Source organism: Heptranchias perlo, chromosome 26, assembly GCF_035084215.1.
Source record: "Heptranchias perlo isolate sHepPer1 chromosome 26, sHepPer1.hap1, whole genome shotgun sequence".
NCBI lineage: Eukaryota > Metazoa > Chordata > Chondrichthyes > Hexanchiformes > Hexanchidae > Heptranchias > Heptranchias perlo.
The window spans coordinates 33,241,218-33,529,575 of NC_090350.1; the positions used below are offsets into that span (position 1 = coordinate 33,241,218).

The 288,358-nt window shown below is 41.9% G+C and overlaps 1 protein-coding gene across 2 annotated transcripts; it reads right to left on the reverse strand.

Moving 5' to 3' along the window:
• Positions 1–8,421: 8,421 nt before the first annotated feature.
• pacrg (PARK2 co-regulated) lies at positions 8,422–184,255 on the reverse strand. 2 transcript variants are annotated; one of them, XM_068006737.1, is made up of 5 exons: positions 184,034–184,253; positions 141,401–141,535; positions 66,787–66,958; positions 55,824–55,973; positions 8,422–9,015 (listed from the first exon to the last, which is right to left on the reverse strand). In XM_068006737.1, exons 1-5 carry the CDS (start codon positions 184,100–184,102, stop codon positions 8,855–8,857), a joined length of 687 nt encoding a protein of 228 aa, XP_067862838.1. In that variant the 5' UTR covers positions 184,103–184,253; the 3' UTR covers positions 8,422–8,854. The 2 variants fall into 2 exon arrangements, with proteins under 2 accessions (XP_067862838.1, XP_067862839.1); XM_068006738.1 differs by lacking the exon at positions 141,401–141,535 and having other exon boundaries at positions 184,034–184,255.
• Between the last annotated feature and the right edge of the window lie 104,103 nt (positions 184,256–288,358).

A 288,358-nucleotide genomic window follows, 5' to 3' on the forward strand; every position in this document is an offset into this window, starting at 1 on the left:
AGACAAATTATTCCCTGCAGAATGTTTTGTTTTCATTCTGCTGCCCTCTCTTTCTCCTTTCATAATCTGAGCTGTTCACATGCATGTAAAACTGACAAAACGTTTGTTGTACGCAAAAACAAATGCAGAAACATTTGAGGGACGTACACATACGCCTGACTGTTTACAGCTGTTGAACAAGATAGTATTTATCATTTAAACAAGTAAGAAATTAAGTGACTGTGCTGGAATTTTGACAAAATTGATTGGTGCTTTATGCAGTGCATGCCAAAACATGCCATTTCTGTTTCCCCCCATTAGTCTATGCATTACATTATAAATTCTAGTGTGAATAACAAATGTGACTAATTTTGCGTGGTAATATCTGAGCTTACAATTTTACTTTTAAACTTCTATGTAACATTCAAAAGTGCATGATTGCTTTTCAGAATTCCACACCACATAACCACGTGCCTTTTCCTTTATTATTTATTCGGACCTGTTGCAGAGGGTTCAAGTCACAAGGGTGTATTTTATTTTTATAGGGTTAGATGGTAAATTTTAACTTGTACTGTATTTTAGTGTTTTGTCGTTGTACTGAGTCACAAAGCTGAAAATGGATTGTAGTAGTACTATTCATTGCTGATTCAAATTATATTTTGGGTTCTGAATTTATAGAGGGTACTCAATGGTAAGCCATTGAATATGGAAGAGATTCAAAAGATGAATAGCACTGGCACTCATGAATCCACTAGATAATGGTGAGGAAGGACATTAAAATATTTTAATTCCAAATCAACAACAAGGCTAAGTTTTTGAGTGGTGACAAATGTATCAGCAAATTGTAAACACACTACCACGCACCATGGCGAAATCATACTCTTGATTAAAACAGTGAAATGCAAAGGATAGTGCGGAATACAGAGACCGATTTTCACATGGTTTTTCACCACTAACAGAACGTTGCACTGTGCCTGTGTGGGTCGTAAAATCGGGCACGCGACCTCGCAAACCAAAATATGGCGCGCACAATTTGGGGGAAGAAAGTGAGGCTGTGCTCTACAGGAATAGCTGAGTGTCATACACATTGTACAATTATTAAAGTCTTATGCAGCTTGCACATGTGTTTTTACTGAAGGGAAGCCTTCAGTACCAAGTAGAACTAACCCTCTTTGGTGCACCTCCTACAGCAGGACCTTCAACTTTTCAGGATCAAAGGGAGTACTGTTGCCCACACGTTTTTGCTGCGCCTCTGTGAACAATTAGTCAACTTTTCTGCCACTATCACTACCACCCCTTCCTCAATCCTTAAGAATTGCTGCCTCGCTGGATTTTATGCCCCCTAGTCAAGTGCGCTAAGGCAAAACTTTCTGGGCAACTTCTTAACAGTAGCCCATTCAAATCAAAGAATCCCATCACAAAATTTGACTCAGCCAGCCCTCTGATCTGCCAACACATGAGAATCTGTGACATGGGCCAGCTCAATCCATTTTTACTCTATTCACAAAAGTGAGGCTATAGTAAAAGTGAGGCCATACTATACGATGGTATGGTAAGACGAAGGGTCATTTGCAATTCCTCACAAAGATAGCTCATGATCTTTTAGTAAAGTAGCTAAGTAACTATCAGGATTCAAATTTTGGAAAGTCCTGTGTGTTATTATACAAATCTGTATGTACAATATGTTTGTATGACCACTGTATATACTACAAACTCACTGTACATGCATGTAAGTAGCAGACTGACCACTTGAACCCCATTTGCCTCAGTTAAATTGTGATCATGTAAATGATGCTGAGACTGGTTTCATCAAATTCAAATTTCTTAATATCACAAATTTGATCAAATTTTATGTGTCATTCAACTGTAAGAGACTTGGTAACTGGAATTGAGATTACCCAGCAGAGATGATGCAGTCCTTATTCTTTGAATAAAGTTCTCCTTCACATATCATTGATATTCACTGAAACCAGTATTAACAGAAGACATTTTTTGGACGTGTGATTCATTACGTGATTTTTCTTTCCTGCACCCCGTATGCAGTACTCCCATGCCATCTGTTCCTTAGTTATTTTCTTCTGTTGAAGGCTCGATAGCAGCATTTGTTGACAAAAACAAAAAGAAGGATGCTTAGATTTTTCTTTCCTGAAAAAAGGCAAGTGTATTTTGATATAGAGAAGCCTAGGTGAAAAGTCAAAGTGCATTGTGCAGGACATCAGCAAGGTTGAAAAGAGTAAAAGGTAAACTGGAAAGTAAAGGATAGGCCAAATTTTGAGTTTTAAAAGCCTGAAGGTTGCAGGAAGAAGGAACGACTGTCCTCAATGTGTATCCTACGATTCAAAGAGGCAACTTTACCCTTTCAAAATTTTAACTCGGGCAACTTCACAGTCTCTCTTCCTTTAATGACATACCATAATTGGAATTGGAAATCAGGAAATGGCAGATTTACTAAATATCTAATTTGTATCAGTCTTCACAGTGGAGGATGAGGATAAAATATCAGAAATATAAGGAAAAATAAAAATAAATCAAGGGGAGGAACTAACGAGATTTAAACATTAGTAAAAAAAATGGTGATGGAGAAATTAATATTATTAAAGGTAGACAAATTTCCAGGACCCAATGATTTCCACCCCAGAGTATTAAAAGAAGTAGGTGAGGAAATTGTTGATGCGTTAGTCATGATCTTTCAAAACTCTCTGGATTCAGGAATTGTCCCCTTGGATTGGAAAATTGCCAATGTCACAACACAATTTAACAAGGGTAAGAGAGATAAACTAAGAAATTATTGGCCTATTAGTCTAACGTCAGTTGTGGGGAAGTTATTAGAATCTGTTATTAAGGACAGAGTGACTGAGCATTTGGACAAATATGAGCTGATCAGAGAGAGCCAGCATGGATTTGTAAAGGGTAAGTTATGTCTAACAAACCTAGTTGAATTTTTTGAGGAGGTAACTAACGTGATAGATAAGGGAATGTCTGTGGATGTTATTTCTCTGGAGTTCCAGAAGGCATTCAACAAGGTTCTACATAAGAGAATGTTAACAAAAATGAGAGCACATGGAATTGGAGGCAACCTATTGGCTTAGATAGGGAATTGGTTAGGAGGTAGGAGGCAGAGAGTAGGGATAATGGGTATGTACCCAAATTGGCAGGATGTGACTAGTGGTGTCGCCCAGGGATCTGTACTGGGGCCACAGCGTTTCACTATATTTATAAATGACTTGGATGAAGGAGTAGAGAGCCGTATATCTAATTTTGTTGACGACACTAAGTTAGCTGGCACAGTAAATAATGTAGATGGGTGCAGAAAGTTGCAAAGGGACATTGATAGATTAGATGAGTGGGCAAAACTGTGACAGATGGAGTTTAATGTGGGAAAGTGTACAGTCCCACTTTGGACCTAAGAAAGATAGATCAGAGTATTTTCCAAATGGCGAGAAGCTAGGATCTGCAGTTGAGCAGAGAGACTTAGGGGTCCAAGTACAGAAATCACTAAAAGCTGGAGAACAGGTACAAAAAAAACTTAAAAGGCTAATGGAACATTGACCTTTATCTCAAGAGGGCTGGAATACAAAGGGGTGGAAGTTATGTTCCAGCTGTACAGAGCTCTGGTTAGACCCCATCTGAAGTACTGCATTCAGTTCTGGGCACCGCACCTCAGGAAGGATATATTGGCCTTGGAGGGGGTGCAGCGCAGATTCACCAGAATGATACTGGGGCTAAAAGGGTTAAGTTATGAGGACAGGTTGCATAGGCTAGGCTTGCATTCCCTTGAATATTGGAGATTATGGGGTGATCTAATTGAAGTGTTTAAGATGATTAAAGGATTTGATAGGGTGGATAGAGAGAAACTATTTCCTCTGGTGGGAGAGTCCAGAACAAGGGGGCATGACCTTAAAATTAGAGGCAGGCCGCTCAGGGGTGATGTCAGAAAGCACTTCTTCACATAAAGGGGAGTGGAAATCTGGAAAACTCTCCTCCAAAAAGCTGTTGAAGCTGGGGGTCAGTTGAAAATTTCAAAACTGAGATTGATAGATTTTTCGTAGGCAAGGGTGGTAAGTATTACGGAACCAAGGTGGGTAGATGGAGCTAAGATACAGATCAGCCATGATCAAATTGAATGGCGGAACAGGCTTGAGGGGCTGAATGGCCTACTTCTGTTACGATGTTCCATCATTCCTTGGGGCGTACCACTGCCAAATCACCCGCCTGTGCCTGCAGCAATCAGTGCCATAAATCACCAGGAATAAACAGAGAATCAAGAAGCAAGGATTAGTTGGTGTCAAGCTTGAGTTTGAAAAGCTTGTAGATCGTATAATTACAATTGATATTATTAGATTCAGAATCTCCAACGAATATTCAAGGAATGAAGTTAACGGAACTTATGAAGGAAAGACTTTAAATGTCTGCTGCTTTAAGAATGTCGAACTCTGCATTAGGAGCTACACCAAAGGCCATAACTGCTCTCATAAAGTACATATTCTTATTTGCAGGTACGTTCAAACCGTATTAAGATTGACTTCCCATTCGGATGATCCTGGTGCGGAATGGTATTCAGAGAGAACCTTGGTGAGGAAATTGTGGTCCTGCACCCCCTAATTTTCAGCCCATTTAAATTAATGGACAGAAAATTGGGGGCTGTGAAAGTGTAGTTTAACATAATAAAGCATCCCAAAGCACTTTAGAGGAAAAGGAAATATGGCCATCGAGCAGTGGTGAGAGACTGGTTGGGATGGTGACGAAAGGCAAGATCAAATGTTTTTTTAAAGTTTTTTGAAGGAGGGCAGAGAGGTAGCGAGGTGGAGGTGTTTAGGGAGAGCATTCTCGAGTAGGGCCAATAAGGTTGAGGGCTCTGCCGTTGAAAGTGGAGAGGAGAAAGAGGGAGGATGCAATGAAGACCAGAGCTGGAATAATGGAGGTTGCAAAGTACGGATGGGCAAGGCCATGGAGGGACATTTGATGAGGAAGACGATCTTGGGGATGTTTGTCCCTGGCAGCTCAATGAGGTGGAGCTTGACAATGTGCAGTCCTCGTGTCCTGTTACTGTGACTGTGTCAAACCCCACATCTGGCCACCACCAAGACAGAAGTGGCTCAGGAGTTAGGGTGCTGGCAAAGAGATAAATCTGGGTGTTGTCAACATACATGTGAAAGCTGATCACATGCCAAAAAATTATGTCCCCAAAAGGCAACAAGTTGACAAGGAAAAGAAAAGAACCAAGGATGGAGCATTGGCACACAGCCAGGATGATCATGAGGAAGCGGGAGGAGAAGCTACTGCATGAGATTTGCTGACTTCACAGGGATGATAGGAGTGGAGCTAGGATATGGGCCTGAGTGGGGATGCAGTAATGGCTTTCCCGCCAGGTCCACCTAGCGGGAAGAGGAGTCGGGTCATACAAGGCCCAAAAAGGTAAGTCTTTTTATTTTTATTGACTTCCCATGTGGGGCCAGGGGGAGTAGGAGTGCTTCTCCGGGCTGCACAAAGAAAGTTGAGGCCTCCCCTGTCCTGGACTTCCAACCCCCGTTGACTTACCGGAGTGCTGGGGACCCTTTCCTTCGGTTCCTGGTGGCGACCTCCTGCCGCCCAACATTGTGCTGCCACACACCGGCCAGCTGCCACTTGTTGATGGTTTTTGGTAGGAAATTGGCTAGGGGCATGCAGATGAGGCCCAGGAGTTAAAATCTACCGTGACGCACGCTGATGTTGTCAGGATGGTTTGCCTGCCGCCTCGGACCCGCCCAATTCCTGCCCCGAGTTATAATCGGAGCGAGTATAGTTTGAATATGGGTGTGGGATTTTAGTAGTCAATTCTACTTACTGAAGCCTTAGATTATCTGATTTGGAAAAGAATCCACATTCCTCAAGTGCGGTTAGAAATGGCATCGAGGTTCAGTCTGCCTTTTGTTAGAGTGGGTGACTGTAAGTCATCAGCTCAACTGTTCTGATTGTTTATTCAATCACTTCAGGCCCATGGCAAGATGTGACAGGTCTGAATGCTTCAGACACCTATCATCATTCCTAATGACTGGGCTATTAGAGTTAGCTTTATTTTTTTTTCTTTTTGTTTAACCCATATTAACCTAAATAATCTAACAAAAGTGCCCCTTTTTTAGAGGGGCACAAACAATAAACAACCAAATCATAATAACCAAAGGAAACTTATCAATTAAATATGAATATTATTCCCTATGTCGACAATACACTCCAGTCCCTGCTGTGCCCACCGGTCGCGGAAGGCCTCAAGCTCCTTCTCCAGGGCCATACGGGCGCGGAGAAAGCCGCAGAAGAGAGGCAGGTGGTCAGAGCGACCTACCACACGGGCCACGTCCAACCCGGATCACCTTGGCCAGGCCCAGGAGCAGACCCACGAGGGTTCCCCGACTTGCCCGCCCCCCCCTCTGCACTGGGTGGCCAAAGCTCAGGAGCGTGGGACTCAAGTTCAGCCAGAGCTTGAAGAGTAGCCCCTTCAAATAGTGAAACAAGGACTGCAACCTCTTACATTCCATGTTAACATGGAAGACAAACTCGTCCAGGCCACAAAAATTGCAGGCGGCCTAGGAATCCTTAAAATGGCTTAAAAGTCAGCTTGTGGGGACCGCTTCGTGCAACACTCCTCAACCTCAGATCCCCAATGGTGCAGGGGAGGCCTCCTGTGCAAAGAGCCCTCCATTGGGATCGCCAGCCTCCATCGGACGGCAAATGAATGGCCTGTACGGGTTACCGAACCCGGAACCTTGGCATTATAACTTTGTTTGGCACAAAATTCAGCCCCTCTTTTGATCGTTAATTATCATTCCCAAAAGGCTGCTTTGAACTCATGGGAGGCCCCACAAGGTGTCTCTGAAGATAGAGATTCATTGACAGCTCCTTGCTGAGGTAGAGAAATATAGTTGGATGCCACAAAGGTATAAGTTGCTTGTTTTCAAGTCCCTCCATGGCCTCAACTCCACCCCCCAACCCGCCCCCCGATCTCTGTAACCTCCTCCAATCCTACAACCCTCCACGATCTCTGCACTCCTTCAATTCTGGCCTCTTGCGCATCCCCGATTTTCTTTGCTCCACCATTGGCGGCCGTGCCTTCAGCTGACAAGGCCCGAAGCTCTGGAATTCCTTCCCTAAACTTCTCTGCCTCTCTATCCTCCTTTAATGCACTCCTTAAAACCTACCTCTTTGACCACATGTTCTGATATCTCCTTATGTGGCTCATTGTCAAATTTTGTTTAATAACGTTCCTGCGAAGCACCTTGGGACATTTTACTACATTAAAGGCACTATATAAATGCACGTTGTTGTTGTTACCCTTTCTAACCTCCCATCCCAATACTGCCTCAGCCTTTGGTGCAGTCTTTTGGAGTTCCTCCACCATGGCCATGATTCTCATTCAGTTCAAAGTGAAGTCTCTTTGATGGTGAGGGTATGCAGCAAATTCTGCAAATTTTGGCTGGATTGTACTGTAAAACCTTTGTGAGCAGTCCAAGCAACAGAATTTCTCCTTAAGGCCACCAAAGGTTTAATCAATAATGAAGCATTCCGTCTTGTGTGTTTGATTGTGACTATGTTTTGCTGACCTCTGTGAGTTATGCAGTGGAGCCCGGAAACATGTTGTCAAGCCAAAGCCCAGATCTCCCAAAAATCAGCCTTGCAGTTGCTCATCATGTTCAAATAGTGCAGCCAGACGCGACTGGCTGAGGAAGCCAGCAAATGTGTAAAACTGTTCCCGTCTCTCCAACTGTTGCTCGACAGCTCTGGGTGACCCCATCAACACCGACCTCTTGAATACAAATGGACACTGTACTCTGGATGTTGCCCATTAAAATCACCTCTAGGTGACTGGAACAGACTGTGGCAAAAATAACCTCAGAGCAACAGGCAGATTAATTCTAATCATTAATCTGCTACTATCTGATACCGTTCAGTAACTGTGTCCCCGCTGAGCCTCAATCTAATGGACACTGTTATTCCATTTGTGCCATCAGCAACATGCTGATCCTGTAGTTTGTGTCTGTTGAATATCTCGCCTTCTCCTGAGAGTCCTGTGCCTTCGTGCCTGGACTACCTGTGTGTTCTGCTACTGATCTGTAAGGATTATGGCAACTATGCTAGAAACAAAAGTCACTATTTTGGGGGGTTTGGTAATTAACGTATCCTATTAATGCCAGCTCTGATGCTAAATGTGCGCAGCCGATTTAAGTGATTGGAAACTAAACATGGAATGTTTTAATAGGATATTTGCCTTCAAGTCACAGAGCGTCACAATTTTTATGGGCGATAGTTAAATCCGCTTCTTACATTGTCATGTGTACGTCAACAGTGACAATTTCCATCCACAAGGAGCAACTGATTTGATGTGTGCATTACTGTACATCATGAGACCACTGGAAACATTACCAACACTTGGAAAATCACTCTCACAAACTTTGCGTAAGAAAGCTGGGATGGAGAATACCAATTCTCAAATGGATATCGAGTTTTTTTTATTGTACAAACAATTCAATGTTTGTATTCAATACTACTCTTTGTGTACATGGCCATATTGTTCATAAATGCTCAACTAATTTATACAGATTATTATTTAATAAAATAAAATAGTTGCTTATTGCCAAGATAATGAGGGTTGGATATAGTCACAAGTAATGCATAAAATCAATTTAACATTAAAAAAAGTAATGCAGTGTTAATCCAATTCTGACATTTTTTTAAACTTGCCTTTTGCTGCTACTTAAGTTCTGTTTTTGTACTTTCTACAAAAGATTATATTTCAAATAAAATTCTAATTCTCAGAAATGTATTAGGATGATTTTGAAGTGTAACAGTGTAAGTTTGCCCATGAATGATTTCAATTCTTCATTGTGTCCACTTTTCCATCTGTTTAGTTTAGTATGCAGGACTCATATGTGGGGACCATGTATTTTATGTTGATGAATGCATCTTCCCCTCCGAAGCGCTCGAATACCTCCAGAGTTTCATTTATAAGGTCACCAATATTTTCTCGTTTCTGCTGACTGTAGTCGATACCATCTCCAGAATTTACTGGGGAGAAGAAAATGGACAATCAATTCAGAGATCAACCTAATGTATCGTATTTAATTATATTTCCCGTTTGAAGAATACTCTGTATAAGGTTTTTGGGATGTCGAGAAGAATCTATATGCATGATTGTTTGTAGTAAAACAAGGTTGGGGGGGGGGGGGCACGTAATTCTGTCCTGGGCCAGGGCACACATCCGGCATAATTGTTGAAGAGGGGGTGGGAGCTAGAAAATGGTTCCAGCACGATTCCGCACCTTGGAAAGGGGGCCACAAAATTCCATGGAGGGGGCGGGGTGGAACTTCTGCCTTCATCACCTCCCACTTCAAGGGATTGTGTATTGGGGGAATTCCTGGGCTTCCCTGCAAAATTCTGCCCAGTATGCCCTCGGCAGGTTGCAGCAGAATTCACATCAGCTGAGTTCCAAGGAACGGCCCCAAAACTGATGACCTTTAATTTTAAATCTAGTAACTCCCTCCCAAGAGCTTTGGAAAATTTTTACTGGCCTTTTGTCTTTGGCCTTGGAAGGGCCTCAGGGTTCTGCTAGTAAGTAGCTATGGGCCATTCACAGTTACGCCTGCAGATCAGGTCAGGCGCCATTGATGTGCTCTCAGAGGTGCGATGTGCCCACCCCAACAATGCAAAGGACTCTGACCCCACAATTTGGGATGAAGTTTGAGACTTTGGGAGTCGGCAGACTTAGGCTCCACTCTGTTGCACTTCTGCCAGCGGAGTACTTCATGGCTATGTACTCCTGATTTATGCTGGTAAATCTCCACTTGTATTACTATATGAAAGAGCTGCTGCGGGTACAGTAGTGCAGCAGTTATATTACTGAACTAGTAATCCAGAGACTTGGACTAAAAATCTTGAGAACGCGAGTTCAAATCCCATCATGGAAGTTTGAGAATTTGATTTCAGTTTAAAAAAGAATTAAAAGCTGGTACCAGTAGAAGTGAAGCTGTTGTTCTGTCATAAAAACCCAACTGGTTCACTAATGTCCTTTAAGGAAGGAAATCCGCCATCCTTACCTGGTCTGGCCTAAATGTGACTCCAGTGCGGTTGACTTTTAACTATCCTCTGAAGTGGCCGAGCAAGCCATTCAGTTGTACTAGTGGTCTACTCGGCAGTTAAAGAAGGCGGCCCACCACCACCTTTTCAGGGCAATTGGGGATGGGCATTAAATGCCGGTCTTGCTAGCCGCCCTTATCCCGAGAATGAACTAAAAAAGTGAATGTATCACCGATCTGCCCTAAGGTCTCCATACCCCCTAGAGTTTACTATTTTACTCTGCTTTTTCTCATCACTATACTTATTCTGATCCCTTCACCCACTTTACTAGTTGAAATCCACACTGATCGCTCTACTTACCCTTTCTGCAGAGACATTAACTGAACTGATAGCAAAGAGCAATTCATCTGTAAAGCTTCCCCATTACCCCGGAGCTTGTCTGAATGTTGTATTATAGCCTTGATGCTTTAACTAGATCTCTAATTCTGGTTAGGAGTATCAAGCCAGTTGTTGGGGTGGTAACAGGTGGGGTTGGGGTAAGGAACATACTCACATACAGTGTGCTATTGTTTGTCACTGCACAATGTTCCATGTATCTTTATTTTAAAATTTTGTTAGTTGTCTAACATCCACAATATTGCACAAAGGAGACGGAATATTAATTACCTATGCAGCAAGTGACAAAATTTATGTTCAGTGTTTGTCAGAAATGTTTTAATTGCTTTTCACTTGCACATACCCAATGCCACTTGTGTCCACTCTTCCTGTTAATTACAACTTTTGTGGATTTAGTTTTCATTTCTTTAGCTGTATTTCTACCATGTCAATTTTTATTACGCCCTTTTGGCATCATAAATCTGACTGTCAAACTGGAAATATTAATTGAAATTTAGTGTAGCTGTAAAATTATTTCCCTCAAACAAGTTCATATTGTAGCCACAATAGAATCTATATTTCATTTACAACAGGGACAAGGATTCAAAGCCTCAAAAATTAACAGTAATAAAAGCATTATTAATTCATTTTAATGTGGTTTAATAAAGGGCAATACCGTAAACCAAATATAACATTGCCATCATATTTTGTCTCAATATTGATTTGGGAAGAGTCAATTGTTACTTTGTTTGTTTTTGCGTGTTAGAACATGCAAAACTACCGAACTCCATACTGTAAAACAAATGCGCTCAGCTGCACCTTTTAAACACTGACCTATGTTTGATTGCAATTGTGAAACTGTAGTTTCCCTGAAACATAACAAAAATTCCTAAATAAACACAGGACCTTTGGAAACAAGTCCAACTTCATTCCATTCATACAAGGGGCAAAACCATTGCATTAACATTCAAGTTCTGCTAACACCAAAATAATTGCCAGAGACCTGGTTTACTTTATCATGAAATAAGTAAATCCCTCTGTTAAAACCAGTGATTTAAGGTAAAAAAAACATAGGGGCCGATTTTCGGATGGTCAAGCGGGTGCGTTGGGGGTGGGGGGCTCAGAAAATGGCGCAATCCCGGAGCGGGTTCGAAGCCCGGCTCCAACCTGCTCACTTCCGGATTCCCCAATGACGCGTTCGGGTGCGCCCGCAGCTCCCACATGCGGGACTCCCATCGGCAATTAAAGCTGGCGGGGTGATAATTTAGATACTTATTTAGCTAGTTGAGGTACTTGACAGACCTCACTGACAGGAGATTTTGGCAGTGGTGCAATTTTGAAGGATCCTCAGCGTGTTTCCCGTGCTGTGGGAAACACTCCCTGTTGGAGCAGACGTGTTTCAGTCAGCAGCCAGGGGGAGATGCAAAGGATTTTTTGACAGTTGGGGGGAATACCTCATTTATTGCAGCAGGGCACTCTGTCACTTCAGACAAAGTTTTGGCTGCAACACCTTTGTCTTTCCACTCAAAATTATTAATTTATACTCTAAATTCTGCTGTGCAAACACATTTACCTACTTTGCGGACCCCCTCAAACTCACACCATCAGGATGGGGGCGCCATAGCTGCATTCATCACTTCATCCAAGGACGAGCAACATCACCAGCCTTGCCAGGCACACCGTCCACCTCTGCCACGGGAACCTGCACAAAATAGTTGTGCAACTACACATACACCCACTGTAGGATTACCCAATGGGTGGCATCAAGTGTGGGTGTTCATGGTGAACCTCATGAAAGGGACTTATTACACAAGCCAGTCAAGAATGGCCAAGACGTGGCAGTAGTGGTGACAATAATAATACTTAATGTGCCATTAACAAAAATCAAACATAAATAAAAAACATGACAAACCGTCAAACACCCTTGCGCATCCCCTTTATGCTCACAAACCTTTGCCTTACGCTTCCGACTACTCCCACGTGGTGCATCCCCTGTGGCTGCAGCAGAGGTAGTGACAGGTTGCTCTTGTTCATGGTCTGACTGATTAGATGCTTTGGGCCGAGGCCTTCTGGGTTTTGATGCCCGTGAGGGCCCCTCCTAAGACTGCTCCACCTGCACCTGTGCAGGGGCAGACTCAACCACCTGGAGAGGAGGCAGCGTTACGGGTACTGGTTGAGAGGGGGGCAACGGGTGAGACGTGGGAGCGCTTTGAGTGGCGTCCCCACTTCCATGTCCCCTTTCACCATCATCCCTCTCCTGGGCCAGGCCCACATCACTCCTACCACCCTGCTGGACGACAGTTTGGAGGACATGTGTGAAGCCTTGTAAGGCCAGTGCTAGTGTATCTGCCTGCCTGTTTAAGGTGGCAGGAAGTTGCTCACCCTGAGTCCGAAGGGCTGTTGTCAGGGCCTCAATGGACGCATTGGTGAGCCGTGCTTGAAGCTCCACGGAGGCTAGCCTTCCCTCCATCGCAGACATTCCCGCACTTACCCGCGACACAGTCTCAGAGACGCCCTCACGTCCCTGTGACAGTATCTCGGAGATCCCCTCCTGTACCTGTGCCACCATTCCACTCATGGACTCCTCCATCCTCTGCGCGGCTGTGGAGAGTGCGCGTGGCACATGTTCCAGCACCTCGCAAATGTACTGCTGCTCCTCGATCATTCTCCTTTTGAAGGATGGCCCCCTGGGTTCTGCATCTGTGTCCAGCTGAGCAAAGCCTGGAGAAGAATGCTCCCACCGAGGCGGACTCTCCACAGCTGCCCCTGCCACCAGTGTCTGCTCGTGCTCACATGTGTGGTGACTCACCATGTGCAACCCCACCTAAGTGAGGAAGGGGACCCACCAAGGTGTGTGTATCTGCGCTGGTGGATGGCTCACTCAGATGTGACAATGCCCCCTCAGAGGCCGGCAGGTCCGCTGAGGAATCGCCCTCCGCCGTCACAGCAGTCGCTGAAGGCCCCGTAAGAGAACAGAAGGCAATATTAAGCATGATGACAGATGTTGAGGTTCTGAAGATGGCAAGGTATGTTAACATCATTTGCTATTGTGAATGCTGAATGTTAAAGTTCTGTCACCAGCCGTCTGTCGGGTGGCAGTCTCGGCGTCCCCGATGGACAGGCACTCAAAGATGCGACTCAATTCAAGAGCCTTCTGCTCTGCGTCCATGAGGATGACCTGATGTTGCGGCCCCCCTCCGGTCTTCGCCCTCTCCCGTGCATTCTGGGCTCTCTTCTCCTATAAGAGGAGAAAGTAGAGAGGCGTGAGTGAGGGATGGTGAGGATTGGGTTGAGTGGTAATGGTGGGATGTGTACTGGGGAGGTCAGTAAGTGCAGGTAAGTTGAGGATGAGGTTTGAGTGGGTGTGAGGAGTGATGTGATAGAGTAGTGTTGGCATGTACAGAATGAGTTGTGGGGTGGGGGTGGTGATGTGGAAGACGGAGTGTAGGAGAATGAGTAAGTGTACTCACTTTGGCTGACCTAGTTAGGTCATTGAAGCGCTTCCTGTACTGGATCCAGCTGCGGGATACGTTGCTGCTGCTGCTGACCTCCTTTGCCACCTCAAGCCAGGTCTTCTTGGTGGCAGAGGCAGGCCACTTCCTCCCGTCCGCCGGGTAGAAGATCTCCCTCCTCCTCCTCACTCCATCCAGTAAGACCTGGAGTGAGGCATCATTAAACCTGGGGGCAGCCTTTCCCCTGGGCTGCTCCATGGTGCTGTGAGGTTCTTTGCTGCAGGATCAGTCATTGGAAGAGTGCCCCTTTAAATAGGGCTCCTCCAGCTGACAGCCTGTGATGCGGGTGCGCAGTCCGCCCGCTGTGCAGGTTTCCCACGGGAAACCCAGAAGCCACTTTAAGTGGCTTCAATTTACCCGCGATCGTGTGGGGAACGGACAGATTTTTTACTGGGCAGGTTACCCATGCGCCCAGTCGCCCCCCCCCACTCCCCCCTGCCCCGCTGCTAACCTGCCTCCCTGGTAATATCGGGGCCATAGTCTTTTTTCTGTTTTAATTTTATACACCTTTCAGATTTATGTTTGTCTATACTAAATCTGACCACACTCATTCAATTTGGCACCCGCTGCAACAATGCATGTAAACTCATCTTATTTTAATCATCACATACAGGATATAAACATGAGGTTAAAACCCAGAAGCAGCACAAGAAACAGATGTTGGGTGTTTGCCACAATACAAATATAACGTCTCCATTCATTAAATGCATAACGAAGAAAGAAGCAAGGTCTACATTACTGGGTACTTTTCATTCCATTTCTCCCCCTTCTCTCCCGAAGGCACTGACACTTGCTGGAATGCAGTTCCATGAGTGCCACCAGGAGCTCTCAATATGTTGCCCCACTGGCCAATCTTTATATGTGAACCTAGACAGTGAGTATTGGCAGGCCATTCACTACGGAGAACATAGCAAAGTCCAATCCTGCTCTCATCCAACACACACACTCTCCAAAAAAATAGTCACTGGATATCTCTCTTCAAAATGCTGACTCTCTCTTCAAAATTCGGAGTCCTCCTACTCTCCGCAGAAGCTTCTCCACCATCACCGTAACTTCACCGGAAGTGCAGGGCAACTAGCAGGGGCCAGGGAATGCATCGCTGATTGGTTGAAAGCAAAGCCAGCCAGGATGGTGTGCATGCATGAACCGCGCATACAAGGAATGTTTCTCCCGGGTCGCCAGCAGCAGTGCCTGGGATGCCAATCGCCAATTTTGGGAGACTTTCGAGCAATCTGGGAGGTTTGGCAGCCCTAAGCAGCAGCAGGAAAGGGTTGCGTGTGATGTCGGTAAATTCTCCAAGAAACTTTCACTAACACCATAATTAAGCCCCGAATCAGACAACAACAGCAATTGCTAAGTTTTAAAAAATTGTCTTTAGCTACCCCAGATAGGGTGGGTGTTCAAAACACACAGGAATTTGGCAGATTCATATAAATGCTGAAAAAGGCAGCAAATGGGATAACTAATAGTTGAGTTCATAGTAAATAATTTGTTCTGCCGAATAAGTTGAACAAAATAATGCATTGAGGGATGATGAGGCACAGTATGTCTGCATTGGTTCATCCCCATCTATACACAAATCAACAATAACATTCTTCCCATGTTGAGAAAGAACAAGTAGTGTTACAAGCAGTGTCTGACTCTGATAGCAGTGAATTCCAGTAAATACTTCCCACAAAGAAATGTCAGCGGCAATTTGGAATTGTGAAATTTGCAAAGCGCCTTCAGTACTGAACATAAAATTTTGAGAAATAGAAATATTTGCCGCTGAATCGTGATAAAAATGGCCACTGGAAACAGTAATGGTTTGTTTGGAAGCTGATAATGGAGATCTGTCACTGCACAGATGCCCTTTGTTTGCACAGCATGAGCTGTCGTGTGAGCTCATGCAGGAATGAGGTTGCTGTAGCCCACTGATGGAGCAGAACTCAGGAAACAGCAGGTCAGAAAGGCCTGCAAACCACGCTGCCAGTGGGATGGGGGAAGGGAACAGAGGGGGAGGAGGAGACAGGAAAGATCATGACTCCTTTCCAAAAAAAAAGTTTCAATTACTTTATACAGTTTGCACTGTGTGGAATTCAAGTACTGTGCATGAATTCAGCCATTGCCTGAGATTAATTATTTCCCACCCACCCTGAACTTTTTTGAAGTCTCTCTTTATATTAAATGTGCAGTGAGTCACTGTCATGAGCAGGAAAAGACAACGTGCTGCGACAGTTTTGCTGTTGGCCTCCGCGAGGATGTGATACTTTTTCAGTCTTGTTTATAGAAATATTTTCATGAAAATTTAACAAAATTGAAGACATCTCACCCAAGTTAACAAAAGCTAAGCATCCATGGAAGAGTTCAAAGGCTTTTATGTTACCAATAATTATGCGATCCTGTCTTTGCTGAACGACCCCCATGTGTCACTTTTGCAGCTGGGTGCTGTGGAATGTGAACCCTTCGCTACTGAGTCTGTGGAAATGCAGAAGCTGGACTTGCTTCCTTGCAACCGGTTTCCTTATTCAACTGGAATATTGATAAAGCCACATTTCTGTGGATTTATGTTGATTCCCTGAGCATTAGGCCATTTATGCTGTGGCAGACCGTCTCTCCTTTGTCTCCTTCCGACGGCACTGCTATAATATAAAATTGCCTTTAAAAAAGACTTTTGGTACCCAGGTGCTAAGATTCACAGTAACCTGGTAGTCACAAGCTACTGACAGATATGACAAGTCTGATGCTGCATTAATAATTATAGCATGGTTACGAGAAAACTGTTGAAGTAATACTAGATGTCATGGGGTAATCTGGAAAAGCAAAAGGACTAAGTGGTCTCATCTTTTAAAATAGACTACAAATATTCGATGGATAGGTCGTTTGACTCCATACCAATTAAAAACTGAATTTCTGCTCCTTCAAACACTTTTACTTGTAATATTTATATTAGGAAATATTAACTAATTATGCCACTTTGTTGAGGACAAGGACTGCCCTCACTTGGTTCCATTCTTACCTATCCAATCGTAACCACAGCATCTCCAGTACTGGCTTCTCATCCTGCCCACCGGATTGTTACCCCTGGAGTCACCCAAGGATCTATCCCTGGTCCCCTCATCTACAAGCTCTCTCAACTGCTATGAATGATGTTCTGCAATTGACTGGCAAGAGATTAGGTTTCAAAATCAATGAGTTCAAGTCACAAACTGTGATTTTCTAAATTGAATTCAGTAGAAGACTAGTTGAGTTATCTGGCCATCCTATCATAAATTGGAACATTTTAGAGCAGGGGAATGGGACTAATTGGATAGCACCTTCAAAGAGCTCGCACAGGCATGTTGGGCCTAATGACCTCCTCCTGTGCTGTACCTACCGTGATATTAAGATTTTCTTAATATGAAGAAGCAAAATCATCCTAAAATGTTAAAAAGCTCTGTTCGGTGCATAGTGATTGGTGGTTTCCCTGTGTTCTGGCCAATATTTATCCCTTAATCAACATCACTAAAACAGATTATCTGGTCATTTATCCCATTGCTGTTTGTGGGACCTTGCTGGGTGCAAATTGGCTGTTGCGTTTCCTACATTACAACAGTGACTACACTTCAAAACAACATCATTGGCTGTGAAGTGCTTTGGGATATTCTGAGGTCATGAAAGGCACTATATAAAAGCAAGTTCTTTCTTTTTTAAGTCAACACAATTCTACACTTTGTTCCTAATTTGTTCTTTAATCTTGTGTGTGTTATCACAAATTATTTTTTCAACAATTTTTCTTACCAAAAACACATGTATTTCTCAGAAACCATACAATCTTTTAGTTCTCAAAGGGCATAAAGAGGACGAAAAAGCCCATCAACTCGAATAGTGTTCTCATTCCTAATGTCTGCAATCAAACAGGACCATGAAATTCTTCAGAAGAACATCTGCTGTTTTATTACATTCTTTGGGCATTTGAAAGATAATGCTTTTGTAATCCAACCCCCATAGTCAGATGGGAAAGTGAAATCTTGTCACTGAAATGATATAACAACACATCTCATAAGATTATATGAATTTCAAATAACCTTATTTTCAAAATTTGCTATGAATCATAGAGATATTTAATGAGAATAATCTCTAAAACACATTGGATTGTACAATATAACAGAAACTCCACTAGGTTTGCTCAAAATCTCCTATTTAACCCTCTGCTTCCTGTAATGGGGCTTCATCACCAAAAGCAAGAAATTGAATTAAATTTCTAATTGTTCAATTTAAGTCAGAATTACAGTCACAAAATAAATATTTTGTTGCTCTGTTAATTATATATTTCTCCTTAAGCATGCTTACCACTAAAAATTACAGAAAGTGAGTTTTTGAAGTTGTTACCTGATGAGAGACTTCACTATTTTGAAATGCCCCAAGTATAGTTCGTATTCAAAAGGGCGACATTTTCTTACTACAACAAATTTGCAGTCAGAAAAGATTTGTGGCTATAATACGTTCACCCCTTGTTGCCAGCTGCAGCACATTGTGGCTACTTGTCATCTTAATGTAACCTCATTTTCCACTCTTAAAACTAGTGCAAATAATGCCAACTGAGGCTCAGTGAAAGTTTAACAAAATTAAATTAGGCTCCTATCCCTTGGAGGAATATCTATTAATATATTAAAAATCTTACATCTGCACGCACTTCTTGTCAACTTGGTCCATTATAAATTCCTATGGCCACACATAATGGACCCAACCTTTGTCAACTTGCCAGGCTGTAATTACATTCTCCTCCTGACCCCCATCCCCGCCCACCCTCAGTGGAGGTTCTGCAGGTCCAGCATTGTCAGGAAGGTCTAATTACAGCATGACAAGTTTATATCGGCATTTTCCATTATAACAGTGAACATAGGAATTTATAACGGAAATATAAAAATAAGGACAGAATGCATGGCTTTAAGATGGGGACTGAATTATGTCTACATGCCGTGTTCCAAATATCTCCCGACCTGCTTCACCTGAAGACTACACTTGGTCTTGACTCCTTGTGTGGATTGCCAAGGAAGATCAACAGGTATATTTTTGGAGATGGAATAAAAATTTAATTTATTATTTCAAACATATATAAAAAGTATGTAATTTCATCTGCTTTCCTGACTTCCGCTCAGAGACACTCAAACGTGACCATATGTGTGTCTGTCCTGCAGCCTCTCCTTCACCGACTGTGGCCCTCAGCAGACATGGGGCTCTTCGTTACCAGTGGGCCTGAATTCAGAGTTTGTCAGTTCTCGAACATTGTTGGAGCCAGGGTTAGAGAGGGAAAGAGAAAGAAAAAGTGTTTTAAAAAGCAGAAAATAAGTAAAAATAAGGACATTTGAACAACAATTCTGACGTTCTATTGGTAGTTTGGAGCCTCACTAGTCATAAGCGCAGGAAGCAGAATCATGTTGTAGGCCTCTCTCTGACCTGCAACCTTGTATAACAAGACTCCACGCTAGTAGTGGGGCCTCACAATTTCTGTTCTATTGCATTGCTTTTTGGTAAGTCTGTGAGAATGACCCTTGAGTAAATCACTGCTCAGGGATATGGAGCTGAATAAATAGTTGGTGAGACCCCATGCACAAGGAAGGAGTATTTAATACAAATACTCTGTCTTAATTTAAGAAAGTGTCAAGGCACATCTCAATTAGATGAATTCAAGATATAACGTCGACTTATCTTACCTTTTTTGCCTCCTATATAACAAGTGAACACAACTACTTGAGAATATAGTAAGAAAAATGCTGCCTGATTCAGCTTCTGTAACAACTGTAACTGTATCAGATCACTTTCCTAGTGTAACTAGTAATGGTGTAGTAAGATTTATAAATGTGTAGCTGTTAATCCATTCCTGAGAAACTGCTGCAGCTGGTCAGAGGTTTATATTTAGTCGTTTGCCTCAGACTTTGGCTATGCCAGAGATCAACCAGCTTTTTTCTACAAACTGCTCACTGAGAATTTCTCCCATCAGGAGGCATCTGATGACTGAAGAGATGTTGTATTTAACAGAGGCCCTAGACTGCTATTTATGGCAGTTTTACGAATATAAAAAGAATGATGACAATTCACAGGTGAACTAACAATCAACATGTATGTGGAAAAAGAAATCCCCAATTTCCTTCTTCCAGTAGTTACAAAGTATCAATGGGTTTATTCTAATCTTTTCTAATGTTAGAAGATTTACTGAACAAAGCCCCATGTTTGTTCCACATCGGTGCAATGCATTTTTGAGCCCAGAAACATGAATAAATATGACCGCACAGCTCTTTTTCCAAATTATGAAGAGTGCCTTCCGATGCTAGCACCCAGCAGTGCTTCTACTGATTACTTATGGAATTCTTGTCCTTATGGTCGACACGGGGATGCAAGTTTGACAGTCTTGACATTTAATCACAAACGAATCTTGGATGTTTGTTGTCCTATATGTTCAGGTACACGTAAATGTGTGTCTATGCCTTATAATTGACAGGCAGACAGAAAGCCGATACAGAATATCAATATTCAGTTTGCACTGCAGTAGGAAAAGCAGAGGGAAAAGGCCATGACCTTCATAAAAAGCTTTATTTACTCGGCAAATCTCCTGTCCCCTGCCTTCGGTGGGGGGGGGGGGGGGATTTCCTCAGAGTTTCTCCCACTCCGCTGCCGTAACTTCGACAGAAGTGCAGCAGGAACCCCACGTACACGTGAAAACAGGGTTTCCGCCGCACTTCCGGTGACAGAGTGGGAGAAGCTCTGAGGAAATTCACCCCCAGTGGACTCTTGGCTGGGGCTGGAGCTGGAGCTGGGGTTTTGTCGCACGAGCGCTGGAAGCCCTCCAGTAACTCACTGAAGGAATCATTATTTATGTTTTATTTATTATTTAAGCTTTGGTCACCTGTCCTAATATCTTCTTATGTGGCTCGGTGTCAAATTTTGTTCGATAACCCTCCTGTGAGGCATCTTGGGACATTAAAGGCACTATATAAATGCAAGTTGTTGTTAGGAACATAGGAACAGGAGTAGGCCATTCAGCCCCTCGTGCCTGCTCTGCTATCTGATAAGATCATGGCTGATCTGTGATCTAGCTCCATATACCTGCCTTTGGCCCATATCCCTTAATACCTTTGGTTGCCAAAAAGCTATCTATCTCAGATTTAAATTTAGCAATTGAGCTAGTATCAATTGCCGTTTGCGGAAGAGAGTTCCAAACTCCTACCACCCTTTGTGTGCAGAAATGTTTTCTAATCTCACTCCTGAAAGGTCTGGCTCTAATTTTTAGACTGTGCCCCCTACTCCTAGAATCCCCACCCAGCGGAAATAGTTTCTCTCTATCCGCCCTATCTGTTCCCCTTAATATCTCATAAACTTTGATCAGATCACCCCTTAACCTTCTAAACTCCAGAGAATACAACCCCAATTTGTGTAATCTCTCCTCGTAACTTAACCCTTGAAGTTGTTGTTTGAGTTTACACAGCAAGTGCCAGCTGGCTATTCCACCACATGAGCTTTATCCTGATCCTGATCCTGTCCTAACCTGCTGTTCATACAGTGCACTTCCAGCAAGAATTAGTTCCTGAATCGTGACCAGGAGCAGGAATGCTGACCTTTTTCTTCTTCCTGACCCAGATACACTGAGGCCAACTGTAATGCTCTCCCAGCTAACTCAGCCCAGACCTGGAATTGAGCCTCACACCTTCCTAGTCTGTCGGGCTCAGCTACTCACTGGAGAAGCTCGCTGAGCTGATGGCAAGCAATCATTTTAAAACCTTATTAACAGCAAAACATGTTGGGGTAGATTTTTAGTCTTTGCCACCTGGGCGTTAAGCATCACCTGGGGGAAACATAGAAAGAAAAATCTGGCCAGGAGGATCGCACATCTGTAACAGGACCTGCATGAGTTACCTTCCATTGAAATGAATGGAAGGTAAGCCTTCTGTATGGAACATGCCCCAAGCCTCCCCACTAGATATTCCGTTCTGCGCTTCACTCAGGAGGTAAAGACTAAAATCTACCCTGGTTATTTCACTGCTCTCTCGCTTATGTCCTTTCCGAACAGGGAAAAAGAGGTTTACCAAACACTTTTTTCATGAAGAGTAACTCTTTAATCTTTGGGTGTCCTGAGCAGTAAAAATCACCTTTCCTTATTTTTGGGCACGTAATGTCAATCGTGAAAGTAGTGCCAATTGGCTTTGTAACGTTAAAATTCTGACACTCTTTGTATTGTTCCGGATGCACTCATTTGCATACAGAGCACAGAAAGAAAGAGATTAGACAGGGAAGTATTGTGAGGTCAAGCAACCAAGGACGTCTGCTGAGGGCTGCAGCTGCCTCACTGCAAATCACCCTCGGTGCCATTTGGAACAAGTCATGTGGAGTATGTGGGATTTATTAGGAACACTTTAGTGGCACAATTTAACATGGTCACAAATACTTTATTCTTTAATGATCCTTAAAAAATGTCATTGTTACAAACATTCCATGTGCATAAGAAGTGGGGGAGGCATACATTGCAGGAATGCTTTGTAAGAAATTCTGATACACCAGCTGAAGGGAATTTTGTTGAAAGAAATTGTGTTGGTACAGCCAGTTCCCACTAAATGGATAATATTGTTTTTCAATTGTCTAAATTAAACATTAACATTAGCACGTGAGTCTTACAGCAGTGCAATGAAATCATTTTCTGTTGTCATTGCAACTGATCTTCCTGTATTGTGGTTGCAGTGTTTAGAACTGCAGCTGTTTTCTCTTCTTAAATTTTATTTTTAGTCAGACCATTGCCGACACAAAACAAAACTCATATTAAGGCACTTTACAGGGACTTTTTAAGGCAGCAACTCATAGTACTTGAACTGTTAAAGCAAAAGTAAGGATTGTTTTAAGTTCATCTCTGCAATTCCGTTACTGTCCAAAATGACTGGGATACAACAATTGAAATGTTGAGAATGATTCCCAACTTTATGAGGTGATTAATAATGTCCAGGGCACAATTATGACTCTGCTGATGTTGCACATCTTTGACAGCAGGTGACAAAACTGTCAGATCCTTGTTAATGAAACTCTGTTACCCCCAAATGGCTGACGATGAAAATGGCATTTTTTCACACTCATACTATGCATCTAATGCAAAACAGCAGATCAGAGGATCCCAGCTGTAGCTAAGCAATTCCACTGCTGAGTACACATCAAAACAAATTCAGTTCTTTTCAACTTGTTTACTTAAATCATTTGTCTACATGCTGCGTATTACTTTGGAGTTGGTCCAGACTGGTATCTTCAGGACGACACAATGTTTTATGTAAACACACCCACAATTAGCATATGCTTTTTTCAGAGGCGCTTCCACTAATTGTCTTTATATACAAGAGCAGTCTCTGCCCAAGTCTCCAAAGTTTCTGATTTAAACTCTGTAGTGTTCGTGTGGCAGTAAAGCTCAACTCTGAAGAACTGAATCTCAGGAATCCACAGAATGGATTGTAATGTGGTGATTTCATCACACTGGCATTTCCAATTGCCTAGATATGAAAAGTGAGCTTCAAAGGCAGACTCTAGAGTCACTCTGGGTCTGATTTTCCATTTCAGCTCTTTCAAGTACTGACTGTCCTTTGAAGCTTTCAAAATATAAACCTGTTTCTCATCATATGAACACTTAAAAAATGATTTTCTGTACAATTCCAATTAAATTATCAATATTACAATTAAATTAGAAAAATGTAGGCATAATGTGCTGGAGTCCCAATATGCTGTGCAACTAAGTGATGGGTCACAAGTTCACTCCCACAACTCTCAATTTTCAGAATGCTGAGCCACGGTCAGACAATGATGTCCATCCAAGGAAAGGAAGAAGGTGCAAAGGCACAGCCAGGTATGGATGATAAGACAAGGCCAAGCAAGGGTGCTGAGCCAAGGCCAGGTATGGGTGCTGAGCTAAAGGCAGACACTTCTCCACAGGGAAGGAAGCATTTTCATAGGTAAAATCACCTTGGTTTGTTCTCATGCTTGCTATTGGCCATTTTAAGCTTGAGGCCTGGAAGTATGTGTGTGATGCAGAATCGAAGAAACAAAGGCATGATTTTGTCCCCATTTTCAGGAAGGGATGGGGTAGTAGTGGGCTGAAAATTGTGGGGCTCTACTTACCGCTCTGTTCCTGCCAATATCCGGCACACATGATTCTGGAGTGGGTGGGAAACCGGCGAGCAGCGCACCCGCTCGCCCGACACAGGCGGGAGCCTACCTGAATATGCAAATCGGGGTCTGAAACCGCATTTAGGACCCTGATGCAATTTTCAAGTACTGATGGATGGAGCACACGCTATGCCCGGTGGTACTGGACGTAGAACAACCTAACTAGCGGCCCTTAAAGGGACCGCTGAAAGCCACTCCAGAAATGGCAAAAAAAACGACGCCACTGAGATTTGTGGGGCCGGGAGGAGCATGCTACTTGCTTAGGGTTCCACTCACCCCACTCCCCAGGATTGCCTCTTCCACCCTCACCATTAAGGGCTTATGTCTCAGCCATTTAGTTGCGAACATGTGCAGCATTAGGGCACGAGAAGAAATTTGGCTACGTTAAAACTACTTTAGTTGCAGCACATCAGAGCCCTTCCTCATGAAGTACAGGTGTTAGTAAGAGTATGTAACATCCGTATCCTGAATATGCAACAACTATTCTAATGTAAAGCTGATCATTCTTCACTTGCTGGGATAAATTAGCTTTCAACAATGCTGACTGATGGCACACAGGTGGTGGCAACATGCAGTAGAAATTCTTCATTCGCCTACAAGTAAGCTGAATTGAAAATCATTAGCAATGAGTCTATTGACAGAGTGGCATCCTGTTTGTAATGCAGATTGGTCTCATTGCAATAACATGCCATCTTAACTTTGTAAACAATTTTACAATACCAAGTTATAGTCCAGCAATTTTATTTTAAATTCACAAGCTTTCGGAGATTTTCTCCTTCCTCAGGCAAATGTTTCAAGAGCTCCTTGAAGCCTACGCATTTATACATATTGAACAATACATGGTGTTTACAGACTGCCCCTGCAACTGCCCGTTGCCAAGGCAATCACCGTGTTCAGACAGAGAGGTGTCACCTGCAGAACCCCCGAATACACATTCAACAAAAAAACAAACAGGGAAAAAAAAGAGAAAAAAAACACAGAGAGAGGCAGAAACATCCGGAAGGCAGAGAGAGCCAGCAAATGACCCATTATATTAAAAACAGATAACATTTGTTCGCTGGTGGGGTAACGTGTAGCGTGACATGAACCCAAGATCCCGGTTGAGGCCGTCCTCATGGGTGCGGAACTTGGCTATCAATTTCTGCTCGACGATTTTGCGTTGTCGTGTGTCTCGAAGGCCGCCTTGGAGTACGCTTACCCGAAGGTCGGTGGATGAATGTCCATGACTGCTGAAGTGTTCCCCGACTGGGAGGGAACCCTCCTGTTTGGCGATTGTTGCGCGGTGTCCGTTCATCCGTTGTCGCAGCGTCTGCATGGTCTCGCCAATGTACCATGCTCTGGGGCATCCTTTCCTGCAACGTATGAGGTAGACAACGTTGGCCGAGTCACAGGAGTATGAACCATGCACCTGGTGGGTGGTGTCATCTCGTGTGATGGTGGTATCTGTGTCGATGATCTGGCATGTCTTGCAGAGGTTACCGTGGCAGGGTTGTGTGGCGTCGTGGACGCTGTTCTCTTGAAAGCTAGGTAGTTTGCTGCGAACGATTGTCTGTTTGAGGTTGGGTGGCTGTTTAAAGGCGAGTAGTGGAGGTGTGGGGATGGCCATAGCGAGGTGTTTGTCCTCATTGATGACATGTTGAAGGCTGCGGAGAACATGGCGTAGTTTCTCCGCTCCGGGGAAGTACTGGACGACAAAGGGTACTCTGTTGGTTGCGTCCCGTGTTAGTCTCCTGAGGAGGTCTATGCGATTTTTTGCTGTGGCCCGTCGGAACTGTCGATCGATGAGTCGAGCGTCATATCCCGTTCTTACTAGGGCGTCTTTCAGCGTCTGTAGGTGTCCATCGCGTTCCTCCTCGTCTGAGCAGACCCTGTGTATTTGCAGGGCCTGTCCATAGGGGATGGCCTCTTTGACGTGGTTAGGGTGGAAGCTGGAAAAGTGGAGCATCGTGAGGTTATCCGTGGGCTTGCGGTAGAGTGAGGTGCTGAGGTGCCCGTCTTTGATGGAGATTCGTGTGTCCAAGAAAGAAACTGATTCTGAGGAGTAGTCCATGGTGAGCTTGATGGTGGGATGGAACTTGTTGATGTTATCGTGTAGTCTCTTTAGTGATTCCTTGCCGTGGGTCCATAGAAAGAAAATGTCGTCGATGTATCTGGTGTATAGTGTTGGTTGGAGGTCTTGTGCACTTAACTTTGAGAAGTGATCATAAGCTAAACTCAAACACAGTCACTGTACCTCCAACTGTACATAGCATGTCATTACACTGCTGCAGAAAAATAAAGTCATGCTCATATTGTGCTCATTTTTCTCATTACAGAATGGCCAGGATCCAATGGGGAGCCACGGGGAGAAGAGGAGGAAGTCATCAATCAGCGGAGCCACATGCCACCGTACTCCAGCCGCACAAATGCCAGTCCGGAGATAAGTGTTTAGATAGTGAGGAACAGGGCGAGGCACAAATCAACAGGCGAGGAGGGAGCTGTGTTGGTTGCAGAAGAATGTGCACATTCTTCGACAACCTGATTCAGGCTTTTTGGGACCAAAAGGGAAATTCTGTACGCGCATTGGTGTGTGCATTTGTCTCTGTCAACAATAGGCTGCAAGGAGTTCAATGTGGTGTGGAAGAATCCACCGTTCAATTTGTTTCTGCTACAATGCAGCAAGGTTCTGCAATATGCCCCGCCTCTAATTCCATAACGCTCTCAGTGTCATTTGCACCGGACAGCGCTGTGAATGATACGGTGAGCTCAGTGACGAAAAATCGCGGGAATATTAACAGCAACGATGCTATGACTTGGGGAAATGATACCGAGCATGTTGAGATAGGGTTTCATGGACATTGTGCACAGCTAAAAGTTTTCACAAAGATCAGGGGCCTTTAGGGATTGGCGGTGTGCAGCTTTGCTGGGCATAGGTTGGAAAGTCGGACACAACTTCTTGGAATCGATTGTGGTGCACCTGTTTCCTGACAGGCAATTTAGGGCCAATAAACGAGGCCACTTTGTCAGTCGGCATTTGATTTAAAACAGGTTCCACGCTGAATATTTCAACTTCAGGCAGGGCTCCTCTGCTCACACCGTGCACACCTTGTCCATATAAACCAGGTACATGGGAGTCCTGGGAGTTCGCCTGCTCAAGTAAGCTTCTTAAAGAGAGATGACAGTTTCAGTTTCTGGGTAAAAGTCTTTCTTTTTTGCATTTTTAATGATATTTTGGTCCATGCATTAGTTTATTTTGCTGGATAGTCTGTTATTTTTGCATTTTTGTTTTTTTTTCTTGCCAATACTTTCCTTCATTATTCTTGGTTGTTGCTGGTATTTACAATGCACTGTACAAAGTGACAAGGATGGTTACTCCTTTGGGGGTTCTGAACATGCTGCATAATTTAAACGAGGAAGAGAGGTCAACAAAGACAAATTCAATAACACCCATTACTACACCGGACTCACATTTATAGACTCCTCCATAGCTGAACAAGCCAGATGAGTCCGTCATTTCTGCCTCCAGTTGATAAGATAGGCTGCCACAGAACTTACCATCTGCTGTAGGACAACACGTAGACAACATCGAAAACAGGACAGCTATTCCCATGGAAGAGAACGTTACCACAGCTTGAGCTTCCAAGCCACCCAACCCTTTCAATCCGCCACTGTAGACAGTCTGCAGTGCACACCTATGTCAAGCAAAGGACAAATGCTATGTTTGCAAGAGGCAACACCTTCATCACTTTTCTTACGGAAGGAGGCATCTACTGAAAAAGCTTTCACTGGGTGGCAAAGTTCCCTCGAGTGCAGGCACCCAAGGGTGTAGATGGCACCCATGTGGGCATCCCACCTCTTCATATAAGCAGGAAGAATTTGCACTCAATTAATGTTCAGGTAGTATCTAGCCAAGGAATGTCCATTCTGCTGGTCAGTGCCCATTATCCAGGAAGCAGTCATGATGCCTTCATTGTTCAGTAGTCCATGCTGCCTGCATGATTTCAAGAAATAACATAGGGCAGATGGCTATTGGGAGAGTAGGGCTGTCCTCTGCACCCATGGCTGCTGACTCGAATGAGCAATCCACCCCACCCCCACCCAAGGTAGAGGAATGTCTCAGCATCTACTTACTGTTCCTCAGCCACCAGTTCCAGCATCAAGCACAGTGTGCTGTGCAGCTTTGGCAGAATGGTTGTTGCTGGTATTTACAATGCACTGTACAAAGTGACAAGGATGGTTATTCCTTTGGGGGCTCTGAACATGCTGCATAATGGATTAGATGCTGAGAGGTTGTTTCCCCTGGCTGGCGAGTCTAGAACTAGGCAGCATAGTCTCAGGATAAGGGGCCATTTAAGACTGAGATGAGGAGGAATTTCTTCACTCAAAGGGTTGTGAATCTTTGGAATTCTCTACCCCAGAGGGATGTGGATGGTGAGTCATTGAGTATATTCATGGCTGAGATAGATAGATTTTTGGACTCTAGGGGAATCAAGGGCTATGGGGATTGGGTGGGAAAGTAGAATTGAGGCCAAAGATCAGCCATGATCTTACTGAATGGCGGAGCAGGCTTGAGGGGCCATAAGGCCTAGTACTGCTCCTATTTCTTATGTTCTTATGTGTACAGTGCTTAAAATAATACCACCCAGAGAGTATGTTTGTTCCCTCTGTAAACAAAATTAAGTTTGTGCCATAGTTGATGGACCCCACAAGCAATGTGAGCAAAATTGAGGACAGTTACCTGCATCTTCCTCCTAATACCAGCAAATCTCTTTCATTTGGACACCGGTTATAGAGATCTGGGTGACAACATTGACTCAGTCAGTAACCTTTCTCCATGAAGCTGTCATCCTGTGCTTCTACTACAGAGTGGCCTTCAGCCCCAAATATGGACGCCTTGCTTTAGTGCACATCCTGCAGCAGGGTCTCCAACACACAAGTATCAAAAATAGCAATGTTGTCCACATGTATCCACTGTATCATTCTGAACAATCCGGCAGCGTTTCTCTCACCACCACAACTTCCCTTTTTTGGCAAGCTGCACCACTTGAAGAACTGCTCCTTAGCCAGGTTTTGCAATTCTCAGCCAAGTGAGCTGCAAGCCAAATTCTCTGGCAAGCTTTACTTTGTCTGTGGCTGAGGCAAATGAGGGGGTGAGCTTCACTTTGTAAAATTTAGCATGGCCTACCCCCTCACTATGGGTGCATGCACTTGAAATAGCCCCAATATTGCAAAATTGGGGCTATATTGTCTTAAAGAAGTGAAAATAGTAATCCTGTTATATTTTAGCCCTCAAAGGGTTAACTTGAAGTGAAGCTAGTATAAAAACAAAAGCTCTACTTTGCATTTGGATTAAGAAATCTGTACTTGGGTTGGATTTACAAAGCAATTTTAACACTTTAATAATGGAATAAGCTCAATAATAACTCTTTAAATTGCTCCTTAATAATGGACGAACTCTGGAGTTAAATAGCATTGTAAACTTAAGATGAGCTCTGAACTGAAAACAAGTTTATTTGCATTGCAGAGATTCAATAAAGCAGGGAAACCTGAACATTTGCCATTTCAATTTGGATGTGGTGCATTAAAAACAACAAGAATCTACATTTATATTGTGCTTTTAGCGTAAAAAGCATCCCAAGATTGGCATATGCATAGGCATACCCAAGATGCTGTGCCAGAAAAGGCCAAAAGCTTGATCAAAGAGAAATTTGATGAGGTTTCTAAGGCATGAGAGGTGTGGAGAGGTTGAGGGAAGGATTTCCAGAGAGTAGGACCAAGGGGGGGCTGAAGGCTCTGGCACCTATTGTGGGGCAAAAGGGTCAAAGCACAAGAGACTGGAGTCACAGAAACAATTTTTTGGCACGGTAGTGCAGTGGTTACGTCACTGGACTGGTGAGTCAAACCGCATCATGGCAGTTTGAGATGGTAGTTTGGTTCACTAATGTCCTTTAGAGAAGGAAACCTGCCGTTCTTACCCAGTCTATATGAATCCAGTTCCACCAACGTGGTCAACTCCTAATTGCCCTTGAAGTGGCCTAGCAAGCCACTCAGTTGTATCAAACTGCTATCAGCTCCCCACCACCACCTTCTCAGGGCAACCAGGGATGGGCAATAAATGCTTGCCTTACCAGCGACACACACATCCCGAGAAAGAATTTCAAAAAGTGTTCAAGGGAGGGGGGGAAGGAAGAGGTACATAAAGCTGAAAGGAGGTTGCAGAGATAGGGTGGGTCAATGGTGGTATTTAAAGATTTTAAACTTAATGCTTTGGGAGTCAGGGAGCAAATGTAGGTCAGTAAGGGTGAGTGACATAGTGCGGGACACGCTATGTGCGGCAGAGTTTTGGACAAGTTGAAGTTTATGAAGGATGGAGGATGGGAAGCCAGCAAGGACAGCAATGGAGTTGTTGAGTCTGGAGGTGTCAAAGGTGTTTCAGTGGTGGGGTGGGGGGTAGGTCGAGGTGGAAGCCATGTTGTAGAGGTGGAAGTAAACGGTCTTTGTTGATGCACTGTTGGGTCGGCTGTGTTCAGGAAAACATGGTCTACATGTGGCCTAACCAGCGGTCCTTAAAGGAACCGCTGAAGGCAGCCAACATAAAAGATGTTTGTTAAAAAATACTTACCTGAAGAGCAGGAGTGCTCTTCCTGGCTCCACTGCCTGTGCCGAAGACCGTTGCCAGCTCCCGCTCAACGCTCCCCTCTCACGATCGCTTCCTCCCCCTTCCGATTGTCCCCTTTCAGGACCTGCTTGAAGGCCGTTGCTGGCGAAGCAGTGGTCTGAAATCCACTGTCGTTTTGCCGGCGAGCTGCTGGGGAACGCCCAGCATGCATCCGCAGCTCAACGGTGTCATTTAAATGAGGGCCGAGGCTTACCCGTTCGGGCAGAGGGATCGTTCCCTCTGTTCAGTTTCTAGGCCACGATGTCTGAAACCCTCGACATATGCAGTTGTATGTCAGGGAATAAGGTATTTCCAGGATCGCAGTAAGCATTTGTGGATCTTTGATCATGCATGGCTTTTTTTGAGCCCTAATTTTCTTTAAGTTTGTAGCGCGCTTCATTCAGGCTCAGAAAACCTGAAACTATCCAGTTGAAAAAAAATGCGGAACCTCGCTTATAATGGTCATTCTTCACATAAATTTGGACTGATTAAAGTTTAACTTTACATTTGTTCTGGGGAAATGAGCAATCAAAAGTGAAACTGCTTTTGTTTTACATACATAGTACCCTTCACCACATAGAAATGAAGGTTGCCTTGCAATGAATGTGTGTGCACATTATAAAACTGACATAATGGCGTTAAAGGATTGATTCAACAATCCCAGCTAAAAAGGTCACCGGGATTGCTGCATGAGACCCAAATTATTTGCTAGCAGAGTGCTGAGTCGGTCCTGCTGGATGCTGTGATTAACGGGTGAGGGCTGCAAAGTACTGTCAGCATGCAGCATGTAAAGGTTTTTCAGAAAAGTTAAAGGAATGTAGCCATTTAAAAAGGTAAGTGGCTGCATGTGGAATCAAAAATTGTTGACTTCGCTCAAAAGGGCTCAAAAAATGATTTTAAAAAGGATTTTAGCATTTGCAAAGGCGCTGTTTGTAGGACCTTGCTGTGCGCAAACTGGCTGCCGCGTTTCTTACATTATAACAGTCACTACACTTCGAAAGTACTTCATTGGCTGTAAAGCGCTTTGGGATGTCCTGAGGTCATGAAAGGCACTGTATCAATGCAAGTTCTTTCTTTCTTTATGGAGGGTGTGGGGAAAAGAAGTGACAGGGTGAGAGTGAACGGACAGAAAATCCAGCGTGGAGCCCATGGGAAATGGAGCAGAAGCTCTGCACCATCCCACCTCCCCCACTTCCCGGTTGATAACTAGTGAAGTGGACATGCTACTGTTTGGCACTCCAGGGCACCCTCTCCAGAGAGCAGCAGTTCACCATGCCTGGCAAGAGGCGATGGCCAGGCTCCAAAACAGAATCCAGGGCCTGGGACAGCTGTGGGAGAAGACACCAAGATCTCGCAAGTTAGGACACTCTAATTGCACCATGTCCCTGAAGTTGCTGTCTGTGTAAGGGGTGGGCAGAAGCTCCGCCTCCACAAGGCCATCCCAGAAACTTTGGTGCTAGCCCGAGAATCCCTCGAAATGGCTGCAGATTTTCAGGGGCCTGCCCTCCAAATGAACAGCTATGAATCATGATCCAAATTAGCTGACGTGGAAAATTGAGGGCAGCGAGTTCACTATGCTGATGGCAATGTGAGACAAAAGCCTTAATTGTGTTGGTAGTGGAAAATCTCAGTTTGAATTAGAACAGTGAGACTTTTAAAAACCATTTATACAGACAAAACTAAAGAGGTATCAAGGCAAAACTATCAAATCCACAAGGCATTAATATTTCTTTGGGAAAAAAAATGCAAATAGTTCTAGAAAATATATCAAAATTAACTTGGGTCTTACTCTTAAATACATCACAGAATGAAAGAAATACGGTTTTTAGCTGTACAAATCAAAATGCTGCAGCTTACTAACAGCTATTATGTTTTTTTTTAAATGGAAATGGTGGGGTATGATTAAAATACCATTAATCTATTTGATATATTTCCATATAAAGCACCATCATTAATTTTGGATATAATTGGCATTTTATTGCTGCTTTGATTAGATTTGTAGTTTAATGCCTCATGTTAGTAAACATGCAGGGAAATTCTAATCACGATATTATGCATCTGCAATCTCCCTTTTGAAAAGCTTGGTAAGTTATATTCTGGCCATACATTCCACTGGCTGACCAAATGACATTGAAAATTTGTACAGGGGACTGAAGTATTTGTTACAAACCCTTGTGCAACACAGATCACAATATCTCAGGTTGTAATCTTCAAGTGATTTCAAACCATCTCTCCAAGCCTCAGTGACAACCATGCTAAATGGATGTAAATGTGTAAAATTGTTGCCTTTGAGCTATTGGATATTTTATGATACATATAAAAATACTAAGTAAGCTTTTTAGAGATGGGATACGTAATGTACAACACTGATCTTTTATCAGCTGGAATCTACCACCCCGGAGAACAGTAGAATTTTATTAAAGAATGTCTTCGCCAAATATTGTGCATTGATGAATAACCTCATTTGGAGATATGAAGCTTAGAGCTTTATAAGTACAAAATTACCATTATGGGAATTGCTTTATTTCCTTTTGATATCTACATCTGTGTTGTTATTCATTTTCCTGTGTTAGGGAAAAAAAAACTATCATTTTGGTATGCAGTAGATAAAAATGTACAGGAAGATTTTCTGATTGAGTATTTTGGTTGGTAACTAAACAGTAATGATGTAAATTTACCAGCAAGCTGCATGAATGTTAGTTATGTTATAATTTAAAAATGCTATATGACCATTGGAAAATTCATTGGAATTATATGTAACTTTATTTTCTAATAACTAAATGATCCAACTGACGTGGATAAATTGGTCTGGCTGATAGCACATCGGCAACAAATACTAAATAAGCACTGCAAACTATGTTTGAGGAGAGCTTTATTTTCACATGTCGTTGAGGAATGGAAAGAAGCTATCGTGAAACTGACAAGCAAGAAGCTAACAGTTATTGGACGTTGAAGTGAACAGTCCTACAATGGCTTCTGTTTTGAATCCCCTTAGCCCATTTGGGGACAATGACAGAATGACATAGCAGCCAATTATGGAAGATACCACATGGTCTATTTCCTTTTGATGAGGGTGACTTCTAGCTAATTCCCAAACAGTTCTGGTGCGATCAATCATGTCAGTTTGGCTTATGTGACTGGAGCCATCATCACGAGCCATTTATCCAAATCCTGAATGGCGGATTGAGAGTCACAAATCCCTTCACTTTGCTGTCTAAAGGTCATCCTGAGTGAGATGCAGAGCAGAGGTTTGTAGGGTCCTCTGTGTATGTGTATATATATATATACACATATATATACACACACATGATATTGGCTCATTTGGTAATAACTCAAACTGTGTCCAATAAAATGGATTGGTGGCTACGAAAGGGTGGATTAAGATTGGCTTTGAAGGCCTGCAAGTGTGCTCCTGGCCCATTGCTGTTGTAGGGCACTTTGCGCTGCCAGCACACTGAGGCGACTGCTCTGGATGTTATGCTGTCCCCCTTTTAGCACATGAGCGTTGCCTGGCTCACTGGGAGTGCAGAGGTTGGCGGTGGGTGGCACAGTTTCTGGGGCAGAAGCTAAAAACTGCAGCATTACTTGCACTCCCTGTAGGACACAAAAATATTGGTTTGTGGAGCAGTTTTGGTGGAAGTGTTGGAAAATGAGTACAAAGTCTGACAATTCCCAAAGTGCAGGCAGGACTACTCCCTTTCCTGAAAGAGCCTTGGAAGTTATGTTAAAGGAAGTGCAGACAAGTAGGCCTGCCATCCTTAGGTATGAGGGGCACAATCCTGAACAAAATGCAATGACAGCTGCATGAGAAGAGGTGGAAAAGCAGGCTAATGTAGTCTCTAGAGTTTAGAGGAGAGCGTCCCAGATGAGGAAGGCCCACAAGAAATCCGCCAAGGCATGTGAGTGCTCTACTTATCTGTCTGCTGTGGTCAGCAATGCCATGCCTCTACCACAAAAATAAACTTTCACCATCATCAGCTGCATACTCTTGTGGAACGATATCTTAATGTTACATACTTCTGGTCTGGAATCCTTTCACTGTAGGGGGATAGGCCCATTATAGACTCACTCACTATCCTTCTGCATGCTGTCGATGGTTGCATTCCTGTCTGGACGAGCATGTCCAATTTCCCAGCTCCGATAGGTTTCAGGAAGCCATCAAAAGAGCTAAGGTACCACCTTCAATCCAGGAACTCCTCAGGATATCCATCCACCAGCCACCTCACTTCCTTCTTCCACAATTGTTCCACTTAGAAGGACGAGGTAGCAGGAGACACGCAATATCTAATATCACCCAGGGAAGCACCAGGGAAAGAGAAAGTAGATCACACCGCATAAGAAGCTGGCCATGGTTGCAATGGATGTTGGTATTTGTGTTTTCTTGGAGCAAGACTGCTCTTCGTGCTGCAACGTATGCCTGGTTGTTCAGCGTTGGTGGCTGAGGGTCAGTGGGACCTCAGCATAGTGTTGGTATCTCTGGGCAGGGGAACCTGATCCAGGAATACATCTGCAGGGTGGAATTGCCTTTAAAGTGAAGTGGTTTTGGATTATTCTTTGTCAAGCGCGACACCATGTTGCTACTCATGGGGTATTGACAAATCCACATGTTGTGCCTCTTGTTCTCGTGCATCTGTAATCCTGCCTTTATTTTGCTGGTCAATTTCCTCCCTTTCCTTTATCTCAAGGACAGCTAGTGGAATCCCTAAAGGAATACCCATGAATGGGGTCAAGAAAAGAAAATTTGGAAAAGAAAATCAGGCTGCCAATTCGCTATCGCCTGTCTTGCACCTAAGTCGAATCGCATCCCCAGTTAGAAAAAACTCTTCAGTCAGTATGAAGGAAATGCAAATGATGCTGGTGAAAAAAGTAATTGAAGGTGACAGAAAGGGAAGTCATATGATGCATGGGGAAAAAAACCTTTTATAGGGACAGGAGTCTGCTGTGATTTCCCCAGTTGAACTGCCTGACTCACCCAGAGTAAATGGAAGGCAACAAATGAAGAAATTATTTGATTTATCATATCAATGGGGCATCGTACTTTTAAAATCTTCTTGCCACAAGAAATGTGCTGTGGAAAAAATACTAAGCAGCCAATTTGTCCAGCTAAGAAGCTAAATGTTGCTCAGCCTCAGAATCAGACATTCTGGTTTCCTTTGAATGCACGGTATAATTCAATCCACCAAGCCCGAAGTTTTCAGCTGGGAATTGTAAAGGAAACAAAAGACAAACAGCAATGAAACTTTAAACATTACCTAATTGAGCAGTTACTTAATAATTTAAAACCTAATGCATATTCATTTAGCAACAGAATATATTCATTTAGTAGTTTTGAACCCATTTTATTTACAACACATTATACATATTCATTAGTTTTCTGTGCTAAGTACTGCCATGATTTTTTTAAAAATTGACTAGTTTTAAAGTTTGAAAGAACAATTACACTTACTTTAGACGTTTAAACAACCAAAGCACAGTATTCACGTCATTATCCTTTTTCTTAAGCTATACATGGAAGGTGCACTTGCACAACAGTGTTGACCTGAAATGATTTTGTTTTGTCCCGATGCTACACTGCATTTCACTTAGAGAAGCCACAAGACAGTTGGTGCGGGAATGGAAAAATGTCACACTGTTGCAGTGAGGTGCACTCTTCCAAGTTTAGGGCTGATGCACATTGTTAGGGCAGACCAGCGGGAGCTTTACCCAGCATGTAACCGTGGGCTGGGAGTGCTTGGTGCAGAAATTGTTCCCTTGTCATGGAACGTGTTCCTTAGCAGTCACATTCCACACCTTGATGAGCAAAAATTTAACAGAAAAATGATAATTTTTCCTGCACATATCAGCAACCTCATTGTAATTACACCCTCTATGCCAAACAAACATAGCAGTGTAATGCAAATACTTTGCCGCAAGATAGCCAGGGTCAAAGGTCGTCAGCATCGTCATTTGAACAAATGCTACCCATTTCCTGCCACTCTTTAGACCTGAATGCTGGTGGCCAAAGTGTTGTGTAACCTTTAACAGTAAGTTATCTTCATTCCCAAAGTAATTTTTTTGCACATCTGTCACATGTTATTACAGTTGTGATACCATGTTAATAAAATGCTACTTTTATTTTAATATTTGTATGAATGCAGTTTGATATATTCTCAGTTTTTTAAAAAAATCAATAATAACGGAAAGTTTTCTGTATTACGGTAAAAGGCTCATGTCTTGTTACATGACACTGTTAAGAGTGATGCAGTTCATATTTCACAATATATGCACTAAAATTTACTTTTCATTCTGCTCACAGATGTTACATTTAACAGCTATAAACCACTGGCCAGGCTGGCTGCAGCTAAAAGAATGCAGGATAAAACATCAATAAGTAGCAATGTTTGTTTATTGGATTCCTGGCTTCTAACAATATTGCTGCCCAATTCTCAAGAAGCAAAACAGCATTTGTATAATGCTGAGGATCAAAAGTAAATTGCTGCAGCAAATTTCCATTATGCTGTTACACAGTAAAAATTCATTGTGGTCCTTCCCAACTCCAGCTGTGGCATTGGAAGCAGAAGGATTCTGAAGCTTTGAGAATTCTCAATTGAGATTCAGAGTTGCAACGACAGAAGCTTTAAGCATGTGCTATACCTTTATGACAGGTATTCCATCATGACATCATCCCATAATGGATCCCTTCCCATCCCATGTTCTGCACTGTATATCACAAGGGTGAAAGAGTGAATAGAACACTGATCGTCTATGGCTTCACTTTGCTAATTTACACACAGAATAGCCACAGATTCCAGGTAGATACATATCATCAGGTGTAATCATTCCATTATTTACATCTCAACAGCTTGCATTTATATAGCACCTTTAACGTAGAAAAACATCTCAAGGTGCTTCAAAGAAGTGTAATCAAACAAAAATCTATACTGAGCCAAAGAAGGAGAGATTAGAAGGGGTGACTAAAAGCTTGGTCGGAAAGGTGGGTTTTAAGGAGGAGAGGAAGGTGGAGAAGTGGAGAGGTTTAGGGAGGGAATTTTAAAACTTAGGGCCAAGATGGCCAAAGGCACAGCCACCAGTGTGGGGAGATGCAGAAGAAGCCAGTGTTGGACAAACACAGGGTTGTAGGACTGGAGGAGGGTACAGAGACAGGGAGGGGTGAGGCCATGGATGGATTTGAACACAACTATGAGAATTTTAAATTTGAGCCATTGGAGGACTGGGAGCCAATGTAAGTCAGTGAGCATAGGTCAGGGGTGAGCCGGACTTGGTGCGGGTCAGGATATTGGCAGCAGAGTTTTAGATGATCTGAAGTTTCTGAAGAGTGGAGGATGGGAGACCTGCCAGGAAATCAGTGGAGGTGAAAAAGGCATGGATGAGAATTTCAACAGCAGATAGGTTGAGACATGGGCGGAGGAGAGTGATGTAACAGTGATGGAAGTAGGCTGTCTTTATGACAGAGAGGATATGGGGTCAGAAGCTCAGCTCAAGGTAAAATACGACGCCGAGGTTGCAAACAGTCTGGTTCAACCTAAGATAGTGGCCATGGAGGGGATGGAATCAGTGGCGGGGGCCAAAGATGATGGCTTCTGTCCTCCCAATGTTTAACTGGAGGAAATTGTTCCTCATCCAGGACTGGATGTCAGATAAGCAGTCTGACAACACAGAGACAGTGGAGGGGCCAAGACAGGTGATGGAGAGGTAGAGCTGGGTGTTGTCAGCATAAATATGGAGCCTAACCCTATGTTTGCAAATGATGTTGCCACATAGATGAGAAGAGGAGGGGGCTAAGGATGGATCCTCGGGGGACTCCAGAGATAACGGTTTGGGTGCAGGAAGAGAAGTCATTGCTGGAGATGCTCTGCCTACAATCAGATAGGTATGTGTGGAACCACGTGAGGGCAGTCCCACTCAGCTGGACAATGGAGAACAGGAGTTGGAGAAGGATGGTGTGGTTGATTATCTCAAATGCTAAAGAGTGGTCAAGAAGAACAAGGAGAAATAGTCCACTGTGATAACAATCACAGGGGATGTTATGTATGACTTTTCTTAGGGCTATTTCAGTGCTGTGGCAGTGGCGGAAAGCTGATTGGAGAGATTCAAACATTGAATTGGGGGAAAGATGGGCATGGATTTTGGAGATGACAACACGTTCAAGGACTCTGGAGAGGAAAGGTAAGTTGGAGATGAGACTGTAGTTTTCAAGGACAGAGAGGTTGAGAGTGGGTTTTTTGAGGAGGTGGATCATAACAGTGGTTTTGAAAGGGAGAGGAACAGTACCTGAGGAGAGGGAACCATTTACAATGTCAGCTAGCATGGGAGCCAGGAAGGGCATGATAGGAGAGAAATTAGGGAAAGACGTGGATTCAACACCAGGACCGGGGGAATCTTATGGAAGGTTTGGCTTGGAAGGCAAGAGGAAAGGTAGAGGCAGCTGAATAGATGTTCTTAATCTTAGTGACAAAGAAGTCCATGAGCTCCTTATACTTGTTGTTGGAGGTGAGGGTGGAGGGGGCAATGAAGAAGGATCTAAGGAGATGGTTGGTAGTAGAGAAAATAAGCTAGGGTGCACAATTTTCACTTGTATCTCAAGAAGACTTCCAATAGATATAAAGAGTTATGGTTAATTGGCTTATAATTTCCACACCGTTCACCTGAGGAAGGAGGAAGCCTCCGAAAGCTTGTGAAATTTAAAATAAATTTGTTGGACTATAACTTGGTGTTGTAAAATTGTTTACAAAAGGCTTATAATTGAGTATTCACCTTTCATGTTTATTTAAAAGTAATTATTTCAAACATTACATTTTTTTGTATCGGGATCCCCTAAAAATATTTACACAATCTTGAAGACCTTATGTCTGAAAGACACAGTTACCCAAAGGAAAGCAGTGTAAAAATGACTAAAATCCTTTTTAAATTAGTAGATAGCAACAGAAATAATGAGCTAGTAAGTCAACAAATAAGAAAAATAAAGAAATCTAATGATTATCAGATTTCTCTCTGTCTTTCTTGCAGACTCAAAGGGTTCCCCTCGGGACTCCTAGAGAACCTAGTTTGAAAGTGTATGGACAAGATTAAAAGGTAAAATTTCCCTGTGCGCCAAAGTTATCACAAATACGATGAGAGTATAAAGCAATGCTTCCAGCTTGGTACTCACATCACATTTTGCACTAAACTTAGCACGTGGAGCAGCTTTTTCCCTAAGTCTTCAGAAAAAACACAGAAGAAATACAACCCAGAGAACAATTTGCATATTTATGATTTGAATCTCAGGCTACTACTTATTTACAGGTTTGCCGAAAATATTGTGGTGAGTTGATCAACGATGAGATGCAGTTTCAAAATTTGCATTCAACTATAGGAAGTCTCCTTGCCAACTATTACTCCTGGGAGCATTGTGAACATGATAAATGCAGAAGTAAAAAGAAAATGATTGAAGGTAGTCACACGGGTGAAAGGGGGAAAAGTCATGCTGTTTAATTGTGAAAAATCTTTGGAAGACGGCTTAAGAAGTGATTTCGCCTACTGAATTGGTGATTTATCATGGAACATTAATGATAACCAAATAGGCAGTGCTGTCTGCTTGAAAAAAAATGGAATAACCTGGCACAGGGAGGCCTAAAGGAGGGAGAAAAAAATAGCTTTTTGTTTTAGGTCCACTTGCTGAAAACAGATGCAGTACTTCAGAGAGAAAGGGGGTTACATTGGATAACCCACAAAACCGGGCGCGGGGGTCACATTGCGTAGTTAATCCATGCCCGGTCGTTGAAATGCAGGCAACACGTAACATTCATGCTGCCTGATGATTTATCTGATCGCTGCGTCCAGCCAGGCCTACCTGAGCTGTTGAGTGACTACTCACCAGTAGGGGGCCCAGATATCGCGAGTGGCGAGCCCCACTTAAAGGCAGCCTGCACATCTTAAAGGGGAGGTGCCGTGTGGTTGCAGGAAGTGGTGGAGATCAATTGTGGGGGAGGGGCGCAAGATGCCCTCCTGACATATGCGCCCGAGGCAGTGGGAGGCACTAGGGGACGAAGTCAATGCCAGGCTCATTGGTGCATCCCCCCATGGATTCAGTGCAGGAAGAAGTTCAATGCTTTGATACGAGAGGTCAAGGTGAGTAAGGTCAACTGTCAAGTGGCATCTCCTACCAACTGTATCATTAGCCGCATCCGCTGCTCCACGCTCTATACCCCCCATCACCCACCTACCAACGAACACTTTCAATCAGTACTCAACTCTTCCAATCAGATGCTTTCTCGCACCCTCACACATTACCATTGTGGCAAGCCGCACACCCACAACTCACAGGTGCACACACACTGGCAGCTATTCAACCATGACAGCTACATCACCCAAACATCTTGCAGAACACTCAATGACACATGTTCTGCTTTCTTGCAGGAGAAAGTGGCGCATAACAAGAGGCAGCAAGTGGCAGTGGCTCCATGGAACATGAACCTGCTGCCCTTTCTCAGGATGACAGCATTCCTGTCCCACCCCTGCCACTCCGCCAGTGCCCTTGCTGTTGCCTGTCAGCTAGACAGCCCACTCCCCGTGGAGGACTGAAACTTTATTACAGGAACGTAGGAAGATAGGATCACGAGTAGGCCATTTAGCCCCTCGAGCCTGTTCCACCATTCAATGAGATCATGGTTGATCTGTGACCTAACTCCATATATCCGCCTTAGCCCCATATCCCTTGATACCTTTGGTTAACAAAAATCTGTCAATCTCAGATTTAAAATTAGCAATTGAGCGAGCACGACCACCATTTGCGGAAGAGCGTTCCAAACTTCTACCACCCTTTGCATGAGGATGCGTTTCCTAACTTCACTCCGGCAAGTCCTGGCTCTAGATTTTAGGCTATGTCCCCAAGTCCCAGTATTCAAGTATAGGAGATCTCCAAAAGCAGATACAAATGCATCATCAGCCAGAAGCAATAACCCAGCAACTAACCTGTAACTCCTGCATGATCCCTTTAAATAGCGTTGGCGGGGGGGGTCCTCTATGCTGTTTAAGATCTGTTCAGCTGTGCGAGGTTAAGACAGTGCATTGGCTGGAGTGCGGAGTTCCAAAATCGCACCTGTCCCTTTGCACGCTGATCTATCGCATATTCTCCCTGCTTTCATGCTGCCGGCGTTCGTTATCTGCGCGTGCACGAATGCCTTTATCAATATGGCGTCCAGCACACATCACATTAGAAGCTTGCACGCACATTCCGGATGCCATTTTGGGTCCGTAGGAGTCCGGGTAGCGCCTACACAACCGCCGCTAGGATGCCCATTTAGCGCTCAAAGACTCACACTAGTGGGACCAGCAAGAATATGGCAAGATAATCTTATAGAATCAAAAACATCTTAAAGAGGAAGCTTTTGTGACGATTTTCCTCCACTGGATTGATCATGTCAGCCATTCTGTGTTGGAGATAATCGCTGGTAATTTCAACAGGGGTTTCTCCCGATCCTCTGCCGTAACATTGATGGGAAATTGGCAGAAATCCCACAGAAATTGCATGAACGGGCACTTACGTCATTTCCCTGGGGTTTCCATCAATCTCCCACTGAAGTTACAGTGGGAGACTGCGGAAACCCTGTGGAAATTCTACCCCAATCTATGTCTACAACCTATGCCCTATGTCCACATTTATAATGGAAACTGCCAAAATAATCTTGTCATGCTGTAATTATAGCCTTCCCCCAGTGGAGGCACTGCATTATTTTCTTGAACTATCAGTGAGCAAGGCCACAGGAGAGTCACTAATGTAATCTATAAAATGTTTTGCATATAGGGTCCGCCCTGCAAGGACCACACGTACTTCATATAACACTTTTCCCATCACCTTTTGTTGATAACGTCCCTATTCATATAAAACAGCATATCATCTGTCTCATTCTGAGATCTATGGGAGATCTACCACTAATGAAGTGTCATGTCACACTATTTGTAACATCCAGTGGGCACATTTACATGCAACACATGTCCCAATCCCCACTCACAATACATTGCACATTCCATTCTATAAAATTCTCTTTATAACACATCATATCCTCTGCCTTCCCATGAGCAAGGCAACAGGAGTTATACTAATAATTAAAATTATATTGAGGTAATAAATGTTGATCTCATAAGATAAACATTGAGGCTGCAAGCAGCATAATTTTGTAAATTCCAAAGTTTGTTTGAATATATTGTAGATATAATCACGGGCATTATGTAAATTTACTTATTAGCCCCTGAGATTTATGTTATTATCGAACTATTGGTCAAAGCAGGTCCAACTAATCTTTCAGCAAACTTTATAAAAATAAAAACGCTGAAGCGTTTGCAACCATCTTCAGCCAGAAGTGCCGAGTGGATAATCCATCTCAGCCTCCTCCCGATATCCCCACCATCACGGAAGCCAGTCTTCGGCCAATTCGATTCACTCCACGTGATATCAAGAAACGGCTGAGTGCACTGGATACAGCAAAGGGTATGGGCCCTGACAACATCCCAGCTGTAGTGCTGAAGACTTGTGCTCCAGAACTAGCTGCGCCTCTAGCCAAGCTGTTCCAGTACAGCTACAACACTGGCATCCACCCGACAATGTGGAAAATTGCCCAGGTATGTCCTGTCCACAAAAAGCAGGACAAATCCAATCCGGCCAATTACCGCCCCATCAGTCTACTCTCAATCATCAGCAAAGTGATGGAAGTTGTCGTCGACAGTGCTATCAAGCGGCACTTACTCACCAATAACCTGCTCACCGATGCTCAGTTTGGGTTCCGCCAGGACCACTCGGCTCCAGACCTCATTACAGCCTTGGTCCAAACATGGACAAAAGAGCTGAATTCCAGAGGTGAGGTGAGAGTGACTGCCCTTGACATCAAGGCAGCATTTGACCGAGTGTGGCACCAAGGAGCCCTAGTAAAATTGAAGTCAATGGGAATCAGGGGGAAAACTCTCCAGTGGCTGGAGTCATACCTAGCACAAAGGAAGATGGTACTGGTTGTTGGAGGCCAATCATCTCAGCCCCAGGGCATTGCTGCAGGAGTTCCTCAGGGCAGTGTCCTAGGCCCAACCATCTTCAGCTGCTTCATCAATGACCTTCCCTCCATCATAAGGTCAGAAATGGGGATGTTCGCTGATGACTGCACAGTGTTCAGTTCCATTCGCAACCCCTTAGATAATGAAGCAGTCTGAGCCTGCATGCAGCAAGACCTGGACAACATCCAGGCTTGGTCTGATAAGTGGCAAGTAACATTCGCGCCAGATAAGTGCCAGGCAATGACCATCTCCAACAAGAGAGAGTCTAACCACCTCCCCTTGACATTCAACGGCATTACCATCGCCGAATCCCCCACCATCAACATCCTGGGGGTCACCATTGACCAGAAACTTAACTGGACCAGCCATATAAATACTGTGGCTACGAGAGCAGGTCAGAGGCTGGGTATTCTGCGGCGAGTGACTCACCTCCTGACTCCCCAAAGCCTTTCCACCATCTACAAGGCACAAGTCAGGAGTGTGATGGAATACTCTCCACTTGCCTGGATGAGTGCAGCTCCAACAACACTCAAGAAGCTCGACACCATCCAAGATAAAGCAGCCCACTTGATTGGCACCCCATCCACCACCCTAAACATTCACTCCCTTCACCACCGGCGCACTGTGGCTGCAGTGTGCACCATCCACAGGATGCACTGCAGCAACTCGCCAAGGCTTCTTCGACAGCACCTCCCAAACCCGCGACCTCTACCACCTAGAAGGACAAGAGCAGCAGGCGCATGGGAACAACACCACCTGCACGTTCCCCTCCAAGTCACACACCATCCCGACTTGGAAATATATCGCCGTTCCTTCATTGTCGCTGGGTCAAAATCCTGGAACTCCCTTCCTAACAGCACTGTGGGAGAACCGTCACCACACGGACTGCAGCGGTTCAAGAAGGCGGCTCACCACCACCTTCTCGAGGGCAATTAGGGATGGGCAATAAATGCCGGTCTTGCCAGCGACGCCCACATCCCGTGAACGAATAAAAAAAAAAATCAGCTAATCTGGCATCCATTTTACGATTACACTTCTGTGAAGCTACTTGGGAAGTTTTTCTATGTTAAAGGAACTGCAAAAATGCAAGTTGTTGCTGTAATTTGTTGTCTAAATATTCAATTATTTGCCACTTAAACAGAAGTGGACATGGGCGTATACAGGAAGTGGTTTTGGGATTCTAGAATTGCATGAAACTATCTGAATTCAAGTGATGAAATGTAAGTGCGATTAACCTTACTTCAACAGTTTTAGCCTTAATGCAAAGAAAGAAAGCTGTCTTCAATTTTATCCAAATTTTTCAATGTTGTACCAAAATTAAGTAGTGGATGGTTGAAATCCTGCGCCATTGATAGCAATGTTCTGAGTAATGTTAGTAATCTGAGTAATGTAAAATAGTTTGCACTGTGAACTAACACACTGCCATGTGGAAAGCAACAGAGCTCATTTAGAATTCGAAGAGTTAATATCACAGTGTAGGAGGATGATGAATTGTCTGTTGCTATCAATGGAAATAGGTGATAGTTTTTGCCCATGAAATAGTCTGTTATAAATATCCTCATAAATTTTACAGTATCTCACAAATTCAATCACATGCAAAATGCAAATGTCACAAAGAGGTGGCACACAATAAGGAGGGCTGAGGAATTAGATCACACACCATTTTTGACATACTGGTGCCCTGCTCCTTGCAACCTTGAGATTAGCTTTTACATGCAAGGACTGAAGGTCCCTTTCATGAGTCCCAAAGAAACATTCTTCAGAGTCTTGTAATGCTGGGCTTTGCAGAGACTGCCCCAAGCTATAGCCCACACCCTCACTTAATGCAGTATGTATACAAGTCCATTCACTGAAATACAAATTTCTACATAAATCATTAAAAGCTGAATACAAATGATGGCATTCAGAACAGATAATTCTTTTTGAAAAGTGACTGCAGTTTCTTAGTCTCAGACAGAATCACATTAAATAAATTGATTTTCCATATATAAAGGAGCACACCACGGGTGAGGAGGAGAGAGGGGTTTTGGCTGCCACCTCCACTGTGGGGGGGATATTTCTCTGCCAGTGACCGTGCTGTCATTCCCAGCCTGGACCTAGACTGGCTGCTTTAAATAATCAGTGATTTAGCGTGACGGGTTCATGTGCTAATACTGCCATTTGCCCCCATCTCCACAATCTCTCCCCCAGGTTTTCAAGAAACAAGTAATGCATTCTGTATCTCCACACCCCTCCAGGCCCTGTTCTTCCTCTCCCCCATAATATGGGCGCAATAACAACTAATTTTGTAGGCCAGAGTCTGGCACGCGATCTGCAAAGGCACTGTGGGCACTGCTAAAGTGGCCAGGGCCTTTTTTTGTTTAGGCGGCCCAAATACAGGCCTCATTTCAAGATCTCCAGACTGCAAATTCGTTTAGACTGGTTGGAGCTTGCGATGCGCAAGATTCAACTAGTATTTCTTGTTCTTGAGATACCTAACCAGCGTTTCTTAAAGGGACCTCTCAAAAAAAAGCCCCAAAACATTGCACAATTTTGTTTTTTGTGGATTCGGAAGAAGCTCCTCTTGGCTCCACAAAACAACTGACAGCAACTGCCTGCCTCCCCCCGCACCCTCCCCATCCCCATCTCTACCCTGCTCCCCGCCCCACCCCGCTCCTAAACTTACCTGTAGGCCCTGAAGCTGGCCAGCTGGCCAAAACTGGTTAGGTCCTGACAGGTGAGCTGCATCAGGATGCCTGCAGCTCGACTGAATTATGATGAGGCTCGAGGACAAATTTAGTTTGGGCCTCGGGCCTCTCTGTTCTGGCACACCATTGCTTCGTGCTGCTAGAATTGCGCCGGTCTAGAGCGGTAACGAAGTTAAGCTGCACAGTATCTCATTTCCGAAAGGTTTGGAACCTGCAGCAACTGTCCATCCACAATGGGGACAAGTTAAGTCCCAGTTATTGCCCAAAGATGGAGGAAATGAGCTGTCCTGATTTGGCTCTAATGTTTTGTTTTAAAAAAGATAGGTTTCCAGAACGGGTATGTTCAATATTATCAGCCCCAGCTGCTGTATTTTGTTTTTGTATTTATAATGCGATCTTCTGATGCTGGCAATGCTGCATTTATTATCCATCCTTGGTTGCCCATAGAACGATGACTTATTTACCCGCTACAATCCTTGTGCTGATGGTGCTGCCATGATGGTGTTAGGTATGGAATTTAGAGTTTGACTCAACAATGATGAAGGAATGTGTCCAAGTCAGGATGATCTGAGACTTGGAGGGGAAACAGGAGTGATAGTGTTCCCATGATACTGATGCTCTTGTCCTTTTCAGTAAAATAAGTCATGGGACTGTGAGATGCTGTGGAGGGAAACTCAGAGTTGCTCCAGAATATCCCTGTGGTTTGTATATAGTGCAGCCAGTGGTGGAAGGGATGGATATCAAGACCAATGGCATGGGGCACGGATTAAGTGGGCAACTCTGTTCTGAAGAGAGTCAATCTTCTTCAGCATTGTTGCAGCTGCACTGCCCTTCCCCCCCCGCCAGGCAAGGGATGAGCATTCCATCACATTCCCGACTTGAGTCTTAAATGGCAGAGAGGCATTGAGAAGTCAGGAGGTGAGCCACTCATTGCAGACTGCCCAGCCTCTGCCCAGCTCTTGTATGGAAGACTTCTTTCACAATTCTGGCCTGGTGACACCAGGAATTTCCCCAGTGTTGGCAGGACTTAGCCTGGCCTAAACACAAACACGATGTTTGCAGTCTAAAAGACACAAATTACAATTCTGAACATTTTTATATGTTGAATCATAGAATCATAGAAAGGTTACAGCATGGAAGGAGGCCATTCAGCCCATCGAGTCCGCGCTGGATCTATGCAAGCGCAATCCAGCTGGTCCCACTCCCCTGCCCTTTCCCCGTAGCCCTGCAATTTTTTTCCTTTCAAGTACTTATCCAGTTCCCTTTTGAAGGCCATGATTGAATCTGCCTCCACCACCCCCTCAGGCAGTGCATTCCAGATCCTAAAACTCGTTGTGTAAAAAAGTTTTTCCTTATGTCACCTTTGGTTCTTTTGCCAATCACCTGAAATCTATGTCCTCTGGTTTTTGACCCTTCCGCCAATGGGAACTGTTTCTCTCTATCTACTCTGTCTGGACTCTTCATGATTTTGAATACCTCTATCAAATCTCCTCGCAACCGTCTCTGTTCCAAGGAGAACAACAACTTGTTGTAGATTAATGGGCAATGTTTGAGTAAAATACCTGAGCAGAGTTAGATTGGCGATTATGTGTTTATTTTATCATGTTGTACAGACCAACAAGATGAACACTGTTTTGTCAGATTTATCAGAGCCAGTATCCATCGTTAGTGGGCTGCGAGAGGCTATGAGAATTTTTGAGAAACTGAAAATGTTTGAGAATTAGTGTTTTATGATTTGGAACATAGATGTAAAGGGGCAGAAAAATTAAAAACTCACATGAGAGTTAAAAATTATGTTTCAGATCCATTTTTTTTACTGTGGGCAAACTGCCTGCAACCCTCATTTCTAGGCATGCAATATTATCCATTATCCTTACAAATGTTATTTGAATAGACGTCTTCTTGCATTTGCTGGCCTAAAGGCTATATTTGAGATAAAGCAATAACCAAATTAACATAACATTTCATTAAAAAAATTATAATGTTTCATCAAGAAACATAGCATATACTTTATCTCTGACTTCTCGGAGTCTATTAAGGCTGAGGTGCTCTTTTAAAACTGGAAATCGCTGCAGTCATTTTAAGAGTCATTTTGAAAGTTTGCATTAAAATCCTCTGCTCAGGTATTTTACTCAAGCACTGCCTAGTAATCTTAACTCTTTGAACGCGAGAGATAAGTATTGACTGAATCTACATTCAGGAGAATAAGTGACAACGTCATTGTAATCACCATAGGGTATCAAACAATACCGCAGGAAATCTGAAGACCGGACGAGAACAATGAAGGATTAAAATCTTGATGTTCCTTCGACAGGCCTATGTAACCTGTGTTTAAAATCACATCCCACAGAAATCTTTTTTCTTAATACTAATCTCTAATGTACATAGATATGTTTGCCAAAAACTAGTGGTGTGGAAATGAGCATCCATGTTTTAGGAGAATGCAAACAGAATTTACAACAGTTTTAAAAAAGCAACTCAGGTTCGAAAAGATGAGAGTCAAAGCAGATTTTTTTTGGAATGGTTTTAATTACACTCCTGAGCAAGTTGGCAGGAGTTAAAAGAAAATGGATCCCCAGAGAATTTAAGCTGCTGTCTGTAAATATTAAATGTACATTGATTGTCCACAGACAGAATGCACCAAAAGCAAAGAATGGTCACTCCCGGATTAAAAGATTTACTTAACCATATGCTTGATCTGTAACCGTTAATTCCACTATATACAGAAAACTGCAAATGTACAGAAACATCCAAATGTCTGGATATTGTGAGGCCGGGGTGGGTAATTTCCCGATGTATTCCTGGCACTGTGCTAGAATACCGAAGCAGTAAATCTCCTCCATCACAGCATAGTGATGTTTTGGGCAGTAGAAATTCAGCCAGTCCTGTTCTAAACCCTACCATAGCTTTCCATTCCAAAGGCCCTACTGTTAATCTTTTCCATAATTCTATCACAGTTACTGAAAAAATGATGTCTAAATTTCCTAGTTCCCTTTGACATCCTTTACTTTCAACTGTGCCCCGCAAATATATCCTAAATCTAAATTCTCCATACCCATGAAAACCTTAAAGGCCTCTATCAAATCCCCATTATCCTGCTCTTCTCCAGAGAGTTAGTGTCCAGGGTAGACAACCATTCCGCATAACTCCAGCCCTCCTCTCCAATAATTCTACAGATTTCCTGGAATATGAAGGCCAAAACTGAACACAGTACTCCAAAATGCAGCCTTGCCAAGGTCAGATACTTCAACATCACTTCCTACACTTACAAGTCACACCCTTAGCTATACATCCCACATTTTATTAGCTTTCTTCGCCATCTTTGAAAATTTGGAACTCGGCTGTGTTGGAACTCATGTGCGGGCATATCTCTGCTCTGTCCCGGCCCCCACCTCCCTGCTCCCTCCAAGCCCCGAATCCAGCTCCTGGAACCAGGAGTGCTGCCAGTAGTCCTGATCAAAGAAGATTCATAAATATTTTCAAACATACTGCTTCTGAAATGCATTTGCCTGGGAGTGCCATAACAAAAGAGCACCATGAGAGATGGCCTTTAGGTGAAAATATGCCAATTCATTACTTTCTCTCTATCTCTCTCCTCATACTCTATTTTCGCACTCCCTATCACTCCAATTATTTGTTTTCCTCTGCCTTCCTGCCATTTTTTCTTCTTGATCAGTCACAATATTGATAGAGACACGTTAAGTAATTCGGTCTCCAATTTGTCATATTTATGTCACTGTCTCGGTTTCTACAACAACAACTTGTATTTATATAGCACCTTTGACGTAGTAAAATGTCCCAAGGCGCTTCACAGGAGTGTAATCAAACAAAATATGACACCGATCCACATAAGGAGATAGTTGGACAGGTGAGGTCAAAGAGGTAGGTTTTAAGGAGCGTCTTAAAGGAGGAGAGATGTGGAGAGGTTTAGGGTGGGAATTCCAGGGATTTCTAGCCCTTTTACATTTGTTTTTTCCTCTGTCCCATGACTCTATTTGTCTGCCACTTACATTGCTTACATTCCAATGCACACAATTTATAAAGCTGAATATGATATTTTCCTGTGTGATGGCCTAAGGTGACAGATTACAGTACTTCCTGTATTAGAGTGAAGGAATCATGCAAAGCAGCTGCAGCATGAGAGGCGAGAAAGCAATATTACTTCTGCCATCACTCCAGCAGTGGCTGCACCTCTGCTGCTGCGTAATGCCCTTAATTCTCAGTATTTGACTGAAAGATGGTGCCTCAAAGACCCAGCTTCAGTTTGACACTTAAATAGTATAGCGAGTAAACTATTTTCTTTCGAAGACTTTATTAAATGCTTAATTATTATATAACTAAAGCTGAATTGTGGTCCAGGCTTTAATGGAAGTATTGTTGCAACTCAATAATCCTACAGATGCATTAGACTGAGTCTATAAACCATCTGACATTCCTCACGAATTGGATTGGGAGTGGGTTATTTATGGTGTTATAAATAGAAGGTACTTGATAAATTGATTTACTTTGAATATTTCTGAAACCAGTCATTTCTGTTGTCTGGAAATGTTTTATTTTTCTCTATTCAGAGCAGAGCAGCGAATGCAATTTATTTCCCCTTCACCTGTTCTTTCCTCTGGTCTGCTGTTTCAAAGAGCCGGCACAGTCATGATGGGCTTAATGGCCTCCTTCTGTGCTGTATAATTCTATGATTCTTTGAGAGGAGCTGAGGCAGGGACAGAGGTGGGCGATATTACGGAGGTGGAAGTAGGCGGTCTTGGTGATGGAGAGGATATGGGGTCGGAAGCTCAGCTAAGGGTCAAATACCTGTCACTGAGAGTGTTGGTGAGCATCTCATTCATTTCAAATAAAGAACAGAGCAAGACCTTGTGGAATGTTCACGGACACCACAAGCAGAAATAAAGCAGTCTGGAACAGTAGTCCAAATGTCGAAGTGCAAACTCTACTTCCCTATGATTTTTCTCCTGGGTTGCTTGTAGTTGAGCCCAGGCGATTAATCTTCCATTCCGGGAGACTCCTGGACAATCCGGGAGGGTTGTTGACTACTCTCGTTCCCACTTCCTGCACCAGCCATCTTTACTGTCTTTTTAAATGAATTTGCTAACTTAAATGACAATTTCCGCTGAATTACATTGTGTTTTACATTGCAGGATTGCTACTGGTTTGAGACTGCTCCAAATTAATTTCATATAGAAGTTTACAGTCTTCAAATACAAAAGACTTTTAGCCATCGGTTTGAGATGAATTTGACCCCTTCCTGGTCTACAGTCACCCACTGGTATATTGATAAAGTGACCATTATTCATATGTGAGCCTCGGCAGTGAGCGTCAACAAGTTACGTGAAGAGCGAACGCATAACAGCTGAGTCTGATCTTGCCCTCAATCCAACATTCACACTCATGCACTTTCCAGCATGGTGATCAGGGATGGGAATCCTGGCTGATTTCTTTTATCCTCTCCATAGTCCACGGACACCGAGTCCAAACGTAGCACCCGAGCTGCTGCCCAACTGAGGGGCACAAGTGCTGAGTTTTCTTCTCCAATCACCAAGTAAGAATTCACAGCCAACATGAGCTACATCATTTCACAATATGGGGAAGCGTTAATGTCGCTTGCCAATATCGGCTAGCCCAACTCAAATGCCAACTGAGATTCAGACTCAAATTCAGTCACCTTTTAAATGTGAATGTAAATTTCCAGCATCAGAGCTGTTTGTTACGATTGATATTCTTTTACTAATCTTAATGGGGTCGAAATTGGTCTTTTGGTGGGGGGCGGAGTAAACGGGCGGTATTGCATCAGGTGCCTGTTGTACGCTCCACTTAATAATCAGTTCTATCGAAGTCAATGGAACTTAATATTGGGCAGGGAGTGTAACGGGCGGCAGATTCAATTCCGCTCGTTTTGCGCTGCTGCCCCCCAGACCGATTTCTACCCCAATATATTTCATGGCACGCGTCATGTTTTGCGATTTGGTTTCAGACAACACATAAAATAAACCTTGTTCAGATTGTCCTGTGCAAACCAAAAATGAAATGAAGCAAGATAGAATGACTGAAGTTTATTGCTTTTGCCTGAAATCCCTTTGTGGCTGTGCACATTTAAACATTTCCTATACCGCAATGAATTAGAGAAATCTTTTGTTATTGTTCTTACGATGAATAGATTCAATTTCCAGCGTAGCCAAGTATTTTTTTTCAGGAAGATTCATTTTATAGATTTCCAAATTCCCCATCTCTTTATGTGCTGAAAGAGAAACTTTAATTGCCACAAAATCATACATGTTTTATATGGAACACCTCACACTACCAGAGAGCTTCAACTATATTATTTCTTGTGGTTCTTGGTCCGAGCGTATTTTAAGCTTTAAAACTGCTGGCCAGAACCATCTTGGGAACAGCCATACCTTCACAAACTGATGAAGATTTTTTTAAAAAAACAGCTTATGCTACAACCTCAAGAAGGCAGAAGCTGTAATAGGAAGGAACATTGGAACATGTAGTCGAAGCAGCATATCACACCAAACCTTCTCAGACACATTAAAAAAAAACACCAGATTGTAGAAAGTCACAAGGGCTGATAAATCAGGTAAAGTTCAATACAAACTGATCAGCAATAGATTTTTAATCCAGGAATTTGTGGGTGAACATTGATCAGGACTGCAGCAGAAGAATGTGACCTGTTTACAATCTCTTTTGTTTTCCCATATACTGATCTCTGCGAGATCACGTGGTGTCCATCGATACTCTTGAAGCTGTCCATGCCCGGTGGGCACCACTGGATACAGTTTGCAAGATCAACAACATAAACCAGATCACGATCTGACTGAAACCTTTTTTCGTTTGAATGGACCATTAGTATTTGTGGTGCCCTCCTCTTGGGGAGGACAACTGTAGAGTGTGTTTTGCTCCTGGTGATATTGGGCATTACCCCAGTATTGGCCTGTTCAAAATTAGTCCCAGTTCAGTTACCCTTGTAAGTTGTGCCCAGAGTGCCTCATCGCAATGGACGTCTGAACTAACTGCCTGTGTGTGAGAAGAAAGAGCAGAGCTGAAATTGTATTTTGCCAGAGAGAGGGAAAGAGAGAGAGAGAGAGAGAGAGAGAGGAAAAAAGAGCTGGGAAGAGAGAAGGAAGAAGAGAAGAAGGAGGTGGCTTGATATCCTGAGGGAAACAGGTGCACTTTTGAGATCATGAACGTTCCTGTTCTCCTTTCTCTGCATCTCAGTAATCTTAACATGATTCCCAGCACTTCTCATTCATGATGTGATACAGAATGTGATACAGTAATGTCCTCTATTGTAAGATGTCTGACGCACAGGCTGTTGTAACCGAATGATATACAGCTAGTTTTGGAATATCTCTGGGTCCTTTCATGTGCATAAGTGTGAAATGATGCAAAATGATCTTTTTGGGGGCAATTACTTGAATTGACTAAAATGTTCATTCAATATCACATCATTTTTTTTTACATTATATATGAATCTATCAAACACAAATTTTACACATAAGATAGCATTTCTTTGAAAAAGGGACTGTACACTCAGATTAGATCATAAATGGGACATACTCTGGTAGGTCTGAATCTGAATTTAAAATGGAAATCCTTTACTGTCACCACTCAATCACATCATCCATCAAGCTAGCATTAGACTACTTTCGTTTTTACTGATGTAGTTGTCAACCTTGAACTCAGTCCAGTCACTTTCCATAAGCAGGTTCAAACAGGACCAAGATAAACAGCTATGCTAAGCCGAAGGTGATTCTGATCCTGCTGCATTTCAAACACGCACATTTTACAGAAATCTTCCACTTAATCATCTATAGTTTCCATAAAAAGCCAGATGATGGGTATGCAATGCTCCCTGCGGCCATCAAAGGCAGTGAGACATCTCAAAACTGAGACAGTGCTCAGAAGTTCAGGGAATGATTAGCTCGGAGGTGTGCTTTGATTGTGGCGTTCAGCACATGATAGAGGCACTAGCATAAAGCAAAGCTGTACATGACAGGAGACGTCGGTGCACTGAAGCCCATTCAAAAATGTACAGTGCTGTTGATTCTTACCTTTCTGAACCCATTTAAAATTAGTTTCACCATGCCACTCAGAGCACCAGTCCTGCATTATTAAAATTAAATCTGAGTGTTTGTTCAAGTTTAGTGTTCAAACTTAAGGTGATTTTATTAAGTTTAAAATGATCAATTACGGTGTGCTTTCCATCAGCAGAAGGTCTTAATCCCAATTGCATTTTATAAAATGGTGTGTAGCCATTAAATATGCATTTCAGTGTGGATAGGTTTTGCTGAGATCCACAGGTGCAGAGTGCCCTATCTCAGGCACATGGAAATAAGCAGAGGGACTTATTCTGTCTTGGACAGCATGAAGTCTATGGCTGATTCAGAGCACTAATGGTGTGCATAAAGACGTATGTGGCATAATGCACCACAAATAGCTTAGAATTCATGATTTCCAACTATCACCTTGGTTACCAGGATAAATGTAATCAGTCTAAAGCAAAACTAGAGATTAGAAGAAAATTTCTCCCCAAAGGTAAATCAAGCATCAGACTCTCAGCTAATCAACCAAAACCTTCAAAAACAACCAGAGGAAAATTGGGTTTAAAAACAGGCTGTTAAGCGTAAATATACGCAGATGATTGGAACCTGTATGATGCATAATAGTTTCTGAGCTGCTGGGATCATGGAAATGTCAAACTAAGAAAAAAAACAACCACTGGCATGTATCATGTAGGATGCAGGGTTAGATCATTTTTCTTGATTTGTTTGTGGGAGGGGCTAGGGAGAAGCCCTGCAGAACATTTCCTCAGGAGATTAAATGGGTTGGACAAAGTCCAGGGAGGAGCAGATTGTACATAGTCCACGGAAAGAATGGCTTTGATGGGCTAAATAACTATTTTATTTCCAGGCTTTCTTACATTCTTATACTTCAAAAGGAAAAATTTGCAGAGCTATGGAGAAAGAGCAGGGGAGTGGGACTAATTGGATAGTTCTTTCAAAGAGCCAGCACAGGTATAATGGGCTGAATGGCCTTCTTTTGTGCTGTATGATTCTATGATAGTATGACTAATGTACAACAGGTCTAAGTGTGGGCAGTACTGCTGTGAAGCACCTGAATGTAGTAGATTTACAACAGGGAGCAAGGCATGGCTCCAATCACAATGTTATTGCATTGACGAATACATTTCATATCACGCTGAAATGGGCTACACTCTTCATTCTAATCAGGTTGATCATTAAACTTGTGTAAACAATTGGGAAGTTTTGTTAATCTTGGAATGTAAGAAAATACCTTTAAATATTTCACACTGCACCAACACAAATATTATATATATACGAACATGTGCTTGGTTCCCAGAAACAGTGGGGTTCAGCAGGAGATCCCCTTGTGCCTGCAACTTACCATTCAGGTTTTTAAATATGTTGAGGATGGGCAGTATCTGTCGATAGTAGGGCACCAAAGCCTCACCCACCATATCTCCTGACACAACAAGGTGCTGTAGGATTTTTAGCGTGGTGCATATGACTTGCTTGTTCCGAGTGTTCAGTGCATCTGTATAAGACAGGAAAAGGTTATGAGTCTGTGTGCTGCTACAGTAAACAAATCTGATTAAATGCTCCCTGCAGAGAGGATGGTATATAAATTGTTGTTAGCAGAGCTTTAAACATTTTGCAGTTAGATTGCTGGAGCTCTTCTTTTCCTGATTCCCTTGCTATTAGCAATGTGAGACTTACTGCACTGTCCAGTGCATTCATTTAGCATTGAAGCTCTATGTTGTCATTTCATCTTCACACTGTTTATACCCTTAGGGACACAGGAGCCTGTCAGTCTTTCACAGCAAATAAATGGCACATTTCCAATCAAGTGTCTCACCCATTAAACAGATCAGGCTATCTCACATTAACGCAAACAGTAAAACTCTACAACCATCTGGGGCTTCTGCAAGTGTTTAATACAATCATGACCTATTTGTAAAATTTTCAAACAAATACGCAGTGTGCACTTGATCAGTCTGCTAAAGCACTGTGGGCAATTCAGCAAACAAAGTCAGCTTGTGTCAATTTCCTTTTCTAATTATTTTAATATCCTGTTTATTGGCCTAGGAGATCAACCGAACTCCAAGCAATTTAGAAAAAGGATTCTGAAGAAAGGAAAAAAAGAGAAACAAACTAGGAATTCAGTCCCAAAAGGAATTTAGGCAAAAAAACCTTGCAGCAATGATAAGGTGAAAATGAATTGGTAAAAAAATAAATGGCATTAGTATTTGGGTAGATTAGAGAGACTTAATTTCAATTAAGTTAGTTTACTTAGAAACTGGAACAGACAAAGCTAGAAATAACTGCAAGATTAGTATACAGACACTTAACATGTTCCAAAAGTATTGCTTTGTTCACTTTTTTAAATGGTGTATTAAAACTGTTGAACCTGTTTGAAATAACAGACAGAAGAATTTCATAAAATTGTGGTAAGCATTTGTACACAATATTAGAAAAATTAATCTCTAGTTTGTAGTTCCTTATGGAACACAAAAATATTGCTTGGAGAGGGAAACATACTGCAACAAGCCAGAAGTTGTATCCTAGAAGGTGGAGTGAATGGAAAAGAGCACTTGTGAACTGAGTATCGTGGAAATGCTGAAAAGGAATTGAAAAATACAATACTTATTTATAACTGTGTGCTCAATGGCATCGGTAACTAGGTGCTGACAGATTTTGATTATTTTGCTTAGAGATGCTCTATTACCTGAAGGACTATTACAGCACAAACATTGTTAGCTCAGTGGAATGGCAAGTCAGACATGGAATACAAGTGATCATCTTCCTGACACCAACTACAATCAAAGGTATTGGAGACAATTATATTTAAATCCTTCAGAATCTGAAAGGCTGTACCCTGTTTACGCTGAAGCAAGAGTTTTGATCTACAGCCAGTACTGTACCTGCAAGGGTTTTTACACTGGTTTTATTCTGGAACGATTTACATGAGTTTTCTGTCACAAGTGATAGTGATACGGAAAAAAAAAAGAAACTGACAGTCAGACCTGAGATTTTAGCTTCTTTCCTTCATTTCCCTGTCATTCATAACATTTCTCAGTGCTTTCATCTATCAGACTGCTCTTGTCAGGCCCTCCATTTCCTCTACATTATGCAGGCTCTGTCCAAATCATAAAACAGATCATGGCTGATCCACACAATTCTTCATGGGTTTTTGTTTAATTCATTCTTGGGATGTGGACGTCACTGGCGAGGCCAGCGATTGCCCATCCCTGATTGCCCTTGAGAAGGTGGTGGTGAGCCGCCTTCTTGAACTGCTGCAGTCCATGTGGTGAAGGTTCTCCCACAGTGCTGTTAGGTAGGGAGTTCCAGGATTTTGATCCAGCGACGATGAAGGAACGGCGATATATGTCCAAATCAGGATGGTGTGTGACTTGGAAACAATGGTGTTTCCGTGTCTTTCTAGGTGGTGGAGGTCGCAGGTTTGGGAGGTGCTGTCGAAGAAGCCTTGACGAGTTGCTGCAATGTATCCTGTAGATGGTACACACAGCTTTCTCTATAAACAGTACATTAATTGGCATTGCAGTTGTTTCATCAACTCCTCCCTACCTTTTTGTCTTTAATTTAACACAAAGTTATTCCAGTGCTCAATTTATCTTAATTTACACCTCTCTTTTATATCACATTTTCAGTCTACTCTTGTTTGTTTCTCCCAATTGTATATCACTGTTCCCACTAACTGCCTGCTAAGTAAAATATTTGCACCTGCTTTCTGCTTTGTTTTCATTATGGTGTGTAATGTAGCTCTATAATCTCACAGCTCTGCTCACTTGGGATCTCCTCCGACTGCAACTGCAGGAGAGAACTGAAGGTAAACAATATTCAAAATGGAAGGACCTATGTTTTTTTATAAACAGTTTTAGTATAAAACTTAAAAGTTTACTTTGGTTAGTCTTCATGAGAGGTAATGAGAAAGAAAAGGATAAAATATAACACGATTAAGATTCTGGATTATAATTTTATTATAGAGCGTCAGGTTTTCAATTGTAATTCAATAACCTAATCATGATGGCTTTCAATCCTACATCTAACTAGCAAAGCTAGGCAGTATATGGTAGTAGAATATTTTGACAGCTGCTGGTTAAATTCAAAGCGTAATGACACTCCATATTCCTTTTGTCACCAATCAAAGAGACTTACACGGTCCCAAAACTGGTGACTAAATAAAAGGATATTTTCATCAGACCATCACTCCTGAGAACAGTGACAGTTACATATACAAGACTATGCTATAGTCCATGAATTCCACTTGCTATCAAGGAATTTGATGCATGGCCACTTTTGTTTTTTAAAATAATTTTCTTTCCCTCCATATCCCTCCTTAAGGTGTTCCTTGCACTGATATGACCCAATGAGTGGTTGGCCTCTGCAACCTCGCTCAAGTGGCCACTGTTTGTCTGGGAACCTAGAGAATGAGTGCCAGTGGGCTATTCGACCGTGGAGCTGAGACTGACACTGTTCTCATCCAACGTCCACATGTAAACAGTTCTAGCAGCAGCCACCGAATAGCAATCAGGAATGGGAACCTTGACTTAATTTTCCTCCTCAATAGGCCAGGAGCAGTGAGACCAACTGCAGCGCTCCAACTGCTGCATTGGATGAGGTCAGCACTGATCAGTAATCAAACCTAGCAATGGCGCATGGCAAGGGGAGACTTGAGGAAAAATGGGAAGATAATTGCAAAACATCCAAAAAAAATAATGACAAGCATTTTGACAAGTTCATTAAGCAATAATAAAACAGTGTTAATGGAGGAGTAGGTCCGGGGTAGTACTGTCTGTTCAAAGGACTTCCCAGCTCTTTTAAGAAGTATATAAATGTTGAACTTCCTGACGAATTAATGGGTAAAGGCACTGCTAGATGTTGTGATCAGTCACGCAGACTAGGAAGGTCTCAGGTTCGATCTCCAGTCTGTAATGAGTTGGATGATCTCAGTCGAGGCCAGGGGTGTGATAATTGGTCCTATGCCCCAGGGCTGGAGAAGAGAAACACGGTTCTCGTTCCTGATTGATAATCAGTGACTTCTGCTCCAAAATAGGTGTATGTGGATGTCAGGTGAGGACAAGATTGGACTTAGCTATGTTGCCTTCCACAGTCAAATAGCTTACTGACACTCATTTTCTGGGCTCAGATGTAAAGATTGCTACCCAAGGGCTTCTGATGCCCATGGAACTATATACCAGAAAAGGTTCTTGTTAATAAGTTAATTACTCTTTGGGGCATTCTTGTACACGGGCAATTTTTGATGATGCCACCGTACAGACTGTAACACCTTGGGACCTTTTATTACGTTAAAGGCACTATATAAATGCAAGTTGTTATTGTTGAATAATCCAAATTTGCACAATTATTTACTCCTTTGCTCACTGGCTGACCTATACAATGCTATCGAACACAGGAGGATTACTAGGTTATCATTTCAGATATCCAACATTGCCCAAGGTTCCCTCCGCTTCTACTCAAATCAAATCCACTCCATTGATCATAATAGCACTGTGTCGTGTTCCAAGACTGATATTGATTATCCTTGGAGCCTGACAGCCTCAGTTAGGAATTCAGATACAAAGTAATACTTATGAATGTACTGCTGTCTCTTACATCTGGCAGAAATGCATCAATTGCCACATTTCTGAAAAGATGGAAAATATTTTGATGCAGGTAAACGGTTTCAGACTGTAGAACATCTTTTAAAAATTGTAATAATTCATTTTCTCAAATCAGTGGCCTATGTTCTGAAAGCTTGTTTAATTCACATCTACTAAGTCAGTGCAATAGATTATAGGGCAGATTTTCTGGTCCCTGCAAAGAGGAGGCGAGGCTAACGGTCACAAGCAAAGCGCTCGCCAAATGCTGCAAAGTCTGACCTTGTGCTATTTTGCGAGGTTGAACAATTTAAATAAATTATGCAGGTTCCTGGCCTAGCTTGCATCCTTCTCTCATTGACTGACATAGTGGCACTGAAGAAGAAAACATATTTTTAGGAATGAAAATATATCTTCCCCACCCACCCCCTCCACTCCCCCCGACTCCAATAACTCGGTTTTCCTCTCCTCCTCCACCCTCACAATAGAGTCTTTCTCTCCCATTCTGCAACTGGGTGTCTCCCTATTTCCTTTCCCTTTTTTTTCTCTCTCCACACCCCTCCCCAACAGAAACGTCTCTCCTGTAATTTATCCATCTCCTTATAACGACAGTATGCTGAAAGCCATTGTTGTCTGATGGCCAACTAGCGATTATTTTCCTTGGAGGAGAGATAAGCACCTGGCAATGGAACTTTAATACTAAGTGAATTCTGTGCGGCAGACTTGGTAATCTGATACCTGAACTGGATAGGTCCCCATCAGTCCAGGGCACTGTTGCTCATTAATGAGCCAGTCTGGCTCATTAATGAGGTAAATCTGTCAATGGGGACTGGGAACATTCCCACTTGGCTCTAGATAACTCTGCAAACCAATGTTTTCTACATTATAACAGTGATTACATTTCAAAAGTACTTCATTAGCTGTGAAGCACTTTGGTCCTCCTGAGGTCGTGAAAGACGCTATATAAATGCAAGTCTTTCTTTAATGGGTAGTGTGGTCCTCACTGGACAAACAGTGGAAAGCTTATTTGTACCCTGTGTTGTGTAAATTATGCAGTTTGACATGGTTAGTACCCTTGTGCTATGTGTCAGTCCCTTTGCTTTGGCTCGGTCAACCTGTGCCTAAACTCTCTGGACTTAAGTTCTTGGGGTGTTTTCCAGTACAGAATGTACACTCTCTCCCTTCTTGAACAAACAGAAATTGTACAGATGCAGATTTCTGAGTAGCTTGGTTCAGAAACGCTTAAACACAGTGTTGGGTTTCGGTGCATGTCAGACACCATGCTGATCAAAAAAAGTTCTATTCTTCACATAAATCGGTGCCAGCTAGAAATGGGAATCCTGGAAATGGCAGGAAGGCAAGGAACCGCACTGAAAATTAAAAATAAAATTTAAAAAAATGGGTCCAGAAACTCTTCAAATAAATAACAAACTCGCTGAGCCCGTTCATCCTGAATTTATCTTTTTCTCACCACTTTGCAGCTCCGGCTGATTCCCCAACTTCACTTAATTAGTTTTAGAACCACTCTGGAGTCTCTTTCCCAATTCTCAGGAGAAAAGGTGCCAACTGAGAAATGCACTGTTTAAAAGATTGAGAAACAATGCACAAGGCAACGATTCCTCATTTACCACCAGCATTTTAAAACTCTCAGTGGAGTAGCTCAGTTGTTTGTCATTTTCTTTATCAAACACTCTGACAGTTTTATAGAGCTTCATTTGGGCCTCAACGTTGGCTTCCCATCTGTTAATTTCACCAAGTGCTGATTGGTCCAAATGCAGATCAACTTGGGGTACACTGTCCAATCAGATTGCATAAAAATGTCAATGAGGTGGGAAACTCAATCTTCTTCTCACCACAAATGCAGGAAGTCTTGAAAATCGGGGACTATTACCAAGCACAAAAACAAACGCTGCAACACATTTTGCGCCCCTGGCAAATATCTGTGCCATGAGTGGCTGGCTCCCAGCGCAAAGGAAACCCAAGATAGAATGAGCTGACTGAAATTGTGTGTGGTCAGGTCATTTGAACATTTAGCACAAGCTTCCAGTCGTACAGCTTTGGCCTTGTGTCAGCAGCTAGCCAAATGAGGCATGTAGAAAATCTGACTAGCAAGTCAAATTTCAAGGGTAGTGCCCACTTGAAGGTAAGTGGCTGTGGGTGAGATCAAATATTATTTCAGCCCATATAAAAGTTCAAAGAGCATTTTAAATATTTGTCAATCTTTGGCAAGGCTGTTGGAAGAGGGGTTGATGAGAAGCGCCAGGCAAAAATGAAATGAAAGGAAATACAATGTGAAGGCATAAAGTGACCAAGTGACAGAGTAGTGCAGTATCTGACCCCCTGGTTGATAATTGGAAAAGCCTTTGACATGGTAGGTTGTTACATAAGGTTAAATCTCACGGGATCCAAGGTGAGGTAGCCAATTGGATACAAAATTGGATTGACGACAGAAGACAGAGGGTGGTTGTAGAGGGTTGTTTTTCAAACTGGAGGCCTGTGACCAGCGGTGTGCCTCAGGGATCAGTGCTGGGTCCGCTGTTATTTGTTATTTATATTAATGATTTGGATGAGAATTTAGGAGGCATGGTTAGTAAGTTTGCAGATGACACCAACATTGGTGGCATTGTGGACAGTGAAGAAGGTTATCTAGGATTGCAATGGGATCTTGATAAATTGGGCCAGTGGGCCGATGAATGGCAGATGGAGGTTAATTTAGATAAATGTGAGGTGATGCATTTTGGTAGATCAAATCAGGCCAGGACCTACTCCGTTAATGGTAGGGCGTTGGGGAGAGTTATAGAACAAAGAGATCTAGGAGTACAGGTTCATAGCTCCTTGAAAGTGGAGTCACAGGTGGATAGGGTGGTGAAGAAGGCATTCGGCATGCTTGGTTTCATTGGTCAGAACATTGAATACAGGAGTTGGGATGTCTTGTTGAAGTTGTACAGGACATTGGTAAGGCCACACTTGGAATACTGTGTGCAGTTCTGGTCACCCTATTATAGAAAGGATATTATTAAACTAGAAAGAGTGCAGAAAAGATTTACTCGGATGCTACCGGGACTTGATGGTTTGACTTATAAGGAGAGGTTGGATAGACTGGGACTTTTTTCCCTGGAGAGTAGGAGGTTAAGGGGTGATCTTGTAGAAGTCTATGAAATAATGAGGGGCATAGATAAGGTAGATAGTCAAAATCTTTTCCCAAAGGTAGGGGAGTCTATAACGAGGGGGCATAGATTTAAGGTGAGAGGGGAGAGATACAAAAGGGTCCAGAGGGGCAATTTTTTCACTCAAAGGGTGGTGAGTGTCTGGAACGAGCTACCAGAGGCAGTAGTAGAGGCGGGTACAATTTTGTCTTTTAAAAAGCATTTGGACAGTTACATGGGTAAGATGGGTATAGAGGGATATGGGCCAAGTGCAGGCAATTGGGACTAGCTTAGTGGTATAAACTGGGCGACATGGACATGTTGGGCCGAAGGGCCTGTTTCCATGTTGTAAACTTCTATGATTCTATGATTCTAAATGGATGTGCTGCTGCTTGAGGTGGGTGTGAGGAAGTTGTCCTGTTTGGCTCACCAGCGCACCTTCTCCAGAGAACAATAATAGACCTGGATAACAACCAGTCTGGAGCTGATAAGTGACAGGTAACATTCATGTCACACATGTGCCAGGCATACCACCAAAGCTTCTTCAACAGCACCTCCCAAACCCGGGACCTCCACCACCTAGAAGGACAAGGGCAGCAGGTGCAGGTGCATCACCTCCAAGTCACTCACCATCCTGACTTGGAAATATATCGCCGTTCCTTCATCGTCGCTGGGTCAAAATCCTGGAGCTCCCTACCTAACAGCATTGTGGGAGAACCTTCACCACATGGACTGCAGCGGTTCAAGAAGGCGGCTCACCACCACCTTCTCAAGGGCAACTAGGGATGGGCCGTAAATGCTGGCCTTGTTGGAGATGCCCATATCCTGAGATTGAAAAAAAACCTTTAAGCAGCCTTTGCCCATAGGCCATGTCTTGCTGCTTCTGCTTCATAGAAGTGAGCAATGGGGCCGGTGAGAAAGCTGCTGAATGTGCTGTGGGACCAGTTTAAATATTTTTTGTAGATTTAATGAACTTTACACTGGTCACCAAGATCCCAGTTGGTTTTCCTGGCTGTGAAGTGTGGCTGGCAGTGAATCGAGTAAGTTAACCCACTCCACAACCTGTGCTCGTCCCCAGCGAGGCTCAACGCTGCTCGTGGAGCCTGATGAGATTGAGGCTCTCCACATGGTTGGAATGTCTTTCTTTTAAGCCCAAACAACAAACCATCTCATTTACAGAAATAGCCTCCACCCACTCTATTTTTTGCAGGCAGACAAACTCTCAAATTGAATAATTCATTAAAAGTTTGTTTGACTATTTGCTGTATATACAGAAATAATATCAGCTCAAATTTTTTTGACTAACCAGAAAATGCTGAAAATCAATTGCTGGCCAGTTCTTTATAGTGCTCCTTATGATACCAGGCTTTTGCAGAAGATTGTTGCTGATTAAATAGTAAGTATGAACGTATTCTGAAAGCTGTGATACAAAGGACTTTCAGTTTTAAAAGAGCCACATGGTAATTTTAGCACTCTGCAATCAAAGTCATTTTAATTACAATTTTTCAAAGCACTGCACACGGCAGATTTCAAGAGTGTGGATGTATTGCGTACGTTTTAATGAAGACACTCGCTATTTCATGGGATTATAAGAAAAAATATCCAGTTATGTACCTTAGTTAAAGCTTTTGTTAACTCCCTGTAATCTCCAAGTGACACATTTGTAATGGTATAAGCTTTATGATTATATGGATTTCAAGCTCTTCCCCTGCCTCACTTGCATGATTTTGCAACAAATTACAAAATACTAATTTTTCTATAGCCCTTAATTTTGGGGAATGTCCCAACAGCTGTTCCAGAGAAGCACAAGCAATGTAGTCGAGGATTGCTGGCTTGCATCAGCTTATGAGGCGCCATCTCCCATTCACTGGTACAGGAGTTCCTTATTTACACCAATTGTGGTTCTACTGCCAAGAAACAAATAATAATCATTACATTTTTAAATTCTTCCTTCGCGAGATTGCTTTTTGCATGCATACTGCAGAGGGGCAAGTGCTCTGCAGCTGTCTGATCAGCAGGGTGTCCTGCCCCCTGTAAACACTCTCCATTTCCCTCATGATAGATCAAGGACCAGTGCTCCATGTGAATATGTCAGATATAATAGCATCTGACCCTGGGAAATGATGAATAGCTGCAGCCACTGGGAGTTGGGGGCATAGAATTCTTCTAATATAACGTATAAGTTACTATTAGTTCCAAAAGCAGCAAGCAATTGTATATTCTTACAAATAAAAAATAATCCTGAAAGAATTATTCCTTTAAATAGGAAGCTAATTTAATCAAATTCTTGCTAGTTATTATTTTCAAAAATGGGGGAAAAAAATTCTAAAGTCTTCGCAGAGTGAAGTTTTGGTTTTGCATTTGGTTTATAAGTTACTTACAGAACACTCTCAACTAAAACAACTAGCATGTAAGGAAACAATCAATAATTTGTAATAGAACAGAGTTGTAATTTTTAATTGGAACTGATTTCAGATGATTTGTCCCATAATCCTAAGTTTATAAAGGGAGACATCTGCACACTTGCGTAGTCATTCCCTTGGTGCTGCGTTTAATGCTTTAAACCTGCTGGTCAGAGGCAGTCTGAGAACAGACATTCTGTATCGAACATCACAATGTCATTGGAGCCGATCTTTATGGTATCACAACAGGGGAGCTTGTCTGTTTCCTAGGGTGCCTCTTGCCAATAATTGGAATATAATGTTGGCAGAATCAGTTCCCCCTTAAATATATACTCTTAAGCTCAAAAGTTCAGCTAGGCTGTGATAAAATTAGTTTCAAAGCTAAACAAGTGCAATGGCTGAAAAAAATGTACATTTTGCCAAACTTCATCTCTCAAAAGTTCCATTACAGCTTTCATGTCATGATGTGATTACCAGACCAGAAACTACCTATTCACTAACAATCACCAGGGTAAATCTTCAGGAATAGGGACTAGGCAGCATAGCGAACTAAGATCCAGGCTAAATACAGTAATCTTCATTACTCAGTGTGTAAACAGGGAGCTTATGTGGTTAAGCGTATTATGGAGGCTTCCATCAGAAGTCTCAGCTTATCAATCTGAACCAATAGTTGAGAACAAGGCAATTACTGTAGCTCTGATGTTGGTGTAAAGGTACAGTATAATAGTACCCAGCCAGACAATCATAATATGACAAAGAAAAAAAGCCCATGATGTCAGTCAAAAACCCATAAATGTTCCAGTATGCATTTGTTTTGCTGTTTCATTCAGGTCCTTTCTATGCTCAACTCCCCGGTTCGCACCATTAAACTGCCATAAATCTAGCTGCAAGCCAATTCAGAGCAGGAAATTTCCCGTGGAACTCCAGATGGCTTGTGGTATGTCATTAATAAACTGAAATTAAACGCATTCATTAAATTTTCATTTCTGTATGTGTGCACAGAATAAAGAGAGCCTTCAGCTTCTGTGTAGATGTAAATATACGTCAGCTATCAATTGTAGCATTTCCTTTCTGGTTTCTTGAGGTCAGTCCCTTGTACCTGATGACAAGGGGCATAAGTTGCATTTTTATAACAACTTCCCTCCAACCCCCCCTCCAAAAAAAAAAGTTCAATTTCTTACTTTTTATAGGGATGATAAGTTGAGGGATAACAGGAAGGACCTTTGATGCACCATGTTCCAACAGGTCGTGAACTCCCTGTCTGGCAAAAAACTCATATGGATGAGTTGTCTCACAAAGGCCGTCGAAGAAAAGGGGCAGATAGTGATGGTAATCCAATTTTTCAATCTCAACCTGCAAAAGAGAGCAGCAAGTGATTAATCTTTCAGTATCAAGTGTTCAAAATTATGAAGGGTTTTGATAGAGTAAATGCGGAGAAGCTGTCTCTACTGTCCGGAGGGTCGGTAACCAGAGGACACAGATTTAAGGTAATTGGCAAAAGAACCAGAGGGGAGAGGAGGAGAAATTTTAAAAAGTTTTATGCAGCGAGTTGTTATGATCTGGAATGCACTGCCTGAAAGGGTGGTGGAAACAGATTCAATAATAACTTACAAAAGGGAATTGCATAGAAACTTGAAAAGAAAAAATGTGCAGGGCTATGGGGAAAGAACAGGGGAGTGGGACTAATTGGATAGCTTTTTCAAAGAGCCAGCACAGGCACGGTGAGCCGAATGGCTACCTTTCAGTGGTGTATGATTCTATGATTCTGATATTTTTTGTCTCTGAATTTCATATCCCTCTCCTTACTCCAGCAGATAGAATATTTATGGATTTGTGATGTAATGAAGCATGAGTGAATCCGACAATAGGGTTAATTTCCTTATATGATTTTGGCACTTAAAAACTAACAAATTCTGCACAGAAAGGAGCAGGTAGTAACAATCATACAAGTGAGAACTGTTCCCCTAGGTTTAAACAACCTTAGAGACAAGTAGATCAGGAATAGGAGAGAGGTTGTATGCTTCCATACCAACATCTCCAAGCGATTCTGCTCCAATCTCCCTTTCCTCTCCAAAGTCATTCAACACGTTGATGTCTCCCAAATCCATGCCCAGCTTTCCCACAACTCCATGTTTGAATCTTGCCAATCAGGTTTCTGCCACTGCCACAGCGCTAAAACGGCCCTAATCAAACTCACAAACGACTGTAACCGGGGTCCACTATCCCTCCTCATCGTTCTCAACCTCTCTGTAGCCTTTGACACAGTCATCCACATCATCCTCCTCCATTGTCCAGCTCAGAGACTGTAACCGGCTTGTTCCATTCATACCTCTCCAACTGTAGCCACAGCATCTTCAGAAATGGTTTCCCTTCCCGCTCCACACCATTACTTGCAAAGTCCCAAGGATCTATATTGACCCCTCCTTTGCCTCATCCCTTGGGGACCCTCATCTGCAGACATGGGGTCAGGTTCCACATGTGACAACATCCAGTTCTACCTCTTCACCACCTCTCTCAACCCTTCCTCTGCCTCTGTATTGTCAAACTGCTTGCCCAACTTCCAGTCCTAGATGAGCTACAATTTCCTCCAGCTAAACATTAGCAGACCAGATCTTCACCACCCTCATCTAAAAATTCTACATCCTCACTGCCGATTCCATCCTCTCCCTGAACCATACTGTTTGCAACCTCGGCATCCTATTCAACCCCGAGCTGAGCTTCCAATCCCATATCCTCTCCATCACAAAGACCACCTGCTTACATCTTCTGCCTCGACCTCAGCCCATCTGCTGTTGACACCTTCATTCATGCCTTTGTCACCTCCAGATTCGATTATTCCAATGTTCCCCTGGTTAGCCTCCCATCATCCATTCCCCAGAAACTTCATTTAATTCAAAACTCTGCTGCACGTATCCTATCCCACACCAAGCCCTGTATCTCCCATCATCCCTCTCCACTTACATTGGCTCCCGGTCCCCCAAAGAGTCAAATTAAAAATTCTCAATGTTGTGCTTGAATCCCTTCATGACCGTACCACTCCCTATCTCTGTAAACTCCTTCAAAAAGGGAGTTATACAACTCCCTTGCCCCGCATGACTCTAGCCTCTTGTGCATCACCCCCATCACCCCCCCCACCCCGCAGCCCACTCCGCGCCCCCCACCACCACCTCCCCACCCCCCTGCCCCACTATTGGCAGCTGTACCTTCAGCCACCTAGACCCCATGCTTTAGAATTCCCCCCTTAAGCCCCACCTCCTCTTTACTTCTCTCTCCTCCTTTAAGGCACTCCTTAAAACCAAGCTCATTCACTAAGTTTTTGATCATTTGGCCAAATGGCTTGGTGACCATTTTTTTTATTGCGCCTCTGTGAAGCACCTTGGGGTGTTTTTCTACTTTAAAGGTACTATATAAATGCAAGTTGCTGTGTTGTTGCTATCCATAATGCTACAGATGTTGTTGAATAAAGTAGTTGTTAGTGATACTTTTCTGTGTCTTGTTTAGTCTTGATGCCTTTGGGAAGAATTAAAAAGCATTCAATCAGTATTGTACTGCAGCCCTTTGATGGCAGATCAGTGGCTCAATCATTGATAACTTAATTGGTTTATGTTGGACAGTTAAAGTTAAATTGGACATTTGAAATCCTAGATACAAATGTAAATTATGTTCCATTTTTTCTTATATGTTACTGCTGATGATGGGGGGAGAAGTGGAAGAAGTGAAAACTCTTGTTGGACCCTCCAGCTAATATGTGTGTGAACAGAGACTGTTATTATGCATTTCCTACATTGTGGGTATAGTTTGGGGTTTGAATGTAAGATAAACTTATCCAAACAGTCTACTCACCAGCTGAGAGTGAGAACCAGAAATTGGGAGTGACAAAATAATTAAAAGTATGAAACTGTTTAGAATAACTCAACAATTACCAACTTGTTGACACCTGCATAATTGCAGCAATGAACTTGTCTCACTCAATAAAATCAAAATGGACGTAAAAATACAAGATGTCGGGACTTTCATAACATCAAGAATTTGAGTGGGGATTGTTGCAAAGCTTTTGGCAAAGATTGCACTTCTAAAACAATCATAATCTCATTAAGATTAAAGTCAGGAGGGACATGCATTTCTGCCGAATGTTTAAGGGGGCACTGTACTCACAAAAGTATTTGCAAATTCTTTTTTATCTCGCCAAACAGAAACTGTCTTCTGAGACAGACTAAATTTACATACTGCTTATTTTTCATTGCAGGAATGTCAAATTGTAAGTGACTCAGTACTACATTTCAAGATGACTTACATTATGAATATGATGCTCCTTTAATGCTATGGCTGTATGAGCATTATTATGGCTGTACTGACAATGATGGTTTCAGATCATGGTCATCATCTATACTTATGAGTATTGTGCAAACAGAAGTTTTTGGCTACCACGCCAGAAGCACTTAATGGAAATGCATATTTAAAAAGCCACGTGTTTGTGCACGCAGGAGGTATCTAATGACATCAAATGTAGCACGTGCAATCATTCAAGTGTACTAAATTTCATAAAATATCTTCCTTTTTATTATACTCCACTGTTCTGGTACCAGCAAATTGCAGTGAAATTCAAATGCCAATCTTACAGAAAAGACTTGCTGCTGATAATACAAATGTGCTCAAGCAAGCAATGGCACGTAAGGAAGCTCGAAGATAAGCACTTCATAATACAATTGCTGCTCTAGTTTATATAGCACACAGTTATCATTCTCCCATTTTACTTAGAATTCAAGGTTATGAGTGGTGTGTGGAGCATAAAGCCATAGAGGCAATGACGGCATTTAGGAATTTCTACAAGCCAACCATTGCCTGTTCCTGCACATCCCCACACAAAGAAACTTAGCCTCCATTCGGAGAGGCTACGTTTATATAGCACTCATTTTAACCTTTAGTTTTCCATGTAATTTTTTCAGCAATGTTATTTTTAAAATTGTTAAGTAAAGTAGAACATCCAGTCACACCCATTAATTATTCTCCTCCATCAATGAATTGTGTTGCTCAACAACTTGAATATAAAAATATTAATATTAACTAATTTTAAATGTCAGTCAATCCATTTTTGAAAATTTATTTGGTTGAAACTCTAAGGACTTAATCTTTGTAAGTTCTTAAATCTTTCATATTTACTGAATTTCCTGCTGTGATATCATATGGTTGTAATTTTATCTTCAAAATTCTGTGTTGTCCAAGAATTTGTGGAAAGTCAGCCAAATTCTGAGAGGCAGGAGTGAATTTGCCACTGGAGGGGACTCTCAATGAAATGCATGTCCTACAACCTGAAATATACACTGAATGTCCCCACTCCTCACCATAATAGCAGGATGACAGTTTTATTTTTATTATGGAACTTCTGCACATTTTCAATGTTTGATGTGGTCATTTCTCCCATATAGTGTATGTATTTAATTATAACATATGTGGTTTCAATGTATACTTCTGCAGGCGTTAGATAAGAAATGGTCTCATTCTGTTCTCTCCAAAGTCAGTCTACATAATACACTTGGTTATTTTAGAAATTACATATCATTACATTTCATTCAACTCAATATTTTTTTTTGGGGGGGGGGGTGATGAAAGAAATTCTGAAAATTGCACTTAGGACAGGAAGGTACAACTAATTTGTGACAATATATCTTCAGACTAGAAAAATTGCAACATGTGAATTGATTGTAATTCTTTAGCAAGGGATACTTGGCAGGAAAACAGAAATCAAACCACCATTCAAGAGTGCAATGCCCTGAAGAATCAACCCTGAGTTACAAGTGGGCATGATAATGAGCAAAGAGAGGGGGAAGAATTTCTGAAGTGTGTTCAGGAGAACTTTCTCGATCAGTACGTTTCCGGCCCAACGAGGGAGGAGGCATTGCTGGATCTAGTTCTGGGGAATGAGGTGAGCCAAGTGGAGCAAGTGTCAGTAGGGGAACATTTAGGGAACTGTGATCATCATAAGGTTTAGATTAGCAATGGAAAAGGACAAGAAGCAATCTAAAGTAAAAATATTTAACTGGAGGAGGGCCAATTTCAGAGGGTTGAGAACGGATCTGGCCTGGATAAACTAGAATCAAAGATTGGTAGGCAAAACTGTAATCGAACAATGGATGGACTTTAAAGAGGAGATGGGTCGGGTACAGTCTAGGTACATTCCCACAAGGAGGAAAGGTAGGGCAACCAAAGCCAGAGCTCCCTGGATGACGAAAGAGATAGAGAGTAAGATGAAGCAGAAAAAGGCGGCGTGTGACAGATGTCAGGTTGATAATACAAGTGAGAACCAGGCTGAATATAGAAAGTTCATAGGGGAAGTGAAAAAGGAAGTAAGAGGGGCAAAGAGAGTATGAGAATAGACTGGCAACTAACATAAAAGGGAATCCAAAAGTCTTCTTTAGGCATATAAATAGTAAACGGGTAGTAATGGGAGGGGTGGGGCTGATTAGGGACCAAAAAGGAGACCGATGCATGGAGGCAGAGGTCATGGCTGAGGTATTAAATGAATACTTTTCATCTGTCTTTACCAAGGAAGAAGATGCTGCCAAAGTCACAGTAAAAGAAGAGGTAGTTGAATTACTGGATGGGTTAAAAATTGATAAAGAGGAGGTACTAGAAAGGTTGGCTGTACTTAAAGTAGTTAAGTCATCAGATCTGGATGGGATGCATCCTAGGTTGCTGAGGGAAGTAAGGGTGGAAATTGCAAAGGTGCTGGCCATAATCTTCCAATCATCCTTAGATACGGGGTTGGTGCCAGAGGACTGGAGAATTGCAAATGTTACACCCTTGTGGGGAAACTTTTAGAAACGATAATCCGGGGCAAAATTAACAGTCATTTGGACAAGTGTGGATTAATTAAGGAAAGTCAGCATGGATTTGTTAAAGGCAAATCGTAATTAACTAACTTGATTGAGTTTTTTGATGAGGTATGAGGGCAATGTGGTTGATGTGGTGTATATGGACTTGCAAAAGGCGTTTGATGAAGTGCCACATAATAGGCTTGTCAAAAAGTTGAAGCCCCTGGAATAAAAGGGGCAATGGCAGCATGGATACGAAATTGGCTAAATGACAAGAAAGAAAGAGTAGTGGAGAATGGTTGTTTTTCGGACTGAAGGAAGGTATACTGTGGTGCTCCCCAGTCGGTACTGGGACCACTGCTTTTCTTGATATATATTAATGACTTGGACTTGGGTGTGCAGGGCACAATTTCAAAATGTGCAACTGACACAAAACTTGGAAGTGTAGCGAACAGTAAGGAGGATAGTGATAGACTTCAAGAGGACACAGACAGGCTGGTGGAATGGCTGGGCACGTGGCAGATGGAATTTAACACGGAGAAGTGCAAAGTGATACATTTTGGTAGGAAGAACGAGGAGCGGCAATATAAACTAAAGGATACAATTCTAAAGGGAGTGCAGGAACAGAGAGGCCTGGGGGTATATGTGCATGAATCATTGAAGGTGGCAGGGCAGGTTGAGAAGCAGTTAAAAAAGCATACGGGATCCTGGGCTATATAAATAGAGGCATAGAATACAAAAGCAAGGAAGTTATGTTGAACCTTTCTAAAACACTGGTTTGGCCACAACTGGAGCATTGTGTCCAATTCTGGGCACCGTACTTTAGGAAGGATGTGAAGGCCTTAGAGAGGGTGCAGAAAAGATGTACTAGAATGATTCTAGGGATGAGGGTCTTCAGATACGTGGATAGACTGGAGAAGCTGGGATTGTTCTCCTTAGAGCAGGGAAGGTTGAGAGGAGATTTGATAGAGGTGTTCAAAATCATGAGGGGTCTAGACAGAGTAGATAGAGAGAAACTGTTGACATTGGCGGAAGGATCAAGGACCAGAGGACACGGATTTAAAGTGATTGGCAAAAGAACCAAAGGTCACTTGAGGGAAAACTTTTTTATGCAGCGAGTGGTTACGATCTGGAATGCACTGCCTGAGGGGGTGGTGGAGGCAGATTCAATCGTGGCCTTCAAAAGGGAATTGGATAAGTACTTCCCATGAACGAATAAAAAAACATTTCCACTTCTTGCTCTCTTGCTTACTTTGGTCTCTTTTCTTCCTCACTTTTCTTTTCTCCCCCAACCCCCCTTGGCAATTTTCTTTTTTCTCTTCTTTCCTAGTTCTTTCTCTTTTTTGCGTCTTCAATAGCTTCCTTTTCACTCTTTCTTACAACACCGCATCTGCAACTTGGGGAGTAGCTTTAGGAAGTGAAGGGAGCCAAATAGCAGAGTCCGTCAATCAGCTCGGGTTTGGGACTTTCAGAAGAGAACAGGAAGTGAGGCTTTCAAAAAGAATGGGGAGCAGGGCTTACAAAAGAGAACAGAAAGTGGGGCTTTCAAAAGAGCATGGAGGAACGGACAATCGATAAGTCAGATCCTGTTAAATACTGATATGAGCTTTGCCCGTGCTGCCCATCATTCCGCAGGATTTCCAGAACTTAGGGCCTCGAGAGCTGAAGGCACGGCTGTCAATGGTGAGGCAAGAGGAGTTGGGGCTGCACAAAAGGCCAGAGAGTTAGAGGAATGGAGAGTTCTCGAGGATTGTAGGGCTGAAAGAGGTTACAGAGATAGGGAGAGGCGAGGACATGGAGGGATTTGAACATGCGGATGAGAATTTTAAAATCGAGGCGAGAGCCAGTGTAGGTCAGCAAGCGCAGGGGTGATGGTTGAACAGCTCTTGTTGCAATTTAGGATACGGGCAGTAGACTTTTGGATGAGTTCAAGTTTATGGAGAGTGGAAGATGGGAAGCTGGCCAGGAGAGCAGTGGAATAATCTTCAGTGAGGTATTGAGGACGGTCAACGTCAGTGGAATTGTACCCCTGCCAGAGTCAGTAACTTCAGAAGAGGACGAAAGAAAAGGAGAACAAATTGGGAAGAAAATCTTTATCACAGTCATCTTTGATTTTGGTATCCACCTCAAATAATAGTATGATGTTAAAATTGCAGTTGCAGCTATTTTTGAATCACTATCAAACTATTCAGAGTTTTCACAGCAAGAACTGAGAAGAAGAAATGCTTGTGAATGTTTTTTTTTTAAATTTAAAAAAAAATTATTTCCTATTCTCGGAAATCCTTTAGTGCTCTTGACGTGACTGCATCACTGGGCTACCAAAGGACTATTGCAATCAGGGCAGTCATGGACTTTTCGATCAGAATAGCTTTATCAAGTTATAAAATGTAAAATACTTCCTGAATTTTTGTGTAGCCTGCAGATCTATGTTTGTAAAGCGTTCCGACACTGTACTTTTGGAGTAAATCATAAATGTAACACACAGGAAACAAATCTTAAATTGTGCACTGTATCACCTTCCTAAATACACACAGATAATATGTATTGATTTCGTATTAATTGCCAATAAAAGCTCCAGCAGTTTGCAAAACTTCGAGTTTAAAACCTACAGAAGAAGCTAATCTGTTCTTGTCAATGAAGAAAAAAAAAGGCATTCTGGATATTGTAACACTGTACAATAATCTTACCATTCTTTTTAATCTCACAAATGGTAACTGTAAAATAATAATAGAAAAAAAGCCCTCTGCTTATTCAATGGGGTAGTTAAATGGAAGATGTATTAGGGCTTATATTCCACAAGTGAATTGATCTGCTGACTCATGAGTGACAGCCAGGAATGAGTTATAGTCAGTGTCATAAATAAGCTTTAAATCATATCCCATTTGTCTTCATCGAGTATTTTATTTGTGCCAAGATTAATGTTTACAGTAAAAAGACAAAATTATGCATTTAGTGCAGCAGGGGTCAGTGCAAGTGTTCTGTGAGCTAACTTTAGAATGTGTTTTGAGCATTCTCTTTTCAGAAGGGACGATAGTTCCAATAATGTAAACTTGACATCATGTCATCCACATTAAATCTGAAAAATATTTCAGGGAAACCACAGTCATATAGCATAGGGGTGTCCTAATTATGGCCTGTGGGTCACATATCGGCCCCCCCACCAATCTAACCCATAAAGTCCAGACAACTCAGTCTTATTTGTGCTTATATTTCTATCTTTGCTAGTTTGTCCTAGTCATATTTTTGGGTTTTAACACTGGATATTTTCTTGGGTTCATTGTCACTGGACCTCATGTTCCCTATGATCCGCAGAGCATCTCATGTCCCCTATGATCCGCAGAGCATCTCATGTCCCCTATGATCCGCAGAGCATCTCATGTCCCCTATGATCCGCAGAGCATGCCTTAAACTGCCTAATATCTAGGTAAACAAGAGTGAACCCCAGTGATCACAACAAAGAACCCTTACTCTGTACACCTGCTACTGGAATGTATCACTTGTTGCCACATCATTTTGCTCTTTTCGAAGAATACACAATCTATTGGGTCCAAGCCTCAAGCTGCAAACTAACAACTGGTTTTATTTAAATAAAGCAGGTAAATGAATAGCATAGAACAGTGAATCATTCACTTCACGATTCTTCTCAATACATAAAATAATGAATATGCCACTTATACATCGACTTTAAAACTGAAGCTCACTTTTTATGGTAGATCTTGATTTTGTGCGATAGTGTAAAACAGGTGATAGCAAGTCAGCAGCCTGTTTTACATCTCTCCCCATTTTTATTTCCATTGAAGTCAGAGGACCACTGAATAGGATTAAGGGAATATATGAAAATGGCTATTATCTAAAGCATTCTGACTGACTGAGAAAGTTCACCAATAATTAATTGCATTAGGGATCTAATGACAACAAACTGAAGCAAGCATTATCAAATCAAAAAATTCTGATCATTTCCCATCCACATTTCTCCCCTCCTCAAGGGCATTGACTCATGCTGGGATTCACTTTTTTTTTCATTTCAGCTATGAAAATACATCCTTTCAATATGAAAATTCATCCTTTCAATATGAAAATTCTGTGTCATAGTGGAAGATGCCCAAAGGTTGTTTTGCCCTCTATGTGGCTGTGCAACAATTGGTCATTTGTTGCCTGCACGTACTATATTGGCTTCCATCGCATAAATAATTGGATCACATGATCCGCTCGGCCCATTTTACGTCATCCATCAGCCTTCCAGAATCCCGGCTTTACAGCATTTTAATGTCTACCTGAACAAGGACCTTGGTTTAAAATCTCAGCTGAAGGATAACACTTCTGACAATGCAGCATTCCTTCCGTACTGCACTGGAGCATAGCCTGGACTATGTGCTCAAACACTGGTGTAGGACTCCAGCCCACAACTTTCTAACCTCGAGATGACAGTGCTAGCAACTGTGTCAAGCAAATACATAGTTAAACTTCAAAGTCATAGCCCTGCCCTTGAAGCCCAATTCCCTGACAAATAGTAGCGCAGTGACAAATATAACAAATTCAGTACTAATACCTGTCACTGGACCTCTTAGCATCATGGACAAATTGATATGTTCCATTAGCTGCTACAAAGCAGGGTTTTTTGCACATTTCTGACAGCCCCACCCCCCCTGCAAATGTTCATACATTCCCAGGGTTCCTCCCTCCCCCCCCAAAAAAAAAATATTAGTACATTCCTGTGGATGCCCTGTCCTAAGATAGTTTCAGCTATCCAAAAGAAAACAGTTGCAAAAAATAGTTTTTTTTATTATGTACAGTAACAGAAATAATGTGCTCGTAAGTCAACAAATACAGAAATCTGATAGATCTCCTTGTGGATCCCCTAGGATCCAGAGATCACAGTTTGAAAACCTATGCTGCAAAGGATTGCCAAAGGCACATCATACCACTGCATAAGCACATCATTCGAAGCTGATGGATCTGTGATTTTTCTCCTTTTTGATAGAAAAATTAATTTTTGGACATCAGGACAGATTGTGTAAACATCTACAAATAACTGGCTTTGATCTACTAATGTCTCAGAAGAATGCAGATAAGCACATGGTAACAATCCAGCTTACTGAAGTTAAGAATGAGAGACTATGAACTGTACTGTTATGTCACTGACCCACTTCTCCCATGTGATCCATAATTACGTATCAGTGAATAAGCTGTCTGAACAATTAGTGTCCTGCAAAAAACACACTTGTATCTCTTTGGCAGTTCTGCGTAAACTACAATACAGTGTCAGTCTCATTAAATTAGTAAAAATTCACAACTAATTGCCTTGCGGTCAAAAGTCAGAACTGTTGTACATTTAAACCAGTCCGTAAAGGCTTCGTTTCCCAGCACGGCTGTGCGTTACATTTATACATTAGCTTTATATGCCACCTGTCTTTTTACAACACGGGAGACATATCAACACATACACAAGGTGCGGCAAATATCAACAGGACAATTCCTTTAAATACTGTCAGTTTCAATTAAATAGCACATCCATATAGTACATGACTGCATTTGTTCTGCAGAATACATCAACAGGCCCCTGCTGATCAGACATCAACATTTCTGTCATTCAAATATCTCGTAAATAGGGCAAGGGATTCGTTATTGCTTGGATCTTCTCAGAAAATGGCATTTTCACTGACTCCAGGACTATTTTTTTAATGCAAAATCGTGGTACTCAGGCAGCAAATTGCACTACACGCAGTAAGTGTAGAAATTTGCAAGATTTGTCACAGGATGTCACGCTGTAACAAATCACTTGCCCTACTCATCAATACTTGCTTGCTTGCCAACTCTGACTGCTTGTTAACTATCCAACAGCTTTCAGCTTAAGCAGAACAAAAAAGAAAGAAAACTCACATAAAATGGAGTAATGCTTATTCTCAGAATGAAGGATTCCTGCATATCTCATATCGGTCCCTGAGTGAGGGTGCCAAAGAGAAGTTTTACACCCATCCATTTAAAAATTTGCACTGTGGCATATAATGCCCAGGTTGAGCAAACCTTTAATACAATTACCTTGGTGGAGACAGGAATACTTATTCATGAATATCAAACAAATGTCTCTGAACTTAGCACGGGATAGGAACCATAGCCACAGATCAAGTTTAACGAAGCTGCAGAAGGACAATACCAAGCGAGAATAGGAGCTGAAGAAGACTCGAGAACCTGAACCTGCGTTCCTTTGAAATTTATTCTGTGCCTGCAGCCTTGGTTTGAAATCTCAAAATGAAACAACACGTTCTCCTTGTAACGGATGCTGGTTTAAGATGGACTGTATCCATATCCAGGTGTCAACCAGGCTCAGCGGTAGCACTCTTGCCTCAGAGTCAGAAGGTTGTGGGTTCAACTCCTATTCCAGAGACATGAGTGCATAATCTAGGCCAACACTTCAGTGCAGGACTGAAGGAGTGCTGTACTGTCAGAGGTGCCGTCCTTTGGATGAGACGTTAAACAGAGGCACCTTCAGCCCTCTCAGGTGGACGTAAAAGATCCCATGGCACCATTTCAAAGAAGAGCAGGGGAGTTCTCCCCAATGTCCTGGCCAACATTTATCCCTCAACCAACACCTAAAACAGATTATCTGGTCATTACCTCATTGCTGTTGTGGGAGCTTGCTGTGTGCAAATTGGTTGCTGTATTTCCTACATTACAACAGTAACTACACGTCAAAAAAGTACTTAATTGTCTGTAAAGCACTTTGGGACGTCCTGAGGTCATGAAAGGTGCTTTGTAAATGCAAATCCTTTCTTTCTTTGTATGCCAGCCCCAGGGGAATGCTTATGTTCTTGATCAAAGCCAATAATGTTCCATGACTGGGCAAAATTGGGAGTTAGCTTTGTTGGGGATCTTCATGAAGGAACTCTTCTTAAATCATTCCAAACAGATGAGTTTGCAATGCAGGTCACCGATGCACAATTTTATAGATTCTTGCAGCTTAGAAGAGTGTTAAAGGATCCCTTCCAAGATGGCAATCAGCCTTTAATACATTGGATTTGAGAAATTTATAAACCAATGAACCTCAGTTTGTGGCCATGGCTTAAAGGATATTCAACAAGGTAGCATAATTAACAAAACACAAAAAGCTGTGGGACAAAATTTTTGGGGCTGAAATCCTGTGGTCAACAATTTGGTCAAATGCATACTGAGCACTGGCAATATACAGTTGAGTTAGTTCCAGTGAAGGTTTTACACAGATTCTATTACATTGCACAGAATGGTAAAATTGGCGACTCATCAGAAACCAGGTGTTGGCATTGGAACTTAGAAGAGTATCCCTTCCTTCAAATTTTGGGAATGCCATAGCCAAGTCAGATGAGGTAGCCACCGATAACAATCCTAAATTTACATTCATTGATATATGTACCAGAGGTCAAAGCTTCACAGTGTGCACAGAGAATGGTTCTGTTAGCATTGTCAGCGGTGCAGGGACTTACTGCCCTGCACGGCAATCAAAAAAACCTACTTGTGCACTCCCACTGGGTTAACGTGCTCCTTGAGAATGTGAATTTGAAGAGATTCGCCGTTTATAAATGGGAAAGGTTCAACTCTATAAGAGAAGGGTTAAGGAAGATCTTTGCGATACAAGACTGGTATACAGAGATTCTTTGCTGGGGGGGGCGGGGGGGAAGGAAACGTTGTTTAGAACCCAACCCCTCTTCCATGGTCAGGGAACGTAGGGAAGTTTTGACAGGAGATCCTGGGACCATCCATGGGTGTGGCAGAGCATTTTATTTTGTGTTATTACTTAGTTATTTGGAATGGGATGGAGTTGGAACTTATTGGATTATTGGAATGTTTTGTAATGTTGGGCTGGATGCTTGCCTACATTTATAACGTTGAATGTTTCTTCCTGTCATTTGTGGTTCAATCTAAAAAATAAGTAACATTTTATTTCTAACACATATAATTGATACTGGCATTTTTGTAACACAGTTTATGACTTCTTCCTGTGTGGTATTCATACTTTATTCAGTACCATATTCAATCAGTCCTATTTTGAACAGAACTGAGTGTTAGCACTTAACTTTTTTCCCTCCTCTCCAAAAGCTGCTGACTTGTCCTGAGTTATGGTTCCACAGGCACTGGCCCGAGTACCTTCCACAAGTGATCATTTTTTATATGAGGTTAGACTGGAAACGTCAGCAGGCTACCTAACCAAAGTTGGACCACAGCTTAGCTTGGTCTCTTCCTTGTCCAATGTCCTAACACACGCCCAGCAGATACTGGATAGTGATCAGAAGTGGGAATCTTGGCTGATTTTCCCCCTCCCATGAACATTTCTGCCTTTTCGAGCCTACTGTAATAATTCAGAAATATCCACATTACCTCTATTTTGTGCTTCACTTCTAGAAGGTTACCACTGTCGTGCCTCCACCACTATTGAGATCAGCTAACACAGCACAGTACAGGAATCTTCTTGGTCTAAGGCACAACTTCGCAATTAATTAGAAAAAAGTCAATGAGATAGCTGCACAATTCACAATGTGTGGAAGATGTCTATTTGAAGGAAGTATCAAAATTAGTAATGAGTACCATTTATGCCACACATTTGGAAGGATTTACCACAGGTAAAATCCATATCATCAGATTGGTTGATTCCAAGGTTTACGTTTTGTTTAATTCATTCTCGGGATGTGGGTGTCACTGGCAAGGCCGGCATATATTGCCTATCCTTGGATGCCCTGAGAAGGTGGTGGTGGGCTTTCTTCTTGAACCACTGCAGCAGTTTTTAATACAACTGAATAGTTGAGTAGGTCACTTCAGAGGGCAGTTAAGAGTCAACCATGTTGGTGTGGGATTGGAGTCATATATAGGCCAGACCGGGTAAGGATGGCATGTTTCCTTCCTTTAAGGACATTGGTGAACCAGTTGGGTTTTTAGATAATCCAACAGCTTCATCGTCACTTTTACTGATGCCAGTTATTTATTTCCAGATTTTTAAAACTGAATTCAAACAGTTACAAGTAGCCATGAGCTTAAAAGGGACATGAACATGTGAATGAATAAGTTACCCTCCTATTGCAGAACAGTGGCCTTATGAGGTTCTGATTTTCCAGATTCCTTTCATAAAGCATGACAGCATGGAATGAACATTTTTCAGGCATATTTGTATTAAACTGGGGAAAGCTGAATCAGCTGCTGCACATGCTGCGACTGGGCTTCAGTCCAGATTCTCATGAAATAATCCAGAATCACGGGATTGACGTAACAGGGGATCCGTCAAAAATTGTTGGCACAAGAATACAACCTTGTAAGTGTCAGCCTTGGCTCAGTGGTAGCACTCTCGCCTCTGAGTCAGAGGTTATGGGTTCAACTCTCATTCCAGAGACTTGAGCACATAATCTAGGCTGACACTGGAGCGCAGTACTGAAGGAGTGCTGCACTGTCGGAGATGCCGTCTTTCGGATGAGGCATAAAACAGAGGCCCTGTCAGCTCTCTTAGGTGGACATAAAAGATCCCATGGCACTATTCGAAGAAAACCTGGGTTGTTCTCTCAGTGTCCTGGCCAATATTTATCCCTCAACCAACAGCACTAAAACAGATGATCCAGTCATTATCCCATTGCTGTTTGTAGGACCTTGCTGTGTGCAATTTGGCTGCCACATTTCCTCCATTACAACTGTGACTACACTTCAAAAAGTACCTACTTGGCTGTAAAATGCTTTGGGATGTCTTGGTATTGTGAATGGTGCTATATAAATGCAAGTTCTTTCTTTTCGTTCTCAACCTTCTTTCACTTATTACAATAAAGCAAAATTGTTTTGAACGTTTTCCTGAAACCATGACAATGTCTACCATCTCTTCTCATGAGCTTCAGCTTTTAAATGTGTCTCATTGAAGACCGAAACAAAGGCCTTTCGGCTGGCAATCTTGGTACTGAGCTCTCCCTCGCAAATGGGAAAGAAGTTTCAAGTCTGATCCTTCTTGGTTGACCCAACTTTAAAGAACTCTTAACTCTGGAGTCCAAGACCACAAGTGACCCCCACCTCCCCCCAAATTCAAGAAAATGAGGACTGTTGCCAGTATTGTTAGCATTATAATTGCAATCACTGGAGTGCTAATGTAGAGCCAAGGTCCATGCCGGCTCTGCTTTTGCAGCTATCAGAGGGAATTTTTAACATTAGGCCATTCGGAGCTGTTTCCTTTAACACGACTGTCCTGAGAGCTTTATAGGTTATCCATACCATTGGTGAAATTATTATTTCATGTTTTGATTAGTTTGACCAACTTTTTGTATTAAAAAGGTAAAACCAGCTCAGTTCCTGCACCACTTTAGTGCTCCTTCTGGTTTGCGAATCAAAAGTTGTGTGTTTGTAAATATCTGTGGGCTAACTTGGAGTGAAAAAAATGAGTGGAAAGAAATGCCCATATCTCTCTGATTTGTCCCTCAAGTGGCTCAAAGTACGGTATTGTAAAGATATATTACACTGACAGTTTTGGCACTGACTGTTGGGGAAGAATTGCTCTGGTCGCTATGTGTAGGAACATTGTAAATTTGGATTTCCAATGGTCAATATTTGCAGCAAAATCATAAATACATTCAAAACGGGACATATTCACAATTTTGTAAGAAATGTTAACCAGATGAAATCAAGAATGCATTTACAATTTTGTTACACAATGTGACCAGAGCAGTTCTTCCTCCTATGTTATGTATCAGATGAAGAAAAATGAACATGGAACCTTGATGTCAATTTAATAATAGAAGAAAATTTCAGGCTGAGCTTACTATGTTTAAAATTGTGTAGTGATAGCTGAAATCATAACCATTTGTATCTGCACCATCTATGCTGTGCACACAGTGCATCTGACATCACTGTGGTATAAAATTGAACAAAACATTTTCATTTAGGCTGCAACTGGATAGATTTTAGGAGGCAAATGGGCTTTGATGTGTGCAAGGCAATGTTTATCCCATAATTCTGGCAGTTCTGCATGTAGAGAGGATATTTTTAGAAGCAAAAAGGAATGTTGCAGGTAAGATTGTTACAGTTCCACCAGAAAGCTGGATCAGATTTCCTTACATTATTTGTACTGACAGATTTTTTTTCCGACATTGATGGAGCTGAAAGACAGCAAGAAAACATAAGGAAAAACGACTGAAATATTTGGAATGTGCTGTGTTGGCTGGAAGGGCAGAGTGACCAAAAATAAAGTGATGAGGAGTGGCTTGTACACAATGGGATAACTTGTAATAGGTGGGGAACAGGCACTGTATAGCTGAAGATTGGCAATCTTGGAAGATGATGGAATTGTCCCATCTGAGCAAAGATCACATGGAAGGCTAAAATTGAGAAGGTGGAACCGTTCAGGAAGACCTAAGTAGAAAAATGACAATGTCCAGGCTCATTCAGTGTTGGCAGACCACGATGGTGAGATTTTGTGATATCTGGTTATGATGAATGATTGGTGAGGAGGACATTATAATTCATGAATGAATTCAAGCACATGAACTCTTCAATGCTCAGCTAGAAAAGGCAAGTAACCACTGCAGTACAAGGAAATAAGGAACTCATGAGCAGCCCAGGGGGTTGCTATATGTACATGCAGAGGAAGCAAGCCATAATATTGTAAACATTACCAAAAGACGTCACAATTCCAAATCTCCCCACTAGCAGCCAACCTGGCCCTCCACTTCTTCCCTAATCTTCTCCCCTTTTTGTCACCTCCACTTCTGAAGCCTCTATTGGCCATTTATCATCTATTAGTCTAGACTGTTGGTGACAGCAAGCTATTTGAGCATGTCGGGCCACATAGCAGATCCAAATCCTGCTGTTGCCCAAGATCGATGTGCATTTTCCAATAGGAGTCATTCTATTGAAGTACACATGCCAACATGGAAAACTTCAAAAAAGCTGAGAGCTGAAGAATGGCTCTCTATTTCCCCCCAACCCCCATTTTACACTGGCTTTTCCTCCCTGAATTTTTGGGACCTGTGATATAGAAAGGACTACTCAGTGTGGCTTCCTTATTTGCAGATTTAGGGATTATCCACCAGTGAGGGAGCAGTGGCAAAAAGGAACCTCTGCAAAATCCTCTACTGTATCAAATGTTTTCCAAAATATGAATCTTTTGAAGAAATGTGGCAGTTACTGTTTCTTCTGTTATAACTATTTTGAATATTAGATCAAAAAAGCAGAATTTGGTTTATAATTCATGTGAGGGTTAATTTTCCCGTGCTATTAGGATGCCTTAAAATAGTCACAAATACAAGCAGAAGCATGAAACAAACATAACCTCAAGTAGAAAATGAATCATCAGAACTTTGTAGTTTGGATAGCCTAAACTCATGCATATGGACTGCACCTCATGCACCTCAGCTCCATAAGCAATTAGGATAGAGAACCCCGATTAAATTTTCCCGACCCTAACTCAAGGGTGTCGCGTCCAATTGTCATTTCTCCACTGCTGCTTCAGCTAAATTCAGTCAACTAAGGGCTCACCCAGAACCTTTTGATCTGTATGGTTTAGCACAAGTGGTATCTTTACCTATTAGATAATCATGGGAGTGAGCTTATTGACATGTAGAGGAATGCTGTAATGAAGAAAAGTTCTTGTTTTGTCTTTAACAGATATTCAAAAATTAATTAGGTTTCTTATTTTTCATCCACAGTGAAAGCCTTGATCATATCAAATGTTTTCCAAAACATAATGAATCTTTTAAGGAAAGGTGGCAGTCACCATTTCTTCTGAAAATGACAACTATTTCAAATATTAGATCAAAAAAGCAGAATATGGTTTATAATTCATGTGGTGGTCAACACTGCCTTATTATCAGGATGCCCTGGAACTACTCACATGTACAAGCAGATACATGAAATAACATTTTGAAGTTTAGAAACTGAATGCCCACCAAAGATGACCAAAGATTAAAAGCAGATGTTTGTCACTGACAACAGCAACTTGAAACAGGGAACTACTTGTCAAAGGAATAAAATATTTCAAAAGGAAATATTCATCCATGTTGTGTTTGAAATGCATACATAAAAGAATACTTGATATTTAAAAAACTCTGTATAACCACTGTTTACAATTATTTCAGTACAATACAATTGAGAACACAATTGTGCTGATTCATTGATCAAAAATTAAATCATCATTTAAGTAGCTTATTAAGCTGACCTTGCTGTTGTAAGAAGTTAGCATCCATCATAGGAGTAAAAAGACAAAGGAAAGTCTGCTGAGAAATGTTTGAGGGAGGGAGAGAGTGTGTGTGTGTATAAAGGCAGTCTGTTGTATAAATGAAACTAAGTTGTTTTGGGGATCTGTTAATAAATCAGTTTAACGTCAAGGCGAGCCTTAATCCAGTTTTATGATACTGTCCTGGTGCCTGTGGTATATCCCTCATTAATACATTAAGTAACCAGCTTGACCAGCAATGGTAAGAATCTTTGAGTTTGTAGTTATCTTTGTGATTCAAGGAGCAAAATTCTTAACAAAAATCAAGGCAATGCCTACGTTTCTCAATAATTAACAAACTGCCAACAAAGTTGCATTCTCACAAATGATGTTCCAATGATTTTAGTAGAAAGAAAAACAAGTACAGTTTAGTCCTATTCATTCAGTCATTTTTGCTCAAAAAAATGTAATTTTCCTGTAATTTTAATAGAACAGCACAAGAGGCTTTTTTGGGCAATTGTATTCAAATTAAGCAACTTCAAATTAAGAGTTGACTGTATTCCACCATTTTTCATTGAGAAGAATTTCTCCACCTACAAATGCTGAGAATTATGTAGCCTCCTCTTTTCTCCTGAACTGTTCCTCAAATAATGTTTTGCATTCAACCACATCACTGAAACTCAAACTAAGATGTCATCAGTTGGACTGAATATTGAGGGATGGGACCAATACAAAGCAGGCATTCTTAACTTTATACCTTTGGCCAATACTGTTCATAAAATGTGAAATGCATAATTTAGGTTGAGGGGTCTCATGAGGAGGAGACCAGACTTTCTCCAGAACCTCATAGCACGTTGCATCATTCACTCCAATAGTGGCATGCATCAGCACAGATACATCTCCTCTGGAGGTTCAATGCAGGAGGGAACACTGGGGGATTCACAGAGCATGAATGAGGAGGAACGAGTGAAGATGACAGCTTGAATGAGAAGCAGCAGAAATCTGCTGCCCAGAAGGCCATCACTTTCTCCCCACTATCTCGATGGTCTCTGTCCCCACAAAGTGGAGGGCAGGTTCCCCATACGGAGTCAATGTGCAACAGTTCTGAAGGCTCCCTCTGCTCTGCATTTGTTCCCACTTGTTATGTGTAGCCTTTTCCTGTAAGCAGATACCAAATTTACATTTGACATAAGCACATGTATGCTCATGTTGCTGCAGAAGCAACAGAAATCTGTTTCTAATGTCGCTCAGAAATCTTACAAGTTAGGACCGTCAAGCATGGTGCCAACATTACTGCATATACATAACCTCACATAAGGTGGCATGTGGAGATTGGGACCCTATGGTTCTGCCTAAAAATAAAATCTCATTATCAAAAGCATTTCCTGCAGTCATCTGAATGTGTACCAAGCATCCTGCATGGTTTGGGGCCAGCTATGGAACAGCCCACTAGCTGCATTGTGGAGTTATGTTTGATCACCAAACTGAACTGCAGGCCACACCAGACCCATCTGTAGCGATGCCTGCAGTGACAGAGACACTTGTTAGGGCCCAGTGATCTACTGAGGGATTGCCTAGCAGCTGGGGAATAGCAGAAGTTGCATAGATGTTGGAACCGTTTCAGCGCAATGTCACATCTGTCCTATCCAGCTGACCGACAGAGACTCTCAACGTGCCAGATAGTGTGCAGGATCAGGCAGCCACTGTAGCATTAGATGTAGTTGAGTAAAATGGGCCTATACTCTTTGGAGTTTAGAAGAATGAGAGGTGAGCTCATTGAAACTTATGGGATTCTGAGGGGGCTTGACAGGGTAGAGACTGAGGGGCTCTTTCCCCTGGCTGGAGAGTCTACAGCTGGAGGGCATAGTACATATAGCACAGCAATAGAGAGAATGGATAGATTTTATTTCAATTGCATCTTCAGAGTTCACGGGATGGGCAGAATAAGAGCAGCAGAGGAATGGATGGTTATCCATGGTAATTGATGTAGGGCAGAAAACAATGATGGGTTTACTTTATTGGGCATATGTGGGCATAACTGTACATTGGTGGATCAGGCACTTACATGAAAGTCTTGTTGATTAAAGCCTGCCTTAAAACATCCAGTCTGCAATTTGAATTTGGCAGGCATGTTTTCAGGCTCAGTGTCCTCCTCTGCCGATAGTTGTGCCTGCACCTTCTCTTCCTGCTCCATTGTAATGCCTCTTTGTATGGTTAAGTTGTGCAATAGATAAGAGGCTACAATAATCATTGAGACCTTGGTGGGGCTAAAATGCAACACCACCTGATCTGTGCAAACACCTGAACTTTTGTTTCAACATTCTGATGATACGTTTGAACATGATTCCGATGGCCATTTTATCAAGAGGATCACGAACTAGTGCTGGAGAATATCGTTGGTCCTCAAAGAGCCAACCAGTTTTTCTGCCCCTTCAAATAATGGTGACACTATTCATAGAATCGTAGAAATTTACGGCGCAGAAGAAAGCCATTTGGCTCATCGAGCCTCTGCCGGCCGAAAAAGAGCAATCCAGCCTCATCCCACTTTCCAGCTCTTGGTCCGTAGCCTTATAAGTTACAGCACCTCAAGTGCACATCCACGTACCCTTTAAATGTGATGAGGTTTTCTGCCTCTACCACCCTTTCAGGCAGTGAGTTCCAGACCACCACCATCCTAGATTGCCTTTAAATGATGACAGCATTACTGCCACCAGAATAGGGGGCATTCACGTGCCTATAGTCACAGACCAGCTGGACATGAATGGAGTGGAACCCCTTTCTGCTCATGAAGGCTGTGGGATTGAGGGGCAAGGGCCTATGTGGCCACAGGTAATGCCATCAATAACTCCCTGCATTTTGAGGAAACCTGAGAGATGGAAAAAGTATAGAGCTGTCTCATGCTTCTGGCTGTTTGTGAAATTTGGCATATACCGCCTGCTGCTGCTTGAAAGGTGCAGTTGCGTAGATTTACAAGGCTATGGTCACCTTGACAAGCATTGGCAGCACCGTCTCCACTTGGAACTTTTCTGAAGATCTGAACAAGAAGGTATATTTTTGTGAATGTCTACCTAATGACATGTGAAGGCAGATCTCATCACAAAAGGAACACTTTGGTCTGTCAACACGGGTAGTTAGGTAAGGGCAGGTGTAGGAAGACCGCCACAGGCATAATTGCACTTCTTTGTCCTGACTTCTCAGATCCTCGTCCAAAACCAGCAAATGAAGAGGTATAAGCAGCTGAGTGCCCATCTTCAGAAGTCAGTTTGTGACAACTTAAACTATAGCTACCAAGAGGCCACAGATGGAGAACAGGAAGGTGCAGAAAATCCAAAATTGGGCCGTATTGAAAACTGCAGTGAAAGCAATGAAAACAATGCAAAATAATTGAATGAATGAGTACTAGAGGAAAACCAAAATCTACAACTAACAACACATAACGTGATTCCCCTTTAAGAGTGCAAACTCTAAATGGCTGCAGGAGTTTTTAAGTTTTTAATTTTTGAAGTCTATTCTAACTTGATCATTTAATCATTTTTAGATCTGTAATATTGTTAAACATGTGCCATAAAACAAGAGTAATTAATGTTATAGACCGCAAATTGCCATAACGTCGGAGGAAGTGATGATTACAAATATATAGGGTGATTAAAAATTTGGGTGGGGATGCTTCTGAGCGGTAGCACCTGTACAGAGCTCCTTGGCCCGCTACAATCACCGCTGCGCCGTATGATAACAGCAAATTCTGGCTTTGGATTGGCTTTAGAGGATCAGAGTGAACAACGGTCTTACTTATGGCGATCGCCGCCAATTATGCTCTTGCAACAAATTCCTGGTCCAAGAGTTTTGGCGCGGATGCGAAATGTTTTCCGAGCAGTTGTCTGTGTTTTATGTACATCATTAACTTCTCTAACTTAGTCAAAGCATTGAAAATCCATGTAAACATTTTGTTTATAATATTCGCAGTACAAATAAAGTAAGGAATAAAAGGGCTGATTCAGCAATAGTGCACCGTACAAGAGCGCAAGTGCATTCCGGGAGGGGAAATCACCTCATCAGTCCTGTAGGTCCGAGCATCCAACCTGGAAGGTGGTGATGTCAGCAAAGGATAAATGTTCCCGTTTATTTTTTGGGGACTCTCACTGAGAGTGTGCGCTCTCAATTCACTCATTACACTTCTTATTTTGGTCAATCCGAGACCAATTGCTCCAGCCTTCAGAAATTTGAATCTTAGGAGTGTGATTGACAGTTTAACTATAGCTTTTTGCATCGCTGTATTTGTACCTTTGATGTATAAGCTGCAGCACTTTAAGAGCTGCAGTTCTCATGATTCACTTACCACCCCTTCTCCCACCATTTGTTGCACTCGTTGCAGTGCTGTGATTCCCAGCTGCATTTTCACTGGGATCACTGAATCAGGCCTAAAAAGTGGAAAGTTTTATTGGTAGATGTTGTATTGCAGAAACAGGGCAGCTTTGATGGATCAACACCAATCTCCATCTCATACCTCACCCTAAACTGTATTGCATTTTCTTCTGGTAAAGGCCATGGTAGTAAGCAACAACAATCTTGACTTTGCAACAGTGTAAAACAGGTGATAGCGAGTCGGCAGCCTGTTTTACATCTCTCCCATTGACTTCAATGGAAATAAAAATCAGGGGACATGTAAAATGGGCTGCTCACTCGCTATCACTTGTTTTGAACCAAAGTCATAATCTATTCCAAAAAATGCAAGTCCTCTAGCGGTCGTATTAAACCTCAGGTCAAGTAAAATAAAAATTGAAGTAAAGCTGCATTGTATGACAGCACTATAACCAGTCTCACTACTGTACTGATTCCATCAAATGAGGCATGTTAAGTTATTTCAAAAGTCCTCTTTATACAAAGATACAAATCTCCACTTGTTCTAAATCCAGCTGTTTAGCCATAAAGTTGCTGGTGTAAGTCTAAACTATGCAGGGTCTGTTACTCCAATCTTAGCCTGCATTAAATCTCCCATCACCTAAAGCTGGCCGAGAGCCAGTTGTTAAACAATGTGTTTCAAAACAGGCTGGTACACAGTCTGATTCAGATATCCAAACACTTTCTGCCCCCAGGAAAACTATGGTGGATGTGACAAGCTAACAATCTGATATTGTCTAGTAAGTGAACTGGGTCATTGACAAGCTAAATGTAAACACCAAGAAATTCCATGAGCAGAATGTAATCTTGCAGGTTCCTCCGATTCCTTAGCAAATCACGTCGGTGAGTAGCTGAGCCATACAAATCAAAAGCTCCTTGATCTGTTCTAAATTAGCTGATCTCAGTCAAGGAGGTGGTACCAGAAGTCACGATGAGACTCAACACCCTACTTTAGGGAAAAGAAAATCAGCCAGGGTTCCTGCTCCTAATTGCTACCACTGACTCCACTGCTTGAACTGCACGTGTATAGCGTTAGGTAAAAATAGGAATGGCCTTAGTGATGACACCTATCAAACAAATAATCTGCCACATTCCACGGTCTCAGCTCACACATGTGGAACAGCCATTTGGAGAGTAACCAGCATTTGCCGAGCCATACCACGCAGCAAGGAGACAATGCCTTCAGGAGAGGTGCAGGTTAAAAGGGAGGAAATTGGCAGAAAAAGATGGAGGAAGAGAAAACAAAATGCAAGTGAAAGCTCAGTTCATACTTCAAATGTTAGACGACAACAACTTGCATTTGTATAGTGTCTTTAATGTAGAAAACATCCCAATGTGCTTTAAACAGAGGAAGGAAGAGGAAGAAAAGTAAAGAAGATGATAGGAATGGAATCAAAATCTTGGTCAAAAACATGGGTTTTAAGAAGGTTTTAAAGATGGAGAGAGAAGTGGAGAAGGAGGGAGTTCCAGGGCTGAGGCACTGCCACCAAAGGTGGGGCAAAAGAAGGAGCGGATGTGAAGAGGCCAGAGGCCGAAGACTGAAGAGTCCAGGAGAAAATTTAAAACTGGAGGGAATTGTAGTGATGGGGTGGAACAAGACCACAGAGGGATTTGAAAATGAGGATAAGGATTTTCAATTAAATGGACTGATGGGATCCAACAATGATGCTCCAAGGAATCCACGAGATCATCAGATTTCTTTCCTTCTGCAGCCAGCCAGCCATACCATGCATTGTGAGCACACTGTCTCTGAAATTCTGGACTTAATTTAATAAAAATGTTTTCTGCTGTGGTGATGCTTTTTCCCTTTGGGTAGCTGATATTGTCTTTTGGAAGTTAGGAGAGAGGAAGTCCCTGGACATGTGTCAATATTTGAAGCGAGTCTTCCCCCACCATAAAAGAACACTGCACTTGAGCCACTGGTAGTCTGATCAATGAACCAAGACTTTACCCTTTACATTTAGGGGTCTGATATTGCTTGGTCACTGTTTGTGAGAAATACTCAGCAATATTGTAGATTAGTAGCATTTGAAAATAAAAACCCATTATTTTTTTTTCACTCCTCCTTGTGTCACACACCATTCCAGATCCTACAGAACAGCCAATGTTCTGTGCTCAGACCCTTACCTACACTACTGAGGAGTTGCCTGTTTGGAGTTGGACAAGATAGCAGCTTGAGCTATTGCTCCTAGAGAAGTGCCTAAACTCTGCTTAGCTTTTCCCTCAACAATAAGGCAAGACCTGGAACTTAATGCTTAAAGAAATCACAGGGAGAGGGTGAGAGGATGAAGGAAAGAAAGAATTAGCATTTATTTCACGCCTTTCATGACCTCAGGACGCCCCAAAACGCTTTACAGGTAATGAAGTACTTTTAAAGTATAAGCACTGTTGTAATGTAGGGAAACGCAGCAGCCAATTTGCGCTCAGCAATGAAATAAATGACCAGATCATCTGTTTTTTAGGTGCTGATTGACAGATAAATATTGGCCAGCACACCAGGGGAACTTGCCTGCTCTTCTTCAAATAGCGCCATGGGATTTTTTACATCCACCAAAGAGGGTTTAACGTCTCATCGGAAAAACGCCACCTCCGACAGTGCAGCTCTCCCTCAGTACTGCACTGAAGTGCAAGCATAGATTATGTGCTCAGGACTCTGGAGTAGGGCTTGAACCCATGACCTTGTGACTCAGAGGTGAGAGCGCTACCACTGAGCCAAGGCTGATGGTTCCAAAACTTATGTCCTGTCAATTTGTGGCAGTGCATTGGTACTCCAATGTGGTGTGCAAGATGCCATGTGTCATATCCTGTTGAGCAAATATCTGTTGAGCAGAGAGTAGATGATTCAGATCCAATTTGCTTTCCAAGCTGACTGCTGAAAAGTCTGGGTGACTGCCAGCAGTAACACAAATGCATGAGGCAAGAAAAACAAATGTACCTAGTTCAGACCATGATAATTTTTTTTTAGTCCTGAGTAGGTGGGTAGAGCTTAACTTCCTGTTTTATGAAAAGCATGTACAGCTGTATGTAGGCAGTGTAATGTTCCTGAGGTGCGAGCCTCTACAGAACCAATCGCAGCTGATGCGGAAAATGAATAAAATAGATGATATGTACTTGTTTCTTTCGGACAGTCATAGAGCGATACAAATTTTTTTTGTCCAACTTACAGAAATTCCAACTTTATTTTGGAAGATTTAGCTTACAGGCTGTTGAGAACGAAGCTTTAAAGCACTTTGAATCGCAAATCACTTTTCATTGCTGAAACGACAGCAGGTCGGTCACATTTACCTGAAAATTATGTTGCTGCTAATGCCACAAGGAATATCACGAAGACAAATCCTTCTTTTTTTTCATTCGTTCATGGGACGTGGGCGTCGCTAGCGAGGCTGGCATTTATTGCCCATCCCTAATTGCCCTTGAGAAGGTGGTGGTGAGCCGCCTTCTTGAACCGCTGCAGTCCGTGTGGTGACGGTTCTCCAACAGTGCTGTTAGGAAGGGAGTTCCAGGCATTTGACCCAGCGACAATGAAGGAACGGCGATATATTTCCAAGTCGGGATGGTGTGTGACTTGGAGGGGAACGTGCAGGTGGTGTTGTTCCCATGTACCTGCTGCTCTTGTCCTTCTAGGTGGTAAAGGTCGCGGGTTTGGGAGGTGCTGTCGAAGAAGCCTTGGTGAGTTGCTGCAGTGCATCCTGTGGATGGTACACACTGTAGCCACTGTGCGCCGGTGGTGAAGGGAGTGAATGTTTAGGGTGGTGGATGGGGTGCCAATCAAGTTGGCTGCTTTGTCCTGGATGGTGCTGAGCTTCTTGAGTGTTGTTGGAGCTGCACTCATCCAGGCAAGTGGAGAGTATTCCATCACACTCCTGACTTGTGCCTTGTCGATGGTGGAAAGGCTTTGGGGAGTCAGGAGGTGAGTCACTCGCCGCAGAATACTCAGCCTCTGACCTGCTCTTGTAGCCACAGTATTTATATGGCTGGTCCAGTTAAGTTTCTGATCAATGGTGACCCCCAGGATGTTGATGGTGGGGGATTCGGCAATGGTAATGCCGTTGAATGTCAAGGGGAGGTGGTTAAACTCTTTCTTGTTGGAGATGGTCATTGCCTGGCACTTGTCTGGCGCGAATGTTACTTGCCACTTATGAGCCCAAGCCTGGACGTTGTCCAGATCTTGCTGCATGCAGGCTCGGACTGCTTCATTATCTGAGGGGTTGTGAATGGAACTGAACACTGTGCAATCATCTGCGAACATCCCCATTTCTGACCTTATGATGGAGGGAAGGTCATTGATGAAGCAGCTGAAGATGGTTGGTGTGCAACATTATTTTTTTAAAATACCGTGGTAAGAAGGAACAAAATAAATTGTCATGGGTTAATATTAGCTGCAAGAAAAAAAGAGGATTATGAAATCTGAATTTTCTTAAAATCTGCATTTCATAGATTTACTAGGTATTCATTCAGTCTCAATGTGAAACATTTAAGCCTGAACATTACTCTATGAAATATCATCATACAAATGTTAATAAATGGATTAGCAGTTCAATTAAAATAGCTGACAGAGAAACTTGAAACAAGCAATTCTCACACTAACATCATACGATGTAATTTCCAGAATTTAATGTTGGACTTCTCGATTATTATCTCAGTAGGGCTGAGAATTTGTTTCCCTTTTGCTTCAAAAGATACATAATTTGGGTAGTTGGGTACAATCTCCATTGCAAACACAATCTTCCCCTCCACCCTCACATTTTTCTGGCCAACAATTGGTTCTGCAAGTGTGTGCACCTCAGGAGTATGTGGTACACAACACAGCACCACCTGCACCCAGCTGTACATGGGCTATCTACTCAAGCCTGATTGTGATGTTCCCCACCCCACTGCTATTTTGTATTCCATGGGTATAATGGGCATTGCACATGCCCACTCAGCATCTACTAACTTACCTACTAGACTACCAAGAATTGGATAGGCACACTATCCAGTCATTACGGTAGAGCACTTGGTAATTTTCTGCTCAAGCACAAACATGATACAGTTGTTTCGATGGATCAACAGGGTGAATTAGCTCCAAAATCATATGGAGGAAAAAATGCTCAACAAATTTCACAAAAAGGTACACGTTCATAACAAATGGTGGAATCTGGGGAGAAAATGCGAACTGACTAGTCATTCACTTTGCTGAAAATCCCACCACTCCTAAATGGATTAAGAGCCTTAAAAGCCGTATTTAGCTTCTTGAAGTTCATTAATTAGGAAACCCTAAGAGCCACTTTAGTGAAGCACGAACGTACCCATTTCATAGAGTGATAAATAAATCCATTCTGCTTATTATACAAGTCTTGGGAGCTTTAAACAGTATTCCTCAACTATTACTTGGTTGACCTTTAAAAGAAAACATAGGAAAATATGGTTAAAAGGAGTCACTGAATTGTTTCATGACCATTTTATGAAGTGAATGACCAATTATACTGAGTGCAGTCAAAAAGTTGAAATAACAGTGTAAGCAAATTCTAACTTTATATAGTCCCAGTGGCATCATGTTTAAACTTATGTCAGGGGAAGTCATTAAATGCATATTTCTTAAATTGGAATTGCCATTCGGAAGCATCAAGAGGTTTCAGGTCAAGACAACATAAAATTGCTAGCGTGTTATCTATGAGATAGTTAACAAAAAATATACCTTAAACTTCTAGAAATAGATCTACTGTGACGCTGATTTTTGGAAGGCACATTCTGTGGATTAAATAGTAAGTTACAGCTTTTATCAACATCCTGTTGTTGCCTCCAATTGCTTCTCCCTGCAGTGTACAACAAGCTTGAGGGCACAGTCACTGTAAAGTCAAGTGAGTTTGAAAGCTGTTACGCAATGTCAAATGCACCTGAAGTTGAAAGATTGCTGTCCAACAAGGTTTATGCTCATTGCTGGCAGGTACGGATAATCCAGTTAGACCATATTTCTTCAAATGGGTAGCAAGCTCTGTAAGAAGCATTTTATTGAACCGCTGGTGTGAAATCAGAGCCTAACTGGTAGAAAACACAATCTCTGCCACATAAATGACAAGTGTCAGCAAACTAATAACAGGGGAAAGCTTTGAAAAATCAAAAGAAATTTAGCAGCAAGATAAAAGGGTCAAGCACTAAAACAAAGGACACACTAAAATACACAACAGTCAACAAAGGTTAGCAAAATAAACTGAAAACAATGCCGATTATGAATATAATATGAAGATCACAAATATGCATTTTACTTTGAGTTGTTTTTCTTTTAAAGGAGGAGTCTGATACAGGACACAGGTCCTGTCATTTGCAATGCATGGCAGAAGGCAAGAGAAATAATTGAAAGTATGATTATTGCAAAGGCTGCATCACATTACACGGGTTATTTAAAAGTCCCAGCCAATGTAACGGAATGATGGGAAGCAGGTGTACTGAAGGTGAAAGATCAGAGATAATATCAGGGAGAGATTTATTTAATTTTGTGATCTATTCACATCTCTGGTGTCAGATTAGGAGTTAATAAAACACCATTAAATATTTAAAGTGAAAATCAAGCTAAAAGCCAATTGAAGAAATAATTTGTATCTGATTTAATTGTGAACTTCGGATAACTGGTCATCTGATAGAAATATACTATAAAAGGGCATTGTATGCCCTCTCCTGTGTTTGCATTTTATTTAGTTTGGTTCATATATTTTGACTACAATGAAAATTAATTTACTTTTAATAAAATTTAATGCAACCTGTTACTGGCTTTCCAATACATACTTCAGCAACGAAGCTATGTTTTGCTGATACTTAATCCATTTTACAATTAAGCAGATAGTTTAATCTATTGTGTATATATCCCATTGACTACATTACTTCATTTTTTTGAATAGTATGCACTTAATTAGGATGACAATGTGCACCTCCTTGAGTTACATGCAATATGAATATTTATTAAGGTGGCAAACGTAACACTTACGTCATCCACTTCCCACCTTCTTCCTGACAGAATGTATATGCTAATATATATGACGTCACCACGCTGCAATTAATATTCTTGTAATACATTAGTAGCAGTCAGAGTGATATACCATCCAATTTGTTCTCATTTCAATCCTTATGTTGCGCTGTTTGCATTCAGTGCAATATGCTTTACGTTATGAACAATTCTACACAGTAAGTCAATTTGGGTAGCTTCTTGAAATGAGAAAAAAAACATTTAAATGCACATTATCGAAAGCAATGCACAATTAGGAGGGTGCAAGAAGCTGTAATGTGGTCTGAGTTGAACTGACGTTTATAAACTGCTCAAGTTTTATGCTTTTGATTTAAGATAATGAGTAGTAGCGGCTTATAGTCAACAGAACCCATTGACCCTGTTGCAGCTTTTTAACTTCTCCCTAGGTATATGCTGTTCCATGTTTATAACACACAAGGGAACTTATTTATTAAGATGCTAAGTTTAGCACTTCAGTCAGATACTTATAGTTTGTTATTTGTCATTGTTTTTAAAGAGTACTATTTGCAGTAACAGTGGGAGCTTCTCAATTGACTAAGTAACCCACAAAAGCATAAATGCAAACCATGGGTGTTTTAAGCTGACAGTGTTTTAACCCAGGGTAGTCTGTTAATGAATAGTAAGGGCTGGTGCTTTCTGCCATTCATCTAGAGAGCCTTCATTTGGGAACAGCTGTACATCCTAGTTTCAGACCAACTAACTTAGATTTATGAAACAAAAACAGAAAACACTGGGAACACCCAGCTGGTCAGGCAGCATCTGTGGAGAGAACAGACAAGTTGATGGCCCAGAAATTGCTCCGAGTGGTGAACCAACAGTGCTCGCCACTCCATAGATTTATAACAACCCACTAACTTACTGGGTGCATTTCCTCTAATAGGAAGTGGGGAAGAGTCCAGTGTTAGCTCCAGCAAAGCTAGGACCCATGGGAGATGGGAGAGGATCAATCCAATCAGATTGCAGCAATTTTGATATGCTGTGAACGATTTCTGCAAGCTGGAACGTAAAATCCAGGAAGTGAAAGTGAAACACTAAAATCATTTGTAAAAATAGTTATAGACAGCAAGAAAAAAAAAGAGGGTCAGAAATATTTGAATTAAATATAAGAGACAGAAGGAAAAAGTAAAAAAAATCTTTAATTTTTAAATTTTTAACAATTTTTTTATGACCAAAAATGATTAAAATAATGAGTAATAAGGAGTAATAAAACTGCATTTTTCAAAATTAATTTTTAGTTGTTTGGCAGTCATTAAGACTTACCGCGCTGTTAAAACTTAGTTCAGACCATTTGTTTTAAAGCGTACCTGTTTTGTGGCGATATTAGTTACTTTCCAGCTGGGCAGAAGAGCAAGTTGGCGCTGGTCCATTGATTCCACTGATTCCAGCAATTTCCGGCCCGTATTTCAGGTGCGGGCCCATCATCAGAACTTTGCTATTTTTGCTTTCAGGTTTCCAGTATCTGTACTTTTTGTTTAGTTGTCTTCGGTTTATACTTGAATAAACTGATTTCTACCACAGTGATGGTCAACAGCAGCTTTTTTTTGTAGCGAGGATCAACATCATGAGCAGCTGGGCTCAGAAGAGAATTGAAGACTTTTTTTTAAAATAAAGGTTTCCAATGATGTGGATACCAAAATGACCTGTATGTATGTGGAGGCCTTGATTCCAAAGGATAAAATATTGAGGAAACACCGTCACATCTCATTCCCCTCCAAATGACACACTACCCTGAGTTGGACAGATATCACCTTTGAGTCAATATCCTGGAATTCCCCACCTAACACCATTGTGGCAACATCATTACCACAAGGAGAAGGCCCACCATCACTTTCTCATGGCAACTAGGGATAGGCAATAAATACGGCCTTGCCAGTGTCGTCCATATCCTAAGATCAAATTAATAAGAAATACAAAACAAAATGTACTGCAGCGGTTTCCTGGGGTGGGTTTATAACTCACATGTCTGTGGCACTACTAAATTACGCCGCCCAATGTCACTCTTTGATTTATTTTCTGGTAATCTACTGTGTATCCAGTGTATCTGCTGAGAGCACATGGATGAATATCAGAAAGAATCGTCAGACTGCTTATCCTTCTAAAAGTTGATCACATTGTTACTAGCAGCCCAAGCTACTCAACAGTCTTGAATAAATTTACTCGCGTTCCAAACAATAAAAACAAGCTACTCTTGGCACTTTCATGCATCAACACCAAAACTGATTGAGCATTCTCATTACACTCATTTATCACTGTAATTGGCCATAATCATAGTCATCCTGTCAGAATGAAAATGGAAAACTGGTAGCTTCACTACTCCAAAGTATTTGAATATGAATCTCGTCAACCGAGAAATGAAGTGAAACAGATTCTGAATAGTTGGTGTGAAATCATCTTTTCAACTTAACGACGAAGCTGACACATTGTTCAAGACACGACTATGCGCATAACTTTACACCTGTGTCACAACTTTACACCACTGATTACAATGTAACTCTGCAGCACTTTAAGGAAACTCATTCTCGATTAATTTGCATCTCGCTATTTTTTTCAACATTTTCCACAGGGAAGTAAGCCTGGTATTTTACTTAATACCAAAGCAAAATAATATTGGGACTTCATTTCACAGCAATCTGCCTGGGAAGTACTATAACCTATTCAACCACTTTGGACACCAGTTCAAGTGTCATTCACACTCATTGTAGAATGATCCATAGAAGCCTTTTGTGTAATATAATAAGACAAGTAGTTGTCTTGTTATATTTCAGTTCAGTAATAAAAGGGACACAACAATTACCTTCCATGCATGTGCTGGCCAATATATCCCTCTTAATTCTAGCAATGATTCTCCATAATAAATTCTCTTTAGCATACCATATATATTTCAGAGAAGTTCATGAGTATTGTCTATTTGTTAAATGCATAATCTTATTCTTAAGGATTCAACTTAATGCTTTTTAGTAAATTTCTTTAATGCAAGCTTATTAGTAACTGCTGCCAGTGTATATGTGTCTGCTCATCAGCCTGTTCCGAAGAACAGGTCAGTGCTGAAACAAATGATCAGAATGACTAAAGCATTTTCTTACGAGTTATGTGCTGGTTTGGAGGCAGATTTGTACGTTGAAGAATGTGTATCGGATTGTGTTTTAAGTTCTGTATTTTGTTCGCTCATGTGTTTCCAAGAGAAACTGGGGTTGTCGCATCAAAGCATATATAGTACAGTGTTTGTACAATTCTACAGGGTTTTTTTTAAGTCACAGTAGCAATCTTGGCTGACCCCCAAACCAGTGACACTTAAAAGGGAATTATGGATTTGATTTCTTGAAATGATATACTTTTTAACTAGGTCGATTTTTTGTTGCTAAAATTAGCTAAGACGGGTATTTTGGCCCCAAGGGAGGCAGCTGAAACAGCGCAGTGCATGATTTATACCCGCCAAAATCTAAGTTGGTGCTCATTATGTATTCATAACGAGCTCCCAGCATGATAACAGCCTATTGCTGGCAGCTTGCAGTTCGGAGCAGGGTGGGGCTTCCTGCACAAGTGCAGCAATTTAAAGGCTGCACCGTGCATTTAAAGATAACTTCACTTGCTGCACAATTAAAGGGGCACAGGCTGCAACTTTTAAAGTGGAGCTGGGAAGCAGCCACATTGACTATTAACTGCATGATTAACAGATTCAGAACTGGAGTTGCTGCTACTGGAAGAATTGTGCCAAAAGAGGGTTGCCAGGTACACTCTTCTCACAGTACAGGAATAGTACGTGTCTGGGAGGAGAGAGTGGCCAACGTGAATGCCAACACCATGCAGTGCACACGGAGGAAGATACGCAAGTTTTCCAGCATCTGCAAATCTGCTAAAGTATGGTAACTCAACATTCCCTATAACAAGTGGATTGGACAATTATATATGTCACAAAGAGTTTCCTGTTGCACATTGACCAGGACTGTAGGGAAAGCATTCACAAACGCACAGCTCTTTCATTGCTTAACATGCTGCAGAAATGTTCAAGGCGGCGGCTCACCACCACCTTCTCAAGGGCAATTCGGGATGGGCAATAAATGCTGGCCTTGCCAGCGACGCCCACATCCCATAAACGAATTATAAAAAAAAGGCACATTTTCCACATACAAATTACAACTGGCAATCTTGTCACACTTACATCTTTAAAGGTACACTTTGAAGAAATGTGTCCAACAAAACCTAACTCCATGATGTATGTTCATTTATTCACACACATACTGGGATACAGGATAGACCTTTGGGTGTCGCTACATGGGCTCTCCGAACATCTCAACTTTTTTGCTTGCAAGAGATCTTGACACATAAAAGGAGAGAGCAGAGGCAATACAGGAGGAGAGCTCCTCAATTTTAAGCAGTGTGAGCCTTCAAGGAGACAGCTGCAGAAATTTATTTTAAGCCAGCAGTCGGTATTTTAACCCATATGTTGACTTATCAATATTCCATAAGAAAAATCAGCTTTTTATCCACTATGTTTATTAATATCAACTAATAATATCAGTTGGAGGGTGGGATTGAAGGCTATCACAACTGCTCCCATTGTTGGTTGCACATGAATGTCAGGCAATAACATTTTAAGATGGGTTGATGGTTTCTGACAGTCATGGTTATTGGTGTGTTTATTTAGTGTTTACCCCCCCCCCCAAAAAAATTATCTATAACTACTTAAAATCAGCTTGTAAAAGCTTCTTCCTTTCCTCAAAGAAACTTTCTGGAGCATTTCCAGCTTCAAGATTGGTTGCAGCTGGGGTTTCTTTTCGATAAATTTCCCTGGTGTGAAAGAGTTAACTGTTTTTATTTGAGCATTATTGTCACTGCACTTGTGGAACTGTCAGGGTTTTGAAATAAAATAGGGCTGGGGTGATAATAAAACTGATATTCCCATATTTAGGATTTTACTACAGTGTAATACCGTGATGCATGATGTGGACCATTGGTTTGTTTGTGGCTGAGGTGTATCTATAGGTTTTCTCTAACTTAGAACATAAGAACTTAAGAAATAGAAGCAGGAAGAGGCCATACGGACCCTCGAGCCTGCTCTGCAATTCAATAAGATCATGGCTGATCTTCGACCTCAACTCCACTTTCCCGCCCGATCCCCATATCCCTTGATTCCCCTAGTGTCCAAAAATCTATCTATCTCAGCCTTGAACATATTCAATGACTCAGCGTCCACAGCCCTCTGGGGTAGAGAATTTCAAAGATTCACAACCCTGAGAGAAGAAATTCTTCCTCATCTCAGATTTAAATGGCCGACCCCTTATCCTGAGACTATGTCCTCTAGTTCTAGACTCTCCAGCCAGGGAAAACAACCTCGCAGCATCTACCCTGTTAAGCCCCCTCAGAATCTTATACGTTTCAATGAGATCACCTCTCATTCTCCTAAACTCCAAAGAGTATAGGTCCATTTGACTCAATGTCTCCTCATAGGACAACCCTCTCATCCCAGGAATCAATCTAGTGAACCTTTGTTGCACCCCCTCTAAAGACAAGGATATTCTTCCTTAGGTAAGGAGACCAAAACTGTACATAGTACTTCATGTGAGGTCACACCAAAGCCCTGTACAATTGTAGTAAGACTTCCTTACTTTTGTACTTTAACGCCCTTGCAATAAAGGCCAACATGCTATTTGCCTTCACAATTGCTTGCTGTACCTGCATGCTAACTTTTTGTGTTTCTTGTACATTGACACCCAAATCCCTCTGAACACCAACATTTAGTAGTGTCTCACCATTTAAAAAATATTCTGTTTTTCTATTCTTCCTACCAAAGTGAATAACCTCACATTTCCCCACATTATAGTCCATGTTCCACCTTCTTGCCCACTCACCTAACCTGTCGATATCCCTTTGTAGACTCTGTGTCCTCCTCACATTCCCCTTACTTTCCCACCTAGCTTTGTATCATCAGCAAACTTGGATACATTACACTCATCTAAGTCATTAATATAGATTGTAAATAGCAAAAGCCCCGGCACCGATCCTTGCGGCACCCCACTAGTAACAGCCTGCCAACCTGAAAATGATTTGTTTAATCCTACTCTCTGTTTTCTGATCATTAACCAATCCTCTAGCCACGCTAATATATTACCCCCAACCCCATGAGCCCTTACCTTGTGTAACAACCTTTTATGTGGCACCTTATCAAATGCCTTTTGAAAATCCAAATATACCACATCCACTGGTTCCCCTTTATCCACCCTGCTAGTTACATCCTCAAAAAACTCTAATAAATTTGTCAAACATGATTTCCCTTTCATAAAGTCATGTTGACTCTGCCTAATCATATTATGATTTTCTAAGTGCCCTGTTACCACTTCCTTAATAATGGATTCCAGCATTTTCCCGACGATTGATGTCAGGCTAACTGGCCTGTAGTTCTCTGTTTTCTCTCTCCCTTCTTTCTTGAATAGCGGTGTTACATTTGCTAATTTTGAATCTGCTGGGACTGTTCTAGAATCTAGGGAATTTTGGAAGATCAAAACCAATGCATCACTATCTCTGCAGCCACCACTTTAGAACCCTAGGATGTAGGCCATCAGATCCAGGGGATTTATCGGCTTTTAGTCCCATTAGTTTCTCAAGTACTTTTTCTCTACTGATATTAATTACTTTAAGTTCCTCACTCTCATTAGCTCCTTGGTTCCCCACTATTTCTGGTATGCTTCTACTGTGAAGACAGATAAAAAAATTTGTTTTAATTCTCTGCCATTTCCTTATTCCCCATTATAATTTCTCCTGTCTCAGCCTCTAGGGGACCAACGTTTACTTTTGCTACTCTCTTCCTTTTTACATACTTGTAGAAGCTCTTACAATCCTTTTTTATATTTTTTGCTAGATTATCTTCATATTCTATTTTCTCCCTTTTTATCAATTTTTTAGTCGTCCTTTGCTTGGTTTCTAAAACTCTCCCAATCCTCATGCTTACTACTCTTCTTCACAACATTATAGGCCTCTTCTTTTAATCTAATACCATCCTTAACTTCTTTAGTTAACCACAAATGAATCACTTATCCCGTGGAGTTTTTATTTCTCAATGGAATGTATATTCGTTGAGAATATTGAAATATTTCTTTAAATATTTGCCATTGTTTATCTACCGACATACCCTTTAATCTAATTTCCCAATCTACCGTAGCCAACTCGGCCCTCATACCTATGTAATTGGCTTTATTTAAGTTTAAGACTCTAATTCGGACTTAAATATGTCATTCTCAAACTTGTGTGAAACTGTGCAGTAGCTAGGGAGAGAGCTTGCAGTGTCCGTATGAGAGCAGTCAATGTTCATGGGGAAATGTGAAGATTGACATTAAATATAATAGATTGCAACCCTCAGACTGGAGGCAGTCAGTCAGGATCTTGATTACTATCTAATGACCCCAGCTGGAAACATTCACTTGCATGGGCAACAAGTGAGGGCTGGATCCGACTTGGCTTTAGTGCCAACCATGCTACAATATCCAGCCAACAGGCACTGTGTCCAAGCTCATGCCTGAAAATTGGCCACTTGGTTAAGGTATTGGAGGATCCCCACCACCACCACCACCACCACCTCTGGACCTGCACCTCTGGATAAGCAACTGCCTCCAGGAGAGGAGAGAAGAAGGAAAAGGCAAAGAGTGAGAAAAAGTCACCTGGTTTGAGTATTATGCCCTGTTTACTTTTATTTCAACTGTGGGTTGATCCCAAATGACTCGGTCGGTTTACATAATTTGTGACTTTTTTTGGGAATTTAATCCAGACCGAGCATGTAGCACGGACAGCAAATAGGTTGCTGGAATACTGCAATAAAAAACGCAGCATTACGTAACATTGGGCACAAGGATATTCTACAAATCTGATGTTCCTCAATACATCACAAGGACATTATAACGACGTGAACAATTGTGTCCTGTAAATATGTGCATGTACGGAGGGCGAAAACTCAGGTAAGAAAAACAGGGAGCAGTTTCCCTAAACCAGTTTCTCCACCACTCCAAAGTAGATCAATGTGGTAGCAAAAGTCACTCCAAATAGCAGTAAACTGCAGTGTTTTCACAGTTAATTGGAAGCCAAGTTGCATGAGATGTGCAGCGTGGTCAGGTACGCAACTGATGCTACAAACAGGATAGAAAGCAAAGGAACGTTTGAGAACGCACCACCACAGGTAATGCAAAATACAAAAGGGTGTTTATTTTGGTGAACCTACTTTTAAATCAAATTAAAATGAAAGGTAAAATTTTCATTTCCAGTATTGTGCTGTCATAATAAGGAAGCTATGTGTTTGATTTGATACTGATGAATTGATCATTGTCAATCGGGCATCCGCCTTTTGAGTTTTTTTTTTAATATCTTACCCTGTAATGAAGTAGCAGGAAGAATATCTCCTCTTGACATCTGTGGTTAGTCCATTCCACCCACATCAGTGCCATCAGAAAACAGCATAAAACAAAAGGTAAAAAAAAACAGCTGCACCAGCATGACAGAATGCAAGAAGAGGAGAAAATAGCGGTTTACATAACTGTCTGGGGTGTTTATAGTGCCACCATGAAGTATATAAGCTCTTGTGAAATGCCATACAAAAATCACTCAACAGTATTGGGAATGGCACTGAAGAAAACAGCTGATGTGGGATTGGGCCTTGCGACTTAAAACAATGGCACAACTATTTTCTTTTGTGAAACACTGAAATTGTTTTTCTTTTTGCAGCAGGTTTGATCTACATGAAGTGTACACATGTCCACAAATTCTGAGACATAAAGTTACCCTCCATTACTCAGAGAAAAAGAAACTTTTGGCAAATGTATTCATTTATTTCATGACTTCAGCAGGGTTTATGACTCCACACAGTCATTATTGTCTCTAATTCCATTTAAATCACTGTCATTACAGAGAATGATTCCATCCTGTATTGTTCTAAATTAGCACGCAAGGTGCACAGCTTCAAAATGCACTATGTAGTTATACAGACACAGAAGGAATGGGGTACTATTCTCTTTAACTGCTGGAGTGGAATCATATTCAGACTAAATAACAGTGGTATCATTAGCTTCAAGGTAAATGTGCAGACTCAATTCTGTAAAAGTCGTGCCGCAGGGACATGATACTTAGCCAAAGGCAATGAATCAGTGCTTTCAGAACTCTCAATGGTCAGCTGTTGCTTTTCATTCAAAACAAACAAACAGAAATTATGGGGTTTAAGGAATTGAAAGCTTGGGAGTAAAATACAGACATAGAAGTTTAAAATGTTAGTTTTTGACCTCAAAACAATACTCTTGTCGTAGTTTTAATGGCAACCACGAGCCCCCTAAATTCTCGCAATGTTTTCCAGTTGGAAAGGTCCACCAACTCAAACAGTTGAGTACTCAACACTTGACAAGTAGGTCAGGTGTTCAAATCTTAGGACGGCTCCAGTGAAACCCGCTTGATTCATCAGTTTTCACCTAGGCCAACAGCTGGAGAGAGATTTAATGTTGGGGTGCATTAGCATTTTTTTAAACTCGCTTTGCTGCAAGTTTGCTTCTTGCTGGCTGATCATAGTGGCATTGGCAGCAGTCACGTGAGGCCAATAGCCCACATCATCCTGCACCCTTGGTGATACAACAATGCAGAATAGTGGGCTATGTATAAGGGCGAGAGTGGAACATAGGAAGAGTAGACCATTCAGCCCATCGAGCCAGTTCGGCCATTCAATTAGATCATGGCTGATCTGTATCTTAACTCTATTTACCCCCGTTGGTTCCATATCCCTTAATACCCTCACCCAACAAAAATCTTCCAACCTCAGTTTTGAAATTTTCAATTGATCCCCAGCCTCAACAGCTTTTCAGAGGGAGAGAGTTCCAGATTTCCATCACCCTCCCTAGAAGGGAACCCCCCCACCGGCCCCACTTCTTCCCCAACCATAAGTAAGAGTGTTTTGGAGAAGGGTTACAACACATACAATTAACACTTTTCAATCACATTGGCACAATAATTAACACATATTTAAAGGAGTTGTATATATTAATTAGGCACTGTTGATGGAAAACGTTGCTAATAGGTTTTCAATCAGATAAATTGAAAAAAAAAGAAAGATTGTTAATGCCAGTTTACAGACTTTCACCGATTCCTTGTTTGATTTAAAATTTTACTTTGCATAAAGTAACATTGAGGGTGCTAGAAACAATGAAGAAAAAAAGTGAAGTGATGCAACATCTGAAAAGGCAAGTTATTTTTGCACAAAGCAATAAATGTATATAATTAAGTCTCGCTTACACTCACACCAATGCTTTCGTTGGCGTTCACTCTTTTCTGGTTGACTTAAATACGCAACTTAGCCACAATGATTTGCTGAATCATGGAATCATCGAATGATACAGCACAGGTGGCCATTCGGCCCATCGTGCCCATGCCGGCTCTTTGAAAGAACTATCCAATTGGTCCCACTCCCCTGCTCTTTGCTCGTAGCCCTGCAAATTTTTCCACTTCAAGTATTTATCCTAGGCCCAACCACCTTCAGCTGCTTCATCAATGATCTTCCCTCCATCATAAGGTCAGAAATGGGGATGCTCGCTGATGATTGCAGTGTTCAGTTCCATTCGCAACCTCTCAGATAATGAAGCAGTCCGGGCCCACATGCAGCAAGACCTGGACAACATCCAGGCTTGGGCTCATAAGTGGCAAGTAACATTCGCACCAGTAAAGTGCCAGGCAATGACCATGTCCAACAAGAGAGAGTCTAACCACCTCCACTTGACATTCAACGGCATTACCATCGCCGAATCCCCCATCATCAACATTCTGGGGGTCACCATTGACCAGAAACTTAACTGGACCACCCTTATAAATACTGTGCCTACAAGAGCAGGTTGGAGGCTGGGTATTCTGCGGCGAGTGACTCACCGCCTGACTCCCCAAAGCCTTTCCACCATCTACAAGGCACAACTCAGGAGTGTGATGGAATACTCTCCACTTGCCTGGATGAGCGCAGCTCCAACAACACTCAAGAAGCTCAACACCATCCAGGACAAAGCAGCCCACTTGATTGGCACCCCATCCACCACCCAAAACATTCACTCCCTTCACCACCGGCGCACAGTGGCTACAGTGTGTACCATCCACAGGATGCACTGCAGCAAGTCGCCAAGGCTTCTTCGACAGCACCTCCCAAACCCACGACCTCTACCACCTAGAAGGACAAGAGCAGCAGGTACGTGGGAACAACACCACATGCACATTCCCCTTCAAGTCACACACCATCCTGACTTGGAAATATATCGCCGTTCCTTCATCGTCGCTGTGTCAAAATCCAGGAACTCCCTTCCTAACAGCACTGTGGGAGACCTTCACCACACGGACTGCAGCGGTTCAAGAAGGCGGCTCACCACCACCTTCTCAAGGGCAATTAGGGATGGGCAATAAATGCCGGCCTCGCCAGCGACGCCCACATCCCATGAACGAATAAAAAAAAATTCTGTTTTGAAAGTTATTATTGAATCTTCCACCATCCTTTCAGGCAGCGCATTCCAGGTCGTAACAACTTGCTGTTTAAAAACATTTTTCCTCATGTCAGTCTGATTCTTTTGCCAATTACCTTAAATCTGTGTCCTCTGGTTACCGGCCCTTCTGCCACTGGAAATAGTTTCTCCTTATTTACTCTCTCAAAACCGTTCATGATCTTGAACACCTCTATCAAATCTCCCCTTAACCTGCTCTGCTTTAAGGAGAACAACCCAGTTTCTCTAGTCTCTCCACGTAACTGTAGTCTTTCATCCCCTGGTACCATTCTAGTAAACCTCCTCTGCATTCTCTCTAAGGCCTTGACATCCTTCCTAAAGTGTGGTGCCCAGAATTAGAAACAAAATTCCAGCTGGTGCCTAACCAGTGTTTTGTGAAGGTTTAGCATAACTTCCTTGCTTTTGTACTCTATGCCTCTATTTATAAAGCCAAGGATCCCATATGCCTTTTTAGCAGCCTTCTCAACTTGTCCTGTCACCTTCACAGACTTGTGTACATACACCCCCAGGCCTCTCTGTTCCTGCACACCCTTTAAAATTGTGCCATTTAGTTTATATTGCCTCTCCTCAGTCTTCCCATCAAAATGAATCACTTCACACTTCTCTGCGTTAAATTTCATCTGCCATGTGTCTGCCCATTTCACCAGTCTGTCTATGTCCTCCTGAAGTCTGTAATTGTCCTCCTCATAGTTTACTATATTTCGGAGTTTCATGTTATCTGCAAACTTTGAAATTATGCTCTGTTCACCCAAGTCCAGTTCATTAATATGTATCAAAAAGAGCATGGTCCCAACACTGACCCTGGGGCACACCACTGTACACTTCCCTCCAGTCTGAAAAATAACTGTTCACCACTACTCTCTGCTTTCTGTCCCATAGCTAATTTTGTATCCATGCAGCCACTGCCCCTTAAACCCATGGGCTTCAATTTTGCTGATATGTCTATTATGTGGTACTTTATCAAATGCCTTTTGAAAGTCCATGTACACATCAACTGCCATACCCTCATCCGTTACTTCATCGATCGTTAGTCAAACACGATTTGCCTTTAACAAATTCATGCTGGCTTTCATTTATTTACCCATATTTCTCGAAGTACCAATTAATTTTGCCCCGGATTATTGTCTCTAAAAGTTTCCCCACAGCCTATGTTAGGCTGACTAGCCTGCAATTGCTGGGTTTATCCCGCTCCCCTTTTTTGAACAGGGATGTAGCATTTGCAATCCTCCAGTCCTCTGGCACCACTACCATATCTAAGGAGGGTTGGAAGACTGTGGCCAGAGCCTCCGCATTTTCCACCTTTACTTCCCTTAGCAACCTAGGATGCATTCCATCCAGACCGGTGACTTTTCTAGTTTGAGCACTGCCAACCTTTTAAGTACCTCCTCTTCATCTATTTTTATCCTATCCAATTTCTCTACTACCTCCTCCTTTACAGTGACACTGGCAGCATCCTCTTCTTTAGTGAAGACAGATGTAAAGTACTCATTTAGTACCTCAGCCTTGCCCTCTGCCACCACAAGAAGAACTCCCTTTTGGTCCCTAATCAGCCCCACTCTTCCTTTGACTATCCTTTTACTATTTATATGTTTATAGAAGACTTTTGGATTCCCTTTTATTGTACCCACTAATCTATTCTCATATTCTCTCTTTGCCTCTCTTATTTTCTTTTTCAGTTCTCCCCTGTACATTTTGTATTCAGCTTGGTTCTCTACTGAATTATGATCCTGACATTTATCATAAGCCTCCTTTTTCTGTTTCATTTTAATCTCCAGAGCTTTAGTCATCCAGGGAGCTCCAGCTATCAATGTCCTTCCTTTCCCCCTTGTGAGCTGCAAAGGTGCCACAGAAAAGCAACCAATAGAAATGCTGCAATTTCAATCAATCATCTATCAATCAATTTATCTTTGAACGTGATCCCAGCTGTCATTTGGATCTCTGACCCAACTGAATTGTGCTGCGGTACAAATAACATTTACAACATAAACACATGAAAAATAACTTCTTCCAAAATTATTAAACATACCAATGTAGTTGCCGTATTCCGCATGCTTACACTACTGTTTCTTTCTAGATACCTACGTATGTCTCAGGAGTGTCTGACTCATTTTTTTTCTCTTCGCCTGCAACTTTATTTCTTGTCCTGGGCCATTTATTTGCCTTACTATCGGCCCCAGTTGTGTATGCATAGCCTGGGGTCCTATTCTTAACGCATTAGCAATCTTTCTCTGAACTTTACATTTTTCTTTTTCAGTTCCTTTGCCATGTTTTGTTGTGTTCTCCATTGGGGTCTTTTCACCTACATTCTTAAAATATTTTTTTACTCCTGCTTTTGAAATACGGTGCGATTGTTTATACACGATCAATCCCGACCTTCAGCACCTATGGTAAGTGCATCCTTCTGTTAAAGAAAACGGCACCAAATATCCTGATGCCAACACATCAACACAGACATGGTGAAACAAACAATGAAGCATTATATTCTGAGGGGCAACACAAGATGGTTTAAAAAAAACCCTAGAAAGTAAAAATATGCAGTGCAGGCACAAGAGCTGGCACAAGCACGATGGGCCAAACGGCCTCGTTCTGGGTTGTACAATTTCATGATTCTATGATATAATAGTATAGAAAAGGTGAATCCTGACGGTTACTTCAAACCATGAAAGTACGACAAGGGATGCAGGTTCAAACTAGTAAAAGGCAAATTTAGGACAGATGTTAGGAGATTCTTGATTATACAAAGAGTGATCAACAACTGGGTAGAGTAGTGGAGGGTAAAAAACAAAAAAAATGTTTTTCTCTCTTGTCATATTGGTCCTGTGGTCACAAGATCAACATGAATGAGGAAGGCTATTTGGCCCATCATTGCTTATCCATCCAGGAAGACCCTGAAATCACCCCATCACGCCATTCAAGAAACAATTGTATGCCGTGATGGGGTGATTTCAGGGTCTTCCTGGATGGATAAGCAATGATGGGCCAAATATCCTTCCTCATTCATGTTGATCTTGTGACCACAGAACCAATATGACAAGAGAGAAAAAAAAATTAAAAAGAGAAGAAATCAAACAAGAAGCAACGGCAGGAACAGAGATACAACTTGAAGAAAAAGAGACAAGAATTTTATTTTTTTTCTCCCCCATGACACCAGAAGAGATCAACTAGTGATATATAAATTCTACAGAGTGAGTTATAAGACATTGTTAACTTTGCTTTAAGATCAATAGACTAATTGGTGTAAATCCTGAGATGCTTTATAGGTTAATTGCTATTAGCAAGAGAAGTGTGCAGATTGGGAGGTGCTTGTAAATTTTCAACTCCAGGTCAGAAGAAACCAGCATGGAATAACTGCCTTTCTTTCTGATACTTGAAATGTGCTGGCTGCACAGTAGAGGCAAGACTTCTTTTGTATATACATCCAGTGGATCTCCCATACACTGTTCATGGTAAGCTTGGAGGCTGTGCCGTTTAATAATATTGGTGTTATTCCCCGTAACACACACTATTATCTGTAATACAGTGTGTGTTACACGGCATAACACCAGGATTCTTAACTGAATAGGTTAAATAGAGCTTTTATTACATGGTATTCTGGGATTTTTACCAGTTTGCGAGACTGAATTCCGCAGTTTTGTGCATTTTTCGATGAAAATTATAAATCAGTGGCCTTGATTATTTCTGCTCCTTTACCTACATACTCAATGAAGGTAAAGCAGGGACCATGGGGTTTAGCAGCACTGGGGAGGGGGGGGGTGGCTGGGCTTTGGTAGCGCTGGGAGAAAAGGGCTTGGGGTTAGGGACATAGGAACAGAAGTTGACCTGACCATTCAGCCCCTCGAGCCTGTTCCGCCATTCAATTAGATCATGGCTGATCTGTATCTTGACTCCATCTACCCACCTTGGTTCCGTAATTTTTAATACCCTTGGCTAACAAAAATCTATCAATCTCAGTTTTGAAATTTTCAATTGACCCCCAGCCTCAACAGCTTTTGGGGGAGAGTTTTCCAGATTTCCACTTGTGATAAAGTGCTTCCTGACATCACCCCTGAACAGCCTAGCTCTAATTTTAAGGTTATACCTCCTTGTTCTGGACTCTCCCATCAAAGGAAATAGTTTCTCTCTATCCTATCAACTCCTTTGATCATCTTAAGCACCTCATTTAGATCACCCCTTAATCTTCTAAATTCAAGGGAATACAAGCCTAGCCTATGCCACCTGTCCTCATAATTTAATCCATCTAGCCCAGGTATCATTCTGGTGAATTGGTGCCCCCTCCAGAACCAATATATCCTTCCTGAGATCCGTGCCCAGAACTGAATGCAGTACTCTAAATGGGGTCTAATGTGGCAGAACTGCGCTGAGTCCTGGAGTTTGGCACAAGTGGTTAATGATTTTCATCTTAAATGTTTTTGCTCTTACCTTTCGTAATTTGCTCTTACCGCACAGCTTCATTAATTAGAATGATCTCTGAGAGTATAATTAGCCTTGGCAAATTTTTTTCCTGAAAACTTTCCGAATTTCAATCCAGTTTGTTTTTTAATTGGGAAAACAACCTCAAATTTTTGTACAACTTGGAAAAAAAAGACACTGAAAACACTAAAATAAAAGATTCTATTAACTAAATTATTCCATTAATAACCACTGTTTTCAAATTCGATGTATCTACCTATAAAAAATAATTGTTTGAGTTCCAACAAAGTAAAGCAAAATAAAACCTCTTTCTTAATCTCTCTGCGTGACTGACCAGCTATCTCAATCTCTGAAGTAAAAATTAAGCAGTTGATAACAAATGTGAAATTTTATCTGAAAACCTCAGTCTACAGCTTATTTGGAAAAATTGTGAACGTTTTAAATTTCCCGTGGTGTTGCTCAGTGTCAGTTTTTTTAAGATACAAGATGGTGATGGAATTGGGGGACAGATTTCCAAAATGTGCTCCACAGCGCCATCTACTAGCCCAAGCCTGCAACTACATTAGAAGCCATGATGTGGAGATGCCGGTGATGGACTGGGGTTGACAATTGTAAACAATTTTACGACACCAAGTTATAGTCCAACAATTTTATTTTTAATCCCACAAGCTTTCGGAGGCTTCCTCCTTCCTCAGGTGGTGTGGAAATTTCATGTAATTTCCACACCACCTGAGGAAGGAGGAAGCCTCCGAAAGCTTGTGGGATTAAAAATAAAATTGTTGGACTATAACTTGGTGTTGTAAAATTGTTTACATTAGAAGCAACTATTTACATACAGCAATTCCATTTGAAATGGAGAGTTTCAATGTTTAAGCGTTGACATGAAAGCATGTCCAAAAATTGTGACAAAAGGAAGTTGAACAGAAATTGTGCATAGATGCAAGATTTTTTATTATAGTTGTGGATCTTCTGCAATGCTTTTTAATTGGTAAATTTTCATCACTTTTCTCAGTTAAACTTCTGATGCAAATGGACTCCGAGCAGTGAGTGTTCAAAATGGAAACCAATAACAAATATATTCTTAGCTATATAAATAAAACATGGGAGAAATGTTCAAAATGACAAAGCTTTAACTTGGTATAGAGTGTGAGTGGAGAAAAATGTAATAAATTCTGCTGTGGAATTACAATAGTTGATGCAATGCGAGACAAGGCAAACAATGTACTGATATACAAAACACCTCCGACAACGCAAGCAAGAACAACTGTATATCAGAAAGATCTCATTATGGCTTGGTGCTGATATACCTTTTCATTTACTCAGCCCTCATAGCACTGCATAAAATGGCTTACACTACTAACACAATTATATTAATATAGAGCAGTTTTAAAATTTTTCAATTTGACAAATGTGGGAAAATTAAAATCACTAATAGTAATATCAGGCATATATATAGTAGAAATAAAATTACTTCAATGTCAGATTTTCTCATTCCACCCAATATGTTGGCTAATTTCGAACCTGGCACAGAAACGAAGGAAGTAAATATTGGCAGTTTACCCTGAATAATAAATAAATGAATGTTTGCACAGTAGCTTAAGATCCCTGTCTGTCTGTAGCTTCCTTTGTAACTGGAGCAAGCGAAGGCCGTGAGCAGCTTTGTGGCATTGCTGAAAGCTTTCAGTCATCCTCTCTACCAGTGGGCGTGCCTCTTTGCCAAAACTGAACATACCAAACATTCTCGGGGCAGGAAGGGTTTGCTAAAAAAACAGGAAATGACCAGCAATTCACTATTTATAAAATCAGACATTCACACTCATGCATTTAACCAAAAGAAATATAGACTGCAATTTCAGTTATCTCAAAGGTTTCAAAATTCAGGTCATATTTAGTATAGAGCTTTTGGTCTTTGATGCTTTTTGATACAAAGAATGATCATAAAGACAGTTTAAGATATGCATTTGGTAATGTTTTCAACTGAAGTAACTACTGTTTTTTTTAAAAAAAAAGCTGAGCTGTACATGCTTATCCCTGTAGCAGAGCATCTTTGGAAAAGACAAAACACTGACCCTTGAACCTAAACCAAAACGGTGTCAATCTACTGCTATTGTTCCTTAAATAAATTCAGTTTAGGATCCAAGAGCTGTCTTTTTTCCAATTTGTTCTCTGACTGTCCCATTTATTGGAAGTGCCAGACTGATAGTTCTATTCAAATGTCCAAGAGTTTATTTCAGATATTAACTTACCTAGTATCATGTACTGTAACTACATTACTGGAGTTTGAATTATATTTGCCCATTTTAAACAAAATGTTTTCATTTTTACATTTTGTCCTTTTTAGTTGCTTTCATTTGTTTTTTAAATTTCATTTCAGATAAAATGCACATAAAATAAAATGAATTAAGTTTCAGAATCCTTTTTCCAGCAATTAATAAAATACAACCAATTACTGGAACATAGAAACATGGGAACAGGAACAGGCCATTCAGCCCCTCGAACCTGTTCCGAACAAATAGAATTTGCCAGATTTCTCCAGTACTTTTCTGAAGACACTGGGTTTTCGGCTTCATGACCAGCGGCGTGCCAACAGTGCGCGGCCCGTGTCCAGCCAGAAATTGGTCCTTGGGCCTCATCAACAATTTCTGCGTGAGCTGCCGGCACTTGCCGTGTCTCCACAGGCCGCTCACGCATTTCACAAAGAGGAATATTGGGCCACTTGCCTCACCGGCAGCGGCCTGAGGGTAAGGCCCGCAAGGGGGGCTGGAACAGCAACGCGGGGCGGGCCATTCGCGAGGGCTGTTGAATCGGGGGGGGGGGGGGGGGAGCACTCCTGCTCCTCCTGGATCCACAGGAACGTTTATTTTTTTTAGGTGAATCCCAGAGCTCAGCACCTGCTCCAGTCAATCAAAACCAAGTTCTGCAAGGGGGCCTAAAACAGGCGTTGGGCCCCTCACATGAGGGACCTAACGCCGGTTTTACGTGACTGCCTTTACCAATATGGCGGTGCCCGTAACACAGGTGCAGGTCGGGCGCAGGATGTTGTGCCCCAAAATTGTTCCTTTTGCTCCTGTTTCTCGTCTGGAAAATGGACACAACAAGGACCAATTTCTACCCCACTGACTCATGCTGGGGTACAGTTCTATGGATGTGGGCAGTCCTCCAGGACCTTGGCCAAGCAGCTATCCTTCATGCGTAAGGATAGACAGTGCACAATGGCAGGCTATTCTTCCATGGAGAGCGTCACTGACAAGTCTGATCCTGTCCTCAGCCGATCTGCATAGGTCCATACTTTCCAGCACAGGTCACTGGATAGTGATCACAAGTAGGAACCCTGACTGATTTATTATCCTTCCTAAGCCCGGGGCACAAAGACCAATTGTTACTGTCACCTCAGCTGAGATCAGCTGATTCAACACAGACCAGGGATCAAATTCATAATTTATTTCTGTGCTATTCATTAAAAATCACACTTGGAAGCAATCTGCTTCACCAATGGTGCTATGTGACACAAAACTGATGTATAGAGGCAATTTACTCTGAAGAAGAAATTGCTGGTTTGGATGCTGCATTGCTGTGTTGAGCTTGCACAAGAGCGGTAACAACCAGGAATAGCCTACGCACATTCCTAGAATAATAGTCCCATTATAAAGCAGCATTTGTTATCACACAGGGAACTGAAAGTCATGACTGTCTAGAAAGAAACAGTAGGACTAGTAGCCCAATCTTTTATTATAATAAAGCTTAAAAGCATCACTACTTCAGCTTAATGCATAATGGAATTGTTTTGTCCTTTTTAAAAATTTGATATTGACATCAGATCAAAATGTGAATATGGAACGATTCCGATATGCATTCGACTTAAGGTGCAGTCCGATGTTCAAGCTTCCTCACACTGTCTACTATGTGCTTACAACGTGTGTCGGCATTGTCTTAAAGTGGATATTATTAAGCTATGTGCAGAGAAGAATTCCTCTATATGCTACCCTTATCAAAATTAATTCTTTATAAACTCATGTACAATGTTGCTCCAAATAACGCAGAAAGGTAATTTTCCATGGTTTCTAGAAGAGCAGATGACCAAGTGGGAAATCTGGGCCACTTTGAAAGAAAATAAAACCATTTGCAAAACTGTCCATATATCACAATTTCACAAAAATTGTACTGAAAGCTACAGAATTTCAGACGGAATCCTACTGAGGCCAAGAAAGAGACAAAAAGCTTCCAATCCTCAATTTTTAGTCAACCCCAGAAAGAATGAAACCTGCAAATAGGTCCGACACAATGGGATGACGCGAGAAACATTTTGTGAGGGTGTCATTGTGCCAAGCCATTCACCAAGTTTATTTGCTCGTTTGCAAGCAAAATGGCACAGAGTCTCTTTCCAATATATGAATTCAGATACAAGAAACTCTTAGAAATGTGATCAGTCCTCCAAGTGTGCTCCTTCAGGTATCATCTGCATTCATCATCAGCATCTCTTCATCATAGGTCACCTACAGTGAAGAGATGCTTGATTGGATATGACATTTTGTGGATGAATGCCAAAAGTCAAGGAGAGATGACAGGGACATTTTCTACATCACTGTTCTGTTCCCATGCCTTCCCAGAACAAGATTGATGCTTGAAGAAGTAATGTGGTCCTTCTTTTAAACCATGTGCCTGTTTATGCGATGTTACTCAAGTCTCTGCTTCATGTGGCTACTTGTGAAGGTCAGAGGTGGCAGAAGTGAGCACAGGGAAAGAATGGCAAGAATGTGACAGGCTGCTCCCTTCATAACAGCCCCGAGGAAATAACTGATTACAAGGCCAGCTGTCTTCTCCCAGTTGTGCCTTGCTCCCTCCCAGCAACATTTCCTACCACTGTCCCTGACATCATTACTGACAGGAAATCAGTGGAGACAGCATATTGCTGTCTTGTGAGCACAGCCTGCTTTTCTAACAAACCTAATCAAAGTTTCAATGAATTTTTCAGCTGGAAATGATATATGAAATCACACACAGGCCTATATTCTGCAACATTTCAGCAACTCTGGTCATTAACTTTTGATCCTAAGACCTAAGAATCATTATACCAACCTTCTTTAATACATCCACGTTGCTATTATCATAGTATCATAGCAGGTACAGCACAGGAGGCGGCCATTTGGCCCATCGTGCCTGTGCAGGCTCTTTGAAACAGCTATCTGTTTAGTCCCATTCCCCTGCTCTTTCCCCATAGCCCTGTAAAATTTTTTTCCCTGCAAGTATTTATCCAATTCCCCTTTGAAAGTTACGACTGAATCTGCTTCCACCGCCCTTTCAGGCAGTGCATTCCAGATCATAACAACTCATTGCGTAAAATGATGTTTCCTCGTGTCGCCTCTGGCTCTTTTGTCGATCACCTTAAATCTGTGTCCTCTGGTTACTGACCCTTCTGCCACTGGAAACAGTTTTTCCTTATTTAGTCTGTCAAAACCATTGATAATTTTGAACACCTCTATCAAATCTGCTCTTGACCTTCCCTGCTCTAAGGAGAACAACCCCAGCTTCTCCAGTCTCTCCACATAACTGAAGTCCCTCATCCCTGATGCCATTCTAGTAAATCTCTTCTGCACCCTCTCTCTAAGGCCTTGTCATCCTTTCTAAAGTGTGGTGCCCAGATTACGGCTGAGCCCTAACCAGTGTTTTATAAAGGTTTAGGATAACTTCCTTGCTTTTGTACTCTATGTCTCTATTAATAAAGCCCAGGATCCCATATGCTTTTTTAAACACCCTTCTCAACTTGTCCTGCCAACTTCAAAAATTTGGGTAGGTATACCCTCAGTCTCAGTTCCTGCACCCCCTTTTAAATTGTACCATTTAGTTTATATTGCCTCTCCTCACTCTTCCTACCAAAATGCATCACTTATATTCAAGTATGTTCATATGCGGGTTTTAAAACCTCCTTGTAGTTTCCCAAATAGCTCTGTATTATCCAAATATTACTGCCTAGTAGGGTTCCCAAACCTCCTGAAATGACAGAGTTTCCCGGAATCGAGGATAATTCTCCTGAGCGCTGCCTCCAGCAGCCCGGGAGATCAGCGATTTAAATTGCCTGCACAGTGACCCCCCCCACCCCCCTCCCCTCCCCGTTACGTCACTGGCTGCTGTTGGAGAAGCCTCTAGCTCAGTGACATCAACCGCAAAGAGCCGCGACCTTCTGGAGTGCAGTCCGGAGGGGGCTGGGGAGTCGGGAATCAGGAGTTCTGTCAGCATTCGGGGAGTGTGAGTAATCAGGAGGGGGGAGGGGCCCTGAAATCGGTGGGGGGGGGGGGGGGGGGGGGGGTCGAGAGTGGAGTGGGAGAGAGGGAGACTGGGAATGGGAGGTCGGGAGAGAAAGGGACTTGGGGTCGGGGATCGGGGCTCAAGTGAGGGGGGGAATGGTTTGGGGGTGGGCGTGGGGCTCAGCATTTCCCGCAAAGCCAGCAGCAAGGTGGTGAGTGGGAGCAGCACTGAGAGAGGAGCAGCCAGTAAAGGGGTGAGTGAAACGTGGGGACCTTACTGTGGGTAAATAGTGAAAGATTATGTCCAGTGGTGGGTGAATGGGGATCAAGGGGATGGAAACCAAGTATTCTCACTGGAAGAAACAAGAGAAGTGAGGAGGAAAGTTCTTCAACTTAGGGCTATTAGACCGTGGGATTCTTCACCATATGTGGTTATTGAGGTAGAGACTAAAACTTCATTTCAAAGGGAATGGGATAAATATTTGAAAAGAAGAAATAAAAAAAATCTTTGGGGGTGGAGTAGGGAGGGAATGGGGTTCCAGGAGAGAACACCAGCACCAGGGGCCAAATGGCCTCCTCCTGATCTGTAATTTCTAGAATTCTATGAAAACTTTCCTTTATCAAGTCCAAGCTCAGGGAGTGGTTTAGAAATGTTGGTGCTGAGCTGGGTTTGGGACGATGTGCCCCATGAGAAGAGCCCCAAAACACTGAGCCCACTGCCCTTTGTGACATCTCTTGGTTTCATTCAGGTCTGTCCGCCCGGTTTTGAAGTGTGAAGTCCAAGTACAGATCGGTTCCGACTGACGCAGTTGAGAGTTGTCACCTTCACATGGAACTGGAGTCCAAACCAGAGTCTGAGATAGGGTGAGAGATCGGGCCCGTTAAAAGTGGCAATGACCGGGGAGCCTGACTGCACCTTGTGCAGCGCAGGGAGATTTCTGGCTATGGTTTCAGGGTGAATATCAGTGGGGTATAGGATTACTACTAGTTACAGGTTGGATATCGGGGCATTATACCTATTACTACCAGTTACATACAGACTATCAGTGAGTTATTGTATTACTGTTGGTTATGAGGGGACTCTGAGTGTTACCACTAAACTATTAGTTATCAGTGCAATTTCAGAGTTACCATTAGTTATTGATGGAGTCAAAGTTCCTCCCAACTCTGGTTTCCTCTCTGCGAATCGCTCTCCTACCTTTGGATCACCCTCTGTTACCACTCTTCACCTGTTCATCGGAGGCCTCCTGGTTTTTGGAACTTGTCCCACAAGAACTGCTGGCGCGAAACCACAAGCAAAAATAATCAACTACAAGGGACCCAACCTTTATATGTTAAATGCAATAACATTTGTAGAAGTCATATGATCCAATGTCACGTGGTCAGAATGTCGCGCATGGTCACACCTCCAGGAATGCCTCCAAGCAGAGTTGGCAACGCTACTCCTTAGGTAACATGCATTCTGAAATGCAAAAGCAAATTAAGTTTAACTCATTACTAAAAATCTTCTCTTTACAATTGAATGTCCATTCGTCAAAAATTGGCAACATTTGGACACCTCCAAGTGTAAGGCTACATTCACATTGCAAGTAGAGAGTCGATGCAAAGTGATTTCCTCTTTCAAGTGTATACCTGGAGTTCAAGTCAAGAGTAAAACCTGACTCTACATTGAAGCAGTGGAGGGGCATCCATTGGATCCCTGTGCACTTTTTAAATCTATGTAAACTCAATTGAAAAGTTTACAAAGTGGGGATTCTCCCCTTCCTCACTCTCCAAACATTTTTTTTAAGCTGTTGTGAGAGAGCCTTGCCCACGCCTCTATCCAGGCTCCCTCCAGGGCAACACTTCCAGCGAGGCAGGGGCTAGCGGTGATTCTGCTTGGCTAAAACCCAAACTAAAGCTATTTGCTTAACGCTGGTAGATACAGTGCAAATGCACTCTAAGATATGCTCTTCTTTATTCTGTGAATGAACTGTAACCTTCATATACAACTAGGAATTTCCATTATCCCAATTTTTTTTTGGGGGGGGGGGGGGTGGGCAGGTCACCAGGCAGAGGTTAAAAAAATGAGACTAAAATGTAACTTTACATTGTAGCATCCCTTCAAAGGGAATTCGGTGGAAACAATAGGAAAGCATATGAAATATCTTTGGTTGAGATATGGATGCACAATGAAGTGTTAGTACCTTATTGTCTGAGCACCAGCTACATTTATGGCAAACAGGACTAACTATGGGGAAGCCCATATCACAGAAATAATGCCAGGCATCTCTTGATGCATAGTTTACTTAGGCAGTATAAGTGTAAAAGGGCTATGTATTTTAGATGACATATTGCCCAAAAGTGTCTGGGAGTTGGCACCTATAAAGACAATGTAAATTGAGGTTTCTCCAGACTTAGTAGGAAAAAGAAATTTGGTGAAGACTACCAACTGGAGAGCTGCCATTTTAATACACTCTTGTGAAAGTACTCTCAATAGACACATCATCCAGAAAAGGTGCAGAATATAAAATATTCGGCATTTTACAAATACCTGGGAAGCCCAGCCCAGGCCAAGATGTTGTACTGATTTACTGGAGATATGTTTGGAATCACACCACTTTCCAATTGAATGCAGCATTTTTTAGATCTGTATCTTCAAGCCTATCAGTACCAGAATGTACATGCCACTCTCCAGAGACTACACGCAGTTAATACCTCTACTCTGAGCACAAGGTGGAATAGGTATGTGGATTTGATGGCAGGGAACAGCATACTCTATCAAGCTCCAAATCAATTCTTCCTTTTTTTTTTAAACTGACTTTATCAAAACAGGGAGGCGGCAAACTAGTTCTGGCTTCTTGAAGTAGAGCTGTTTTTAGAACATTTTGGTACTGTGGAAGAAGACAGAAAGCCTACTACAAAATATCTGGTTCAAATCTTGAGAGACTACCATCTCAGAAAATACTATCTATTGAATAGAGTTAGCTTTTAAGAAATGCCAAGGGATTAAGTCACCATTCCTGGGACAATGCACGGGTTATGAGAGTCTAACAGGTGTTGAAATGGCACTTTGTACTTTCCCTAAATAGCTGACTTTTCCACAAACTTTGAAATTGACATTAAACAGATTGTGTGTAACTACTTTCAACCCCCTTCTGCTTGCAATAGTTCTTACTGATTCAAGAGCTTCCCAATAACAAACACTACCTAGTCATTGATTTAACAGCTTGAAATAGGATTATAAGTGAATAACACTGCAACCACTCCACACATCTTGTAATCCCAAAAGGTTTCCATGTAAAATCCTGGAACATTACTACAATGTTTAAACTGTTGTGCCTGTGCATTGAGTACTATTTTATCTTTTAATAAATGGCTGATAAAAAAAAAATCATTTTTGTGGATTCACTAGCTGGACAGATTTATTGACAATGCACATATTTGCCTGTGGGATCATGCACCTTCAAATTTTTATGATTACCTCAAAAATCCCTTAACCATCACGGTTTAAAAAAAAGCTACTTTACTCTACAGCGTGAATATTTTTCCTCAGTAGGTTCTCAACCAGCTGAGACATCAAATTGTCTGGGTTCGAGCCCAGCTGTGAAAAACAGTTTAAGATTGCCATTAACTTTGTTTCATGAATGTAACCATTTGAGACGACTTCTCCCATAAATTAGGCCTGCATAAAAAAAGCATTGGGTCATTTGGCATGAAATTTGTCATCCAGCTTTTAAAGGTCATTAAGTAAGTCTAAATGGAAGTTATTTCTCATGCATGATGGGAGTTATATCAAGAAAGAAGTGTTCAGTAGAGCCAGAGCTCCACACGCAATAAATTTTTGTAACACCGAAGGCTAATGCAATATGTACAGTATTTGCATGTATATTGATTCACTGCTGATACAAAGAATGGAGGCGGAAAATAGACTGGGGATGTTGATTTGCCAACAGTAATGCATTTTTATGTTCACTTTTGAGAACGTAACATGGATAACCTGTTCATTAGGAAGTTCATTCTGCTTCTATTGCTTTTCAGGGCACTAGGAGCACTTTGGAATTGTTTTCTCTCATAACAGCTTGACAAAATCTCCTTGCTTTGCAGAATCATGTCTGACACACACACATGCAGATAGGTTAATCCATGTGAACATGTGTCATCTTATTTTTTTCAGAATGCCACAAGTAGGGGAGTCTATAACGAGGGGGCATAGATTTAAGGTGAGAGGGGAGAGATACAAAAGGGTCCAGAGGGGCAATTTTTTCACTCAAAGGGTGGTGAGTGTCTGGAACGAGCTGCCAGAGGCAGTAGTAGAGGCGGGTACAATTTTGTCTTTTAAAAAGCATTTGGACAGTTACATGGGTAAGATGGGTATAGAGGGATATGGGCCAAGTGCAGGCAATTGGGACTAGCTTAGTGGTATAAACTGGGCGACATGGACATGTTGGGCCGAAGGGCCTGTTTCCATGTTGTAAACTTCTATGATTCTATAAGTATTCTTGCAAGCCCAGTCGCACAGGAGGCATCACTATTCCCTCATGACCATTGACAGTTCTTTTTTCTGGTACCAAAGAACCATAAAATCTTACAGCACAGAAGGAGGCCATTCGGCCCATCACGCCTGTACTGGCTCTTTGAAGGAATCATCTAAATTAGTCTCATACCCCTGCTCTTTCCCCATAGCCCTGCAATTTTCTCCCCTTCAAGTATTTATCCAATTCCCTTTTGAAGGTCACTGTTGAATCTGCTTCCACCACCCTTTCAGGCAGTGCATTCCTGATCATAACAATTTGCTGTGTAAAAAAATTTCTCCTCATCTCACTTCTGGCTCTTTTGCCAATTACCTTAAATCTGTATCCTGTGGTTACTGACCCTTCTGCCAGTGGAAACAGTTTCTCCTTATTTACTCTATCAAAACCCTTCATGATTTTGAACGCCTCTATTAAATCTCCCCTTAACATCCTCTGCTCTAAGGAGAACAATCCCAGCTTCTCTAGTCTCTCCACGTAACTGAAGACCCTCATCCCTGCTACTTTTGTCAAGTTAAAAAAAGCAGACTGGAAAGCACTATTTGTGCTGCAGTTGCAGATTCTTTTTGAAGGGAGATCGCCTCCTCTTAAATTCTCTCGATAGTAAGACATTATTTACAAAAACAGCAGATATCCCATGGAATTGCTCATTGTCAATCCAAGTTTACAATGTTGCGAGGGGTGGGGGTTGCTGGTATGTGGGAATGGGAGAGGGGTATAGAGGGAGAATTAAATGATTTGGAAAGAAGTTTGTAGGAGGTGTGCTCAGAGACAACAAAGTGATTGTTTTCCTTACTCACTGCAGGTAAATCCATTTATTTCCCTCACATGCCACATTTACATCAATAAATGAATCTGTGCATACATCACAGGGAGAAGGCACTTACGGGCTACATAACAAAACAGGCATTTGGCCACCCACGTCGTACTATGATTTGTGTTTCTGCAGTTCTTTTCATTTTTCTTGTACAGGCATAACTCTCCCACAATTAGGCACAGGAGTCAGACTTTTGTGGTTATAACAGCAACTTTTATTCAGCCACGAAATTGGATTCATCAAGGCCAGGCTATCAGTGCCAATTACAATCTCAAATGGGCAAACTGTTTAGAAAATAAGCATTTTCTCAGGGAACAATGGCTTTTAAAATCCACGTCAGAACCCACTTGGACATCCAACCTCTTAGTTATCACTGCACAGTATATGAGACTTCTGAGAAGATTAAGAAGTCACATCTAGTCTTCCCAATGTGGGCCTCAGTGTCAACTATCCTATAAAAGGCATATTTTTAAAAATTCTTTGGGCGTCCCTGGCAAGGCTGATATGTATTGCCCATCCGTAGTTGTCATTGAGAAGGTGGTGCTGGGCTGCCTTCTTGAACTGCTGTCGTCTGTGTGGTGAAGATGCTCCCACAATGCTATTAGGTAGGGAGCTCCAGGTGTTTGACGATGAAGGAATGCGATATATGTCCAAGTCAGGATGGTGTGTGACTTGGAAGGGATCTTGAAGGTGATGGTGTTCCCATACACCTACTACCCTTATCCTTTTAGGTGGTGGAGGTCACGGGTTTGGAGGGTGCTGCCGAAGAAGCCTTGGCAAGTTGCTGCAGTGCATCCTGAAGATAGTATACACTGCAGTCATGGTACACCGGTAATGGAAGGAGTGGGTGTTTAATCTAGTTGATGTCAGCACTTAAATATGCCTTTTTTCCTGTTGTTAGGATCATTCTACTTATTAAGAAAAATGAGAACCTTGATTACCAAAGCCAGCTGGAAGGCTTCTCAGGAGGAGATCGCATCGAACAGGTCGCAATCAGCTCAAACAGGACTGAGCAACACGGGTAATCTGCACTGAGTGGATACACTGGACCAGACAACCATTTCCATCTAGTCCCTGGAGATTTTGTGATGCCAGAAGCAGAAAATTGGATCCAGGTATTGGATTCAAGGAGCCAACCCTGATGGTTGCCTTGACAGTGAGTAGATTGGTAGCAACCCAATCAATCTTGGCCACATCAATCTTCTCACTTGTGGCTTTGAAGCCAGAATATATGAAAATGTAAACAACTTTCCATTATTTATTAATATATAATGTTAAATGTTTACAAAATACCATTTTCCCAGGAACTGTAAAATCAAAAATTGTGCATGTATTAGACTTTCGTTAGAACTCTTGTGGGCTGGCCAAACTGGACTGGATCGTGTAAGGAAAGATGAAGGGAACATTAAATACAAAAGCCTCTTACATTTTTGACAGATAATATAAATTCCAGCTCCAATATTTAATGAAACCCAAATGTCTCAAAATACCATGGATCTGTTCACAATGCCAAGAAATCTACGCTGCTATTATACTTTAGCTACGGATCTCAATGAGAATGGAAACCACTTCACAGTGACACAAAATTGGAGTAAAATGTGTTTCGTTCTAAAATGAATTTAACTATTCTTAAAAATACTACAATATACCTTTTAAACTTGGATGTCAATTATCTGTAACTTTTGTCTTATTAATTAAAACATTTTTTAAAACGTCCTCCCCTATCAAGTAGAATCAGTTCTTCATTTATCTACAAATCAAATGTAGCTCCAGAGACTTGAACACAAAGTCCAGGCTGACACTCCAGTGCAGTACTGAGGGCATGCTACACTGTCAGAGGTGCCATCTTTCAGATGAAGCCCGAATACATGAAAATGTAAACCAGGGCCCTGTCTGCCCGCTCAGGTGGACATAAAAGATCCCATGGCACTATTTTGAAGGAGACCAGGGAAGTTCTCCCCAGTGTATTGGCCCATATTGATCCCTCAAACAATCTCACTAAAACAAATTATCTGCTCATTATCACATTGCTGTTTGAGGGACTTCGCTGTGTGCGAATCGGCTGCCGCGTTTCCTACATTACAACAGTGACTACACTTCAAAACAGTACTTCATTGGCTGTAAAGCACTTTGGGACATCCTGAAGTCGTGAAAGGTGCTTTCTTTCTTTCTCTTTCACACATGGAAACCTATTGTGACTCCTCACTATTGCACAGACTTCTCTTCCAGTTTATTATTAAAATGTTCCTCTCCACTCCTCATATATACCTCTGCTCTATTGCCTAAATGTCTGCAGAAGATTATATTCTCATTGATCCATATTTTAAAAAAAGAGACCTATAACACAGAGTTAATGATTAAAATGTGGAAATCAATGAAAAAGCCAACCATTGGAAGACCACAGTCAACACAGCCAATATATGTAGATGACAAATATTCAGAATCTATATATGGAAGCCAAGCATAATCTCTGCAGGAGTGATAAAAGGAAGATTATTCTAACAAAGAAGGAAACTACTTTGAAAGTGGCCATGAATTTACAGTGTTCACAGGGTTAATTATGTAGACATTTTTATGAAATTTGATGAAACCATCCTTAAGATATCACGTTTGCACACATAAAAGGTTTTACTGGTTAATCCCCTTATCTGCTATTGGCAGGATAGGAAAAGGGGGTAGCAGTGCTCTTCACCTAAACACTCCTCAGAGACTGAACAAAAGATCTGATTTAATATGCTTAGTAATGGACATAGTCACCTTAAGGGAAAAAACTGAAAGCCTGGCAAAAGTCCCAGAATATGTAGAAAGCTGGGAGAGATTCGTTAGTAAGCATTGTGACCATCCACAAAGTCACTAATCAATCCTGGCTGTACACACAATATAGGTACACTTTTCCAACTGAATTGCACACAATTACATAAAGAAATCAGCATTAAATCTGTGTATACCATTCTCTTTCACTCATATTATATTGGAATTCTGATCAATCTGTGGCAATTCTTGGAAAATTTATGCAATTATACTAAAACTTTCTAGGCAAGAAAAAAATATTAATTTGCATTTCCAAACATGTTGAACCCTTCCAGGCAAGAACTGTATGTAAACCAGAACAACCGATCATGCTTGCTGTGGAGTGCCTTAAGGTCCAGAATGGTACAATTATTTTCCATGACAAAATAAATATATATTAACATTAATTTTCAATTTAGTTACTTGGAATTTCTTCAGCTCTGAGCCAGGCCACTAATTTTGTCTCTCAAAATCACAACTCGACAAATGTGAACTTGCAATTTTTTTAAAGAACCATCAGCTTAGTCTCAGATCTGGAAGCTGGCAATATAAAAATGAAAGTTGCCATCAGTACGAGGATTTTAACATGATCTTGTTGCCCAATGTGCACATTATAAGGTGGTTTTAGATCCTGGAAGTCATCAGAATTGTTCTGCCTGCTACTATCCAGAATCTGGACCCACTGTAAAATATTTCCTAAATAGGCTGCAACGAAAAGTTCTCTACATTCAGAAGGAGACTCAGCTGTGTGAACGTTTGCATTGCCTGAGACTGTCTCTTGAGCTGTTTGCAGGGAACACAATCAGATGAGGCAGTCATCAGGATAGCTGCACACAAGATGTAGGCCTGAATCTTTGCAGAAGCAAGGCTGAAGATCAGTACCTTACTGGTAAGCATGTGCTTACGACTCTGAAATGTAAAATCTTCCAGTGCTATTATATTCTCCGATGGAGGCATGAGATTATTGGCTGCAAGCCAATGTCCAGGGCACACATCCAGAAAAACTGTGGGCAGCACCACCATCTAAAATCTGTTTTTAGCATTTATTTCAGATATGCAATGTTTAGTGTAAGTAGAAACTTTCCTCAAAGATGACAGACAACCAATTGTGATTTTTCATCTGCAAAGAGCCGGTCTCTGTCTCACACCTTGTTTTTTGTGCTCACTGCAACTCTTATTTCTCCCATAAGTTGAGAATGGAGCAGCACAAACAATACCAGTTTATTCGAACACAAAGAAATCAGGATGACCACTCGTTTGCAGCAGCCCTCCACATGTTATCAATCCACAGAAACACAGTACTGCACACAGTATTAGTATACATATTTACAGGACTCTCTCCTCAACCCTTACTTTGGGTCACGAGGTTAAAGACATCACTGCCAGGCGAGTTGAAGGAATGAGGCGATGAATGAGTAAGAGGATTACAACAACAATGTGCATTTATATAGTGCCCTTAACATAAAACATCCCCAAGCTTTTCATAAGTCTTAAATGACCTACTCACACATTTATCAATGGCTATGATGCAAAAGTATAAGACACCCACTTTTTCCACACCTTAGGCCTCAGGCTTCAGGAAACTTATAACTAAACTAAAATATGCCAGAAGGCATATTTTAGTTTAGTTATTAGTTTCTTCTAGTTAATGTTCCAGTTTTTGGTAAGTAAAAGGTTAACGTCAGCAAGTTCATTAAAAGCCCAAGTAGTGAATTACTACTTGGTTTTAGTTGTACAGCATGTTATTTCTGAAGGAAGAAAACATTAGCACCACTCAGATGGCAAAACCAACATTAAAAGCATGCCTCCAATTTTAAGATTCATTTGTCTTGAGCCTTTTTATCCATTTACAAACCAACCCTTTTTACTGTAAACTCTAAATTTCACTCAAAACAGGTCCTTTACATTGGAAAAAAATAGGAAATTAAACAAAATCTAATATTCTGATGTTGCTTGAAAGCTGTTTGAATTCCAATATTCCTTTTTTTAATACTCTGAATAATGTGGATTCTCTCTTTTTATATTTAAATTATTTTTATGGACATTTTGAAAGTTTGCCATGTACAGCAGTAGCCACAAAAAAATGGAATATTTGACTGGCACTTCATTTTCCAAATTACAAAAACAGACCAGCTTTTTCTTTAAATCGCTCCAAGGAATGGGTGAGAGTTGCTAACAGAACAGTTTTACTTATCACTGATTTTGACTTTTTGGGGTCCTGGCACTCTTACCATAGTTCCAAGAAAGGAGATTGATTTCCAAATGACCAAAAATAGTCAAAAACAAACTAAACCAAAGCAGTTTATAATATAGTGAGTTTACAGTATAAACCTGCCCGAAATTTGAAACCTAATACAACAGTGTTAACTCTGGGAAAACTAGGATTGAGGATAGAGAAATTTTCTACTACTACACAAATTGGATTTAGATACAACAATGTAAGTACATTGCAACCTCTTATCTGCCATAGTCAAGGGACTCCGACCAACCCCCACTCCTCCTCCCCCACCCAGTGAACAGTGGAAATTGGTGAATAATGAAGTGTCACAAATTCATGTCTCCTGCATATTCCAGGCATAGGATGAAGACAAGTGCAATATTAGGAACAAAACAGATCTTGCATAGTTTTATTCTGCATGGAAACACAAAGTACTCAAAGTCTGCCTGTCAAAAATTCTGGCAGATAGTTAGGACAATGGATAATTGGAGCATGGATTGTGGAGGTTTTATGGTAATAATAAATTTAGACCGAAACTTTCACCTTCATAGTATGTACAGCAGAGAAGGAGGCCATTCGGCCCATCGTGCCTCTTTGACAGAGCTATCCAATTAGTCCCATTCCCCAGCTCTTTCCCCATAATCCTGTGAATTTATTCCCTTCAATTATTTATCCAATTCTTTTTGAACATTACTGTTGAATCTGCTTCCACCACCCTTTCAGGCAGTGCATTCCAGTCCATTACAACTCGCTGCGTAAAAAAATGTTTCCTCGTGTCACTTCTGGCTCTTTTGCTGTTCATCTTTTATCTGTGTCCTCCAGTTACCAACCCTTCTGCCGCTGGAAACAGTTTCTCCTTATTTAGCCCATCAAAACCGTTCATGATCTTGTACACCTCTATCAAATCTCCCCTTAACCTGCTCTGCCTTAAGGAGAACAACCCAGCTTCTATCGTCTCTCCACGTAACTGTAGTCTTTCATCCTTGGTACCATTCTAGTAAATCTCCTCTGCTCCGTCGGTAAGGCCTTGAAATCCTTCCTAAAGTGCAGTGTCCAGAATTGGACACAAAATTTCAGCTGGTGCCTATAATGGTTCAGCATAACTTCCTTGCTTTTGTACTCTATGCCTCTATTTATAAAGCCAAGGATCCCATGTGCCTTTTTAACAGCCTTCTCAACTTGTCCTGCCACCTTCAGAGACTTACGTACGTACACCCCTAGGTCTCTCTGTTCCTGCACACCCTTCAAAATTGTGCCATTTAGTTTATATTGCCTCTCCTCATTCTTCCTACCAAAATGAATCTGCATTAAATTTCATCTGCCATGTGTCTGCCCATTTCACCAGTGTGTCTTTGTCCGCCTGAAGTCTGTTACTATCTTCCACGTTGTTTACTACATTTCAGAGTTTAGTGTCAGCTGCAAACTGAAATTATACCCTCTATACACAAATCCAGGTCATTAATATATGTCAAGAAGAGCAGTGGTCCTAATACTGAACCCTGGTATACTTCCCTCCAGTCTGAAAAACAACCGTTCACCACTACTCTCTGCTTTCTGACCCCTAGTCAATTTTGTTTCCACAGTGCCGCTGAACCTTTAATCCCACTGCCTTTAGTTTTGCTAGCAAAACTATTGTGGTACTTTATCAAATGCCTTTTGAAAGTCCATATACACAACATCAACCGCACTACCCTCATCGTTACTTCATCAATGAACTCAATCATGTTAGTCAAAGACGATTTGCCTTTAACAAATCCATGCTGACTTTCATTTATTAGCTCATACTTTTCCAAGTGCCAATTAATTTTGTGCCGGATTATTGTCTCTAAAAGTTTCCCCACCACCAACATTAGGCTGACTGGCCTGTAATTGTTGGGTTTATCCCTCTTCCCCTTTTTTGAACAGGGGTGTAACATTTGCAATCCTCCAGTCCTCTGGCACCCCACTCCCATATCTAAGGAGGATTGGAAGATTGTGGTCAGAGCCTCCGCAATTTCCACCCTTACTTCCCTAGTAACTTAGGATGTATCCCATCTGAACGGGGTGGCTTTTTTACTTTGAGAACTGCCAATCTTCTAAGTACCTCCTCTTTATCTATTTTTATCCTATCTAATATCGCTACTACCTCCTCCTTTACTGCTACAATGGCAGCATCCTCTTCTCTAGTGAAGACAGATGCAAAGTATTCATTTAGTACCTCAGCCAGGCCCTCTGCCTCCATCCCCTCTTATTCCCCTTTTTAGATCTCCTCTGTATTCAGCCTGGTCTCTACTGTATTATGAACCTTACATTCAACATAAGCCTCCTTTTTCTGTTTCATTTTAACCTCTGTATCTTTAGTCATCCAGGGAGCTCTAGCTTTGGATGTCCTTCCTTTCCCCCTCGTAGGGATAGGTCTACTCCATACCCGAACCAATTCCACCTTGAAGGCCTCCCATTGTTCAATTACTGTTTTACCGACCAATTTTTAATTCCAATCCAACTGGGCAAAATCCCTGTTTAACTCACTGAAATTTGCCCTCCTCCAGTTAAGCATTTTCACATTTGAATGTTCCTTGTCCTTTTCCATAACTATTCTAAACCTAATATTATGATCTCTGTTCCCCAAATGCTCCCCCACTGAAACATGTTTCACCTGCCCCACTTCGTTCACCAGAACTAGACCCAGCACTGTTTCCTTCCTGGTTGGGCTTTAGTCCCTTGGTTCTATGAACTGCAGCAGAGATAAAATAAATGAAGTCAGGAGTTCATTAAAGACAGACACTTGAACATATTGAAGTTCTCTGTTATATTAAAAGAAGTTGTTCTTTTGTACATTCCTTGGCAGGGAATTAGACTTCTACATTGTAGGGAATGAGTTATTGGAGCCAAGTTCATGGGTGTGTTTCTGAATTTTTTTTGTATTTGTTATAGGATACTAAATAGTAGACAAGTTGGGGAACATCTGCCTTGATGTATGTATGCCACAAAAATTTATTTTGTTAGAATATGATTGGATGGGCATCAGAAATAATCTTATAGTAATGGTTCTGGAATCTAACTGGTTGAAGGGAGCATGGTTTCTAGCATCTAATTGATCAAAGTCTGCTCGAAATAATGCTGGTCTCTAGTTTTGTGATCTGATTGGTCAAATAAATTCCACAGCATCACAGACACAAAAGTTTTAACAATAGAAATGTTTTCCTGTGAAATGTATAATGTGATTTTGTTGAAATAATCTCAAGTAACAAATCTTAAAGAACTTCACAAAGAATTAACCAACTAAAACAGTGTTCAAATATTCTATGTATGAGAAATAGAAGCACAACATATTTTGCTTACGTAAATTGAAGTTTTGTTTAAAGAAAGCGAAAGGAAGAACTTGCATTTATATAGCGCAGTAAAGGAGCATGATTGTAGTGAAACAAGGAGATATAGGGTGCATTCATTCAAGTACAGGGTTAGGGAGCTGAGCATTGCTACTGAATCAAAAAATGCCTCACATGATCACAAAACAAGAACAATGTTTTATCCTCCAACCACTACCTCCCATAAACTTTAAGCCGTAAAGTTATGCTGCAGCTTCAATTTTCATTCAATTTTAGGGTCAGTTGGAGATGTATCATGGTCAACTATAGCCGGTATTAAAATGTAAATGAGCATTTTCAGACCAGAAGATTAATTACTATATTATGGCTAGATACCTAAATGTTGATTTGACTAATGTTCACCATTCTGAAGTTCTGCAAATGTTATGCTGCACATTACATTCAATTTGCAGCTTGACGTACCAAAGCACAGCCCATATTTTTGAAATTTATTTTGAGGCAGTTAAATAAATTAACCTGAATTATTGGGTCATTCGAGTAAATTTCTTTTTACTTCCTTACTTTTCATCTCGCCTTCCCCCCCCCCTCCCCTCTCAGTTTCCACTGATGATTTAGACAGAAGAGGTCAATGTGCTGCAAAGTATTGACATTTTGTCAAGGTGGGAGTGCAACTTGCTGGTCTTTGATAGGGCAGACGAACTTTCCTGAAGTGGGATTCGGTCACTTTTTTGCTCTAACACTTCCCATGACAACCTCTGCTCAGCAACAGTGTACACATCTCTTAGAACACCACCTCCAGTCTCACATCTGTTCCAAGGGCAACATTATTGGTAAGGCAATGGCCTGGCTGTCCTTCCTTACTCTTCCAGCACACTTGTGCCAGAGAACTGGCCCAATATTTTATCAAATTGATTTACCATTAGCTTAAATATAAATGTAAATGCTGAAATGCCACTTTCCGCTACAGAGAGTAAAGTTCAACATGGACGGGGGCATAAAACAGGCGGCAGCAGATCAACCACCCGTTATGCACCCGTCCCGATTTTCCTTCCCATTGACTTTGTTTGCTGTAGAAGAGCAAAAGACAAGTGACGAAACCAGCACAAAACATTTGAAAAATCTGCACAAGATCTGGAACAACAATGCCGTCAAAAACAAATAGAAAAATCATCAAACCACCAAAAAGGAGCAACCTTTCAGTGTGCCATCTGGAGGGGAGTAACACTTCTCTTACTACCTGACAAAGTATTTTACAAGGTCATCCATTACAGAATAAAAAATTGCTATTCTGAGAAAGAGTTTACTTACAAAGCATAGCAGTATAGATCAATTGTAGAATGTTCAACTTGGAACAAGGGCTGCCTGACCACAGACCCAGCAATGTTACAATTTCACCTCCCACACACACAGTAATATAGGGAGCTAGCACTTTGCACTGTGTTTGGAGAGAGTTTAGCAATGGTCTAGTCAGAAGGGGGACAGGTTCGTCTTCCCAGCAACACAAATTTTTCTTCCTTTAACAATGAGACAAAGGGTTCAATGGAAAATATATCAATTACGATATGGCTTCAACCCAGGGGGGAATATTTGAATGGACTTTCATCCCTCAACATTGTTGGAGTATAGGAGAACTTTTGTATCTCAGTGTTGTTAAGTAACTACATAATAGTGGTAATGGAGACAACACTGACCAGAACCTAGTGCCCTGGATCAGAAATCAGAAGTTCCTTCTGCAAGTGGGGCCAAACTCTTGTTTCTAGTTTAGGATTGGAATTCCTATAACAAAATATCAACACCATTTCCATAGTGACAGGTTTATGACAAGAGTATCCTCTTACTGCCATTGTTTTGTACAACACTTGAGCTACAGTATTTACCACTTCCGTCCCACCAAGTAGATAATAAGGAACACATATAAATGGCTGTTATCACAATCATTTCCATGTCCTGACTGATATACACCATCACTTCTCCAATCACCCTCCGGCGAGAATACATTCAGATCCATAAATAATTCAGACACTCAGATTCTGGAACCGAACTGAAACTTTTATTCCTGAAAATAACTAAGTAGTAAATTTTAAAGGGTCAACATCTTTTTACTTGAAGAACAGTGTCATGTCATGTTTTCTACTAGACAGCTTCCTTTTAAGGCTCAACATGAGGTCAACAACAATTTCTGAAGTCCACTCTTACTTTAAAAAAATATTCATTCTTGGAATGTGGGCTACGCTGGCAAGGCCGGCATTTACTGCCTGTCCCTAGTTGCCCTGATACAACTTCAGAGGGCAGTTAAGAGTCAACCAGGTTGATGTGAGACTGGAGTCACACATAGGCCAAACTGAGTAAGGATGCCAGGTTTCCTTTCTTAAAGAACATTAGTGAACCAGTTGGGTTTTTATGATAATCCAATAGCTTCATGGTCACTTTTACTGATCCAGCTTTTTATTTTATTTTCAGATTTTTTTTACACTGAATTAAAATTTTCAATTTAAACTCAAGTTCTCCAGATTATTCATAGTATATGGGGCGCTCTCAAAGTTAGTTAATTCCAGGCCTCTGAATTACTAGTCCAGTAACATAATGACTACACAACCATTTTGAGTTCAAACCTAAATACACCAATTTTAAAAGATCGCCATGGGAGAGTTTCTACCTCCTGCTATGCATCAGTGTTGATATATTGCGGGTAGCTAAAGAAAGTGGCCCCCAAGTTCCTCAGGGGTTCCAGCGGGAGATCAGCGAAGCCTCCAGGAAAGCAGCAGACACCCAGTTGCGCCATGTCTCTGCCGTTTCCAGGAGTTTCCTGGTTGCCATGTAAGGGGCGGAACCTCTGTCTACCTCTTACAAGACAAATGACAGCCAAAATGATGGTAACTTGTTACCACACATGAGGCTCATTTGGGACCCATTTTGGCTGGTAGTCTAAGTTAGTGGAGGCATACCAGCCTCCACTAGGACATGCGTGGCCCCCACCGTGGCTTCCAGGCCAGGCAAGAGACCTGGACCCCCAAAGAATTTTGGCAGTATTTGAGCAGGGAGGGGCCTGGGCAACGCACCCCAGAGGCGGTTGGACAATGGAGTTACTGCAGGCACGGGTTGGACGGGTGCTGGAGACATGCCCGAAATGATCTTACGCTCACCTGAATCATGTGAATGAGATGTCCTCCCGCTGAACCTGCAATCATGGACACCAGCAGGATTGCGGTGCAAGGAATTTTGGGGCCAGTATTAGAAAAACAGAGAGTTAGAGGCACAAATTGGAGACAGCAACAAAGGGGACACAAAAGAGTTTTACAGCTTTGCTAACTATAGAAAGAAAATTAAAATAATGGTTGGTAAACTGAGTGAAACTATTACAAATGAACAGGATATGGCAAGTATATTGAATGAATTCCTCACATCACTTTTCACAAAGGGGGACTGTAGACAGATTCCATTCATAGTATATGGGGCGCTCTCAAAGTTAGTAAAGAAAGTGTTATTCAGAAACTGGAAGGATTAAATAATCACAAAGCTCCTAGGCCAAGTGGGAATTAAAGGAGGAAACTAGTGAGGCTTTGTGTGGTTGCTATTTTTCAGAACTCCTTAAATATTAGAGAAGTACAAAGGACAAATGTAGTTCAAACAATTCAAAAAAGGTAATAAGACATGACCCTGGTAATTACAGGCCAGTTATCCTAACACTTAGTGGGAAAATGCTTGAAGGCATTCTACTGGATGCTATAAATGAACATTCAAAAGAATACAGGTCTTGTTGGGATTGGCAGCACAGTTTTACAAGCAATAGATCATGCCTTCCACTGGAATGCTTTGAAAGGGTAGCAAATTAGAGGATGAGTGCAATCCAATCGATAGTCTACCTGGAAAAAAAGTAACAAGCAGAGTTCCATATGGATCTGTTCCAAAAGCACTGTGATTTACAATTTGTGAATGATGTGGAACAGGGTAATTAAAAGAGGAAACTCGTGATGCTTTGGTTGATATTTTTCAGAACTCCATAAATACTAGAGGAGTACCAAAGAAGTCGAGGATGGTAAATGTAGTTCAAACATTCAAATGACCCAGGAGCTTTGTGATTATTTAATCCTTCCCGTTTGTAATTATAATATTAAATTTATTGACAACACAAAACTCTGTGGCCAGGCAATGAGTAGAAAGAAGACCGACTATATTCTGAGACACTTGGACCAATTATAAAGCGAGGCCAAAATATGGCAAATACAGTTTAATGTGAACAAATGTAGGGTGATGCATATAGAATAGGAATGGGTAACAGTGAACATAGCTTAACGCAAAAGGGGTTCCACTGCAGAGGCTGAAAGAAAAGAATTTGGGAGTGATTACTGATCATCCTCCAAAAACATCTGGTCAGTGTGAGGCAGTTATTAATAAAGCAAATCAGGCAATGGGGTGCAACTGGAGGGCAACAATGCAGACATTTTAAGAGATCAAGGATGAGCTCAGCTCAGAGGTATGAGGAGGATTTTGGTTACCCTACCTGAAAAGGATATAGATGCAGTAGAAATCATAGAGAACAGTGAAAAATTAAAGGGCCAGATTTTGCTGTAGCAGGGCATCTAACGGTGTCTGCCGTTAGTTAGACTTGCCCCGCACCCTTCGGCTCAAAACATTCTTGTCCTCTAAATTGCTGAAAATGTGAGCTGATAACGGCACAGCGAGGGAAACAGGGCATCTGGGACCTGAGTGAGCAAGGCAAGCAACAGGGTATCTCCTTAACCAACCAGATTGAAGGATTGAGAAATAAAACAGTGGAAGGACCGAGAAGGAAGTGTAAATTAGAGTGGGTGAATTCAATGTCAAACCAAGCACAGAAAGACAAATAAAGAGGGAAAGAAAGATTGCATCGAGAGAGAGGAGGGGGAAAAAAGCACAGAAAAGAAATATATTAACATTTTAAATATGACATTTTAAAAATCTCCAACAACAATTAATACCTGAAGGAATGAGACTCCATGCTTGTAATAGTTAATTTTCAGTGCCAGAGAGGTTGATTGGCAGTAATTAACAATTATCACGTCATTAAAAGGGTACTAGCGCTTGAAATGACAAGACTTAACTTTCTGTGGCGGGTTTAGTTTGTATCTACTGCACAAATACAACACCTTCACATCATTCAATGCATTTCAATGGTAAGGCAGACAGCGAAATGCTGTTTTTGTGAAGCTAACAGTGGAGCGGCACTACTTGGACAGTAACTTTTGGATATTGGCATTTAAACGCACATCTGCTCCTCGTCTGAAGTTACTGTACCATTTACGCATAAATAACGGCGAGCACCATGAGCCTCACTGTTATTTTGACAGCAAAATCCGGCCCAGTGATTCCAGGCCTTAGATAACTAAGTTTTGAACAAAGACTCAAGTGACTAAATTTATTTTCACTGGCAAAATGACTACAGGGAGATATGATACAGGTCTTCAAAATAATAAAAGATACGGAAATTATGTGCAAGTAAACAAACTATTTACCTTGAACAATGAGCATAGAACTGGAGGATGCAAGTACAAAATTCAGAAGCCTCAAACAAGGTTAGAGATTATAAAAACTTTTTCTCCACAGGATAGTGGATCTCCCGGAGAAGGGAGTTGATTCAGTGTCAATTGGCAACTGTAACAAAGAAGCTGAATCGATATCTACTGATAAGTGGATTCAAAGTTATACAGACTCGAACAAATGAAAGTGAAGGACAGAACAAGACCAGCTGGTCCATTGAGCCTGTCTTATACGGTCATGGTGCAACTACTACACACCATGATCCCCATACGCACATGCACATAGCAGCCATACAAATTCTTGATGTGGAGATGCCGGTGATGGACTGGGGTGGACAAATGTAAGGAGTCGTACAACACCAGGTTATAGTCCAACAGTTTTATTTGAAATCACAAGCTTTTGGAGCTTTCCTCCTTCGTCAGGTGAGTCAAGCTGTGATTTCAAATAAAGCTGTTGGACTATACAAATTCTTGGGAGAGGCCAAAAAAGAGAAAAAACCTTAGGTCAAAAAAACTCTTGGAGATTCCTCTCCGACCCCCAAAGGCAATCAAACAAGTTCCGGGGGATCACAGTGACTACAAAACACATCCCCAATACCCACCTAACCTCTATACGTAGTTATGTCGGCCACACTCAAGGGCTCATCCAGCTCCCTTTGCGCACGCTGGCAACTTGCTCCATAGGTCAACGACACTGTGCAAAAACAAACACCCCCCAACATCTAGCTTAGTTCCATGCTTATGTGACTTATACTCATGTCCTCTGGTCCTCTCTAGCCTATGGAACTCAAATAGCCTTTCCACATGGATCAAATCTAATCAGGTCATTATTCTGAAGATCTCAATCAAATCTCCTAGTAGTCTATGATTTTCTAGAGTAAAAAGCCTCAGCCCTCGAAGCCTATTTTATCGAGAAAAAATATACCGTTTTGTTCAAACCCCTGTATGCATTGTAATCTCTTAATGGATTCGGGTAAATAAGAAAAGTAATTGCAATATTCTTAAATCAGCTACTGATTAAGCATTATGGTACAGTTAAGACACGAGTGAGAATGAGTATTTAGGACATAGTGAAGGAGAGGAGCAGGATTGTACCACATCCAGCTAGACATTGCAGGGAATTGGGTTGGAAGGAAATTCTTCAGAGGGTAGACTGTTTACCAGTGCTGTAATCCTGACTCGGTCTGCTAAGTACGAGAGTGGATAGGGAACTTTAAAATATTCTGTTAGCAGAAAGAAGTTACAACAATGAAGGAAGATTTCTCAACATTGACACCAAATGTTACCCTACATGTGTAATTTGAACATTTGTGTCTAAGTCTGGGTTGTAACTTTTTGTTGTTTGCTATGTCAGATTTAACCTCTTGGAAGCATAGCATCCTTCAGCATATGTGTCAAGTTGAGAATCTGCAGGTATTTGATATCTTTCAGAGATACACACTATATATCTTGGCATTTTGTTACTCAGTGTTTCCCATCGACCGTCCTGATTCGGTTGACCTCTGTACAAACCGATTTATATTCAGTTGCTTGGTGTTCTTCGAGTACCTAGGTAAATAAATCCCTCAGCTACATCCTACATTGCTGTGGAATATCTTGAAATCTTTAAGGCAAACGGTTAGTTGGCAAGATATAGGCATTTTTTCAGATAATAAGCTCTCCAGGGTCAGAGGTTTTAGGGTTGCATTCTGTATTGTTTTGCGATCTCTGGATTATTATTCTACACTCCCAGGATGGTCGCGGGAGGAGTTCAGAAAACTTCTCAAAAAGTTTTGTTTAATTTAAAAGAAAATTCTTAACTGTGTACGTTTCATGCCTTTAAGACTGTGTAACATCAGCACTGTTCTCCACAAAACCAATTTTCAGCACGTGGCTAGGAATGTGGCACTATGGTTCTGGAAATAGATAGCCCTGCTGTGGTCCCATTCAGGACTGATGCATTGGGAATATTCAGATATTCCACAGTAGCTTGTGGGTGTTCAACAAGACCAAAACAGTACAACCACGTCCAACGAACAGTAGTGGTACAGACTACCTACATTACTTGTTCTGACGAAAGATCATCGACCTGAAGCGTTAACTCAGTTTCTTTCTCCACAGATGCTGCCTGACTTGCTGAGTATTTCCAGCATATTCTGTTTTTATCTACATTACTTGTATTATTTAACTGTATATTTTGTATACAGTGTAAGATTAATTAAAGAATTATAAATATTGATATCCTGGAACAAGTTTATTCAAATTTGAATTTATTCCCCATCTATTTTATGAAAAATCTGAACAAACTAGCGAACATTTATTGCTGCTTCTAAAAAAAGCACTGTCCACTTTAAGATTCATTGCTTTGTGACTTTGTAAGCATTCCAAGATATGGAAACAAAAGCTTTCTCAGTAATGAAATCTCTAATTTCCTACATCAGTTTAAAAATGCTCCAATGTGGTCCCTTGTCATGGCACTTAAGATATAAATTGTTGAGAGAAAATAAACTGAATTGGATTAATAAAAGGGATTTCTGTTATGCCATTTTTTGTAAAAGCTGAATAACAGCATTAGAGACTAGAACTAATCGATTCATTTCTAAACCAATTAACCTTTCACAAGGGAAAATGGAGGAGACGCAATGATTTCAGGCTGGAGGTCACTCAGTGATAGGGACGTGTCTGACACTGATTACATTAGCAATCCTGCATAGGAAGTGAAGAGTTGTGGTATCGGTCCCAGCTTAGTTTACATTCTACGCTTGATTACGGATGGTACACAATTATGACCTGGCTATTTAGCTAATTAAAGGTTGCATTCCAAGATACAGCCTGCAGTACAGGATGAAGTTATGACAATGAACTAAGTCTGATGCATATCAGTTATCAATGATAGACTGGTTGGAATAGCTGAGTCTTACAAGTCCTCATAAAAATGGAAATAGATGGCTGGGTAAAAAGGTTTTTCAAAGCACTTCTGACCCTGTCATCTCTCAAAGCACATAATTTAATCATTAGAATGGGACAGAGAGCTGCCTCAAGGGTATGTTTACAGTGCCATTTACTAAAATACTCAATCAAAATAATTGATGAGCTAAATTTGCTCCTGGCAGAAGATGCTACTTGAATGTTATATAAGTTAATATCACACCAACCTTCCAGGCTATTCGATTTCCTTTTGTGTCATGTTCCATGGCAACGGGAAAGTCACCTCGTTCGTAAAACTTTCGAAATGCTGTTGGTTTTATACGTCTCTCTTTAAATGCTCCAGCCACTGGAGGCCTATCAACCTATCAAAGGAGCAAGGGCACAAGTTATTTTCCTGATGATATTAAAGAGCAAGGAAGACTTGCATTTATATAGCGCCTTTCACGGCCTCAGGATGACCCTAAGCGCTTTACAGCCAACATAGGAAACAGTGACTACACTTCAAAAAAAAAATGTTAGGTATATTTAGACAAACCGATTCAATATGGACTAGCCTGTTTTTACATTTGGCCTTAGAGAGACATTAGTTCTCAACACATGAGCAAGACACAATCACTGGCACCTGGAAGTTTGAGTTATAGTTCGACAGTGTTGTAACTAGGATTTCAGTTAAGTGCAATCTGGGACTTGTGAAATTTTCAGATTTTGTCTACTTGAACTTTGAAAAACACCCAGTAAAATTCATAATTTTGTCCTTCCAAATTTGAACTGTGTCTGGGGAGAGCATTTTGCGCTGTGTAAAAGTCGGATGAAATAGTTGCGTTAATGGTGGGACAATTTGAGATGACAAATTCAGAGTATTACACAAGGATATTGCACAAAGTTAAATTGTATTTGCTTAAGCATGCTTTTCCCTATAGAATATTGGAATCCATATCCTAACTACTCCTGGTGATGACAGTGTAAATTTATCATCAAAAAAAGACATGGTCAGCATACATGATAAACAGGTAATTAATTAGTTAACTCTTGAAAAGTTATCCCATCAACTGACCAATAATTATATCAACTTTGTAACAATAGTGGAGGACTTAAATTGGCATCAATGCTGTAATTCGACACTACATTGGTTGGGAGACATGATGTGGAGATGCCGGTGATGGACTGGGGTTGATAATTGTAAACAATTTTACAACACCAAGTTATAGTCCAGCAATTTTATTTTAAATTCACAAGCTTTCGGAGGCTTCCTCCTTCCTCAGGTAAATGTTCAGGAGCTCCTGAACATTTACCAGAGGAAGGAGGAAGCCTCTGAAAGCTTGTGAATTTAAAATAAAATTGCTGGACTATAACTTGGTGTTGTAAAATTGTTTACAATTGGTTGGGAGAGACATTAATACAGACAATACTCCATCTTATGTCATATAAAATCCTATTATTCTATAGCACTATTCTCCACTGCAAAACATGAATAATTTAAGAAAGTGACATTCTTCCAGTCTTTCATTTTTGGTTTGCAAGAGGTGGAAACAATGGCTGAACATCAGTCTCCAGAATACTGTCTCAACTCATCAGATGTGATCGTATCACAAAAACCTCCACTACCCGCCCTCCACCCCAAGATGATGATTCAATGAGAGAACTTGCTGATGGTTTTTTTCTAATTCCAAACGTAGTACCTGTCACAACAAGAGTGACACCGCTGAACTGTGCAATACACTTGAGGCTTACTTCCAAGTGGTTTTAGTACTTGGGAGCATGTTTACAAAGGAATTCTCTTTTCAAGAGCTCAATAAATTATACAACAGTCTGGGAACTCGGTCACCCCAGCTAAAATATTAAAGCAGGGCCAAAAATGTATGATTTTTTTTTGCTGAATGTAATGAATGGACCATATGGCCATTTGAAAAATTGTGCCATATATAATATGTATCAGCAATGCACTGCAATTTGTACAAAAGTGATGTATCATGATACTGTCAAACTACATTTGCAATACAAAAATAAGGACTTCAAAAAAAATTAAGACTTGCTGCTACCATTAGTTATATAAATTGGACAAAATATGAAGAGTGCTTGATCACAAAATAGTTGTACAAATATATTCTGAAACTGCACAGGGAGGAAACTGAAACTCTGACTTTCTAAATTGGGGTATGAGCTAATAGTTTCCTAATTGAATCCATGTCCTTGTTTGGTTCAAATGTTTTGCTTTTCCTTGCCGCATTTTACAATGTGTGCTGCTGTCCTTCAAATGTTTATTTTTTTTTAATTCAAATACATTTTAACTTTTTTTTTAAAATGCTCTGTTTTTCGGAGAGACTCGGTTGTGAAGAGGTTGTGTCAGCATTTCACTCCTCCCATTTTGAGCAGTTAGTGTACAAAAGGACAGTGAACACACAAGGGAAGATCTGCTGTCATTTTCAACCCACTTGTTCCTAAATTTTTTTTCAAAATCTGGTTCAGAGTCTAAACCCGTATGGCACCAAGTTGGCAAGAATCACACTCTCACTAAGGGAAATTAACTGCGCCAGTCTGAATTTGTCCGCACTAGCATTTTTACATCAGTTCACCAATTCAATTCATTCATAATTTGTGCAGCTTAGAATCATTATTCACTCTCTTAATTAAAATAGGTACCCATTCTCATTGCTTGTTCTACACAGCTAAATCAGGAGAGGAATAGGGCCACTAAGGGATGCACACGATAAACTCACAGATAATGATAGTGAAATGGCAGAAATAGTAAATAATTACTTTGCCTCAGTGTTTACCAGGGAGACCAACATGGTGAGCATGCCATTAGAAGAAGAGATCAAAAAAGATTTAAAGACATTTAAGATAGAAAGGGGGGGGGGGGGGGGGGGAGATAATTGATAAACTAATCAAACTTAGAAACAAAAAACATTTGAACCAAACAAGCATCTGCACATATTAAAAGAAGTTAGGGGAGAGATAGCAGAGGCACTATTACACATATATAAAAATTCATTAGACAAGGGAATAGTGCCAGAGGACTGGCGGATAGCTAATGTGATTCCTATATTTAAAAAAGGGAGATAGAACCAGTCCAGGGAACTATAGACTAATTAGCTGAACATCGGTGGCAGGAAAAATAATGGAATCCTTACTCAAAGATGTAATAGAAAAACATCTAAAAACCAAAAACATATTAAAGAATAATCAGCACGGATTTCAAAAGGGAAGATCATGCTTGACCAACCTTATTGAATTCTTTGAAGTAGAAATAGGAGGGGTAGACAAGGGTAATGCAGTAGATGTAATATATTTGGACTTTCAAAAGGCCTTCGATAAGGTATCACATAGTAGACCCGTGACTAAGGTCAGAGCATGTGGAGTCAGGAGACAAGTAGCAGAATGGATAGCAAGCTGGCTACAAAACAGGAAACAGAGAGTAGGGGTTAAAGGTAATTACTCAGATTGACAAAAGGTGGGAAGTGGTGTTCCACAAGGATCGGTGCTGGGACCACCATTGTTCACTATTTACATAAACAATTTGGACTTGGGAATTGGAAGCATAACTTCAAAATTTGCAGACGGCATCAGATTGGGGGGGGGGGGGCATAGTTATTACCAAGGAGGACTGTGACAGAATACAGGAAGACATTAACAAACTTGCAGAACGGGTGTGTATTTGGCAAATGAATTTCAATATAGATAAGTGAGGTATAATATATTGGTAGGAAGAATAAGGGACACATACTGCTTGGATATTAAGAGTCTAAATGGGGTTGAGGAGCAGAGGGATCTAGGGGTACAGATACACAAATCACTAAAAGTAACAACACAGGTTAATAAGAGCATTGAGGTTCATTTCTGGAGGGATAGAACTGGAAAGCAGAGAAGTTATGTTAAATTTGTTTGAAACCTTGGTTAGACCACACTTCGAATATTGTGAACAGTTCTTGTCTCCATATTATAAAAAGGAAACAGAGGCACTGGAGAAGGTGCACGAAAGATTTACTAGGATGATAGCAGAACGGAGAGGATCTACCTATCAGGAAAGATCAAGCATGTGGGGCTCTTTTCTCTAGAAAAGAGAAGACTGAGGGGTGACCTGATAGAGGTCTTTAAGATTATGAAAGGGTTTGATAGGATAGATATGGAATAGATATTTCCACTTGCAGGGAAAACCAGAACTAGGGGCCAAAAATATAAGATAGTCACTAATAAAACCAATAGGGAATTTAGGAGAAACTTCTTTACCCAGAGAGTGGTTAGAATGTGGAACTCGCTACCACAAGGAATAGTTGAGGCGACTAACATAGATGCATTTAAGGGGAAGCTAGATCAACACATGAGGGAGAAAGGAATAGAAGGATATGCTGATAGGGTTAGATGAAGTAGAGAGGGAGGAGATTTGTGTGGAGCACAAACAATGGCATGGATCTTTTGGGCCGAATGGCCTGTTTCTGTGCTGTACATTCTATGTAATAAAAAGGTCAGCTTTACAAGGAATAGGGAAAAAAAAATCTATGCTGCCAGTGCATTCTCTTGCTTTCCAACATGAGCAACTGTGACTTCCCTGCAGGCTCTTGACTGCTCAGGGAGCATGGAGCCAAAATCACCTTAGTTCTTGCAGTATTGCAAATTAATGCTCTATAATACACTCTTGATTAGCTAAAAGGTCTTTGAATTCACGCAGTTATCGACACATCATGCAATAATACCTCACATCCGTTCATATGAAGGTTTTTCTTTTGTAACCCCAAGGAAAACTGTAATAAAATTGCATTACTTTAGATTGCAGAAATGCAAATTAAGTTTTATTTTCTCAGCTGAAAGAGGTCAAGACAAAAGCCTTGGATTTATTTATACTTAATGCAATCTTCTCTCACAGATAAACATTGAACACAAAAAGTACATACAAAACAACTGACATAACTCAACATTCTGCTTCAGCTGAGCTATTGGAAACTTTAAGATTACTTAGTATTCTTTAATGGTTCAGACTACATACCAGCAATCCTCTAACTCAACAGGAGCAACAGCACAGGAGATCTGCTTACATGTCTATACTATGTCAAAGATCTTATGGCTGCACACATGTCCTGACTACAAGATGTCGCTGCCCGTTGTCACATTTTTGTCACACTTTTGTGTCAATTAGTTCCCATTATAAAAATTCCCACGTTTACATTTATAATGGAAACTGGCTATGTAACTTGTCACGCTGTAGTTACACCCTCTTTCCAGTGGTGGCACTGTCGGCCATTCATTTTACATTTCTCATGTACACAACCTGTACTGCAAAGAAATCATACGCTCCAACCAATTCTATTTTTCTGCATTTAGTTTTGCCATATATTTTGCTATTTAACTATAAATAATAATATAAAATCAAATTATTGTTATATAAAAAATAAAGATGGAATGTTTGGCTTTAACATGGAGACTGAATTACATCTACCTGCCCTGGTATAATTATTCCCACCTTTAACCCAGTTTCATTTTAAGACATGCTCTTAACTCCGTGTGCAATGTCACAGGAAGTCAACTGGTAATATATTAAGTCTTTGCTATTGCAAGCAATCTCTAAATATCACACTCATTTCTGTCATACTTTATCCATCCAACTTCGGACCTCACACCTCAGCATATCCTCCAGGAATATAGAAACAGGAGTACGCCATTCAGCCCCTCGAGCCTGTTCCTCCATTGAGTTAGAACATGGCAGATCTGTACCTCAACTCCATTTATTCGCCTTTGTTACATATCCCTTTATCCCCGTACATAACAAAGGTCTATTGCTCATAGTCTTGAAAATTTCAATTGACCCAGCATCCACAGCCTTTGAGGGGAGAGAGTTCCAGATTTCCACCACTCTGTGTGTGAAGGGATCTGAAGGGATCTCTATGCTCCTTCAATTCTGGGGCCTCCTGCGCATCCCCAATTTCCATCGCCCCACCATTAGCGGCTGTGCCTTCAGCTGCCTCGGCCCCAAGTTCCGGAATTCCCTCCCTAAACCTCTCCATCTCTCGACCACCCTCTCCTCCTTTAAGACGATCCTTAAAACCTACCTCTTTGACTAAGCTTGTGGTCACTTTTCCTAATATCTCTGCATGACCTCGTTGTCAAATTTTGTTTGATAATCGTTCCTGTGAAGCACGTTGGGACTTTTTACTACGTTGAAGGTGCTGTATAAATGTAAGTTGTTTGTCGTTGAAGTGCTTCCTGATTTCACTCCTGAATGGCCTAGCTTTAATTTTATTATGCCCTCTTGTTCTGGATTCCGCACCAGAGGAAATAGTTTCTGTATCTACACTATGAAATCCCTTTATCATTTTAAACACCCCGATTAGATCATCCCTCAACCTTCTAAACCCCAGGAATTACAAGCCAAGCCTATCCTCATAATTTAACCCTTTAAGCTCAGCTTTATTCTGAATATGCACCTTGCCCCTTCCAAGGCCAATAAATCCTTCCTGACTCACTGTGACGCCTCAGAAGATCTACTAGTCTATATAAAAAGTCTTGCTTCCAGCACATCAGCATCACATTTCAGACTTCATGACAGATCCAAGAAATCTTTAATAACTACAAATATAGAGCTGAGTTTTCTGTCCTTGGATAGAGCCAACACCTGCTAATCTATATGGAAACAATTACCCTCTGATTGACCCCAGGACGTTCCTATGAGGAATGAGCCTCTAATTGCCCTAACAAAATTACTAACAGCAATTAGACCGTGTAGCTTTAGAGGGACAGACCAGGTTACACAGCTCCACCTTAGCAGTAGAAAAATACATTATGCGACGCATGGTAAAATACTTCTGTTCTTGCAGCATAGCATATCCTCCAACTTACTGTCAGTAGTGCTACAGAAGATCGAACAGTAAAGAGGTAAAACCATTCATCAGTTTAGCTCATCAGCAGGGAGGGAGGTATGCTGGCCAGGACATCGGAAAAAGTCCCTGGTCTTCTTAGAATTGTGCCATAGGATTTTTATGCTCATGTGAAGTGACAGACAGAGCCTTGTTGTAATATTTCATCCATAAGGCAGCACTCCTCAAAACGCTGCCCTCCCTCAGCATTGCATTTACATGTCAGCCCTTTTACGTGCTCCAGTCCTGAAGTAGGGATTCAATCCGCAACCTTCCAACAAAAGGCAAGAGTGCTGCTAACTGACCCAACCTGACACCTTTAATCCTGCAGCGGAACTGAGCCAAGTTGACATCTGAAGAGTATATTTTACAAGCAAACTCAATGAATGTGCAGTTACATAAACAGAGTTAATAAGCAGTTTCATTTTATGGTCATTGTTATTTTTACTCCTATTAAATTCATCACATTACTCAAGAAATGAACACTGAGAATTTAAGGGTTGTTTCAATGTGCCCATAATACAATGGTATATTACAGCAGAGCATGGGTCACTTTGTGGTGATGGAGGAGCTTGAATCAGTGGACAACCTCAACAAGTCATCGCTCATCTTTGTGATCACTGTGCCATATTCAAATAGTTCAAATGAAAGTAATGACTTCGCGAACGCCCAGAGGTAGATTCACACTCATTTTGCATCATTTTCTATACTCATTATCCATTTTATATTCATAATGACATTACAGTATCCTTCATTTTCCTTTAGTGTCTTAGTACAGAAATGTACAAGAATCCCATTAATTTTAATGGGAACCTTTCAGCTTAGAGTGGTTGCTGCAATTCACTCAGATGCTTGTGATACTCTTGTTTCACATAACGACACTCCATGAAATACGCAGCATTCTGATTTCACACAATAACTCAGCGAAATGCTCCAGTTTCTCACGTCAATTTGCTGTCACCATTACGCCCACTTCTTGCGATGACTATTGGTTTCTGCCAGTAACATAACATAATACGATGACACCATATCTTATGGCTCACCACAAAACTCTCATCTCTCACAAATAGCTCAATATAAACATGATAGCTTAATGCCACCGTTTTCTATGATATGATTGTTTTGCGCCTTCACTTATCAGAGTAGCCTTTTTTTTTATTCCACAGTGATTCATCACAATGCTATAGTATATCCAACACTCTAATGTCGGGTGTTGATTTTCTGCGACAATCGCATCTCTCACAAGCGATCACTTCTGATGGCTCTAGTTTCTTGTATGCAGGTTATGTGACAGGTGTTTCTCACTGGGATTTACTGCCAGGCTCTTGTTTTGTATCCACTTGTCAGGATGTTTTCATCTCTCACAGGGATTGACAGTGACCCTCCCATTAATCTAAAGACAGATGACAAGGTGCGGGTACTGCTGCCCTGCGAGCTCTCAATATTCATCCCGGAGCAGATCTCTGTGCAGGAGAAGAGACATTTAAAGCAGGCAGTAAAAAAAAAAATCCGAGTACAGCCCGGATGGAAACAGCGTTACCTGCACTTACGATTTCGTTCTCAGTTTGTTGATCTTGCACGATTGTTTTAATGCATTTGATTCACCAAGAAAAATGTGCGAGGAAAATTCACTTACTTTCTCTCTCTTCTGCATCTCAACCAACAAAACCGAGAAAACCTGATGAGCAGTTTCAATAAAGCTGACACCGCCCCCCAAAAAGCAGACATCCGAAATAACAACGGAGGTTCGGACAAAGGGTCCAGACCTGAAACATGAATTCACCTGTTCTCTCCATGGAAACTGACAGACCTGCTGAGTGTTCCCAGCATTTTGTGTTATTGTTTCAAGAACAGAAAAATATGTCCCGAAAAAGGCCCATTGACCAAGGCCACTGCTTCAAGGTGACCGAACACGTTCAATTCCTTTTTATTAGTGGATTTCAGCACTTTTAGTGGCCTTCTCGGATCACATTGCACAATTCAGTTTGGTTTTTTTCTAAACAAACTGAAACCCAATGACCTCACGTATGACAGACATGTTGTAGTAGTTATAACTTAGCACATTCTCTACAAACAAGTTCCTTACAATTCCAGACAGGATTTGATTATTTTATTTATTTTCCAGGATGTCTAAATTTAAAAAAGTTAATTTAAAAAAAAGTTTACTAGTTACTAACAGGATTTGACTATTTTATTCACGTATCTACCTGCCCATCAATATGTATAAAAGTCTCAGCGCTAGCACTCTCCTCTCTGAATCTGAAGGTTGTGGGTTCAAGTCCCACTCCAGAGACTTGACTCTGTAAACCAGGCTGACACTTCAGTGCAGTACCGAGGGAGTGCTGCATTGTCGGAGGTGCCATCTTTCGGATGAGACAGATGCAAGAGATCTCATGGCATTATTTCAAAGCAAGGGAGTTCTCCCCGGTGTCCTGGCCAATATTTATCCTCAACCAACATCAGTAAAACAGGTTATCTGGTCATTTCTCTCATTGCTGTTTGTGGGATCTTGCTGTGCACAAATTGGCTGTTGTGTTTCCTACATTACAACAGTGACTACACTTCACAAGTACTTCATTGGCTTTGAAATGCTTTGGGAGGTCCGAAAGGTGCTATACAAATGCAGGCTCTTTTTTAAAAAAAACTTCTGTCCATTGACTGTGCTAAAAACATTTCTGTATTTGAGCACAAACACAGTGAATCCATCTCTGCAGCAAATGTACTGAATGTTCTCACTGTTGAAAAGCTCACCTGGAGCTGTGACTTGCTGAAGTGGCAGATCCCCCAACCCCCCTTCCAGGGTTCAACCGGAGCTGCTGGCTGTCCAGCTGCCCCTCTCAACACAGCACACTGCTCAGAACTTTGTGCCTGTAGCATTTTGAGTCCTAGTTCATGAGGTGGTGGGAAAGTTGTGTGCGAAGTCGTTGAACTCGCCACGATTTGTCTCTTCTGCACAGGTGCTGAAACGTAGCAGCGCAATGTACGAGGAGTTCAGCAACCTCAAACAGCAGGCCTTCCCACGATGGCACACAGATGGGCGAACTGTGGCTCGAAACACCACCGCCACTCAGACCGTGCAAACCAGGGCTTGAAATGCCGGTCAAACCCTGGATGATTGGCAACTACGAGTTCCCCACTCTACCTCCAGTGAACTGCACACCTTAAAACAACAGTGCAAAATCATAAAATTCCAAGTGTTGGCAACATTATAAATTATTCAATGTTACTCTGATCTTTTCTCACTGATTTACAGCTCCCTTTCTCCCCAGGTCTACTGCTCTGCCTCTGTGTTACTCATACTTCCCCACCCATTAACTTTAGTTTCAGTCACCATTTCTCACTTGTGCTCATCATTTGTTTAAAATGTTTGGTGAAGAAGTTATTTTCTCCCTATTTTTAGGTCACATTGTTACATGCTCCATTGACTGTCCGAGAGGTCAGAATGGCAGCCTGTCCTAGCATTCAGCAAGCAGCTGCTGGAAAATGCAGGAGGCTGGCCTGAATTGACTTGCCACTCTTCCCCCGTGGAGAAGAATGATGCATGATGCCCGATGATTTCTGCAAGTAGTTCATTTAAGGTCAGTCACCAACTGGGAAAACTGCTGGCATTAACTTGCATCCACTGCTCCCATGGCACGGTACAATGGTACCTGAAAGTGAAGTGCCACAGAGACAGCTTACAGCAAGCTCACAAAACAGAAACCAGTCCCGTCCCCCTGTGATTAACCTGAAAAATATAACTCAAGACAAAAAAAATATTAAAATCAGCTCCCCTAGGAACGATCGGAGCACTGGAACAAGAGTAGACCATTCAACCCCTCAAGCCTGTTAAGCCATTCAATTAGATCGTGGCTCATCTGTATCTTAATTCCATCAACCCACCTTGGTTCCGGAACCCTTAATAACCTTGCCTAACAAAAATCTATCAATCTCAGTTTTGAAATTTTCAATTGACCCCCAGCCTCAACAGCTTTTTGGGGGAGTGAATTCCAGATTTCCACGACCCTTCGTGTGAAGAAGTGTTTTATGACATCACACCTGAACAGCCGAGCTCTAAATTTAAGGTTATGTCCCTTTGTTCTGGACTCTCCCACCAGAGGAAATAGTTTCTCTCTATCTACCTTATCAACTCCTTTGATCATCTTAAACACCTCAATTGGATCGCTCCTTAATATTCAAGGGAATACAAGCTTAGTCTAAACAACCTGTCCTCATAATTTAACCCTTTGGCACAGGTATCATTCCGGTGAAACTGGGCTGCACCCCTTGCAAGGCCAATATATCCTTCCTGAGGTGCGGTGCCCAGAACTGAATGCAGTACTCCGGATAGGGGGGTCTAATCAGAAGTTTATACAACTGTGGCAGAGCTGAGCTGGAGGTCCTGGAGTTTGCAACCTCTCGTCATAATTTAACCCTTTTAGCCCTGGATGGTTCAGCAAGCTTATTCAATGAGTGGCCAACACTTAAGGACTAGGAAGATCCCAGGTTCAATCCCTAGTCTGGGCTCAGTTAGTTGATCTCAGGTAGGACACCAAAAGGGACGCTGCGATTGCCCTCTGAAGTGTGTGTGTGTGTGTGTGTAAGATCAGGCTCGTCTGTGGTGTGCCCTTTGATAGAACAACCTACCTTTGTCAAGGCTCACACATGAATAACTGCCTCTCGAGCAAGGCATTGGAACTAGACCCCAGCAAGAACCCAAAATCTTAAGGAGAGATGAGAGATTTGGGGGGGGGGGGGGGGGGGGGAGGGGAGAAATCTTTTCATTTTTTTGAAATGAAAAAATGAAATGAAAAGATCTACAAGAATGCAAAGAAAGTTCATGAATTATTTTTGTCTCGGTCACAAACAGTATACTGCATGCGCTGCTCCACTGATAAAGGAATCAATTTAAAACTAGCATGGCTCATTTCTTCTCAAGCCCTCTTATATTTATTTTTGGCATAAAATGACGGGCTTGCAAGAAAAAAAATGTTTTGAAAATGTTAGATTTATAAATAATAAAACACAGTTGAATTTTATTTATAGACGAATGATCATGCTGGTCTGAATGCACAAAGACCATAACTCGATACTAGGAACATATTTCAGAGAGCTGACTGGGGAACAAATGTGTTTATTTCTTCACAGTTGATTTGCTTACTGTATAAACACTAGGTCTTCCCAGTAGCTCCCAATCTCTGAATCCCAATGTAAAGTTATGCTTTCTTGAATTCAGTACAATCAACCATAAATAAAACATGACAGCCATTATTTTAGAATATTATATCTTCAGAAAATAAAAGCTTTTTTAAGAAGCTAATAAGCATCTCTGAAATGAAAAATGAAGACATTGCTTTAAATATACGGTACGCAATCACAGAAAGCAAAAGTATAGCACAAGCCTCTTACATTTGTTTTAATTTTAATCAAGTAAAGAGCATATACATTTCTTTCATTAATCTCATTCGTTGTCAGACCTCTCTGTAATAATCATCATTAAATACAAACCTTTATCCGGATGGTGATAACAGACAAGAGAAGATGGAGAAATATGACAGAATTAGTAAGCAAGAGGAATCTGAGCAAGACAGCGTCATTTGTCTTGTCTTCTGGGCAAGAAGAAACAAGGCAGTTTGACAAGCGTTTGAGGGCATTAAGGTCACAGCATCTGTTGGAAACAGGAGATTTCACAGGCGTCTGCTGTTTGAGGGCAAGAAAGGACTGGGAAGGAGAGCAGCACCTGTGAGGAAGGAACAAAGGAGGCACGGCCTAGATGGCTTTAGATTTTATCACGTTGTTAACACAAATGACTTTTTTTTTTAAAACACAGCATTTCCAAACACGAGACCACTGGAATAGCATTCAGTCAAACAAACCACCTTTCCCTCATTTTTTTTTGAACAGTTAGGTGCGTGACCTAAATGGGAACCCATCACCATGTTTGAGAGTCTCCAATTCAAGCTACTGAAAAATCTACACCCACCTGTAGGTTTGTGTTTACCTACTGTGGATTATGCACTCTCCTTGTGGGGACACATTCCTTTTACCCAAATCCAAACAGCTTAATTGCAGGTTGGCAGAGGTTAACCAGCTAAAACCGTGCAACTCACCTGTGTAGAACAGTGGGAAGCTTCCCATTGCTTGTCTAGCTGGGACCAGCCTACCTCAGAGCATTGGCTTGCAGTGTTACCTGCGTTCCCAGTGTACAGACAACAAAACAGCTCACAATACAATGAAATTCTATTTCCTTTGCTTATCCTATGTTGTATTATTTCAAGGCTGAGAAAAGTCAAAGCTAACAAGGTAGATTTGAAATGTCACTTTTTTCTCCGCATTAAGAGACTAATAACTCGAGGTACTTTATGAAATGTAGCAGAGGCAAATTTCAAAGTTGCTCAGAAAATAAATTCTGCTCCCGTTTTTCCCCAACTCTGGTATATAATCATTGACTGCTTTATATACAGATTACAGATATCTCAACTTTTCAAACAGATTCACTTTAAAAAGGTTTCTAAACAAACAATTACACTCCTCTCACAACAAAACATATTTTCATTGCCTATTGATTCCCTACTTCAATCCATCAGCCTTTGAATGATTTCTTTTCCTACATCATTCTCTCTACTAATTGATTTTTCTTTTATTACACAGAACACTGGTTCCAAACCCTGTATCATTCGCAGCAGACAGTATCACAGCTGCTGAGCCAGGACTTTTGTAGTTTTTGTTAACAAAGATGGTTTTAATTGACTTTTGATATAACATAATAATAAGCAGCAAAAAATGAACATGAAATTGTATGTAAGCATAACAGAGCACATAAATATATTTTCCAACATTATACAAACAATTTCTAAATTAAAGAACCACACCACAACAGTCAATACTCAGGGTGTATGTGTGCGTGCGAGAGGGTCGCCAAACCTCCAGAATTATCCTGGAGTCTCCAGGAATTAAAGATTAATCTCCTGGACGTTGCCGCAAGCAACCCAGGAAAAAAATCATACGAGCTTTAAAAAAGTTTCATTTTTTTAAAAAAACACTTTCACTAAGTGGTTATAAAAATATTGAAGATGGGAAAAATGGCTGTTTGACTGGGCAGGGTGGTTGAAGGCAGAAGGCCATGTGATCAAACCTCCAGGAATATCAACAACCAGAGTTGGCAACCCTAGTGTTAGAAAGTGAGTATGGGCATGATTTTTACATGGAGCCGGAAGGGTGGGGGGGGGCGAGACCCGGAACTAAACTTGGCGGGTCGCAATCTGCGGTCATGACCTAAATTGAGGCCAACAGATTTTACTTCCGGGTCTCGCGGCCGGCAGCTAGCTTGATTGACAGGGGATCGGAGAGGAAGGAGGAAGGGAAGGATCCTGGGCCTTGGAAGGCAGGGGGAAAAAAAAGTGTCTGATGCTGGGAGAAGATTGGGGGGGGGGGGTGCAGGGGCTGATGCCAGGAGGAGTTCAAAGGCAGATGAAGAGCAACAACTATAAGCTCTCTTGACAGCTGAAGATATTTGCCTAGCTCTTTCCAGAGCCGCTATCAAACGTCAGGGCTGCTCCCACCACCTTCCGACATAATAGTTCCAATCCCATAATCAATACAAATTCTCCCAGTCAAACCTGTTGCCAAATCTTTAAAAGAAGAGTCAGCGATCAGGGGTCAAGCGTAGAGGTCGGGGGGTCTACTACGGGGGTGGGGGGGGGGGGGGGGGGGGGGGAGTCGGCCGACCGCGGGGGTACAATCGCGCCAGGTGAGCTTCTTGTGCCTGGATGAAGCACTCTTGCTTCCCGTGGCCCATAAGCAGTGCAATAAAGGCACTCACCTCATGGTTCCGACCCTTCTCGCTTGCTTTCACCTGGTGAGAATCAGAAATGATGGGAGACCCGTGCAAATAAGTTTAAATTAGTTTCACCTTTATAATACACAAAAAATTAAGTGCCTCAGCTATCGCAATGAGGTACACTGCCCCTTTAACAATCCGCCCATAGTCATTGAGCAAGGACGGGACTTCCGGCTTTCCGATGCGAGTACGCATCCAAACGTATCTGGGTTAAACCTGGAAGTGGGCGCGTTGGAGCCCGGTTACAGTCCCACTTCAAAAAACTGTAATTTTTACCTCCCACCCACCCCCAACCCACCTGTTCTTTGGGGTTAATTTACTCCCTGTGTGTGAGTGTGCACAATGATGAATACAGCTCACAATGGTGCGGGACAAATGAGAATAACCTGACAAATAAATAAAATTCCTGTTGATCCGAACCACCAAATAGTAAAGCAGAATTTTTGGCCCTGGGACAGAAATACCTCAAGTCGAAGAGGCCTGTCTTGCACGTCAAGAATGTTCCGGACTTTTAAGTACTACCTCTGAAGTTAAAAGGTCATGGAAGCAATGTGGAGAAAAAGACAACGTTAAATGACAACTTGAGAATTAACAGAGAAAAGCAAGTAATCTGTGAAATTAATAAAAAGTGATCCAAGGGCCTAGCAACTGATGTTAACAGAAGAAACCTCTTGTATAGTGCCGTGAATGGAGATAAGTCACTGGGCTGGATGGTGCAGGATCAGGTGCAATGACTTAACATCCCAAAAACACAAAGACAGTTACTAGGCAACAAATATCAATCCCAATTCTTGCTTCATTTTAAAAAGATTTTGCTTGAATACACTGAATCGGAGGAAGCAGTCACTGCATACACAGCCAAAATATATACAGTAGCTAACAACTGGCATTAAAACCCTATTCCCATAATACTACATGCCCAGTGCACTTTTTGTAGATGAAGATGAGGAGGAAAACAATCACTTATGAAAATTATTGTATTTTCATCAACAAAGACAAAAACTAAAACTAAATGTGTTGCAAATAATTTAACTGAAATAAAAATAAATCCGAAAAAGAGAGAAAAAAAAAAATCAATATTATTTTATGAAACTAAAAAATGCGGTTACCCCGAGCGCTCAGATGAGGTGCTGGGGCATCTGGTGTGATTGAGGCATTTGACCAACGTACCTCTGAGTCCCTACTCCTACCTGCAGTTTCTCAATCGTAACTTGACTCCATGCCTGCGACCTCCACCACCTCGAAAGGCAAGGGCAGCAGGTGCATGGGAACACCATCCCCTCCAAGTTACACACCATCCTGACTTGGACATATTTCGGCCGTTCCTTCATCGTAGCTGGATCAAAATCCTGAAACTCCCTATCTAACAGCACTGTGGAAGCATCTGCACCACACGGACTGCGGCGGTTCAAGAAGGCTCACCGCCACCTTCTCAGGGCAACTAGGGATAGGCAATAAATGTCGACCTTGGCAGTGACACCCACATCCACAGAATAAATTTTTAAAATTTATTGACGGTGCCACCTGGTCTCCCATTGAGAAAGATTCATGGAATGTTATTGAAAATCTAACTGATCTCAGCTTCCCTCACAGTCTGACTGCTGTTTTGCCAAGTTCACACTTGCAACAAGAGAGACATCTTTCAGGATTTACCAATGTTGTAGTTTCGTTGATTGATTTGACATGCATCATTTTTGAAGATTCAGATTTAGCTTTTGCTGATTTAGGGGAACCATTGCACTCATTTTCTCAGATACTAGCATTTTTTTAATAAACAGACAGAAATTCACAGAAGGAAAACAGACTTGATGGATGCTTGTTAAGACATTAACCTATGAATCTCAGTTTCTGTCTTCTGTTTATGTTTTTTTTTAAAAGTAGCATTCTCGCTTTGGAAGAAGACAGAATCTACGGCCTGAAGGCTGCAGCTCATGATTCACGCACCAAATCTCCAAATCCCAACACAAACGCAAAATGTCTGAACTGCTTTAGTTTTAATCAACTGTAAAGGCTGCGAAATGTAACAGTTAATTAGCAGGTGAGAGAATGACGAGTAAACTGGCTGATAAATCTTAAAAACTGTGAATACTATGAGAAACGGTATGATAGAGTGAGACAATGAAACTGGCAAGTTTTTTGGTAAGGAAGCATTTTTTTAAACATTATTTTATACAAAGCTGTACCAATCCATCCAAAGCACATGAAGGGCAAGCTACGAGGTTAATCCCAAGATGTCAGGTTTCCATCAGAAATGATGCATATCGACTATTGGCCTCAAGGCAATCAAAGGTTTCAGTTCAAGCAGCATTATCTCAGCTCTGTCTTTAAATGCAATTGATGAATTGCCTCGATTACTGTGTTGTTGTCACTAAATACACTGCTGTATTAGCTAATGCAGTGCACCAACATTTTGATCAAGTACCTTTTACTCTAAAGATATGTTATATATCAACGGTCAGATAGAGACTCTCTCCCTCTTGTGACTAAGTGAAATCTTCTTTACTGATTTATTTAACAATTCCCCTCATTCATAGCCTGTATGAGTCATAAGCTAGGTCATGCTCTACAACATTAGAGTACGATGAGATACTGTGTGGCTTTTTTTTGGAAAAAAGATAGTTTCTTGTCACTACTAATTCTTGACCATTAACATAAAATTGGGGTAATTTTTGGGATAACAGGCTCCACAAAGGTGTTTGTATTTCACAAAACAAGCTATCTACAACATATAGCAACTGATGTAGAATGAAGGAAAACCAGTAGATTAATGTAGATGTCCAATTACAATTGGGAGGAATGATTTTCTCAAGGTCAATACAAAATTATTCAAAAACAAGGCAGTATAAAGATGGTCGACAGAAGAATACATAAGAAATAAACATAAATGCTTCTGTATAACAACCAAACGAAGGGCAGAAAAATTTGAAAAGGTAATTACTAGGATAGGAATTATACAAACAGTATAACTGAAATGCAATATTCCAATTACAGAGCAAAATTTGTGGAAAATAACTAACTTTTTTTTGTATGTTAGAGTACATAGCTACAAGGTGTAGCCAAAGCCTTTCCACCATCTACAAGGCACAAGTCAGGAGTGTGATGGAATACTCTCCACTTGCCTGGATGAGTGCAGCTCCAACAACACTCAACAAGCTCGACACCATCCAGAACAAAGCAGCCCGCTTGATTGGCACCCCATCCACCACTCGAAACATTCACTCCTTCACCACCGGCGCACTGTGGCTGCAGTGTGTACCATCCACAGGATGCACTGCAGCAACTCGCCAAGGCTTCTTCGACAGCACCTCCCAAATCCGCGACCTCGACCACCTAGAAGGACAAGAGCAGCAGGCACATGGGAACAACACCACCTGCACGTTCCCCTCCAAGTCACACACCATCCCGACTTGGAAATATATCGCTGTTCCTTCATCGTCGCTGGGTCAAAATCCTGGAACTCCCTAACAGCTCTGTGGGAGAACCTTCACCACACGGACTGCAGTGGTTCAAAAAGGCGGCTCACCACCACCTTCTCAAGGGCAATTAGGGATGGGCAATAAATGCCGGTCTCGCCAGCGACGCCCACATCCCATGAACGAATAAAAAAAAATCTGTATCAAAGTTGGAGGTTTCATTTAATTCTCTCCAGTAGTCACTGGGGGCACAAAAAGATGTGCAGAAATTGTACTGTAATACTAAAAGCAAATCTTGGTTTTCCAAGGCCCAATGCATCCTTCAGCAACCATGGTTCCACAAGTAGCGACTAACTCTTCATTTAAGTTTCTATGTATAGAGGACAGAGGACAGAACTGCTTTGGCAGCAGTACCACGGGTCAGAGAAGAGACTGTGGGAATACAACCAGGCCATCAGCATTCTTGGTGGGCTTTTAGGACTGATACAGAATGTTGAGACATTCATAAATATGGAGATCTGGCATAAGCATAGGTGACCCTGTACTGCTGCACTCACCTTAATCTTCACAGTGGAAACTGAGATGTGGTAATCCACCCTCATCAAATCTGGTCAGCATGGCATCAGAGTGTATTGAATTCATTTGGTTTCTCTGGACCAGGATTACAATATGCCAGCACTGAGTGGATTATGGGCTGAAAGAACACAGGAGTTGCCAACGGTGACAAGTACAACTGAGTTATCGTGGGGACTCCCACTCTGCTACCAGCTTTTCCAGGCATTGACACTGCATACTAGATCGGATAGGATTATCTAGCTAAGGAACTGAATATTTCTAACTGACAAGAAATTACACCTTATGGTGTTGGGTTGGGTGAATAGCACTATAATATGGTTAATCTTTCTTGAGAGTTATTGACCCGTTTCTTCGCAGTGCTCAAGATTATTTACTTATGTACTGTCCAATTCTCTCTACGTCTGCCTGCACCATTGACTTTTAGATGGGAGTGAAACACTATTGTACAGGTTGGCATAATCGGAAAGAAAAAGAATCATCGAAGAAGGCAAGAAACAAGGAGAGTTGAACGAAAATAGCAACTAATGGAAGATGCTACAGGGTAAATAAGAAATAAGTTGAAACTGGAGGAGACAGGAGAATTAAGAAAGCTCTTAAATCTTATTTCTGTGAAGAACTAATTACATTATAAGGAGTAGTGTAAGTAGGTTTTGAATTTGTTCAAGAATGTATCATGTCCATTATGTGATATTCAATGTTGAATTATTAGTTTCTAAATCTCACTGCAGTGACATATCAGGTCAAGAGGCTCTGACGTCATTGTTCACATCCAAGGAGCTACTACTTTGTGTGTCTTTTAATCACAAGGAACTTTAAAAAACGACATTATTGTATGACTAGCCTTACAAAAACCTTTTATCAGACAGCAGATTGGGTGCCACATTTGCCCTCAGCACTTCTGAGCTTGGAGGGGGAAAAAACAGCTAAAGTTCCTGCTTCAGATCATTATTCAACAACTCATGTTGAAATGTGCACAAGTGTGGGCAAGTTAAGTTTGGTTGTTACACCCCAAAACACAAAAATAGCCGTCTGGGCTCACTCATGAAGAATGACCAATTGGGTAAACTACCAGTGAGCTGCCGCTCCCATGGAACTGTATTCCTGATCTACTTACACTGCATACACACAGATCATTAAAGGCCACAGCACAAGTAAATAAGGCCATGAAAAAGGTAGTCATGATGTGGAGATGCCGGTGATGGACTGGGGTTGACAATTGTAAACAATTTTACAACACCAAGTTATAGTCCAGCAATTTTATTTTAAATTCACAAGCTTTCGGAGATTTTCTCCTTCTTCATTTGCCTGAGGAAGGAGAAAATCTCCGAAAGCTTGTGAATTTAAAATAAAATTGCTGGACTATAACTTGGTGTTGTAAAATTGTTTACAAATGAAAAAGGTAAACAGATTCCTTGGTTTTGTATCTCAAGTAGTAAAATAGTTGAAATTCTACAAGATCTCAGTCAAGCCACAGTTGGAATGCCGTGTACAGATTTGGGCACCCTATTATCGGAAGGATATACAAGCAATGGAAAAGGTGCAGCATAGATTCACTTGGTTATTATCAGGGAGGAGGAGTTACAGTTATGAAGTGAGCAGTGAGGACTTTTTCCACTAGAGTTGAGAAGGTCAAGGAGTGACCTGGGGGTTTTAGGTGTTCGAGGTTATGATAAGGTAAATACTGATAGATTGCTTCCATTGATTGGCAAAACGGTAATGAGGTTAAGGTAATCACAAAAGGAATTAAAGGGAGGTCAGGAAAAAATTCTTTACCTAGTGAGTAGTTAGAATTTGGAATTCTCTACCATGAACTGTTGTTGATGCAGAATCCACAAATTATTTTAAAAGAGAATTAGATAGTTGTTTGAAAAAGAGGAATGTTAAAGGGTATCAGGAGTGAGCAGGAGGTTCAGGATCATCCAGTGGCTGATATGGAGTAAAATATCGCACAGACTGAATGGCCTGTTCCCGTGTTATAACATTGTATGATCTAGAATTATCCAGTGCCTATGATCTTGGCTCAGTGACTACCATTGTAAAAATCTATATAGTCTACTCATAGAAGTTCAAAAAACAAACATTCAATTGATCACTTAAATATCACATTTATCTCACTCATAAGGAAATCTCACTAATGGCTTCATAACTTGTTAATGTTATCTTCCTATATCACACAATAAAAATAGCATTATTGCTAATGTCATTCTTAATTAAATAGTAAACAGGAAGGTTTCAATCAATATTAAATTCATAGAATTGTTAAGCAAAAATTGATTGCCTTTCCCTCCCAATCACAAGTACCTTATGTAATTCATCACAAAATTGTGAGGTTAGATAATCCAGAACATTATTTGAACAATTAAAAAACATATCGAAGATGGAAACTAGGCAATCTTTCAGAAAGAGAGATGGGAAACTTGGTGGTCAGTCTTCTTGGGCCTGCCCTGGTGGGGAAGCAGAGTGTGGTAGGACAGGGAGTGAAGTGTCAGGATGTGGGAAACAAAAAAAAAAGTCCTAGGTGTGGGGATGTGGCAGAATGATAGAGGTTTTTGTCAGGGGCGTGAGAAACCCCTTGCTTTGAGTGCTTTTAAAATACACAAATAACTTATAATATTTTAAAATTAAACCTAAAGCAGGAACCTGGTGTCTGACTGAGAAGGACAAAAAGATGTACACTATGTGGGCCTCAGATGGGGTGAAAGCTACAGGAAGTGTGTACATATGCAAGACTTTGAGTGTGTGTGTGTGTGTGTGTGTGTGTGTGTGTGAGTGAGTGAGAGAGTTTGTTTTTTGGATGATGTCATAAACTTCAAGAGAGAAGCTTCAATAGTTTGTCATCTGAAGCCCAAAAATTGATTATTTTCATTGCAACTATGCAGGGTGCAAACAGTACTTTTTTTTTAAAAACAAGCTTATCTCCTCTGGCATTGCTCATGGGTAATATGGACACTAGAGCACTCGTGCTAACCTGGTCTGTCCCTTTAAGGCCAATGCTGAGATGAAGTGGTCTAACTAGGTCTTGAAATCAATTAAAACTAATTGTTGTTGAAAGTTTCTCTAAGATGGCAGCTACTTAATTCCTTTCCTTGTCATCCCAACAACCTCTCCAGGTTATCTCAAAGTCAGAAAAACAACCAGAAAGGAAATATCTGCGTCCTTCTCTTTTTGTATACTGTTTCTTAATAGACTGTTGTGTTATGATTGGTTGGTGTTTGACATCTGGAGCATCATGGATACTGTCAAAACTTATATATAAAAATCAATTATACATATAGCAGCATTATTTCCAAACATGAACAAAACCTGACTTCTTGTTGTGTGGAAGGTATTCATCATCCCCTCCCCATTCAGTTCATGCATGAAGGCACTCTGGATGAAAAGTTTATGGTGTAATTACTGTCACATTGTACAATTTAACCTTCAGTGGATTATGGAAAATTGTACAGCTCCTTAGGGTAGGTTGTACAAATTCACACTTCCAGTGCCAAGCTCTACTTACCAAGAGAGAATATCGGGTACTTGGGCAGGGAGGTCCACGGGACTCCTTAACTTTAATGGACGCAAAAAGTTCCATTGAGCTTCACACCCGAGTTCCCAATATACGCTCCAGGTGGGCAAAGCTCCAAGTGGGAACTCAAAAGCAGAAAATCTACCATTTTTTGCATACCGAACACATCTGCATGCACGCACTGGAAAGATTGCAAAATGGAAAAATTGTTGGTTTATTCAAGGTTTTGACAGATAATATTGAAAGGAAATTGAACAGTCATTAGCAACATTTCAAAACTATTCTGAGAGGGAGAGGCTGAACAAAGAAATCAAAGGACATTTTGTTCATTTTTTTTAAAAATGGATCTTTTTCTATTTCATCAAATTCCCTCACCCATTCACTCCCTTTACTCCTGCTCCACGGAAGCAGTAACTCATGTTGGGAGTTCCGTTGCCCATTGCTCATGTGTGACCTAGAATAGAGGACTCATTTCAACCATGAGGAGCATCACAGCCAAGCCCAATTCTGTTCTCACCAAACATATCCGCGTCCACAAGGGGTTACTAGATAGCAATCTACAGTGGGAATTCTGGCTATTTTTTTCTCCTCTCTATCCTGGGGGACACAGAGACCAATTGTTGCCCACCTATTGCCAGCCTTGGTTAAAATCAGCTAACATTGCAGAGAGCAGAGTTCAAACCTTCCTGGTGTGCATGGCTCAGTACCAGATGGGATACATTTACCCATGGAGTCATTAACAAATACTGGTCAGAGACCTCTAAAGAAAATGCAATCAAAAGTATCAACATCAAATTTGCAATCCTAACAACAGAGATTTTAGATTTAATATAGCATTATAGAAAATTCACGTTTTACTTTGGATTCTTACATTTAATTTCACTAGGATTAACTATAGGTTAATTTAAAAATAAAATATATCTACTTGAAAGAAAATGCAAAAGAAATTAGATTTAAATTGAAATGAGTTCAGGGATTTTAAATTTTGATAGTTATTTATTGCATTCAAAGCTAAGAATTAAACAAGGGCTTTATATCCTTATACTGCCTCAATTCCAAATTTGCATGCTAGTGACATGTATCGATCTTCATTAAGACAGCTAGACCATAACACTGCTTGTTGTTATCCTGTGCTACTTCCTATTGTTTTTGCTTGGGGCCTTGTAATTTGAGCTGCTTTTTCCCTATGGAGTTGTGTCTCCTGCCAGCTACCCCTCAGCACACCACCACTGGCAAAGGCCATAAGTCACAGAAAGAATCTGTGCTCTGGTGGCAGACGCTCCTTTTATAAATATCACAACAATTTTATTGCCAAATTAAAAAGCTGAGTTTTAAACTCCCTGTTGTCTGATATTTAGCTTCTACATTCATTTGTTATATACTGCTGAAGTACTAAAGAAACAGATAAAGAATGAGAACCAATGAAGGATAGAGAGAATAATCATAAGGGCATGAAACCACACAGTTATTTATTGAAAAATATTCTGATCTTCAACTACTATAGATCAATACTCACCGGACTGTTATAAGATATTGGTCTCCAAGGAGTTATATTCCTTGGTTGTTGCCATCAGAATATATAAAAACGTCCATTTAAGTTCAAATATTGTTATCCTTAGTATACGTCTATGCCAACTTTTTAAAAGAGTAAATGCAGCTTCCTCCTGTGCAGATGTTAAACAAAATTTATATACATGTATACAAAAAATCAAATTACATGCATTTTGGAACCATAGAATCTGTTGATATTTCATTTTATTCTCAACATTTTCTCTGCTGGGGCATTCTCCTTAATTATTATAAACATTGTGTGAAACATGAAAGAAGTTTTCACCTATTTTTTAAAATTATTAAATTTTTGGCACAACAAAAATACTGTACACACTTTAGTTGAGCTATAATAGTACAACAGGGCACAAAGCTGATTAGAGTGTATGGATTGCACAGAATATATGGACTTTCCCATGGCTGTATTTTTAAAAAATCAATCAAATATACAATTGCTGAAATAATTAATCAAATATTCCAAATGCATTAATCCACCATACAACTGTCTGGAAGGGCAGGGTTTTTTTTTAAATATAAAAAGGAATATTACAAATTTAAGTTTCAAGATCACAACTTTGAAGGTTGGAGCAGATGGCCTGTTTCCATGTTGTAAGTTCTATGTATTTTTCTATTCCATCAAAATGGCTCTCAGCAAACTAGGTCCTAACCACATGAGATTCTGTCAAGACAATTCATTATAAAAAGGTCTATGTATATCGTTAGCCAAATACTGCTTCTTTTTAATGAATTCTGAAAAGCACACATTGCCTGTCTACATAACAGTCACGGTGACAATAGTCACATGAAAAGGGTAAACATCCCACAAACGCTAATCATATAGGCTTATATACCTCTCAATGCTGACTATAAAATGTTGACCAAGATCCTGGCCATCATACTAGATGCAGTCATCCCTGGCTGGCCTTTAAGACCAAACAAGTTTCATATTGGGCTGCCTCTGAAGGGACAACATCAAGCATCTATTTGACACTGCGTACCATTGCAATAGCACCAACACACCTACCTTGGTACTCGAAAACAAAAGCAAAATACTGCAGATGCTGGAAATCTGAAATAAAAACAGAAAATGCTGCAAAAGCTCAGCAGGTCAGGCAGCATCTGTGGAGAGACAAACAGAGTTAATGTTTCTCTCTCTCCATAGATGCTGCCTGACCTGCTGAGTATTTCTAGCTTTTTCTGTTTTTATTACCTTGGCACTCCTCCTACCGAAAAGGTAGTTGGTGTAAACAGAATGATTTTACCATAAAGAGTTTTGATTTCTTTTTAAATGCTCTTCATCCACCTGCCATTATTTTCTTCTTATCTTTAGGTCCTTCTGCGCTGAACCAATGAAGAAATTTGACAACTAACCTGACTTCAAACTTTGGCAATTGCATTCTGTAACTACTTGCCAGGAGGAATGAAAGTCTTCTCTTGATTTTTCTCTCCATTATTTGCTGTTGTCCCAGACAAGATCTGGAACTCACAGCATGATGAATCAAGCCAGGCACAAACCTGCATGGGAACAGTGACCTATGCTGCATGGCTTTCTTAACTGATGAATGTTCATGTAGGAGTAACTACACAAGGCAACTTAACATAAGAAAATATGGAATGAGAGAAAAAAAAAACACTTGACCTATCAAGCCTATTCCTTCCGCAAAGCATACAACAGGGCCCCACACCAATTATTTAATCTCCTGAGGGAGGTGAATAACCACAGATAAAATATCTGTGGTTAATCACCTCCCTCAGGAGACAAAAAAGCTCTGAAATGTCTTTGTGACCCAAGGTAATCTTGCAAAATCTCAGAATATCAATCTAACACTACAGCCTATATTATTCATCTCTGACTAGTTACATTGTACTTTTCCATGATCCCAGCACCAGAGGAAACATTGTTTTATATACAACAGCTGATAAATCTATTTATATATTTATCCTCAAAACCCTCAGTTCCATTCTTATTCATCTCTTTTTGACATGTCATTAATTGCTATGCTGGGAGACCATTCTTCATATCCACTACATTGTGGGGGGAAAAAGAAACAATTTTTAAAAAAAATCTTGCTTCAGAGTTGTTAAATTTTGTATTCGTTCCTCTAGATCTGCAATTACATTCAAAGCTAAATAACTCGCTTCCCTCAAAATTGTCATTGCAGCTTATCATTTTCAAAATGTGGATCATGTCCCCTCTCAATTTTCTTTTTTCCCCAATGAAAACAGGTTCAATCTGTGAGTCTTGCTTCATAATGTAGAACCCTAGCTGCTCATCACTCTGAACCCTCTCCCATGCATCCCCATTATTTTTGAAGGGAGAGTGTTCAAATATTTCAAAAAGCCTCAATTGGAACTTTATCACAATGCCTTCTGAAAATTCAAGTACATTCTACATTGCAATTGCTCTTGTCCACTAATTTAGTTACCCCCTCAAAGCATTCCAGTACATTTGTGAAGGATGACCCATTTCTTCTAAAGCCATGCTGACTACACTTGATGCCCTCTACCCCCTTTGACAAGCATTAATAGGATCCCGTATAATGATCTCAAGTACTTTTTCCACGACCAATGTCGGAATAGGTGGTCTCCAATTCCCTGATCCGTCTCATCACTTTTTGAATAAAGGAATTAATACTCGCTGTCTTTAATTCCCCAGATACATGTACCTAAGCATCTCCCATTTCATTGAGGATTCTATGGTGCATCTCACCTGGCCAAGTACCCTTACGGATGTTGCATTCTTTTGAGTTTGTTGCTAACGTGTGCTTCACAAAACCTTTATGTTATTAATTGCTTAGTCGATTTGACTGGATCTGATATTTGACCTTATTCTGAAGTTGTGAAAACTGATGTGAAGTAATGCAAAACATCTGCCATTTCTCCATTTTCCTCATAATACTTCTAAACATACCCCCATGTGAACCTAATAATAAGTCCTTTCAGGGGTTGAACATTCCTCAAGTCTGAATTGTCAGGCCTACTTCTCGGGATTTATCCCTAAAAAAAGTCAATGTAAAATCTGGAGGACTTATGCAAATTAATGCAAGTAGAGTTGCTGCAATATTTTCTGCCAAAATGGAGGTTATCATTAATATCTGTATAGCTTACTGAGGGCCTCTAGTTGGAAAACCAGGTACAGCAACAATATTTAAAGAACACTCCCAATTCCAGTTTGACTTTTAGGTTTTGCCACAGAACTTGCATAATTTCATACTCTCGTTTTCTTGGGTTCAGCACTTTTTCCCCCCCCCCCAACAATAACTTGCATTTATACAGCACATTTAATGTAGCAAAACGTCCCAAGGTGTTTCACAGGAGCGTAATCGGACCAAAATATTGACACCAAGCCAAAGAAAGAGATATTAAGACAGGTGACCAAAAGCTTGGCTAAAGAGTTAGGTTTTAAGGAGCGTCTTAAAGGAGGAGAGGTGGAGAGGTTTGGAGAGGGAAGGAATTGCAGAGCTTAGGGCTTAGGCACGACTAAAACATCTGCAATTTCCTCACATAGTTCTTTGAAGTGGAAACCATCAGATTCTGGGGATTTGTCGAGCTCAAGACCCATTATTTTTTTACATTACGATTTTTAAAAAACTTATATTAAATACACTAATTTCCTCCTCTTGACTTATTTTTAGGTTCCCTAGTACCACTAGTGCTTTGTCCTCTTCTTCCAGTGTGAAGATGGATTCATGGTATTCATTTAACAAGTTTGTCATTTCCTCGTTATCTGTTATGGTGTCACCTGCACCTATATTTAGTGGGTCTATTCTCCTTTAACACTCTTTCTCTTCATATAATTATAAAAACTTCTGCTGTGTTAGCGATGATATCTCTTGCAAACTTTTTCATATTCCCTTTTAACCTCTTATTACTTTCTTTGTAATCCTTTTTATAGCTGTCCCAGTCCACTGGATTTCAACTTTTCCTTGCATTTGTGTAAGCCTTTTCTTTTTCCTTGATGCTGTCATTTGTTGACCATGGTTGCTTAATTACACAAGTGGAGCCTTTGCCTGGTTTTGCATCGAACTAAATACTTCTTTGGATAGTTCCAACTGTTTGTCTGTAGGTTTACTCGTTAACAGTCAGCCCAGTTTACTGTGGTAAATTCACTTCTCATCCCCTCAAAATTTGCCTTACTTAAATTTAAAACCTTGGATTGTGATTCTACCTTCTCCCTCTCACACCTAATATCAAACTCAATCATATTATGGTCACTATTTGCAAGATGTTCCCTTCTTGTCATACTATTAACTAATTCTGGCTTGTTTTACCTCTGTGAAGCTGCTGTAACCCTGACTCCAAGTAGTGTTGGCTTTAAAATCAAATTTCAAAATAAAAAACTAAATAATTAAACAAATACATTCCAGGACTATGTCCAGGGTCCAACTAACCTAAGGGGACTGAGGTTTAACTATCAGAAAAGAGTGAACAGACTGGGGCTCTTTTCTCTAAACAAGAGAAGGCTGAGGGGTGACATAGAGGTGTTAAAATTATGAAGGGATTCGATAGGTGTAAGCATTGGCACAGGCCCCAGCGATTTAGACAGACATTTTGTGGACTTTTGTGTTTTAAGATTTTTCTGCTGAAAAAAACAGTAGCCCGTTTGAAAAGTGGGTGTGGCCCAGCTGTGTGTAATGGACAAGGGATTCCGACCAGACCCCTAAGCCAATTAAGGGAAATTTCTGAGCGGACAGTGTTTCTCTGGGAACACAATGAGCCAGGAAGGGCAATGCAAATGGTAATTGGCAGGAGACGGAGACACCATTGTCAATCAATGTTAAACCACTTAACCCAGGACCAGGTGCGAAGTGAAACCCACTATCAGCCGTTAGCACCATTGCCTAGATGAGGTAACCCCGAAGGGCGGGAAACCAAACAAAGGAGGGCCATCAAAATCCCAGACTGGTTGGAAGCAAAAGGACATCACTGTGAGATTACTGACTACACAAAAACAGCAGGCGGTGAAAACAGCACCGCAGGAAAAGGAACGTTTCATTTTTTTGGCGCGAAGAAGTTTGCAACTTTGGGAGGTATAAGAGGAGGCAGTTTTGGGACTTTTCTCTCTCTTGCTTCCTCGCCTGCTCTCGTCTTCGCTTGTCCTCACCTTCACAACAAGAACGAAGCACTCCGCAGAGAGGAGAAACCACCACGAGAAGCAGAGCCTCACTCTTCAACTGTATGGACGAACCTCAAACTGAGACTTGAATACCGCATCGGCAGTACGGAACCAGGAGACACGTTTTCTACAAGGGGAAGCAGCGAGAAAGTCAAGGGACAATCGGGGTGAGCATTGTCCAAGTGCACATCCTTAAGACCACCGGTATTGTGTGAAGGGGTGTTGCGTGTTCCCAACCAAGCCATACGGGTTTAGTGGGAAGGTTCTGCGGGTGGGGTATAGCGTATACTCTGCTCTGGGTAGTGACATAGTGTACTGTATTGTCTTACGCCACTGTTTTTTTTTTGATATGTTGAAGACGGCAGTGTGTGTTATCCTTAATAAACACTGTACAATTGAGTCCGAGAAACTTGTCCGTGAATCAATTCTGTTCACCCTAATTCCCGTCGTCTAGAACTGTGTAAGGCTGGGGTGGGGGGGGGTGATTTGAACCACCAAGGCAAAATCTACAGTTTGCTAAAGGGCATAAGGGTAGACATAGAGAAGATGTTTTCACTTATTGGGGGGGGGGGGTCCAAAAATATAAGATAGTCACGAATAAATCTAATAAGGAATTCAAAAGAAACCCCTTCATCCATAGTGTGGTGAGAATGTGGAACTCACTATCACATGGAGTGGTTGAAGCAACCAGCATAGATGCATTTAAGGGGAAGCTATATAAGCACCCGAGGGAAAAGGGAACAGAAGGATATGTTGATAGGATTAGATGAAGTAATGTGGGAGGAGGCTCGTGTGCAGCATAAACACCAGCATAGTGCTGTTGAACCGAACGGCCTGCATCTGTGCTGTAAATTCTGTGCAAAAGACCATCCAAATGACATAATTATTGTATTTGAAGACCTCTCTGCCAATTTGGCACATAACAAGCTAAGCAAACACAACTGAAACATACTTCATTGGTAAAGCAAAATATTAGCTTGAGATATAGCCAAAGCCATTTTGCCAGCCTTTATTTCCCTTGATATTTCAAATTAAGCAAATAAGATAAAAGAAGCAAGTGATTTGAAGGGATTGTCTGTTTGGATCATAATAACAAATAACTAATCTTCTTTTGTGCTTGGTTTTAACAAATACTAAAATATTTTTTCATGCAAGAATTTTTAAAAAGAGGAAGGTAATCATATGGGAAGATGCATTTACCTCCTTAAATGTCCCATGGTTTTAATTCCGGTTTTTACTGGGGCCAGATTTCCAGAATTCATTAAAATTTCTGCACTTCAAAATGTTTTTTCTATTTTTTGGTATTAACAAAATTGAAATTAATTCTCAAATCAACGACTTAAAAATATCTACTGAGCTAACTGACCTCACCACCACTTTCTCAAGAGCAATTAGGGATGGGCAATAAATGCTGGCCTTGCCAGCGACGCCCACATCCCATGAACGAATAAAAAGAACAGCATGGTATTGACTGTTCATGCCAGGACATACTTACCTTGGACTTAAGACTAATAGAGCTTCAGCATCAGTTATACTCCTTGTAGTTCCAACTTACTGATACAACAAGTAGCTCCAGCTCCATTTGCCATTCAAGTTAATCTCTACATCAAAGAGAGAGGCAGTGATCATGAGGGTCATCACTAAGGCAAATTATTTAACCTGCATTGCTTGTCTTTTCAAACTGCATCAACATACAAGGTCAAATTCATACAGCTGAGTACTACATCCTGAATACTAACCTAAGCTGACGACCTTATGCCCTTTAGCAAACTGTAGATTTTGCCAGTGTTGATGAATGAGGAACCAAGTGGTCCACAAACAGTGGTACAGCCTGGTCAAACTGGACCACAGCCTTGATGTGAAGCCTGGTATTAAGCCCCGTGCCTTCCATAAGCCTGCTTTGATACAAAAGCGGTAGAATTGAGGACCGTGTTGCACAACAGTGTTCTTCTTGCATTAGGCACTAAACACTTTGCTTTGCAGAAGGAAGAGGAATTGGGGTAAGATAAGTTTTCTATTGATTTAATGACCTTTTGAAAACAGAGCAGAAGGTGGTCCTTACAGTAGGCCTTCTTGCTTCCACAAGCACGCATGTGAGTTGATCTCTTTATGACTTTCTTGCATTAACTGTTTAACTCTTGATGTTGGAACCGTCTTTTGATATTTGCACCTATACCACACAGGTGTTTCAGCTGTAGTCAAGATAAAGAGACTGAATTTAGTTGTAATCAATGCACTACTTGAAAACCAGCATTAAATTAGATTTTTAAAAAAACAACAAAATCTCACTTAACTCTGCAGAGTTGAAGAATTCGTCAATGAACAAAACAGGTAAAACAACAGCAATATTCTTAGATGTAAGATTCTTCTCATGATAGAGCAGATGAAATAACATCTGGAGAAAAGAATTGAAGATTGCTGCCCAATGCAAGACGACGAAAATCACCTGGTTCTGTCTAAAATGTCTTCTGCAGGGACAGGCTTCTAGTGATTTCACCCCCTTTGGATATTCAACCCATCAATGGCGTAGGGTACAATGAATGAAGTAGAAATATTGGATCCCGGAAAAAAATAAATAAATAAATCACAGTTTGAAAATGTTGCATTTTGGAGTTATATACTTTCAAATTAAAGATTCAATGTCCGTGAACAAAAATGCTCACCAACTATTTCCATTGCATCTGCAACTCTGGTTGCTGATGATGGATGAGACTCAGTGATTAGATCAATCCTTGTGTGTGTGTCTGCATGCCTCAGACACAGGCAGGGCGAACAGCATCAAATGCATCATTTATGATCGACAGCCCATGGATTTCAATCGAGACTCAATAATTTTTTTTTAAAGTATTATTGATTTTTCAGTACTAAACTCTACATCATTTATAGTGTGCATGTCAGTCTGAAATAGCTTCAAATTTAGATTACATCTAAATGAAGCTGTGCCTCCCACCCAGAGAAAAAGACTGATGTGATCTTCAGTCAAAAGAATATAGATACGAAATGGAAGAACAACGCCATCATTGAACTTCACCAATAGAAATCTATCGGATCAATAAGCTAAAAATAGGGGAAAAGTTAGCATATACATTTTATTTGAATTAGTTTTGTTAAAAGTATTAGACAAAGGAGTTTTGGAGGGTGCCTGGCAGGTACATTACTCAAACTCTAACCCAGCATGAATATTTTACTACTATAATCTATTATTCTGCTCCTACTGGGAAAGAGGACACTAAGGCCAAAGAGAGGGGATAGATCAGAGACAGGGCAGGAATGGAAACTGTCCAAACTGAAGAATCTCTATAATTAAAAGAATTAGCTCAGCTCATAAATGTCCTACTATCTTAGGTGAGGCTGATGGAAAGAGCTACTTAGTGATGCACTGTCTACAGTATAGAATATGACCGGCAATGTAAAACACAGAGCGCTCAAGGGCTACACTTTTACGGTATCAGTCTTTCTCCTTGAGAAACTTTTTTTTTTGGTCAGCTGGGTGTCCCCCATGCACAGAGACCAATCATTACATTATAGACTCTCTAAATTAAGCTTGTGAGAAATCCATACAGGTAAATTTTCTGTTTGTCCGATATAGAGTGCACATTTTTTTCCTTCTAGGAACATTCCAGAGAGCTTAGTCACAGGTTGGTGACAACCATGACCAAGAGAACCTCAAATGTCTGCAAGGGTACTGCTCGAGTTTAACCAGCCAAAACTGCATAGTTTAGCAGGAAAAAGCACTGTTAAGCTTTCTTCTGCTTCTTCAACTAGAACTACACTACCCATCAGGACATTGGTTTGCAGGGTTATCTAGAGCTAAATGGAAAGAATCCTAGCACTCCCCGCCAATCACAGGTCCAATCCTTCAAGTCCTATGAGCCAGACTGGCTGGTCGGTCTGGAGCACTGTGGACCTGAGGCTGCTGCTAAAGGTTCACTTGGTTCCAATTTTCCATTACCAGGCATGTCATTTTGGAGCCAATTCAACACCAAAGATTCCCTACTTATCTCAATTCCCCACGAAGGAGAGTCTTGCGTTGGTCATTAGACAAATGACAGGCATGGGGTTGAACACGAACTAAGTGAACAGCAGTGACCAGGAACTCCTCACATGCAGCATGGTGGGCAGCACAATGGATCCTAAAGTGCATGGGTTCATTGCCACTGTCTTCCTGACCACAGCATGGACATCTCAACAACAACTACTACTATTACTACTACTCTAACTCTGTCAATAAAATGTTGTTCAGCAGGACAAGGTCTTTTCAGAACACATGGGTCAGCTATGTCCTATCAAAAAAAGAAATTATTTACCACAGTAATCTGAAAGAGGATCCTCCACAAACCTATAGTTGGATATACCTCATGTGAATGTGTTGCTTGGAATTTTTTTTAAAAATCAGAGACTCTCACAAGCCAACTCACATTCCCCATGTAACCCACACTTGGTCAACTATTAAGTTGAAAGGCTGGATCCTGACCCACCCTAATCCCAACGGAAAGTTGTCTGGAGGATCACACTTTCTAAGAGGAGAATCAACAAACAAGTGAACGTGACAAGTAAAGTCAATGTTAGAATGAAACGTTCATATCCAGCCTGAAGAACGCATCTCTGACAAAATTAATGTGAATCATCCATTTCCCATACCAGCCATCCTTACAGATCTCAAAGCACAATTGTTAATTCATGCCAAATTGGGGTATTAGAGAGTCTGTGATAAAAACTTATACTTTAATAGTGTGGGTGAGCCCATAAGAAATAACTAACTAATAGATGCTATTTAAGAAAGTATTTTACTAAGCAGAATCAATCACACATTCAGCCATGGAACGCTGATTTTTGTATATATGTGGTGAAAATATTGAAGGCAAACTAATTTCTCTACTTTGACACAAAAATTAATTTGTTGATCTTGTACAACTATAAAGAGAATACTTCAAATAACATGATGTATAATGTTTTGTACCTTGTATTTAGGATTGGAAGTTTCCAAACAGATACCAGTTGGTTGGTCAGACTTAGCTGGTAGTAATATCTAAGTTGCAAAATAAATGTCACTTACTTGCTCTACGTGCAAATATATTATAGAAAGACGATTTTGAAATTGTTTCAAAACTCTCTTCTACTCCCAGACACCAGGATTCAAACCAATGAAATAATATATTTTAATAAAACAAAATTATTCGGATATGATTAAAAGTTTACTTATAAATAGAGATGGATCGATGTGTAACTGTGGCACGTTGAGTGCATTTCATGAAGCAAGAACATCATGAACTGGAACTGATGGTGTCATTGCTTACTCCAGTCACCAAGCATGAACCTCCTTTGGGCCACAGTTTTCTACAGTTCAATAATTTTGCCAAAAGATTAGTTGGTCAAAAATCATTCTAATGTCAGCAGAAAGCATGTTTCATGCTCATCTGATGATTCCTAACCTCCTGAAAACTGAGGGGGAAAAGCCAGTTTCTGCTAGTTAAGTTGTTGCTAAGCTAATGACGAGCTTCAGAAGCTTTTGACAGCTACAGTCAAATTGCAAACCGTTTTACTTCCACTCATAGCTGCATCAGTCAACTTAACAAGTGAGCAAGTTTCAAAGTATCACTATAGCAGTGACAAGAGTGAATAATATAGAGCCAATTAACTGTGACTCCTTCCCTGAGCAGCTATTCTCATCCAAGCCCCGTGAACTTAAGTAAGAAATAAGACTTTAACCCCAATGTTTTGCAAATGGGAAAAATGGAGTTGAATTGGCCCAGTGCACTCTGGCCTGTCCCATTTTTCTGATGGAAGCGCCTCCCCAGAATTTGAACAGACTACAGATGCAGTCAAGGCTTTCCCAGGGAGTTTGGCCAACAGCACACTTGGCTGGAGATCAGAAAATCTGGCAAGGGAGCAGGTATTAAAGGATGTAGCTGGCCAATTAAAGGGGAAGTTTTAGTGGAGACAGAAAAGTGGAATAATTGACCACCATGGCCCAGCGGAGCACATGGGTAACACTTAGAGGTCTTGTTGCAGAGGACATGTAAAAGAGGGCGGCCCTATTTGGGCACGAAGGCTAACCTCCAGTAAAAGCTGCATCAAGGGAGGTCACTGACCAAGTCCATAAAGTCATCCAGGTTCCCAGCAAGTGACTGCAAATGAGGATGATGTTTGTTGATCAAGAGGAAGATAACGGTAAGTGTGCTCCTCACTGTTGGGCCACATAAGAATCGTGTGGCCCATCACAGATGGCATGAACCCTAAGCAGGGAACTCCCATACCCTCTGGGAGAGGCCATTTCATGTATTGTACACAACCGTTGCCCTTTTGCGCACACTCTTTCATTGTGCCAAAGCCAGATCGTATAGTTCTCTTGCAGATGGAGATGGCGGACCTGGGTTAGCAAACAGATGTTCAAGCTTCTCGCCTAAAGCCCTCCTCTGTTGCCCCTTTGCAAACGCAGTATCTGGCACTTGCTTGGCACAATTGTGTACTGGAGACTACCTAATATGGCACATGCCCCTGGGGTGGCTTGGAAGCATTGCATAACACAAAAGCTTGATGATGTGGCAACCTTCACTTCTGCACAAAGTGCCGTCTCCATTCCAGATGTTGTTTGTAGGCCATCCTGCAGCAGATGGTACAGCAGTGTGAAAGGCTGTCTTGTGAATTGGAGGTGGTGAAGTTAGGCAATTTCTGGCATCTCCAAGTACATGTGGAGGAGTCAACAAATGCGGGTCCTGTAGTAATGATCGGTGCAGACAGAACACCTCAAGTGTCATTATATCTGCATTTGGTGGCCCCCTCATGAACTCCCCATCCTCATCTAAAGCCAGCACTTTCGTGACCTGGCAAGGAATACCCATCCTCAGCACCTTATACATTGTTGAACCATTTAATGGCAAATAAGATGATTTACAAAGATGATACCAGAATCGAGAGGTTATACCTATCAGAAAAGATTAAATAGGCTGGGGCTCCATAAGACCATAAGAGATAGGAGCAGGAGTAGGCCATTCGGCCTCTCGAGCCTGCTCCGCCATTCAATGAGATCATGGCTGATCTGATTTTTACCTCAACTCCACTTTCCTGCCTTTTCCCCATATCCTTTGACTCCCTTGCTGATCAAAAATTTGTCTAACTCAGCCTTGAATGTATTCAATGACTCAGCCTCCACAGTTTATTGGGGTGAAGAATCCAAAGATTCACGACCCTCTGGGAGAAGAAATTCCTCCTCATTTCCGTCTTAAAAGAGCGACCCGTTAGTCTGAGACTATGCCGCCTAGTTTTGGATTCCCCCATGAGGGGTGACATCCTCTCAGCATCTACCCTATCGAGTCCCCTCAGAATCTTGTATGTTTCAATAAGGTCTCCTCTCATTCTTCTAAACTCCAATGAGTATAGACCCAACCTGTTCAATCTTTCCTCATAAGACAACCCTTCCATACCTGGAATCAACCTAGTGAACCTTCACTGAACTGCCTCCAATGCAATTATGTCCTTCCTCTAGAAAAAAGAAGACGATAAAGTGACCTGATAGAGGTCTTGAAGATTATGAAATGGTTTGATAGGGTAGATGTAGGGAAGATGTTTCCACTTGTGCAGGAGACCAAAACTCGTGGCCATAAATATAAGATAATCACTAATAAATCTAATAGGAAATTCAGGAGAAACTTCTTTACTCAGGGAGTGGTTAGAATGTGGAACTCACTATCATAAGGTGTAGTTGAGGTGACTGGCATAGATGGATTTAAGGGGAAGCTAGATAAACACATAAGGGAGAAAGGAATAGAAGGGTATGTTGACAGGGTTAGATGAAGTAGGGTAGGAGGAGGCTCGTGTGGAGCGTAAACACCGGCATGGACCAGTTGAACCGAATGGCCTGTTTCTGTGCTGTACATTTTATGTATGAAAAAATGGAAAAACGGCAGAGCTCCCAACAAAAAACCAAAACAAAAGCATGGATCAAAATAGAGCAACATTGTTGGAAACCTTTTTAGATGATCATGATAAATACCTATCAGGTCAGAGCCTTGGATCTCCAATGCGTCATTATAAAACAGGCAAGCAGCACGGTGTAGGCTGAAGTAAAAATACTCTTACCTTAATTATCTCCTGCAGTCAGGAATTCTGGTGAGAGATCTACTTCAAATAAAACAGAATGCAACTGAGACCCACTCATGCCAATAGCAAGGCACAGAAATTGCTGGATGGGAAATCAGACCCACCAAGAACCAGGCGCACACAGCCATCAGCCAGATTCCCTGCTCCTCCCCCAGCCCATGAGGAACCACACTACAGACAGAGCCTCAGAAAATTGGAGCCTATTTATCAGCTTTTGTCCTTCACAGTAAAAAATAAGATGAAAAATTGCCTTGTGGTATAAGCAGCAGCTTTGGGGCAGACATTTTTAAACAATATATTTTTTAAAAGGTCTAGCCCTAACATATTATCACTCTCCTATATCAATGAAATATGAGTGCTGCTGTGATTATATGTTTTATTTAGATTGAGAAACTATCATTCTTGTCCCCCCACTAATTATCTGTGAAAAGAAATGGAGATTCAGCACATGCAAGACAAATTATTTTATTGAATAAAAACAGAGATACTGGGAGATTGCATATGTCACAGGAGCACAAAATGTCACAAGAGGCTCGATTATAGATTAGAATGAAAATGATGGAACAGAATTTTGCGATGGATAACACACGCTTAGTATTAGAAATATATTGCCATTGAGAAAATTTGCGGCCATAATAAATACTACTTTTAACAAAAATATAATCAACTTTTATTATGCCAGTTCTGCAATGAAACTTTAAGAAATATCTTGAAAAGAAAATGGAGAAAAATAAATTGCAATTTACAATTTTAGGTTATAAGCAAAAAGTATGAATGAATAACTGTATAGTGATTCCATATTACTGTGAAATATGATTTAAGAAACAGCAAATAAAACTGTGAATATTACTTTTTTAAAAATGCTTTGTTCAACTATATTACCAACATATGTACAATAATTTATAATAAAATTTTAAAATTATGGTCAAATGCAAATCAAGCATTAAAAGGGATCGTCCAGCTCCATTCATATTTTATTTTCTCTTTCCTGAAATTCATAGAATCATAGAGCACAGAAGGAGGCCATTCAGTCCGTCGTGTCTGTGCCGGCTCTTTAAAAGAGCTGTTTAGTCCAACGCATAAGAAATAGGAGCAGGAGTAGGCTATACAGCCCCTCAAGCCTGCTCCACCATTCATTAAGATCATGGCTGATCTTCTACTTCAACTCCACCCGCCCAATCCAGATAATCCCTCGATTCCCTTAGCATCCAAAAACCTATCGATCTCAGTCTTGAATATACCCAACAACTGAGCATCCACAGCCCTCTGGGGGCGACAATTCCAAAGAGTCACAACCCTCTGAGTGAAGACATTTTTCTTCATCTCAGTCCTAAATGGCCGACCCCTTATCTTAAGACTATGCCCCCTAGTTCTACATTCTCCAGCCAGGGGGAACAGCCTCTCAGCATCTACCCTGTCCAGCCCTCTAAGAATTTTATACGTTTCAATGAGATCACCTCTGATTCTTCTAAACTCCAGAGAATATAGGCCATTCTACTCAATCTCTCCTCATAGGACATCCCAGGAATCAATCTAGTGCACGTTCGTTGCACCCCCTCGAAGGCAAGTATATCCTTCCTTAGGTAAGGAGACCAAAACTGTACACAGTACTGCAGGTGTGGTCTCCCCAGAGCCCTATATAATTGCAGCAAGACCTCCTTACTCTTATACTCCAATCCCTTTTCAATAAAGGCTAACATACTATTTGCCTTTCTAATTGCTTGTTGTACCTACTTGTTAACTTTCTATGATTCATGTACATGGACACCCAAATTCCTCTGACTACCAACATTTCTTCGTCGCTCATCTTTTAAAAAATATTCTGCTTTTCTATTCTTCCTACCAAAGTGGATAATTTCAAATTTCCCCACATTATACTCCATCTGCCACCTTCTCACCCACTTAACCTGTCTATATTCCTTTGCATCCTCTTTGCATCCTCCTTACAGCTTACTTTCCCACCTAGCTTTGTATGGTCAGCAAACTTGGATACATTACACTCGGTCCCTTCATTTAAGTCATTAATATCGATTGTAAATAGCTGAGGCCCCAGCACTGATCCTTGCGGCACCCCACTAGTTAAAGCCTGCCAAGCTGAAAATGACCCATTTATTCCTACTCTCTGTTTTCTGTCCGTTAACCAATCCTCAATCCATGCTAATAAAATACCCCCACTCCCTTGAGCCCTAATTTTGTGTAACAACCTCTTCTGTGGCACCTTATCAAATGCCTTTTGAAAATCCAAATATACTACACCCACTGGTTCCCCCTGAGCTACCCTGCTAGTTTCACCCTCAAAAGACTAATAGATGTCAAACACGATTTCCCTTTCATAAAACTGTGTTGACTCTGACTAATCATATTGTGATTTTCTAAGTGCCCTGTTACTACGTCCTTAATAACAGATTCACACCAGCTTTTTCCCCATATCCCAGCACATTTGTACTCTTCAAGTACATGTCCAATTGCCTTTTGAAAGTTCCTATGGAATCTGCTTCTATTCATGCCATTGTTCCACATTAATAGCGTTGAACCAAATGGGGCTCATTTCTCCCGCGTGTTAGACCTCGTGCCTAGTGCTTTCGGACGTAGACACAGAACAGCAAAAATTCAACTGACAGCAGCAATTGCTGCCGCAGATGGAAGTTCAATTTCTCCGTCGGTTCAAAAGTAGAGCTAAAATCTTCAGAGCTATTTTTTTTTGATGCAAGTGTCAAGCTTGCTATAGAATCACAGAATTCAGCCCAACATGCCTGTGCCGGCTCTTTGAAAGAGATATGCAATTAGTCCCACTCCCCAGCTCCTTCCCCATAGCCCTGCAAATTTTTCTCCTTCAAGTATTTATCCAATTCCCTTTTGAAAGTTATTATTGAATCTGCTTCCACCGCCCTTTCAGCCAGTGCATTCGAAATCATAACAGCACTCTGTAAAAAAAATTTCTCCCCTGCTCACCTCTGGTTCTTTTGCCAATTATTTTAAATCTGTGTCCTCTGGTTAGCGACCCTTGTACCAGTGGAAACAGTTTCTCCTTGTTTACTCTATCAAAAGCATGGTGAAATCATGCTCAAACTGTGCAGTGTGCTGGTCAGAATACACCTTGAGTACCACGTCCCATTCTGGTCACAGTGGAGACATTCAAGGGTTGGATGGAAACTGTAATGAGAAGAGACACGAGGCTTATCCCTGATATTAGAGGTCTGAGTTTTGAAAACAGGCTGGAGAACTTTTCAGCCTTGAAAGGAGCGATATATAAGATAGTAAAAGGCATGGAAAAAGGTAAATCGGGAAAATTATTTCAAATTAAATTGTGAGAATGGGACAGGTTCAAACCAGTTAAAGGCAAATTGAGGACTGATATCAAGCGGCTGTTCACACAGTGATCAATAAATGAAATGGACTCACAGATAGAGTAGAGGAGGAGAAAACCTTGGAAATATTGAAGAAACAATTGGATGGTCCAACAGGGGACTATAGGGTCTTTGTGGATGGATGAACTAAGATGAGCTGAACGTCCTTCCTCGGTTATGATCTTGTGAATCATACCTATTTGTGGCATTACTGGTCCCACTGGCACTGTCCTCTGCTGAATTCCACTGAAATACTCTAGTCATTGTTTGCCCTTACTTTGAACTGGAATAAAAATAAGAGCAGCAAATGCTGCACAGTTTGCACAGTGAGCAGCTTTGCCATTATTTGTATTTTGTGCACAAGCGCAGAAGGCAGAGCACTGAAAGGGAGCACAGAACTGTCACAGGCCCTGACATCAGTCAACCACAGGAACACAGCTACCAACTCAGGAGCAGAATGCTGGCATGCATCTAGCAGAACCCTGGCCAGTTCTAGCCAGTTAGCTTACATTGGTGGACGTCAGAGGTAGACTTTCCTCTTCATTGCACCTGGGAAGCTGGACCATTACATCAGGTCTTCGACCTCACTGCATTCCCCTGGGAATTCCTGGGGCTTCCCCAGTAGGTGCAGGCCCAGCATTCCTCTTGTAACGAGGCAACAAGGGGTGTTCCCAGCCTTTCCCCCCCCCCGCCTTATTTTCTGAGGGCTGCAACCATTGGATGCCCCAAGGTAGAGGCATCTGTATATATCTGGCACAAGAGCCTGCTCACAGACCCTCCATGAACTGAATGAACTGCAGAGGTACTTCAGGCAAGGCAGAAGATGATGCGGCCAAGTTTTAAACAGGCAGGAGGCTCCAGAGTGATGGGCCAGGAGCACTTGCTTGCAGCTGTGCTTCTGTTCCTTCCCTGATGTACTGGCACAAAGCTCAGCCAAGGGATGGGTCCACACCTGGGAATTCAATCAAGCTGTATAAATGGCACAGGGCAAAAAAATTGCAAGTGGTTGTTTCCTCTAGGCACCGCACCTGTCAGGCACCTACAGAGAAAAATTTGTTGACTGGATCCTCAGACGCAGTCAAGCTCCAGGGAGCCAAGTGTCTTGTCTACACCTACATCATATTCCAGCATTTTACTTTCCAGAGCTTTCCATTTGCCGTGTTTCCTACATTACAACAGTGACTACACTTCAAAAGTACTTCATTAGCTGTAAAGAGCTTTGGGATGTCCTGAGGTCGTGAAAGGCGCTATATAAATGCAAGTTCTTTCTTTTTATCTTGAGCAGCACGAGAGTGACAATAAGCAGCATGGACCTCCACAAACTGCCGACTGTTCTCTCTGTAGGCTGTCCTGGGTCCATCCTCTGACTTTGTGCTGTGCTATCGTCACCATGGAAGTACTCTGTGAAAATGACACTGCAGGTGACTGTGGGTATTTGGAGGCGCCTGCATGATCACTCCTGGCCTCCTGTGTCACCAGGACACTGCCTTCCACTGAGTGCAGGCTGCAGTTGTAGAAATATAATTGATGTAGAAGAGAGCGCTGGATGTTTCTGAAGGCCACTGTCATCTTTACACTACACCAGCACATACCCCTTAGACTAGGCTGTGGACCTCCACTTTAGGGGGAGGGGACAACTCCAGTGAGCATTGCTCTTTCCAAGAGTGCAAAAGTTTCACTAGGGAACTGCCACCACCAGTTCCTGTTCACACTCTGGTGTTGTGTGCAACTGTAGCATTTTGGGTTTTATCTCTATGGCAATTTTTTTTAAAGTTATGTTAGATAATATTAAATTCTGCACATAAGCAATTAGCTCCCAAAGGTTATACACCTCACCTCAATTAATAGCAATTAGACTTTGTGACCTTCAGGAAAAACAGCTTCGTCTTTGAAGCAGAACAATACATTGTGCATTGAATGGTATAACGCTCCCATCCTTATCAAATAGCTTATCATCTGCGTTTGTATAAGCAATGCCACAGGACATCCACTAACACATTGAAAAAATGTCTACAGATGTCACACTTTTTCCACAGTGCAAAACAATATTAAAATGCTGTCTGCTTCTCAGCTGCAGCCTGAAACTGACAAAACACATTTCAATTTGCAAATCCCCCCAAAAAACTCTAAATGATCTGAGGATGTTTAGTGAACACATTGCACTTCTCCAATGTATTAGCATCATACATTATGTACTGCACAGTGTAACAGTCATATCATAGAATGTAAGCTGACCGTGAGCAGGGGATGCACTAGTATTATAAAATGGTAACTGTCCTCAGTAATCCAAACTTGGACTTACTGAATGTTTGAGCTTGATTCACAGAGTTTATTACATTAAAACTACTCAACTGAATTACTACCCTGGAACTCATTGCTATTCATATTCTGCATCCTAACCTCAGTTCCAAACAGTAATCTTGTTAATTAACATTGTCCAAAGACTCTAAACAGTACATGGGGCTATTATAGTAAAGCCAGTTTCAGATTTGTGTTTTATTAAATTGGCATATATGGCGAAAGGGGCCTCGCCATTTTTTTTTGCTGTCTGTTAAAATACCAAATAGCTGCGGATGATATTAACTTACTATTGACTTGTTGATGTTGGGCGACTGCAGTGTGAGAGCAGTGACTCTCTGGTTTCTCAAGGTCTTCATCCTTTCCCGTTGGTGGAGTGAAGAAGTCGCCTTGTGGTCTGTAACTGAACCCAGAGAGAGAGAGAGAAGGTACAGACTGGAGAACGGCAATGTTTAACACTAGAGACTCACGACGTGTTTGCTTCCATGGAGCTGTTGCCAAGCGACTGATAGTAACAGCAAACGTCATTTCCGAATACTTAGTAAAAGATGTTCTTGCTTAAATGTAAAATTATGTTAAACAGCGAGTCAAAGGTTAGAATTATACCCTCCTCGTAAATATTAGTTTTGTGAGATTATTTACCAGCAGTTTCTAGGTTTATTTCTCAAAGACTTGTTTCACTTTCAACTTCCTGTTCTATTCCCTGAGTAAACAACTAAGTAATAACGGGGCTGTAAAATTAAACGTTAACTCGAGGTCAGAAAGATCGCAGGCAGGTTTCAGAAATCTGCATTTGAGTGGGAGATTGACCAATCTGCTTCCTTTCGCCCTCACCCGACAAAAATGTTACTTGGCTGAGATTGCTGTTCAACCTGTTTCCCCTGATACTGCATGTGCAGTTGGTGGTTGAATACTGCATACCTGGAAAGGGGCAAGTTGCAATTCCAATTGCTCAGGGTTCTAGTCCTAATATTAAACAAAACCAACACCCTTCCTCACATTTGCCACTGGCCAGCAAAAACAAAATTGAGAGGGCTGCACAATTCTGCCAGTCTGCTGGGTTTCCAAGAGTGCAGAGGGGGGTCACTGATTGCACCCATGTGGTCATTCGGGACCATGTGCTTCATACTGTAACCTATAAAGCTGAAAGGGCTTCCACTGTATCAATGTGCACCTGGTCTGGGACCACCAGCTCAGAATCACGCGGGCCAATATCTATTTCCTTGTCAGCTCCTACAATGCTTTTTATTTTCATAGAAAGTCACAAGAGAAGGAGGCCATTCAGCCCATCGCATCCGTGCCAAGCTAACTTGAAGGAAGAGTGGAAGGATGGCCCAAGATGAGTGCAGATAAAATGACCCTCCACCAGGATGATTATACAGCACACCACAGACAACAAATTAGAATGCCTTGCAGTACAAGCCCTCAAGGTCTCAAGAATCATTATCATATGCTGCAAAGAGGTCACACTATAGAGCAGAATCCCTCAGCCAAGTCAGAGTAAGAGGGCAGTAGTGACTACAAGGAAGTATCTGCTGAAACACCAATGCAGCTGGGAAGACCAGTGCACCAGGTATTAAAACAACATCAAATGAGCGCCTGAAGCATCAGGGGAAATTTATTGCTTTGGCACTCCAGGCACATACTGGGAATACATAGCGGGACATTGTTGTTGTTATTGTTGTGAATCTTCTGGTGCTACCTTCTCAACTCTGCAGTCCACATCCTCCACGGTGTATGGAGCTGCGTTGGTGCCTGGCAGAAGTGTTGATAAGAACACAGGGTGCTGTGAGGTGCTGGCTTGCTCAGGGACTCTCAGTGGGGCAGGACTCTATTCTTCCATCCCTAATAAAACAAAAAGGAATGAAATATTAAAATTCTACATTACAACAGTGACTACACTTCAAAAGTACTTCATTGGCTGTAAAAAGTTTTGGGACGTCCCGAGGTCGTGAAAGGCGCTATATAAATGCAAGTTCTTTAACTCAACTGAGGAACTTCAGGCACTACCTCCAGTGAATGATACTTTCTGTGATGTTACTGAAGTTGAGTGTGTGGCTAAGAGAAAGTGATTCAATGACCTCGATTTTAATTGGGAGGGGGATTGGAGCATGGGGCCAGGGCAAGCGACAAACTCGCATGCCCGTTGAGATTTTAGCTCCCAGTCCTCATTTCCATATTCAGAATCAGACTCCCGCTCGAGTACAGCAGTAATCATTGCCTGGCAGGTGGGTGGGTGTGGAAATTCGGGCAGCAGGAGGCCATCAGGTATGTCTCGGGGAGGAGAATCCCGAGCGGGGGAGGGAGGCCCCAGGTTTCCTACTGGGGCCTGGAGAAACACGACTGCTTCTCCTGGCCCACAAGGAAACAGAAAAAAATTAATAAAAACTTACCTTTCTGGGCCAATTCTGGCTCTCGACTTAGATCACAGCAGATTTGGCCTGGCGGGGAAGCCACCAATGCTCCCCCGCTCAGACACCAGGTTAAAATCGCAGAATGGGCCCCAATTACATCATCAGAGCCCGGCCTCCATATTTAAAGAGGACCCGCCAGCTTGGGGTGGACGTACTTGCCGCCTGCAATTTAAAATTGGAGAAAGGAGTGGGTAAGTCCCCCGTTCCATTTTAACTTCCCACTTCCCCCTTCCCCCTTCCCCTCCTGATTTGTGAATCTGGCTCTCCTCTGCCCAGTTGTTTGCTTCATTCTGCACGATTGCTGCAGTGGCAGCTGGCTTCGGTTCCCTGTACTATTTCAGGGATTTTAAGTGCCTGATCATTGAACTTAACAAGCACTGCTCTCCATTAATTAATGTGACTCCCTACTAAGTGGCCCACTGCGTGGGTGCTAAAGCGCCTGGTTTAGCCTACCTACTCAAATCAGTAAAATCAGGTATTAGGCAGCTTTCTTTGTAACCCTCAGAAACCTAAAGAAATACTCAGCACTTAATTAGGACAGACAGCGATCTCTAGGCTCAGATGGCAATATCCCTTAAATATCATTGTAAGCCAACTGAAAGTAGCTTTTGTTAAGCACAGGCTGGGGACTTGCAGTGAGGCCTAAAACTGGAAACAAACCAAATAGTCAAGCCACATTTTATTGTCGCTAATTGATTTCAGTTTGGAGCCAGATTTAATCCATAAACTGGCAGATAAGAAGCACATAAAATGTGCATTATAGTTATTATTATTAATATTGATCCAAATATGAAATGAGAAAGAATTTCAATGAGATTCCACAGAGGACGCACAGTACATTAAGGGTATCGCTTGCTGGGCCGTCACAATAAACTTAATAAATTTGACCGTGCTCCTCCTATTCATCCTGCTTCTCTTCTGACTGTGCTAGGATTTCATCCTTCACCTTCTCCATGCTTATGCTGCATTGCATGGCAAAGTTGTGGATCTTGCAGCAGATGTGAATGATGAAGGAGACTGTCGCTGGACTTTGTTGGAGCATGCCCACTGACCTGTGAAGGAATTTGAAGTCTTGCTTCAGTATGCCTTTTGTATGTTTTCTTATACTCCTCATGGTTACATGCTGCTCATTGTACCTACGCTCTGGTGATCATGGAATGCCTGAATGGTGTCATGCGCTATGACCCCCAGACATAGCCTTGATCACCTAGCAGCCAACCTTGAATTCTTCTGGCAGATTCAAATAACGGAGGCTCCATGAACTGCCTTAAGACAAAAGCATTGTGGCTGCTCCCAGAGAAATGCACATTGACCTGCATTATTCTATGCTGATGGTAACAAATACATAGGTTCAGGGAGTGGTGGCCCTCTTTGCTTCATGCAGTTGGCCAAGTCATGAGCAAGGGCCCATAGGACCATATGGGTGCCATCAATTAGACCCTGGATTCTGGGGAATCCTGACATCTGGCAAAATGCAGGACACTTTCATGCTGCTGCTGGTTGCCCATGGGGAATAGGATGAATTGGTTTCTTCTTACAAACAATGCATCAATCTCCTGTTTTATAGACCTGTGCACTGAAGACTGATTTTTGCGACTGCTGTGGCGGGATACTAAGGCATAAAAATTAATGGCTGCAGGGATGCCAGCAGCCACTAACAGCGCCATGCCTATAATGGAGTTTGGTTGGAGATCAGTTTGCAATATGAGTCAGTCACAGCCTCTTTTAAGAAGGAAGGAGTGAGAACACAAACAAATTCAGTGAGGTGGTCAGGAATGGTTTCCTCACATAATGTGTAAGGTAGGCCACTAGAGCAGAGGCTGCCTTGGATTTGCTGTTTAGCAACCCACCAAACCTGGTTAGTAACCTAGGGGTTGGTGAGCACCTGGGATCTCGTGATCATTGCAGATTTTGGAGCTTTGCAAAGAGTCTTAGGTAGTGATAAAAGGATTCAATAGGGTGAATACAGAGAAACCATTTCCTCTGGTGGGGGAATCAAGAACGAGGGGACATAATCTTAAAATTAAAGCTAGGCCATTTAGGAGGGAAATCAGAAAGCACTTTTTTACACAAAGTGTAGTAGAAATCTGGAATTCTCTTTCCCCAAAAGGCTGTGGATGCTGGGACCAGGGGAGCTTTCAAGACTGAGATCGACAGATTTTTGTTAGGTAAGGGTATCAGGGATATGGAGTTGACGGGTAAATGGAGTTAAGGTATAGATCAGCCATGATCTAATTGAATGGCGGAGCAGGCTCAAGGGGCTGAATGGCCTACTTCTGTTCCTATGTTCCTATTAATTGAGAAGCCAAACTTAACAGACAACTGAAGAAAAATGAAACATAGTTAAGGGTATAAACAGGAAAACAATAGTAAACACATTCCATTTAGCAAGACGGAGACCAGGGATGTCCAAAAGGCAGCCCACGGGCTCCTTTGATCCAACCCATTAAACTTCAGCCGCATCCCGTCTTCTTTACACTTGTCTTTTCGAAAAGACAGACAAAATGGAAGAGGAGGGGATGTAGCCCTGATAATAAAGGATGACATAAAGACAGTAGTGGGAAAGGATCTCGGCTCGGAACATCAGGAAGTAGAATCAGTATGGGTGGAGATAAGGAATAACAAGGGGCAGAAACAGCGGAGGAAGTGGTTTATAGGCCCCCTAATAGTAGCTATACCGTTGGATAGTGTATTATTCAAGAAATAAGAGGAGCTTGTAACAAAGGTAATGAAATAATCATGGGGGACTTTAATCTTCATATAGACTGGACAAATCAAATTGGCAAAAGTAGTTTGGAGGACGAGTTCATGGAATGCATTCGAGACAGTTTCCCAGAAAAATACATCACGGAACCAACCAGGGAACAGGTTATTTTAGATCTTGTCTTGTGTAATGAGACAGGGTTAATTAGTAATCTCATAGTGAGGGATCCTCTGGGGAAAAGTAATCATAATATGATAGAATTTCATATTGAGTTCGAGAATGACGTACTTAATTCCAAAACTAGTCTTAAACTGAAACAAAGCCAATTACATAGGTATGAGGGGCGAGTTGGCTAAGGTTGATTGGGAAATTAGATTAAAAGATATGACAGTGGATAAGCAATGGTGAACATTTAAAGAAATATTTCATAATTCTCAATGAATATACATTCCATTGAGGAATAAAAACTCCAGCGGAAAAGTGATCCATCGGTGGGTAACTAAAGAGGTTAAGGATGGTATTAGATTAAAAGAAGAGTCTTATAATGTTGACAAGAAGAGTAGTAAGCTTGGGGATTGGGAGAGTTTTAGAAACCATCAAAGGATGACCCAAAAAATGATAAAGAGGGAGAAAATAGAATATGAGAATAAACAAGGAAAAAATATAAAAACAGATTGTAAGAGCTTCTACAAATATGTAAAAAGGAAGAGAGTAGCATAAGTAAATGTGGGTTCCTTGGAGGCTGAGACAGGAGAAATTATAATGGGGAAAAAGGAAATGGCAGAGATGTTAAACAAATATTTTGTATCTGTCTTTACAGTAGAAGATGCAAAAAACATATCAGAAATAGTGGGGAACCAAGGGTCTAAAGAGAGTGAGGAATGTAAAGTAATTAACATTAGTAAAGAAAAAGAACTGGAGAAATTAATGGGACTAAAAGTCAACAAATCCCCTGGCCCTCGTGGCCTTTATCCTAGGGTTCTAAAAGAGGTGACTGTAGAGATAGCGGATGCATTGGTTGTGATCTTCCAAAATTCCCTAGATTCTAGCACGGTCCCAGTAAAAAAGGTAGCAAATGTAACACTGCTATTCAAGAAAGGAGGGAGAGAGAAAACAGGGAACTGCAGGCCAGTTAGCCTGACATCAGTAGTCAGGAAAATACTGGAATCCATTATTAAGGATGTGGTCATGATGTGGAGATGCCGGTGATGGACTGGGGTGGACAAATGTAAGGAGTCTTACAACACCAGGTTATAGTCCAACAGCTTTATTTAAAATCACAAGCTTTCGGAGGCTTCCTCCTTTGTCAGGTGAGTGTGGGATTCCATGAAAGGTACCATAACAGTGCACTTAGAAAATCATAATATAATTAGACGGAGTCAACATGGTTTTATGAAAGGGAAATCGTGTTTGACAAATCTATTAGAGTTTTTTGAGGATGTAACAAGTAGGGTAGATAAAGGGGAATCAGTGGCTGTGGTATATTTGGATTTTCAAAAGGCAATCGATAAGGTGCCACATGAAAGGTGACACAAGATAAGGGCTCATGGGGATTGGGGGTAATATATTAGCAAGGATGGAGAATTGGTTAACGGACAGAAAACAGTGGGTAGGAATAAATGGGTAATTTTCAGCTTGGCAGGCTGTTACTAGTGGGGTGCTGCAAGGATCAGTGCTTGGGCCTCAGCTATTTACAATCCATATTAATGACTTAGATGAAGGGACCGAGTGTAATGTATCCAAGTTTGCTGACGATACAAAGCTAGGTGGGAAAGTAAGCTGTGAGGAGGACAGAAAGGGCTCGATTTTCGCACTCGCGATCCGGTGCGTTGATGGCGGGGGCTGCGATAATTGGGGATTCCCGGGGCGGGTCGGGAGCCCGGCTCCAACCCGCCCCATTTCCGGGTTCCCCACTGACGCGCTCACATGCGCGCGCAGCCCCCGCATGTGGGACTCCCGCCGGCAATTAAAGCCGGCGGGGTGCCACTTAAAGTAATTGAACAGGTACTTCAGGTTGTTTACAGACCTGATTGACCTGTTATTTTAGCAGGGATGGGATTTTGCAATTGACTGGGACTGTTTCCCGTACTGGGGGAGCACTCCCACTTCAAATGGACGTGTTGCAGCCATCAGCCTGTGGCAGCTGCAAAGGTGGGGTGGGGGTGGAGACCCTCACTCATCGCAGGAGGCAATGGACAATGTTTGGCCTTGACCACCCTCCTCCTAACAATAAAATTCACCAACTTGCACACTTACCCCGGTGTCCAGACACATGTAACAACCTTGCGGACCCCCTCAGATGTACATCTTCCAGATGGGGGCTGCCGTAGCTGCAGTCATGACCTCCTCGGAGGGTAAACAGCATCACCAGCCTCGCCGGCCAAGCCGTCCACCTCTGACACGTGGAGCTCCACAGCACAGTGCTGTGACACATCCACCTGCACAGCAGGAGGGAGGGCAACCGCAGAGAGAGATGCGTCGCAGAGGGCACTACCCTCGCCACAGGGTCCACAGACCGAGGCTCAGCTTCCTGGACCTCTTTGAGCAGCAGTGCACACGGAGGCTCAGAGTCACTCGACATGTATTCGTGGACATCTGCAGCCTCCTTCATGCCGAGCTGCACCCGGCTGGCCCGAGCACCATCTCCTTACCTGTCGCTGTCAAAGTCACCACTGCCCTCAGCAACTTCTCCTCCGCATCCTTCCAGGTTGCCACCGGGGACATCGCCGACGTCTCTCAGTCGTCTGCACAAAAGAGCCCTGCAAATACACCTACACCCACTCTGCAGTGACACAATGGGTGGCATCAGTTGTGGGTCTTCATTGTGATCCTCAGGAAAGGGCATTATTGCACAAACCAGACAAGATTCGCAAAGACGTGGCAGTAGTGATGCCAATATAATATGTAATGTGAGTTGATCAGAAATTAAATATAAGTAAAAACCATGACAAACCCTCAAACATCCTTGTGCATCCCCTTCATGCTCACGACACGTTTGCCTTACGCTGCCTACTGCACATATGTGATGCATGCCCTGTGGCTGCAGCACAGGTAGTGGCAGGTTGAGTGAGGCTGACTGTGAAAGAGATGCATGAGAGGGTGAGTATGAGATAGAGCCATGAGATTGTATGAGGATTGGGTTGAGTGGTAGTGGCGGGATGAGTACTGGCGAGGTGAGTAAGTGCAGGTAAGATGAGGATGAGCTTTGAGTGGGTGTGAGGAGTGATGTGATAGAGTAGTGTCGGCAGTGCAGAAGGAGATGTGGGGTGGGAGCGGTGATGTGGCAGACGGAGTGTAGGGGAATGAGTAAGTGTACTCACTTCGGCTGACCTACTTTAGGTCATTGCAGCGCCTCCTGCACTGTATGCAGGTGCGCGATATGTTGGTGGTGCAGGTGACCTCCTCTGCCACCTCGAGCCAGGCCTTCTTGGTGGCAGAGGCAGGCCGCTTCCTCCCGCCCGCCGGGGGGAAGATCTCTGTCCTCCCCCTCCTCCTCACCCCATCCAATAAGAGCTGGAGTGAGGCATCATTAAACCTGGGAGCAGCCTTCCCCCTGGGATGCTCCATGCTGTAATTTTTCCTATTTCTAGCAGCATCAGTCAGTGGAGGACTGCCCCTTTAAATAGAGCTCCTCCAGCTGACAGACCTTACTGCGCATGCGCAGCCCGCCCGCCGCGCAGCTCAGCAGCGGGGAACCCAGAACAAGAGGTAAGTGGATCCAATCAGCCTGCGATTGCGCGCGGAGCAGACTGATTTCACCGGGCGCGTTACCCATGCGCCCAATCGACCCCCCGCCGCAAACCCGCCGCCATGGTAATATCGGGCCCAAAGAGTCTGCAAAGGGACATAGACAGGTTAAGTGAGTGGGCAAGAAGGTGGCGGATGGAGTATAATGTGGGGAAATGTAAGGTCATTCACTTTGGCAGGAAGAATAGAAAAACAGAATATTTTTTAAATGGTCAGAAACTATTAAATATTGGTGTTCAGAGGGATTTAGGTGTCCTTGTACACAAAACACAGAAAGTTATCATGCACATACTGTAAGCAATAAAGAAGGCAAATGGTATGTTGGCCTTTATTGCAAGGGGGTTGGAGTACAAGAGTAAGGGAGTCTTGCAGCAATTGTACAGGGCTTGTGTGAGACCACACCTTGAGTACTGTGTACAATTTTGGTCTCTTTACCTAAGGAAGTATATACTTGCCTGAGAGGCAGTGCAATGAATGTTCACTAGATTGATTCCTGGGATGGGGAGGGTTGTCCTATGAGGAGAGATTGAGTAGAATGGGCCTATACTCTCTGGAGTTTAGAAGACTGAGAGGTGATCTCATTGAAACATATAAGATTCTGAGGGGGCTTGACAGGGTAGATGCTGAGAGGCTGTTTCCCCTGGCTGGAGAGTCTAGAACTAGAGGACATAGTCTCAGGATAAGGGGTCAGCCATTTAGAACTGAGATGAATAGAAATTTCTTCACTCAGAGGGTTGTGAATATTTGGAATTCTCCACCCTGTGGATGCTCAGTGTTGAGTATATTCAAGATGTGGAGATGCCGGTGATGGACTGGGGTTGACAATTGTAAACAATTTTACAACACCAAGTTATAGTCCAACAAATTTATTTTAAATTCCACAAGCTTTCGGAGGCTTCCTCCTTCGTCAGGTGAACGGTATGGAAATGACATTTTTGAATCCTTCGCATTTGAAAATCACAGAACAATGCCTGGTGATTACTGCCCGTTGCCAAGGCAATCACAGTGAGCAGACAGAAAGGTGTCACCTAAAAAGGCCACCGAATATACAAACCCCCAAAAAAAAAGAGAGAGAGAGAAGGAAGACAGTCAATGACCCGTTATATTAAAAACAGATAACATTTGTTCGCTGGTGGGGTTACGTGTAGTGTGACATGAACCCAAGATCCCGGTTGAGGCCGTCCTCATGGGTGCGGAACTTGGCTATCAATTTCTGCTCGACGATTTTGCGTTGTCGTGTGTCTCGAAGGCCGCCTTGGAGTATGCTTACCCGAAGGTCGGTGGCTGAATGTCCATGACTGCTGAAGTGTTCCCCGACAGGGAGAGAACCCTCCCAGTCATGGACATTCAGCCACCGACCTTCGGGTAAGCATACTCCAAGGCGGCCTTCGAGACACACGACAACGCAAAATCATCGAGCAGAAATTGATAGCCAAGTTCCGCACCCATGAGGACGGCCTCAACCGGGATCTTGGGTTCATGTCACACTACACGTAACCCCACCAGCGAACAAATGTTATCTGTTTTTAATATAACGGGTCATTGACTGTCTTCCTTCTCTCTCTCTCTCTTTTTTTTTGGGGGGTTTGTATATTCGGTGGCCTTTTTAGGTGACACCTTTCTGTCTGCTCACTGTGATTGCCTTGGCAACGGGCAGTAATCACCAGGCATTGTTCTGTGATTTTCAAATGCGAAGGATTCGAAAATGTCATTTCCATACCGTTCACCTGACGAAGGAGGAAGCCTCCGAAAGCTTGTGGAATTTAAAATAAATTTGTTGGACTATAACTGAGTATATTCAAGACTGAGATCGATAGATTTTTGGACTCTAAGGGAATCAAGGGATATGGGGATCGGGCGGGAAAGTGGAATTGAGGTCGAAGACCAGCCATAATCTTATTGAATGGCGGAGCAGGCTCAAAGGCCCATATGGCCGACTCCTGCTCCTATTTCTTATGTTTCTTATGTGTGCAAACTTGATTTCAGCAGCTTTCGATTTCAACTGTTTAAAGTATCTGGGCCTGACAGACTAGAAAAGGTAGATCCCTGATTGGTCAAAATCGACACCTAAAAATCAACCTTAGCACTTGTACATGAAGGAAAATAAATCTGTTGCACAAGTCATAAATCTCCTGAAGAAAATTAAATATTACAAAGGCAATCCCTAAGGGCTCTAGTATGCCATTGGAAGAACTTATATTTATGACGTGTCTTATCATGTACACTATTGTGCACAATCAGAAGTGTGTCAGCTTGTCTCAGTTGGTAGGACTCTCACTTCTGACTCAAAAGATTGTGGGTGTTAATTGTATCATGTTATTTATATCAATTAGTATTAATTGTATTCGGGTGGTGCGTATCAACTGGGGACTCTCTATCCTTTTTATATGAGAGCTTATCTAGGGTGTGTGTAAGGGGAATTTCTGTGAATAAAGGCTTGGAAGTAAGACCAGGCTCGAGTATTCTGTCTTTCACCACTTGGCTATCCAATTTATAACAGTGGGTTCCAACCCTCACTCCAGGATTTGAGTACATAATCTAGACTAACACGTCAGTACAGCAATGGGTGGGTACTGCATTGACAGAGATGTCATCCTTCAGATGAAACATTAAATCTAGGCCCTGCTTGTCTGTTCAGCTGGGTGTAAAAGATCCCATGGCACTATTTGAAAAGAAACATGAAGTTCTCCTGGTATCCTGCCCAACATTCTTCTCTTGACCAACACCATTAATAAAACAGATTAACTGGTCCTTCATGTTGTTTGTGGGACCTTGCTGAAAACAATTAACTGCTATATTTACCTGCATGACAAAATAGACTGCACTTTAAAAGATAATTCATTGAACGTGAAGTTTTTTGAGTTGTCCTCGGCCATAAGCTCTGGAATTCCCTCCTTAAACCTCTCCGCCTCTCTACCTCTCTCTCCTCCTTTAAGACACTCCATCAAACCTACCTGTTTGACCAAGCTTTTGGTCACCTGTCCTAATATCTCCTTATGTGACTCAGTGTCAAATTTTGTTTGATAACGCTCCTGTGAAGCACCTTGGGACGTTTTACTACGTTAAAGGTGCTATATCAATGCACGTTGTTGTTGTTGTTGTTGTTGTTGTTGTGGTGGTGGCATGCTAAGACACGTTATAAATGCAAGTTCTTCCTATGGCAAATTCGAGCCCTTGGGGATTACCTTTGTGATATTTAATTTTGTTCAGGAGATTTTATTTTCTTGTGACTTGTGTAAATTGAAAGCAGAACACCTGTCCTGAAATAAATTACGAATAAATATGGTAGCGTCTATAAAAGATAATTATAAACCAGGCAGAAAAATAATTTCTTTCCTTCAAAAATTGAATAGCTTTCCAGCCAAATTTGACAAAGACGGTTTTTTAATGATTAGCTTCCTGATTCACGCATGGTACACCTCTAATCATTAATTTAAATAAAAAGAAAAACCTTGCAAATGCTAGAAATCTGAAATAAAAACAGAACATGCTGGAAACACGCAGTGGATCCAGCAGCATCTGTAAAGCAAAAAGACAGGTTAGCACTTTAGGTATAACACCAGTTCTAAGAAAGAGCTTACTTAGAATCATGGACTCATACTGCACAGAAGGAGACCATTCAGCCCATCGTGCCTGTGCTGGCTCTTTGAAAGAGCTATTCAATTAGTGCCACTCCCCTGCTCTTTCCCCATAGCCCTGCTATTTTTTCCAACCAATAGCCTGTCTTTTCTCTTTACAGATGCTGACGGACCTTGCTGCGCATTTCTCCCATTTTGGCCCATTTTTAAAAAATCCCCGTCTTCAGGTGCCCATCACCCCCACCTATACCACACAACAAGATGTCTGCAGTCGTGCTCCACTAATAATTTATCTCTTGAGCTAAGAGTTATGAGAGAGTGATGTGGAGAGTAGTTTGCTCTGATTTTCCCTCTATCCACGTCGGGAGGTGCTTGGGCTCGGTCTAATGGCACAGCCAAAAGTGGAAACTTGGGCTGGGGTTTTCCTCTTTTGTGCTCACCAGCCTGCATTTAACAACATTTTTGAGACACAGAGAACATGTGACTAGTTGAGGCCAGGGAGTGGGGTGGGGGCTGAAATGGAAGGAAGAAAAACTGACAAAACATAGTGGGCTCCAATGGCCCAGGAGCCAGGGAGAAGGAAAAAGCAAGCTGACACCAACAAGGGCTCTATTTTCGCACCCCCGATCGGGTGCGTTCGTGGCGGGGGAGCTGCGAAAATCCGGGATTCCCGGGGCGGGTCTGGAGCCCGCCTCCAACCCGCCCACTTCCGGGTTTCCCACTGACGCGCTGACATGCGCGCGCAGCCCCCGCATGTGGGACTCCCGCCGGCAATTAAAACCGGCGGGGTGCCACTTAAAGTACTTGAACAGGTACTTCAGGTTGTTTACAGACCTGATTGACCTGATATTTTAGGAGGGATCGGATTTTGCAATTAACTGAGACTGTTTCCCATACTGGGGGAAACACTCCCAGTTCAAATGGACGTGTTGCAACCACCAGCCTGTGGCAGCTGCAAAGGTCCATTTGACAGGTCGGGGGGGAGAGACCCTCACTCATTGCAGGAGGCCACTCTGTCACTTTGGACAAAGTTTGGCCTCCACCACCTTCCTCCTAACAATCAAATGCATAAACTTGCACACTTACCCCGGTGTCCAGACACATTTACCTTGCGGACCCCCTCAAATGTACATCTTCTGGATGGGGGCTGCTGTAGCTGCAGTTGTGACCACCTCGGAGGGCGAACAGCATCACCAGCCTCGCCAGACACGCCGTCCACCTCTGACATGTGGAGCTCCACAACACAGTGTTGTGACACGTCCACCTGCACAGCAGGAGGGAGGGCAACCGCAGAGAGAGATGCTTCGCAGAAGGCACTACCCTCGCCACAGGGTCTACAGACCGAGGATCAGCTTCCGTGGACATGTAGTCGTGGACATCTGCAGCCTCCTTCATGCCGAGCTGCTCCCGGCTGGCCCGAGCACTATCTTCTTACCTGTCGCTGTCAAAGTCACCACTGCCCTCAACAACTTCTCCTCCGCATCCTTCCAGGGTGCCACCGGGGACATCGCCGACGTCTCTCAGTCGTCTGCACAAAAGAGCCCTGCAAATACACCTACACCCACTCTGCAGTGACACAATGGGTTGCATCAGTTGTGGGTCTTCATTGTGATCCTCAGGAAAGGGCATTATTGCACAAACCAGACAAGATTCGCAAAGACGTGGCAGTAGTGGTGACAATATAATATGTTATGTGAGTTGATCAGAAATCAAATATAGGTAAACACCATGACAAACCCTCAAACACCCTTCATGCTCACAGCACGTTTGCCTTACACTTCCTACTGCACTTGTGTGATGCATGCCCTGTGGCTGCAGCACAGGTAGTGGCAGGTTGAGTGAGGCTGACCGTGAAAGAGATGCATGAGAGGGTGAGTATGAGACGGAGCCATGAGATTGAATGAGGATTGGGTTGAGTGGTAGTGGTGGGATGAGTACTGGCGAGGTGAGTAAGCGCAGGTAAGATGAGGATGAGCTTTGATTGGGTGTGAGGGGTGATGTGATAGAGTAGTGTTGGCAGTGCAGAAGGAGATGTGGGGTGGGGGCGGTGATGTGGCAGACAGAGTGTAGGGGAATGAGTAAGTGTACTCACTTCGGCTGACCTACTTCGGTGATTGAAGCGCCTCCTGCACTGTATGCAGGTGTGCGATATGTTGGTGGTGCAGGTGACCTCCTCTGCCACCTCGAGCCAGGCCTTCTTGGTGGCAGAGGCAGGCCGCTTCTTCCTGCCCGCCGGGAGGAAGATCTCTGTCCTCCCCCTCCTCCTCCTCACCCCATCTAATGATACCTGGAGTGAGGCATCATTAAACCTGGGAGCAGCCTTCCCCCTGGGCTGCTCCATGCAGTAATTTTTCCTATTTTCTGCAGCATCAGTCAGTGGAGGACTGCCCCTTGAAATAGGGCTCCTCCAGCTGACAGACCTTACTGTGCATGCGCAGTCCGCCCGCCGCGCAGCTCAGCAGCGGGGGACCCGGAGGAACAAGTAAGTGGCTCCAATTATCCTGTAATTGCGTGTGGAGCACCCCGATTTCACTGGGCACGTTACCCACACACCAAGTTGACCCCCCGCTGAGAACCCGCTGCCCTGCTAATATCGAGCCCCAAGAGTTTAGACCTACCGTCAAGCAGAAGAGACTTTGACTTAACTCCTTCAGTACTGCAGTGAAGTGTCATTCCAAATTACATGCTCAAGTAATGGAGTGGGGCTTGAACCCACAACTTTCATGATTCACAGGTAAGGGTGCTACAACTGAAGTGAGGCTGTCACTTCAGCCGTTTAACCATCTCCTATTTTCTATTTAATCACTTTACAGGTCATTCTGCTTCTCTTATGTGCATGTTTTTACTTCTCCCTTTCCTTTGAAAAAAGTCCCAGAATACCATGTAGTAAAAACAGCATTTGACTTCCTCAGTCACTGTAAATCAGTGGCCTTGAGCCTTGATAGCGCACTGTGTTACATGACATTAACACCCCTATTATTATAAAAGGGCATATCTTTTGACTCACCATGGAAGATTTGCTAATTCATATCTAAGTATTTAATTAAAGTACTCTAGTTTGAGCTTTGAAGAAAGGAAACCATAACAGCACTGACAAATTAAGCTGCTCATTGTAATTTCAAAGTACGCTGCCTATGTGGCACAACATTGCTTTCACGCTGCTGCATGAGGGTTTATGGCAGTCACAATATGCTGTGTAGTATGACATGGTCCACCGATGGGATAAAGAACTACCAGCAGTGTAGTAGTCTCCCATTCTATTTGTTTTTTGATACTGCACAAAGAAATATTGCAATTTAAGCATGTATAGCTTCCAAGTAAGCCATGCAGTGCTGATGGAGCCATGCACTATAACAGGCACAGTCATTCACAAAATGAATAATTAAAATGACTGTACTAGGACACTAAAGTACTAAGAGGTCAACCAGCATTGTCAGAATTTTCACATGAGTACACAGAAATCTCTGGGGAAAGTATTAATTTTAGTGTACACCTTTTAAGCATACTTTTTATACAGTAAGTACACTTTTGGTTGGGGAAAGGAATAAATAACCAAAATGGTATTTTTGAAAACTGAAAATAATGCTTTTGAAAAGGATGTCAATTATGGATGGCACCTGTGCAAAAGGGACTGTCGTTCAACCAAATATCCTCTTCTTCCCAATTTTTAATTTGCCTCACAGAAAACTAGACAGTTGTCAGCACTTCACATTGTATAGTTCCTGTGGGTAGCACAAAAATACATGTAAATATCACTTGCATTTTTTCAGTATTCATTCATTTATACAAAATGTTATAAAAATGTAAATATCATACTTAAACTGTGGTATTCATTCACCATCCTCCCTGACCAGTGTTTGGGGCACATTTTTCTCTTTTGTGGAGGTTGGATTAAGAACTATCTTTTTTGGGGATTTTAACAGTTAGAAATTAAAATGACGCTAAGTGTAATTTCTGTGCAGGCAATTTTCTGGAAAGCACATTCACTTTGGCAGAAAACTTGGCTAAATATAACAACTTATAATGATGCAAAGTGACTGAGCTGCACAGGTCACTGACTCCATGCCAATGGAGAATCGCCAATTACAAAAGATAGCGGGCACCACATAACAAAGGACAATTAATTTCAAGTACCATATAACAATGGACCTATTGCACAAAAGATGGTTGGAAGCTAGCATTAGTTTGCATGGGGACATTTTTTTGGAATTACATTTCATTCTATGTATTGATGGACATATATCATACATCACAGGACACTGAAACTGTGACACGAGTTGCCCTATTGCTCCTGAAATTAGGTGAATTTCAATAAACACTCATTGTGTTCATTCCATTGGATTTCAGGTAAATTTTTATTTATCATCTACCTGTTATCACTGTTTACATATCGCAGTTAGCAATATTCTATTAAACCATTTAATTTAAGTGAGACCTACACAGTTATTAACATATACTCAACATTGTTACTACAGAGCTTCATAAAGTATTGCATTATTGAGGTATTTTGTTTTCCAAGTTATCTGTTCATTTGTTGAGAGGTTTACATTCTAGTCTGAGAAAAGACAGAAAACACTGGCTGAAATGCCTGTTTAATTCTATGTTTTTAATATTACCATGAACAAGACCAATGTTTTAAAATTATTTGACCAAATTCAATAAACAAAAAATCATCACTCTGATGACAATTGATACATCTGCATTTACTTAAAATAAATTAAGTGCTACATTGGCCAAATAAATTTGTACTTATTTCTACAAAATCAAAATGAACTTCAGAAGTCAAGACATTCTCAAAATCAATATGTGAATTGTATTTAAATCAAAAACATTCTTCATTCGAAGGATGCAGCATTTATTTTATGTATCCATTTACACTACACACTATACACACACACATATATATATCCGCTTCTATCTATATCTGTTAATCTACCTAATTTAAAAGATATCTTTCCACTTCTTTGAATAAAACAAAATGTAATAATTTTTTTTCTGGATAAATTCATTTCCAAACATTTGGGAGACATTTTTGAAGAGTCAATTCAAATGTGTTAACTGCCAGGGAAAAGTGTTATTAACTGTGTTTTTAAAAAAAAATTGTTGTTGGGATGTGGGCAACACAGACAAGGCAGTATTTATTGCCCATCCTCACTTGTCTTGAGGGTATTAGAAGTCAGCCATGTAGTGTGGGATTGGTGTCAGAACAGATAGGGGCGGCAGGGTCCCTCTCCAAAGGACATTAGTGAACCAGTTGGATTTTTAACATCAATCCAGCAGCTTCCATAGTTATTATCTTGGTGCCAGCCCACAAATTATCAGATTTATTCAATTCAATTTTTCATCCTTCAATGGTGGATTTGAACTTAGAATCACTAAGGCAACAAGGTCAGTACTGGTCTACCATACCCATAAAGTATAAAAAGCATTAACAAATGTTTATTTCAAATAAAACCACATAATAGAAAATATTTTAAAAGTAGTAAAATACTTAATAATTGAACAGCTTTGATAAATAAATAGTTTTTTAAAAATCATTTCTCTCCACTTAAGGTATATTAGCCCCAGTTAAATCAACATTTTATTTGGGAGTGATGGTTTAATGAGTACAGCTGCTTTCCTTTTACAGCCCAAACCACATTCAGTCACAATGTGTATAAGCTGATGCACATGACTTTGGTTAACATCAACATCCACAAACATTTCCAGCATGGTTTACTGAATAGGGATTCTGAGCAGGAACCCTGGCTCATTTTCCCCTCCCCAGCCCAGAGGTGCTGGAGCTAACTGCAGTGACCCAACTGCTGCTTTGGCTGAGATTAAATGACTCAGCAAGAGATCAAGCCTGGGATGATCTAGTTTGTGTCGCTCAGTACCACAGCAGGCAGTGCCTTTACACCCATAGCCAATAGGGAAGCTCAGTATTTCCTTATATATTATCGCTAATGTCATAACAGCAAAATGCAACTGGAGGCAATTATAGCAGAGGCAGGCAACTCACAAATTTGAGTTTGGTAAATGTTCAGAGAACAGAAAAGTTGGACACATTGTACTCGGGTATCAATTGGCAAGTTGCAGACTTCTCATGAGATAATGCTGGTTCAGCAAGTGATGGTTTATTCTACGTTTTAACTTCTGCATAGAAAAGTAAAAAGTTCCAGGCAGCAGCACGAAGAGAGAGTTCACGGGCTGGGAGAAGTGGTAGCTGAAGGCTCACTGGTGGTATTCTGTTTTGGCCTTTTCGTATTGATCCAAAATGTTACAGCTGCAGCAGCCCTTGTATTCCTGGCACATATGGAAGTCTGGTTTAGGTGTGAGGAATTCTTGCAGTGCTGATCCAGTTTCATGCCTGCTGATAGCCGAGCCACATTTTTCTGATGTTTACAGCACAGTGTTTTCAGACAGGGGTCAGTGGACTGTAGAAGGTCGTTGAGGGGATCCTAGGGCATCTGTGATGCCATCACATTTCTGCCCAAAGGCGCTAAAAAGTCTAAAATCATGCTGGTCCCAGAGATACGTACCTGCAACTGTAAGAAATATATTTTATACACAGTGGGGGTAGATCTTGAATGGAAATAAAAATAGGGAGAGATATAAAACGGCTGCCGATTCACTATCACCAAGTTAAAATTACCCCCAGACTTTTACCATTTCTCTCTGGCCTCAGGATGCAGGGAAGTCTTCATCTGATTAACTAGCTTTCAACAGCTGTCTGCTATGGGACTTGGCTCCTGCCTAAACAGTAGCAGGGAAAATGTAGGGATCAAGGCAAATGTGGCTGACTGGATTGCAGTTCCAGGCCAAAAAACGCCATCCAAGAAGCTTAAAAGTGCTGGGCTCAGAGAGAAGCTCTGTCAATATTCTACAGTCAGCAGTGCTTCTAAGTTTTCAAGACTGCATTTCTGTGTGCTCTCCCACACCTGCTGCACTTCAACCATGGAGGAAGCCAACAAGGAGAAAAAAATAAGCCAGGGTTTGCATGGGTGATAATGAAGAAAAACAGTTAGAAACAAAAAAATCAGGAAGAGAGAAACAGAGAAGAGCCCAAAATTGCTGAGTTGTGGGGGAAGGAGAGAGGGGGCGGGTCGAAATCAGGCCATGGGCCTGGGGCGGGGGGTGGGGGGGTGCCTGCTGATACAATGACTAATTATTTAGTTGTTGGTCGACAATATAATCTCAACCACATGGTGTTAGAATTTTGTCACAGACCCCAAAAATGTATGACCTGTTTTTGATTTTCTGTGATTGTTTTTCTCAACAGACCAGCCCCAGCATTTCTTCCAAGCTACTCAGCGTCTCTTCTCTGTCCATTTACCTGCTCCAGATTCTGCACCTTAATCTCCAGACAGTTCACAGGCCCTCGACCCAGCATATCTTTCCAGAATACGCAACAAATCTTCAGTGAATCCTTTGACATCTGCCCTTTGTCCCTCACCATCTACGATATGCACACATTATTAGCTATGACAGTTTTCCTTTCATTTTGGTAAACAAATTCAGTAACAAAACCATGTGTTACTCATGCACTAGTGTGCAATGTCTGAAATCGTGCTACTTTGATTAAACTTAGGCCTTCTGTGATAGCTTCTATTCTTTAAGTTCTTCCTACTAACAGCTTTGGGTGAGGGGGTCATTATGTCTGTGCTGAAGAAGGCTTTGTTCTCTGGGCTCTGGTAGTGAATCAGGCTCAATGAGGAGCCAAATGAATGGTTTCCAGGAAATGTCAACTGACATCAAAGTGCAACACTGAATGCCGTTACCTCCCGCGTTCTGTTACACCTGTTGATTAATGTCTGACTTTACACTTCGATCATGCACTTGGCCCTTTTCTCTTAACCATTTTATTAGCATCACTTTAGAAGTTCTTGTTAAATGTAAATACCTAAAACATGCCAGCAGAGATTATTCAGATTGATCGTTCACAAATTGGATTTTGTTTTATTTGTCAACTTGAATTAGGTGAAGGGGTGCAGATTGCTTGATCGATACTTGCAGATGGTTAGCTCTTTCCCAAGATGGAGTCCAGACTCCCTAAGATGTGTTACTGTCAAATGCATTCATGATTTGTTTTTGCCAGGTTTGCAATAGCTTCATGATAAAAAAAAATGATGTTTGTTGTAGCCTTGTCTAGCACTTGTAGCTTTCCTGTCTCTAGCCTTATGACCCATTCTATTCAGCAGTTTGTCTTGTACTATTCATAGAATCATAAAATGATGCAACCCAGAAGAAGACCATTCGTGTCTGTGCCGACTCTTTGAAAGAGCTGTCCAATTAGTCCCATTTCCCTGCTCTTTCCCCATAGCCCTGCAAAATTTTCCCCTTCAAGTATTTATCCAATTCCCTTTTGAAAGTTACTATTGAATCTGCTTCCACCACCCTTTCAGGCAATGCATTTCAGATCATAACAACTCGCTGTGTAAAAACATTCTCATCTCACCTCTGGTTCTTTTGCCAATTATCTATTCCACTGTACAGATTATTGTAAATAATCATTTGAAATACATCTCAACCCCTGTTTGCAGAGGTTAAGAATTGTGTTTTTTTATTCTAAAATACAACATTCCCCTTTCTTTTACATTTAATGGCTGTTCGATTAGTTTTCACGATATAAGTGATGGATAGGGTACTGACAGTGTAAACAGTGGATAGTGTAAACTGTAATTGATTCCCCGCACCTAATGCTGTCAATGGGAACAAGTGCAAAATATTCGAGGTCACTTTTCAACGTATGGCCCAGCTTCCTGTTGAGAATAATGGAGATAAGAAGTGATGACAGGATAAAACTACATGAACATTCATTGGGTTTCAACTCCATTTGGGCTGAGGATGGGACCATTGTATATTTAGCTTGGCAGGTTACATAATAAAGGTTGCACTGGGATGAAGATTTGCTTTTATTGGTGCAGTGCTGTCACTCTGTGATTTTACCATCATTGTGACAAAGAACAAAGTAATGATACAGTAACTGCTTTTCAAGGCTTACATCCTACCCAGGGGGATTTTCTGCTGTACTACTCTGGGCCTTGCTCGAAGGCCATTAGCACAGCAGTCAATAACACCATTTTCATGAGACAGCAGTGGAATACATCACTTTATGTTATAGCAAGGATTTTGTTTAAACAGGACTGTGATATATGTTTAATGGACTTGCAAGGTACGTAAATGTGCTTCTTTAGCATTCTGAATACATTATGCAGCTAATGTTGAAGTCTGTTCATCATGACAATAGTCCAGCAAAGAGAAAGTAGCAGCATATTTCATAGAACTGATTCAATATTACCATCCGTGAAAGTATAGAAGGCAACACGACGACTCTGACAGCAGAGTGCTGGACTTTAACTGCACTTTAAACTTAATCCCCTTCATTAGTGAACCTCTTTACGGTTACATTAGCAAACAACCTTGCTTGACACTGATATAAAACTTCATTTAAGACCAGATCCCCTGGATGGCTCAGTGTGGAATTGCACTGTACGGCATGTTACTTAGCTCTATAGACCAGGGACATCCAGGTTCAAGCCATGCTCTGTGTTGATCTCACGGTGGGGGGAAGCGGGGGTGTGGGGGGCAACTAGAATTGGCCTCAGTAACCCCTGGCTAAGGAGAAGGAAAAAAATCAGCTAGGGTTCCCATTCCTGATCACTATCCAGTGACCCCTGCTAAAAAGTGCACATGTTTGGATTTGTGTTCAAGGACGGGCTCAGCTGTTCTGCCCTTCATGGTTAAAGTACTCACTGTCTGGATTCACACGAGAACACTGGAGTGACAGTGAAAGCACATCCCAACATAAGGCACTATCTTCGAGGGAGGACAGGTGAAGGAAAGGAGAGGGAAAAACATGTCTTTTCATTGCATTTCTCTGCTCTCCTCATTTCTAGGCTCAACACCGGCATAGACCTGTTGGGCCCCACGGCCTGATTCTGAGCTGCAAAATTCTATGTAATTCTGCTGCATTTCCAAGGTCAGAACACGGGGGGAGGAACGATATTAAACCAGGTCCTTCTTCCATGATCTTAATGGGCTTCATCAGCCTCTCAGGGGACTTTACAAATGGGGTCAGCTCCTTGAATGGACAATTCCAAAGACTCCACTCCACTAGTAGAGACTGAGAAATTGTTGCCCTGGTGCAGGTGTGACGTTTGCGGAAATACACATTACTGTGATGTGCTCTCCGTGAAGCTATTCCACGTTTTAAGTAACATTTAGTACCATGTTACTGTCCTCTTTATGCTGTCTTTTTTATTAAATATAATCCAGAAAACCGCCATCTTTAAAGAGTACTAACCAGTCTCTTCTAAACAGCAAATCATCTTTGTCTGATATTATCAACCTTTTATCCCTTTGTCATTCTACTTTACAGAGCTTGTAAATAATATACATTCATAATGCCTGTCGTGTGAACTTTTGTGGGCTTGTGCAGGATAAAACAATCTTGATCACAAGATAATCAATGATGACACATTTAAGGCATACTCTGAATGAAAATATTAGTTCCCATGTACAATAAAAGCATTGTTCCAATAAACATCGTGTGAAATTTGCCACTCTATTGATTCTGTATGGTTATCCCTGACTTTTCTTGATTATTCATCAGCTTTTCTAATGTGTGTATTAAAGTTGCTGTTTCCTTAATAAATCTCTGATAATCCTCTGATGCTGACTTTCGATTTCTCAAATCTCACTGAATCTATGTAAGGCCATTTGAGCTTCACAATGGCAAACTTTAAGTAGACTTGATGTCACTGTGTGCTATCATGACCACTTTCATGTAAAATTTCCCTGAGGTAAATTTGAAGCCTCAGTTTTGGCAAAAGATTGATTTGATTACCATGGCAAAGGTTTGTGCTAGCCAGCCAGGTAGTGCAGTGTTAAAATGCACTATTTACCATGCAATTGTTATAGATTTCAATCTCAGCAATACATGACAACTAAATTCATCAGGCACACTTGTTGAGCATGTTCTTAGAGCAGTTGCTGATTGGGACACTTCATGGCAATGAAAAGTCTTAAGACAAAATAAGTCCGAGGATAGTTATGACAGTGATTGTTTCACGTGACTAAAAGGCCCATAATCCAGCAATGGTACAGGCACGATTGAACTGTGATGGCCTTCCATACAAGTGTAAGAATGATTGGTAGTGGTTATGTTACTGGACTAGTATTTCAGCGGACTCGACTAATAATCCAAAGAAAGTGAGTTCAAGTCCCACCATGGCAGTTTGAGAATTTGAATTCAGTTTTAAAAAACTGAAAAGATGTTTAATCTGTAAAAGTGACCATGAAGCTGTCCAATTGTCATAAAAACCCAACTGGTTCACTGATGCCCTTTAGGGGTCGTGTTGCACTTACCCGACCCGGCCTATATGTGACTCCAGGCCCATACCAATGTGATTGACTCTTTAACTGCCCTCTGAAGTGGCCTACCAAGTCATTCAGTTGTATGAAACTGCTATTAGCAGTTCAGAAAGAAGGCCCACCACCAGCTCCTCAGGGCAGATAGGCATGGGCAATAAAAGCCAGCTTTGTCATCGACAACCACAACCTGAGAATGAAGTTTTTTTAAATCTCTGGTGAGATATTCAATTAATTCAATGGCTTAGGGTCACCAAGGTGCTGTGCAGCACTCATAGCACAGCTGCATTGGTTGCCAGCACCCTGAAAATGAGTGAGGAGTGAGGAGGTAAAGAATAAGAAACAAAGGATGATACTAACCATGAGCTTAGGGGAGACCTTAAACCTCATCTTCACTCTCTGTTGCATCAGAGATCAGAATCTCCAAGGAATAAGGAATCAAGAGCCGTAGCTTAAGTGGCCCCCTTTCTACCTACATATGCTGCATCATCTCATGAGTTTATGATTTTGTTATGCGTAGCACACAGAGGAAATCTTCCCCATTGTTGGGGCAGAGTGGATGGAGCTGACTCTTCACCTTGCCCATGTTACATTCGATCTGAAAATGCTGGATTCCCATGGGAGGGCTGATTTTACAAACACATGCTCTAGCGTGGAGCCTTGCCCCACAGGAGCCCACATCAGTCAATCACTGGCGTACTATCCACGATTTACCATCCAACGGAAAATTGTCGTGACCGTGATTGCCCAATATGGGCTCTCGGTGGGCAAGACCCTGCACTTCATGAAATCAGACTTCGATGTCAAAAATTGAAAAGTATTCAATGTATTTGGAGGAGGTCAAAAATTCATCCAACTCCATAACAAATTAGCAATTTACCCTTGTGCCAATATTTGAATTGCTTGTTAGAATGTCCTACTGCTCTTCAATGGAAATGTCTGCGATTATATCACTAATTTAACATTATACTTTGAAGGGGAGAAACCAACAATACTATTTTTGCCCACTTTCATTTTATAATGGTTTTACGCCTTTTAATACAATTAGTTTTGCTGGAACAAAGAACGTTCCTTATACATAAATCGTTGAGTGTCAGCTGCTTTTATACTTCCTGCTATTCATTTTCTTACGACGAAACTCTCGCACGCTTCGTTTGATACAAGCATCCTCGTAACCTTTTCTCATCAGTTTCTCCACATATTTAGGGTCTAGTCTTTTATGAACAGCATGCATTCTTGTGTGAACTATAACACAGAAAGGGTGGTAGTAAATATTTTATGGCTTTGGTTACTGCAGCATCTTCACCACGGAGAGCAGCTGCATCATTTATTAAACAAAGAAAAACAAGTGACTTATTATGCACAGCTCTTTTTTGAAGTTTTATATCTCATTCAGAGAAAGGTGGGCGCATGGTTTATTTCTCAGGAATATTTTTTCCATTGGAATGACGTTCTGCCGCATAATGTGCATGATTTAAGTGCAAACTGGTGGCCCCACCGCCAAAATGCCAGATGTATCACCACCCCAACCAAGCAACTGCCTGAATAAGCTAGCCAGGACAGGAAAAAAATGGCCATGAATTTCCTCAAAGGTTCCACTGGACTCCTGCCATAACTTTGGCGGGACCCACTAGATAAAGGCAGGGATTTGGTTATGCCGGGTCCTCACCAATTCCAGGAGTTTCCATTCAGCCTTTTGTAAGGGGAAAATCTCCACCCATCCCTTAGACAACAAAGGGGCAGTGATGCGACAGGGACTCCCTATGCTGGGAGATCCCCCTTCTCTGGTTCAGTCGGGACCTGGTGCATGACCAGCCTCCAGATGGATGCACGTGGACTGCACCTGGTGGAGGAGGGAGGAGGGAGGAGAGAGGAGGGAGTTCCAAGCCAACGAGGTGACCTGGATCTCCGAAGAAACAGTAATTTGTTTAAAAAACTGGTCATCCCCCTTGCACAGGGGGTTAAGGGGCACAATGGGGTCTCGGAGAAGGAAGGGGGCTTAGTAAAACACTCTGCTGGCAGGCTTGCACCAGATTTTCCAGCTTCGTGGGCAAGCAAGCACCAGAGACGTGCCCAAACTGGTAGAAGCGGCTACCAGTCCTATGTGGAATAAATGCCTTCCCACTGATCACGCAAACTCCAGTGGTGTCAGTGCTGGAAGCAATCCCAGTCATTATACTGTGATCACGGCCCACAGACTTTCAGAGCCAATTACTTTATGAAACATTAAGCCACCCAGTGTACAAATGTGTGCTGTAAAGTAATTGCTGACAGAAATCTGGGGTTGGTGATTTTATCAAAGTTACTCACGACAAGAGGTCGGTTTTGAGGAAGCTTTTGGAGTTGAGGAGAAAGGTAGTAAGGCGGAGCGATTAGGGAGAGCGTTCAAGTTTGAGATCAATATGGCTGAAGGCTCGGCAACTGAAGATGGAGCTGAATGAGGGAGGACGCAAAGGAGACACATGTCAGAAGAGTGCAGGATGTGCACTGGCACGTAGAGCTGGAGAAGGCAACAGAGGCAGGGAAAGGTGATGCCATGGAGGGATCTGTAAATCAGAATGAGAATTTTGAACTCAATGCTTTGGGGGAAATAGAGGTTGGTGAGGATAGCTGTGATAGAGGGGCGGATGATAGTGTATGATAGATTATGAGCAGTGAAGTTTTAGACAAGTCGGAATTAATGTAAGTTAGAACACAAGAGGCCACTGAGGAGAGTATATGATAAATCAAGCCTCGAGGTTATGAAGGCGTGAATTAGAGTTTTAGTAGTGGTGGGAGTGAAATAAGGGCAGAGATGGATTATTATTGCAGAAGTGGAAATAGGTGGTGTTGGTGATAGATAGGAAATGGGGTTTGAAGCTCAACTCAGGGTCAAACAGGCCACTTAATTTGCACATGGTTGGGTTCATCTTCAGTAAGCAGCCAAGGTGGAGTTGGAATCAAGGGCTAGGATATACAGGTGCCGAACAGTTTGGTTTTAGACTTGCTGATGTTGAGTTGAAGAGAGTTCTTCCTCATTTACGTCAGACAAGTAGTCAGACAGCACAGTGGTGGTTGTGGGGTTGAGGGTAGTGGTGAAGGTGTAACATTAGGTACTGTCACAAATATGGACGCTGACCTTGTGCCTTGCGCCGGTGTCACTAAGGAGCAGCATGTGGATGAAAAAAGGAAGGAGCCTGGACAGAAGGCTATAGGAGACACATGACTCATAAAAAAGCTATCCAGGGAGCTGATCTACCACATTAGGACGTGATGGAGAATGAGGTCGAGGCTTAACAGGAAGGCTAAGACTGCGGTAGGCCACCTGGTCCACAGAAACCAGCAAAGACAGTCAGCAATTCAGGTCACTAATTGCCTCAATTCTTTAACCAATTCTTTTACTTCCAGGCACCGACAGGGCACATTACAGGAATGCTTTGCAATCCTCCACTCCATTAAGAAGGTGGCCAAAGCCCTGTTCAAAATGCACTTACTTGCAGACACCTCAGCAGCAACCAGCAGCACCAGTAGATGCAAAACAGTTTTACCATATGGATGACTTTCAACAAGGTATACTCCCTCACTGACCATACAGAACCATTCATAAGTCTATCAATAAAATGTCCCACAGCTCTTTGGAGAAGACAGGAGCGAGGTTGGGTACCTTGGTGATATGGGTTATGTGGTGCAAACATGGCCAATGATACCTCTGCACAACCCATTGTGTCCCAACATAGAACAACTACAACTAGTCCCATGGGTGAACAAAAGGTGCTTATTGAGCAGACATTTGAGTTGCTAAAGCAATGCTTCAAACTTGGAATAGTTGTGGGAAGAAGATTACAATATGGTGCTGAGAAGGTCAGCAAAATTGTAACAGTATGCTGTATGGTGCACAATATTGCCATGGTCATAGACCTCACCATAAATTTGAATGAAAAGCAACAAAAGGCACAGACGATCAAGAGGATAATAGTGCACAGCAACGACGAGCAGCCAGCTAGGGAGACAGGGTGCAGGGTTGTATTATTGCCGACTTCTTCTGAAGTCTTTTCTTTTCTGCACACTAAAAGAGTGATAAATCGCAAGAGCTATTACACTGGAAAAAATTGAAGTGTTTCAGTGCACAAGGTGTGCATGTTCAATGTTTTCCCTCTGCATTGACTCCTTTTGAGTTGTCTTGTGTATGTAGCCTACTCTTGTGTATCCATTAAGCTGTGAAGTGACAGTGGTCAGCCAACCGGTGAGCTTCAGAGGATTCAGAAGGCCCTCCAGCTATATCTGTGATTTCCCCTGGTGTATCTGCATCAGTGTCGGGACTTTCCTTTACTCAAGTCATTGGGGGCTTATTGCTTTCGGAGATGGCCCCTGGAGTTACTATATATTACGTGATGGTACAGGCCTGCTGCTGACATGAGTACCAACCGGCTGCTCCTGTGCACCTCCATGCACACCATTAATGAAGGACACCTTCTCACCTTTCCCAACGATCTTTCTGTGCACAAAACAGTTGGCAGTTATAACTTCTTTGAATCCTTCCATTATGGTTCTGTACACACACTCCCCAAGTGAATTGAAGTCTGACTAAAAGAGACGAATGGCTGCTCAACACAGTCCGTGAGGGTAAAATTCAACTTAGGTGGGGGCTGCAAAATTGGCGGTAGCAGATTGGCCACCCAATATACACCCCACCTGATTTTCCTTTCCATTGCCTCCAATATAAAGGAAAATTGGGCAAGACATCTAACACGTGGCCGAGCCGCTTCTGCCCAATTTGCGCCCTCACCAAAGGTTTATTGGATTCATTTGTGACTATCTTATATTTATAGCCCCTAGATTCTTTGTCCTCCTATCATCTGTGAGTTTTGCCTTTAAACATAAGAGAAGGTAAAGTTCCTATTTGGATAATGGGAATTCATTCATTTCTCTGTGTGAGTATAGTATTTTTTGAAAATATCAATAAAACAGTTTGGCCCAGTTGGCAGCACTATTGCCTTTGGTTGACAAGGATGTGGATTCAATCTCCTCTCTGGATATCAGCACGTAATCTAAGATGGCACTTCAGTGCAATGCTGAGGGAGCAGTGCACTGTTAGAGGTGCTGTCTTTCAAGTAAGATCTTTAAACTGAGGCCTGACTGCTAGCACTATTTGAAGGAGAGCCAAAAGTTCTCCTAGCGTCTTCCCTCTACCAACAGCACCAAAAACAGATTATCTGGTCGCTCAATCATTTGCTGTTGTGAGACTTTGCCATGCAGAAATTGGTTAACATAAGTGACTGCACTTCAGAAGTAATCTATTAGTTGTAAGGTATTTTGGGATGTCCTGGGGATGTGATAAGATGCTATTTCAATGCAAGTTCTTTCCGACTTTTCATTCAACTTGATCCATGTAAATGTTCTTCAGCTACATACTATGGGTGATTTGCCTCATGGATATTTAATTATTTTTCTGTGTGAATTTTCTACAGAACTGTCTCCACCAATACTTAACTTCATCTCTGTAATCGTGTTGATTTCCATCAGAGCTCATTTTCAAGTTGTGAAACATTTTCCAGATCTCCTTCGAGCTCCTCGCAGCGGTCGAGCACATGTTCCCAAGCACCGTGATATATCGCCAAGCTCTGTTTCTGGAGCATGCTGGTGGGCTGCCCTACCTGGCCTAAAAGTCCTACCATGTCTTCAAGATGCAGTCCGTAAGATCCTCCGTGAGTTAGTCAGTGAAATGAGCCTCTCAAAGTTGGCACCGCAACACGACTGAAGAATTTTCCACAATCCACAACTGAGTGAATGACAGTTTTGTCACTTATACTAGTTATTGTTGGTTGTTCGAAAAGTGTGAAAACTGTACTAACAGGTGCCTCATGATTGCTTAGTTTGTCATTCTCACCAACAAGTTCATACTTAATCTGATGTGGCAGCATCCGGGGAGAGAGAAATAGTGTTAATGGCCCCAATATTTATGGAGAGGCCGGGCGGAGCAGGGACGATTTTTGGTGGCCGGGAAACCAGGAAATACGGGAATACAAATTTAACAGCAGGACCTCATTTGAATTTTTTTTTTTCTCTGTTTCCCACCCGACAGCCAGTCAGATTGAAAGGCTAGCCAGCTGTCGGGTGGGAAGGCCTGCGGGAGAAGGCTGCAGCCGGGGACCGGAGAGGAGGGAGGGAGGAAGGAATTGCAGGGGGGACGCGGGGTGGGGGAGGGTGGTGAGATTGCAGGGGGGGGGTTGATCGCAAAGGGGGAAGAGATCGCGGGTGGGATGAGATCGTGGGGAGAGATTGCAAGAAGTGAGATCGCGGGGGGTGAAATCACATGGGAAGAGATCGCAGAGGGGGAGAGGTCGTGGGAGGGAGAGATCACGGCAGATTAGCTTGAGGGGCCAGGAGGGAGCAGCCCTGCTCCTCCTGGCCCACAAGCAGTATTTAACTGCTGGATCTGGCAGTTCTCACCTCCATTTAGCTGCCTTGTTTCCTGAGCCATGAGAAACCCGGCCCACAGCCGTTAATTCAAAATGGCTGATAAAATAAAGCAGCCACATTAACATATTTAAATTACTGACCCGCCTCTCCGACCCACCCCGGTTAAACCGGAAGTAGGCACGTTCGCGGCAGATTGGGGTCGGATTTCTTATTTTTAAGAATTTATCCCCCTCCCGTCACTGTCCCACCCATGCTCGGGGGATAAAACTCCCCCCAATGTTTCGGGCTCGATGACCTTCTGATGAAAGGTCATCAACCTGAAACGTTAAGTCTGCTTCTCTCTCCACAGATGCTGCCCAACATGCTGAGTGTTTCGAGCATTTTCTGTTTTTATTTCAGATTTCCAGCATCCGCAGTATTTTGCTTTTGTTTAATCTGACGTACCCATTTTAAAGTTTTATGAACCTGTTCAATGTTAAGAAAAGAATTTGAATAAGTTGTTTAGTTGAAACTTCCCAATGTGATACACATAACCTTTTTGCTAACAAAGTACAATTTTCAGTTGCAAAATATTCAGAGGCAATTGATTTGTAAGGAATGTTAGCCTCTATTCAGCACAACAGGCATTAGACTCGTAGCTTGAATTCACCCTGTCAGTGCCTTGGTAGCGTATGTGCAAACCTTTGATATATACACAACAACAACTTGTATTTATATAGCGCCTTTAACGTAGTAAAACGTCCCAAGGTGCTCCACAGGAGTGTAATCAGACAAAAATTGACACTGAGCCCAAGGAGGAGATATTAGGTCAGGTGAACAAAAGCTTGGTCAAAGAGGTAGGCTCTACAAAGCCATTTACAAAATGTTGGTTTGGTCTGCAGTTTTCTTAAACCTCCTAGTTATTACATCTTTCTCAAACTTGCAAAAATCCTTCGACCAAAAAAACCTTTTCCATAATTCCAGAAGGGATCCCTGTGTAATTTCAGGACCACAGACTAGTTTCCAAAATAATAACCTGCTGCAAAAGGTCAAATTGCAGAGCCCATTACTTCAAAACGTGACACAAAACCTTCAGGCAAAGAAAAATACCAGGAGAAAATTTGTTACTTTTTCAAAAATGTCACTGCATAGTTTATATGCACAGGCCCAGAATCGAGACCTAATTGATGGGCAGCTGTTGGTACCAAAAGCTGAACAGTACACAAGAGATTAACTTTTCAGCTGTAAGGTTACCTCTCACCCTTATTAATTTTTTTGTTTGCCACTGATTTCCACGTTGCTGGAACACCCTGGCCCATGGGTGTTAAAATATGGTATTTCCTCCACAGTCCATTGTATACTCATCATAATGACGCATTCAGTCATTGATTGTGGCAAATGCATATTGTCTTTTGGCTAATGTGCATAATTGGTCTGACACGTTGATCTGTAGGTTTACACACTCACAAAACTAGTATACAGAGAAATTATTCGGAAAAATATCAAGTTTTAAAAATAAAAATGAGCAGGCCCTCATTTTCTATCACTTTTTGATGACCTGAATTTACTAGATGTTTATGTAATGAGCACTGCCAATACAAACTACTAAGGGGTCATTTAGGAACATAGGAATTGCTAGATGAAAAATGACCATCGAATTTAGTTCGCCTTCTACCATCCATTGTAGTCACAGGATACAATGATAATGGAGTTGCTGACATGAGAAATATAGGTTTCAGTCCTTGCAATGTGGAGTTGGCAGATCTGAGTTTTTTTTGAAAGCTCTCACTTCACTTCATTCTCACTGAGCAGCAACGGAGCTCTGTGAAATGCCTCAGCCTCGAGGTAGAGCTTCACTCACCAGAGTCGAGTGCCAGTTAAATTTTAATGTTAGCAGACAGCCAACTTCAAGAATAAAAATTTTCAACTTTTCAACTTGGCTTTGCACTGGGCTGCAGTTAGTATTAACCCAAAAGGTATGATACTGTATCCTGGAGTTGGTCTCACACTTCTAGCCTTTCCAAAGGGATGCTTGATGGTGTTTGGAGGTCTTCACTGAGGACAGGATACTTTGATATACTTTTCTAATATTACATTCTATTCTTAACAAAAAAAGGAAATGTTGAAGCTGTCTAAATGATGCTAGTGTCTGTCAAAGTATAATTTACCCATGTATATTTTCACCATGTATTCAACATGTATTCACATAGATCCCAAGAAATATCAATGTGATAGATTGAAGGTATAATATCCTATGAAAGCTTTAACAAAAGGAAATTTAAACAATAAGAGTATTGCTTCCAGGCCCTGATTTCTATGTTCTGTGTACTCCAATTTTTGAAATTGCTTCTGAAAAAATAAGATTGGGAGCTGAAATCACAAACTCAGGGGCAATTTTCAGACTCTAATATAACATGTATGGTGATATTTTTGTTTTCATTCCTGCAGCTTTTATGTGTGCAGCATTTAGAATTATGTTGGAATTTTTCTAATATGATTCTAGATGCTGCTCGCACAAATGTAAAGTAATTTGTCAAATATAATGGCTGCAAAAAGGCTACTACTGCCCATAGGTGGATCCCAAGTTAGTGATTCAGGCAGCTGGAGTTTCATTTTTTGACAAGCAGCTATAGAAATCTAGTTGGAAGTGGACAGCTCATTCAAACCAGGCAGCAAGGCTGTGACTCTGCCTCCAATAATTTAGCATCCCTTTCAGTTTTATATTTTGACAGTGTATCTGACAGAATATTAGCATTTTAACCCATCAGGCTTGTTTGGGTTATGTTCTTCATAAACAAATTTGTATTTGCGTACAATATTTCTCCGGTGTTATTGCTCTCAGATAGACTGAAGTTAGACTGATAGATCGACAGAAGTTAGTCATCAGGACTGACTCATGTCACCATATTCACATTCTCCACATGACTTCCTTTTGTCATAAAACTTGATTCCAAAATTACCAAATACTTTTTTGATACCAAAAAGTATCAAATATGTTTGTATTGATGTTTCATGACATCACATAAATAGCATGCAAATTATTTTCTCCACTCTGTGTTGTGTCAGTGCTATGCCAATATTACATTCCGTTATGAACTTCATACTGCTAGGAATTAACTTCATTCAGGGCCCAAAATATAAGTTAGTACCACCAAATAAATATTAATGGAGTTACGTGTATTTCTGACACATGGGTGTGTTACTGCAATGAAACTGTGACAGAGTGTTGGCATAGTCTGGTCTCACACAATGCCGGAAGGTTAAAGGGTCAACTCCTTGGCAGTGGAACAAAAAAAAATTCTTCAAAACATGACAAAACATGTTGTGTTTCTTTGTCCTGTTGGGATTCAATGGAAAGGTCTGAAGTCAAAGTCTTCATTTTATTTTCTGCATTGTATCTGAATGAAAGGGTGGTACTGCACCACACAGGTCTTTCAGATGGCAGCGTTGGTGTATTTTTATTGAGAAGGTAAGGTGAAGGGCAAAGGTTCATAGTGCCAAGATTTAAAAGAACTGAACAGAGGTGGAAAATCAGAAAGCAGTGATTATGTGGTATCAAGCTTATGTTTCAAAAGATGGTAGGAGGTAGGAAAGACTTAGGGAGAAAAAGAGTTCTCCAGCTTTGAGAACTTTGGAGAGGATTAATTACAGTCGGAGACTGTGAAATGAGTCTTTATTTCACCACAGTGAGATTGCAGGAGGAAATACAGCACGAAGGGCAGTGAACCTAGAGTTTCGAAGGAACAAGAGAAGTTTTTGAAAGTTATGTAACTGATGCCTTCAGCAGTGCATCAGTATGGCCCCCACCACCTCCATAGTGCCTCATCAGAAATATTATTTCTAAAAATGATTCCCATTTGCTAATGAATGTGTGAGGAAGTAAAATGCACAGCATGGTTTGCATCTCATACACCTTGATGTAAATGCTACTGAGCAGATGTACAAGGATAAAATTTAGCATTCTGAGCATACGACAATTCCATTTCTCATTAGAGAGCAAAGCAGGGCCAATCTCTTCTCCTTCAGTACGCCCTCTAAAGAGTCCTTATCATGGTTCCCAAACAGCCAAGAACACTCTGAAAACTCTGACTCAGTGCCACTGCAGTGGCATCTGAAGAACTTTGTGCTGCAGGATATATTAGAAAGAGCAGCTTTTACTTTTATGCGTTAGTTTTTATCAATTTTAATGAAGGGATGGTGCAGTGATGCACAGCTTCAGAGTGCAGTCCTGCAGAATGGTACGGCATGGGTTTGTAACTGCAATCCACCATGCTACTCAGCTCCTGACCTCAGCACATCACTGTAGGGATGCAACTCCTAGTCACCATATCGGAACAGTATGGTATCAGTGGCTACCATTTTAATTGGGGTAACTTTCAAATCCTGGCATTTCTGGGAATTCATCCTTGTCTCCATACTGGGATTCCCAGCTGGGAAGGGTTACTCAACTGCACTGTGTAAGGAAGATGAATTATGATCAGAAGATGCACTCATTAATCCAGGGTGAGTCAATAATGTATCATTTCTGCTATGGATGTTAATTCAGCTTTCTCACATTTGTTAGGCTTAGCAACTCCTTCAAGTCAAATTCAATTACCGTTGCAGCATTTGATATTTAAACAAAAATGATTTTTCAAAAGGATACCCACGTTACTTCAGACTCAGTATAGAGTGGTACATGCAAATTGGGATGTAAAGCTGGATAATGTTGCAAAGGTGGGGAGGGGCAAAGCTATGGAGGGATTTGTAAGCATGGATATTTGGAAACCAATACATTGATGGATGGGGTATCAATGGAGTTGGGTGACACTGATTAACACATTCAGATTGCATTATTTCAAAAAAGTGTTTAACCTGTTCATTTTATTTCAAGTGTGTTGACAATTTTATTGAAATAGCAAATAAAAGACTGTCAACCCCTTAGTAGTGGTTGATGGGTGTTGTGTTGATTTTTTATATTACATGTGTGTATTGGGTGCTGATAGCTAAACATTAAGGCCCAATTACAGTAGCACATTTCTTTTGGAATTATTTGCAGAGATTCCTGTGTGAATAAATTATTGCTGAAATTGCATTTTCATAAGATACTATTCAACATGTGAAAATGCAAAATAACAATTAGGCCCAATTACAGTGTCACTTTCTGGTGGAATCATTTATCTCATTTGAAGCTGTTTATTTCAGTTCCAGTTGTTTCTAACAGACCCTTAAGGGAGGAGGTAAAACTAAGAAGCAATCATTGATAGAGTACTTTACCCCTTTATATGTTAATTAACATTGCTATTTTCTAAAAAGCTTCCTTATTCATAGAGAAACTTGAGTTGAATGGTTTGGAAAGCCTTAAAGGAAAACATTTCAATCAAGCAAAAATGAATCATCTTGTTTTGCTATGAAAATGAAATCCATAATACCTTAAACATCCTATGTCTGCACACACTTTTTGTCAGTTTTTGCCATTATAAATTCCTATGTCCACATTATAATGGAAACTGTCTATGTAAACTTGCCACACTGTAATGACACTCCTCCTTCCAGTGGTGACACTGTAGCACCTCAGTTTTGCATCTCCCAGCTCCTCAGCCTGTATTGCAGAGTCACTCTTCCATGCTCCAATCAATTCTACTTCTCTGCTATTGCCATACATTTTGCTAATAAACTATAATAATATCAAATCAAAGTATTATATGAAAATAATGACAACGTATGACTTTAAAGTGGGGACTAAACTACGTCCATGTGCCCCGGTCCTGTTTATCCTCCACTCTCGAACCCCACTGCAGGAAGACTACACTTGGTCTTGCCTCCCACGTGCAATGCTCCAGGAGATCGACTGGTAAGGAAAAGTTATGTGCTTTTCCTGACTGAGACAAAGACATGAATGAATTTGAAACCAACAAATTATCCTGCCTTAATCCAAGTGCTCTTATTTTTAAAGACAAAACTGGCACATAACAGGAGACAAAGAGGACAACAGTTGATGGAGCCTCCTAAGAGGAACTAAATTTGAAAACAGACTGAGGAGGAAGGCAATCAAAGGCACTGGGGTAGATCTTGACTTGGAACAATAGTGTAAGTCAAGATCTACCCATTGTGGCTGCTGAGGTTGGAAAGGTGCACAGACCATGTCCTGGCCAAATGGTGTGTACCATAGTAAACAGATTTTCTATGATTTTTACCATATGCTATATCAATGTTTGGGGCTTTCTGCTTCTACACTCGTCAGCCCACACTTTTTCTGTCCATTAAAATCAATGGGAGGTAAATTGAGGGTTTGTGAACGCCCAAGTGTCAATGCCAGTCAATGTCCAAACAGATTGTGCCCAAATACTTAATAGTTCATGAAATAACAGTAGCAAAATGGATAAGGGTGATCTGATACTCACATATGTTCCCTCTGCCAACTTCACAGAGCAGGGCAAGTCAAGCAATTCTCAACGGCACCGGAATACTCAACAAAACACCAACCATCAACATCCCAACATTCACTGGCGGTGAAGGAGCAGAAGAGTTGGGAATAATGATGGTGAGAGGGGTAACCAAGAACAGAGTGGGGGGCACAACATGCTGTATAATCTTTCTAAGATGGACTGATATTCAGACTTAAGTAGGCATACTTTCCAACAAAGGATATTACAAAACATTTACATTGTTAAGTGGTCACTTGCCTCCATACACTTCTTAACCATGGCAGTGGAAGGTCATGTGGATAAGTTTCCCTAAGTAGTCATGACAGGCTTCAACACACTTGGAAAATGCCGATAAAGAACCACGAGGGAGAGATAGAGAAAACTAACATCTGCCTCGCATTCTACACTCAGAGGGGACAGGGGACATTTTGAGGAATGCCCTCCAGTGATGGCACATGCGGAGAAGTACAAGATCAGCCAGTACATGCACTGAAAGGCAATGACATTACGTTAATTTTAGTACTGTAGTTAGTTATGTTAACATGCCAAGTATAAATGCCATGTGTTAACGAGATTTCATGCTGTAAATTAGTCCCTACAACGCAATTCAAAGTCAGGAGTGATTTACATGAATTTCATCACTGTGTAGTGTCAGACCTAAATGTGTTTTCGTTGCTTTTTAATGTCATTAATGACTGGCTGATGTGCATGAAGGAAGTCATGTTCCAAATCAACCTCTTGTTGGCACTGCTGTCAAGAATGTATATTTATACATTTAGACTGCTCACTCTGCTGTACCTTTGTATTTTAAGTAAATTTACTGTTGGTTTCATGTCAGCTTCATCTGATTAATCAATTAAGTGAACATATCTTGAATGCAGCCATTGTGCTTGTTTGTCAACATTTTCATTTCAAACCCAGATCAAAAGGGATTGAAGTTAGCACCTGATCCCTGACTGTAGATTATTTAACTCTTTTCGAATTCCGAAAGTTGAAGATAGCCTAAAGAGCTCCATGAGAATTTGTCTCACCTACCCCATGTAATGCTCCCGACCTGAAGGATAGGACTCGAGATAACATCCCGTTATCAAGGGCCACCAAACAATTAGATGATTAACAGTCACTATGTTGGTACTCAGAACTTTGTCTATTTCATTCCACGGAATGTTTTTGTTCATAAAGACTGTTTTAATACCAAAACTATGCTTCAATTTGGAGATGGGCTTGTAAGAGTTCTGTTGAACTGCATGTCATAAATCATAGTTGTTTTGTATTCTAGTATTAGTCTAATTCTCTGTATTCTATAAATCGATCTGTACTGTAAATCAAGTGTACTGAAATGCAGTAACATTTCCTGTCCATCTGAAATGTGAAGATGCGGCTTCTTCAGGTTACCAATTGTGGGTGTCAAGACCAACCTGACGATAAAGTCCTTCATGTCCATATCCATATGCTTACCTTGCTTTTCATGTTGTGATCTCCTTCTACCTGGTCTGTTACATATTGCCACACGCTTTGTTCCGTGGCACTTATCATAGAGTCATAGAATCATAGAAAGGTTACAGCACGGAAGGAGGCCATTCGGTCCATCGAGTTCGTGCCGGCTCTATGCAAGAGCAATCCAGCTAGTCCCACTCCCCCACCCTATCCCCTTGGCCTGCAATTTTTTTCCTTCCAAGTACTTATCCAGTTCCCTTTAGAAAGCCATGATTGAACCTGCCTCCACCACCACCTCGGGCAGTGCATTCCAGATCCTAACCACTCGCTGCATTAAAAGGTTTTTCCTCATGTCACCTTTTGTTCTTTTGCCAATCACCTTAAATCTATGTCCTCTGGTTCTTGCCAATGGGAACAGTTTCTCTCTATCTACTCTGTCTAGACCCTTCATGATTTTGAATACGTCTATCAAATCTCCTCTCAACCTTCTCTGTTCCAAGGAGAACAACCCCAGCTTCTCCAACCTATCCACGTAACTAAAGTCCCTCAAACCTGGAATCATTCTAGTAAATCTTTTCTGCATCCTCTCTAAGGCCTTCACATCTTTCCTAAAGTGCGGTGCCCAGAACTGGACACAATACTCCAGTTGTGGCCGAACCAATGTTTTATAAAGGTTCATCATGACTTCCTTACTTTTGTATTCTATGTCTCTATTTATAAAGCCCAGGATCCTTTGTACTTTTTTAACCGCTTTCTCAACCTGCCCTGCCATTTTCAACAATTTGTGCACATATACCCCCAGATCTCTCTGATTTAAATGAACTTAAAGGCTTACAAAAATGGGGTTAGTGACTCTTTTTCTAACAAAGAGGAAACTATCCACCACAATTCTCTTTGAAAACAGATCAAATATCCTAATGATGAAAGTTCATCGACCTGAAACGTTAACTCTGTTTCTCTCTCCACAGATGCTGCCTGACCTGCTGAACGTTTCCAGCATTTTCTGTTTTTATTTCAGATTTCCAGCATCCGCAGTATTTTGCTTTTTTCTTCCAAATATCTTACAGCTAATTCTGTAAATGTCAAGGCTAGTTGCCCTAATGCAAGATCTCAGAGAAACACAGTCCATAGAGAATTGAATACGAAAGAAATTCACTACAAGTTAGGAATGTAAAACTAAACAGTATACATACAACATCTCACTCGTGGCATTGAGTTAATGAAGTCCTTGTGAAAGAAGAATAACTCACAACAGAGGCATGGATGAGTTGGTTTTATGGTCTTTTGTATGGGGGCAAAAGAATTCCTGGAACTCACTGTCACCAGTGAGAAATTCATTGGCACTGAGCTCTTGGAAAACTTAAATTAATTATGGAACGCCATGTAAAGCTGCCAACTAATAAGAGGCACTTCACTTCAATATGAAATATTGATTACTGGATTGTGAATTTACTAACTGTCTCGAGGGAACAAACACAATTCTGACATTGACTCCTTTCAATATATTAGAAATTTCTAAATTGTTTCAGGAAACGTTTTCAACATTTTCAACATTCCAGTACATATTTCCTGTGATACACTAAAATTATTTGGACTAATTTCCTGAAGATTAAAAATTTCCAGTAAAATTATTTTTTTTGAAAGATATTTCATTGCATAAGGTGGAAGCAACTTTACAGTATAGGAGTGAATTATTACGATCTGGAATGCACATGAAAGGGTGGTGGAAGCAGATTAATTAGTAACTTTCAAAAGGGAACTGGATAAATACTTGAAGGGGGAAAACCTGTAGGGGAATGGGACTAATTGGATAGCTCTTTCAAAGAGCCAGCACAGGCATGATGGCCCAAATGGCCTCTTTCTGTGCTGTAAGATTCTACAATTCTAAGAGGATAAGCATGAAAGAACAGTTAACATCTATGACACACAGTAGAAGTCAGGAACTCCCTCTCCCAAAAAGCTGTTGAGGCTGGGGGTCAATTGAAAATTTCAAAACTGAGATTGATAGATTTTTGTTAGGCAAGGGTATTAAGGGATAAGTAACCAAGGCAGGTAAAAGGAGCTAAGGTACAGATCAGCCATGATCTAATTGAATGGCGGAACGGGCTCAAGGGGCTGAATGGCCTACTCCTGTTCCTATGAACGAATTCATTGAGTGAGTAGCTGAGCCAAGCAGAGCAGAAAGTTGTTACATTGGTTCCACAGCAAGGTAATTTCAGCTGAGAAGTGGTAGAGAAGCAACAGTTGGCCTCAGCACCTCTAGGTTAGAGAGGGGAAAATTGCCCCCTGCTGGAGGCCTGCACATGTGGATGTTGGCTGTAATGCATTCTGCAGTTAAATAGCCTGCTGATATTCATACTTGAACTTTGACAATGAGTAAGAGCAGCTTGGGCAAGGTAGCAAGTCAGGGGTGTGGGGTAGGTGGGTAACAGTGCCCATGCAGCTGTACGCTATCATCCAATCAACAACTTCTGGAGAAAAGGGGAGGAAAACTGGCAGAGAAACTAGCCGTAAATTTAAAAAAACAACAGCTGTTCCATTGCACTTCAAATCCCACCTGGTTTGGCCGTCCTCCAGAACAGCAGAGCTTATGGATATGACAGTGGACCTGTCGCATTCGTCACTACACCGTGGGCTGCTGTGAAATGGGGTCAGACAGCAGGTGGGCGGGAAAATGCAGCAACAGTCAGGTTCCTACATTGAAGATCTCAAGTCTTGCAGAGTACACTGCCAGAAAATCCTTCAAAATAGTCATTAAATATCTACTTTAATTAAATAGTTCATAATTTATAGTTTCATTAGCTCATTGTCGATGATCGAATTAGCATCAGCGACAATCAATCCTTAACATTTCAGGCTAAATTTAGTAATTCCACTCTCCAGTTCCATATCTCCAAACCCTCTCTTGGCTCCTCTGCTGGCTCTGTGTTGTCAGACTATGAGCTGTAACTTCCTCCAGTTAAAATTGGGAAGACTGAAGCCATCGTCTTTGGCTCCTGCTATGAAACCATCCCTCTTTCCCTCCCTGGACACTGTCTCAGGCTAAACTAGACTGTTCGCAACCTTGCTACCCTATTCGACCCTGAGCTGAGCATTAAACCTCATATCCGCTTCACAAAAAAGACTGCCTACTTTCCACTTCCATAATATTGATAGCCTCTGCCGCAATCTCAGTCCGTCCATCATGATTAATCCAATGCTCTTCTTGCTGACCTCTGTAAATTTAAGCACTCCAAAATTCTGTTGCCCATATCCTTTCCCACACAAAATCCCGATTGCCCATCATACCCATGCTTGCTGACCGAAATTGGCTCCCAGTTGCCCCCATGCCTCAAATTACAAATTCTCATCCTTATGTTTAAATCCTTTCCTGACCTCACCCCTCTCTATTTCTGTAACCTCCTCCAACACTATTCAATTTCCCTGTAGTCTCCGTTCCTCTGACTCTGGTCAGCATCTCCTCTCTCTTTGCCCCATCACTGGCGACCATGCCATCAGACGCCTAGGTCCCACTCTGGAAATCCCTCCCTAAACCCCTCTGCCTCTCCACCTCCCTCGCCTCCTTTAAGACCCTCCTTAAAATCCACTTCTTTGGGTAAGCTTTTGGTCGCCCCAGCTATTTTCTCCCGCTTCGGCTTGCCATCCATTTCCCTTATGCCTTTGTGAAGCACTTTGAGACATTTTTTCTACATCAAGGGTGCTATATAAATACAAGTTGAGGTTGTGGGGCTCGGACTTACTGTTGATTTAAGCTTGGTGAGTTGCTGCAATGCACCCTGGCTTCAATCTGATTGAATCAGGTGCAGCAATGATATTTATTTTAATGTTTAGCAAGATATCTTTAACACTTTTGTTTCCTTACTTTTTATTCCCTATCTAACACCATCATAGAAGCATCATCAACACAACAGCTGCAGCAGTTCAGGGTGAAGTCCACGATTACCTTCTTGTAGCAACTAGGGATGGGCAATAAATGCGGCCTTACCAGTGTCACACACATCACAAGAACAAATTTTCAATAATCAGGCTCGAAAGGAGTGCATATCAAGGTTGGGGTACAACACTGTAGCTCTGATTCTCTGACCAGTGCTCTCTTCACGTGCCGCTCCCCGCTGGGAGCACGAGATCACTGAATTTACCTCACATTTATGCGGTTAGGTGCAATTTTTTTCCTGGAGTTGATGCTGATGTTCACTGGTCAGCAGTCCCTTCCTGTTTGGATGCGTAAAACAAGTTCAAGACGGAACTGTTCAGTCTTAAGCTCTTTGTCATTAAACTTAGTCTTTGGAGCCATTTTTCAGCTGCTCGGGAGGCAATTTTTTCAAAATTACTCACACCTCTAAAATAGACTTTGGGATCAGGGAGTCAAGAAGAAGCAAAAAATCCAAAAAAACGTTAAATTAAAAAAAAGTCAGAATAGATTAAATTGGTCAGAAAATGAATAAAATTGAAGTTAGTAGAAATAGGACAAGGAAAAAGAGAGAAGAGGAATAAAGAGCAGAGATAAAGTGTTTATTTAATTTTGGTTTTAGTGCATATTTTAGTAATTTATGTTTAATATTACAGTAATAGTTATTCCCCATTCTTTTAGTAATTTTATTATTATAACAGCAGTGTTTCTGCATCATAGTGCGCAAGCTGAAAACTTAAGAAACCAGTCAGCCCAGGGAGATAGAAATTTCCCTGGATGTGCTTGAAGTCCACAGGTCTCATAGATGAGCAACTGGAGACAAGAGATCTCTTCTTCCATATTCTATATAATGCCCTGTTGCAATCTCAGTGCTCTAAACATACTATACAGACCTCACCCATTCTCAATTAATAATTTAAAAAAATATTTCATAATGCACACACATCAAATAAAAGAGGCAATATTGTGACGATATTTCAGCACAAGCCTTTTTTTGTTGAGCAATGGAGTTCCATGCTTGATTAATTTCTTGCATTTGGCTTCCAATAGCAATTGGTCATGCATTTCATTCCTCTTGTTTGATGAAAGATTTGTATTTACTAGAATGCAACCATATTTTCTGGATACAAAATTGAATTGACAACAGAAGACAGAGGGTGGTTGTAGAGGGTTGTTTTTCAAACTGGAGGCCTGTGTCCAGCGGTGTGCCTCAGGGATCGGTGCTGGGTCCGCTGTTATTTGTTATTTATATTAATGATTTGGATGAGAATTTAGGAGGCATGGTTAGTAAGTTTGCAGATGACACCAACATTGGTGGCATTGTGGACAGTGAAGAAGGTTATCTAGGATTGCAACGGGATCTTGATAAATTGGGCCAGTGGGCCGATGAATGGCAGATGGAGTTTAATTTAGATAAATGTGAGGTGATGCATTTTGGTAGATCGAATCGGGCCAAGACCTACTCCGTTAATGGTAGGGCGTTGGGGAGAGTTATAGAACAAAGAGATCTAGGAGTACAGGTTCATAGCTCCTTGAAAGTGGAGTCACAGGTGGATAGGGTGGTGAAGAAGGCATTCAGCATGCTTGGTTTCGTTGGTCAGAACATTGAATACAGGAGTTGGGATGTCTTGTTGAAGTTGTACAAGACATTAGTAAGGCCAAACTTGGAATACTGTGTACAGTTCTGGTCACCCTATTATAGAAATGATATTATTAAACTAGAAAGAGAGCAGAAAAGATTTACTAGGATGCTACCGGGACTTGATGGTTTGACTTATAGGGAGAGGTTGGATAGACTGAGACTTTTTTCTCTGGAGATGGGGAGGTTTAGGGGTGATCTTGTAGAAGTCTATAAAATAATGAGGGGCATAGATAAGGTAGATAGTCAAAATCTTTTCCCAAAGGTAGGGGAGTCTATAACGAGGGGGCATAGATTTAAGGTGAGAGGGGAGAGATACAAAAGGGTCCAGAGGGGCAATTTTTTCATTCAAAGGGTGGTGAGTGTCTGGAACGAGCTGCCAGAGGCAGTGGTAGAGGCGGGTACAATTTTGTCTTTTAAAAAGCATTTGGACAGTTACATGGGTAAGATGGGTATAGAGGGATATGGGCCAAGTGCAGGCAATTGGGACTAGCTTAGTGGTATAAACTGGGCAACATGGACATGTTGGGCCGAAGGGCCTGTTTCCATGTTGTAAACTTCTATGATTCTATGATTCTAGTCAACATTTTGCATTTCACAGAAAATCGTTTTACAAATGGAACACGACAGAAAACAAACATATTTTGAAAGCCACAAAGAAATTTCAGCGTTTAATGGGTTACGTTTAATCCTTTCATAAGGAGCAACAAAGCAACTTTGAGGTTGAAAAGAATGAGTGGCATTTCACTCTCTGTCTTTTAGGCAATGCCTTTCATTTGCATCAAAAAGTAATTCATGCTGAATTTCTTTTTTTATATATAAAAGTCCCTGTAAACAGATGGTTATTTCAGCTGGCTCCATGGTTCCCATATGAATGAAAGAAATGATGGATGAAAATTGTAAGCGACTATTTAAATCAAACAGTTATTACTGGTGCAGTGATTCAGTGATTCATTTACAAATGAAAAGGGTACTTGCTATCCTCGAGGAAATTACTTCATTTCTCAGGCAAAAAAAAGAATGTTTCCTTAATTGGAATGTTTATAATGTATAAGAATTGCTAAAGGTTACACCTCGAAGTCAACACATAATTTCTTCAACTGATTTGCACTTTGCATCCAGCTATTTCTTTTTTCGAACGTAGAGTACTTGGGGCAAAACTCCTATCTATCACTTATCTGCCTGTATTTCAAATGTCAGTGCAAGCTTAATATTCTCCCCGTTGAATTAGAATGGAAGGAGAATTCGACCCAGTCTGTTCTGGATTTATATTTTACAGATTAGGTGGAATTTTCCATTTTTGCAAAACTGCACGGATCATTGCAAGTGATGCAATGGGCAGCTTTGCACGTGCTCGTGCAAGTTTCAGACAAATGCATCATCATTGCCTACAAATGATGCACAGGCCCGATTTTAACGAGCAGAATACCTCTTGCAAAAATAGAGCAGAATCAGCCACTGACAGCTGGTGCAAAAATCAATTATGTGGCACAAAAGTCAGCAAAGACATTGACCATGTGGGAAAAACACGTTTCCCACTGCCCACTGGCGCAGATATCCCACTTGGGAGACAGACACCACTTGGAGCAGATTGCAAAAAAAACAAAAGAGAATGTAGTCATGTCACACAGAGATGATTTTACGATGACCATCAACCATCCACAGACATGCTGGTTGCAAAAAGAGTCGCTGGGAGTGGGCCACAAACTGAAGGCAATCTCTCCCCTGCTGATGAAAGATGTTCACCCATAGAACCATAGGTATTTACAGCACAGAAGGACGCCATTGGATCCATTGTGCCGATTCTTTGCTGGAACAATTTAAAATTGATCCCACTGCCCTGTTCTCTTCTAAGAGGAAGATAAAGGCTTAACAGTTATGTATGTTCATTTGGGCAAACCCAAGAAATATTAACAGAATTGTAAGAGTAACAGGAAGATATTGTAAAAGAAAGTGTGTTAGCATGAAATGAGCTGAAGATGTTTTGACCAGGAACTACAAATTATATCTCACAAATTTAATAGACTATTGTTAATGAATCGTCATCATCATACAGCATGAACAAACAATTATCACTCTCGAGGTTACACAAGGAACATCAGAATTGCAAGATGAGAAAAGACCAAGGTCCATCTAGTTCGCTGTCTACCATCCTGGTAGTCACATGATACAATGATAATGGAGTTGTTGACTAATCATGGCAATCAATCTCTATCAATTAGTCCACAACAGACCCAGACATGAGTTGAGGAAAACCCCAGTGTTGGGGGGCTTTGGGAACCATAGGTCCAAGATCATCTGTTCCTCCCAAGCCTGCTACACTTACATCATGTCTCAAATTACTCATATATTGTATCCCAAAAAGTTATTTTCTGAAAGAAAACTATCTAATTTGAATTTGAATGAATCAATACTAACTGCTTCCACCATCTCTCCAGGGAACCTGTTCCATAGACTGACCACTTCCTCACTGAAATATTGTTTCTGCAGATTAGTTTTGAATTTACCCCCCTTCAAGCGCAGGCCGTGTTTTCTGGTTCTACTGTTCTGGACAAAGTGAAATAGCTTGTCATGGTCTACATTATCTGGTCCCTTTCGAATCCTAAAAACAGCAATCATATTATCTCTCAACTTTCTCTTTACCAGTGAGAACATGCCCAATTTACACAATCATTCTAACTAATAAACCCTTTGTAACTATGCTGTTTAAGTAAATACAGCTATGTAGTGGAAAATATCTAACAGAACTCCAAAACTGGCTATATCAATAGCCTCCACTTTTATAATACTTTGCCATAGATGCAGGAAAATCATAGCACACAAAGTCATTCATCACTGGGATCTCTGAGGTGAATAATATGGTAGGCCTTCTCAGTAAGACTGCATTTTCAAAGCGATCCTAATTTTGTGATCCAACATCACAGAAGAAGGAAAACTGTTTTCTGTCCACTGGGGTGGAGTTTGAATGAACAATTATGAAGGTGACCCACTGAGCTTCACAAGATCAAACCCACACAAGCCTTTTTCAGGTGGTACTGAAAATCTAGGTGGAAGAGCAAAGCAAAATCTGTGGTGTTTCGGCTGATTTAAATGCTACAACCAGTTTGTTCAGGCTGCTTTTCAGGCCGATTTGAAGGATGGGTTCACTCAGCCTCTGATCCTTTCATTGTTCCCAATCAGAGCTGCCATTGTGAAGTCAAAAGAATCACAGACCACAAAAGGAAAGTACAATTTAAAATGTCATCAAAAGACATCAAGAAAATGTACACATAGGTGTGATCCAATCACAATAACAATGAACTGAAATGTGCGTGCTCAGGTAGGTTTCAGAGCATCATGTGCGGGTTTAGTGGTCAGCTGGATATGAAAATTACACATGCACAATATAAGCTAATTATGCAATTTTAAAACAAAGTGATATTTCAGTTCAATTTTAAAGTTCCCATCCTTGTATTCAAATCCCTCCTTGAGCTTGTCCCTCCCTATCTCTGCCACCTCCTCCAGCCCTTCAGCCTTCCGTGATCTCTACGCTCTTCCAATTCTTGCCTCTTGCGCATCCCCGATTTTCATCGGTCCACCATTGGCGGCCCTGCCTTCAGCTGCCTAGGCCCTAAGCTCTGGAATTCCCTCCCTAAACCTCTCCGCCTCTCTACCTTTCTCTCCTCTTTTAAGATGCTCCTTAAAACCTACCTCTTTGGCCAAGCTTTGATCACCTGTCCTCATATCTCCTTATGTGGCTCGGTGTCAAATTTGCGCTCCTGTGAAGCGCCTTGGGATCTTTTACTATGTTAAAGGCGCTATATAAATGCAAGTTGTTGTTGTTAATGCACGGTAAGATTAAGGTGCTATGTTCATTCACTTTAACACTGCAATGCTTTTTATCCCATTACCTGTTTTCACAAATACCGCCGTTGTTAAGATGCTCAATGTCACCTGTTTAGATTGGCAGAGAATAGAAAAATGGCCAACCCAGGCAAACAATTACCTCTAACACCTGCCAGGAATCAAAAGGGTTAAAGCACCTAAAAGGACTTGTATTTAACATTTGGCTGTGCTGTATTTGACCCCAGAGTTCTTGGTGCTGACAATGGGTGACAAAAATGCAAACAAAGTTGCCCTGCAGTGACGCCCCTCTGTTTCAGCAGCAAAAAAAATCACCAAAAGATATTAATTTCAGAAGTCCAACAAAAACAGTTTGAGCCTCATGTTAAAATAGCTTCTTTTTCATCAAGTACTAACAAGTGTTACCTTCTTCTTTGTGAACTCCCTGTACACTGTGGAAAATATTACATAAAAGCATATGCCCAATTTAAACGTCTTAATGTGTCCGATTTGAGAAGTGTAAATTTACAGGATTGTAGAATATATTATTCAAAAATGTGAATTCTTCAGCAATAATTAGCACATTATACCTTCCTTTAAAATGCGCTCCTGACTCTTTTATGTACCGCTGTGACATGTGTGGATTCATCACAATGATTTAACACTGGCTTTTATTCCCCACACATGCTGCATCTGTTTTAATATTACAGTAAAATGTGACACTGTTTTGCAGCTTATCAGATTTGTTGGACAAACCACTTAGCCTTGTTCCAATTGAAACATTTATTTACTGGAAGCACGGTGTAATTTTTAAGCTTTTATTGGCTGTCTTTAGTAACACGATGGCTGCTAAGTGTGTTTCAATTATTTATTTTGGTTTGTAAATTTGTTTTTGTTCTAAATTAAAATTTCTCTTTCTCCATTTTTCCATCCAACAGCTTTCTCAAGCCGTGCGATGTCCTATTCCTTAATTGAGACAACATTAACTGACCCTGCTGCCAGACTTCTGTCAAAACTCTGCAGCCAGATTGCAGAAGGTATGTGAGAGCACTCTGTGATTTTCCATCCTTCTCCATAGGACTGTGCCTTGCCTCAGCCCAGCTCCTCACCAATGGCATGTCAGAGGTTGCAAACTCACACTATGGGAAATTACAGCCATGAACCCACCTCTTATCACACCAGGGACAGCAGGATAGTATACAAATATATTGCTTTTATTAGTTTTTTTTGGCGTGATTTCTTCAGCAATTCACATATACTAGAATCATAGGGGTAGAACTTGAGGCCTGCCACCTGGCGGAAACATAAGAACTTGGAGCAGGAGTAGGCCATACGGCCCCTTGAGCCTGCTCCACCATTCAATCAGATCATGGCTGATCTTCAACCTCAACTCCACTTTCCTGCCTGATCCCCACATCCCTCGATTCCCCTAGAGTCCAAAAATCTATCCATCTCAGCCTTAAATATATTCAACAACTCAGCATCCACAGCCCTCTGGGATAGAGAATTCCAATAATTCACAACCCTGTGAGGGAAGAAATTCCTCCTCATCTCAGTCTTAAATGGCCGACCCCTTATCCTGAGACTATGTCCCCTAGTTCTAGACTCTCCAGGCAGGGAAACAACCTCTCAGCATCTACCCTGCAAGCCCCCTTAGAATCTTATATGTTTCAATGAGATCACCTCTCATTCTTCTAAACTCTGGAGAGTATAAGCCCATTCTACTCAACCTCTCCTCATAGGACAACCCTCCAATCCCAGGAATTAATCTAGTGAACCTCTGTTGCACCGGCTCTAAGGCAAGTATATCCTTAGTTAACGAGACCAAAACTGTACGTAGTACTCCAGGTGTGGTCTCACCATAGCCATGTACAATTGTAGTAAGACTTCCTTACTGCTGTACCCCAATGGGGCGGTATTACCGCGATAGCGGTGAGGAATAATGTGCCGGCCTGTTTCCACCGTCGCTGTGGCCGTCACAATCTTCCCCCAGGCCTAGCTCTGGGCGGCCGTGGTAGGTTCATTTAAAATACGAATCGGGATCCAATGACACACATAAGACTCTGTTTTTCATTTTGCGACAGAGTTGTGCGTTGCGCACACGTGCTCAGCCCAGTTTCAGCCGGCGGCCGAGCCGAAGAGGATGCAGGCAGGTAAGTTTGTGTTTATTTTTGTGGGGCCAGGGGGAGCAGGGGCACACCTCCGGGCTCCGCTAAACCAGCCTAAGCCGCTGCCGCTCCGGCTCCTCTTTCCCACCTCCCTATCCTGGACATACCTTCTTCCTGCCTGGAAGCCAGCTGGGACGCCCAATATTGAGACGGCTCGGAGCCAGCTGACTGCCCCGGGGCGCTCGTTTTCCTCCCACAGCCAGCCGGCTGAATGCTAACAAGGCCCGGCCCTGAAAACAGGCTGGGATTCCTGTCGACACTATTGGCTCCGCTGGTTGAACGCCCAAACGTTAAAATCTGCCCCCTGGAGTTTTGCAGCACCGAAGGAGGCCTTTCGGTTACTCCGCCTGTCCCCGGTCTCTGAAAGAGCCGTTCACTTAGTCTTTGGGGCCAGGAGGAGCAGGGACCACCTGCCCTTTCCCCATACCTTTTTTTTTTAACTTTTTCAAATATTTATCCATTTCCCTTTTAAAGTTTACTATGGATTCTGTTTTTGGGCATTCGACATCCAATCAGCCCTCTGAACAAAAAAAAACCTAACCTCTTCCATCATTTTATTGGTAATCATCTTAAATTTATGGCTGCATATAGTGACACCACAAGTCCCGGCCAGAATGGAGATGATTGGTTAATTCCCCCGTCAATCACGCCTGGAGACGGCACTGCTGTAAGCGACAGGGATTGATTTTACGCACATTATTTGTATTATGTAACTATCCTCCACTCGCTGGATTTTGCTGGAGAAATAATCCTGCTGTACTTGGGAGACTGCTATAGTTTGGAGACTCTGTTTTGCTGCAGTTCATGAGTAAATCAAAGTCACAAGTCCCGCCCATCTCCAACTCATTGGCTGATACAGCGATGTCACAATTCATGCCATAAATTTATATCCTTGTGTGAAGAAAAGGTAAACCCACTCAAAATTTACTGTGGTTGCACCATTTATTTGAGCGTAAAGGTATAGTTAGAATTAAGAAATTTCACGGCATTCTTACTGGAGCAGAAACTGTTTGACAGGATAAAGAAAAGGCTAAAATGTTAATTTACTCAAAGAATAAAAGTTCTCCCCTACGTCCCCCGCCCAACTTCCTGAATAGTAAAAGATTATTCTTAAAGGTGCAATTCCACCTTTTTCAAAACTTATTCAGAAGCAACCTTGCAAACTATTCTGTGCCACGTATCCCTCTGTGAGAGAAATATAATCCATTCTGGGAAAGACATTACTTGTGAACTGTTGCTTCAGTCGAACACTTTACAGATGTACTGTGGAACTTTCCACAGAATTTTGGATCAAAAAGAATAAAAACAAACATATGCAGAATTTGTGAGCCAATGTCTACGATGCTGGCTGCAAACGTTTCATCCTCCTCAAGTGTATGAAGAAAGCATGGCAGCATCCTGGTACTGAAAATGTTTAACAGATTTCTCCGCAACAGCAGCAGAAAGCTCGTCAGAGAATTCTGAATCAGAGCAAATTACCAAAACGTTAAAGTCATTTTAACATGGTAGAATTTTACTTTGACTAAAAAAAGTAGCACTGTCAAGGAAATATTCATGTATAAATATCAGATAAGTAAAATGTAAGCTGAGACTGAGATTCAAATCCTTCGTTCAGTTCTTAGCAGCACAATGCCTTATTGCAAGAGCTACTTATCACAGAAATTACAGCATAGAAGGAGAGCATTCAACCCATTGGACCTGTGCCAGCGCTACCTACTCTACTCCCATTTCCCTGCATTCTTTCATATTCTTCCTTTACAAAAACTCATCCAATTCACTTGTAAATGATGCTATAGGCCCCGATATTACCTGGGAGGCATGGGTAACCCGCCCAGTAAAATCCGTCCGTTCCCCTAACTAGGTCAGTCAAAGTGTCCTACACTCCGTCTTCCACATCACCGCCCCCACCCCACTACTCATTCTGCACTGCCAACACTACTCTATCACATCACTCCTCACACCCACTCAAAGCTCATCCTCAACTTACCTGCACCTACTCACCACTTCCTCACCTCCCAGTACTCATCCCACCACTACCACTCAACCCAATCCTCAATCAATGTCATAGCTCTGTCTCATACTCACCCTCTGATCCATCTCTTTCTCGGTCAGCCGCACACAAACCAATGCATTCAGTGGTTGGCCACGTCACCATCCCTCACTCACGCCTCTCTACTTTCTCCCCTTATAGGAGAAGAGAGCCCAGAATGCACGGGAGAGGGCAAGGTCCGGAGGGGGGCCGCAACATCTGGTCGTCCTCACGGACCCGGAGCAGGAGGCGCTGGAACTGAGCCGCACCCTCGAGTCCCTGTCCATCGGGAACGCCGAGACTGGCACCCGATAAACGTCTGGTGACAGAACTTTAACATTCAGCACTCACAATAGCAAATGATGTTAACTTGCCTTGCCATCTTCAGCACCTCAACATCTGTCATCACGCTTAATATTGCCTTCCGTTCTCTTACAGGGCCTTCAGCGACGGCTGTGACGGCAGAGGGCGATTCTTCAGAGGACCTGCCGGCCTCTGAGGGGGCACCGTCACATCTGAGCGAGCTATCCACCAGCGCAGATACACACACCTCAGTGGGTCCCCGTCCTCAGTTAGTTGGGGTCGCACATGGTGAGTCACCACACACACGTGAGCACGAACAGACACTGGTGGCAGGGCCAGCTGTGGAGAGTCCACATCGGTGGGAGCAGTCTTCTCCAGGCTCTGCTCAGCTGGACACAGATGCAGAACCCTGGGGGCCATCCATGGAAAGGAGAATGATCGAGGGGCAACAGCACATTTGTGAGGTGCTGGAACAGGTGCCACGCGCACTCTCCACAATCGCGCAGAGGATGGAAGAGTCCAACTCCTGCATGAGTGGAATGGTGGCACAGGTAAGGGAGGGCATCTCTGAGATACTGTCACAGGGACGTGAGGGCATCTCTGAGACTGTGTCGCGGGTAAGTGCGGAAATGCCTGCGATGGAGGGAAGGCTAGCCTCCATGGAGCTTCAAGCACAGCTCACCAATGAGTCCATTGAGGCCTTGACAACGACCCTTCGGACTCAGGGTGCAAAACATTCTGCCGCCTTAAACAGGCAAGCAGATACTCTGGCACTGGCCTTACAAGGCTTCACACATGTCCTCCAAACTGTCATCCAGCAGAGTGGTAGGAGTGGTGTGGGCCTGGCCCAGGGGAGGGAAAATGTCAAAAGGGAACATGGAAGTGGGGACGCCACTCAAAGCGCCCCCACGTCTCACCCATTGCCCCCCTCTCAACCAGTACCCGCAATGCTGCCATCTCTCCAGGTGGCTGAGTCTGCCCCTGCACAGGTGCAGGTGGAGCAGTCTTTCGAGGGGCCCTCACGGGCACCGAAACCCAGAAGGCATAGGCCCAAAGCATCTAATTGGTCAAGAGCAACCTGTCACTACCTCTGCTGCAGCCATAGGGGATGGACCACGTAGGAGTAGTCGTAAGCGTAAGGCGAAGGTTTTGTGAGCACAAAGGGGATGCACAAGGGTGTTTGATGGTTGGTCATGTTTTTTATTTATATTTGCTTTTTGTTAATCGCACATTAAATATTATTATTGTCACCACTACTGCCACGTCTTGGCCATTCTTGACTGGCTTGTGTAATAAGGCCCTTTCATGAGGTTCACCATGAACGCCCACACTTGATGCCACCCATTGGGTCACCCTACAGTGAATCTATGTGTAGTTGCAAGACTGGTTTATGCAGGGGACGGGGGTGGGGGAGGGCGGGGTGCTGGTATGGCCGCTACTCTGTCCAGGTGGTGAGGACTGGACTCTTCACACTGTCTGATGTTAGGAGAACCGTTCACATATCAGTGACTCCATGGCCTCACGAGCAACCAGGTGAGCCTCTGTTCTGCCCATGGGTTGCTCCTCCTCCTCTGCCTCCTCCTCCTCCGCCTTGTCCTCATCCTCCTCCGCCTCCTCCTCCTCCTCAACGTGGGTGGCAGATGTGGATTGGGCCTCCTCCAGTGGCACTCCTCTCTGTTTTGCCATGTTGTGCAGGACACAACACACGACTATAATGCATCCCACACTGTCTGGTGCGTATTGAAGCGTTCCCCCAGAATGATCAAGGTACCTGAAGCGCATCTTGAGCAGCCCTATAGCATGCTCAATTGTAGACCTGGTAGCGATGTGGCTGTCGTTATATCGACGCTGTTGCTCGGTGGTGGGGTTCCTCAGAGTTGACATGAGCCACATGTGCAGGGGGTATCCCTTGTACCCGAGGAGCCAGCCCTTGCGGGTGTTCGGTGCGTGGAAGAGGGGCGGGATGTTGGACTCCCAGAGGATGGAGGAATCGTGGCAGCTGCCAGGGTATCTGGCCCAGACGTGAAGGAATCTCTTGCGGTGGTCACAGATGAGCTGAGTGTTGATGGAGTGATAGCCCTTCCTGTTGATGAACAGTCCTGGCTCGTGTGAAGGTGTTCGTATTGCTATATGGATGCAATCGATTACACCCTGCACCCGTGGGAAGCCAGCCACAGAGTGGAATCCCACTGCCCTTTCCGTCTGGCTGAGGTCGTCCTTGGGGAAGTTGACGTATTGCGAAGCCCTGTGAAACAAGCCATCGGTGACCTGCCTTATGCACTTGTGTGCAGACGACTGAGAGACCCCGGCGATGTCCCTGGTGGCACCCTGGAATGATCTGGAGGTGAAGAAGTTGAGGGCAGTGGTGACTTTGACAGCGACAGGTAAGGAGATGCTGCTCGGGCCAGCTGGGAGCAGCTCGGCATGAAGGAGGCTGCAGACATCCGCGACTACCTGGCGACTGACTCTGAACCTCTGTATGCACTGCTCCTCAGAAATGTTGCTTGTCCTCGGATGAAGTGATGAATGCAGCCATGGCGCGCCCCCCCCCCCACCCCCTTCCTGACGATGTGAGTTTGAGGGGGTCCGCAAAATAGGTAAATGTGTTTGCACAGGGTATAAATTAAGAATTTTGAGTGAAAAGACAAAGGTGTTGCAGCCAAAACTTTGTCTGAAGTGACAGAGTGCCCTGCCACAATAAATGAGGTTTTCCCCCCAACTGTCAAATAATCCTTCGCATCTCCCACTGACTGCTGGCTGAAACACGTCTGCTACAACAGGGAGTGTTTCCCACAGCACTGGAAACACGCTGAGGATCCTTCAAAATTGCACCCCTGCCAAAATCTCCACTCAATGAGGTCTCTCAAATACCTCAACTATCTGCCGAACTATGTAAATGATCATCCCGCCGGCTTTAATTGCCGGTGGGAGTCCTGCGTTCAGGAGTTGCGTGCGCACTCGAACGCGTCACTGGGGAACCTGGAAGTCAGCGGGTTGGAGCCAGACTCCGAACCCGCTCTGGGTTTCCGCCATTTTATGAGCCCCCCCGCCCCCAACACACCTGCTCCGCCATCCGAAAATCGGCCCCATAGTCTCTGCCTCAATAGTCGCTCGTGGTACAGCAGTCCATGTTCTAACAAACCTCTGTTTGAAAACAAATCTTATCATTTTTTCCTTCGTTCCTCTAGTGATAATCCTGAGTCTATGACCCTGAGTTACCAATTCCCTAACCTGTGGAAATATCGAGCTATGTCGAAACTACAGCACAGAAACAGGCCTTTTGGCCCAACTGGTCTATGCCGGCATTTATGCTCCACACAAGCCTCCTCCCTCCCCACTTCATCTAACCTTATCAACATACACTTCTACTCCTTTCTCCCTCGTGTGCTTATCTAGCTTCCCCTTAAATGCATCTATTTATATTATTTGCCTCAACTACTCCTTGTGGTACCGTGTTCCACATTCTTATCAATCTTTGGGGAAAGAAGTTTCTCCTGAATTCCCTATTGGATTTATTAGCAACAATTTTATATTTATGACCTCTAGTTTTGGACTCCCTCACTAGTGGAAACATTTTCTCTACGTCTACCCGATCAAAACCCATCATTATCTCAGGTCACCCTCAGCCTTCTCTTTTCTAGAGAAAAAAGCTCCAGCTGCTCAGCCTTTCCTGATAAGGATATCCTCTCAGTTCTGGTATGATCCTTGTGAATCTTTTTTGTACCTTCTCCAATGCCTCTACAACCTTTCTATAATATGGAGATCAGAACTGTGCACAATACTCCAAGTGTGGTTGCTTTTCAATTCTATCCCTCTAGAAATGAACCCTAGTGTTTAATTTGCCTTTTTTATGGCCATATTAACCTGTGTCGCTACTTTTAGTGATTTGTTTATCTGTACCCCTTGATCTCTTTGCTCCTCTATCCCATTTAGACTCTTATTATCCAAACAGTATGTGGTCTCCTTATTCTTCCTACCAAAATGCACCCCTCACACTTGTCTATATTGAAATCCATTTGCCAATTACATGCCCGTTTTGCAAGTTTATTAATGTCCCCTTGCATTTTGACATATTCTTCCTTTGTATTAACTACACCCACCAATTTGGTGTCATCCGAAATTTTGAAATTTTACTTCCGATTCCTGAATCCAAATTGTTAATGGAAATTGTTAACAACAGTGGTCCCAGCACCGATCCTTGTGGAACAACACTTCCCACCTTTTGCCAGTCTGAGTAACTACCCTTAACCCCTACTCTCTGTTTTCTGTTTTGTAGCCAACTTGCTATCCATTCTGCTACCTGTTCCCTGACTCCACATACTCTGACCTTAGCCATGAGTTTACAATGTGGTACCTTATCGAGGGCCTTTTGAAAATCCAAATATTTATTTGGATCAACATAAAGGCAAGCCGTGAATTTCCTTCCGTTGTTCTGCACTTAAATTGCACAATCAGTGGGGGCGGTGGGGGTGAGGGTGGAGGGAGAAAGATGGAGCAGGACTCAGTACCAATGAATTCCCACCCCTTTTTGTGCAGGCTGGACGGGGCGGACTGACGCAATGGCATTAAGGCGCCCAGAAGTGTGCCAGTTCCACCTCTGATGCCCGTTGCATGAAACAAACATGTAATTCCTGTCAGAACTAAATCCCGACAGAAGTGGGTCCCACAATGGCAGTTTCCCAAACACAGAATGGATTTTCAAATTTATTTCAAGCGCCACGTCCATCAAATACCAACACAAAACAAACAAAAGCTGCTCAATTTTTTAAAAATGATTTACACTTTAGTCAGAATGCCTCCACTCACCCACACTGTTCTGAATTTCCTGATTCCCCCTCCCCCCAGATGCACAGGGAGCACTGTAAATGATGTGGGGCCTTGTCCCTTTTCAGTAAATAACTCATCCCAAGGATTTGGGACGGGGTCAACGCTGGGTCAGACCGATGGACAGAAGTCCCAACCTGTCCCGGCACACTCTGGCACCACCGCAGCCCACCAGGAATTTCTGGGGCAAAGTGTTCAGGAATTCACTCAGCCTACAACAGATTTCTGACAGCTTAACTATAAAGAACCTATAAAAAGAGATACAGGCTCCTGAAGAACACCACTGACGGACTCTAAACTCTCGGGGTGAATTTCCTTGAGGTTTCTCAGGAGAAGCCCTGAAGAAATCATAAGTTCTTTCTATTCAGTTTTCTCCCCAATAGTCATTTTGTGTCAGTTTACCTTTCAGGTTATTTTCTCTCACATCTTTCATTATTTCTGATAATCACCTTGCAAAGCGAGGTGGGAAAGGTTTTAGCAGCAATCACAGATTGAGTTTTTTTTTGTTTTTGTTTTAATTGTGACCAAGACCTTGTGTGCAATTCGACAAAATGAGCCATGTACTAAAAAGCTTCTGCCTCGTTTGTCTTACCCAACACTAATTGTATTTTTAATTGCAGCTCATTTACATTTCAAATTACTATGTGTGGGGTATAAACTATGTTCAGATACGTTAATAAGTACTGTACTGTAGTATTACTCATCCAATGATTCTGTAGCCATAATTGCATTGTCTGAATTTCCGCTGACTATATTCTGATTTCCTCGTTCCTCTGCACCTGATTTATGTATATGTGTCTCCAGTATCATCAGTTGTTGTGTACATTTGCAGCTCCAATGAAATGCAGATGGTGTTCTAAAAACTGAAGCATTATGAATAAGGTGAAACAGCAAATAGTAACAGAAAATGTACGTGGGCTGCATTTGCACTAATCTGGAGTGTTAGTACTAAGAGAAAAACATTTCACACCAATGCTAAAATGTGGTCCAAATCCAGAGTCAGGGCCCGACCGCACTCCAGAGTGAAGTAGAGTAAGAAGCCTGATTTATACTACAATTTCTTAATATTGGTATAAAACAAAATTGCTTTGCACTGGCGCTGCAGTTGCAGTATTACTTCATATTTACCAATTATCAACGTTTCACACTGACATTCAGCATTTCGACAGCCCAATCTACAGGTCAGTGTTTGCCGACAAAGATCAATGCAGTTCAGGCCCCTCTCCCCTCAACAGCTCTCCTCGAGTCCGGCTGTGAATGGAACAGATTCTGGTACAGGCTCCATCTCAGACCCAAGTCTGCCATTCACTCTCCAAGACCCAGCTTCGCACTCCCAACACTGACCTCAGCCTCAATACCTAGCTCTGCACCCAGTGGAAAGAAAAATTGGGTGGTGTGACAATCCGTTACCGCCCGTTTTGTGCCCCCCACCAAAGTTCGATTTTAACCCCAGGGTCTACAGTCCAGCTTCACCAGCCAGCTCATGCCCACGATCTCTGGGTAAGATTTCTCACAGGAGCAGCAGTTCTTGCCCACTATACACAGTATCTGGAATTACTTCCGTTTGCCACAGAACTCATTGAAAGAAGTGGTTTTGAGGGGAGAAGGGATAGGGAAGAAAGGAAGGAAGCGAGGGGGAAATGGATGGCAATGAAGACGAGAGAGAAGGGTCAATGAAGACAAGCCAAAACAGAGCAGAAGCAGGGAGCAGCAATTAGTTGGGAAGAGGGGAGAAGCCAAGAGTGGCATTTTGGGATAGGGGAGGATGGAGAGCACCAGATTGACTTGAGAGGGAAAAAGACAGAGAGTACCAGCATTAATCAAGAGGAGGAAGAAGAATGCCAGCATAACTGGGAGGCTAGTGAGTTAGAGTGCCAGTATAAATTGTGTGTGGTGGGGGGGGGTTGGTGAAGAATACCAACTTGAACTGATGTGGAGATGCCGGTGATGGACTGGGGTTGACAATTGTAAACAATTTTACAACACCAAGTTATAGTCCAGCAATTTTATTTTAAATTCACAAGCTTTCGGAGGCTTCCTCCTTCCTCAGGTGAACGTTGTTGGAAATGAAATCCTCGAAATGAAATCGCATTTATAAATCACAGAACAATGCTTGGTGATTACAGACAGTTTTTTCAACTGCCCGTTGCCAAGGCAATCAGTGTGCAGACAGACAGGTGTTACCTGCAAGGTCTCCGAATATACAAATCACCAAAAAAAAACAAAAATAAACAGAGATAGAGAGGTAGAAACATAGAAAAGACAGCAACTGACCCGTTATATTAAAAACAGATAACATTTGTTCGCTGGTGGGGTAACGTTACCCCACGTTACCCATTACCCCACGTTACACGTTACCCCACCAGCGAACAAATGTTAGCTGTTTTTAATATAACGGGTCAGTTGCTGTCTTTTCTATGTTTCTACCTCTCTATCTCTGTTTTTTTTTGGTGATTTGTATATTCGGAGACCTTGCAGGTAACACCTGTCTGTCTGCAAACTGATTGCCTTGGCAATGGGCAGTTGGAAAAACAGTCTGTAATCACCAAGCATTGTTCTGTGATTTATAAATGTGATTTCATTTCGAGGATTTCATTTCCAACAACGTTCACCTGAGGAAGGAGGAAGCCTCTGAAAGCTTGTGAATTTAAAATAAAATTGCTGGACTATAACTTGGTGTTGTAAAATTGTTTACAACTTGAACTGAGGGGGATGGAAAGGATACCAGCTTGAGCTGGGGAGGGGTTAGGGGGCGGGGGTGCTGGTGGTGAAGAGGTAGAACAATGTCAGCTTCAATGGGAAGGAAGGAAAAGTGTCAGCTTGAAAAAAGGGTACATGATTGAGCTGAGTTGGAATGGATAACAGTGCTAGTTTGAATTGAGGGGGAAGATAGGAAAGAGTGTCAACTGGAATGGAGGGTGGAAGAGGAGTGATAGGTTGAATTGGGTGGGGGGGATATATTAACTGTGAGGGTTGGAGGAAGAGAGTTTATCTGTAAAAGGGTGGGGAGTTGGATGGGATACAACGTCTCTATGAGTTGGGTCCAGAGGGGGTAGAGTGCCTTTGTGAGCGGGTGGTGTGGTGGATATAAGACGGTGACCGTTGAGATAACTTTTAGGGAAGTGATGGTCTGGTTGGATTGGTGAAAATTCAAATATCACTTTGTTTTTCTGTTTTATGGTAAAAAGCTATCACTTGTGAGGTGTGAAAGTGCTTGAAATGATCAAGAATGCATCATTTCAATGTAACAATTGTTATTTTCCAGCAAGCCCTGGACCCCGCCCCTCCCCCCCTCACCAAACTTCTGCTTTCACTACTTCAATTTCTACCTTCAGGTTTTCATATACTTATGGTTTTCTTCCCTCCAGTTCAGGTGACGGAATGTTGGGGGTATTGCTGGCTTAAATCACAAAGCCCATGTTGTTCTTGAGTTGTCAGCTTTTGGGGGCTGTGTTAGCTTTTTGGAAACTGTTGCTCATCAAATATTCATCCATGCCTTTGTCACCTTTAGACTTGACTATTCCAATGCTTTCCTGTCCGGCCTCTCATCTTCGACCTTCCATAAACTTGAGCTCATCCAAAATTCTGCTGCCCATATCCCAACTCACACCAAGTCTACATTGGTTCCCGGTCCGGCAATGCCTCGATTTTAAAATTTTCATCCTTGTTTTCAAATCCCTCCATGGCCTCGCCCCTCCCTATCTCCGTAACCTACTCCAACCCTACCACCCTCCTAGATCTCTGCGCTCCTCCAATTGTGGCCTCTTGCGCATCCCTAATTTTAATCGCTCCACCACTGGCGGCCGTGCCTTCAGCTGCCTAGGCCCTAAGCTCTGGAATTCCCTCCCTAAACCTCTCCGCCTCTCTACCTCTTTCTCCTCCTTTAAGACGCTCCTTAAAACCTACCTCTTTAACCAAGCTTTTGGTCACCTGTCCTAATATCTCCTTATGTGGCTCGGCGTCAAATTTTGTTTGATAATGATCCTGTGAAGCGCCTTGGGACATTTTACTACGTTAAAGGCGCTATATAAATGCAAGTTGTTGTTGTTTTGCTGGTATTCTGGATTGGCAGGTATGGTATGACAGCCTAAGGTTGCAACACAGTCAAAGGGTCCTGTGACATTACAAACCAGGGTTGAAGTGACAGGGTTTCAGAGGTCATCAGAACCCTGACATTGTGTTCCAGCTGATGACCACTCTTAACAGCATCTTTACCTTTTAGCATATACAGCCTATAGCCTAGAAATTACTGTTGGTGATATTAGTGGGCAAATGCACTCAGATGATATTCTTCTACCTGCTATTTTAGTAGAAGCATTAACCCATTTAAAATAAATTAACACTTGCGTTAAATTAATGAACAGAGAAATGTCAAGCGAAATTACTAAACATGCATTGCAAATATCTCCAAGAGTACTTTCTAGGCTAATGTCATTTATTGCAGTAGTTTCATTGCGGGATTTAGTTCAACACCAATTATACTGTGAGCATCCTCATTGCTTTTAAATGGAGCGAGTGGAGCAATACCAGTGAAATATTTAATGTGGGCAAAAAGCCAACATTCCTGTTGGTTCTTCACTAATATGAAAAACTTAAAGGCAGCCCAATTGAAGCTAAACCATTAAACTTTAACATTTAAATTTGAAATGTTTCATTCATGCCAGTTTCTGTTATACAGAAGTTGGTGCAAAGGTGAAGTGGAACCTTTCTTTTTATTCGTTCATGGGATGTGGGCGTCGCTGGCAAGGCCACCATTTACTGCCCATCCCTAATTGCCCTCGAGAAAGTGGTGGTGAGCCGCCTTCTTGAACCGCTGCAGTTCGTGTGGTGAAGGTTCTCCCACAGTGATGTTAGGTAGAGAGTTCCAGGATTTTGACCCAGCGACGATGGAGGAATGGCGATATATTTCCAAGTCAGGATGGTGTGTGACTTGGAGGGGAACGTGCAGGTGGTGTTTTTCCCATGTGCCTGCTGCCCTTGTCCTTCCAGGTGGTAGAGGTCGCTGGTTTGGGAGCTGCTGTTGAAGAAGCCTTGCCGAGTTGCTGCAGTGCATCCTGTGGATGGTACACATCCTGACAACTTCCTGAAGGTGGAAGGTGGTCTCACACCTGACACCCAAAGCCAATCTTAGGCTAGTTTGGCCTCAACTGTTCTGCACAATTCTTGTGTCACTGTGGAGCCAAAACCACTATGGAGTATAACTGGCTTATACACTTCAGTGCAGTACTGAGGGAGCGCTACACTGTCGAAGGTGCCGTCTTCCAGATGGGACATTGAACTGAAGCCCTGTCTACCATCTCAGGTGGATGTGAGAGATCCCCAGGCACTATTTGAAGAGAAGGAGGGCAATTGTCCTGCTGTCCTAGCCAACATTCATCCCTCAACCAATATCACTAAAACAGATTATCTGGTCATTTATCCCACTGCTGTTTGAGGGACCTTGCTGTGCGCAAACTGGCTGCCATGTTTCCCTACATTACAACAGTGGCTACATTTCAGAAGTTCTGAGGACATGAAAGACCCTATATAAATGCAAGTTCGTTCTTTCTCGTACCATTAGCAATGATGCTGCAGTTCACCGGACTGCTTGATTCCTCATTGTTTGCCACAATGGTCTGGCAAAAACAGTGTCAATTCCTATATCAGATGACAAAAGAATCAGTGTAAAACCAGCTTTGATGAAAATCTACACCTAAATGACATCGTAAAACATTTAAGGAGTAATTATACAGAAACATTTATAATTGTGAGCTAAAAGAAATGGCATCCATATAGATGTATTATAGCTATTAAAATGGTAGGGTTGGTTGACATTGCTGAATTTTAAATTGTATATTTATTATGCAGTGTTTGTTCAGAAGATCATTTACCACACTCACAGGGAAAGTGAATATATAAACAGGAGAGCACAGGATGTGAAGGGAATTTATCACACTAATGGAAGGTGGGGAAAGCATAATATTTTGGGAGGATAATTTGTATTCTGTGCAAGTACAATGGCACGGAACAAAAAGAGAAACTCCGAGTCTTGGCCTCACTCTGACATCTAAACATCAGAGTGTCCACTGATTATTTTCACAGTCACATCCCAATCACTGTAAGTCCATCAACCTCAATATCCAGCAGAAATCTGCTTCAAGAAAATGGTGCAAGAGAAAATCAGATTCAGATTTCCTGAGGGGCCTGTTGTCGGAAAATTGGGAGTCGGGGTGGGGGGGGTGGGGGGTGCGGTGGGGGGAGTCACAGCTGAAGCGTTAACATATCTTTGTCTTTCAGGCACTTTTCAACTTTTGATCTTTGTATTAAAAAAAAACGTTGTGCGAAAAATGCTTCAAGCATTAATAAACTGACAATATTTGCTGATCTAATCACGCCATTCTCCTGACAATTTAATTTCTGGCAAAACTTGTTAGGAAAATAACGATGTTAATGGCATCCTGTTTGAATCGATGACTCTTGTTTTAGATACTGCTAAGAAAATATTGTGCTAACAGATAACTGTCTCATGATTTGCTTTTAGTTTTGTTTAATTTATGCTGTATTGCGTTTTACAAGTTGAGTAAATTGCAACTTGCAGTCAGCACCTCCAAGTTATACTGCACCCAACACCTACATACCAACATAGATCTAATTACGATAATAGCATTGCCCGATCGTCCAAGGTGATAATGTTTCTGTCATCTTCACACAACCTTGTTGTGATGGTGAGATTTCACATGTGATTAATTGCTATGGGTAGGTGCAGCACTTCACTCCTTTTTTCTTGTTCTTAATCTATGGATGCCAGGACTCCGCATCAGAATCTCTGCTGTAGCTGCCTCTGAAACGGTGAGAAATTACAGGACAACATGAGTGTGTGACATCGCTGCTGGAAGCAATGCTGGCCCTGGACAAAATCCAGCAAATGTTAAAGAAGACAAGTAGGGTGTTGCTATCAGCACGGAGAGAAATACTGTTCATTTCCAAACCTGACTGTACCGAGCTGGGAAGAATGCAAACGAAGACATCTAGACCAGGCAGGATGATGTGGGATTCTACTCATGGACATTTTCTGGGTGATTCGCAATATAGGTGCTGCAGGTCTTTATGGTAGTTTTCACCAGCTGAGTGTCCCAATGGACAGCTAAACGGAGCACTCAAGTGACCAGCTGGAGGCACTGCCGTGGTCCGTAGCTGCTTTTGAGGCCAATGCTCTTAAGGAACATCAGAGGACATTAAAAGATTAATACATACAGCCGAGGCTCAAGAATCCGTGTTTACTAATAAAACTACAATAAATGCATACTTTTGCATTTACAGTAATTTTAAACAACATTAAATTTTCATTACCAAGAGTGCATGATGGAAATCTTCCTCTTATATGTTGAAGTGTATAATTCATTGCCAACAACCAGCCATACTTCCAGAGCGGAAGGGTACAGAATTGACAGGAAAAAGAGAGGGAAAAAAATGGTATTTAAATTAAAAAGAACCAAAAATACATTTGTAGAATCATCTGAAAAGCAATGGCGAAGATTTCTTCTGTTTATTATTTGCAGTGCGATCCTAAACACATTCTTTATTTTTTTTATTCATTCTTGGGATATGGGCATCGCCAGTAAGGCGAAGCATTTATTGCCCATCCCAAGTTGCCTTTCAGAAGGTGGTGGTGGGCCTTCTTCTTGAACCGCTGTAATCCATGTGGTGAAGATACTCCCAAAATGCTGTTAGGTAGGGAGTTCCAGGATTTTGACCCAGCGACGGTGAAGGAACGGTGGCGATACATCAATGTTTATAAACAATGTTTAAATTTTCATTACAAGCAGTGCATGATGGAAATCTTCCCCTTATATGTTGAAGTGTGAACATCTGGTATAATTCACTGACAACAACCAAGCAGCCAGCCCTGCTTGTGGAATATAAATATCAAACTACAAAACACTTTGACTTTATTTGCCTTGGCAATTAAGCAAAAAACTGAAAATTAAACAGTGGGTTTCACCAGCATCTCAGTGATGTGTGTTCCTCAGGTGCAGGATGATAAGGTTGTGCACTGGACTTTTAAGAGCCCAAAATTCCATTGCGTATTGCACTGGATTTGTGCCAATGAGGCAGGACTTGCCCCGTTGATGTTGTGCAGCACTGATCCAATACATCATGTAAAAGATTTAATTAGCATGGTGCTTAACCTAACTCTAAGCGTCAGTGTTAGCATCAATGTACAGTGTGACTTCTCATCCCCTCTTTCTAGATTTGTGCAATTGGCAGATTAAATTTTAACAGACCATTTTGCGAACTGGATGGTTGTCCTTCCCACTTTTCCAAAATTGCTTTTAGCCACCATTTGTTTGACAAAGTGTAGTCTTAGTAAAACCATCAACAAGCCCAGTTTTCATCTCATTGTTCTAAGTGTACATCAATGAGAATGATGTGGAGATGCCGGTGATGGACTGGGGTGGACAAATGTAAGGAGTCTTACAACACCATGGAATCCCACACTCACCTGATGAAGGAGGAAGCCTCCGAAAGCTTGTGATTTTTAATAAAGCTGTTGGACTATAACCTGGTGTTGTAAGACTCCTTACATCAATGGGAATGACTAAGCCCAGTCAAACCTGGAAACAGAATCTACGGCTGGGGGAGAAAACCTTAAATACATCACCAAAATAAGTTTTGTTTTACTAACATGGTTATTAGTCAAACATTCAAAGAGTTATTACACAAGAAGTAACATTTCTTTAAATGAGATATGTCCAAATTCAGTTTACGAGCATTTTGCTTCAGGACTAAAAACCTGTCAACATATTTGTGCAAGAAATGTTATTACAATCATTCTCCTTCAGGAGTGAAGACCTGTCAACATATTTATATGAAAAATGTTATTTTTACTTCTAACTACCTGGAAGCAATGGGTGGTACATGTTTAAAAAATGATTGTGCAGCACTTTTGTTAATGAGTCACATTAATTGCTTTTCGAGAGTTCTTGGTGGCTCTCAAGGAGCTGTCTCAGCGGCACTCAACTAAACACTTGGCACATTTGAGACTTCAGACTCCACGTGGTGCTACTTTGGGACTTGAAGGTGGAGCTTGTCTGCAACATTGATCTGACATATAATTCAATGAAGCTGATTCAAAGTGAGGTTTATAAATGATTTCAGCATTAGTGTGAAAAAAATAACTTGGTAATTTTGTCAGAAGAAATCCAGGGGTACGACAGTGCTTGTGGTTGAAATTAATGCTTGCAAGACTTTTCATTTTAGCATGTGAATGACAAAGTGCTCTTGTAGACTGTATTCCCTCCTGGGCCCATCTACTGAGAAGTCATTTATCATTCCCGAAGTGTTATATTTACGAGTTATAAGTTACTATTCAAAATATTATTATATTGTATTGACTGATTAATTGAGAAAGGTCTCATTCGTTCTCTCTCTCTCTCTCTCTCTCTCTCTCACACACACACACACACAGATTGATGTTGTTACAGTGCCTCATTCTCTGAGCTGGTTGTGAAAATACATTTACTAGTTAGAAATCTAATAGAATCATAGAATGATAGAATGATACAGCATAGAAGGAGGCCATTCAGCCCATCATGCCTGTGCCGGCTCTTTGAAAGAGCTGTCCAATTAGTCACACTCCGCTGCTCTTTCCCCATAGCCCTGCAAATTTTTCCCCTTCAAGTATTTATCCAATTCCCTTTTGAAAGTTATTATTGAACCTGTTTTCACCACCCTTTCAAGCAATACATTCCAGATCATAATAACTCGCTGCGTAAAAAAAAATTCCTCATGTCACCTCTATTTTGTTTGCCAACTACCTTAAATCTGTGTCTTCTGGTTACTGACCCTTCTGCCACTGGAAACAGTTTCTCCTTATTTACCTTGTCAAAACCATTCATGATTTTGAACACCTCTATCAAATCTTTCCTTAACCTTCTCTGTTCTAAGGAGAACAACCCCAGCTTCTCCAATCTCTCCACATAACTGAAGTCCTTCATCCTTGGCATCATTCCAGTAAATCTCCTCTGCACCCTCTCTAAGGCCTTGACATCCATCCTAAAGTGTGGTGCCCAGAATTGGTCACAATACTCCAGCTGGGGCCGAACCAGTGTTTTATAAAGGTATGGTATTACTTCCTTGCTTTTGTACTCAATGCCTCTATTTATAAAGCCAAGGATGCCGTATGCCTTTTTTAACAGCCTACTCAACTTGTCCTGCCACCTTCAAAGACTTGTGTACGTGCACCCCCAAGTCTCTCTGTTCCTGCACCCCCTTTAAAATTGTACCATTTAGTTTATATTGCCATTATATACAATATTGTGGTTTAAATCTCAGTTAGCCTGATCATTATTAGAATTACGAACATATAAACAATGACGGACAAGAAAAGACCCTCTGGTCCATCCAGCCTGTCCCACACAATTTGTGATACATTATGCATCACAATATGTACACTCCCTACCCCATCCAAAACCATGTGATCTCCTGGGATAGGCGAAATCCAGATAAAAATCCAGGCCAATTTGGGGGAAAAAAATCAGGGAAATTCCTTTTTGATCCTCCCCCCCAGGCAATTAAAGGTAGGCCAGGAGATCACTCTGACCCTGATAATGCTATCCAGTCCCAATTTCTTGTACGAGACGATCTCTGCCCCAGCCAGAAACAGGTCCAGCTCACGCTTGAAGGAATTCAGCGAATCGGCGTCCACCGCACGAGCCGGCAGCCTGTTCCAGACGTCTACTATGCTCTGGGAAAAAAAACACCTCCTGACATCTAACCTCGATCTGGCCTCATACAACCTAAAATTGTGACCCTTGTCCTTCCTAACCTATTTAATTGGAACAAACTGTCTACTTGACCACAATCTATTCCCTTTATCATCTTATAAACCTCAGTCAAATCCCTAAGTCTACACTTCTCTAAAGTGTAGAGTCCCAGTTCTTTTAGCCTATCTTGATAACTAAGATACTTCAAACTTCAAATTAAAAGGCAATATCTCTTCTACTTCTGCTGCTAGATGGAATATCTCAGGGTTTGATTCGAGGCAGAATGCTTTTTACAGTTTTAAAGAAATCATTCCTGTCAGTTCAAACCAGAGTCTAGCTTTAATGAATCTCGATGATATTGCCTCGTTGGTGTATCCTGAGTGCCTGACTGATGTATCAAACACACTTTAAACAGATTTGGAAATGGTTGCAACTTAGTTCAATGTGAATACAAATGGTGTTATTTCATCTGACCAAAAAGCAACCCAGACACTATATTTTTTTTAATTAAAGGGTATTGAAAAAATTAATGCATTTACTGCTGGAAAATAGTTGGGTGTCTGGCTTGATTCTACACTGAATTTCAATTACATACACAAAGTTATAATCTAAATGTAACTGTAGATTATTTTTGTTATGCAAACTGGAACAGAACGGTTTACCTGGCAGACTGCAGTATTATCCTGTGAATTATTTCATTCCCTTGATGATGGCTAGGGTAATGCTTCATGTCAGGCTATATCTCCCCATAAGTACATTCCATCTTGTGCCATGTGCTCTATCATCTTTGTTCCTCCCTATCAAAGGATTCAGGGGTTTTTTGAGGGGGAGGGGATAACGGCAGTTTTTAAAAGGGAGAGGGATGAGTCGTTACTTTCTCTAGCTAAACCCCGCCACAAACTTGATACCCTCACCACCTACTCTATCCCACACTCCAGCTACCATCTCAGGCTGAACCAGACTGCTCGCAACTTTGGCATCCTGTTCAAACTCGAGCTGAGCTTCGACCCCATGTCCTCTCCATCACAAAAGCTGCATACTTCTGCCTCTATAACATGGCCTGCTTCCGCCCCTAAAGCAGCCCTTCTGCCGCTGAAACCCACATCATGCCTTTGTTACCTCCTGACTCAATTATTCCAATCCTGTCCTACCTGCCCGACCTTCCCTCAATTATGGAACTGCTCATCTAAATCCCTGCTGCCTCTATCCTATCCCAGACCAAGTCCTGCTTACCCACCACTTCTGTCCTCGTTGAACTACACTGGCTCCTGTCCCCCAACTCTTTGAATTTAAATGTATTATTCTCCAGTTTAAATCCCTCCATGGTCACACCCCTCCAATCTCTGTAACCTCTTGCAGCCCGACAATACGCCCCCTGCCCCCTTCCCAAATTCTGTTCCTCTGACTCCTGCCTTTAGTGCAGCCCTCCTCCCCAAACGTTGCCACGCCATTGGCAGCCTGCTTTCAGCTGCCTAGGTCCCACTCTCTGGAATTCCCTCCCTGAACCCTTCCACTTCTTCACCACACTCTCCTCCTTTTAGACCTTTCTTTTGGTCACCCTCCCTAATCTCGCTTTCTTGGCTCGGTGCCCATTTTCCTCAGACCTCTGTGAAAGTGCGTTGGGATGATTTTCTATGTTAAAGGTCTTCTTCTTCTGCTTTAAGATTTCACAAACCTGGATTTTGATATGTGTCAGGCTAATATCTATTGTTTTCACATGTACCAATGCACAAGCAAAATCCATTCATGCAACAGTGACATTTGTTGTGCATTCTTATTACTTTAGCTCTTTTTTTACTGGATACCCTGTGGGCATGAGCCACTCATATACAACATCTAATTGGATGTAAATGATACTTTAACATAAACTAATAACTCACATGTTATGGAAACTGTATTGAACAACAGCAGTGCAGGTGGTTGGCCTTCTAAAGACTGATTTGCCAGTTGTGATTTAAAAATAATTGATGCTTAAATTTGAAAGAATAAAGAACCTATATCAGAGGTAAAAACAATTTGCCCTACAATGAGGATACTGTTCGCAATTTAGTCAACAAAATGATTCAGGCATTTTCACAAATACAAAATTCACAAGCCTGATACAAGATTAGAGATTAGAAAAAAAAACATTTTTCCCACAGAACAGTTTGTGTGTGGAACAAAGTCCCAGAGAAGGTAGTTGATTCAGGGTCATCGGAACCTTTGAAAGAAGCTGGCTCAGTATCTGTTGAGAAATGAGATTGAGGGTTATCAAGATTTTTTTCCAGGGAAGATCAGGGAAGAAATTTTGTGGTCTCCGAATAGAAATTCTGGCAGTAAGACCCACTTTGAAACATAGGCCATGAATTTCTTCTGATCTTCTTCCACTGCCGTAACTTAGCCAGAAGTGTAAATGGAGTTTCTGCCACACTTCCAATGAAGTTATGGCAGTGGAGCGGAAGAAGCCCCGAGGAAATTCCCAGTAAAATGAGCAGAAAAGAGACTGATCATCTTCAGAGAGACTTGAACCAATTATGTAGAAGGGCTGACATATGGCAGATGATTTTGATGTGGACAGGTGTGAAGTAATGCATGTAAGAATAGGTAACAGTAAACGTATGTATAACATGAAAGGACCTTCAATGCTGGAGGTTGAAAAAGATGATTTCGGAGTGATTGTCGATTATACCAAAGAAGGATCTGATTAGCGTGAAGCTGTTATCAATAAGATACTGGGTTGCATCAGAAGGTCACTGGATTACAAATTAGAACAAGTCATACTGATATTGTACAGATTAATGGTGAGGCCAATTCTAATTCCTGACCTCAAAAAAGTTATAGATGCATTACAAAAGATTAAGAGAAGATTGACCAGCATGACCCCAGACCTTACGGGATTAAGTTATGAAGAAAAGCTCAAGCAACTAAACTTATTTTTACTGGAGATAAAAAAGACTACTACATTTTTGTTATGATGTGGAGATGCCGGTGATGGACTGGGGTTGACAATTGTAAACAATTTTACAACACCAAGTTATAGTCCAGCAATTTTATTTTAAATTCACAAGCTTTCGGAGGCTTCCTCCTTCATCAGGTAAATGTTCAGGAGCTCCTTGAAGCCTACGCATTTATACATATAGAACAATACATGGTGTTTACAGACTGCCCCTGCAACTGCCCGTTGCCAAGGCAATCACCGTGTTCAGACAGAGAGGTGTCACCTGCAGAACCCCCGAATACACATTCAACAAAAAAACAAACAGGAGGAAAAAAAACAGAGAGAGGCAGAGACATCCGGAAGGCAGAGAAAGCCAGCAAATGACCCATTATATTAAAAACAGATAACATTTGTTCGCTGGTGGGGTAACGTGTTACACGTTACCCCACCAGCGAACAAATGGTAACACGTTACCCCACCAGCGAACAAATGGTAACACGTTACCCCACCAGCGAACAAATGTTATCTGTTTTTAATATAATGGGTCATTTGCTGGCTTTCTCTGCCTTCCGGATGTCTCTGCCTCTCTCTGTTTTTTTTTCTCCTGTTTGTTTTTTTGTTGAATGTGTATTCGGGGGTTCTGCAGGTGACACCTCTCTGTCTGAACACGGTGATTGCCTTGGCAACGGGCAGTTGCAGGGGCAGTCTGTAAACACCATGTATTGTTCTATATGTATAAATGCGTAGGCTTCAAGGAGCTCCTGAACATTTACCTGACGAAGGAGGAAGCCTCCGAAAGCTTGTGAATTTAAAATAAAATTGCTGGACTATAACTTGGTGTTGTAAAATTGTTTACATTTTTGTTAGGCAAGGATATTAAAGGTTACTGAACCAACACGGGTAGATGGAGTTAAGGTACAGATCAGCCATGATTCAATTGAATGGAGGAACAGTCTCAAGGGGATGAATGGCCTACTCCTGTTTGCATGTTCCTATTTTCCACTGGAAGCTGTAGATATGAACGATACCCATTTAGGCAGCATTAGCAGAGAAGTCCATAAAAAGTTTCTATATTTTCAGATATATTTAGCAGCTAAAAATTTGCTACAATTTTATGGCCTAAATTTCAGCTGCCTGGTTGTCAGAATCAAGAAACATCATCTTTTCCACATCTGGTGCTAGATAAAATACCTTAGGGTTTTATAATGGGTGCAATGCTTTATGCAAAGTTTTAAATAAATGGTGATTCCCTGTTAAATGCTGTCTCTGTCAGCACTAGTGGTGTCAGCCTTGTCTGCAAATAGGAAATGTTTACAAGTTATTTCTTGGTGATAATCACACACATATGCCTCAAGAGGGAACATCCGGATTGGCCTCAAATGAACTGGCCTCCAGAGATATCCAACAGATTTGTCTCACAAACAATGTAAACCTTTGAAAACTGAGACTTCCAGTACACCTGGAGACATCCTAATTATAGGTCTCTCAAGACATTGTCTTCATAGGTACCAAGTATCAAGCACAATATAAATAACTTCATGAAACAACACCTGGAACTGACTGTCATCAGTGAGGCATTTTAAAAAAATTCTGGGCAGAACAATCCCTCCGGCAGATTTTCAGCTAATTTAAAATTGCTATGCCAACAGCCAAATGAAAATTTACTTGCGCATTATCATTTTCTGATAGCATCACCTAGAGCATGTAGTATAAAGAGAGATGAGAATGTAGACCATAGATTGAATTTTCTCATGCAAATTGTCAGTTTAAGTACATTTAGGTACAATGGAAAAAGTCTTGAGAAATCAACGCTGTTGTGTATCTAAGTGGCTCGAGAATTATCAAAAAACTTCTGCAGGAGCAACAAGGATTCTCGCTTGTCTTTGTATTGCAGAATGTGGAGAAGGAAGTTTCTTGTACACGAGAAAGGGACTCAGAATCAGTTCTTTTTCCACTTAAAATTTTCACAGATCTCAATCATCAATCAAATGGGCAGTAAAATTCCCTATCAGGCCATGGAATAAACGATAAGAATGTATACTTCTCTGCATAAATGCAGATTAATGAGCGATTGAATTTTCCATGAACATGTAATATTTGTACCTTATCACATTTCTGAGAAACAGCTCAAAGCACTTTACATAAATTACTTTTTGAAGTGCACTCACTGTTATTATGTAGGCAGTCAATTTGATCTCAGGAAGATCCCAGAAACAGCAATGAGATGAATGATCAATTAAGCTGTTTTGGGGCAAGTGCTGGCCAGGACACAAAGAGAACTTCCTGCTCTCCTTTGAAAAATGCAATGAGATCTTTAGTGTCCAGCTGAAATCAGCTCAGCATCTCATCTGAAGGACAACCCCTCCAACAATGAACTAGACTGTCAGCCCAGATTTTGAAATCAAATCCTGGGATGGAGTTTGAACCTACAGCTTCCTAACTTAGAGGCAAGAGTGCTGCTAGCTGTACCAAACAAATACAAAATATAAATAAAAAGTTGTGGCCATATCACTTACCCCTCAGTTTCTTTTTTTGCAATTTTATTTTAATTGTGGTGATAATGTTAATTGAGAGGCCTCAATGCTCCAATGACCAGCTGTTTCATCAGTACTTTAGTGTCAGCTTGGACTCAGTTGGTAGCATTTCTTGCCTCAAAGGTTGTGAATTCAAAACCCACTTCAGACCTGATCATAATATCTAGACTGACACTCCAGTGCAGTGCTGGAGTGCTACATTGTCAGGGGTGCTGTCCTTTGAAAGAAATGTTAAAACCAGGGCCCTACCTGCCAGTTCAGGTCGATGTTTAAGATTCCGTGGCACTACTTAGAGAAAAGAAAGGGATTCTACCATCATTTGTCCCTCAATCAGCACCACCAAGAAAAGATTAACTGGTCATTCATCTCATTGCTGTTTGTGGGATCTTGCCATTGCCAAAATGATTACCACATTTTCCTACATAACAACAGTCACTACACTTCAAAGCAATTTGTCATATATGAAACTCTTTGAGACATTGCTGAAACATATTACAATTCAGGCTCTCTCCCACTACTTTTTATTTCACCTTATGCAAAGTCAGCTTCCATAGCTTGCTTTCTATGAACTGAAAATTGACTTTGTGTGTAGCATTTATGATGGTGAGCTGCTAGGTGAACAATGAACCCTTTTACTGTTGAGGGTATGTGTCAGAAATAGTATGGAATTCCCTTTTCTCCCGTACCCCATATTCTCCTGATCTCCTCAAAATCAGTGGAAAATATCACACTGGCAGATCATATGATTCAGGCTGAAAACTAAGAATCAAATGTATAGAGAGTTAAATTAGGGGAAGCAAGAATAAAATAACAGGTTGCAATAGATCACTTAACTTATAGAACCATTCCAAAACAATGAAAGTTCTACTTACTAGCAGTCCTCTTATATTACTTAGCTGATGCATTTGGATGACAAGTTTTACATGGGTCTGAACTTTCAAAAAGTGCCTGCCACCTCCCAGTACACATTTCCAATTAGCAAACATGCTTTTGTGAATCTAGATCATTAGTCTAGAGTCGTGTTGTGGGATTTTTAAAACCATTTTTCGACAGAAGGGATTTGGAAAAAGAGTTACTTTTAATCTTGGTTTTTCAAAGTAAAGCATTTCTCATACAAGTTTAGAGGGGGGAGGGGGAACACCAAGACGAAAGGTAGTTATTATAGTAATGAAAGTTGTTTTCTCCAAAGATTATAAACAATAAGCAATTTTTAGCCTCTATCAGCAATTGATAAACAGCTCGCACCCACTGTGTTGAGAAGTCTCTGGTCCCTTCTAGATGTGAACAGAAGGTGACAAAAAAGAGGCAAAGGCAAATAGTCAACTCCAGAAAAGGCTTTGAAGTCAGTCAAGCTCAGCAAAGCCTGCAAGAAAGTTAGAATACAGGAGAGCGATTAGGAGTTATTATACTTAAGTCAAGTGAGATGGCCCACCAATGTGAGAAAGTGTTGCATGTTCATTATTTTGTATTATTATGCAAAGCTAAGTTGCACTGATTGAACAAAGTGAGCATGATCATAACTGTTGTTCTGTCTGTTCACTCAGTGTAAAATAAAACAGTTTAATGATTTTTATCTGGCCTTGATTTACCAAGTGTTTTCTCGGTCCACCTTTGGAGAGATTGAAGAAGCACATGTGCGAAAGACACAAATATACAGTTCAGCTCACAGGGGGACACTATTGTTATTTCCCTGGGTTGCGCAATCATATAGTTGCATATTGGGCAGTACTGGCACACCCTTAAATGTAAGACTCTCAGACCACTTACAGGAGTGACGAGCACCATCGTACCCGAGAGAGTATTAAGGCAAGACCCGAAACTTGTTACGCCTGAGATATATGCCTTCCTTTCCTTTGAAGTCCAGTTGGTACATTTAAAAAGGGATCTTCACAATTAATCAAAACTGTCAACTGAAGTAGATTTCAAAAGATTGAAAGCAGCTCACCTGTCCCAGTCAGAGACTCTCTGCTGGCAGAACAATCAGCCTACACATGTTAACTTGTATTTCTTGACACTTGTCTGATAGAAATAACCAAGGACAAGACGTAAATTATTCTGTAAAAGATGCATATCTTGGTTTTCAGAAATCGAAGGGCTTCTGACCAGACTTTGGGTACAGAAACAATTCATTTTCCTATGGAGTTGCTGGGAATCCATTTTTTCAAAAGTCTCACAGCTGTGGTCCAGCAAAACTTTCATTTAAAAATATGTAACAGCGATTTCTATGATCTGCAACAGAATAGGTTTCATTCTGTCACTGTGATAAGGTACTTTATAAATGCAAGGATTTTTTTTAAACTTAAGGAAAATGATTTGTCATAGTTAACAGATTGTTGTTGACATTTCGCCTACATACTGTTTGTTTCTAGCATTTGACTTTTCCCCACATTCTAGTAAAAAGTAATTTCCAGCAACCTTAGGCAGTACTCTCTCTGTTTTTGACCTATTCCTCTGTGGAATGCAGTTTGAATCCAGCTTAGAAAAGAGGTCGTTTTTGGTGTGACTTGACTCAGTTGATAGCACTCTTACCTCCAGGCAAGAAGGTTATTTGTTTACGTCCCACATGAAGGAATAGCTCTCATTGGGCTACCTTGGTTAAATATTTTCAAATAAATAAACTCTCACTAAAACCCCATTCACTCTGCTGTTAAATTACCCATGTCCTAAAGGTAATTCAATCATTTTACGCTGGGATGTCTGAAAAACAATTTTCAAAGTGAATGTAAAACCTACTGGGTAAGAAGAAAAGAAGAAAGGACACCATTTTGACACTATAGAAGGTTGCTGGTCAGACCACATCTAGAGTACTGTAACCAGCTTTGCCCCCCCACCCGGTGGGTGATACAGAGGCCTTGGAAAAGGTCCAGAGAAGAGCTCCGATAATGATTCATAGCTCTAAGAACCTCAGCTACTCAGATAGGCTCAAGGTCCGTGGTCTATTTACTTCAGAGCATCGTAGACGTAGAGGTAAACTGATAGAGGTCTATAAAATAATTAAAGGACTGGATAACGTCCCTATTGATAGATTATTCCAGTTTAACAGATTGGGGAAGACCAGGGGACAAGAGTTTAAACTATGTAAGATTAGAAATAGACTGGATGTTAGATGGTTCTTCTTCTCCCAGGGAATTGTGAGCCTCTGGAATACATTGCCGGCTGATGTGATGGGTGCTGCCTCTCTGCAAGCCTTCAAAAGGGACCTGGACCAGTTCCTGACTGGGACAAAGATAGCATTATATTTATTGGCCCATGTGATCTCCTGGACTGGTTTCGATTGCCTGAGTGGGGGGGGAGGGGGGGTCGGAGAGGAATTTTCCAGTGTATTTTTTCCCGTATTGGCCCTGAGTTTTTTCTCTTTTTTGCCTCTCCCAGCAGATTACATGGCTAGGGGGATGGGTGGGAGGTGCAGGGGAGGGAAGAAGTGTTTAGCCATGATGTTCCGTCCATCATGGTGTGGGACAGGCTTGATGGACCAGCTGGTCTTTTCCTTCCCGTTAATTTTGTATGTTCATATCAAAATGACTACTTCAAACTTCTCTGAATATCTTGAGAATTATAATGCCCCACTTCGAAAATTTGTTGTACGAATGTCAGGTATTATCAGGTTTTACTGTGAAAAATGCTAGTGAGCTTTTAATTGAAATGTAATTGTGAAGTGTGCAAGACTTCACCATGATTAAGGGGTCTGAGGTAGCTCTAACGCCATAGCTCCAATAATCTCAGACGAGTACAGTGAATATGAGGCAACAGTGTAGGAATATCCAGCATTTATCCTTTATCAGTTCCTAACTTTAATCCGTTCAGCCTTTAATTTTAAATACGTCTTAAAGCTTGCAACTCACAAGTCAGTGAGTTAGTCGTACTGAATTTTGCTGAGACAGTACTTTGCAGGGATATATAATTGAACATTGAGTAAAATTATTGACACAGTGGTACAGATTTATATGGCAAATACTGGATAGTGGCAGCTTTACATTGCAGTGGCACTGACATGATAGTATGTCTCCAGAGTCAGGTGGTGATGTGATTCTGGGACACAACATCAGGGAGGCTCTGTATGGAATATAACTCTAGTATGGTGTCATGCCAGGTTTTAAGAAGTTTCAAGTGTGCCTTGTTTTATGAGCTTAAGCAAAGTCTCTCTGAATGCCTTGAAAAAGCAGATGCACCTGCCTACACTGTCAAAACAAATCCGTCTTCAGCAACAGCGCAAAATGGACAGTAGAGCATCGGCAGCTTGTTTTACAGCCCCGACTGATTTTTCTTTTCCATTGAAGTCCTTAAAGTTTACTGGTATAAGCAGAAGTCAGCACGTGTGCGTCAGTATACAAGCACACAGCTCTGTCCTGGTGTGGAGTGTGTGATATGCAGCCAGGCAATGTGACACAGGTTTTGCCAGCTGTGAATCCCACTGTGCACCTATTAGTCTCAAACCAAGTATAACTGCAGCCCAACAGATGGTACCCTAGCCGTTTACTAGGGTATTTACTATCTGCAAGTGGCTTCAATGGCTGTCATTATGTTTTTATTCCAGGGGGGAGGGAGATGGTCCTGTGGGTTGACACCCAGATGGTGCTGTCAGAGCCACTGTCCTGTCTCAGGAGACAGCAAATAGAGTGCATTATTCTTTGTGACCCCCTGTTCCTTGAAACATGCGGAGTTCCTGAGTGCTGCCTTAATTCCAACTGAGGTGTTCTTGGAACTGAAATTGAACTTGGCTGTTTTATGACTGCCATACTTGATCAGAAATGAATCAGCACATGAAAATGTTTCTTCAAAAAGAGGTCAAAGAAAGAATAAGATACGATTCCTGAAGATTATTAAAACCCCAAATCTGTAACAGCACTGTGTTCCATGAGTCTCCAAGTTAGTCTTACATTCTTTTAAACTGAGAAACCTAGATGAAGGGCCAGGAACCATAATGCAGGTCACCACCAAGGTTGGAAAAAGGAGGTACATCAGGAAATCAATGACTCAATTATGCTAAGATTGGGTTTTAAAGGCTTGTAGATTGTAGGAAGACTGGGGGAGGTAACCAGTTCCACTGTTTTGAAATCCTGGGAAAAATTAGGCTGAGGCAGTAAGATGAATCTTGATTTCAACAGAATGAGGATAAAGAATGTGTAAAATGGTATATTTAAAGTTCAGAATATCAAAATATACTTTGATTAAAAAAAAGACAACAAACGTGTGCTGTCTGTTCAGGTTTTGATTCCATTACCACGTACCCCACATGACACTTTTCCACTTATTGTACACTCCAGCTGCCAAATATAAACAGCCTCATCACCCATATTTGCACTTCTTCCTTAATAAACCATACTGTAGTTTCGCTAGTGTTGTATCATACTGGCAACAAAATGTGTTTCCCTTTAGAATTAGGAAACAAATGTGTTTGTAGTAGTGATGAATGTTCAGTGGGCTTTATTCACATTAATTGGAGTACTGGTAATTAATCACAGACATAGGAAAGGTGCTCTGACTGTCAGGGGATGGTTACAGGATGATACAGTGTGCTCATGCCTGAAGCTCTCATTTTTTGGTTCAAAGACTGAAGTATGAATTATGGCAATCATCGCTAGCATCATTAATCAGATGTGTTCAATTTTTTGCTTTAAAAGTTTATTGACCGTTTGGTACAGGTTACAAAACGTGCGGAGATATTTATGGTTTAAAACAAAAGGCAGATAAATCTAGAGGAAATCTAATCAATATTCTCAATGCCCTTCAGCACTACGAGTACAGAGGCAGTGGGAGGGATGGGGTTTCAGGAGGGAGATTGGTCAAGGACATTCAACTTGGATAACGCATGGAACATATTACACTTCACACCAGAACAAAGTGCAGATACTTATGTTATAAGCTGCAGTAGGATGGTTCCTTTTCATAGTGTGGCACAGAGGTCAAAGCAGGTACAAAGTTTATCTTCGCTTGAGAAAAAGTCCTTTATTCCTTCACATGTAATTTAGTTTGCTGGATTCCCAATTGAAACTATTATGATTGTTATACTTATTGAGGTGCCCCATTCCAGAGACTTGAGCACATAATCTAGGCTGACACCTAAATGCAGCACCGAGGGAGCAGGTGAGGTACACAGCAGGTGAGAGCGGGCAGGGTACACAGCGGGCAAAGTACGCAGCGGGCGAGAGCGGGCGGGGTACGCAGCGGGCAAGAGCGGGCGGGGTACGCAGCGGGAGAGAGCGGGCGGGGTACGCAGCGGGAGAGAGCGGGCGGGGTACGCAGCGGGAGAGAGCGGGCGGGGTACGCAGCGGGAGAGAGCGGGAGGGGTACACAGTGGGAGAGAGTGGGTGGAGTACACAGCGGGCGAAAGCGGACAGGGTACACAGCGGGAGAGAGTGGGCGGGGTACACAGTGGGAGAGAGTGGGCGGGGTACACAGCGGGAGAGAGTGGGCGGGGTACACAGTGGGAGAGAGTGGGCGGGGTACACAGTGGGAGAGAGTGGGCGGGGTACACAGTGGGAGAGAGTGGGCGGGGTACACAGTGGGAGAGAGTGGGCGGGGTACACAGTGGGAGAGAGTGGGCGGGGTACACAGCGGGAGAGAGTGGGCGGGGTACACAGTGGGAGAGAGTGGGCGGGGTACACAGTGGGAGAGAGTGGGCGGGGTACACAGTGGGAGAGAGTGGGCGGGGTACACAGTGGGAGAGAGTGGGCGGGGTACATTGCGGGTGAGGTACACAATGGGCGAGGTTTCACAACGGGTGGTCAATCTGCTACCACCTGTTTCCTGCCACCGCTGAAAGTTAAGATCAGCCATTAGGAGTCTGCCTGCTGACAACAGGCTCTTTAGCCAACTACAAATATCTTTGGTTGATCATCCTTGATACATTATATAATATTAATATTTCTTCGAACTGTAGTATTTCAGTACTTTCTGAATCACTTATCTCTATTAATCTTCATAAGTTATGCTTCTGTGTAAATTATTTTTCCAAAAATGATTACTTTTTATTAGAGCAGTTTTAGTGAACAGACCAGTAAGAAAACACTTTCACTTCAAGATCCCATTAAGTAAATCGTGAAAATATAACATCGAGTTAAATATCACAGTGTGTAAATTAAAATAATAAACTTCCGACATGCATAAAGATTGAGGTGTCATCTCTCTTGGTTGCACTGCTTCTGGTTAGTGCAACATTAATCCCACGAACATTGGCCGTGAACTTCTTTGGGGTACCACTTCACTCCCACCTTAACTCTAGCAGAACCAACCAGAAAACGGCAGACCCCCAGTTGTGCTGGGACCCTGCCAATTCCAGGATTTCCCAGTCAGTCTTCTAAAGGGTAGAGCCTCCACCCCACTCCTTTTGAGGCTATTGATGTCAGGGAGTGGTCCTGGGTTACAGCCGAGGGGCATGGACTCCCGACATTGAGAGTTCCGGCTTCCCCGGCTCAGTCAGAATCTGAGGTATTGCTGAAGGCAGGTACACCAAGTGAGAAAGGCCTCTAGGCAGGTGTAACTGGGCCCCAACAGGGAGGGGGACGGACCAGGTGAGGGGAGCAGTGTATTTCATCGCTCCACCATTGGCGGCCGTGTCTTCAGCTGCCTCGGCCCTAAGCTCTGGAACTCCCTCCGTATACCTCTCCGCTTGTCTACCTCTCTCTCCTCCTTTAAGACGCTCCTTAAAACCTACATCTTTGACCAAGCTTTTGGTCGCCAGTCCTAATATCTCCTTATGTGGCTCGGTGTCAAATTTAGTTTGATAATCGCTCCTGTGAAGCGCCTTGGGACGTTTTACTACATTAAAGGCGTTACATAAATGGAAATTGTTGTTTAAATTAATTCAGCTCCCATACAAAGGAAGCCAAGAAGCGGCATTATGGGGCATCAGAAGGGGGGATCCAGGCATCCTTCCCCCAAATGGCATACAGGTGTCAGGATTTTCTGGCCGCATGGGGCGGGCGGGTACCAGAGATTTGCATATAGTGGTGCAGGGGCTTGCTGGTTCCTCGTAAATGATGTACCTTCTCCTGACCACTTGAGCTCAGGCAGGGTCAGCACTGGATAGCACCGGTGAACAGGACCCGAAGCAATAACCACCGGAACTGCATCACGTGGATTTTTGGGACCGTCTTCTGCAGTATTTCAAAGCACCACATTTTTTTAATTCATTCATGGGATGTGGGCGTCACTGACGAGGCTAGCATTTATTGCCCATCCCTAATTGCCCTTGAGAAGGTGGTGGTGAGCCGCCTTCTTGAACCGCTGCAGTCCGTGTGGTGAAGGTTCTCCCACAGTGCTGTTAGGAAGGGAGTTCCAGGATTTTGACCCAGCGACGATGAAAGAACGGCGATATATTTTCAAGTCGGGATGGTGTGTGACTTGGAGGGGAACGTGTAGGTGGTGTTGTTCCCATGTACCTGCTGCCCTTGTCCTTCTAGGTGGTAGAGGTCGCGGGTTTGGAAGGTGCTGTCGAAGAAGCCTTGGCAAGTTGCTGCAGTGCATCCTGTGGATGGTACACACTGCAGCCACGGTGCGTCGGTGGTGAATGGAGCGAATGTTTAGGGTGGTGGATGGGGTGCCAATCAAGCGGGCTGCTTTGTCCTGGATGGTGTCGAGCTTCTTGAGTGTTGTTGGAGCTGCACTCATCCAGGCAAGTGGCACGTGAATCCAGTATCAATCTTCCTATAGGCATGGCAATCATTCCATTTAAGTTTTCCGAATAATAGGGAAAGGGAAAGAAAGTGATTGCTGCTCTAGTCTCCTGTAGCCAGTGCAACCTCCAAGGCAGCTTTCCTCTCCCCTCCCACTCTATTTAACAGTATGGAGGGGGCTAGTTGAAATAATCTCCAGCCAAAAAAAGATTATAAAGCAAAAACAGGAAAAAAAAGATTCTGTACAGACAGACAAGAACACAAAAAAAATCTAATTTCTTTGGTTAGCTTCCGCACAGTAGCAAAGGTAAGCAGCTGAAAAAGATGTGCAGCAGAATGAAATGGCTCCCTGGGAGTAAGTGAAATTATTGAGAGCAGGGCTCAGTTTCTTGGCTACGTGTAGGTTCACGAATGGAGGCAGCTCATACATTGACTAATCAGGACTTCAAACACGGGTCTCAGAGCTAAGTCTGAGGTAGTTTCTGGGCCAATTTGGAGTCTGAGAAATTCAGGAATTGACAAAATTTAGCGTTCCAAATTGATTGCGCATGTGGCAAAACTGGCTTCGAATTGCAAAACTGCTCCGAATACTAAACAGGGTATTAGAGTTGAGATAAAATGAAAAACCATGAACGTGGAAAAGCTGAAATAAAAACAGAATATGCTGGAAATGCGCATTAAGTCGCTCAGCACATGATACGACAGTGAAAAAAAATTGTCTAAACAACATTTTGGGTAGAGTCACATCTGAAACATTGACTTAATCTCTTTCAAATAAGGAACTGACATGAATTTCCAGAATTTTCTGTTTTATTTCACAGTATTGAAGTGGGCTGGGTTCGCGACGCAAATAGAGTAATAGCAGCTTTGAATAAAAGAATCAACCATTTGCCATGGAAATATTTGAATATGATAATTACAGTTTTGACAAACAGAGCTTTGAAAACAGAATCTTTTTTTTTGCCAGTGTGTTAATGTACAGAATTCTGATTACATGTCTGAATGTAAAATAGAATCATGAACACCCAAATCAGTAGTAAAAATAAATGTTGCGTGATTGCAAATCAAAAACTTGGGCCTGTATAATAATCTCTCCCTCAACTTGACATCTGCCTTCTGTACCATAAAATAGAATATACCACAATTTAACACTAATTAGCACCAGATTGGCAACCTCACTCAGAGAGGCCACAGGATGTGTGGGAAATGGAAAAATGCCACGCTGGTGTAATATGTCTGCTTTTGAGAGTTTGGGGGCTGAGGCACATTGTGGAGCAGAGGAAGATTTACTGTACCACACCTGACTTGGAAACATTTAATGTTGTCACTTGATGCCAAAATGGAAAGGGTTTGATTTGCTCCAGCATTAATATCCCTCCCCGCAATGAAAATTCATACCATTTTTTAAAATCCAAGTTAAATCTACACAATGAGCCTCTCCAGCATTTGCCTGTTCATTCACAAAAGATTGCATCATCTCTCAACAATAAAATAAGAAGTACAGTCATTATATTTAGCTTCATAAAATATTTATTATGAGTATTATAAGTTTATGCCCTAAAGTTCAAATGAAACATTTATTATTAATGGTATCATCAGGACTAATCTCTTTCCTTTTAATAACATTTTATCAAATGGCTCAATGGTTACAATCTCCTGGGCCTCACCGGGGAGGGGGGGTCCAGGTGAGGGGAGCAGCCTCAACCCCCAAAGAAAGGGTAAGTTTTTCTGCACTCCTCCAATTGTTGCCTCTTGCGTATCTCTGATTTTCATCGCTCCACCATTGGCGGCCGCACCTTCAGCAGCCTAGGTCCTAAGCTCTGGAATTCCCTCACTAAACCTCTCCACCTCTCTCCCACTCGCTCCTCCTTTAAGACGCTCCTTAAAACCTACCTCATTGATCAAGCTTTTGGTCACCTGTCCCAGTATCTCCTTATGTGGCTCAGTGTCAAATTTTGTTTGATAACGAGCTTGTGAAGCTCCTTGGGACGTTTTACTATGTTAAAGGCGTTATATAAATGCAAGTTGTTGAGGCTACACAAGAAAATTCAACACTGGGAAAGTAGAAAAAGACAATATTCTTTACCGCTGTCAACTCTCAGCATGGTGAACCCAACACCGTGTCCAGGACTTCACGTTTTTACAGAGTCCCGACACACCTTTGGCAGAGATGAATTGCACCCGCCACAATGATGCATCCTTCACCTTGGACGATTTTTCAGGCAGGATACCCAGCCTCTGCTATGAGTCTGTCTGGAGGGGAGCAGAGATTGGACTGTGGCAAGCCTCTGAGGCCTGCTATAGTGTAGCATGGCCAGTGACCTCTGGGCAGCCAATAGGTTGTGAATTTTTTTTGAAGAACTTTGAAATCATGGAGCTTGGGATTTGAATAGATCACCCCACATTCGGTTCAACTCACTTTGAGTTATTTAAATTTTAAATTTCCCGTTTCGCCATCCAGAGCAAGGCCAGGGACAAACAGACATCCCTTGCACCAGACATTACTAATACACAAATGACAGGAAATACATCATATGATAAATGGGCGTGAAGCTAACTTGAGTGGAAAGATTAGGCCAATTTGTCTTCATACACAAAATGGATACTACTTAAGTACCTGTACAGGAAATCTCAATAGAACTTGTTGGCCTATTCTGAAAACAACAAAAACAACTTGCATTTTTATAGCGCCTTTAACTTAGTAAAACGTTCCAAGGTGCTTCACTGGAGTGTTATCAGACAAAATTTGACACTGAGTCACATATGGAGATATTAGGGCAGGTGACCAAAAGTTTGGTCAAAGAGGTAGGTTTTAAGGAGCGTCTTAAAGGAGGAGAGAGAGGTGGATAGGCAGAGAGGTTTAGGGCCTATGGCCTAGACAGCCTAGTCCAGAGCTTGGGGCCTAGACAGTTGAAGGCATGGCCGCCAATGGCGGGGTGAAGGAAATCGGGGATGTACAAGCGGAAAGAATTGGAGGAACGCAGAGTTCTCGGAGGGTTGTGGGGCTGGAGGAGGTTACAGAGATAGGGAGGGGTGAGGCGATGGAGGGATTTGAACACAGGATGAGAATTTTAAATTTGAGGCATTGCTAGATGGGGAGCTGATGTAGGTCAGCGAGCACAGGGGTGATGGGTGAAAGGGATTTGGTGCGAGTTAGGATACGGGCAGCAGAGTTTTGGATAAGCTCAAGTTTATGGAGGGTGGAAGATGGGAGGCCAGCCAGGAGAGCATGTACACTCTGTACATTCCTGGTCCATGTCTCTGAGTGGGAACTGGGCCTGCCTATTTTTTTCCTTCTTCCTTGAAATCAAATGCTCCACTAATACACAATACTCACTGGTGGATCTCACCTAACTAGGACAGCTAAGTTCAAATATCAGTCACGGGGAAGGTCTTAGTTCACATCATGGTAGTTGGGACCACAATGCTCAACTACCAGAGCTGCTGTACGATATGATCAGATCAGGTACGCTCGCTGTAGGATTCTATTCCTTCCGTCCCACCCCATTCCCTCTCCCCTCACCATTTTAATTATTGGGTACTTTTGAATGATTCAGTGATCATATTAATTGAACAAAGTCCCTTCTGAAATGTATATTAGTATATTATAAGGTGCAATAAAGAATATACACCTAAAGTCAAGTTTAATAGTAAATGTAGAATGGAACTGAATTAAAGACAAGATCACTCCAAAAGGGCATCAGTCCTTTTGTTTTACAAGCCTGACACCTTCAAGGGATTGTTACCCCTGATTCCACCTCATAGTGTTAATACCAGTTTATTGCAGCTTATTCGTTGTTTGCCAAAACGGATGGATGCTTTAAAAAACACACATTGATTTCGAAGTATGTCAGTTCTAAGCCACAGAGGGCTTGCTCTAGCTGATTAGGAACCTCCTCACACTTAGAACTTTCCATGTCATGTACATTGTATGGAAGAAATACACTTTGCGAAGATTTTCCTCAGGTTTCCATAGCAGCTTACATCCAAATACAGTTCAGCAGATTGGCAGGAACTGCGATAGGGAATTTTACATTGCAGAAGCTGCTGATAGGAAATTTCAAAAGGTGGTAAATTTCATTAGTTGTTATAAGCACTGTATGCCTGACAGTTTTTTCATTAATCAATTTTACAGCAGAGATGTAAACGCCCTATAATAGAAGCTGGCACCAGTCAGGCTCCCGAAGTTCCCAGGTGTCTGTGAGAATTGGTTACACCCTCAACAACTATAACATATCACAGGCTTCAGATTGTACATTTGGAATCATTTCTCGTTCCTGCTTGGCTAATTAGCAACTTTAAAAAAAAATACTCACACGCACGCACACACACACTTCAGCAAATCAATAGGTCGGCCAAGTGAATCCCCATCCACAGCCCAGTGATATACAGGAACCCTGAAGAAGCATCTAATCCAAGGCGTTAGTTCCTTTCACTCATGTGGTGCTTTTCCTCTCCTGCTGCGGAACGAACCTGGCAAAGACTCAGAGAGAGTACACTCTGAATACATTTACATGTGGAATGGTACTGCTTGTACTTCATTATCTGGCTCAATCCCAGCTCAGTGGTCTACTAGAGATTTCTTGTAATTAGAGTCTTTTGTTTGTCTAGACAAAATTTAAGTACAAGATATTAAGCAGACTTGTCAAAATGATGGATCTTCCCAGCTTCCAAGCTCACGGTTGGTTGATTAATTTACATTTTTATATTGATTTTGAGAAGAGAGAGCAATCTTTTTTTTGACACTTTAATTTTTCCATTTCAAATGCCTGTTACTTTTCTAGCACCTTCTGGGCATACTCTATCAGGGATTGTTGTTTCTGCTTGGCACAAATATTGAGAGAAAACGATCAATGCGTTAGTCAGTCGAAGAAATTATATATTTTTCAAAATAAAGTGAAACCTGGAAGGTAGAGAAATCTAATGGCTTCACAGATACAAAGCAGGTCTTCAGTTTACATTCAACAACAATGACTTGCATTTATATAGTGCCTTTAACGTAGTAAAACATCCCAAGGCGCTTCACAGAAGCGTGATCAGACAAAAATTGATTCCTACTGTACAACCACCCATGTCATCAGCAGAAGCTCCATTGTTATTAAGTGTACAAAGAAACAGCTTTTAGATAAAGAATACACTCGTATCACAGTGCAAAAAAACTAACTCTGTCAAACCTTATCTCATCATATAATGACTGCAGTCAAAAAAAAGAAAGATGCTGCATTAGTCCCTCTTCTGTCAGGTGATGCAGTTCCATCTGTGATCAAAGCTGAACAGCAAAAGTCAGATATGGTGGTCTGATATTACATCATATTGCAAAACAAACATTATTACTGGCCTATAACATATACAGATTACACGAAATCCCAGTACACTACGTGCAAATACTCATTAATGCCTCTATGGTCAGCATTTGAAATTATTACGTATTTTGTGAAGGTCACATGATTTAAAGGAATGGGGCACACGGACAGCCACTGTTAACATAACCCCCCGCCCCCCCCCCCCCCAACGATGGGTGGGAGAGAGTTGGGAAAGTGAAATACGCGCAACGTGACCCCAACCGGTGGGGCGTCCGAGTGTCCCACTGTGGATGCCTAATTAACATATTTAAATCGGGCTCCCACAGTGCAATTTACTCTTGCTGCATGGGTTTCCTAGGGGTCAGGAAACTTGGCAGTGGAAGGGAGGTGGGAGCCATCGGCTCCCTAAGGTCGGTGCTTCTTTCAGCTGTCCTCGTGGGCGAGGAAGAGCAGGAGTGCTCCCCCCAGGCCTCTCAAGGAAGAATTCAGCCTCCCCAGGCCCGATCTCCAGCCTCCCTCCAGCCCCGATTGCCGGCCTCCCCCCAACCCTCCAATTGCCATTAAGATCGGCAGGACCTCCGCATTCCCGATCTAGCCAGGTTCTTCGGCCATTTTCGGTTTCTCTCGTGCTCTTCACGTCTCGCCATAAATATTGGGGCCAGCAACTCAAAAATAAACTCATTATACATGTTAGAGAAAGGTCAAGGTCGTCAGTGGGCCCATCATGTCTCATCCCTCTAGTACCCTAACTGTTCCTTTATACTGTCAGTTGCATTTTGAATGCCCTTCATGTCTGCTACCCAACTCAAATTATTCCAAACATTTAGCATTCTTCAAATAAAGAAATCAGTTGTAAATTTACTTTTTGATAGATTGTACTTTTTTTTAATTTAAAGAGTACGTTTATGGTTGTAACTGACGCTCAAGGTTCGTTGGAGCATTAATGTTATCTGAAGAGCCAGCACTTATACAGGCATGATGAGGTGATGAGCTTCCTTCTGTTCTCAAATTTCTATGAAGTGCTTGGTTGCATCATAACCATGTAACACACTCCCAGCTGTCCACAGGTAGTGATGGACGTCAAACCAGCTCTTCTGTTTGATTTTGATTGGCACTTTGAGGAGCAAAGGATTTTTTTTTTCGAAAACAAACATGTCTTTCATCGTATTTTGTAAAATGACAGTCTGAAAAACACGCTGAACACAAGGAAAGTGTAGAAGTGTCTACATATAGTCTGTTTGGTTCAAAAGAAGCTCTCAACTATAATGCAATTTTTTGAATGAGGTGAATGAATGAATGGTCCCGCAGCGGTCAGACGGTTAACGAGAAAATTTTTGTCTCTCCCATCAACTCAGTTCCCAATGAGTGAACTCGGCTACATATTCAATAGTGGTAGGAGGTATATTTTTGCATTGCTCCAAGTCATGATTAGGTTTCAAAGAGGTTGGTCACAATGGTGCAAGTGCTAATATTTCTACTGGGTCTATTTGCACGCTAGAAAAAGAATTTATTTTGATGGTTTCCCCCACCCCATTTTTTTCCCTTTCCCTCTTTTTTTAAGGTCTCTTTGGGCAGCACCCCATAGCCCAGCTGAGAGGATCGGCAGGCGCCCTACTGCCAGCTTTGATTGAGTTGGCAGCTCGTGGTTAGGTGAGAGCCATTGGCGGAGGGGGAAGGTTAGAATGGCCATGGTTGCTATGGGTAGCAGAATTATAAACATGTTCTTTTTAATGGTTTTTATGAGATCACTGCATATAGTGACTGGAGCAATGTTTTGTTCCCTAGAAGATTTGCCTTGCAATTTTCCCTCCTTCCCTGTAAGGAAATGCCTGCTGGAAACTTGACCTCCCCCCTCAATCCTACCCGAGGAATCTGGGATTCTGATATTCAACGATAAAGTGCGTTGGTGCTCCAGTCCATGGCATTATTATGCCAAACAACTGGGAATGTTACAGACGCAAGAGATATTTAATTTATATAGGTAGAAACGAGTACTGGCAGACTGGTTGGCACAGTGGGCAAGTATAATGTACTTTCATTCCTGGATCTGGGATTGAATCCAGCTCTGATTGATACTATAAAAGTATCCTCTTTCTTGCCAGCCACAATATTTTTAATTGAAAGGAATTTGGGTAGATTCAACTCAGTTTCCAGATGGCTGAAGTCAACAGTACGAAATGGTCTATATTTCAGACAAATTGGCAGTAAACTGGCAATCTCAATCAGTGAGATTATAGCTATTGTTGGATGCCCTAAAATGCTACTGCCAACATCCTGTCCTGCACAAAGCGTTGCTTACTCATCACCTATACTGGTTTAAAGTCCCAAACTGCATCAAATTTAAATCCTCATCCTCATCTACAAATTTGTCTATGCCCCACCCCACCTCCACACCCTTCTCCAGTCTTATGACCCTTTCCCATTGCTCCCTTGTCCCCAGATTCTGACCTCTGGTGCATCCCCCACCTCCCTGCCATCCCCACCCCCCCCCCACTCCTCCCACTCCACTGTTGGTGGCAGAGCCCTCAGCAGTCTTGGACCTATTCTCTGAAATCCTCTCCCCAGACACCCTTTTCCTCCCCACCTGCTCAAAACCCATCTCTTGGACCAAGCCTTCAGTCACCTCTCATAACTATTCCACAAAAGCTTGGTAACTGCTTCCATTTTCTCCTCTGTAAAGTGCTATCGGCACATTTTTCTGTGTTAAAGGTGCTTTATGTTTGCAAATTGTTGTTGTCTGGAAAAATTGATACGGGCACAGAAGGAGGTATTTAGGTTATGATTAATATACATCTTTAGACCACAGTACAGGGAGCTTTATTTTGCATCTAAACCTCGATCCTAACACTGGGAACCAAAAAAGTGGAAACATGTTAGGCCAGATTTTGCTGTCAAAATAACAGAGAGGCTAATGGCACTCACTGTTATTTATGTGTAAATGGTACAGCAACTTCAGGCGAGGAGCAGATGTGTGTTTAAATGCCAATATCCAAAAGTTGCTGTCCGAGTTGCACTGCTCCACGGTTAGTTGTGCAAAAACAGTATCTCGGTGTCTGCATCACCATTCAAACATATTGAATGGCATGAAGTTGCTGTATTTGCCCAGTAGATACGAACTAAACTTGCCACAGAAAGCAAAGTCTTGTCATTTCAACACTTTTAACAATATGATCATTATTAATTGCTGCTAATCAACCTCTATGGCATTGAAAATTAGTCATCATAAGCGTGGCATCTCATTCCTTTAAGTATTAATTGTTGTTGTAGATTTTAAAAATGTCAAATTTAAAATTTTGAAACTTTTTTTCTACTTTTCCTTTCTGTCTATTTTTTTTCTCTCTCTCAATCCAATCTTTATTTTTCTGTGCCTGATTTAACATTGAATTCACCCACTCTAATTTACACTTCTTTCTCAGTCCTTCCATTGTTTATTTCTCAATCTTTCAATCTGATTGGTTAAGGAGATATACAGTTGCTTGCCCTGTTCACTCAGGTCCCAGATGCCCTGTTTCCTTCACTGCGACATTTTCAGCTCACATTTTCAGCAACTTAGTGGGCAAAAATGTTTTGAGGTGAGGGATGCAGGGGCAAGTCTAACTAACAGCAGACATATTAGATGCCCTCCTGCAGCAAAATCTGGCCCTTTCTATTTTGCAGCAAAGAAGTGAAGTAATTCGTCAGGAAACAGAATATTACAATGACGAAAATACTTCACCAAGTGCTGCTGCAGCAAAAGCTGTGAGCCCGATGTCTGAACAGTCTAATTATGATGAAGATTGATAGGGAACACAAAGGTGGGGCAGTCAAAAAAATAACCGCCTTGAGAACACAGCTGTTGACAGCAGATAACTTCTTGATGCCTGCGCAAGCCAAATAAATAGCAAGTGTGTGTTAATTGTTTGCAGAAATTGCTGAAATAAGCGAACAAGCATTGTATTTACTGTTGAGGAAGCACGGTTCAGATTATTAGTACTTTTGGGGGTTAGAGATTCAAAGTCGTTCAGAAGAAAAAAATCTGCTTGCTGTTCCTGCTTTTCCTTCAAATAACCCAAAAAATATTTCTGGCTTTGTTAATCTTCAGCTGTAGGGTTGTTCTATAGTGACACCACTGGCTTTTCAGAGGACTGCAACGCAAAAAGAGTACATCAAGGGGTAGAAAATCCGGCCAGAAATGCGCGCAGGCTTCCTGCCCGCCATATTGGAGGTTTAGTAAGCCAGTTAGCGCCCGAAAGACGGGTCCTGCAAGGTTGAATTTAATGGTTCGAATGACTTCTGATGCAGTCTTCTGACTGGACGGAAACATTACTTTGCTTTTCTTGCCCCTGATCTAGGGAGAGGGGGAAAAAAAACAGGCCAGGGCCTTAATGGCTGCCAAAGCCCAATAAAAAACAAAATAGTGCAGATGTTGGAAATTTGAAACTAAAACAAAAAAAGCTGGAAACACAAACAGCATTTGTGGAGAGAACAGCCGACAGTTTTACGGCGTACCTTTCCTTTTTTTGTTCGAAGAGTACAAATCCAAAATGTCAACTGTCTGCCCTTTGCACATATGCTTAGTGACCTTCTGTGAATTTCTAGTTCTTTTTCTTTTCTTTTGGTGGCAAAACCCACTGTCCTTGCTCACGCCTGAAGGACAATCCACCTGGGTGACGTGCTACAGGGCACCTGTTGGCCACAGAATTGTACTCTAGAATGAATCAGCATCTTCAGGGGAAGAAAGAAGAAAAAAATTACTGTGGTGAGTTAAATAGAATGTGTAACACAGAAACAGGCCATTCGGCCCAACTGGTTCATGCCAGTCTTTATGCTCCATACGAACCTCCTCCCACCCTATTTCATCTAACCGTATCAGTATAATCTTCTATCCCTTTTTCCCTCATGTGTTTATCTAGCTTTCCCTTTAAAGCATCTATGCTATTCGCCTCAACCTTTCCTTGGGGTAGTGAGTTCCACATTCTAATCACTCTCTGGGTAAAGAAGTTTCTCCTGAATTCTCTAATGGATTTCTTAGTGACTATCTTATATTTATGGCCCTTAATTTTGGTCTCCCCCACAAGTGGAAACATCTTCTCTACATTTACCCTATTAAACCCTTTCAAATCTTAAAGACCTCTATCAGGTCACTCTATCGCCTTCTCTTTTCTAGAGGAAAGAGCCCCAGCCTGTTCAATCTTTCCTGATAGATACCATCTTTCAGTTCTGGTGTCATCCTTGTAAATCTTTTTTGTACTTTCTCCAGTGCCTCTATATCCTTTTTACAATATGGAGACCAGAATTGTACATAGTAATTCAAGTGAGGTCTAACCAAGATTCTATACAACTTTTTCGTAACTTCACTACTTTTCAATTCTATCCCCCTAGAGATGAACCCCAGTGCTTTGTCTGCTTTTTTAAATGGCCTTATTAACCTGTCAAAGATGGAAAAACCTGCAAGATAGTGACAAGAAATAAAGGCGTTTTGCCAATATTTTGGCTGGGGTGTAGTTCCACAAGAGCCAGCAGTCCGTGCCAAAGATACCATTCTTCATAAATGAATTTTGACAGAGTATTGGCAGGGTTTTCTGCCTTGAAGGAGATCACAGCCAGAACCCAACCCTGCTCTCACATGGGCTCTTATATTCCTCATCAGAAAAATGGGAGAAATGCTCTTTTTTCAACATAATTTATAGCCCTCTGAGACATTTGAAGAATATGGGCTTTTTAAATCGTGTGCATCCTGAGAATGCCATTTTGTTAATGCCAGTGTAAAATACCAGCCAATCACCTGCACTAATGGTCTTTTAACATTTCCCCAGTGGCTCCAATATCTATGCAAAAGTCTGCAGAGATTTAAATTAATTCTGAATGAGCGTGTGGTATCTTTTAACAGAAGAAAATAAGTATTTTGAAATGAACGGTATGATTTACCAGACATCATTTCTTTCCAAAATTCAAAACAGTTTTGTTGTGTGATACAAAGACGATTAAGAATTTTGTTGGATTTTGTCTATTCACTACAAAATGGCCAAACCAGTTACACAGCTGAAGTGTAAAGAATTAGCCAGGTGGTATAATGCTACAGATTAGGAAAATAAAAAAGAAAGATTTGCATTTATATAGCTCTTTTCATGACCTCAGGACGACCCAAAGTGCTTTACAGCCAATTAAGTACTTTTGAAGCGTAGTGTAGAAAACACAGCAGCCAATTTTGTGCACAGCAAAATCCCACAAACAGCAATGAGATAAATGACCAGATGATCTGTTTTGTTAGGTGTGGGTTGAGGGATAAATATTGGCCAGGACACTGGGAGAACTCCCCTACACTTCTTCAAAAACTGCCATGGGATCTTTTACGTCCACCTGAAAGGGCAGGCGGGGCCTCGGTTTAATGAAGGATGGCACCTCTGACAGTGCAACACTCCCTCAGTACTGCACTGGAATGTCAGCCTATATTTTCTGGTGAAACTGAGTGACAGAATCACAGTTCCAACCCAGACTGACATCCGCTTAGGTTTACCATGATGCAGAGGATAATTTTGGCACTTGCACTCTGATCATTAGCAAAAAGGAAAGCCAGTCGAGAAAGCGTGCTTTCTGTTTTGATGGCAAGATGGCTGGAATCTGTAGAGTTGTCCATAGACTGCACCAGCCTGTTGAGACACCCCGTCCCTCTCCCCCCTCCCCCATACATTGGCTAGCTGGAAACAGGTGGCACAGATAATAAGGGAAAATAAAATAAAACAATGGCAACATTAAGATATGCATATCTGTAGGGATGAGATACGGAAAACAGTCTTGCAGGGCAATTACAATGATATAAAATTTAATTGGATTATTGCTACTGTCTCCACATGAAATGGAAGGAATTGGGGTAAGTTTTTATTGGACGGCTTACTGAGAAAAAGGAATCACCTCCCAATATCCATCCTGAATCTCTCTTGTGGATGTATAAAAATTTCACGAAAGCCTCTGAAATTAAGAAAAAGTTTCTGTTTTTCAGGAGACACCTGTTTATCTTAACTTGATTGTGTGCATTCACTGGCAATCTTGTACAAATCTCCTCACCAATAAAAATGCCAGGTTTGTGAAATGTTCTAAGCAAGGTGGCAGAACCGATTGATAAGGCTGTTAAAAAAGCATACAGGGTCCTTGGCTTTACAAATAGAGATATAAGAGTATAAAAGCAAGATTTTTAAGCTAAACCTTCTAAATCACTGGTTAAGCCTCAGCTGGAATATTGTGTCCAATTCTGGGCACCACACTTTAGGAAGGCTGTCAAGGTCTGGGAGAGAATGCAGAGGATATTTATTGGAATGGTACAAGGGATGAGGAACTCCCTTTACGTGGAGAGACTAGAGAAGAGACTAGAGAAGAGACTAGAGAAGCTGGGAGTGTACTCCTTGGAGCAGAGAAGGTTAATGGGAGATTTAATAGAGCTGTTCAAAATTATATGGGGCATGATTTTAACATTGAAAAATGGGTGGGTTGAGGGCAAGGGGCATTCAAATTTGCAACCATTTCAGACCCGCCCCCCAACCCACGTCCAACCCGCTCATTTCCGGTTTTCACCAAGACGGGCAACCAACCCACTCCCAGGAGGCGGGTTGGTGACTAAAACCTTTCAAGGAGGCTGCGGGCCTCCATTTTTGCAGAATTCGCAATCTCAACCCCTGATGGCTGGGATTGCCAGGATTCCCAGGCCTTCTCCTTCACGCTGCGTGAAAGGAGGCGAGAAGGCCCAAAACTGCAGGTAAGTGCCTTTCTGGCACAGCTTGTGGGCTCGGAGGAGCAGGAGTGCTTCCCCCAGGCCCAACAAGCTTACCTGCAATAACCCCAGCACCCCCAATCTCCGACCCCCCGCTCACGATAGCAGATCCCCCCCCCGAGGTCCGACCCTCCCCAACGATCGCGGATCCCTGTGATGACCCCTGACCACGCCAATGATCGCGGACCCCCGACCCCGACACCACCACCCCCTGTGACTGACCCCCGATCCCTCCCCCATGCCCACCCCCATCCATACAATCAAAGACTTACCTGAACATGTCCTCTCCCATCTGACTGAGACCAGCCTGTCAATCAGGCCGGTTAGTCGGATGGCAAAGCATCAAAAAAATATTAAAAGACGTTCTTATGTCAAAATTGTAAGGATGTCCGGGAAACCCGTACTTCCAGGTTTCCCATCCGCAATTTGACCCCCTCGCCCCCTTCCCGACTCGGGGTCAATAACATGCCCATGGGGTTTCGATACAGTATATGAGGAGAAACTGTTTCCACTGGCAGGAGAGTCGGTAACCACAGCGCACAGATTTAAGATAATTGTCAAAAGAACCAGAGGGGGAGATGAGGAGAAACTTTTTTTTAACGCAGCAAGTTGTTATGATCTGGAATGAACTGGCTGAAAGAAAGGTGGAACTCGGTTCAATAGTAACTTTAAAAAGGGAATTGGATAAATACCTGAAGGGGAGAAAATTGCAGGGCTATGGGGAAAGAGGAGGGGAGTGGGACTAATCGGATAGCTCTTTCAAAGAGCCGGCACAGACACGATGGGTCGATTGGCCTCCTCCTGTGCTGTAAGACTCTATGATTCTAAATATGGCTCATATTGAAGATAAGCACCCTAATATTATGATGTTTTTGTTGCATGAATAAAATTAAAATCTCGTCAGGAAATGCTACATCTTCAGACAACCAGAAGATATGTGTGAGGAATAAAATGCCAGTCCCACATCTCTCAAGATATCAGGACGTCACAGCCCCATTATATAACTAAGGAGTCATCTTAAGATTTTAAGTTATAAAAGCACAAATGGGCTTTGAATATCATTCAACGTGCAGTGTGTTGCACCACAGTTTGTATTGTATATGTGTAGCTTTTCCAGCAGAAATTTCTAATTTTTAAAAAATATAATCCCTTATTGTAACTATGGGATATTCACATGCCAACACTAACAGCTACCAGGCTCTTATTTAGTTTCATGATTAGGAAAGGTTGGGGTGGTGGGAAGGGGAGGTAGTCAACAGAATACATTTTTCACCCAACAACTTTCATCTGCTCATCAGGGGTGGGGTGGGGGAAACAAAAATCGATGCATCACCGAAAAATGTGACAGTCAACGGTGGACCTCATCATATTCAATTTAACTTAGGCTTCCACTTGCCCGCAGTGCTGTTTCCTTTGGCCCAGAAAGAACACTCCTGACAAAATTTGACACCAAGAATTGGGCGTAAGAAGTTGGGTCCTTGATTTCGCAATCCATGCTCAACGCAAGCGAGGCTCCTTGCCATTGGTGAAGTCTCATAAAATCGGGGCCATTCATATAAGATAGTCACTAATAAATCGAATAGGGAATTCAGGAGAAACTTCTTTCCCAGAGAGTGGTTAGAATATGGAACTTGCTACCTCAAGGAGTAGTTGAGGCAAATAGCATAGATGCATTTAACGAGAAGCTAGATAAAAACATGAGGGAGAAAGGAATAGAAGGCTATGCTGATAGGGTTAGATGAAGAGGGGTGGGAGGAGGTTTGTGTGGAGCATTAAGACTGGCACGGACCTGTTGGGCTGAACGGCCTGTTTCTGTGCTGTACATTCTATGTAATATATAATTCTTTGTATGTGTTATACCTGACCTGGGAGTGCTTGATTTGGACACTGGAGTGCCTGAAATAGAAAAGTATTCCATTCTCTCATCTTGAATATAAAATTCGCAAAAAGAGGAACGAGAATTGAAGGATGATATGGTGTAACATTTTCTACATTGGCCATTTGTGGGATTTTTTTTAACTGGCTGTGTGTAATAAAAATGGTTGTCTCTATTTCATTTCAAATCTTTATACCCCCCTAGCTTGTTATAATGACATCTCCACTTGAGTAACTGAGCTATTTCTGTTACAATCAGCTGGCTCCATTGAAGTTCTTCAGCTTTTATCTCACTGGTGGGAGTTTACCTTGATCCAATAACCAATCAAGGAAGCCAGCTTCCTTGTTTGAAAAGGTAGGATCTTTTCATTGAAAGACGAAGGTGACCTTGCACTAAATTGACACCAAAAAGCAATCAAACCCGCAGGGAGAATCATCATTAAGTCATAAATTACAATTAATAAAGTAGCTGAATTAATCATTCTTAATGAAGTGAGTGCCATGGAATAATCACCAGAATCAATGCTTTGTACAATTTTCTGGAGAAAGCATAAACTTGGCATGGGGCAAAAGTGCAAATATACGATGTGATAAAAACAAATCCACGATAGTCAGAATCTACACCACATCACTCGAATTAGAAGTTATAAACATTAATGCATCTGATATTTAAAATAATTTGCAATCATTAAAGCTCTTGACAGAGGCCGGACTTTTTCCAAAAAGAGCCTCGGAAGGCCATTGATTGCATCTAGTCTTTTAGCTGCGAAATTGAACTGACTCAATTTTAAAAGGATTAATAATTTGAAGCCTGCAGGCTGATTGATTAAAACATAAAAATAAAAAAGATACAGAGCTCTCAAGTATTAGTTCAGTATACAATGTGATGACTATTGCAACTGAAACCAATTTTTCAAATAAACACTCCTCCCCCACCCCCCCTAATATTTACACTCATTAAAGCAGGGAATGGTAATAAAAGATAATTGAATATTCCTTTCTACTTTAGTATCTGCTGAGAGCACTCAGCCTCCTAGAGGGGATACAGAGAAGATAAAGAACCAGGCTGAATAACTTGCCTTACAGACCAATTACATATTTCGAACCTCAGCCTTTTCTCCCTCATCCAGTTTTCTCTTCTCCTCTTCCAAAGGCTCCAATTCATGTTGTTCTACACCCACCTTTCAGTACCTCCCCCAAGTGACCATTCTTCACCTTAGAGAGAGTGGGTGGGCGGGAATGAGGCAAAGATAGTGGCTGGTCCGTCCGGGAGCGGTAACAGGGGATATCAGCCAATTTTAACAGGGGGTGAGGAGAGAGTGAGATTGGCTGGCTAGGACACTGGCCATGGACCTAAAGTAAATCCGGGAGGGTAGAAGGCAATCATGGGGGAGGTGGGGGATTGGGGTGAGTGCGGGCCAACAACAGTTATAATGTGGAACAAGTAGGAGAACGTCTGCTCCTCCTGGCTTCACGTTCAGGGAAATAAAAAATGTTTGAATTGACTTTTGTCTGGCAGCCTCGAGAGTTCTTTCAAAGGCCATGGTTTGGCTGCATTTCGCCCAAGACAACTGACCACAGCGTGCAAGCTGCAGTCAGTCGGGAACCGATTGTGCAAAGAAGCCCGAAATGGGCATTAGTCCCCGATTTGCATATGCAGAGGGCCTAATTATAGTTTACAGACTGGCGCCTTAGGCTACTACTGAGCGGTCTAACCAATATAGCATGCAGCACATACCCAGTGCTGAGCTGCTGAGTTTGGTATCTTGTTTTCTGGTGACAGTGCAGACATAAAAACCTTAATAGCATCTTTAAGGTTAAAGCTATCCTCCAGTTAGAAGAAAATCACTCCCTTTGACATTGAGATATAAGCATAACTGCTGGGAATTTCCTTGGGGGGATCTACCACCCTAATTTTGGCGGATGCCCCAGATAAATGTCTACATGGGGTGTCCACCGATTTTCCACCAAAGTTACAGCAGACAATCAGGAGAACCACCAAGGAAATTTGTGGCGACAGTTCTTTTATGAAAGATGTATCGGGTTAACTTCTATACTGGCTTGTCTTATAATGTATTCTGAAGGAGGGCCATGGTAGCAAGTGACTTAAATGTAATCTCATTGGGGTAGATGAAAATTAAATGGTTAATACCCAAAGGTCGACAGAGAATTCAAGTCAAAACTGAAACAAATCACAAACCAACACTGGATCTCACAAGGGAATTGATTGATATGCAAGTCCCATCTTGTCTGGATATATAGCTGCATTTAGAAGATCCAGCCCTCAGTTTTGTCCGATGGTTCTGCCAAGTTCAGGAAACAATATTAGGCATACCATATGCTGGAATTCATACGGTCAATTTGACAGACAGTCACTCACTCAAACAAATCAGTTACTCATTTGGTCTGTGCCGAGGATTTGCATCTTTATTGTACTGCCGATTGCCTTTTGACATTTTAATATTCCTTTCCCAAAAATCTAGCTTTTAAAATAAATGTCTAGCATAACATATTGACGTGAATAGCTCACACTTCACAAAAAAATTCTTTGTTGCATTTGTACAGCTCTTAATTTCTTCAAACACGTATAATTTGCATTCTGGCTTCCACCCATCGCCTGAAGAACTGCACGTAATAATGTTTCAGCAGCCATGCGAACACCAGGTCCTAAATTTATGTCCTTTTTTTTCATAAAACTTTAAATTAGAGCATAAAAATATTTTTTTTTGAAGTGAGGGATGACAAAAGTCCATTCAAGCTATTGAATTGCATCCAATTGTATTTTGGACATAACGGCCTAGAAATTCGATCGCTCCGCACCAGTTTTACAGGCATAAAACAGGCATCTAAGGATTCAATATGGCAGATGGCGTGCACGTCCTCATTCTGCGCCAATAGTGCGCCAGCCGCCCTACTGGATCGGGCTCCTCCGTAGGTGTCCAGGGAGCCTTCCGGAAGTATATAAAGCCTCATCAAAATATTTAAATAAGGCTCCTACACTTGCTGCCAGACCCATTCGTGAAATTGGTCCGCCCTAGCAGCAGGCTCAACATGTGATAAACTCGCTGAGTAACTCATGAGGCTAATAGGCAGGAAGGAACCTTCAGCAGTGCTATTTAAAGGGCCCATCCATTACACACAAGTTAGTTGCTGGTTTGTCCTTTCAGGCTGCTGGTTAACTTCTAAGCATGTTTTGACCTATTTTCTGCTATCTACAACTGATTTTTGACTTCTGCTAAGAGGTTTTTACTGGTGCTGCTCTGTTTTTGTCTGCCTTCAAAACCATCAAAACAGATGTGGGGAGCCCAGGCCAGCAGCGGCTTGCAGTATTTTTGTGGTGCCAGGAGTAAAACTCCTGCAGGGCAAATCTGGTCGCAAACCAAAGTGTGTCCCCTTATCATTCATTTTACGCCCAAAAAACGGGTGACATAAAGTTGAATTGCTTCCCCTATATATTTTGAATAAGAATGAGCCACAGTATTCGATTGTGGTCAGTGAAATTGGACGGGATTTGGTTGCCAGAATCCAGTACTGTGTTCAGACCCCTCTGTCAGCTGATATCTTTCTGCGCTTTAATTAACGTTGAGGGAATCCAAGGAGAATATGGCCAAACGTAGAACAGTTCTTTCATTGATCCTTTGAGTAATGCACTAACTTGGACTCTTTTGAACACTCTGTTATAATATAAAATTAGAAAAATTAAGGTTGGTGGTTTGAATTCCACAGGAAGGGCCCATTGTCATGGAAACACACTGGATTTGTGAAGCATGTATAGCTGTATCTCAGCTGTCAAAAAGGTCACTAGCCATCACTGATTACTGGCACGGAATATTCTTATTGAGAAACTCAAACTGACCCTTCTAGATGTAATGAATGGCACGTCAATTGTTTTTTTGTAGCCAACAATTATTTTAAACAATTTAAATCGAGCGCAGAGCTGTTTTCAGAACCTTATGATTCTCCACTGAACTCAATGGAGCATCTCCTAATCATTGAAGGAAGAAGGGCTCAAAGAAGTTTGGCGTTTTTAATTTCTTTCTCAGTATTTTATGTATTAGCGCAATTTACATTGCAGAAATTAAAAATAATCCTGCATCTTCATAATAAATGTTCTTGTGTTATGTCTGTCAATTTTCTACTTCCTCCTTGGTTTGGTGCCTTTTCTTCATGATTGAGTCTCCAGTTTTTCTCCTATTTAAATTGTTTAGTTTCTGGGATTTCCATGGCTCTTCTGCTGACGTTACAGCAGACGAGGAGTAGAACCCCTATGGGGTTGTGAGCTGTGCCATAGGAGAGCCGCTAATAGTTGAGAGAAAGTGAAACATGGTCAATTCCACCTAAATCTTAATTCTAGGAACATAGGAACAGGAGTAGGCCATTCAGCCCCTCGAGCCTGCTCTGCCATTCAATTAGATCATGGCGGATCTGTATCTTAAAGCCATTTGCCCACTTTGGATCTGTAACCCTTAATACCCTTGCCGAATAAAAACCTATCAAGCTCAGTTTTGAAATTTTCAACTGACCTCCAGCATCAACAGCTTTTTGGGGGGGGAAGAGAGTTCCAGATTTCCACTACTTTTTGTGTGAAGAAGTGTTTCCTAACATCACCACTGAATGGACTAGCTCTAATTTTAAGGTTATGCCCCCTTGTTAAGGACTCCACCCACCAGCCAGCTTCAAGTGTTATTTGCTGTAACACCTATTACTGAACAATTGTGGAATGAGCCATTGGGTAATTTTCAACTTTCCGCTGGAGTGTAAAACTGCCATTGCACGGAAATCAATCAGCGAGCAGTTTCTAGAACGGACACCCGACCCACAGCGTCAGTTTTTGGCTGACACTCTCAGGGAGTGCTGCACTGTCGGAGATGCCGTTTTTCGGATGAATATTAAACCGAGGCCCCATCTGCCCTCTCAGGTGGACCTAAAAGATCCCAGAGTACTATTTCGAACAAGAACAGGGGAGTTGCCCCCGGTGTCCTGGCCAATATTTATCTCTCAACCAACATCACTAAAACAGATTATCAGGTCAATATCACTTTGCCGTTTGTGGGAGCTTGCTGTGCGCAAAATTGGCTGCTGCGTTTCCTACATTCAAACAGTGACTACACTTCAGAAGTATTTCATTGGCTATAAAGTGCTAGGGACATCCTGAGGTCGTGAAAGGCGCTATATAAATGCAAGTCTTTCTTTCTTTATGTTCCAGCTGTAAGTTCAAAATCACCCCTCTTCTCCACCTGTGTCTAAAATTCAAATCTAAACTGGGTTGCTTGGGGACTAGACACCACAGGGGGTTGGGACATACTTCCTCCGCAGTTGGGACCTGGAGTTGACACCAGCCTGGAGTGATGGGATCAAAGTCTCTTCTGCCTGATATGTGAAATATATTTGAAAAGGCTCCAGCTGATTCCTAATGGGCATGGGCGCACAGCAGTAATTGATCCATAATTTGGCACAAAATGTCAGCCTCACTCAGATGAGCAACAAAAACCCATGTGTGGAAAACAGAAGATGGAGTAGGATATATTCCAATGAGTTTGAGCTTCACTCTGCATCTGGTGCTGGGGACCTGCTGGTTTCTCAAAAGCGATATCCCTCACCTTGATGAATGCAAATATTCACCAAAAAACATACATCATTTTTTAAAAAAAAGATAGTGAGCTGATAAGTTTTAGGGTATTTCAGCAAGGAAAAAGATTCAGCAAATTCAATTGATTCTACTCCCCAGGATTAGTTCCACTTCTTGGACTCTTGAATCCTCGGCTCTGCAAGTTTCAGAAAGCATCCACTGTCTTAACTACCTTTACTAAATAAAATGACCCAAAACTGAACCCGTTAATGGAATAAATCAGTTTATCAATAGCCAGCCCTTGAAGTGAAAACTGTAAAAAGAATGACATCATTGAATAGTTCACCCTATTCATCCCCAGATTTAGGGATAATTTGAAGCAACAAAGTAAGAAGCAAATAGAATTCTAGGTATTATAACCAGATTTTAAAAACTTACAACTGTGAAGATGATTTGAAGTATTAAAAGCAATTGAATATTGGATCATAAGATAAAAGGCCAATTTTAACCAAAAGTGCTTCAGAAAAATTAAAACCTAAAATTAGTAGCCCTGTTTGCATTTTCCTAAGATGACATTTCTCAATCACAAAGTAATCAGAATAAATTGTGGAATATATAGGAACATCTCCATTCAGAATACACAAAATGAGATATGACAAGCTTGTTTTTTGGATTCCAGCATTACTTAGAAAGGTTAAAGAGATCTTGTCTCATTATGAAATATAACATGAAGAACAGAACAATCGAAAGGCTTTTAAATACATTTGAACTGACCTTTAATTGGAATAATGTAACCTTTTAATGAATAACCATAGTTGTTTGAGACTGGAAAAAAAAAGGAGGCCGAGCATACAATTTGTAAAGTAATACATTTACATAAATATTCAGGTTGTGTGCTGGATAAAATGAAAACCCTTTGGTGTGACAGAATTAATAGGAAATTATGCACAGTGTTACTCCAAGATCTTGGAGCCTCCTTTGTCCTACAAACAGTAATCCTAAAACAATCTGTACTTAAAACACATTTTATAGTTCACAAAACAAAACTACACTGTGCATTCAATTCAACAAGACTGAAAAAAAAAACTCTCCAACTTCTGCCTCTGCCAGTTCCCCTACCTCTGTTGAACCTTGCCCTTTTATGCTCACCTGGCTGGGGAAGGTCTCCACCCACTCCAGTAGCAATTACTCCTTAAAGGCAAGGTTCTTAAAAGGGGCAATACCCTTACTCTGGTATCAAGGCCCTCATCAGCATGTGGCTGACATAACAAGGTGATTGAGGGCCGGTACAACAGTCATAAACTTGGGATTGGTATCAAAAATATGTATGCACATTAACATAGTCTTCAGATGTTAAATTTATTCGACACTTCCATTATGTAACTAAAGACAAATCTTCAGGAATAAAGGGAATCGGGGGAAAACTCTTCAGTGGCTGGTGTCATACCTAGCACAAAGGAAGATGGTAGTGGTTGTTGGAGGCCAATCATCTCAGCCCCAGGGCATTGCTGCAGGAGTTCCTCAGGGCTGTGTCTTAGGCCCAACCATCTTTAGCTGCTTCATCAATGACCTTCCCTCCATCGTAAGGTCAGAAATGAGGATGTTCGCTGATGACTGCACAGCGTTCAGCTCCATTCGCATCCCCTCAGATAATGAAGCAGTCCGTGCCCGCTGCAGCAAGGCCTGGACAACATCCAGGCTTGGGCTGATAAGTGGCAAGTAACATTCACGCCAGATAAGTGCCAAGCAATGACTATCTCCAACAAGAGAGAGTCTAACCACCTCCCCTTGACAGTCAATGGCATTACCATCACTGAATCCCCCACCATCAACATTCTGAGGGTCACCATTGATCAGAAACTTAAATGGACCAGCTATATAAATACTGTGGCTACAACAGCAGGTCAGAGGCTGGGTATTCTGTGGTGAGTGACTCACCTCCTGACTCCCCAAAGCCTTTCCACCATCTATAAGGCACAAGTCAGGAGTGTGATGGAATACTCTCCACTTAACTGGATGAGTGCAGCTCCAACAACACTCAAGAAGCTCGACACCATCCAGGACAAAGCAGCCCGCTTGATTGGCACCCCATCCACCACCCTAAACATTCACTCCCTTCACCACCGGCGCACCTTGGCTGCAGTGTGTACCATCCACAGGATGCACTGCAGCAACTCGCCAAGGCTTCTTCGACAGCACTCCCAAACCTGCGACCTCTACCACCTAGAAGGACAAGAGCGGCAGGCACATGGGAACATCAACATCTGCACATTCCCCTCCAAGTCACACACCATCCCGACTTGGAAATATATCGCCGTTCCTTCATTGTCGCTGGGTCCAAATCCTGGAACTCCCTACCTAATAGCACTGTGGGAGAACCTTCACCACACGGACTGCAGCGGTTCAAGAAGGCGGCTCACCACCACCTTCTCAAGGACAATTAGGGATGGGCAATAAATGCTGGCCTTCCCAGCGACGCCCACATCCCATGAACAAATAAAAAAATAAAAACATGCACAGCAATGTGGGACATTGGGTCAATGTTTGATTATGCATATTATGGAAGGAAGCTCCCATTTCTTACTTCAGTACGATATGTTT

Excerpts from the sequence above, each read along its gene's own strand:
- pacrg (XM_068006737.1), bottom strand. The coding sequence starts at position 184,102 with ATGAAGACCTTGAGAAACCAGAGAGTCACTGCTCTCACACTGCAGTCG. Across the intron at positions 141,536-184,033 it reads CCAACATCAACAAGTCAATA|GTTGATAGGCCTCCAGTGGC; the intron begins GTAAGTTAATAT and ends CTCCTTTGATAG. Across the intron at positions 55,974-66,786 it reads ACTTATCATCCCTATAAAAA|ATGCACTGAACACTCGGAAC; the intron begins GTAAGAAATTGA and ends TGTCTTATACAG.